The 229,229-nt window shown below is 29.7% G+C and overlaps 10 protein-coding genes, 2 long non-coding RNA genes and 1 other non-coding gene across 31 annotated transcripts; 7 read left to right on the top strand and 6 right to left on the bottom strand.

Annotated features, from left to right (window-relative positions):
• Positions 1–19,023: 19,023 nt before the first annotated feature.
• LOC107161956 (Vitamin-K epoxide reductase) lies at positions 19,024–28,860 on the bottom strand. 5 transcript variants are annotated; one of them, XM_089230433.1, is made up of 6 exons: positions 28,721–28,860; positions 28,533–28,603; positions 26,534–26,636; positions 26,174–26,408; positions 19,599–19,708; positions 19,024–19,376 (listed from the first exon to the last, which is right to left on the bottom strand). In XM_089230433.1, the coding sequence occupies exons 4-6, from the start codon at positions 26,341–26,343 to the stop codon at positions 19,153–19,155; spliced, it is 504 nt and encodes a 167-aa protein (XP_089086559.1). In that variant the 5' UTR covers positions 26,344–26,408; positions 26,534–26,636; positions 28,533–28,603; positions 28,721–28,860; the 3' UTR covers positions 19,024–19,152. The 5 variants fall into 5 exon arrangements, with proteins under 5 accessions (XP_089086559.1, XP_089086558.1, XP_089086557.1 ...); XM_089230432.1 differs by having other exon boundaries at positions 26,174–26,435; XM_089230431.1 differs by having other exon boundaries at positions 28,382–28,603.
• On the top strand, positions 19,336–27,290 carry LOC149054297 (uncharacterized). Of its 2 annotated transcripts, none has more exons than XR_016192291.1 (3): positions 19,336–19,455; positions 21,112–21,270; positions 26,830–27,290. It is a non-coding gene; the product is annotated as an uncharacterized LOC149054297 (long non-coding RNA). The 2 variants fall into 2 exon arrangements; XR_016192290.1 differs by lacking the exon at positions 19,336–19,455 and adding an exon at positions 20,863–21,018.
• On the bottom strand, positions 20,200–20,273 carry TRNAI-AAU (transfer RNA isoleucine (anticodon AAU)). Its single transcript has one exon. It is a non-coding gene; the product is annotated as a tRNA-Ile (tRNA).
• Positions 28,861–28,923: 63 nt separating the features above from the next.
• LOC149054299 (putative ammonium transporter 1) lies at positions 28,924–39,272 on the top strand. Of its 2 annotated transcripts, none has more exons than XM_089230428.1 (10): positions 28,924–29,248; positions 32,359–32,448; positions 33,327–33,557; positions 34,352–34,554; positions 35,226–35,459; positions 35,626–35,737; positions 36,103–36,215; positions 36,670–36,796; positions 37,032–37,103; positions 38,701–39,272. In XM_089230428.1, the coding sequence occupies exons 1-10, from the start codon at positions 29,125–29,127 to the stop codon at positions 38,766–38,768; spliced, it is 1,374 nt and encodes a 457-aa protein (XP_089086554.1). In that variant the 5' UTR covers positions 28,924–29,124; the 3' UTR covers positions 38,769–39,272. The 2 variants fall into 2 exon arrangements, with proteins under 2 accessions (XP_089086554.1, XP_089086555.1); XM_089230429.1 differs by lacking the exon at positions 38,701–39,272 and adding an exon at positions 37,172–37,426.
• A 4,551-nt stretch (positions 39,273–43,823) lies between these two features.
• Positions 43,824–45,490, bottom strand: LOC149054300 (uncharacterized). 2 transcript variants are annotated; one of them, XR_016192292.1, is made up of 4 exons: positions 44,473–45,490; positions 44,192–44,268; positions 44,039–44,131; positions 43,824–43,951 (listed from the first exon to the last, which is right to left on the bottom strand). It is a non-coding gene; the product is annotated as an uncharacterized LOC149054300 (long non-coding RNA). The 2 variants fall into 2 exon arrangements; XR_016192293.1 differs by having other exon boundaries at positions 45,182–45,488.
• A 199-nt stretch (positions 45,491–45,689) lies between these two features.
• LOC149054301 (lymphokine-activated killer T-cell-originated protein kinase-like) lies at positions 45,690–48,804 on the top strand. 2 transcript variants are annotated; one of them, XM_015508603.2, is made up of 7 exons: positions 45,708–45,845; positions 46,067–46,099; positions 46,159–46,258; positions 46,318–46,508; positions 46,575–46,764; positions 48,168–48,464; positions 48,556–48,804. In XM_015508603.2, the coding sequence occupies exons 3-7, from the start codon at positions 46,171–46,173 to the stop codon at positions 48,696–48,698; spliced, it is 909 nt and encodes a 302-aa protein (XP_015364089.1). In that variant the 5' UTR covers positions 45,708–45,845; positions 46,067–46,099; positions 46,159–46,170; the 3' UTR covers positions 48,699–48,804. The 2 variants fall into 2 exon arrangements, with proteins under 2 accessions (XP_089086538.1, XP_015364089.1); XM_089230412.1 differs by lacking the exon at positions 46,067–46,099 and having other exon boundaries at positions 45,690–45,845.
• Positions 48,805–50,259: 1,455 nt separating this feature from the next.
• LOC107161976 (protein outspread-like) lies at positions 50,260–144,319 on the bottom strand. 2 transcript variants are annotated; one of them, XM_015508635.2, is made up of 23 exons: positions 143,850–144,319; positions 123,235–123,315; positions 105,548–105,613; positions 94,655–94,852; positions 89,300–89,408; positions 60,588–60,749; positions 60,369–60,506; positions 60,133–60,302; positions 59,896–60,036; positions 59,657–59,818; positions 59,481–59,596; positions 59,097–59,415; positions 58,772–59,025; positions 58,384–58,698; positions 58,073–58,307; positions 56,279–58,006; positions 55,994–56,141; positions 55,776–55,899; positions 55,548–55,700; positions 54,776–54,887; positions 53,217–53,352; positions 51,900–51,989; positions 50,260–51,462 (listed from the first exon to the last, which is right to left on the bottom strand). In XM_015508635.2, exons 1-23 carry the CDS (start codon positions 143,979–143,981, stop codon positions 51,353–51,355), a joined length of 5,199 nt encoding a protein of 1,732 aa, XP_015364121.2. In that variant the 5' UTR covers positions 143,982–144,319; the 3' UTR covers positions 50,260–51,352. The 2 variants fall into 2 exon arrangements, with proteins under 2 accessions (XP_015364121.2, XP_015364123.2); XM_015508637.2 differs by lacking the exon at positions 53,217–53,352 and having other exon boundaries at positions 143,850–144,318.
• Positions 144,320–153,111: 8,792 nt separating this feature from the next.
• Positions 153,112–168,687, top strand: LOC107161988 (Sulfonylurea receptor). Of its 5 annotated transcripts, none has more exons than XM_089230444.1 (26): positions 153,112–153,338; positions 154,615–154,999; positions 156,362–156,580; positions 157,734–157,928; positions 160,100–160,255; positions 160,319–160,471; positions 161,415–161,552; positions 161,623–161,785; positions 161,859–162,037; positions 162,114–162,218; positions 162,277–162,469; positions 162,594–162,961; positions 163,029–163,166; positions 163,358–163,564; positions 164,700–165,004; positions 165,129–165,194; positions 165,250–165,335; positions 165,411–165,616; positions 165,707–165,928; positions 166,008–166,165; positions 166,302–166,497; positions 167,210–167,447; positions 167,540–167,664; positions 167,728–168,019; positions 168,252–168,448; positions 168,538–168,687. In XM_089230444.1, exons 1-26 carry the CDS (start codon positions 153,169–153,171, stop codon positions 168,559–168,561), a joined length of 4,884 nt encoding a protein of 1,627 aa, XP_089086570.1. In that variant the 5' UTR covers positions 153,112–153,168; the 3' UTR covers positions 168,562–168,687. The 5 variants fall into 5 exon arrangements, with proteins under 5 accessions (XP_089086570.1, XP_015364150.2, XP_015364147.2 ...); XM_015508664.2 differs by having other exon boundaries at positions 167,543–167,664; positions 168,533–168,687; XM_015508661.2 differs by having other exon boundaries at positions 153,113–153,338; positions 168,533–168,687.
• Positions 168,688–171,522: 2,835 nt separating this feature from the next.
• On the top strand, positions 171,523–178,802 carry LOC149054302 (uncharacterized). The gene is made up of 4 exons (XM_089230445.1): positions 171,523–172,085; positions 175,887–176,131; positions 176,196–176,472; positions 176,585–178,802. The coding sequence occupies exons 1-4, from the start codon at positions 172,019–172,021 to the stop codon at positions 177,037–177,039; spliced, it is 1,044 nt and encodes a 347-aa protein (XP_089086571.1). The 5' UTR covers positions 171,523–172,018; the 3' UTR covers positions 177,040–178,802.
• A 3,288-nt stretch (positions 178,803–182,090) lies between these two features.
• LOC149054303 (THO complex subunit 2-like) lies at positions 182,091–194,303 on the bottom strand. 4 transcript variants are annotated; one of them, XM_015508652.2, is made up of 30 exons: positions 194,098–194,303; positions 193,925–194,004; positions 193,654–193,742; positions 193,314–193,442; positions 193,130–193,242; positions 192,678–193,050; positions 192,466–192,606; positions 192,234–192,406; positions 191,958–192,156; positions 191,697–191,860; positions 191,384–191,570; positions 191,028–191,299; positions 190,836–190,953; positions 190,595–190,774; positions 188,537–188,701; positions 188,184–188,465; positions 186,647–186,760; positions 186,394–186,585; positions 186,061–186,321; positions 185,727–185,984; positions 185,519–185,600; positions 185,368–185,455; positions 185,162–185,288; positions 184,922–185,078; positions 184,323–184,363; positions 183,669–183,818; positions 183,543–183,600; positions 183,013–183,077; positions 182,881–182,936; positions 182,091–182,278 (listed from the first exon to the last, which is right to left on the bottom strand). In XM_015508652.2, exons 1-30 carry the CDS (start codon positions 194,139–194,141, stop codon positions 182,251–182,253), a joined length of 4,386 nt encoding a protein of 1,461 aa, XP_015364138.2. In that variant the 5' UTR covers positions 194,142–194,303; the 3' UTR covers positions 182,091–182,250. The 4 variants fall into 4 exon arrangements, with proteins under 4 accessions (XP_015364138.2, XP_015364137.2, XP_015364136.2 ...); XM_015508651.2 differs by having other exon boundaries at positions 185,177–185,288; positions 185,519–185,666; XM_015508650.2 differs by having other exon boundaries at positions 183,669–183,815; positions 185,519–185,666.
• Positions 194,304–197,878: 3,575 nt separating this feature from the next.
• LOC149054304 (COA8 family protein CG14806, mitochondrial-like) lies at positions 197,879–198,516 on the top strand. The gene is made up of 2 exons (XM_089230410.1): positions 197,879–198,038; positions 198,113–198,516. The coding sequence occupies exon 2, from the start codon at positions 198,117–198,119 to the stop codon at positions 198,507–198,509; it is 393 nt and encodes a 130-aa protein (XP_089086536.1). The 5' UTR covers positions 197,879–198,038; positions 198,113–198,116; the 3' UTR covers positions 198,510–198,516.
• Positions 198,348–201,090, top strand: LOC149054305 (beta-1,4-glucuronyltransferase 1-like). The gene is made up of 5 exons (XM_089230409.1): positions 198,348–198,542; positions 198,620–198,980; positions 199,042–199,546; positions 199,921–200,074; positions 200,145–201,090. The coding sequence occupies exons 1-5, from the start codon at positions 198,522–198,524 to the stop codon at positions 200,331–200,333; spliced, it is 1,230 nt and encodes a 409-aa protein (XP_089086535.1). The 5' UTR covers positions 198,348–198,521; the 3' UTR covers positions 200,334–201,090.
• LOC149054306 (uncharacterized) lies at positions 200,843–221,417 on the bottom strand. 3 transcript variants are annotated; one of them, XM_089230408.1, is made up of 18 exons: positions 220,518–221,417; positions 218,310–218,403; positions 211,757–211,854; positions 211,468–211,619; positions 211,049–211,267; positions 210,348–210,976; positions 210,120–210,284; positions 209,678–210,035; positions 209,361–209,616; positions 209,020–209,302; positions 208,455–208,601; positions 207,460–207,585; positions 207,269–207,395; positions 205,879–207,194; positions 205,647–205,811; positions 205,372–205,425; positions 201,635–201,726; positions 200,843–201,559 (listed from the first exon to the last, which is right to left on the bottom strand). In XM_089230408.1, the coding sequence occupies exons 1-18, from the start codon at positions 220,607–220,609 to the stop codon at positions 201,454–201,456; spliced, it is 4,479 nt and encodes a 1,492-aa protein (XP_089086534.1). In that variant the 5' UTR covers positions 220,610–221,417; the 3' UTR covers positions 200,843–201,453. The 3 variants fall into 3 exon arrangements, with proteins under 3 accessions (XP_089086534.1, XP_089086532.1, XP_089086533.1); XM_089230406.1 differs by having other exon boundaries at positions 208,344–208,601; positions 220,518–221,416; XM_089230407.1 differs by lacking the exon at positions 205,372–205,425 and having other exon boundaries at positions 208,344–208,601; positions 220,518–221,415.
• Positions 221,418–229,229: the final 7,812 nt, after the last annotated feature.

A 229,229-nucleotide genomic window follows, 5' to 3' on the forward strand; every position in this document is an offset into this window, starting at 1 on the left:
TTTCTTTCATTAGATGAATCATCCATCAGATCACCGTAGTCAATCTGTAGTAGAATTTAAAAATGGTCCTTAGTATAAGGAAGTAGTAAGGAATTACAAATTACAAAAATGAAATTTTGAAAAACTGCATAAATGGAGAAAAAAAAGGAGTAAGAATGCTTAATGAATCACCAAGTAAGGACGTTAATAATATTTTCTGTAGTTTTAAATACAACTTGCTTGTGATTGTGAATTGAAATAACGTTTCAATCCACACAGAATCTAGATAATTATTATTTATTATAAATTAATAAAATATATTATGTATATTGTATACCTATTTATTATCTACATAGTTTACTAGCTTGCAATATGTACATGACACAACGCCTATCCATGTCGTTGTATAATTAATTTCCTTCTTTTAGTTTTGATCACGGACTAAAATTAATCTTAGTCCGTGGTTTTGATCGTAAAAATATTTTATCATTAAATCCAGAAAATACGCATACTTTATATTACATATATGTTTAAAAAAAATACAAAATAATCATTTGAATCATAAACTATTAATTATTGAGTGATTAATTAATATTATTTTTATGTCAACATAATATTATATTTAATATATTTTAAGTGACGTATTTTGTGCGATGCGAGTACCTATGATTATTATTAATAATACTGTATCTAATTTTTTCTCTATTCATTGTAATAAACCGTAATAAATTTTATAATATTATAATAATCAGATTGGTTTTAGTATACCTATTGATTATACAAGCGTGAACACCTTTAATACGATTAATGCTTTATTGTTTGTTGTTTATTTAATATCGCTATTATTTATCATCCACGGATTAATATAAAATTACGTCACTAACTTAATAAGTACAAAATATTTAGTTGAAAAGTCTCAGTTACTCATTAATTAATGATAAATGATAATTGGTATTATTTTAACCTCTCGAATTTTATAGGAACAATTTAACTTTTAAATCGATACCAGATGAGTAACATCGTTTAAACTCTAATGATAGAACAAATGGTTGAGCATCACAGAATGCATTATACATATTATTATAGATCGATATTACTCGTTATTTAAAGTAATTTTTTCTTATTTTGGCCAGGTACGAAGAGTGCTATGCCAAGCGTATTCTAATGAATTGATTTATACAACGAATAATGAGCTCATTTTTATTTTGGTTAATACAAAATGGTTATAATATGTATGCGATTTTATGTGAAACAATATACATAACTTTATTCAGGTATTATAGCCTTGATCAATTTTTACGGGAAAAAAACGCATTGAAATAGTTAATCCATAATATTTTACTAAAAAAAATAGTACACATCATAAATACTATTATGGTGAACATTAAACATACATATTTTTTGATATTATGTAGATAGAACTATAGAATTAAAAATGAATTATATGGTATAACTAGTTTGATTGATATTCAACTATCGATATCTAGGTATTCAAAAAGTCAATACTTAGTATGTAATTTATTCATATTCAGTCATACCTAACCTATAGATACGTATATTATACATTTATGATTTATGGACGTATTGATATTGTATGTAATTCCTATTCATTATAATAAATAATTAGATAATAACTTAGATATAAGCTAAAATTAATTTATGTTGATGTAGTTTGAAAAATAAAATCATGTAAGAAAAATACAATTTGTAATCATATCAATTTTCCGGTTTTATGAGTCTAAAATTAAATACAATCATAATGGGTACTTAATTCATTTTGTATTTGTTAATGTTTTAATTAAATTCGAAACGATCAAATTTTAATCACAGTTATAATATAGGGTATACCAGCGTTTCCCAAAGTGTATTCCGCGGGACTATCTCAAGGGTTCCGTCAGATGTATGTGATGTCTGAAACAATTTTTGTAGTTCTGGTTTTTTTTAGAAAAAATGGGGTTGAGTTGGAAGTAAAAACATTAGGGTTCCGCAAAACACAAACTATTTCCTAAAGGTTCCGTGACCCTAAAAGTTAGGGAACCGCTGGGGTATACACTATACAGTATGTCAGTATACTTATAAAGTAAAAAATAGTTCAACATCAAGATTGCCTGTTAAAAATGTTAATGTTCTATCTACATTCTATATCAATTCACATATAGATTTACCCAATTACATACAAAAATATTTTTTAACTTATAATTTATTTGATGTCATTGATTATAAATTAAACTAATTAAGAGGACGCTACACCCGCATGGTGTTGTCTCCGTCTTACACGCGTACTACATACCAAATTTTCGTTCGCTAGATTCAATATCAATAGTGTGCTGTTAGTTTTGATATTAGAGTGAATTGACCCATTATCACACTTTTTTACTTTTAGGTAGGAACATTATCTGTGTTCTCATATTGGTTTTTTTATTTTTTACCATATTTTAATTTTTAAATGAATTATGAACATGTTAAGTGTGAATATTTGAAAATCAACATAACTCATTTAAAAATTAAAATATCGTAAAAACCCAACATGAGAACACACATAATGTTCCTACCAAAAAGTTTGATAATGAGTCAATTCACTCTAATATCAAAACTAACAGTACGCAATATTAAATATAGCGAATGAAAATTTGCTATGTAGTACGCGTGTAAGACGGAGACGACACATGCGAGTGTAGCGTCCTCTTAAGCATTTATTAGAACCATAAGTCAATGATACATTTAATTCTAGAAAATTAATATTTTCTAACATTCTTCATAAAAAATAAAAATAATAATAAAATATTTGTTATGTTACATTCACGCAGTCTCACTATTGCCTATATCATATAATATTATGTATTATATTATTGTAAGAAGGTATATTCCTTAATTGGATAAACTATATAACCTTCTTAGTCTATAATGGTTATGTTGGAAATTTTTTTAGAGAGGAAATTATGAGATTCAGTTATCCTTCACGCTATACTTATAATGTCATTGATTTGAATATTGATGGATTATAAATCTATATTTTAGCTATTAGCTATATATGCTGTATATATAATAATATGTATATTCCGTGCTTTATTAATTTTATTAGGTTATCCAACAGATGTTATGTAAATCTCAATATTTGCAATTATTTCAGCGTCTATACATTTTTTTCTTTCTATTATTTACCATCATATGATATCGGTATAATACATGGTATTAGATAAACATGAAAAATATAAGTTATAATATCATAGTCACAGCCCACAGGTTAACATATTGTGAAATTAAGCTTTAAGGTTAAAATTCAGAATAATGAAAAAAAAATACTTAAAGTGCTCAATATAATTTATACTCATATAGAACTCAATATATGTTTAATAAATAAACTGTTTCATTATCTTAAAATCCAATTTTATGGTTAAAACTTTAAAAGTGTAAACAATATATATTAAATAGGTAAATTTATTAATAATCTAGTTATTTATTGTTTAATTGATTTCTATTTTTAGAATAAAAAAATTATATGTACTTTCTCCAATAATGACATGGCTAAAAAAAAAAAGTACAATATGTATTTTGGCCAACTTTGGGGATCGATTTATACCCTGATTCACACTAAATACTAAATAGTATTAGTAATAGTTAAGTTCCGAAATATTAGTGAGTTCATCCAACTGACATTTCCCTCATTATAATCGAACTTATAAATCGCGAAATTCATAAAAATTTATCTATTTAAACCAACGATTTGAAAATTCAATACAAGATTCATCATACATTTCCAAAATGTTTAAATTATTTATAGACATTTGAAATCTTCATTTTTTAGTTTTTTATTCTATAATGTCAATTAAATTGTATTCGTTGAGTCTAATAGCTTGAAAATGTAATATAAGGTTAGGCATCCGTAAGTTAATATAACAGCAGTTGAGAAACATTGAAAATATACAAGTTTTTTTTATAACTGTTTAAATAAATTCAAATTTTGACAAAATGTATTAAATTGAATATTTACGAATTATTTAGTTAAAATATCATAAACTGACAAATTGTCTTCGCTCAGCATCGTTTTTCGTATTCATATTTAATACCATTCATTACAGTGACCCACTTGAAACCTATTTTACAGCAGAGCGACATCCACTTTCCGCTTTTTAATATTTATTAATAATATTAGTTGTATATTTTTTGTTATGTAAACATATTATATTAAAAATATAGGTTAGTAATTTTACTATTTTACTATTTTTATATAGTATCTACATATTATTATAATTTATAATATACCCTAAATACAATTATTTTATTATTTATTAATTGTTGATAAATAGCCTATTTGATGCAGTGTGTTATGAACTGTGAAGTCATTTAGGGTTTTTTTAGTTCTTTTGAGTGCGTATCTATGCGCTACATTTATATCCAAACATCCATTTGATGTTCATAAAAATACTGATAACGTTCTCTCCGTTCTCGGTGTTATTCAACATTTTTAACAACGACAATTATTACGAAGAGCAAACGTGTTCATAAACTATATAGGAATCAAATATAATAATATAATATAACTTCAAAATATTTTTCTTTATAATTAGTTGGTGCGTAACATTATAGTTGCTTTAGTAATATAGCCTACACAGTCTTTATAAATATGTACCCATATCTATGTCCATTCAGCCCTATTATATATATATTAATTTTCAATTGACAAACCAAGGAACACGGACTGGTAAGTAGGCAACCAAATGTACACGCAGTTTTATAATAATATATTAATGTCTAACTTGAAATTTTGAACATTTTATAATTTAAATCGTGTTGCATCCACTTACATTTATTAATTGACGCCTTTATAAAACAACAACAAATATTTAAGAGTTATGTAGTTTAGTGCCAGATTCGAAAATACATTCATGGCATTATTGGCACTATTAGATATAATAAGTATAGTTGGGTCCGATTTAACAGCCAGTTGATATCGGATATTCATATTTTTATCTCATTTACGCCATTTATTACTATAAAAATATTAGATATTGTATTAAAAAAATTATAGTGTAAAATGAGATGGCTATTTTAATATAGATATAAATTAGTGGTATAGTCGATCGTCTTGCAGTACACAGTAGCAAGCGATATATTGTAATAAAATACATAATTTTTTGACATATTGTGTTCTAACATACATTCTTAAACCTGTAAATAGTGTAAATGGAAAGGAACATATTTCTTTCGAATTCAATAAAGCTCTTTTTCAAACTTATTGCCTATAGGTTATATTTTGGCCGAATTAGGTTTAAATGTGGACTTGTGCGCATGAGACTCGACTGTAATATGACTTAGTTGTAGTTAAAATGTACACGATAAAATTTTATTTTTTACAGACCAACTACCAAGTATCTACTGTCTGTACATAATGTCATACCTACTTTCGGGTGTTTGTTTAATTTTTTTTCGATAATCTACTCGTAACTTCCGACCGATAAAACAATAAAACATGATATAAGTGTGTAATATAATATTATATTAATGAGTACCTACATATTTAATCGTTTTTATAGTTGGTGTAGATGTATCAATACTTGTTTATACATAATGCAGATGACTGAACGAAATTTAAATTTTATCATGTTTTTATTTTTATCGAAAATGAATAATTATTAATATAAATTTACACAGCGCAGGGAATTTCATAGAATTCAATCACGAGTGTGTTTGTTTACATCGAAATGTACCATTAAGAATTTATTTTCACGATTCATGAACGCAGCATAATAATATACATTATCCATATATGTGTTCATAAAATATGCGACTCATTCATAACACTCAAAATAAGAAGAATGTTACTTTTTTGTTGTTTTAGTTCCTATTCTATAATTATTCATGGACCGCATTGTACGCGATTTATATTTAAATTTTATACTGTTATGATCTTATGAAACAATCTAGCATAATTTTCAAATATACGGTACGACGCCTCTTAAATTTTTTCCATACATATGTTTTTTATTGTTTTCTCATAATTGTGTTTATGATACGAATGGATGTTTCAAACATTTAAATGAAATATTATTTTCAGATTTACATCGAAAACGTAGGCTCATCCGTAACCAAGTTTACAACGTACAATTGTACAACCAAATTTATTGGTCAGTGGTTATATAATAGCTATTTACAATAATTAACTATTATAATTTATTTATAAACTATAATATTATGTATTATAATTATTATATACAGATACTAACCGGAATGCGCCTCGGCGTTGCTATGTCAAGTGTAGGGGGCCACTCAGACTCAACAATAATAAGGATTGTGGTTTTGTGATTTTGCGTATATTATATTATCATGTACGTGCTTAAATATGTAATTTCTTATTTAACATTATACCAAGTGTGTCATTTTTCCTTCATACAACCAGCTACGGCGGGATTGGTACAATGTGCCGTGGTTTATCCGGTGGTTTTTGATGTGTTTTTAAGTATAGAACACCATGTATTCGGTCGTCAACCATCAGTTATACATTCATTTAGGAATTTAAGTGGATTTAAACCAGCTGTATGCAAGCATTTTATGATTAGGATTAAATTTAAAAAAAATATATATATTTAATGTATAAATGGCAAATATCAGGTGGTTTAGGCGACAGAAAGATAACACTAGTAAATTGGTAATGGCGTAATGCCAATAATTCATACCTACAATTTATTTTATTATTTTTATAATTATTTGTAACCAATGGCAACCATTTATACAAATGAAAATATATTAGAATTATTGTGTACCTCAAAATCGCTATTTGAGCACAAACTTAAAATATGAATTTCAGAAATTCTTTCTTAATGCATATCTATATCATTAGAGGAACCTGCAATATTCCGAATTTAAAATTCTTACATTTTGTAGTTTTTGAGAAGTAGCTAGAACGAGCCGATGATTGATATTTACTATTTAGCATTATATATTATATACTATATAGATACCCACATTTTATTTACCTATATGATATAAGTAATTACGAGGTTAAAATGTTTATTATAAAATATTCATAAGTTATTAATTTCATTTTTTACTTTTTTCATTGTTCATTGACTAGAATGATCACTGTTGTGATATTGTTTTATTTAAGATTATTTTTATTTATCTTACATGTATGAAGGATGTAGAAAAAAATTGTTCTAATGTGACTTCGTGGTTAGTACACATTAAACGATATTTTTTTTATTTTCTATTATGGTATCGCTACCATTTGCGTGAATAATACTTCCCAACGATAACTCATAAATTGTAACCTGCAGTCGTGTTCTGATATTATTTATATTATAGATGAACTTCACGACGAATTAATATTATTATGAAAATGTTATAAATATTACATTCGCGAATTATGAACTGATAAAATTATATTATATTATGTTTTAAAAAATTTGGGAAAAGCCAGTGGTTAAATATTAACTTCGTTCAGTTCGTTCATCTGTTGGTAATATTAGGTAAACACAACATTCGTGGCAATAAATTATTATTAGTATATAGTTATAATAATTATGATAACACGCACGTGTCCTATAAAATATGTTTACGTGCACAATAGTAGATATAATCTTGAAATGTGTACGATGTAAAAACATATTTTAATGATATCAATGATTATAGCTATGTTGCAATCTTGCAATACGCGATGAGAAAGGTGCGACACGAGCAATTAGATGCATCCGCGGCAATTGATGCAATTGCCTAACGTTTAAATAATACAGAATATCGTGTGTTCGTAAAGTAAATAAAATGCATTTTTTACGCTTTTTTCGTTTGAAATTTTTAACTTATTGTTGTTTAAATAAAGTTGTTTTAATAAACTATTGTTTAAAAAACAAACTTTAAATAGGTAACAATTTATTAATTTATTATCTTTTAGATAAATCGGATTTTCCGAAGAGTAGGGTCATCGTTTTGAAAAAATATAAAAAAATCTTGGAAGCCAAGAATTTAGCGCCATCACAGACTCAGAAATTATACAAAGGATAAAGGAAATTATTAATTGTATAATATTATAGTCGTCCATACAGTTTCTCCGATTTACCTAATTTTTTCTTTAATTATCAAAACTCGATTTTGTACAATATAAATAAATTTTTCATCATATGAAATAAAAGGTGGAAAATAAAAAAAATAATGAAATATATTATTATTAGTTGTAGTAGTACTAATATTGGTTCGCGGAAGTATTGCGAAAGCAATTCTTGTGGCGTCGTCGGTTCAACCCTGAAAAAAAGTACTATAATATCGGTGATATAATAATAGAATTGTAAATCAGAAACAAATTAACGAGTTGCATTGTAGTAAATAATTATATGATTAATTCTGATAGTACACTAGTACAGCGTAATATCTGCATACGGAATATTGTCGTTTATACTGTTGCACTTGTATTTTCGGACGGAATCATTGGTGTTTTTATTTTCAGGTCAAACACCCCAAACCGCCACCGCATTGATCGTTTGCCGGCAGTAACAGTACCCAATATAATATTACAATAATATATAACACAACAAAACATTTTACGATGGCAATAATAAATGCAATAAAATTTTGCGCACAAGGTCGACCACCGCCGCCGCCGCACAACAACAACAACAATGCGTAACGTCATGTACAATAAAAATATTTTACTACGTAGTAAGCGCAAACTACGAAAAAGGGTTGCTCGCGGACAAGATTGTGTAATCCAAGTATTACACATCCTCCACGATCACCAGGGTCCTAGCAACCATCGCTGCCGCCCGATCTCGGCGGCGGTAGCGGCGAACGTTCACGGAACAATATTCCGTCAGTTTCGGCGGCGCCGATTCAAGCATTATGGTATCCTAGTGCTCGCGGCCCAGACATCGGTGGCTAGCCGCGACCCGACCTAAATTTCGACCACTCCAGTCCCATTTTGAACACCTCAACCCACTACTCTGACCGCCGAAGTCCTCGCCCACCCGTTTCACGATGTTTCCCCGTCGATTCGATTATGTTCGGCACGCGGTTGGTACAAATTGTTTTTGAAAATTTCTTTCTACCGTGAAAATATTAATTTATTTGTATTGTTGCGAATATTTTTACGTTGATAACTGAATTATTATCAGAGGCGCTGAAAATCGCCTTACACCGACATGGAATCTACGAACTAATTGTTAGGCTAATAATGCAAACTGGTAAAATAAATAATAATGCAACCCTATGAAGTGATTATATATAAAGTTAGTGGGCGGTAAACTACGCCTTATTTTTTATTTAATTGTCGTCGTATACTGTAGTTTCTACAGACCAGTAAACATTTTATGAAAAAATTAAATGTATATATTTTTTAAACGAACATATTATATCGTGTTTCATTAAAAAAAAAACTCAAAAAATAATATTAAAAAAAAAAGTAGGTCTTATAATACTGGCTTTTTATTAAAATATAATAGACATATAATTTATAATAGCCATCCTACTATCCTAGTATTATAGGTATAATAAAAATGAAATAAAATAATTTAATCTATACTAATAGTGTCCGAGTACTTAACATTTCGGTGGGGGGATACGCTTCTGGAAACAGGATAGTACATACCTCGATGGATGTGACCAAATTTTTTAGTGGATAAGGTATTCAATACAAATTGTTCTAATTCGTCTTAACGAACATGAGTTGGTAAAAGTTGTAAAACTTGTGGGCCGATACTTATCATATCCGGCTCTGCCCTTACGGGCGTATTGAGCGTGGTGAATTGCGTAAAAGGACTTACGAGAAAACATAATAACAAATAACACCGATAGAATAACAAAATATGCGGTAATGTAATTATTATTCATTTACTTAAGACTGTGTATATATATATATATATTGTGATTATATTAATCACATAATACATATATATATTAAACTCATTATTATATTCGCCCACTATTTAAAATGTGCCACCGCGGTAAACTCAATAACAGCCACTTATAAATAAATAAATAATCTCAACAGTACAATAAATGTATAAATATACAAATACATCAATCGTGAAAATATGGCAACGGTCAACGAGTAAATGAACACAGTCAAATAAAAACAACATTACCGTAGTGTTCGCGACATGAAATAAAAAAAAAAATCCTCTCGAAAATGTAATTAATTGATAAATAAATATTTCGCAAAAAAAAACTCAAAAAAATGGCAACCTGCGAACAGCAGGGCCGTTTCTGGGATGTGTGGGACTCGCGCGGTTCGGATTGCATACGGGTACAACAAGTGCCTCTCTGTGCGGAAGAAACCCATTGCGCGTCGTAGGATTGTGTCGGGACACTTCGACCGGGCGGCACGGGCGGCGGCATCGGGAGTGTCCTCCAACCGCGACACCGGAACATGTGATGGAACACGCATGAGCAGATCGGCCTAAACTTCACTCAGGGATCGATGTTCAGCATGCCATCACTGGACACACCACTCCCATTGATGATCATGTTTTCGCCGGTATATATACATAGAATTCGCAGTGCGTTCGTTACAAGCGAGAAGATTTTGGCCTACCGTCAATCCCGCGACCTGTGGGTCACCCAAGTCTCCAGGCCAGATACCAGCAGATGTCCGGAATACCGACACGTCCATTTAAGTGATGCGCGAGTCGGTCCGACCGATCACTGGCCGGTCGCGACCGATTTTTTGACGAACCGCAATCAGGTCGGTCGACAGCGGCGATCACCGTAGACGTTGACCGTGGCGGACGACGAACAAAACGATCACCGACAGATGGCGAGTCGGTTGAAACGTCGACTCGTTATTTTGTGATAGATCGAAACAGCACGACGGCGGGACATTTGAAATTTGAATAGATTCATATTGCCCGCGGTTTGTTGCGTCATACTGATTTTTTTTGATTCTCCTTAGCATTAACAATGTTATGTTATGAATACTATTAAATTTGTTTAGATGTGTTGGTTAAAGTATGACACAATATTTTTAAATAATTTACAACAAAGAAACTAAAACTAAAACTAAAACTAATTCTTTGTTTAAATTTCTAATTTCTTCCAAATGTTGACTTAAAATGCCCTTAAAACATGTTAGGAAAGCTCACTTAATGATCTTGGTTTCTTAACTTGTTTTAAAAGATTAATCATTTGAAAAAAAAGTAGGTACTTACTTGACGATTTTGCGGTGACCTGGAAGGCTTATTTTATATTTACGACCGGAAACTTCCAACGACACAAAGTCCAAAAGTACAGTTATTTTTTTTTAGCACATGAAGATGAAAAAACAAAAAATAAATCTGCGAGACCAAATTTTAAAAAATTTAAGCCACTTGTGCTTAGAACCAAAACGGTTAATTTCTACTGTCCTGACATCGGAATCAAGCTGACCCATAGAATCGACCTCGTCAGGTGCAGGGCTTATATGAGTCTGCTTCGTTTCTACTACAGCATCTGAACAGGGAGGACTTTTGATATCGTTCATCGTCATTTCATCAGTGTTGGGTAAGCTTGCAGCAGTGGCATCTTTTACTGCAGATACCACGGTACTGGTACTATACTGGTCCGTGACACCATCCACCGCCGTCACCGCATCACTAGTGCTGGGAAGGTTTGTGGTATTATCTACCGCCTTTATTGCACCGGATTCGCGTGATACTCTAACCACCGCCGACGAAATCAATAATTCTGGACCGAAATCGTACGGTTTTCTGTACACCATCGACGCCTCCAATGCCGCTTCTTCGACACATCTTTTATGTGCCTTGAACGAACACACTGCAAAGCGATAAAACACGATTTCATATTTGGTTATCTGGTGAACTCTCTAATTCAGAATGCTATGCCACCATATACGTAGATTATATAAGTATATACTATCACATTCCCTAATAGATAACGGCCAATATCGTTTTTCGTTGCATATTTCACATATCTGAATCGGATCAAATATATTCCGGTACCGCTTCATGCCACGTAACTTACAAGTCAATTTACCATTTACCATTCCAGAACAACGTACTCTGTATTATATATATGACAAAAAATTATAGTACATAATAATCTCAACAAAAACACTACGTCAACTCCGTGTAAAAAAACGCTAAGTAAAAAAAAAAATATAGAAATGCAATAAAATGTGTGATATAAGGTGGAATCTAAGTAAATAGTTTAATGAATAAAATGTATGTATAAATAATTAATTCAAATTTAATAAAAATTGGTTATTTATATTAATTTATAATATGAATTATTTTAACTCAAATTGATCCAATTTTGGTTTACTTAGCCGGAAACAATTTATTTATTGTAATGGTGCTTTCATTATTTATTACATAAACTATTAGTACTTGGCTATACATTTTTTAGACTGAATCTTCCGGCCAAGTAAACCAAAATTGGATCAATTTGTGTTAAAATAATTCATATTATAAATTAATATAAATAACCAATTTTTATTAAATTTGAATTAATTATTTATACATACATTTTATTCATTAAACTATTTACTTAGATTCCACCTTATATCACACATTTTATTGCATTTCTATATTTTTTTTTTTTACTTAGCGTTTTTTTACACGGAGTTGACGTAGTGTTTTTGTTGAGATATCATTAGTTTTTATTAGGGTCAAGATATTTTTTATTTTTTTTTCCATTATTATGATGTAATGTCTTATTTATAATTTTTTTAAGATATTTAAACATATCGTTCTGTACAAAAGTACATTTTGTTTCCTATACTTCAGCACCCATTTTAATCTATCTGCAGTACACCTACCTTGAACCAGAGGCATTTTTAATTTACCAATTGATCTATTGGTACATTTTTCAATATTTAATAAAATGGAAATAACTGTTTGGATTTTGGATTCTTTCTTTTTAGTGGTACTTCATGTACCGTGTTAATACTGCACTGTTTAATAGTAGTACTATTATAACTTTCAACTACGATTTTAGATTGAGTAGACTCCTGATATTTTTTTCCTCATATCTCGCGCCTTTTGGAGTTAAGTTACCATTTTTAATGTAGACACAATTCGACACAAATATGAAGACAGTCACAATAAAGTATTATAAATTATAATAAAGACTGTTATAATAATAATTATTATTATAACGACTATATATTATTTAACAATAAAATGCTCAATGGAAAATGATAGATAGTCGATACGGTTAGGTTTGGTGATACCACGTGCATTGAATAATAATATTATGGACACGAGACAATAACGCCGACAACAAGCTCGTACGCAGGACGCGAGACGAAAGAACGAAATTTCAAATTACGAAAACAGAATGCACCGATACCGATAACTGATAAGCGATTGTGGACAATGTTCGCGTGTTAGTATGTTGTATGTGTCTAGCGGTGGGGGGAAGCAATAGTAGTGGGAGACACACGCCGCCGTCGCAAGAATCCTCTCACTCGTCCCGTCAACATGACGCGTTTAATACGGCAGCCGGCGGTGAAAGTAATATAAAATGATCACTTAAATATCCACAGTTTTTTTATCATAACTAAAATACTATTCAACCGATTCTATTTAAAATTATAAAAGCACGTAGCCTATGATTTTCTCGATCGATTGATATCTCATTCTAACTATTTGGTTAATTTATTAGACCTACAGCCTTTAATAAAGAATACCAAAATATTAACACGTATTAAATGGGAATGTTTAGGTTTCTGTATATATACACGGTCGAGTGCTTCGCCTTCCTTTTTTTTTTACTTAGCTCGCGACACTACCGTGTCGCTGGATACTTAAAAGTTTAAAACATTGGTAAATTACTTACACTGTCGTTCTCCACGGCACGAACATGTCGACGTCGAGTTCAATAGAAGCTTCCTAAAATTATATAGCAAGAACAGAAAAATTATTTACAAACATAAAAATCCCATAGACATATTTATGTAGAAAACGTATTAAAAAAAAATAAACATTTTCCATAACAACCGATATTTTAAGCCTACAAAATAAAATACCTTGTTAGAAATATATATAATATTATCTAAATATTGAGTAATTATTTATATTTTATATTTCTTATATTGTGAAGACTGTATCGCCGAACCACCAAATGATAAAAGTTCATTAAAAGTTTAAAAAAATCTATGTATAGCAGCACGAACGGAGAATAGTTTTTTTATATATTCATATAAGAAATGTAAAGAACCTGTTGCACCGCGTGTCACTTATACACATGATAGTTTTCTTCGTAGCTAGTAAATTTCATAATTTAGGTAGTTATAATAATAATAAATATATAAGCAGAAATGCAGAATATATTATGATAATCGGTAATTATACTTATACGTGTTTCCCGTTTTGTACAGGTTCAGTAGGTCAACGAGCTAAAAACACTCATCATGATTTTACAATATCGTATTTTAATGATATATATAGATATAGCATATGCATTCCGTTGCAGTTTTTTTTTATTCATATAAATTAAGCGCGTAGATCACACGAATGACTTGTGAATCGCTATCTCTACTAGTATAACATTTATAATAATATATGATATATTATTATTATGCTGAACTGCAGAGTTCAACAGAGAAAACATAAGTATATTCATCACTTATTTAATATCCGTCTCTCTGAATCTTATGATCGTGCACTGTGCATTGAGCAATAATATAAATATCAAATAATTGTTGAGATGTACGTAATAATGATTAAATTATTGTGTACGACAGATCTCCAATAAAACCCCATATTATGGCATATACATAAAATAACCCAGTGAAGAAAATATAATGCGTACTACGTTTATGACGTTTACACATAATATGAAATTATTACATAATTAGTATAATATTATATAATAACACAAATATGCATACACTGCATCAATAACTACAATAAGCACATAGGTACCTGCAGTCCTGTAAGTATTCTATCATGCAGTGTACTGAGAAGTGTATCCATATATAGGTACATTAGGTATATCAACGGAATATTGATTTATTATATTAGCTGCAGTAAACTGAAAAGAAACAAATAATAATCATTTTGTAAATTATATACGAATGCACAACGTGATGCGTAATATATAATGTGTAAAAAAAATAAAGCGATGTAAAATATTTTATTATTATTTACTATAATATGTATATGTTTATCCATCATATGGGTTTAGAGTATAAACTAGGAAAGTGTACCTACTGTTTATAAAGCATGTTCAATATCGTGATTTTGTGTTATTGTAATACGACATATGTAAGCATGTTTGATGTTCTTAATGTAATATTTATTATGTATTATATATTTATATGCATAAAATGATCATGGCAATTTGCATCGTATATAGTGTTGTTTGCATGCGCTGTTCGACAAGCCGTGGTAGGTCATGTACTCATCATGTCCCAGTGGTATCGGTATAAAATAATGTATAATAAACTAATAATAATAATTAGCATATTGAAAAAAAATTTTCTTGTCTATTCAACACGTTCAAGAATAAAAACATTGAATTTTTTATAATGTTTTGATAACATATTACTATAATATATATATAATCAAATATAGCCTATAGGCCTGTCAATTTATATAGTTGAACTCATCGTTTAATAGTAAACACTATTATCAACTATCATATCATCACTATGTAGAATAGATATTATTGCCTTCCTAATCGTCATAAATCATAACAATATAAGGTTATACATTAATAGCACACCTGCAGTCGCAAACGTAATTTTAAATGCAATGTATTCTGTTCTTTGTGTTCAGAACACAGTGTTCTTACCTCATATTATTTTAAGGGATTTAAAATCTTCGGGCATAATATATAGTAGCAATACTTTTAGTTAATTTTTGAATATTTTTTCTGGAAAATTCAAACTAATAGCTAACTTTATTACTGTACCTATAACATATATTCTATAATTACATTATTACAATACGTAATTTTATACTACATTATAATATAAATTATAATTATGTATACATATACATATAGATATAGTATTGCGTATTTGTGGACGGCGAACCGTAGTGGTATAATGATTGTATTATTATATTATTATAATATTATAGAAGAGAAATTCTGGTGCAAGGCATAAATCTCATTTAAACCTAATAAACCTATACATTGAAGAGATTAGTTATATTGGCATTTAAACAGGCATAGGTTAGGTACTGATAAAGATATTTACAAAAAAAAATTTTTATTCAACTATTATAAATCCTTATACTAAATGATTTGTACACTTTTTGTGCGTACAATAATATATTCACATACCAACCTATAAGTATTATTATTTATCAGGGAATTTTTGGTTATAAGATAGCAGTATTGGAATAATATGAGGAAGATCAAACATCAAAGTTGATATACATTTTTTTGGGTGATATAGTGGTGTGTTAAATTACCTCAATCATAAAAAGTCGTATTTATGTAATAAATAATAATAATAATATATCTAGATAAGAATTTTTTTATATATTAGTCCATTACATATAATATTATAATATGTGATAATTATAGTACGAAATGTCACATAAAATATTTTTATAACACAAACAAAGTTTGGTAGTGTTTTTTCGTTCTTTTGTGAAACGAATGAAATGATAAATTAATTAACTTATAGGGACGCCAATTAAAACGAAATTGACGAAAAATAAATTGGTATATCAATCATCCATAATAATATGTAGGTAGATAAATGCGATAAATCAATGACCGCCAATGCCGAGGTAAAGGTGCGAATATATCATTATATTTTACTATACGCACAGGATTTAGTAATTTTTTCTGCTGGCGCGTCGCGCATGTATATTTTTGACACGTGGTTATGATAAAATGCGACATGCGTATACCTAAAAGTATTTATTTTTTACCTATTGATATCAATTATATAGCCAATTATTTGTAAGCTCTTTGAGATTAACTCATTGTGATGTTCAACGCGGCGAGTCCGCGAACTCAGCGAATACAGCGCGTGAAAGTCGTCTACATAAACTATAATAAATATTATTAAAATAATAATATTTGTAACGATACGTTCTGACACTCTCACTGCAACAATGTAATGCAAATAATTTTATACTCAAACAAGTACTTGTCTATTAATTATAATATATTAGCTATATGGCATCACCAGGTGTCAAAGATGTGCGGCAATTAATTATATCATCGTGAAAGTATTGAAATTAAAAAATATATGTGAGAATACTGCGGATTGAAACCGTAGTGAGTCTTATTATAGGTAGTGCTGCAATGTACATTTTAATAATATTATATCATATAAATCGTAAAAATACACGTGAGGTCAGAGAGGTGGGTATAATCACTAATACTCTGATAACAGGGCACGAGACAAATTGCAATTATCGAACATTTACCGAATTTAACGAATTATAATATAAATACCTAATTTTTGTTTGATTTTTAGAACATATTATAATAGCAATTAAAGTGGATTAGGTATTTAGGTTAGCTACGCGGCGTACTTACCCTTAGTTCATATAATAATCTTTATATACGTATTTTTTCTTCAACGTATGTCTGTTGGTCATACTGCAGAATAAGTGTAATCATGCATTACTTTATTATAATAGTACCTAGGTGTCACTGTGTCAGAATACTGAAATATATAATAATAATAATCATAGTTAAAATATATATCATGATTTTTTGGTAATATTGGCAAGCAATATACTGTTAGTTATAATTGTACATTTATTTTTTTTTAATGTACAGTATTAATTTTAGAAATTGTAACATTACATCGTATAAAACTATAAACTGAGGCTATGCCCGACTATAGAGTACAGTTTTGAAAGTTTTAAGCTTCTATGCAATCAATTTCTATATCTATTATAAACACTATTTAATGCTGATATTGTTATATAAAATAGTCGTCCCAATTCCCAGGTCACCCTGGCGTACCCTGGTATGAGTACTATAACGGTTTATACAATATACATATTATTATATGCTATCCATATATTGTAATAATAAATTTATTTTATTTTTTCTATAAAACAAGGGAACAACGTACCTATATGTATATGGCATTCGCCTCGCCTCTTAGTCGAGGTGTGTTTCGTGTCAAGTGCAAGTTTATACACAAAGCCGATTAATGATTATAAATATAAACTATATCCTATAATATATATTATATTTTCCTATTCAATGTCATGCGCGCACGTGTGGTTTTCGTTGAGATTACCTCCAATAATATTATAAATTATAAAAAAATATATTACAAACGAATATGTAGAGCTATACATTGTGATGTTTTTGGATCTGTTGTGGCTTATTGCGGGACACTCCCAAAAAAAATAAAAAAATAAAACCTATTCCGCCGACATTCCGTATCTGACCCACTCGATTGGATGTTTGCGACGCCGCCGCGGGAGATACGATTGAGATATTATTGTACAATATATTATAATATACATTATAAAATATAATATGTACCTACAATCTACATAATATATATGCATATAATATATGCTGATGTTATATATTATTATGTATATGACACTATGTATAGTGTATATTATATATATATATGTGTAATATGTATATAATATTAAATATAGTATATATAGATAGCAGATGATGCAGCTCCGTAGGTATTTATATTATATGAGGCGCGCGCCCACGGGTCCCACGCGGAATACGCGTTGTAAAATACGACTTATATTATTATTGTAAATTATTATTTGTTGGCTTGTTGCTGAACACTATATTATGACAATGAATGCAAAGTTTGCCTCACATTCTTACCACTGCTAGTATGTTTTTGAAAAATCTATTGCATCATCGTAAAAGAGATTCACAGCTATTAAATTATGTAATATATGTTTCAAAAGTATAACATTTTTCGATTTACCTTAAACTCAAATTAAATATTTATAATTTTTTGTTTCGGTTACTAATTATTTTCATGGTCATTCATCAAATATGGCTGTATGAAAATCGCTGAATGTTGTAGTCGGGCTTACACGAAGACTAAAACCGTAAGACACCCTGTGTGATCGCGATACCTGCAGCTGCTTAATGTTATAAAATATTATTATGTATAATAAATTATTACATAATACTATGAAAGGAACGTAATTTGGAAATGTATTACTTTTATTTATTATATATACTTTAATATTATATACGCTGCGACATTACATCTTATGGTAGACGTATCGGCGTATCGCTATTCATTATTTTATAAATAGGTATATGTATTATGTTTTAATCGTCTTTGCAGGGTTTGAGGTGCGTAGATAACAACAATTGCCGCCGTTTGGACGATACACATAACAGGCTTATAGCATTTATGAAATATGTGATCAAGCAAACCAAACACAGTTCTTGAACGACGAACACCAACACGGAAGCCAAGTAAATTGTAGACACGTTGGACGCAATCGCCAAATAGTAGTGGATGTTTACGATTTTATCCCTGTCCGAACAACCTGGAATTCAAAATTGAACAAAAATTACATGATAGATTGGTTGCAAATAACTATAAATATTAAAATGTATAAACAAGTCGTAAGTATTATATAGATAAAGACAGAGGTAACCTCTGACTATATTATACTAAATACGTATAATATGCCCGTCACGAATGTCTTATTCAATGTAATAATTATTATTTATTATGCATTGTTTATAAACTATAACAATAAACGTACTCAACGCGAATGACAGGGTGTAAAATAACATTCCAGTGAGTCCGTTGGGTACGTTGAAAGTGGAATCTTCTCCAAATATGTATCTAACAATCCCAAAACCTTTGGCGTATCTGTAAACATAATTTTATAGTGATACATTATCGTTAATATTTTTTTAAATTATACCCGACATTATTGTTATTGTGTGAAATATGTAAATTTTTAATTTTATTATGTACCGTTTAACGGTGCGGATATATTCGATACCTTTTATAACTTACAATACATATTATACGCGATATTGTAAAATGGTGTTCGGGGATAAACGTTTCGATTTTTACCAATAATGTGTATATTTTCATGAATTTTAATAAGTCAACAGTTTTATTAAAGTTAATTATCATATTGTGCATTGTATTGTATGTATGTATTATTATTATTGTAGGTACTATAAATGCGATGGAAAAATAACCATTTTCAAATGTTTTGAGATTTATAAAAAATAAAATAGTGTAGCTTTGAATTTCAAACAAAAACCAATTCGCAATTCATTACTTCAAACAAAATTTGTGAACTTGAAATATGTAATAAATATGTAATATAAAAAAATGCAAAAAATCTCTGGCCCATGGGGGGATCGAACCCACGACCTTCGCGTTATTAGCACGACGCTCTAACCAACTGAGCTAATGGGCCGATGTTACGAAAGGCCGATTTTTGGCAATTTCAATACACATTGCATCTATATTCTATTATAGTGTAGTCCATAGGCGCAATTTGGGGGGTGCTTAGCACCCCCAAATTTTTAACAGCATTATCGAATATTCGAATGTTTATTGCTTATAACTTATGATATTATGTAGTCCCAGTGTTAATTTGTTTTTCCAAATGCCAATAGGTAATTTATTATTTCTATTATGATTAATAAATTATTATGTACTATTAACGTAAGAATATTTTATAGAAGGATAGTCGATTTAGACATTTATTTTAGTCGATAACGATTACGCCGAAACGTTTATCGACTATTCGCGTATGCCGTTGCCGTAACAGCTTTATCAATTTCTTTCGTGAATCCGGTAAATAGAAAAAAACATCTATAAATAGAACGCGCGTGATCAATTTATTGTCGATCCAAACTCCGAGCGACCATTAATTTGATCATTTCATTTTTTCTGCGAAAACACACAGATTGTGCTTATGTGCACCATTAGTCTATAGTGTCTGTACTCAATTGTCTGAATTAGTTACGAATCCTATACGTGTAACGTGTTTTAGTGTTTAATGTTTATAGTTTATTCTTATTAATTAAATTGAATAATATTATTATTAGTTATTACTCGAGTTGTGATTGCTTTTAAAGTTTATTATTGCAAATACTCAAAAGATGTTTAGTATTTTCAATATTGTAAAAAAGCCAAAAAATGAAAAACCCCAAGAAGTAAATCATGATATTTAATAAATAAAGAAAAACCCATCTTTATAATCATCTTAATGTTAATATTGATTATTATTAAATTTTTACATATTTTAGTTGAATTCTGAGGTTGTTGATGAACCTGAATTGGAAATTGTAGAAAAAGATGTTATAGTTAATCAATCTGATGCTAATTGTGTTGAAACATTAGCAAATGAACTCCAACATTCTGATTTGGGAAATCTTACAACTGGGCCATATCGTCCTGTTTTAAATGTAAGTTAACATTTTGTTAAATTTAATAACAATAACAATAATACTAACATTATTAGGTAATTATAAGTAATTGAGATTACATTAATTATTCATAGTAGGCAGTAGCAAGTATGTATTAATCATACTTGTTTAATATTTAGATACTTTTTCTGTATTTCAAATATATTAAATACAAAATCCTTCCGAACAAGATTTTTAGTTTTGTTTTTCGACTATGAAGAAATTGCTTAATAATAATAAGTTATAAATTATCACTTGAACATAATTAAATTAATTGGTTTTAAGAATTAAGAACCTGAAAACAACAAAGCTAAAAAAATGTATTTAAAAGTATTTGAAATACTTTTTGAATATATTTAAATACTTATTAGCAAAGATATTTGAATAAATATTTTAATACTTTTTAACTGAAGTATTTAAATACCTATACGAATTCTTTTGAAAAGTATTTTAAACAACATTGGTATTAAAATTATTCATTAAATATTTTAATACCTATTTAAAATACTTTTATTTGTATATATTGTATTGTAATCGTTCTATCTTGTAGGTTTATAAGCTAACTAGATTTGGTTCGCAAAAACAGATCGTTTAGTAGCGAATGGTATAAACAATATAATTGGTTGGAGTATAGTATAAAAAGCAATGCAGCATTTTGCTATGTATGTAGAATGTTTGCTGATGAACTTATTGATGAAGTTTGGTTTGTCCCAAAGACGTATACCTTTAATATAATATTTAAATAAACATATTTACCTGTTTTTATATACCTTAAATTTGTGTTTTATTTTATTTAAATGGTGTCGTGGTATGGTCATAAGGGGGTGTGGGGGGCAAAGCCCCCCACGGGTCACTTTGGTCAACTCAAACCTAGCACCCCCATGCATTTAACCCAAATTGCGCCTATGGTGTAGTCACAAAAATAACAAAATATAACGCTTTTATATTCAAACATTAATGAATATTAGACAACATGAAATCGGATGTAAGACGTATAAAGTAAAAATACTTTATCTTTATTTTTTATTCGTATTAATTATTTAAGAAGACATTCCACCACATGACAAGCTCCGAATTCCCAAAAACTAAAATCTAGTTGGGCTAAAAATATTTCAAGAGGCCTAATATCTTTAAATCGGCAAAAATGGCGTACCGTAGAAAGGAAAGTAGTCAATATGAATCAGCCCTAATGGCTCTATTCTAAATTTTTATAAATATGTCTGGTTATGGCCCGACCTTAACATAGGATTCGGTACCACTAGTCTCCGTCTTACTTAACAAGTAACAACCTAAGGTATACTAATAAGTATACAGCAAAAAAGGCTCTTGCCAAATAGAAACGTACAGGTTACCTCAATGGCAGGTGGATCTTTAATAATTAATAACCTAACCAATAGATTTATAAGGCAACTTCAAAACCACGAAAATCAAATCTGTGATGGTTAAATTTCTAACTTAACTTTAACGAATGGCTCACTCTAGAAAGTTACCAGAAAAAATCCTTAATCACATTAAGCCCCACCCTTCACTCCACCGCACTGGTATCTTAAAAAACACTGACGAGTAACGATGTTGAGAAGGCTAATGTCTTTGCTGAACACATTTATACACAGCATTTAAGCCAAACGAACCCCCAGTATTCTTTTAGTATTTGAGTTCCTAGACAATCTACTTCCAGTCTATATACAGGGTGATTTTTTAAGCATGCTCGCCCCATTTTTATGCTTAAATTATGCATATATTCAAATTTTGATTTTTGGAATATTTAAGTGTAGTTAAAGGCGATATTTTTGAGTACTTAGATTTTTCACAACTTTTAAGGAGTATCCTGTAGCGATACCAACTTTGGTTTTTCAAATGACAACCTATATGTTTTAAAACAAAATGTGATTCAGATAATTTTTCTGAAAATTTTGACATATTGCAATCAAAATTCGAACGAAAACTTCCAGAGTTATTCTACTTGAAATACTAAAGAATAAGGATAAAAGTCTAATACTTAAATGCCTACGTTGTAAATGGATACGATAATTATAATTCGGTATACAATATAAAAATAAAATATTTGTTAATAATCACTTCTTATTACTAAATGGCCAAATATTGCATCTGACAATTTTCAAAAGAAAAGAAAATATGAATAAAATAATATCCTTTTTACTTTATCCATGTTACCTATACCTTATATAGGCAACGTTAATATTTGTATAGCATAGGTATACCTACTTATAATAAAATACCGAACAATAGTGTATAATAGCACAAATGCGAAATATGTACGTGTATCCATTTACAACGTAGGCATTTAAGTATGACTTAGATTTTTATCCTTATTCCTTAGTATTTCAAGTAGAATAACTCTGGAAGTTTTCGTTCGAATTTTGATTGCAATATGTCAAAATTTTCAGAAAAATTATCTGAATCACATTTTGCTTTAAAACATATAGGTTTTCATTTGAAAAACCAAAGTTGGTATCGCTACAGGATACTCCTTAAAAGTTGTGAAAAATCTAAGTACTCAAAAATATCGCCTTTAACTACACTTAAATATTCCAAAAATCAAAATTTGAATATATGCATAATTTAAGCATAAAAATGGGGCGAGCATGCTTAAAAAATCACCCTGTATACCTACCAAACTCATTTATCCGAATTAAATTTTATTTAATATAAACATTTAAAAAATGTTAAATAACCTGGTCAATATTAACCTAACCTAACCTTATTATATCCGCACCATTTTTAAAACGTTAATACAACTATTACTTAGAACTATTATATTATCATCGTTTATATTCAACTCTATACCCCCTTTTTGTTTATGTTATCTTTTATCTAACTAGAAATATACACAAATAATACTTGCTGTTCCCCAAGGCAATAACATATCTCCTTCCTGTTCAATGATTTACCAGTGACCTACCAATCTACCATCAAAACGAAAAAAATCTCATTTTTATATTTGCGAATGACACTACAATTATTCTTACAATCGACAAAGATCCAACCAAGCAACACAAATAATCCAAAGCCATCTAAATGTGCTAAACATATGGTTTCATGACTGGAAAATCCAAGTCAATCCATTTAAATCCTCTTAAATTACTTTTACCCTTCGATCTCTTAACATTCTTCCAAAAAACTATCTCACAGGTGTCGTTAATGGGCAACCCCTCTTCAATTTACTCATTGTATAACCATGTATGTAAATACGGATTGTAAAAATTAATATTAAAACATTTAAAAAAATAAATATATATGATTGAATGTCAAAGAAAATTATACATTTAAAAAAAAGCATTTTATTCTGTACCCAATAAATTATAAATAATACAAAATAATGTTATAGTAAGTTTACCTATTATAAAATTTAAAGTTAAGAATATTATCCAGTAGGCACCACATAGAATTTGTTGATATTTTAATTTTGAAGCAAATTACATTAATTTAACAGTCAATTTAACATTTTCTGTGAAATTGATTCTTCTATAAACGTACAATTTGCAACCTATGTTATTCATTAATAATACGACACCAACACCTAAGGTACCTACTTTCTTAATACAATTGACGATATTGTATTAAATTGATTGAAATATTAAAGTGATAAACGGTACCTTATGTTTTTATCTAAAGTACGTTGAAAATCAAATTTAAAAACTATGAGTTCTCAAAAAGTCTTCAAATTATACATAAATTATTATTATTTCATATATTGACAATTGACACGATATTACAATAATACATGAATCTAAATAATAATATTAATAAACACCTAAAGTAAACCAGTGTTGTCAAATTAGTCAACATATGTGTACTGCGTTTTGCCCGTTACAAGGCGATTGTTGTGCGTTTTATTTTTTGGATAAAAAATATTAAATAATTTACTAGTTGGTAGGTATTGTAGTATGGTTTCTTAAAACATTTTAAAATAATTTTTCAAATATATAAAATAAGTAATACTTGGGTATGTGAAAAATACATAAATTACATAAATCAAGTGATCGCTGTCAGTATTAATAAACATCACTAAAGGAAAAAAATTTTTTTATTTTTGACAGTGTTTACTATTTAGTATTCTCGGGAATTCCTTGGTATGCCAATCCTAGGCTTAAAAATGTTTTCATAAAGTAAATATAACTTATATTTATATAAGATATAATAAGTAATTAGTAATTAACAATTTTTATATAGCTCATATAAACGCTTAACAATAGTAATTATAGAAAGAAAAAAAAATTACTTTTTGGATAAATCGATTACCATATCGACAATCCACATACCTTGTACCTGTTGTAAAATAAGCTGTATATACATTTAACGTATTGGAGATTCGCATGGATAGCATTCGTTAATAATATTGTGTCCAGTATTATCATTTATTGTACCTATATTTTTCTAAATTATTTTACTACTACATATTTACATTTAGTTTTTATAACGTTTATAATTTAAACATTTTAATATTTTAACAAGCTAAATAGATAAATAGCATTCTTATTGTTAAAACTAATATTTATTTATAGTATTTACTTTTTAAAAGTTAATTATTTTATTATATCATTTAATTTCATGAGAGCAATAAATGGATTTTTAGATTACGAATTAATGATTAATTCTATAGTGACAAATTTCGATTTTGAAACATAACAGCAAACAGTTACGATAGTCCAATAATGCCAATAATGGTATATTATTTAGGAACTAAATGATGAAATAAAAATTTTAATAGATACCTTTGATATTTTATTACACCTAATGCGTTTAGTTTTTATTTCTAGATACAGATTGATAGTGAACATATTTACTTTTATTTATTTATTATTAAATTCGAATATCTATTTCAATAATATGTTATAATATTATTGTATTATAATTTACAACACAATAATCATACACTTACGGCGAAATAAATGCTGAAGAACATTTGACGTATTCCCTGAGGTCACACAGTGGTTTGAAATCCGGATCATTTTCCAGTGAGATTTCCACGTACAGAGCATACGCGGACACACAAAATCCGATCAACGCGTACGCCTTGATGATCCTGTTGACCGTGCCGAGTTGGACCATGATTTGACAAGTGCGTCACGGTAGTCGTCCCTTCGTATATACGTCAGCATACTGTCACACTAGCACTAGCATTCTCACAATTAAACTATTACCTGTTATTGAGTTCGGTCATACGTGAAATTGGTTTTATGCAAATGCAGTATACAGTGCGTTACTTACACTGTATTGCATCAATTATTTTATACTTTACCAGGCGTGGCCAGTGCGAATGTATCGTATGTCGTATCCTATTATGTATTTACATATTTCCGAGATGTGGACAAACTTCTGTGTATTTTTCATTTTCCCAGTTTCTAAAAATTAAATTATACAAAAACTCAATAATAACTATCTATTTTATTTAAAACAATGTAATATTAATATGCATAATTTCTTCAATTTTCTAAAATATTTTGTAATCGAAATTCAATAATAGTAAACAGTGTGGTAGTATAACATAATATTTTAATATAATTTAACAATTATGTTCTTATTTTTTTGTTATAGGCTACGAAGATAAAATGTCTGGAAAATATAAATCCATCAATTATTTCAAAATAGATAGCATTAAAAGTATATATTCTATAATATGACGGTGGCAGTTTCCATCAATCAAGAAAATTTCTTTTGAGGAATCATTTTAGTGCCGTAGATAGAAATAGATGGGCCCCAGTGCAAATTAAATTTGTGGCCCTTTTTAAGGCGCACATTGGGTGTGAATGTAGGAGGTGCTGATATAATTGATGGTACACAGATTCGTGGGAGGCTTATAGCCCTCCACAGTCCACAACCCCACTAATAATATAATAAACTGCATTGCAATAATTTTAAATGTTTACTTATTTATATTCTTACTTTTTAATTATAATACAAATATAATTAATTAATATTTGAATTAATTTTTCTTTAATACTTTGTATAGACAAATTTGAAATTAATAACTAATAATAAAGTTGAAATTGTATAAATGTTAATGTAATCGCTACTCTTTATTTATTTAAGCTATTAAGCAACTATACGCTGTACATAATATATTATGTATTCAAAACATTTAAAAATAATTATATTATTACATGTTATTATATGGGAACTGCAGGGGGTGCTAATTTGAAGCCTGGCTGTGCTATATATTATACTAAAATAACAAAGTGCTAACGGCATTATCATTATATTATGATCTTATGAAAAAAATTGTTATCAGCATAGATTCTTAATTCTTATATTATTTTATTTAAGTATGGGCCTCATATTAGAAATTGCAACTCGGGGCCCCGGTGCAATGAACCGCCCGCACCGCGGTTTCTACGGCACGGAATCATAATATGATAAAAATGTTTTGTGAATTACGCCTCATATAGTTCACAACTAACTGCAGATGGGATTTGGTGTAATGCTAAACGTTTTTGATTTATTTACGGTTACATTTTATAATTATCATTCGGTTTGCGGGTTGCGGCGCCCATAAACTAAAATATTATATGATAGGTATACCAACCCAACAAAATAAATTAAATTTTTATCAAATTTGATCGTATACAAATACAATACGTACATATTAATAACATTATCGTGCAAATAAAATTACATAGGTGTATGGTGTATCGTATACATGCATATAAAAAGGTATAACAAGGGGCGGTGGCATTGGCAAGTATATTTCACCTAGACGCGTACGAATTTCAAATCGAAAATGACTGAGCAGTGTATACTTATATTGTTATTGCTGTGATGACTGATGAGTGATGACAAAAAATTTGTGTTTCGTCCTACATTACAATTTAAGATATAGGCAGGTTTGACCGAAATGTGCACTCAAGAATAATGTTATACGAGCTGTTACGATGTATTTTTAACGGAATTATATTATACTATTAATACTTATACGAGTAGTTTATATACTACAGATAAAAATTGTCTCGTATTTTCTATATAAATCAACGTATTACCTATAAATAATTACTAATTAAAATATATTTTATTTTATATTAATCTCTAAATAAATTAGAGCATAATTTTAAATATACAAATTATTATTATTATAATACTTTATTCGACTTACTTAACACTTAAGTTTAAATATATCCAAAACAATGTAATCCAATACGAACAAAATTGAAAAAATCTGAACATTTTTTGTATATGACTTTTTTTAAATATATATATCTGCTATTATTCTCGGGTTGAATCTAGCACTGTAAACCTGTACATACTTGGCTTGTTTATGGCGCCTTTGTGTACATCGTGAATTCTTTTGATCCTGTGGCTCACGAGTTCTGACGCACTGCAACATTAAATATAATTTGTTTAGTCCGAGAATTTGCAGAAAAATTCTGTCATCACATATAAATTAACGACGATGGGTATATAAAAAAACTTAATACGTTTAATAGTTACTTACCACCAAACAAAAAAATAGATATATGTATGGGTAATTAGTGATCGTTATTTGCGATCCATCTTTATTGCCGTCGTTGCCCTTTCCTATATGTATGTGTTGTTATGTTTAAGTATTATTTGCTATAACCGGTATAATCGCACATTGGTTTAGCACGTAATACTTAGTTTTACTTGTCAGTTGGTTTCTGCTCATTCCGAAACCACACTTAACTAAAATATTCATCAATTTAATGGTATTATTCTAGTGAAATATGTAATATTATATTATAATGTTCTTCTAATTTCATAACTACGGTATATTTTTTTATACTATATCAAACCTAATCTCGGTTATTTGCACGTAAAATAATATTTTCCCTTCATTTTTTGATAATTTTTGTATTTTTGTAAATTTCCTCTTGTAAAATGGCTGTAAATATTAGTTCAGCGGTTAAATCAAGCAATATAATGACCATTCAACTGGACTTGGAAGAATTAAAACTCAACATCGACAATATGTTTTTAGTTATCAACGGAATAATTGTATCTTGTGAGTACATATAGTTGATCTTATATACTACATAAATATTAAACATTATTTTCAGAACTATATTCATAAAAATGTTTTAATTTGAACTATTTGTCAAATTAACTATATCATTTTTAAATTTGTATGCACTCTAAGTATAGGTAGGTACAAAAAATATTAAAAGTAATATATCTTTGAACTGCAATTATTTTTAAATATCGTTTAAAACGCTTAAAGTGTAAATAGATTTTCTAAGCATTTTTTCAAAATATATAGTTATTAGTAACAAAATTGTATAGAATACTTAGATTAAGATAATACAATTTAAAAAACTACCCTGCATCCATATCAATTCAATATTAAATATACCTATTAATTTAGTTTATTATAGTGTACTGTAATCTACAAAGGGTCATATTAAAATACTTTGAAATTGGCGTTGATTCAATAAAAGTATGGTTGATGAAAAATTTGTATGACTATAACATATAGTGGACGTGCCTAAAATGCATAAAATATACTTTTAAATCAGTAAAAACTAAAATCATATTCATATGTAAAATGATGTGAGTTTAACGTAATATAATATTATCTTAGCTACAGTATAACCCGACTTTATATATGAAAAAATCGACAAAAATAAAATACGGTGCTATATATAATAGCTAGTTAGCAAACCTATCAGTTCACCGGCTAATTACCGTCAATGTACCTTATTTTTTAAACTATAATGTCTAATTTTACCGAAATGGGCAATCCACCTGTGGCATTTGTTATATATTTTCAAACGTAATTCAAACAACTCCAAAATATTCCTGATATCTCTAAGAACATTTTCGTAATACTAACATCGATTATATTTTAGTATGTTTTATATATGTAACTTATGGCAATCCTATATTATCTAAACAAAAAATATTCGATTTTCATGAGCTAAAACGAAATTTATGTATGAATTACTCTTTGGAAATAAGCGATGTATAGGAAACAAGTAAGTTGGAAAATAAAGTTATAATTTTTTTTGTTTTGATTATTAAGTGTTTCTGACATATAAGGTCTTCAAACTTATAAATAAGATAATTGAAAATATAACATTTAGAATTGGTAATAGTACCAGCTCCTCCAAATAACTTTATCAATATATATAATTAAAATGATCATTAAAGTCATTACGTAAATATAATTATCTAAGCATAAATAAAATACAATTTACTCTTTCATTATTTTATCTTGTCAGATTGCTTTTGCTGTGAAATTTGTTCATTTTAAATCATAACAGATTTTTAAGTATATATTTTTAAATTTAAAATAACTAAAAATGCTACTTTTTGCTGTCTTTAAAATATATTGCACACTGCTCAGACATAAATAATGATAGGAGAAGTATTGGCAACATAGTTCCTTCTCCGGTCCTCGATACCATAGAAAAAAAAAAGACATAAATAATGATATTAATGACTATGTCACATGACATTTTTACATAAACAATAACGACTTAATAAGGAATCGGTCACTAGTTCACTACTCAAAAGCATTAATAACCTTGTTTGCTATAAAATTTAAAATTCTAAATAATACATTTTACAAACCATAGCGTTTACCATAAATGAAATATATTGTCATATTGGACGTATTTCTATATACGATATATATGTGTATAAGGTATAACTCTCATGATGGATTTAAAAAAAGCTAGGGGAACAAACGCGACCGAGAACCAACATACATAAATATAAAAATACTCATGAGTTATAACTATGTTACATATATGCGTATATAAAAAACATATTATTATAAGTATCATCGGTAAACGGTAAAGCGCACTAAAAACTAACGATAGCAATAATTGAAGTCAATTGTTTTATGACAGCAACTATGAAGTAAAAATATGTATATTAATTTCACAAGTAGGTACTCAGAAATTATTTCTACGGTATTCCATATCTAATGATAACACGAAAGCGCACGTGGCCTAGTAAAATTCGATTTAAAATTTGAACATGGTAAGGTAATATGTATGCAATATACATTGCTTTTTATTTTTTAAGATAAATTTAAACAAAATACAATCACTTTGCATGACTAATTTAGATATAGTTAGTTATAATAAAAATTTTGTATTCAAGTGAATACGATATGGGTATTTACGTCGCCGATCGCTAGTACCATTTTAGATGGTTGACTCATTTGAGTATTATCTGTCATTTCGTAAAATGACATAATATTAAATATATATGTAGCTACTAGGCCAATGACAATGAAAAGACATTATTAAAAATTACAAAAAATTATTAAAATATAATAATATTAGTAAATAGAAATAAAAGAGATTGTTTTCCTGTTCCTTGTTAATTTGACTTCACTTTTTTTCACGAGATTTGGAGTATTCGAACTTTGAATATTTCTATAGAATGTTATAATTGAATCTCAAATGTTAATTAAAATTACGGCTTATTATAGCCGCGATTCAAATATAGCGTTAATTAATATTTTCTGGTTATTGTTGTAAGTAGAAAATAAATCTTTTCTAGATTAATTTCTTATAAACGCGGGTTATTTTTATTAGGATAATTTTAAAATGACATGAAACTATATTATATTTTATGTTCAACTGTTTCTGTAATGTTATATATCAAACCCAAAACGAGTTAAAATATTTAAAAAATTATACAGTGTATAAAAAAATTCTAATATAAACATTCATTGAAAATTACATGAATCTATAGCCATTTGTTTTAGAGTTACACTAAAAATAAAAATTGATTTAGCAAAAATCCGATTTTGAGTAAAAATTCTGGTTTTCTTTAATTTAATTTTTGTTTTTCCGACACTTTTGAAAACTACTAAAATGCACCAACTACATTCAATTTCTTACCAAAAAAGTTACTGAAACTAAAAATTGAATTATTTTTTCAACTACTTATATAGTATATTCAAATACAAATTAAAAGTTTAAAAAAACTCTTCATTGTAAAACCAATAATACATTCATTGCTCCGAGCTCTGCTCAGAATTTAAAATAAAAATATTATATTTGCATTGTATCCATTATATGAGTATGATAATATGAGCAATATTAATAATTACTATTGTAGTATTATATTAATTGAATGTTTAATGTTTGCCTGCAGTTATGCAAGTAGGATTCGCATGTTTAGAAGCTGGATGTGTGCAGCCCAAAAATGTGACTAACATTTTAATGAAAAATATATTGGATTTATGTGAGTACCTATGTATAGAATTTACCTCATACTTTGTACACCATGAAGAATACAATTTAAAAACAAGTGAAAAACGTGATTTAATTGACACTAGGGAAGAACCGCAGGATTAACGACAATAAATTGATGATATTATGGATTGTATACAATAATTCATTTACTTTTTCATATAAAACATCAAAATTAAAGTGTCATCATTGGGTGGCTTCTTTATTCACTTTTGTATTTGTATACTCATGTTATCTGTACCTATCGTTATCATATATGCTTATTATGTCATCTGATATATAGATTGTATATTATGACTTAAAATTTAAAAAAAAATATATATATTATGGATTGATGCATAACTATTAACTACCTACCGGCTACCTAGCTACATAACTATTATCCATGAAAATGAAACAATATTGTTCTGAAGAATTGTGTGCAATGGAATAGAATATTCGCACCTATTATTTTTGTAAAACTCCTTTCTTAGCATTCCAGAAACAAAATGAAAGTGCCAATATGTGCTTTAAAATTTTAAAACTGATGGTGAACTTCTTATTTTGAATTTTGTATTTATTTTTTTTTTACTGTTAGAATACATTTTCTTGTGGTCTGAAAATTAACTAACTTTTTACGTGACATAAATGCTTAAAAATACACAACTAATTTGGTCGTTAGTGACCTAACCTGGCCATGGAACACAACTTGATTAATGTCTTAATCGTTAAATTTAAATCACAAAAATTGATTACCTAATTTCCATCAAAATATCAAAAGAAAATAGAGGTCTAAAAAAAGCTCTCGTGTTACGTTTTTCACGTTTTAACATGTCCTAATAATATAATATATTAAAATTTTTAATATATTTTTATAATACTTTATTATAGTCATCTGCGCCCTATCGTACTGGCTGGTGGGATACGGGTTGGCCTACGGTGGCGGTGGTTGCAGATACTATGGTAAGGAATTCTTTGCGGGCGTCGGCATGCCGTCAAGTCAAAACGGAGTGTGGTTTTTCCAGTTCGTGTTCGCAGCGACTGCAGCAACTATCATATCCGGTGCTGTAGCCGAGAGGTGCAATTTCGTCGCATACATATTATACAGCGTTATCATATCAGGTAAATCGTAACTTGTAATTCATATAAGTGTTTACAGTGCGCTGCATATTATATCATAGTACACATACCTATAGTGCGTGCTCGAGTGCTTAATTGGCTCGTATACCTGGACTAAGTCCTCTGGGGTCCCTGCAGACATATAGGAGGTAATGAGGGGGTGAGATGTGAGCTAAAGACAAATTTTATTCTCTCTGCCAAAAAAAGTTTTTAGTTGTGAACTTAACCTCCCCATATACGACGGATATTTTTCCAATTCTAACTCCCTACAATTATATAATGTTGCATACATATAATAAGCATAATAATTCAATTTTTTATTATAAATATATATTTTTAAAATATTTAAAAAAACTATGAAAAATAAAATTTTGTATTTGAAATTTGTGCGCTTATTATACGTGTGCTTATTACTAAATCCAATGCAGTCTTGCAATAACTGCTGTATAAATCCGGCTGATAAAATGTAAAATCCACTTTATATAATGATATTATATGCTATAATTATAGATACATCATACATATATTATGCATTGTTCCACGTGAATTTTGTTTATTATATATATCTATATTAATTATAAATCACTATATTAGTATTATAATATTACATATTAGGTATATAATTATTTTAGGTAAACGTGATCACCCTTTACGATAACCCCTAATAATTCAACTTATCGTGTGTATAAAATCATATTATATTATAATGTATTTATAGTTTAAAAATAACTAGAGATAAAAATAATGTTATACTTACCTACCACTATTATAGTATTATGATGACTTCCGCATTTCAGGTGTGACGTATCCCATCGCCTCGCACTGGACTTGGTCACCCGACGGTTGGTTGCTGAAAATTGGCTATTCCGATTTTTCCGGCGCTGGGACAGTGCACTTACTGGCCGGTAGCTGCTCGTTCATCGCAGCCTTGTTCATCGGGCCCCGGAACGGACGTTTTAGTACCATCGCTCCGAACGAATACAACGGACACTCGATGCCGGTAAGCCACACGACTATGTCTGTTGTATTTATATAAATTATAATAAACAACACGTTACACATGCCAAGAATAACCTGCATAGAAGGATAGAACATAAGACGAATGAAACAGTGTCGAACACGACGTTAATAAGAGAAAAACAAAGGTACCTAAAAATAATAATGAAGAAAAAAATAAAGCTAATTGGACATCTGCTAATACCACAGATATATATTATATGTATATCTGTGGTTAATTTACACAATAAATTATTAACCATCATCATGGAAGAGAAAATAAATGGTTAAAAAACTCTTGAGGATAAACGCGGAAATCCTTCTTTGAAGAAATCCACTATTGGATGGGTTTTACTTTTACGTCTTACCAACAATTTAAGAGGAAGGCATGTGGCAGACATGAATGGCTACAACGATAAAGCTTTGCTTTTAGAAGCTCATGATGAATTTATGATATAAATTTAAATAAAGCACACACATAAATACATAATATATAATACATAATACATAATACATAATATACTTTATCTAGCATACCTTAACAATTTCTTAGATTATTTTTACTAATCATTTTTTACGTAGGTACAGCCATATGTGATTACATCATATTGACTTTACCTATAAATTAGTTTATAGTATTCGACCATTTAAAAAAACATATTTATGTTTATATAGCTAGTAGCCACGGGAACTCTGTTGCTTATATCAGGATTCCTGTCGTTCAATGGCGCGTCCCTGGGCCATATTACCAAACCCGGTGACGGAGAAATAGTGGCAATTAGTGTGGCCAACACCATTTTTAGTGGAAGTGGTGCGGCAGTGGTCATATTGATTATAGGCAAAGTTGGTCTGATTGGGGAGTCCAGGTGGCCATTCGCGATGACCATCAACGCCGTCTTGAACGGAATGGTGAGTATACCTAATATTAATAATCTTAAATATTATATCCACTTACTTTTCATAGATACAACCTTACTTCAGTGGATAGCTTAAATTTTTAGGGTTGCAGTTCATGGTATAAAGGTGTACTTACCTAATTATATATATTTACTTATATACTTATATACTTACTCAGGTCTCGGTGTGCGGAGGTGTCAACGAGTACACACATTTTTCTGCAGTGCTGATTGGAATGATTGGTTGTATCATTTACTTAGTGTTGCAATGGTTTGTTCCCCTTTTAAAAGGTATAAATATTAAAATATATAACCTACGTAATTATTATATAATATTATTTAGGCTTTAGATATTTTGTGGCCCTGTGCAACATTAAAATATATCCATATCTGAGGACAAAAATATACCATCCGGTGCCTTAAGCCATCCCTAATTACTTGTATCATTAGGTATATGTTGTATATTAACACTCATCATTGTTTATAAATTCATATATGTAATTATAAGTTGGTAGTGTTTATAATCAACGCACGTATATTATACAACACTTAATTCGAAATTGATTTTTGTTTAACATTAATTTAATTCAAACGGTCAAGCTTTAATTGTTTTTCATAATTTTCGTTTTAGTTGTATATAATTATATTTTATTTAGTGGACGATCCGCTAGAAACGACTGCCGTCCATTTTGGTGGTGGATTGTGGGGAGTGATAGCTACACCGCTTTTTGTAAAAGGAGGATTTTGGAACAATCCCGATTCTATGCCAGTAAGTTTATGTAATATATAAAGTCGAGTGTCTTAATATACTCTATGTATGAAGGTGTCAAAATGATTTAACAAACATATGCTAACAGCCATTAATCCTTCTACAACAATTTTTTTTTAATTCTGATTTTATAATCATATAATCATATAATTTAAGAAGTGTTCTGTGGCAGTTCCAACTTCTCCAATTTTTTTAAAAATAGGAACTGATATTCTTTAGCATAAATTATTAAATAGATAATTTTTCATAAAAATTAGACATGTGCAAACGAGAATTTTAATAAGTACTTTAATTCCGTGTCCTTAAAATGTATGTATTTATTAAGAATAATAGTCCATAAAAATAATTTAACAAAAACATAAAATGTAATATGTAAAATTGAATCTAGCAGTTTGTCTACATATCAGTTCATTAATTAAAAAAATAAAGAGGTGTTTTTATTTACACTTTACAGCTTTTGAAATCGAATCTAATTGGTGCTGCATCGATTATTTTATGGTCAGTAGTAAACAGTGCAATATTGTTCGGGTTCCTAAGAGTGTTTGACCTGCTCCGTGTGTCCAAAGAAAAAGAGATTATCGGTAAATGAATATTTTATTATAATATAATTATATTTTTAGTGTGATATAGGTAAGTATATTATTATTATAGTACGTAGTTTAGAGACATGCATATTTTATTGATATTCATATATTAATATATTGTGTTAATTTTTTAACGTATCAATGGAGCGTAATTTTATTAGATATACTTATTATATTATTATATTTTTCGTAATTTGTGTGAGTATAATGTTTAATTGCAATGTTCTTCCAGGTTTGGACATGAGTCTTCACAAGGAACAAGCATACCCGGAGACCAACATTTGTATTGAAAACGGATATAAAAGTAAGTGATGGTCAATAATTGATGATCCCGTAAAAAAAAATATATATTATTTTTTCGTGTACCTATAGGTCCTAGAAAAATATGATATAAAATTATACAAATATATAGAATACATAAATATTATAGTAAAAGGGGAATTACCCGTTTCCGCCAAAATTTGAAATGACCGATTCCGCCATCGCCCGTTTCCGCCAATTTAAAAAAAGGTTCGATTTCCGTTTCCGCCAATTTACCTGCTATTCACTTATTCATAATTAATATACACAACATTTTGTCATAGTTTTAATAAATATAATAATAAAGTAAAAATCACTTATTCATAATTAATATACACAATATTTTGTCATAGTTTTAATAAATATAATAATAATACATAAATACATATAATATTTTGATATTTTGTCAAACCTAATTTTAAGAAATACAGTAATTGAAATAATTTCAAAAGTCATAATATTTTTTTAATTTATTTAATATAATTAAATGCAACACTCTTTACGTACGAATAACGCAATATTAGTTTATTTTTAAAATCAGTTATAGCCTTATTAGTCCTATCACATTTTAACAAAGTGTATCATATATGATACAGTGCAAGGCAATGTTAGATACAAACGAAAAATCCCCTTATAAATTTTTACTCATTTATGTATGATAGTGTACACTCCCGCTGACAGTCGCGGACGGGCATTTCCATGATGAATGATGATGCTATTCAATTATATATATATATATAATATAAATAACTTTAAAATGGAATCATCGTACCTATACAAATCGATAAGATTGGTTGATTTGATTGATAAGTAATTGAACAGATAGGAACATTGAGATATAGTGTTGACACATAGGTAGACGTAGTGACACTAGTGTTTAATACTTACAACGAGATAAACGTATTTGTGAATTTGTTATTTAATAATATACATTATACAATCAGTACTATGGAATATATAGAAAGTAAAATTGGTAAAAAAATGTTAGTTTTGGATGATTTTAAATATTTCATATTTTGGAGCAGAATATTTTCTCAACAATGTTGGATTTTTTTAACTTAAATTTTTTTATTTTAAGCAATCAGGTTCATGTAGGTATACATTGATAATAAGCAAAATTAATAAAGTCATATTTTATAATGATAAGTAATTGAGTGAAGTAATCTCTCAATGAGAAATTTAGATACTTCGTCAGTAAAAATATAAATGTGCAATTATAAAATTAAAAACGTGAGAAGACATTTAAATTTAAAATAAAATAATACAGGTATTTTAAAAAAAAGTTCAATTAATTATTTTCCTTAACTGTAGTGTTAATCTATGTCAGTTTTATACTGTTATGCATTATACTTCAATAGCTTCTTGAATATTTATTTTGGTTTTTACTTTATAACGATGTTTAAAATTAAAAAACACAAATTTGAAAAAAAAATATGGAAATGCGTCTTAGCAGAATAAAATCTTCTACAGCTATGTAAGCGGCTAATCATAAGGAAAAATCAAACGAATTATGTTCAGAATTTACTAAATTATAATGTCTCAGTTAATTTTCACGATCATGGGTCCCTATTTTTAAATTTTACTTGATAATTCGCTTTCAGACAACAAAACCACAGTTATCAGACACGCCTACGACAATGTGGCTATGCAACACACCCTGCAACAGTAATAAGCAGATATCTCATCTTTTACGACAAGAGACGTCAATATTATATAATAAATCGTAAAACAATAATTCATATACTATACAAAAACATGATAAGTGTATTATATATTATATAAAATAATAAAATAATGTTGAATGTTCTATCAGCAAATATATGTTATCACGGCCGTGGCATAAGTGACGAAATATTATGTATAATTTATTATTTATTAATTTATTATATTGTATACCTAATGCAGGGATGCACTCAGGATTATTATTTTTTGGTGGGGAGGGGGGCTAAATTAAATCATTTTCAAATATTAATACTATTAAGTATTTAATATTTATTTTAAAACATGTACAGGAATCTTTAAGCTTGTGTATACGATCTTTTACTTAGTAATTTTGTTTTTTGATTCCGGTTCTAAGTTGCGCCGTCGTGGTGATGTTATTACCTACTTGTTATGCCTGTAAGGCTGTAAAACATAAATATTAATTTATTAAATTATGAATAGTACCTACCTATGGTGATATTTTTTTATAGAAATATTACGTTTTGAATAGTTGAGACGCCTTGGTCCTTTTTTCCTTATACTGACAGTACTTCCGAAGTTTGAACATTGATTTCTCGATGAATATGAAGCATAACTAATCCATTCGGTCGATTCTGACTTATTGTAATTCTCATTTTGAGGGGAGAATAAGCCCGTTAGACCCCCCTTGGTATAATACTATAATGTGTGGTATGATGGTACTTACATGCGTCGCTCAAACCACCTGCTTCACAGTGGCGTACCCTGCAATGGTAGGGAGGTATTAGCTTCGATTATATACCCCCCGCAGTGTAATTTTTATTTTTAACCAACCAACTTAGCATAGATCTCTTATTACTTATTATACCTATTGTATAATAGTTCCGTGCTACTATAAGTACATTATATACAGGGTGATTCTTTTATCAAACAACACTAATTATTTCAAAAACTATTGACTTTTTTCAATTTTTTTTTTCTTCATAATTTTAGATCCATCTTGTTCTAGAACTATGTATTTTTTTAAATATTTTCACCCTTATACTTATCAGGTAAACCATTATCAACTTTTGATTTTCAAATGACAACCTATACTTAAAATGTCATAAACTAAAAAGGCTATTTTTTCAATGAATTTTCACGTTTAAATTTTAAATTTTCGTTAATCCGTTTTCGAGATATAGCCTCACAAAGTTGGGTGGTTTTAGCCGTTTTAGGTGGTGTTTGTGTGTTATAGGTGTATGCTAGGTGGTATTACACACGAACACCATATAAGTGCAGTTGTACTGTTGTTTGATAAAAGAATCACTCTGTATTATTAAGTATTAACCATATAGGTATAATTGTATAAACATAGAGCCATATGCCCATACAAATGCGTCGTTGATGGTATACCTATCAGAAAACTTGAATGTAATCAGTTTTCAGTTATTAGAAGCAGAGTCAAACTGCGTATTAAAATTAAATAAATTTATACTGCTGCATATAAAAACCTTAATTTGTTATACTTAATAACGTATATTTTTTAGGTAGGTAGGTTTACCTAACCTAATATTTAAATATCTATCATGCATTCATGCAGCATTATAGCAGTGTATTTGAGACTTGAGTATAACGATGGGTGGGTCACCCCCGTAGGGAGTGTACTTTATTTTGTTTTTATTTAAATTATTGTACCACACGGTGGCTTAATCTAGGCGTAAGTATATTATAACAAGGGTGATGGTAACTAGTGTGACCAGACGTCCCCCATTAGGGGGGATTGTCCCGTTTTTCAGAGTTGCGTCCCGCATATCTAAATGTCCCACTTTGGTCCCGTATTTATGAAAATTGAAGTGGTGCATCATGATTCCACACTCTACACTCTAAAGGACGTTGTATCAGACTTGCAATCATGAATTGATAATAAAAAAAAATTGTATCTAAGGATAAGTATTAAAACTGTAATTGTGGTTGTAAATTAAAATTTGTTTAAGTAAAAACTTTAACATTTTAAAATATGTAGAAGGTATCTAATGTTTGTCTGATTTGTTTATCAATAAAAAATTATTTTAAATAAAATGAAATGTAATGGTCACATTAGTGATAGCCGACGGGCCATTTGGAACATATAATTTCAATTCAATCTTTAATTTAGTAAGCAATATAAATTTATAATTTATTATATTCGTAATTTTAAGATAGTTAATTTATAAAGATTACAATTTACATACTTACCTGCCTATTGTTGAGAACGATTAACGAGTGAGTTTACGTTAAATTTAAGTGCTTTTTTGTGAAAATAATTTCCGTTAATTGAATTTGTTAAGTTTGTTTACTTTATACTATCTACTTTTTTCTTTTTCTTAACAATAATAAACTGAATTTTCTTTTAAAAGTATATTATGATTTAAGATGAACAACAATAAACTGTCTTACCTATAGGCTATAGTCAAACGCCTAAATTATCATAGGTATCTTATTGACCTAGTTGGTACTTACTGTTTTAGTGTATTATGAATATTTCGAAAAAAAAATGTTTTACCTATACCTATTTATGTTTTGATGTAATAATTTAACATCTATTATAATATTATATTTTTTAACATGTAACATGTAAGTTCATTCAGTATATTAAATGTAAAATAATATTTTAGCAACATTGTATTGTAACGTAGTATTTCAACAAGGTGTAGAATTTCATGCTTTTATAATTTTTGTATATATAAATGTTAATAACATGTCCATGTTGAGTGTAACCAGGGACTAACATTATGTGTACAACTAATAATTATATTCTTATATTATTAATATGACAAACTTTAATTTCTTTAATAATAAATAAAAATAAAGCAATACTTTATTTAGTCCAATATCCATTTAATTTTCTAAATATTTAAATTAATAAAGTCCATCTAAGTACCTACTAAATAAACTAATCCGACTAGGTATGCAAAGCTCAGATTTTTTGTTTTTATATTGATACTTCAACATATAATTGTTTACCAATAGTTAAACTATAGTATCTTTTTATAATTGAGTTTTTAAGGGATATAATTTAACAATAAATTAATAGCAAACTGTAAACCTATTTATTAGGATTTTGTACCCATAAAATGTCTTTAGTTTTAAAATAAAATTGGAAAAAAATATGAGATGAAAAATTTATAAGAATCAGTTCAAAAGTATAAACCAATTATGGAAAAAAATAATAAGTTTAAAAAAATTTTACTGCTAAAATAAAGAAGATTTGCTTGATTAAAAATACTGATTGAAATCATCTTAATGGTGAAGCTGATTGTAATAATGAATTGTGCAATTGCTGATTATAACAATTATTTCATATTCAATTTAAGTTATAAATATAATAAAACAGACTTGAAAATTTGAGAAGTATAACTTATTTCACAATAACTTAATTAATCAGATAAAGATTGAGAGTATAAAACTATTAAATATACACAAACCACGATAATTTAAATCAAATTTTATAACAATTGTTGATAAAAAATAAATCTATTAACTATCAAACTTTAAGATAAAAATAATAACTATTAACTAATAACATTATGACATTGTGTTCCCATGTAATTTTTTAATGTTTGTTAAATATACATGCATATAGTATGGTAGGTTAGGTTATATTATAAAGTGTATTATAGCTAATATGTGTATAAAATATTGAAATTTAAAATTGCCAATTTATTATTTTTAATTTCAGAATGTTGTATTGAATTTAAAAAAAAAAATTAATTTTCAAATTTAAATTATTTGTTTAATATACTATATATATATTTTTTAAACTTAATTAAGACATTAGAAACTAATGTCATATTACAATTTTACTTTACATAATGAATCAATGAATCGATAGTGAGGTATGAATACACAATTTAGTAGCCAATGATTGATCCATTACTTTTACTTTTAATTAAACTACTAAATTAAAATTTTTCTTTTTGCACTCGGCATGAGGTGTTTGACATTATTACAATAAATTGTTTGTGTATGAAAATTTTACAGGTAGTTGTGACTTACGAAAACTGATAAGTACATTATTATTTGTATATAGTTTTTGTAATAATTTATACACTAGTGCTTGTATTTATAATTCACTAGATAGTAGATACTTTAATCTTGGGTAAAATTTTAATGATTGTAATGAACTCAGTATCTCCTTAGATTCCTCAAAATATTATATTTCTATTCGTCAGTTCAGGAATGATTTACAATCCTTTCCTTTAGTAAATCATCAATTAGAGCAGTGTTTCTCAAATTATGTTAATACCCCCTTGAATAGCAATCAATTTTTTAAAGCCCACGTATGTTAGAATTCAATAGTTAATTTTAATTTATAGCATAAGTAAATTATTTAAATAAACCTGCATATTATGAAAAAACTTATAACTTTATCTGTTAATAACAATAAATTTTAGTTTAATTTAAAAAAATTAACTACAGTGAGATGGTTCAACTTGATGTTTTTTAGCTAGTTTTTTTTTACATTAGGTTGGATTTTCTTTAAGCACCTAACCTATTCTTGGGGAATTTAATATTCTGTGATAACATTTAATATTTTATGGTGTAGAAAATTATTGAAAATTTTACATTTTAAACACTGAATATTATTTTATGAAATTGAAAATAATAACAACATAAACAATAACCAATATAATACACTTGGATTGAATCAAATGGTGTACTAAAAAGTTGGTTAAGATAATAAGTATTAAAAAATATAATGAGCATTCACAATCACCAAAAAAAATAAAAATAAGTTATTGTGCATTTCTTTACATAGTACCAACTACTGACTGATAATTATTATATGAATCATTAAGTATATGACATATTATATTTAGATTGCACTTTGCACTATGTACATGTTTTTGTGTGAATGCTCGCTGCCTGTCTTTTGACCAAAACACAATCACTGCCCAAATTAGGTTATGTGCTTCACAGTTATCCTCAACCCTCCTTAGAGTTAGAGCACTGAGAACCACTGAATCTGAGAATTAAGATTATTTAGTTTAGATTAGGCTACAATTATTTTGATGTAAGAATCTTATTAAATGATTTTTATTTTTGAGTATTTGTTGCTGATTTCTCCAAACCATTTTCCATGTTCTAAGTATCTTTAATTCTTCCTCAGAAAAGTCCCAGTAGTTTATGTTTTTTGACAATAAAGATGATCTGAAAAGTCAAGTACACAGCAGTTAAAATTAATTAAATGTAATTTTATAGCAAAAACATTATTTTTTGTGATATTAATATTTTCACCCGTATTTTCATTTGCTGGCAGAGTAGTAATTTCTGTATCATCTTTATCATTTATTGAATCTACAGAATCAATTTCTATCGTCTTCTACACTTCTACAGTAAATATAAAAAACAAAAGATATTGAAGTTTTAAATTATGTAATATATACTAACCATTAACTGTTTCTTCTTCCAAAATAAGATTTTCTAGATTGTTAGAAACTTAGAAATAAGTTTATCTGATAAACTTTCTGTAAAATAAAATTTCTTATAAGTACCTTGTTCTAATTAAATTTAGGTAGTTTTCTATATTTTATTTTATTATTAGTTTTTTTTATATAAATAGCTATGGACATTAATGCGCGAACTTCAAATTATGTTAAAAATATAAAAAAAGCATTTCATTAAGTAAGACGTAAGTAATGAAAATTTATTATTTTAAAACTTTAAAATACCTGTAAGTTATGATTTTCTTGAATAAAAGAACCTAGCTGGTACAAAATCAGGCTTAATATATTATTTCCAAATCATCCAAATTGTTTATAAAATGTTTGCTACAGAGCTTAGTATACTCTGTTATCACAATAAGAACATCTTTTTTATTTTATTAATCCATTTTTTCCTAAGATTAATGTTTGAAGGAAATTTGTAAAAACATTTAAGAAAATGTACATAAAATATTTGAAATGATTTTAAGTATATTATGAAAAAAAAATGTTGACCTGTGAAATTTTACATAGTCTGTCTTAGCAGAATCACTAATACAACATTTTTAAACCATTATGATTTTGAATTGTGTAATCAAATTTGAAATTAGTAAGGAAGCTAAAAACAAACTCTTTGCTCGTATAACACAATAATAATATATATTGTATAACATTTATTTCTCTTAGCCCAGAACTATATTATTTTGGTAAAAGATGAATGGTAGATGATGATATAACTATCACTATTCTTTTTCCACGGAGAAAATCGATTTTTTTTAATTTCCACGAAAAACATCTTTAGAGTCTGTGCTCTCAAACGACACAGTCACACCAATACATCATAGAGCATGTTCTATGCTCACCACCAACTAAGATAATATCATGATGTGTCTTCATGATGCTCCTACATAATATGTTAACTTCTAACATTTATACATGGAATAATATGTGTTGTTACTTGTTCTTGTTCAATGTAAGTAGAAGCACGATGTAGAGAAGATACAGAAGATGTGAAGTCGTGGTCGAATATCTAGGGGGTTTAGACGTTTTAGTTAGTTTTTACCATGAACTTGAGTGTTTGACTGGCTTGAAGCGTTTGAGCGCAACATAGATATTAATAATTAATGAAAGATATTTACATAGATATTTAATATCTATACACACATCACTCTATTTTATTAATTTAACCATGACGATGGCGTATCCACTATCCAACATGATAAAATTATCATGCAATCCAAATGTATCCATTCGTTTTCGTTAATAAAATAATAACCATGTTCAATGCATAGATAATATAATATGATGTATATATTATCTATGGTTCAATCGTTCAATGTTGAGCAAACGAATTTTTAATTTTTATCTTACGAGTTTTGAATTTCTGATAGTACTTATCATGGAACATACGAATAACCCGACAACTTCGTCTCCTCCATGTGAAATGTGTATAACGAATTTTTCATATTCGCTGTTCAGAAATTCATGATTTCAGTTTTTCTTTTTCATTTGATTAACCGACGAATTCAAAATTGAAGTATTTTATCCTTATATCCGATTCAATATACATCTATATAATCAATTACAAATCGTGAATGACCAAAAGGACGCAAACTTGACAGGTAATGAACCAATGAATAGTTAAAAAATATTTTATAACTGACTAGGTAACAACTTTTGCTACAACGCTATTTGCAGTTTTCAGAGTTTTCGTTAGACGAGTACCTAATATTTTTTGACGAAATTATATTTATCTTAAGATACCAACTTCATTAGGATTTATTACTTGGCATTACGCATAAAAATAACCCTGTGTCCATACTTAACATTTATCTTTTTATAGTTGTGCGGACTTTTGAACAATATTAGTACATAGGTAATAATACAATATTATTTTTTTTTTGATATTTAACTTATTATCTATTCTGTTTACAGAAAAAAAATAAGATGAGCAATTATTCCACTCCAAAAATACTGCGCTCCACAGCAAAATTACCAGAAACGCCTGCCTTGGAACGCATTGGATATGGAACTGGTGTGTTATTTCTCAAGTAATGTTAATGTGCAGTCATGATAACCTTTATAATAACTTAGGTGTCGGTGTGTTCAATTTGCAAAGAAAAGATCAGTCGCCGTGGGCAGCAAAAATTATCAGTCGTAATGCTGGTAGAGATCGCAAACAGTTTAGCAACCGTTTGCAGCTAGAAGCTAAAGTGTTATCGTCACTCAACCATCCTAATATAATTGGCTATCGAGCATTTGTCAAGAGACCTGATGGCCGAGAAGTATGATTTTACCATTTAAAATAACTATAGTTTTAAATGTTTTCTGTAAGGTTTTTTTAATTTTAGGTACTGTTAATGGAACAATGTGAACAAAGCTTAATTGATTTGATTGAAACACGCAAGGAAGAGAATCTTGGACCATACCCTGTAGAATATATCACAAAGGTTGCTGTGGACATTGCAAAAGCATTAGAATATTTACACTCATCTTTAGTATTGCATGGAGACATAAAATCTGGGAATGTTTTGGTGAAAAGTAAGTCTGTTTATGTGTTGTAACTAGTGTTTGAAAATTTCATGAAATTTAAAATTGTGAATCATTTAAGTATTATTATAATTTTATTATTTTTATTTAAGTTTTATTTAAACGTATAATTGTCATAACTTACCTCCAGAATTTTATAATAATAGGGAATACAATCAATAACTACTCATTAATGGTGGTTTTCATTGGTTAAGTTATTGATAAATATTCATCATCAATATTTGTACTAGAAAAAATTTCAATGTTTTACTTTTTTGTGAAATATTTCATACTTCAAATACTAGCTGTAACTACTAGTAACTAGATATGTACATCATATATAGGTATATATAGGTATCAAAAGAATTACTTTGATAATTTAATTTGATCTAAATCATACTCCTCATAGTCCAGTACTTTAATATTAAACAAAAAGTTTTGTGAAGCTCTTAAAAATTAATGATAACGGCATATTGGCTGAGACACAATATTGTTGTCCTTTAACCAATTAAAATTTCAATATTTTACTAGCCAAATAATAAAATATTCAAATTCAATTTTAAGCCATAAAAATGTCTACAGATTTTTGTATCAATACTCTAACAAAAATAATTCAACATATTTCTTTATTTTAAATATTTTAAAAGTGGTCCATGGCCCTAACTGAAAGTTTTATTTTCATATAAGTTAATTTAGCTCATAATAGTTGGAACAACTACTTCAGGCCTATTTTTTAGTAGTCATTGAAAATTAAAATTAAGATTTGTTTAATATTGTATTTAGGTATTTTAGAATAGAAAATAATTGTTACATGTTATTTAAGTTTTTAACAGGATTATAATAAATTTAATTAACATAAGAGGATGTCACACTGTATGTTTTGTCACCATCTTACATAAATACAACATAGACAATTTTTATTCAACAGTTTCAGTAGTGTGCTGTTAGTTTTGATAATATAAGAGCGGGTTGACCTATTATAAAATTTAAAGGTAAGATTTTATCTAGGCATCTACGCAGACTTTTATTGATATTATATTTAAGTAAATTATAACCTTTTTGAAACTTTTAAAATGATCATAACTTCAAATCAATAACACCAATAAAATCCTATGTGGGGCCCTAAATAATAATCTTAAATTGTATAATATATCAATTAAAAACAGTCAATTCACTCTAATATCAAAACTAACAGCATACTATATGAAACTGATGAAAATTTGCAAAATTGTACATGTTTTAGACACTGAAGACATGCAACATGCTCTTAATACAAAATTCTAGTGACTGAACTAAAAGTAATGTTACCTGAAAAATTGTTAATTCTTGTACTGTGAATAGACTTACATACAACAATATATTTAGTTATTAACTTTCTATTTTTAAGACTAATAAGATTGATATAATGTCCACAGATAACTTTGAGATTGTAAAACTTTGTGATTTTGGTGTCAGTTTACCTTTGAAATTTGATGGAACATTGCATAAAATCAAAGGTTGCAGAGCATTATACATTGGGACTCCTTGTTGGTCTGCTCCAGAAGTATTAAAAGGTGAAGAATGTTTGGGAGCTATCATCACAAGTAAAGCTGATATTTTCAGTTATGGTTTGGTACTTTGGGAGATGATGACTTTATCATTCCCAAACTCAAGTACTGCAATTAATGAATCATATTACACTGGAATGAGTGATGACTTGGATGCCCATTTAGGTGATTTTTTGTTAAAACCAATAATATACAAATAATAACCAATAATAAACTAGTATATTACTAACTATAATCAATATTTATTTTCATTCAGGTGAGAGACCACCAATACCTGAGGGTTTGGCAAGTGATCCAAGATACAAACAAATTATTGAGCTGTTTAATATGTGTACAATGCAAGATTATAAAATGAGACCTTCAGCAAAACAGATATTACAGTTTATGGGTATTTACTAACCTTTAAATTATTTGTTCTAACTATAATTTTAGTACTTATATTAAAATAATTTTTATGTGCCTTATTTGTTTTATATTTAAAAGTATACACATTAATGCTTTTCAATTGTTTATGATATGTTACCAATAAGAATAATTTTTAAGCTTATGAAAGTTTTAATTTCCTTGCAAAAGCTATTGATGTTAAAAAATATTTAATCTATAAATTTAATTCAAATTTCTTTAAAATCTTATTTTAACTCAAAAACTGCATTATTTTTTTTCTTAAAAAAATGTATTTTATTTTAAAACTAAATAAAAACTTAATCTTAATAGAGTTGAAAAGCACACTTTTTTGTAATTATAATGTTATTGATTTTCAATAAATGTTCAAAAAGCAATTTTCGAAACTATTTTTTTAAGCTGTCTTGATTTTTTTTTTCTATATTCAGAAGTAAATTCATTTTTTTAGTAATTATAAGGGATGTTAACTTTCATATTGGTCTAGGACGAACTTTCTAATAATTTATAAATTCTGAGCTGAGTGACTATTTATTGGTCTTCCAATACATTTGCTGTTGATTTTTTTTTGTCATACTTTAGTGCTTCAACCTGCTATTTTGATTGTGGTTTCTGGAAGTTAATTGGATCTAGTTGGCACTTGGACTAAAGGCAATAAATTCCTTGTACTTTTCAAAACGGAGGAATAACAAATTTTATTAGATTTAACATAAGGCTTTGCAGAACTTAAATAATCTAAAATAAAAATAATTAATTTAATTTGCCTATAAGATGACTAACAGGTATCAAATTTGTTTACTTTCGTAATATTATATTAACCATGATAATATTATGTGAAATTTAATATGACATTATTTGAATGTTGACAGAATTACTTTGAAAACTAATACAAATAGGTTATTTTATTTTTGTCATTAAAATGACTACTGCATTTTTGAGATTAGTAAATTAACTTAGTTCCAGTAATTTTAAATTTGGATTACATTCATAAGTAAAAATTTATTAAAATTAAGGAGGAGCTAACATAATTAATTATAATGTGAGCTTTGACTTCGATTTCATATAATGTATACAATTAAAAAGTGAGTTTATATTATTTTTTTTTAGTGGGAGGGGGTTAGTCTCTCTCTAAATTTTTCATCCATGGTTACGTTAAAACAATATTACTCAATACTGCACATATAGTTCTGTAAAAAAACCATTAAATATTTTTTGATGCCAACCAAAAAGAAGTTTTAAGAATATTTTTATTTATATTTTCTAACTTTCAGAATGTATATAAAAAAATAGAAAGCCATGGTGGGGATTTAACCATAAATCGCATAAACCGTATTTGCATTTTGTTTTTTTTTTTTGTTTCGAAAAATAAACGATAACACGGCATTCTGGGTAGCCTTTTTCTACGCAGTCATTGTTTTCTGTTACATTATAAAAACATTTTCATAAATGGTACTGCGGCGCTCTCAGTATAATATTATTTAGGTTTTAGAACGCACTTATCAATATTAGGTAGTTATTTTGTATTTCAAATAAAACTGCAAAAAATAACAAATTATAATAATTAAACAAACCGCAAAAAAAAATATTTATTTGTTAGATTGAGCTTCGCATAACAACAAAAAAAAGTCTTAAACTAAAAATAATAATAATAATAAGAGGGGATATTTAACTATCGAGGCACAATATAGAACTGAATTATTTTTAAACTCAAAACAGTCGAAAGTGTCAAATTAGAATAAATTTGTACACATTCCTATTTTAATGTTCTGGTATAATATCATGATTTTGTTTTATTAACAATTTCGCGACTCAAACGGGTTTACAGATAGTGATGGGAGGGGGTGGGATGTACGAGTTACGAACTCGACGTATTTGGTTAGTTTTGTAACACTATTTAACGAAAAAAAAAAAACACACACACACTAATATTCGAAAAAAAAAATGCAATAATAAAAATACAATACAACACGCGACGACGAACATAATATATTATTATTTTCATATCATATACCTACGAGAAGAAAAACAAAATATACTGTAAGTATAATTATAATAAATATTCAAAATGTTTAACGCTTTCGGTCTCTTAGCTGACACAAATATATTATACACATTACAAGAGGGTAAGAGTACTGTTTGCAGCTATATAAAATATTAATAATAAGACTACGAAATACAATAATAATATATTGTTATGCACATCACGTAAAACTATGTACAGCTTTTATATTATTGGTATACAAAACTAAATAGGCTGAACACATGCGTTTTTTCAAACGAAAAGGGGGAAGAAAAAACCTATTTTTTAAAACGAAAAAAAAAACATAATAATATTCAATAATACATAATAGGTTTATATATTATATATAATATATTTTATATGAATATTATGATGTTATATAACGATAAAACGAACAAAAACGATTCAATATGAATCACACACACACACGCACATGTCACAATATACATTATATATTGGTATTTTGCGTGCACGTGGAGGTAATTATAATTTTATATTACAATAATCATCATCATTACTGTATCAATCTTAAAACATAACGTAACAATAACTAAAATAATAATTAATACGCAGTGTAGATCGCGCACGGGATGCATGCCGGGCGACGACTTCCGGCGGATGACCGAGTGTCGTTTTACCGCCGTTCGAACATTTTCTTCCGGTCGGCCACCACGCCGCACATGGCCGGCGTCCTCAGCAAGATGCTGTTAACCCTGGACAGTTTCTTCGGAGACCTCTTCGGCTCTGCGAACGCGATACAAACATGGATAAGTGCAACGTGTTTATTTATTAAACCAGCAAAATTAAATTATGACCAACACCTGTGCAGCGCTGCAGCAGGAAAATATTAAACCGGATTATTCAGATTTCACCTATCGGAAAAGTCACACTGGACAGATTTTATTTTAAATTCTTAAAATACCTATGACGGTAGCTAGATTACTTTGGAACGAACAGATAATTAATATTTATTTAATTAAACAAAACTTTTAAATGCTTAGTTTTAAGAAAATAACAATATGAAATTTATACATTATACAATTTCAGAAACGGATGATATAATATTTCTAAACAATCAAAGTTTAGTCGTTCAGACGCATAATAAAATCAGAGTTAGTAAGTATTTTATATTATTTTGTACAAAAATAGGGAAAAACACATGTAAATGCTTATAAAATTACCTGCTGAAGGGTTTAGAGCCGAGGGTTCCGCGTGACGAGGAGTCACGTCACACGTTTCTGGTGTAACGAGTGACCCGTCGACAATGGGCTCTATAAAATCAAAACAAAAAACTGATTCAATACAACTTTCAGATAATATAATACATTTTTACACTAACAAGACCGTATTCTGCTTCAATAAATTTAGTATTAGTCTATAGAGTCCGGACTTTTATGTCCTTTTAAAAAGCTTCAAACATGCAATCTATGGTAAGTATATAGGTACATACATACATGTTACAACAAACAGTAAGTACCAAGTATATTTTCAGAGCATGATCGTAGATTATTTTTTCCAAAAAGTTGTCTTCTCTAAGATAAAATATTTTTTTTCAAATAAAAGGACAGTAGGAAAGTATATATTATATTGTTCAATCTTTGTGTTATTTTGTACGTTGAAAAAATAATAAAAAATAATTGTTAATAGATAAAGCAGTAGAAATGGATATGTACATCTGGCACAACGCACAAAAGTATTTGTTATTAGGCGCAGAATGCATAAAACGGAAACAAAAATAAAAAGTACTCAGAAGTCAGATAGTAGGTAAAATAAAAAATAAAACTGTATGATCTTAATACATGATATTAGCCTAAACTTTAAACGATTATATTTACGTGTCTATTTTAAAACAAAAAAATCCAGACTCTAATATATTAATAATTAAGAACATTAAAAAAAATATTTAATGTGTGGATATTGACCGACTTCGTTCCAGTCGGGCGGACGGGCGTGCTGGATCGATTCCGAAATCTGTCATATTTTATTAGTTGTAAGTATATGTTTACCACACACATCAATAGTATTATTAATGTGTTTAGTTTAAAATATAATGTACCAGGTAGCTACACCGATTAATAGATAAACGTCTTCGAATTGTGATGCACCTACTTAAAATGTTATATGTATAGGTAAATACATAGCGCGTAGATCAGAAACCGTTGCAGACCGGAACCAGGGAAATCTGTGGGATTTTAGTTTTCTAACCGCCAAAAGAACCGGAATCGGACCAAAACCAACAATACGATAACCAGAGATCTACAAGAAAACAATACACCAAAACCAGAGCAGAGAGTGTTGAAAACGGTCCCGGTTCTATTACATATATATATTATATACCAAGTAGCAGCTGTCTCAGCTTTCAGGCTACAACCAAAGGAACGTACACCGGAAACCCGTCCACCCCTCCCCTCCCCCCCAAAACAGCCGCCCGTCGCCCGAGTACGCGTCCTCGGTTACTTTGGTATACTTTGGTTGCGCGTGTGCTGTATAGTGTATACCTCGAGTACGGCTCCTGCAGGCCGCGACGGTCCTCAACTTATTTACCAGCGCCACTACGACAGGCCGGTCGACCCGCGTCACCGTCGCGTCGTACTGTTCAAAACTGTTCAAAATGCTGTCAAGCGATTCGCCATGCTGTTGTGTGCGGTCAAGCAATAAAAGGTATATATAAAAAAAAATATTGATTATACAAACAGGGATTATATTAATAGGTATGTGTACAATATACAATTATTGTTAACTACAAGTGAAATAAATATAAATATTTAGGTAAAAGATGCGTAGTAGGTGTAGCATTATTACAAATATTACCTATACACAATAATACGCAGACTACGATTTGGAATATATATACAGAGTGATTTTTTTATCATGAACCACTCATTATTTCAAAAAGTATATATGTTTTTGAAAATATTTTTTTACAAAGTTTCATGTTGTTAAAAACAACGTTTTTATTAAAAAATGTGTGTTTTTTAATATTTTTTATCCTTATAATTTTTTTACTTTTTACTTGTTTGCATGACAACCTAGAGTTTTAATTTCATATTCCAAAGCTGAATATTTTTCTAAGTATTTTGATACGTAAAAATCGAAATTTGGACGAGTAGTTTATAAGTTATAAGTATTTAAAGTTTAGATTGGCAGAGTGAAGTGGTACGGGGTTACCCCGCAAAATGTTTGTCCACTACTCCACTTCACAAAACTTTAAATACTTATAACTCATAAAGTACTCGTCCAAAATTCGATTTTTATGAATCAAAATACTAAGAGAAATATTCTGCTTTGGAATATGAAATTAAAAATCTATGTTGTCATTCAAAAAAATAAAAAACTTAAAAAAATGTTAAGGATAAACAATATTTAAAAATATAATTTTTTAATAAAAACGTTGTTTTTTTAACAACATGAAACTTTGTAGAAAAATATTTTCAAAAAAATTGATACTTTTTGTAATAATGAGTGGATCATGATAAAAGAATCACCTGTATGATTATTATACGGTGTTATGATAAGACCGTTGTACAATTAGTTTTGAAATGCTTTAAAAATTTCGTAATTTCGAAATGCTACATAAGGATAATAAACGAATCGACGACAGGGTGTCCACGTACATAACAGTATTACTTATAACTGCTGTAATTTATTATGTTAAGGAAGTCCGAACTTTTATGTTCTTGAAATGGTTTTGATATGACGCGATAATACTTGGAAACTAATATTGAAATATTTAATTAAATTTTTTATTTAAATATGTCAAAAAAATATTGCATGTAGATTGTAGGTACTTGCAACGAATTATAAATTTTAATACGTGTATTGCAAGCGGTTTGCATTCAATTTTTAGCATTCCGTTCGTTTCGACAAGTATGAAAAAATGTTTAAATGTCACCTTTATTATACAACTCCAACTACCATTACCTTACTATATTACTACTACAACTACTATTATACAAGAACTTTGTCTACGGTGTAAAATCAGCGAATAACAGGTGTCATGCAATAGCGCACTACTATAATATTATAAACAATGTGATCATGCTTGATTCCCACTTACCAGTATGTCTTGCTTCAATCGGCCTAGTTCGGCGTCTGTCGTGATTTCGAAGTCTGATGATATGTTATCGTTGGTCCCCTCGGATACTAAATGTGCTCGGAGTTGCTTGTTCCTAAATGACGAGCGTTCAACGAGAAAAATACGACGTTAGACTATATTATGGTATGTAATATTTTAAGATAAATTTGGGCAAGGAACTTATGGGAACGATTTGGTCGGTGCGAAAAGGCAAGGGAGGTATATACAATGTCTCAGAAAGATCCGAAAAAATATGCTAATTAAACGTATGATAAATTTTTTTAATATTATATGATAAGTAAATAATTTAAGAAATATACTCATATTAGCAAATTCTCAAAAATCATATTTTTAAAAAAGTTATTACTTTCCAAATTAATTTAACCAAAAAAATGTTGAATTTTAAAAAAATTCTAACAAATAAACTACTTGATAATTTTTTTACCATCAAATTTTTCTCATAATCATATTCACAAAATAGACTATTTTGAATTTATCACAAAAATTGTTTATCAAATTTTAAGTTTTTAATTTTTACTAATAAAAAATAAAAATTTAAGAAATTATACTAAAAATGTAGTACAAGAGGCAATGAATTAAAATAGAAAAAACAATTTTTAAATATTGAATATAATAAAAGTTATTCCATATGTCAGATCATTGTGAGACACCCTGTATATAAGTAATGATTAGTTTTCGAATAAAGTAAAACTTTGGCCGGAACGTTCTAAAGGATTTGACGAGAGGCACTTACCTGGAATCCAACTGTATGATCTGCTGCTGGGCTTGTGCCAGTTGCGAGTTGGCCGATTTTAGTTCTTCTTCCAGGTTCGCCGATTCGACGCACTTGATTGAGTATTTTTCGGATAACGAGAGAATTTCTTTTTTTATTTCTTCCATTTCGGCTCTGAAATTCAAAAAGCCCAGTCATTAGTACCACAATTTTTCCCTCAGCCAGTGTTTGTGTTCTCCGACGACGCACTCATGTTCTTTATGCAGAGCACCGATGTCGTGATTGGATTGGATCTTTTTCAAAAATTCAGTCTTGAACTTGGTCACTTCCTTTTGCACTTCAGCTTCGTGGGCTTTTCTCATCGCATCCAACGCTACAATTAAATAATAACATTGCAATATTATAATAGTTTTACTAATAACCACTGTGGTTGCCCATTGCATAAATGCATAATAAACGCTACTCACCGGCTAGAGTCGCGTGTGTTTCCTCAGCAAGCGCTTGTTCCTTTTCCAGTTTTAACGATTCGGTCTCCTGGCGGTGTTTTTCCTCCAATTCAACGATAATACGTCTATGTGAATTCTCCATTGCTAACAAACCTTTTTCGCATAATGCCTAAGACACAGTTATGAGTGATTTAAAATAAATTAATAAAATTTAACGATTTTAATTTACAATTTAAAATTATGCGTGTCGTAAATAAATACGGATATTTAATTTTCTAAGTTTTTTTGTTGTTATTTTTTTCTTACCCTTAAATGTTCAATTTCCGTTTGATACCTCAGCTTGGTTGATTCTTCTGTCATAATGCTGTTGGATGAATCATTTGAAGCCAAAGAAATTTGATAGGATAATCTTAAATTGTCCATTTGTTGGCTGTATTCAGAGTCTAGTGCGCTCAGGCGTTTTTCTAATTTTCTTATTCGGTCTTTGAGTAAATTTTGTTCTTGGTCGTTTACGGCAGATAATTTTTGTTTTTCCTCCTCCAAGCGATTCTTTAACTCAGCTACATCCATTTGGTGTTGCTTATTAACGGCCTCCAGTTCGACATCGCGTTCCTGTTCGTATCCCTTGATTTTTTCTTGTAGATAAACACATCTCTGGCATTCCTGGCACTGCGCTAGATACATTTGTAATGAGGCTATTTGCATGCGCAAGTCGTGACATTTGTTACACACATCTTCTATCCAAGAAGTGGTCTTGTTTTCATTGCGTAATGGTTGTGGGTCAGACACAGGTCCATTCAACTGCCGCTTATCGATTATCTCTTCCATACATGACCGTAAAGCCATCACTTCGGTTTCAACTTCTCCCAGACTGTCGTGCAACATTCGCTTATCGTCTACTGGAGGTAAACATTGGCACATTTTGGCCGCTAGATATTGGCATTCAGACAGAGCTTCGTCTTCATCCATGTCTGTCTTACATTTTGGAGTTTTCTCCACTAGGTTTAGACCAGACTCTAACATACAATGAAGCACTGCCACTTCGAAATACTCTTCCAAGCAATTTTTTTCCTCTGAACGTCTTGCCTTGGTCGGTAAATTCTGTAAAACTTCGTCAATTTTTATTTCGACCGAATTTCGAACCTCATTCAACCACGTTTCTAATTTCCCTCTATTCATTACACATTGGATGAGCATGACGCTACCCTTATCAGATAGATCTTGAGTTTTAAAATAGTAGTCTAATGCCATGTGCATCTCGGTGTCCGTAACAATGTTCTCTAAACAGTCATACGCGATGGTTTTTACTTCATCAACATCCCATTTGTATTTTTGTATTACACTCATTCGATTGTCCAAAAATTCTTTTACTCTTTTTTCGGTGTTATTTTTTATCCCAATTATTTTATCAACCTCCGCGAATAGTTCAATATTAGAGTCGAGTCGGTTTTTAATTCGGTTTGTTGTCTCTACTGCTATGTCATTTTTAATCAATTGTTTTAATTTATTTAAAAAAACCGATTCGGTCGCAACTTTTTCAGCTAATAATGTTGTTTTTGCTTCATCGTCCAAACGTCCTTCGTTTAGAAGTTTTCTTCTTTTGGACGCGATCTCGCTCATTTTCGCACGCCAAGCGCTTTCGATCTTACAGATTTCTACTTCTTTGGTATCGATACCATCTTCTACTATAATATTCATGGTATCTGGATTAGCCTTTTGCATTTCGGCGACTCTATTTTCTAAAGAAGTCATTCTAATAAGCACTTTCATAGGTTCACTACTCGTTGCGCTATCTAATGATTTTCGACGCAGTCTAGACGCAACTGTGCTGGCTCGACATCCCGTATCCTTGGAATCAGATTTTTCTATTGCATTACCATTAGTTACGTCGAGTTTACTGATTTTCTTTTCCAAATCCACTAGTTTCTCTTCTAACTCTTTGCATATAGTAAACGATTCACGTCCTTTGAGCGACAAAGAACGACGTTTCTCTCGCCCCTCCGACTTTGTAAGTTTTTGTTTTAACAAACGAATCTGTAAAATCAAGACAGGAATAGTTTTAATTCATCGCATATTATTAATTAATAGTTTTTATTTTACTTGTTTATCAGCTGCAGTAAGTTTTGTAGTTAGATCTTGAATCCTAGCTGCCATCATAGACGATTGAGCCTCGTACGTTTGCTGCCTAATCTGTAAATCTTGTCTGGCATTAATCAACTCCAACTCTAAACAATCAGTTTGAATGTTTGATTCTCTAAGTTCCCGTTTCATTGCTCTTATTTCTTGAACAGCTTTTTCAAATCTACAGCGTAGATCTTCATATTCTTCAATAATCCTAATAAAAAAAATACATAGTTCTCCATATAATTAGAGAAAAAGATATTATTTATTTAAAAAAAAAAAATATTAACCTTTCTTTATCCATGTTTTCAGTATCCAAGTCTAAATCAATATTAGTCAAATCACTTAGTGAATCTAAGCTCCTAGCTCGGCTATCCCGAATAGATGCATTTATTGGCACTGACCGACCTTCTAGTTCACGAACCCTCCTGTAAAGAGATTCGTTTTCTTCGATGCCTCTGGCTAATCGATCGGATACATCAGCTAGAGTGCCTCTTAGTCTAGAAACTTGTTCTCTAGTTCTTTCCAATTCGTCGAGGTGTTTTTCCGACTCATTTTGTACTGAACATAAAGTCGTTTCCCAGTTTTTCTTTTCATCCCTGTAACTATTAATATACAATAATATTAGTATTATAAAGTTTTCAAAATATTGCATATATTTCAAAATTGAAGATTTACCTTTTTTTCATTGAATCGAATTCCAACAATTGGTCAGATTTTTGTTTTATCATCTCCTCGGCCATTTTCAAAGACGTCCCCATAGTTTCTATTTGCTTTTGTAACGCTAATACATCATGTTTGCGTTGTCGCAGTCTTATCAACTCTTGCTCAGCATTACTCAACTGACACAATACACTAGTTAGTTGTTTTTTCACATCTATTAGGTCATCTGTTTGTTTTCCTACTCGCCCCACTAACGAACTTCGATCACTCTAAAAATTTGAACAAAAGTAGTTATTAAAAATACAGCGTGTTAAATTATTTTTAATCAATTCCGATTTACCTTAGTATCATCAGATTCTGCACACGATGATAACAACAATTCTTCGGACTTTGAACTTTCAGATATACTTCTTGGGGACACGGGAGGAGAAGATTTTGAACGTTTAGCTGCTAAAGATCCCCCGGTAAATATTCTACTCCTAGGTCCACCTCTCGCTCGTTCTTTAACTTTAGATATTGGTGTTCGGTTCAGAGGAGGTGATGGCGGTAAAGTATCACCCCAATCACTACTTTCGCGTCTTCCACATTCAGAAGCTGTTCTATACTCGTCATCCGAAGAAAAAACAATCGACCTCGAAGAAGACAATGTACCATCCAAACTAAAAACAAAAACATGATATAACTTAATATAGTACAAAACAGATGAAAAATAAAATATATTTACGAAGGTTTGGTCATATTTTCTTCGGTAAGCCCAGCGGATCTCCTTATGGCCGATACCCAATTAGTTCGTATTCCAGACGTTATTGCTGATAGTATAACTTTTTTATCATCCCAAGACTGCAAACAGAGTGTCACTTAGCAACTTAAAATTTATAAGTGATTAATAAGATTACTTACGATTGTTTGAAACCCGTAATTCCTGTTTACTTGTACTTCACTAACAGTAGTAACGCAACTTAAATCGACTACACCGTCTAAGATGCCTTGATCTTCAGCCGTCGGGTCGCGGTAAAATAATAACGCAGAACCCCTTAGTACAAACCAATGCTTATTCCATTCCTAGGTACATATTATATTTTAATTATTGCCTATTCAAATTGGGTTTTTTCCCTTAAAAATTAATATTTACAACTTACATCTGATGTGCTTCCTTGTTTCATAAGCCAGCCTTTCTTTATATTCATTAAATCTTCGGTCGGTAAATCAACTCTAAGTTCTGAACTAGGCGAGTACCGTAAAGACAAATCCAGCCCACACCCGTCCGGATCTCCACGTACCTATAAACAACATTTGATTTTTTCATATTTCGATACTTATATTATTTCATTATAAAAGTTTAAAATATGATCGAATAGATGGATTACAAAATATACCTGTTTTTGATTGGTAACGTCTGAATCCCTCGTAGGCTCCACATTTCTAGGTTTAGATAATATCCCATTACTTATATTGCGAGGATGTAACCGAGTGATAGAATCAGCGATTTCTTTTAACTTACATTCACTTTCGTATTCTTCGATCAGCAATCTTCTGGTAACGCAATCTGAAATTACGATCAAATTAAAAATACTTTTTCAATTTTAATAACCCAATTTTCGATTTCACTTGCCTGTTGAATCGGTCTGATCCCACCCGGAAGAAGATGTCTGAGACAAACTGGAATTCGACCGATGTTGTTCAGTGGATCTAAGTCGTACATTATCATCCGTCCGAACTTTTTCCCGAGTAGGTGGTGAATTCGAATAAACTGTAAACAACAATGTAGTATTAGTATGATATATAATATAATATTATAATTCTGCAAGAGTTAATCAAAAATTATTTTTACTTTTTCGATCTGTTTTGTTTGTAGGGACTGTGGCCACGATAACGGGAGCTGTTGATGAACGCGATCTTTGGTCTCGATCGGGTACACTTGGTGCCAAAGTCGTCCATCCCGTCGTTTGTTGCTGATGACTAGTCAAATTTGTACTCGTCGAATTGGTAGTGGCTAATAAAAAATAAGAAAAATCAGTATATTGTTCATGAAAGAATATAAGGTAGGTACCTAATAATATAACGGCTTCGCGAAAGGAATATGAATTATAGATCAATGACCGATTTTTTAAACAACATTTAACATTTAACATTATATTATATTATTATAATCGAACATGGCACTTAGACATAAATATTATAGTATACTGACACTATATAGCTGTTTGCCTGTTTACGTTGGTAAATTTCTAAATGCATTTTATTTTATTATTACCACTACCGTGATAACAGGATTGCATACATAATATTATCGCGTGTATGTGTAATAATTTTTATCTCTAAGGTAAAACATACGAACGTTTAACGGATCGACCTGCAGTTTATTAATTCGTTTTATACTTTTATGTACGCCGTTATTGAAGACCGTTCCTTTTTTCTTTACATTAACTTTTAAGTAATCGACAATAATTGTTGACTAATACAATCGAAGGCAGAATATAATAACGCGTGTACGCATTATATAGGAACCACCTATACCTATATAATAATATAATGCGTATTAAAAATTACCATATTATAATAATACGCATCGAAGCTGGTCCGAACGCTATTTGTATGCTAAGAATTGTGTATACAGAGCAACCGCCGGACCGTCTGTTATGAATAAATTCGTATTCATATTTAAATATATTATAGTGCCTACCTATATTATAATTATACATATACACACAGCATCGACAGTATGCTTGTATATTTATACATAATTTAATGCCTGTGCGAGTTTTCTGGTATATATATATATACCTATAGACACATAACATATTATATTATGACCTAAAGGTTCATAACACATAACACCACCTTTACAATATTTTAATCTACACACGCACACACTCATGCGCGCACTTACGATAAGAATTCGGTACACCTATTGCGTTTTTGAAAATGGGTAACACCGCACAGCCGTATCGGACGCTTAACGATTTGGTACGCGTGCACCTAAGGCGAAAAGTTTTTACACACAACGCACAATTGCTGCGCGTGCCGAGCATTATTATATGGGTAGGTGTACATATTATATGCACGTTGTGAAACGGTTTTTACGACAAACGACGATGTTCCGAAATAAAACCATATGTGATAATAGTGAACATGGACGAGAAAAACTGGTTTCAAGACACAATGGAAAGTTTGACAATAAACCACGCGCCGGGGAACACACGGCAACAACAATTATCCTAGGGTAATAAAAATAAAAAACCAACCGTCTCGGACCTAAGCGAGCACGATTTACTTGCCCTGGTAGATATTATTATAATATTATAATTTTAAGACCGTCCACGGAATAACAGTCGCGAAACAATAATATTATTGTTATTATTATTAAGACGAGGCGAGGCGGTGTTTTTGGAGCTCGTGCGGACATTTCGTCGTGTATAGGTACGATATAATGGAAGAACATGATGTTCTGCATTATGTGCTTATTGAATTGCTAGGATCATATTATTGAGCTTTGAGATCGAGCGCGTAAATAATATTATAATAATTGATTTCGGACGTTCTGCAGTGCGCGTGCGAATTCACGGGACTTTAATTTTATATTAAATTCTTCGATGTCCTCCGTTAACTTTCTATGCGTACCTGTCGTGATTTATTGTCACGCCTATAAGTGCGCGCAAGACGATTTTAATATTATTATTTATTACTTTAACCGCTACAAATATTATAAACATACGGTGAACATTTTTATCTATATTACGCGGGAGTTATTGCGACGGGATGATTATTATTCGTTTAAATCATAGACATATATAAACAACATTGTTTAAATATGTCTATGGTTTAAATATGGACATCCGATCGATATTGTTGCTATCGTTATTATAATATTATATTATCGTAACGCGATATCGTGTACCTATACACATACATAATAATAATATTTTATACGATGATAAATATTAATTTTATGATCGTGTCGTGCGCAATACGAAACTTTGACTACTGCAACAGCGTGGAGGTCTGCTGCAGTAATGCACCTCCCCGCGAGAGCGGACCACCGTAACTTATCGAATCCTTGACAGTGGCGCCGACCCCCCCCCCCCCCACAAGTGTTGTTAAAACAATAGCTTAAATGATGGGGTGGCCGGTGGGTGGTCCTAGGAGCTTAGCCCCTATAATAATGGTCGTAGGACCTTAAGACTATAACGTAGATAGTATCATATAAAGTAATATAATAGCTATAGTGTAATAATAACCTTGGTTTGAATATTTTTAGTGGGTGGTACCTTTAGAAAATAAATTTGACAATAATACTTTTTTAGAGCTTGGCGCGCCACTAATCTCTAACTTCGAATTACAATTATGTTTTATGTTGGGACCGCACGAAAGCTCATAAAATGTCACAGAATATGGTACGTTGATAAAAAAATTAAATATATCGAAACAGCATTATACAGAAACAACTTAAAACATAACATTTTTACAGTTTTACCTATATAATATAGAAGACCAGGATTTCCTAATCCGAGGTCCTCGAGTATTGTGCCTTGTATTGGCCCTCATCGTGTCTTGTTTGGTGCGTATTTAACAATTTTTTTTTTATTAGCTTTTAGTATATAAACTGCTATGATAGCTAGTCTTACAATTATTTAAGAATATAAGATTTAACAATATTTTATCCAATGTTTAAGATTTAAATAATTTTCATAAAGCTGCAGTGTTGATTTAGTTACGATTGTAAAACTATTTACACATTTCCCTATATACCTATATGTGCTTTTATAATGTTTTTAATTTTTTGACTATATGGAGGTCACCCGCAATGATTAATTTATACCTTATTATCGAAATTTCGGTACAGGAAAAGTTTTGGAAACGCTTTCATGCACAGAATATAATGATGTATTTTATTAGCGATATTAATTGCGACTCGGAAAATCAGGTAAGACATCGGGTCTGTGCCGTTATATACATATGAAAACACATACCGACCGTATAGTAATACAATTCTCATTATCTGATAGTCCAATCTGAGAAGAGAATACAACATACATAAAGAAACTATGTACATGCGTACACAATGTGCAACGACCTGTAATAAAAGACAAATAGAGCTGCCTCCGGCCTCGGGCCATGCTATTCTTTATCAGCGATATTATGTGATTTTTTCGTAATTTTTATTTTTATTTTTATACATACTTAACGCGTGCACGGTTTATTACAGGACACGAAAATAATAATAATAAACCGTTGGTTTTCATCTTTCGTAATCACACTCGTCGTTGTCGTCGTCGTCTTATAATATTATAGTCGGCGGTTTGGAGTAGCCAACTGGGCGAAACGTGTTTTTTTCTTACCTACTTTTTTATACGTAATTTTTGTTTTATTTTTATAATTCAGATCGCATTCCGATTTTCCGTTTGGCAATCGCGTCGTACGTGTATAATACTATGGGTGTATAATATTATGTATATATAAGTACGAGCTAGGACTCGAGGCGACCGCCGCGGTCATCCAGCAGCAGCAGAGACGGCGCGTGCGGGCGAAGAGCGTTTTTCTCTCTCACTCTGTATATAATAATACATAAACAGATTTGTATTTCGCGAACGGGGGCTCCGTATACGTGCTTATATATATATATATTATATGTGCACACGCGGTAGTCCGTTAATTTATTTCACGTTAAATGTACCGTATTACGCACGTCGAATAAAATATTGTTCGTTCCCGCTGTCATGTGTCCAAAAATATATATTATATTTTACGACCGAACGGACCTAGCTATTTTTTAGGCGATCATAGAAGTGATTATACGCATTGCGCGCATATTGATAACTGTGTCGACCACAGGAAATGCCATTGACCATTACAATCATCGATAGAAATAAAAAAACCAAATCGAATAATAATAATATACATGTTGTATTAATGCACAATAATAATCATTAATACATATCATCGAAATCTTCGATTGACACAATATCGTGTAGAATATATTATCAGCATAACATATATTAGGTACAATATGGAGGATCAATTGCATCAATTGGTGGTTTACAAACATGCTGTTTCATCGGATAAAAATCTGAAGACGAAAACGATATAGGCGCGCACCGTATACCAATATCGGATTTCAAGGCGACACATATATAATGATCAACACGGCGGACTGCGACGACCGTTTCCAGTCTTAAAATATAATATAGCTGATATGGCGATGATATTATGCCTATTATATATTTATATTATGATTGTAACCAGTCGTCACGCGTATCGATATCCACAAAACATATATATATATATATATATATATATATATATATATATATAGGTGCGTGTAACGTCGGAATAATATTTTTAAGATTTTCCCGGACACCCATCGTATCTATATACCCTACGCATATACACTAAAGTCTAAAATATTATTAAGTAGGTTTACATTCAGTCATCCCGACATAATACTATATACATTAGTTTTTGTTTTCTGCTCTGCTGCAAGATCACAAATACCTCAATTTATTATACTCCTATTATCGTACCTTCCCGTCGTGTGGAGTCTGGATCGAACGTAGAGCGCGCTTACCACATCTATTATATATATGTAGCATAATAATAATGGGACGCGCCTAATTGTTGTTTTCAAGCAACGTTTCAAAATTATGACAAAATACATTTTTACGACTGCTATAGAGTACCTTCACGTTATAAGCAGCTGCTGTACCTTAACGAGACATTCATAATATAATAATATAATATAAGTAGTAGTCTTTCATAAGACCTGTGGCCCGAGTATTTTAACAAACGAGAAAAACTAAACTGTTAATAATCCTTCAACCGTGTCTGTACATACGCACTACCAAATACGCGGCACATGATACGTGTGCGTATATTTGTGGACGTGTGAACACTATAAACAGTATAATAATATATTTTATATATTATATAGAAACCGGACGACGTTTCCGATAACAATACATCGTAGTGACGAACAGTATAATTATAGTGAACGTGTGCAGTATATGATATTGTATTATTGTCAAAAGAGACTTAAACGCTTGCCGCGCATAATATCTCCGAGCCACAATAATAATAATACGACGATGACGGTCCGCCAGCGCATATTTCACGGTATACTCGTCGTGTTTCTCGTGCCAACAAAAATCTCGACAGCTGTATAATATGATTCTATGTACCTATATCTATCTATCTATGTATTATAATATATAAATATCAAACCGGAATTGAGTTTCCTCAAATAATAAATACACGTAAGTCATGATAGCCGATGATAACGATATAATAAAAAAAAATCATTACGGGAAACGATACGACGCTAAATATGTACAATATATATATATATGTATTGTGTATTGAACGCGACGGCGACTGATCGTTTGGATTTTACCGTTAACATAACCTATACGCGATACAATAGTCCGCCGCCCAGTTGCGATTAGAAGCTCATCGTCGTATATATGTGAGCGCGCGAGTAAAATATAATACATATATTGGCATATATACTTATAGCAAAAAGCGTGTGTGTGCTTGTGTTTACAAATATTATTCACTTTCTCTGGCGTGCAACCATGCCGCGCGTCCAACTATTGGGCTGTTGCGGCAGGAAGAAGAACGGAGAAGACGACGGCGAACGGAAGGGGATATTATTATATATATAGTGGCAGCGGAACATGAGAAAACAATATTTGTAAAACAACTTTCTAAGCACATGTATATATAATGATAATAATAATATACGGGCGATATATGGCTATAGGTACCCGTGGCCTATAATATATACACACGCATGCATGTGTGCGGATATACTCTGCAGACAGCGGATATAAGCGCACCGCCGACGAAGTCTATACGAAGTGGCGGGCCCGTAAATCTATAATACGCGATATAGAAGTATTATCATCGCGAGTGTGTGTGTGTGTGTGTGTGTGTGTGTGTGTCAACGGGTCAGAGACTGCATCAGTGGTCCTTATCTCCATCGGGTTATGTCTATAGGCGTGTGCTGTATAGATGTATATAGGTACATATATATATATAACCTATACTTTCTCTCTCGCACGGTCCCATTTTGGTCGATAGCGTGTGCCAGCGAAAACGAATAAGCGACGATCGCGGGAAAAACGCACCCCGCGGACTATTATACACATGTCTAGCCGAGTAGATATAAGTACAAACGCTCATGCCATTAAATAGCGGATACGATATATTATAATATTCACAGCCTATATATTATATACGAGTATAAATAATAGATATGATATATTACGCATCACAGTGATTTTCGATAAGTCTACCATCAGATTTTCACCGCATTTTCCATCGATTCATTAGGTTTCTTCACGTTTTTCTAATAACTATATATGTAGACTCGATCTATCCGGACGTCCGGTCAACACTAAACTATACTGTAGGACTTCATCATTATTAACTCAGGTATACGGCGGAATTTCTCATCAGGAAATCAATCGAATTCGGATAATTGTATGATCACATAAAAAATGCAAATAATTGTATTTACACGAATTTGCAGAGAAAATTACAGTATATACTATATATATATATATATATATATACAGTATATACTATATATATATAATATATATATATAGTGATTACGATCTGTAATACAAAGACTACAAGTTCACTCGCCTGTTTTTCCGCGACAGGAATAATACACATCATAACGAGTAAAAACTGGAAGATAAAACACTACGGTAGCCCAACTTGTACGCAAAATAATTTACAATATTTACACGTGTGACTATTGCAGGCAAGATTGCAACAATTTCTTGTTTGGAGATGCATATTAGGTATGTTTAACTATTATGTATACACTGCAGCTTTAGTGTTTGAGTTAATTTTCCATCAGCGGTCCGAGTTGAGACGGTGAAAGGGCTCTGAAACTGCGGCGATTGACGGACGGATTTAGAACGTTTATCGAATTATAGTTCGTGTGAGAAATTTTTCCGTAAAATAAAAACGCAGACGATGACCACCATACGTCGCATAGCAGCTGTTATATTGGTATGAGCAAAAACATGTTCAAACGGAGATTACAAGTCTTTCAAATGATGCTCTGCAGGAGTAGCAGTTTTTTTTATTTTGTTGCAATATCATACATAGGTACATAATATTATGTTACACCAAAGTATTTAGCTTTTTCGACGACCAAACCTATACGTTTTCAAGTGTTATAATATGCGAACGATCTATTATTATTATTCTGTTATTATTTTCTATACATGTATAGGTACAATAAAATATTATAGTAGGTATATGGTATATAGGTAGATGAAAAATTAACGTAGGTACCTACTGAGTAAACACGTCGATAATATATAGTATTACACTATTATGTAGCTATATATACATAAATAAGATTAAAAATGTCCAGCGTGTAATTATTGTTGTGAACATAATAAAGTGATTTCAAAACAACGACGATATATATTTAAAGCCGAATCGAATGAGAATAATTATGTCCGTTACTCAATGCATATAATGATAGGTATAAAAAATGAAGCACTTAACGTGTCTTTTCAATTATTATTTGTCTAGTAATTATTTTTGTATTATCGTTAAAATACAAGTTTCGACAAAACATGGAAAGCGCACCACCATTACCCGCTGCAACGACTTCTATGTTGTACCTACCCATACCTTTATTGTGTCGTAAAAAAATATCGTCATGACGCCCGCGAATAAATCTAGATTGCAGTGGTTAGTGGTTATAATAATAAATATCGTTGTTTATGTAGAAGGTACCTGCGTAAGTATATATAATATGAGTTTGTATATTATTATATAATGTAAGAAATGAACTTGCGGGCAGCAGTAATGATAAGCGATGAAGTAACATACTTCCGGAAAACCGGAACTGACTCGTTCTTCGCGTTCAGCTTTTAATTTCGATTGAACGCATAATATATACGGCTTGGCTATAACATCGTAAATATGATCGATCGATATCACGCAGCCCGCAGCCCAAAACCGCCATCGTTATCATACATAATACGTTACATATATGTATTTTTACCGTGTCGGCGAACGAGATCGACGATGCCGTTTATATTCGGTTTCCATACGGTTGATGGATGAGAAGGCACTTCTCGCGATTTCATTTTTTCACCTGCTTGAGTCAACATCATCGCGTATTACAATGATACATATATGCTGCTGCTGCTTCTGTTCGCCTGTCGAGTGTGTGTGTTCCACGGGCAGTCATTTCCTCGGCCACTAATTCGACAATATCGCATACATAATATACATAATATATAAGGTAATGACAATTTTTTTCAAATTTTTTTCGGGTATATATATATATATATAGCCACTACTACTTAATATAATATTGTCGTACGTCTTGTTGAAGTCTTTCGATATACATATTTGTTTATATTATATTCATAAATACATAATAGCGTGCCGATCGCCGTCATTGAGCGGTGGGTGAAGATTTCCGAGTTATTAACATCGTTGCCGCGGCTGTCTGCAGCTCTGCAGAAATACGTAAAATGTAGAATCGTCGATCATATTATACTAAACAATAATATATAATGCGACGGGATTTATAACTACCTATATATCGTTTATAATAACATTATAAATATTATAATATACAGTTGTACGATTGTCGGATGTATGCCAACCGCGTTTAGCTGTTTCGTCGTGTTGAAGGGCGTTTCGCTCCGGTGCAGGTCATCATTCGCTAAATCTCTGTAGGACTCAATAAATCATATCATACACTGTCTGCTGCAGGAGAAAAAAACGCACAACAAAGTACGTAGAACAAATCGAAAAACCATCTTCGTCTGCCGCTCGCACTGCGTCACATGACATATGTATATCAACAATCAACACACACACACACACATGACTGGAAGAATCAGAAGGTAATATAATAATAAAAAATTAAAACATTCCCATTCTATGGCGTTTCCGGTCGCTTTTTGGATTAGGTAGCTACATAAACATAATATATAAATAGACAAACGCCATCGCAATACGCAAATCCATCATCATACAACTTATCAGTATATTATATTAGAATTTCGTTTAAAAGTTAATGTTTTTTTTTTTTCACGAAATGATAGCGACGGTGCGCGGGTGCCGAGTAGGTCATTAAATACAGTGGAATTGGACATATAATTATTGTGACGTATTGTACCTATATGGTGTCTGCGCAACCACCTGCAATAATTCTTTCACTGTGCATATAACTGTATTTCTGCACGTTATATTTTTATGCTTATATTAAGATTTACACAGTACATCGGTGGTGATAAACAATAAAATATAAAATTTACATATAATAACACGATATCAAGATTTGGGGTTATTATATGACTCGTAAATGACGATATACATCGGATAAAATTTGCAACGTAATATTATAACATGATAATAATATGTATTCTATGTAGAGCTAAAGGACAAGAGCTGCAGGACGGATATTTTGTTGCTCGCAATTCATACCTATCAAGTTATTATAATATGATGTTGGTGTGAATGTATAAGACCGGAATTAACTTAACTGAGTGGTATTACGAGGTATACATATAATACGAGTATATAAATCGAAGAAAATCGAAAAACTGTCTTCCGTCATCGTATATGTTTATTATATATATAATATTACGCATGCACTCGTATAATAATTATATACGCGTCTTCCTCGTCATCATTGGCTGCGCAGCAAACGAGCGATTATCGCGGTCGGCTGACGAATCGATCAAACAGAATGTGTGTATAATAACATGCCGCACCGAAATATTGAAATATATGATAATAATATTACGTAGATATAATATATAAGTGCATTGGCGAACCGGTAATTTTCGCTGTACAGTTACATGATGCGAGCGGCGATGATGATAGATTTTGCTGGCCGTGAAATGACAATGACGCCGCGGGACAGCATTTTTGGACGTCGGCCGTGTTGTCCAGAACTCTTCGCGCCTGCACGCGTGTAATTGGTAATAGAGGTATCTGTGATAACGTGGTAAACATCATATACCTGACATAATAATATCATGTCCTGGCTACCACGTCGAACCGTATAGGTATACTATACATGCGGTATTGTATAGTACACTCGTTGAATTACCAAAAGTATATGACCGACCGCGAAACACGCGTAACAGGCGTTTTTATTGGGTAAATGGACAAAAATAACCGACCGAGAAACGAGCAATACAATAGTACCTACAGATACTATTATTTAGTTAGTTACATACCTAAATAAAATATATATATATTATGTTGTAAATGTTTCTTTTGGAGAAATAAACCGAAATACGTCTATAGCACAAATCACCGTCATTAATTGGTGTAACGACACATCTGTAAGTATATACGCATGTACGTAGGTGATATTCGTATCTCGTATGAGTCGTATGACAACAATTGTATAAGTAGACGACCGATCGTCGTCAAAATCGGGCAAAATCAATTTTTACATCCCCTAAAATGAAAATAAAATACCGTTGCACCTATGTAATGGATAAAAGACAACGGCAATGACGATAATAGTTATAAGATATTTGATTTTTAACAGCGGTGATGTTAACAACTAATTTATTAATATAATAAATTCTCAAATAAACTACTGATACCTACGCAATACCAGCATAGGAAACATATTATTAAAAATATTCGATTATAATAAGATAAATCCGAAACAGTGAATACATATATAATAAATGGATACAATAATATTATTATACAGGTATATTGTGGTCGCAGAGGAATGCATGGGCGCCACCGATGAGCTGTATAAATAATATTAAATTAACGCTATAATTTAGTATAACTACATCATCATGCATTGAGCTTATATCGTACAGAAATGATAATTTAATGATATATTAGAGCATTATTGAATAATATATATACAGGGAGATTCTTTTAAGTGGGTACACTAATTATCTCGAAAAGTATTTACTTTTTTCAAAATATTTTTTTAACATGGCTACAAGTTGTTAAAAAACAACGTTTTTTTATCATTTTTATAACCTAACCGCCATGAGCTCTTGTATGAGATCTCACCAGTTTACTCCCTGCCGCCAAGGGGGTTTTACTTGGCAACAGTATTGACGATTTAAACAAATATTGATAAAAAAAAAACTAAAAATGATATCTGCAAGCTTGTTACACCATATGAAAGTAGCAACACTGTACTTTTCAAATCCGACAAAAAGTACCGAATATTGAGACTCCGTATGAGATCTCACCAAAAATCGATTTCGGTGAGATCTCATATGGAGTCTCATTATTCAGTACTAGTAATTGTTTTGAGATCTCAAATAAAATCTCATGGCGGTTATGAGTTACAAGACAAAAAAAACCGTGGCGGTCAACGAGTTAAAAAATTATATTTTTTATCCTTATAATTTTTTAAGTTTTTTACTTTTTCGAATGACAACAGAGTTTTAATTTCATATTCCAAAGCAGAATATTTTTCTAAGTATTTTAATACGTAAAAATCGAATTTTGGACGAGTAGTTTATGAGTTATAAGTATTTAAAGTTTAGATTGGCAGAGTGGAGTGGTAGGGGGTTACCCCGCAAAATGTTTGTCCACTACTCCACTTATCAAAACTTTAAATACTTATAACTCATAAACTACTCGTCCTAAATTCGATTTTTATGAATCAAAATACTTAGAAAAATATTCTGCTTTGGAATATGAAATTAAAACTCTATGTTGTCATTCAAAAAAATAAAAAACTTAAAAAATTATAAGGATAAAAAATATAATTTTTTAATAAAAACGTTGGTTTTTTAACAACTTGAAACCATGTAAAAAATATTTTGAAAAAAGTAAATACTTTTAGAGATAATTAGTGTACCCACTTAAAAGAATCACTCTGTATAGTTACTGCGATATGTCTACTCAATGTTATAAAATATAATAATATATTTTTCACCAGACTCTAGCATTGATACGAAGTCTAAGTACTTCCATATACGTCTTCGAAGGTAATATTAATCCACGTATTGGTAAATATAAAAAAAAAACACCCATTCGACGAATATTATTAATTATTTTATAAAATCAACCATATTGAATACTATTACATTGCAATACTTATTAGTATTATGTTTATTGCGGTTTTCCGGTCATCATTATTTGGCTCAAATCGTACATGCAAACAGAGCACCACAGACCGTGGAAAAAATTGAAGTGTGTGCGGCCGAATGTAAGGTGGCCTAAGAGGTTTTATTACCCTCATCGGTAGGAAAAAATACTGTCGTTTTGTGCATAGTAATCATTTTCAAAGTACGTTTCTCCTTTCATTGTCCGACGAGAGATAACGTTATTTCATTTTTTTTTTTATTATTACCAATCGTGCGAAATTTTTAGCACTGAACACAATTTTATATAATATCATAATATAGTCTCGAGCATGTCGTCGTGACCACACAATATCCAAATCACGTGTCGTCCCGACAAGACAAAATTTTGAATCGACACCGATCTCACGGTGCAAGTTACACCTCCGAATAATTATCGTTTCGTTTTTGATCGACACCGTTGCATAAAACAAAAATCGTTTTCGTCGAGAGAGGCGCAACAGGTTATATAAAAAGGCACAGAAAAATCTAGGCCAAACAATAATAATAATAAAAATGAAATAGATTCGTGCTTTTCAAAAGTTTCGTCTGGTCGAAATAAGAATAATAACGATTAATAATTTCAGATCGACGTGCAAAGACATATCGCAGCACTCCGATAACAAAGATCGGTTTATGATATAGATATCCAACGATAATATATAATACTTATTTTATAACCATTAACGTATAGTTGGTTCTTTCGATTTTTCCGGTTTAACGATTCAGAATATTACACCGTATAATATAAGACAAAAGGCCGTCAAATACATATATATTGTATTGGTATCATGATAATATAGTTCATTAATGTTCGCATCACGTGAGTATATGAATAGGTATACTCTCGTGTATGCTGCATTACAGTTCAACAACAATAGAATGAGAGGAAATTGACGCGAATATAGGCCAAAACGATTATTTCGTCAGAAATGCGTGATGTTATTTGTAGATTGAGAAAAAAAATTTAATTTTTATAGAAACGCAATCTGCAGACCTATATATAGTTATTCGTTCATATTAAGTTTTTGTAATCGGGTGATTAAAAATACAAATTATACAACCATATTTACCTATATAATATTTTGGATAGGTATTAACAATAAATAGCAGGTGACGAAATGCAATAAACTATGATTCATATTAACATTATTTATTATTACAATAATGTATGTAAATTGTAACATAATATTATTATATGGTTTTTATTATTCGCTATATTATAACGATTGTGTCATTATTGTGTAATACTTGAAAAAAAATATTTTCGATTAATAAAATTTGAAATGTTATATTTTTGTAAAGCTAATTCTAGTCAACAATAAAAAAAAGTTGTCAAATTAAGAAATAGCGTTTCATGTATACGTATTTTATGCATTTTTAAAGAAAACGACGGCGGTTAAGTGCGCAATAAAAACAGTGAAAGCATTAATCAATTTAGAACTAAAAAAAAAAGAAAAAGAATATTCGCGTTCCGTTCACCGCGTAATATCTAAACATTAAGTCCATCAATGTTTTGCGGATTTTTTCTTTTCGACAAATAATATTAAAGACGCACTGCAGCGGTCGTATTCCATCAACTAGGACTGAGCAGGTAATATGATATAAATTATATGATTGCACATAATATTATTATTACAGCTTTATACGCAAGTCAATATCCCACGATACGAAGTGATCTAGCCGACGACGCTAATTTCCCAAGTCAATTATTATACCTTTTTTTTTTAATATTGTATTCTGCTGATATACCGATAAGCGATATATTTTCATGAAAAATAATCAAATTTTCCTCCTATACAGCTAGCATCTTATATACTTTTTCAGACTTGCTATAATGTAAATACTATACGAATTAAACAATTTGTTTTAAAAACATTTTGAGCTCTGAACGAAATGTGAAATGACAAAGTGGTCTCCTGTACAACCGTAAAAGTGTAGTGATTCACGCACTGATCCATGTATGCTTAGAAAATGTGTTATCATAATAGGATATATGTCACCCAATATAAAAGGTAACTTTTTTTTTTTGAAATCTGCATTCGATTTTATTAACGGTTTGGGTATTAAATATTTTGTTAAATTGAATATTATTGATTATATTATATACCATACTATTTATACGATATACAAATATCGGCGGACTTTGTCCAAGTACAATCTTATATATATATATGTGAGCTGACACTTCCTGACAGTGATGATGTCGTAACCATCGTAAGCCATATATACGTTGTTCATTAAGGTAACTGCAGCAGATATATTATTAAAGTCGTATACTCGCCGTACGTATATTATGATAACTATATGTATAGAGACGATAGTAAGAGCTGAGAGAGAGAGAAAGAGAGAGAGAGAGAGAGAGAGAATGAGAAAAGAAACTAAATTCTGCAGCAATATATATACATATATATTGTATAATAGCGTACACCTATAATATATTATATTTTAAAACCCGAACATAATTTATAGATTTCGCGCTGCACCGGAGGCCTATCGATAGCGAGCGCTATAAACGCTGCATTTTGCGCCCGACAATATTATTATTATTATTATTGGTAGTATTAGTAAGTATTAGTAAGTAGTAGTATTACACTATTACTGTATATATATACATACGTACACCCGTCCCGTGTACTTATGTAATGATGATATACGCGTGCAAGCACCACTCGTTAGTTATTACTTATTAGTTATTATACACATTTTTCTTTTTGCGCTATGAGCGGATTTATAGCAGGAGCGCCGTAGGTTTGACCCGGAAGGATGTGTGTGTGTGTGCGCACGTCATGTATGCATGTACTTAATATATTACACGACTCCCATCACGCCATGTATATTATAAATATATATACATGTAATATACCTACACCATATTATTATGTAATGATCTGATCGCTTTTTTGATTATTTATCATTTTATTTTCCGGAATAAAATCTTTCATCGACTAAATATAGGAACCTAATATCAGTCATCAGTCATTACCTTATAAGGCTATAAGGCATAAAATAATAGTAAAAACATTGTTCTTAAATACATTAAGAACAATTGTATTAAAAAAACTAATTTCAGACCCAACCTCTAATTAGGTATATTATAATATGTTCAAATTATAATAAATTCAAACTCTATTCGTTGTACATTTTTCGTAAGGGTTAGGAAACAACCAAAAAAAAAATGTTACTAACCTAACCTTTATTACCATCGCACTGAATAATTGACTTCTCCCTAAGCTACTGCTAACTTGTAATTTATGACTAAATCTATAGAACGTGTAAATTAATATTTTGGACAACCAACATCTATACACTAAATTCTTCCTTTAAATAAGCACTTTTGACGATTATGATCTCTTCTTATATCCAAACTAATTAACCTGAAAAATATCACTTATCTTTACAAACTCTTCTTCGAGCTAATATGGACCTAGTATGAAATACAAATTTGGGGTTCATTCAAATCTTCAAACATTAACAAAATACAAAACTTTCAAAGAAAATATCTTCGTCAAATAATTATTATAAAGCATCCTTTAGCCGCTTTAGGTACCTATATATATATATATATATATATATATATATGTATCACGCTTTACAAAAATACCTCTCAGTTTCAACTGCACAAAATTCTAAACCATTTTTCTCCAACTTCATCAACCATTCTACCATTCTCACTATATCGTCTCAATTCTCATCTCCAAATTACCTGTTCTTATAACTCTTGATGACCCTGAATGATCCACGGTGCCGTCACCTGCTATTCAAATAAATACTCCCCCCCTGAAATTCTATCAATAGATGATGTATCCCCTCAAGACTGCTCATAAAACTACCTAATTTATTCAACACAATACTTTGGCATATTAATTGTATACAATATTCAATTTAGTTTATATAGATTGTAAAATATTACATTTATAACGAATAAACATTTATTCGAAATTATTAAAAAATCGCGACGTTGCATGTGGATAATAAGACGCCGTTTTCAAATCAGGTTGGTTTAAAATAGTTGTTGTTTTCGTCACCCGTCCAGTATTTAAACAATGTAGCAGTCGATGTCCTATATAATACTAATTTAATGAGTTCTGTGTCCAAACGAGTAGGTATCACATTAATAACATATTATATATACGCACACATAATAAATAATATTATATTCGTAACGCGACACCACGAAGCGAATTCCAACGATGAAATATTTAGAACACGCGTTATATACTTACATGCATTATATACATTGCACATATACTATTAACCCTATATTATTAGTTCGTCACCGTCGACACGTATAATTATAATAAGTTCTAAAGACACGCGCTAAATGTGTTACACACACACAACACACATACATACATATATATAGCGAAACTAGTGGGTCACTATTTCATCGCAAACCAGTGGAAAATTATATATTTTTATTTTTTTTGGGCATACAATACACTTTAATTTAGATGAACATTTATAATTTATATCGATTAAAGTTTGAAAATATTTAATTCGCGTTTACTGCGAATAATGCTAGTTTCAAGATTTAAAAACTACGGTAAATAAAGTATACGCACACAATCCAACTGCAAAAGTCTAAGAAAAAAAAATATGTGAAAAATCGGTGGAGACATTTATTTTTCGGTGGACAAATGAAACACTGCGATGCTGATCAAATTCCGTACTGTACTATAATTATAGCATGACTTTGGGCTGCTGAGGTTTTCTTGTAACTGCTGCAGCCTATTATGATTACAAGAAAATAAAACAGTCACGACACGCTTCCAAATCGAGATTTATTTTTAATATGATTCACTTATATACGATTTCTAGCTACGTCGCAGGCCATCGTTCACGGGCGACGCGCCAAGATCGAAATATGCATGCGATGCATCCACATATGTTATGCACCTAATTCAACACTTATTCCTGTGAAATATTCAAACTTTTCAGATTTAAACCGGACGAATGGCAGTGGAGGATTCTATAGCTATATATTGCTGGATATTACAAAGATATATAGAATAAACAGTGCCAAAGACACCACGGCATGCCAAGTGACTAAAACATTCTGAGATGATGTACATATTATTATAATGTGTGCGTAATATTATATTATGTATAGGTACTCATCACAGCGGGTTTATTCTCAATGATTTATAATGGAAATCAAAAGAACTACGTTGTTCACAAACATAAAAATCACTCGACAGGATAAAACGAAGTGTTTTTTTTTTTTTTTTTTACTTCGACGAATCCCTTTCGTCCGCGAGGGATTTAATTGTATATTTATGGACTGCAGCCGGCCGGCCCCTAACAGTAAAATATATATAATAAGCGCACACATACATTGTAGAATATTCTCCTCAGACGTAATAATATAATATCGTCAGTGGAAAAAAAAAAAAAAAATACCCAAACGATATAATATCTCCACCGCGGCAAGAATTTATTTCTATTATTCTCTCCTCTAAATATATCTATCCGTGAGCGGGTGTACACCTGTTTGGTAGTCTGCAGGTATTGAACAGCCGATTTTATATACTTAACATCGTTTGAAAAATAAAACCCATAATGTAAGTAGGTACTTTATATTGCATTCTTCTGCGTAGTTCTTTTTACGTTTTGTCTCACATGACGACTGGCCATGTCGATTATATTCCTCGTGGAGAGGTGTACCTGTAGAGGATATTCTAATAAGGTATTTATTTTTAAGTTTTTACGCACGCTCGTGTAGTACGTATATAATGATAGTCATTAGCGCGTACAATATGTGATATTTAATGAGCAATGCTGTAAAGTAAAAGTAAAAAAAAAAAAATAATTACAAAACGTCTTCGTATTTATTTATTAGTTTTGGTCCACGTTTCGTGTTATAATAATAAACGTCCTAAACCAATATTTAAAAAAATGGAATTCGGCCCTGACTAGCACCGAACTCTTTTTCAGACGGCAATTACTTAGATAGGAGGCGTACTTGGCTTAACTTTTTTTTTTGCTTGGCCGCATTCAAATATTTAATACACTTTCAACGGATACAATAATAAGAAGTTTATTCCCTACGCGCGAAGGACACTTTTATAACAATATAATGACGAAATAATATTACAGACATATAATAATATTATGATATGGCAATAATTGTAACACGATAATGAAATTATTATCGTACACAAGTACACAACAATAACGATCCGAGTTGCAGTACAAAATAGCAAATACGAATGTCGTGTGTAAAGGTTTATTTTAACGACACTCGCCTCGACGGCGCGGCTAACCTTAAAATGATATCGATGTATAAAACGTGCAGCGAGGTAATAATAATAATAATAATAAATAGACGATATTATAAAATATTAAATAACCTTGCTGTATCGTATACTAACTATACTTGTGTGTTGTATCGAAATCGTTTGCGAATTTCACTTAAATACTTATCTTATTCTGCTGCACAGAAACATATTTAGAACAATCAACGGAATGACGATTAACGACTAGATGGATGATGATTAACGGTGGCTGCAGACCTGTCAGCGGTATTAATAAGGTGAAAATTGTTCGGAATAAAAAACAAATTGGAATTAATACGCGTCGTGCGTATAGCCCGAAAATATCGACGACGATTGTGCATAGCAGGCAAGTATATTATATTAATTCGACGCGGTGTGCCTGAACTCGGCCAAATCGAACTGTTTATTATTTCTGTGTCAATTTACACTACGTGCATAATATAATATTGTAATACACGCGGCCTTATAATATGCTCGTGGAGAATTCGGTCACGTTCGGTTGGAAATCTAGTTCGCCGCATTATTGGATATAATGATATAATAATATTATATAGTCGTAGGTACACCGGGGACGATTATATTATAAAAGACGAGGACCGCATAAAAAAGTCGACTTGGACTTGCGGTGCAGGCTGTGGTTTGACGACTATACATTTTATATATATATATATATATATACGGTATACACGATTATAATAATAATAATATGCGATTGTCACACATATACGACAAAAATACCGTTTTGTCCTTATAATAACCCTTTCTCTGGGGTCCTGTGGCTAGGACGTCCCGCGGACTCCGACCATTTACCTCAGACCGTTTCGGCGATCTATTTGTGCGGTGGTGACCGCGATTTGACAACGCATATTATATATTGTGCGAGTATAATTTAGTCATACTAACCCAATAATGTGTAATATACATACAGGGCGATTCTTATACTAAAGGTCAGAACACTCGAAATGTTCTCTATATATATATATATGATTTCTAGCTAATGGTTACTCCACGGGTTAGGTTAGGTTAGGTTGAAAACTAGAAAGGCCATAATATTACATGGCGCCAATAAAGACATGACAATCTGTTTAACCTGCACGAAGTCAAAATTGAATGACTCAAAATGTTTTTTCCTGTGAAAATCGTTAAAAAGAGGCCATCAGCCGCATACGAGCCACACACATCTTTTGTAAAAATTATGAACATAATATATCGATTGGTGAACTGCACTGGAACTAGATGGGGTGATTTCAAGGTAAAGTTCCACCTTTGATTCTTAGATGTCTCAGTTCTTCGTATGGCATTACAAAATGTCAGGTTATTATACTATATATTAAGGAAATAGTCACTATATAGTGTTAAGAGCGATGTATATAAGAATCATCCTGTATAATACACACGACTCCCGAGTCACCCCCTTAGGGGGGTTTCCTCTTTCGTATGCATAAATAGATACTTGCACAGTATATGAATTTCACGTCGACGACTATATTAGACATATATACAGGGTGATTTTTTTATCATGAACCACTCATTATTTCAAAAAGTATCAATGTTCTTACAAAGTTTCGTGTTGTTAAAAAATATTGATACATTTTGAAATAATGAGTGGTTTATGATAAAAAAATCACCCTGTATATATGAACAAATGCAATTATTATTATTTCATGTGTGTCGAATAATATCATTAGAAACATTACACGCGCGTGAGTCGTACATAGCGTTTTTTCTTCAAATAATATATATATATACAATGTGTTCCGGAGTGAAGTGACTAGCCGCCGTCATACGAAAGTAGACCTGAAATGATGAAAAAATAACCTTTAAAGTGGGGGTCTAACTCTTTTATTTGTTAAGTTATTGGTAAATTTAAGTTTTTTTAAACCAAACCAAACCTAGATACCACAGATTTTTTTATGTTTCTCCGAAACTTTTCAACATTTTAACATAATTTTTTTTTTTTTTTTTTAAAGCTATTTTAAAGCTATTTAATTATCCTATCAACCAACATACGCAATTAAACCAGAATTACATAAATTATTATTATTAAATTAAAAATTTTTTTATCAAAAGTTGGGCCGGAATGATAGACGATTTAGTTATTGGACCATGGAGATCGTGGTGGCCAAGCTATTGTACCACCACGCCTAATCCATTGTGGGTAATGTGCATTCAAAAATTGACGTACTGAACGAGCAAAGTGTGCAGGAGCGCCATCAAGTTGAAACCACATTACTTGGGGAGTTGCAAGTGGTACATCTTCTAAGAGTACTGGCAATATCTCTAGTAAAAATTCCAAAAAAATATCTTGATTTAACCGATTAGGTAAAACATATTGTCCAATAACTAAATCGTCTATCATTCCGGCCCAAACATTAATTGAAAATTGATGTTGAAATGAAGTTGGCCATACAACGTGGGGATTTTCAACCACCCAGACATGTGCGTTCGGTGATTAGTTATACCTGTTATACATTATTTCCATTTTGTCTTAAAAAAAACTGACTTATTTAATTATTTATATCATCTCTAGTGAGTTTATGCCTAATTTAGACTTGATGTTTAGTAAAATTACAAATTGCCAATAATTAAAATCACAAAAGACCTGTAATGTTTAGCTGCGTATAACTCTGCGAATATGAAAGATATGAAAACCAAACTTTATGAGGTATTCTAGGTATTATTCAGTAGAATAATGTACATACAAAAAAACCCATACTAAATATTGAATTATTTTGAGTAATATGGGATTTATTTTTAAAAATCCAACTTTTGATAAAAAAAAATTTACTTTTTTTAATTTAATAATAATAATTTACACAATAATTCTGGTTTAATTGCGTATGTTGGTTGATAGGACGATTAAATAGCTTTAAAAAAAAAAAATTATGCTTAAATGTTGAAAAATTTTGGAGAAACATAAAAAAATCCGTGGTAAGTTTGGTTTGGTTTAAAAAAACTTAAATTTACCAATAACTTAACAAATAAAAGAGTTAGACCCCCACTTTAAAGGTTATTTTTTCATCATTTCAGGTCTACTTTCGTATGACGGCGGCTGGTCACTTCGCCCCAGAACACATTGTATATATAAACATTAAACATATATGTATAATGTATATAGGTACCTACGTCGTCGTCGCTATTTTCATTAAGGAAACTAGGCCACCGCGCGGGAATGCGCGAACGTACATAGTACATATCGTCGCACACACACACATATATACATTATATATTATATGATATATACTAATTAATACGGGGCCGTGCGCGCTCATGTACGAACTATTATTATATTATATATATATATTAAATATATGTATTACATACGGCAGAGAAAGATTAGTAATTTACCGGCCCTAATCGCGCGTGTGTGTGCATCCGGAAAGCGGTTTCATCAAACGGTGTACACCGTTACAAACGCACACGTTTCATATTTTTTCTATATTTCTTTACACCGCGGCCACGGCGACATCATATCATTCATTAAACGCGTATACCTAAGACACGACCAGGCGCGGATCCAGAATATATTTACAAGGGGGGGAGGGCATCTTGGATAACAATTAGCCAATCGGCAAGGCAATGATCCTATCAGCCCACCGAAAAAAGACATTCTACAATTCGCCAGAGTCTACAGGTGAGGGGGGCATCGACCCTTGCCACCCCACCTTTGGATCCGCGTCTGGAAACGACACGGCGTGCCACTGGTGGAGTGCTGAAGCACAAGTTACTTCTTTCGCAGCCAACACTAGACGTAGGTATAGGTATATTATTACATCGAAAAATCCATTTTTTAACACGATTTTTTTCTTCAGGTTCGATTAATCTCCCGAAATTCACTACCGAGGAAAGAGACAAACAAATACACAAACGCGTCTCGAGACACGGGAGTCTGCGCTATTGTGACAGGCCAGGTGGGCAAAAATGTACGACTTCTCTGACCGGTGTCAAGTTTCGCTGAGCGTATGCTGCAGTGACAATCCGAGTTTTGTATTGTCTTTGAAGGTTTTTTATTTTATTTTTGTAATCCACTGCGCGAGTCATATAATATAATACGCAAGCTGCGCAGTCTCGGAAGTCGTTTACATTGAATCCTGCAGATGACAACTACCATAAAACATAATATAGACTATATGGGTTATATATATATACATATGTAGATACATAGATACATACATACGAGTACATACATACATACATACATACATACATACATACATACATACATACATACATACAAACATACAGACATATGGAACAAAAGTGATGTATTATATTATTTATTCGTGGACATCATACGGGAAGATAAAGAGATTTTTCTCCAAATAACGATATGTATGATTGAAAAAAATAATTGAGTATAGGCTTGTTTGCAGAAATATGAACAGACTCAGACAAAGTAAAAATAAAAATTAGTATTACTTTTTTTAATTTCTACTTGCCACTCATCTAATTAAAAGCTTATGGTCATTTAAATTTTAATATTATTCAGTTTTGTTATATCTATATGATTAAACAATGGTGAAACCCGGCAATTGCGAATCCTGTACCGCACCTGCGTATGTACCTAAACTATTATCAAATACCTTTACAAGTTTATCATAAATCTATTGAACTATATTATGGACTAGTTAAATTACACATATTTTATAAAACACAGTACCTGAAGAGTTTTATGAAATATTATTACATTCAGAATTAATTTACAATCACGTTAAATTAAAATTTAGGTTTTGACTAACATTTTACATTACAAACTTATATTATTTGTTCAAGGAATTTTTCGAATTTTTATGCACGCACCTGAATAAAAAATCATGATTGGCCCAAAAAACATCCGATAAAATTAAGTAAAAATATTAAAAAATCTGTTAGTACTTTTTAGACTAAATATAATTTATTTCGGTAAAAAAATATGCACTTTTAGAAAAATATTGAACAACTTATATTTGTCTGTTTTGAATTTATAGTGTTCTAAATAATTATTTCTGGAATACCTAACCAAATCTAGAGATATTTTTATTAAGTTATTATCTTGAATTTGAAATAATAAAAAATAAAATAAATATATTTTCTGTTTAAAAATAGCAACTCATCAACATTACCGTTAAATTTATCGATTCAGCTAAGCGGATATAAAAAAATAATTTATTCAACAGTGCCGAATTTAATAATAGCTATTTAAATATTCAAAGATTTAGACATAGGTACTGTTAACGCCGTACGAGGTTCAAGTTAATCCAATGATCAATGACTAACAATTTTAATGATTGAGTTAAATTAGAGCAGGTCAGATATTAAGTGAAAATACTTTAATGACATACGTATCAGATTTACCATTTAATACCTCCTATTTCTAAAACTATAAACTAACAAAATCTATAATAACTTAAATACAAACCGTTTTGTCATTCAAGTGGTACAGTTATTTAGAAGTACGTATACAATGAAAGTTTTGAAAACAAAGAAAAATGTAATACGATCATAAATATTAGTTTAACATAGCATTATTTTAAACGACATTAACAAACTGTGTCATATTTAGTATTATATGTATAGTATCATCGTAGCTAGTGCACTATTATGCGACTTTATAGGTATGTTGTAAAACGACCAAAAATCTATTAAATTGCGTTTAATATTTCGGGCTTGTCAAATCGTAATTAAAACGAATCAAATTACGTATACCTATTATATTATATTGCGTGGTTCAGATTTTCGATTTCCAGTTTATTTGACCGGAAGTTGGTTCAACGCCTCAACGGTATTATACACACGCTTTATTAATCGTTACACGTCGTACATAATACGAAGAGCATTGTTTATTCACATTTTTGGTAATGTTTTTTTCATTTGTTGACGAAAATCTATACGTAGGAAATGACGTGCGCAACGTTTGTAATGCAATACGCGTACGCGCATATAATATTGTGAACGAATAATAATAATATATCGCAGGAAGTCATTACTCATTAGAACACTTTTCTAATCCCGTTCCATGTCACAAACATCCTACAATACACGAACTCTCTAATGTTGAATAATATTATTACCTATTTCAAATCTTATATTTTTAATTAATTGACATCCATTCATTAACCCGATAAATTGGTTTCGACCAAGAAATCAAAATAACTAGCGTCCTGCATATTATTACATTATTACGCAATAACAGATTAATATACTGATTATGCTTATTAGTTATTACCTATATATTTAATAATAAAATGACGCTCGGGACCGTAAATATATACGTTTATTATATGAAAATATAGATCGACAAATAAATTTGTTTCTCTATATGCCGGTAATAATAATATTATTCAAACTTTCAAACACGTCACAAATCACGATTTACATTTTAAGTTTAAACATAAACGTGAAAAATGCTATTATAAATTATAATAATAGGCACTGCGCGCATTTTGAGCATTTTGGTATTGTTTTTGAGATAATTAAAATCGAGAATCTTACGAAAATGTCAAAAATATGTGCATTTTGGGGAGTCGACAAGAGAGTAATCGTTTGACGTTTGTCTATAGAAAAAAATTAACATAAAACTATATTTCATTATTCATCACGCAAACCCCGTTTAAAGCTACTATTTTAACATATCCTAAATAAAAAAAACTCACACACACGCTCCATATATAAGCATTTAATTAAATTTAAACGCAAGAAAAATATATATAAAGGGCGTCTTATTTAAAATTGCGGGCTTGTAATGATATAATAATATGAATAATTGGTTATACGTGTTACGAGTTCCGTATAAGATAATTTTTTTAGAATCATTTTTTTTTTTTTTTTTTGCTAAATATACGCATTATCGTGATTCTAAATCACGGTTAAAATATTATACTAAATCTGAATAATATAAATAAACTGTAGTTTTACTATATATGTGTGTAATTAAAAAAAAATTATTATAATAATATAATGATCAAATTGAGAATTATTGAAGCAACGTTGTCAATATCATATATATGTGATGTATACGATAATATATAATATATTTATTATTTAGTGTTGGCGATTACTCTCTACGGGCGATAACTAATCAAATATGGTCTTAACTTTTAATATGCATTCCGTCAACACGAAGTGGTACACCGAAGATAAAGTAAAAATAGCAAACTGGCTTTACAGCAGATTTAACCTTTATGCCGCCATCGATGTTAAAACATTTATATTTATCATATTACATACATATGCAAAATTTCGCGGGTAATTGTGAGCGAACCCGACTGTGATTTTCATATGAAATGACAAAACTGGTTATTTTCCTTTTTTTTTTTACCAAACCTGAAATTCCATTACTGAGCGCGAGATTTATCAAAGCGCAACTTGTTTTTGAGCTTCTAATTAAACCAAAGAACGCCGCTACAATCTTAAGCTCTGCCACTGACGCTGTTTTTATCGACAGCAATTATTAATATTCGAGCGCACAATCAGATAACGATAAGAACTATAAAATTTGGGTTAATAATGTTAATATTTTTATTAAATGTGTGTTTTGTCTTTATAGATGTGCTATTTTTTTTTATCATTATAATTATTAATCAGATCGTGAAACCATCACAAAAGAGGACGATGACCGGCGGCCGTGTATATACGATACACTATTATACTATCGTAGTCTTTCGGCGGGACGTGTATAACACTATAACGCATAAACGCGTCGTTTTGAATATTGAACGCGGCCGAGAGGCTTAACTCTTTTCAACACGCTCGTCATGTGCAACTGAAACCCATATAGAATTCAAGATGATAACGCGATACGAAAACGATTAGGCTACGAAGAAGAAAAATAGCGAAAAACTGCGACAACGGATTTGGGGTACCTATTATAATATATACACGCTGCACATAGGTAATTATTTACAGGCACGTGGACTGAAACAGTGTCGTCTTCTATTGTTGTCGTACACAACGGTACCTAAACATATTTAATAATATATAACCACGAGATTAATGGGAACGGGACAGACTGCTGTGGATGATATTGCTAACATTCTGCATATACGCTCCTCGGTATATCATATACGAACTTCCAACGAGAGCATCAGTTGTTTCAGTTTTTAATAGACTATATAGGAAAAAATCTATCAGCCTGTACACCTTATATAGATGAGACACTACTCGTATATTATGATTTATGAGTATTCGTTAGTTATAAAATATTTTATATTTTACGTTATGATATATTTAATTTACAGTATATACTATATACCTACTAACAATAAAAAATAGTGTGCGGAACGCACAGACTGGAATATTTTTGTGGAAGTAATTCAAGTCATATATATAGGTACTTTTGAACTTTTCATATATATCTAATCCTATATTATGTCCCTCACCTGAACTCGTACAACGAATAGGTATAGGTAGTCTTGATTTTGTGGTATGATAACTTTATAAGTTATTGCACTTATCAAAATCAGTTGGTTTAATCGAGCTAGACATACTAAATAAAGAGTAGATTATAGGACGAATGTACAGTTCAGAGTAACCCCCATGTATAACCAAATGACGACATATTGGTCGATAATGATGAACTCTGCAGAAATGTTATAGGTATAAATTATAATATGTATATATTGTATTATATGTATAGTAGTGCGCAGTTGTTAAAAATAAAAGCTAGAAGAACATGAATATATTCATAGAACCAAATAGAACCAATATTAAAACGAGCCGTACATTAACATAAACAAATAAACGAATACAACTATTATAGTGTTTTAAGATATGCATTAGGTATTTTTTTGTGTAAACAGCTTTTGTGTTTGATCGCTAAACGATCGACTTAAATAATAATTTTGACTATATAGTGTGTAAACACACCAAATTATAATATATACTATATAGGTACTTTTTATTATTATTTTTTTTTTTATAGCATAATAAGGCTGCACGCAAGAATTTCTGAAAACGAATACTTACGAGTAGTAGTGATTTTGTGATTTTTCTCACACTTACGATGTATTATTGTTATAAGAATATTATCCACGATGTATATAATATTTACCGAAGCCGTGTGTGGTTGCATGAAAACATGTCTAAACAGTCATAGTATCTCATTTTGCGGTTTTAGACGATGTAAATAGAATAGATTATAGATGACGGCGTATGTATGCGTGTATATATATATATATATATATGTTGGGTGCGAGGATCTGCGGTGTATAATAATGTGATGAGATTCCAAAAAAATTGTATTATTACAACAAAACGCCACGCGCGATATTCAAAAAAATAAAAAAATATATATATTTTTTCACACATTACACGCGGGGCATATAATATGCAAATACAATAGAAACATCGCTACATAATATAGGTAGGTACCTACGAGAGAAAAAATTAAATCAGTAAAAAAATAGGTACTACGCAGTATACGCGCTCAGCAAAAGAATTGAAGTGGAATATTATACCTATTTGTACAAACGCGTATAATATATGTATGCACATGTGTGTTTACATACGAAACTATACAGTTAATTTGAATACCAAGACAAGACCGTAATATTATGGTGAAAAGTCGAAGCTCGACAACGCGTTAATTTATACGTATTATAATAATAATAATAATATATAAGGACATTTGTCGAGCGCGCGGACAATTTAGTTTCCGAGACGTATGTACATATTATAAGTTCAGTATTATAATTTATAGGTATATGTACAACATGGTATAATATAGCAGTAATATACGAATCGGTGGCCGGCGATTTTTTCACGTTCAGAATATTATTATATTGACGCAAACCGAAAAGAATGTTCGAATTGGTTTAATTACGTATTTACATTATATTAAACATAGGTATATAATAGGCAGGTATCCACGATCACGTACGTATACATTATTATTATGTATAGCAACCAGTTTAACCGGCGTCCGACGCGAACCCGTTACACAATTGCCTACACACGCGCGTATTATATATCAGATCCAAGGATAACGTGCGCAGGTACTACTGTACTGTACAGCAGCAGCAGTAGCTGGAGTGCCCCGGCGCGGACGCTGGTATGCCCCATCCGCCGGAAGTAAAATTCTATTTTATTTTTCTATTATTTCCCTTTTGGATAATAAACACGCACGCGCGTTGTTGCGTACACAATAAAGTCATTGTTAATATTCAATAATTATTTACCTCTGACTACTACTGGTCCATTTAAAGCGCCGGATGTAGTATTTGGACCTGGGAACGTCGAGTTCCGCTTGTGCTTTGGCACACCGCCGTTGGTCGTCGTCGGAGTTATCTAAAACAACGAATTAAAAATATGTAAACACGTAATTTAATGTTTAAAATATAATAATATTATATTAGGATGGTATTTGATAAATATTTATACCAACAATTCGTCTGAACACACGATGCGTAGGTACTAGGTAATAATAGACTAATAGGTACAAGACGTGTACAACATCATTCCAACAGATGACGTTATATAGGTAATCGTATTTAATATATATATTATGGTAAATACAACTAGACCCTAACTGTTACTGAATATCATATTATATTAAAACGTGTAAAACTACTAACACTTAATTTTATAAATATATATATATCCACATACACTTCGAAGTTTAAGCAATTTCGACATATTATTATCAACAATGATATTATGTGGCTCACACTGCTATTTATACTAATTTAGTTGTTTTATACAATGAAATTATTATTGATTTTCTTAATATAATCTAATTTTTTTTTTTTTATTTGAACATTAATAAATTCTAACATTTAACATGTGATGATTTTATAATAATAGTATAGGCACTTACTATTATTATAATACATTACGAATATCACCGCAAGTATAGATAGTGTTTAATCATTACCAATTATTTTGTTAGTAAATACATTTGGAACTGTACAAATTATAATGATTTTATTGAAATGACCAGGGATATAATATACACCAGAAAGTCAGAAAACGTTATCGGGTTGTGTATTGACTCTCAGTCGAATTTACATAAAATGTATCCTGCACACAGCTATTGTTTATAACTCGGTTGCCTATATATATATATATATATATATTCTATACCTGTCCTATACATAATACATACTTATGTACACCTATTATATACATATCATCGTTCGAAGAGAAACCATAATAAACATCGAAATGCCGATTTTAGTTGTGTCCTTTATGTATGCACTATGCTCATTACTCAAGGTACAATGATATCGACTATCGAGTGACTAATGTCATTCGGATTTGAATGGGGAGAGCCACTGCGGATATATACTGAATCTACACATACCTACATAATATATATAACAGCGTATTATATACACATATAACTTGAATAATTGAGATCGAGATCTGAAACACTTTTAACTCTAAGCGTCGTTATAAAACGGAAAGAACAAAAAAGAAAAAATCCATCGAAGTCTCTTACCAACCGTCAATTTCGATGCTGAGTGTGTGTGTATGCATATACCACATTACAATAATAATATAACGTGAATCGCGTAGGTGCGGGCTAACACGTGGCAAAACCCTTACAGTCCACCCACCCACACACACTCAAACACTGCTGCAGCAGTCTGCAGTACTCTTCGATAGTCGAAGCCGAGATATATATTTTTATTTTTTATTATTATATAGTATACATCACTCCATAATCGCTAAACCAGCGACATACGCATAACGATGTGTAATCGTCTTCGTCGTCGTCGTCGGAGATTAAAAACAAAAAAAAAGGGTGTGCGCCATTAAACAAGCAGCATATTATAATCGGTCGCGGTGGTTCATGACAAACTGTCAATGCTGCTGCTAGCCGTGCACAAAAATTATGTAAATTTAAAACGGCAATAATTTCATACCAACCCTGCCGTATGTGGCGACGATAATAAATCACACTCGACAAACACAGGTAAGGCATAGTGTATACTGCAATTGCACGTCAGCCACATATTTAGTTCTACAATTAACATGTGAATAATATGTGATTGAGCCACTCGATCGCTGCAATAAATTATACAGGATGATTCAACCTCTTAACTTTATCCTATAACCATGCATTTATTTAAATTTTAGATTTTAGAATGAATGTATGATTGAAATTATTATCATATGCCCAAACATACAATAGATGAAACATATTTTATTAAGAACATGCAATATTTAGACAATTTGTTAAATAGTCATAGTCAATTCCATGTGTTATGTCTTCATCGTTTACCATTATCTTTGGGACATAACATTTAAAAAATTAAAAACCTCATCGCTTGTTATTTGATTAATAAAAAAAATTCAAAATTACCATATAAAAGGAAAGTTTGCATTAAAAAAAAAGAAGTTTGTAAAACCACGGGACACTCAGATTAAAAAAAATCAGAACAAATATACGCTAGGTAGTGTAAAGGATTACACGGGGATGTAGATGCTCAGTGAATCACCCTGTATATACTTGGACGACCTTGAAGGTAGTATTATATTATACATATAATATGTATAAACCGCGGCATGGCATTACTCATTTTTTTTCCTATTCTCGCTGTCAGGATGGCCACAGCCGCGCACCTTCTAAAACGCACTTATTATTATTATGCTGTAAGCCCAAGGCGAATTCCTAAAACGTAATTGGCCAATCGTGATCGAGTTTGCGAGTGAATATCGCCCGTGGCAGTTATTCCCTCTCGGCTCTCGCACCTCGCGGTCCCGCGGCACATCAGCAACGTTATAATGCCGTCATTTGCCGACGCAGACGTGCAGTGTTTATTGTACATAAAATAAAACTATATTAATATGTATATGTATATTATTATATAAAGTATTGATTTTTCTTAAAAAAAAAATAATAGTAATAAATGCCACGTGTCTCGCCGATAAATGTCGACCCCGGTGTCATAACACTTTTTTTTGGCGTTTGAAAGTTGGACTGTAATGCGTGCACGCAACTCGTCGCTGCCGGTATTTAAATGACGTTTAGCTAGAACCGATACGATCGAATTGATCATTGGTCACGGCTCGTTAAAACGTCCGTCTATATATACGCGGTCTTAATTAATATATAAAACAATCTCCGTTGAGACGAAAAAAAGGGAAAACGATCTGGTTTATTACCCACGTGCCGATGTTGGTTCCAAGACAATGAGCATCGATAAATTATAATATATAATAAAAAATATATACGCACACAATCTTATAATACTATTTAAACAGGCTAATCTTCATCAGCTGATATTAGTAAGTGATTTAAAATATTTTAATAACATGATGGGTATACCGTTCTGGATTTATGTATTTTGTATGTTATAGATCGGCCACCGAGTGCGTTAACCTTGTTTATAATGCGTTTAAGAATCATATGATTACATTAGGTATGATATCCGATGATTTAAAAGCAACAAACATAATCGTGTAAAATATTTTGGCAGAGATTGGAGAAGGACGCTTATATAGTTAACTCAAATAATTCTCAAGTCCTACAAAAATATTTAAACCATTGATAATAAGTGGAAAGTGTAACTGGGCGAATTTTTTGTTGAACATGTGACTGCGCTATATTTATATGATAAATACTAGTCAAATTTGAAACTTAACGTAACCCTGTAGTAAGTCAGAAGTAGATTTGTAAATCTAAATTGGCAATTATGTATAATATGTTATATCATTATATCATTATTTATCTCAATAGCTGCGAGTGAAGACAAAACATGGCGCTGCAAGTTGGATGGATCGGTTGAAAAGCTAACTAGGTAATAAAAATAATTTTCCCTCCTCAGCCGAGATTTTCGTTTGGTTTGACAGGCAGGCACAGGCTGTTTCGGGTTTCCACAACACGCGTATAGATGTCAATAGACGCAATTGTGTATTATATATTATGTCATGTATTATTGCTGACGGTGGACTAGATCACACAGTATGATGTGGTGTACGAATCTAAAGCAGACCGAAACGAATAGCCGGAGAGAGAGGCTGTAGATGAATCGTAGGATTTTGCTGACAAGCAGCTGACATATGTGAACACAACAGACCGATACTATACATATAATATAGCAGCTATGTATAGTAGACATCACGATCATCGGGAGGATAGATTCAGTCGCAATAACAGTAATAATATAGATCGGGGTATCGGTTCTGGTTAAATTGGAAGTCTCGAAACCGGTTTACCTAGGTACCAGTCCCCACGTGTATTTTTTTATTCATATGAAACAAAACAAAGTTAATAATTATATATATTTTATAGGCCCTCCAAAAATACAGAAAAAAAACATATCACGATCGGCGTTCCCGACAAAATAACAGACGACGAGTACCTTTTCGGACGATATAAATATATAATAGTGACGTTAGAAATATGACATAATGACAGACATGGGCCAATGAAAGTATTTTTATTTTCAACATAACCTCGAAGGCACGACCAAATCATTTTGAATAATAAATAAAAACGTTTAAAATGTATATGTTAATCATTTTTAAAGTGCATCGTTTTCAGCAATAAGCGCAGTTTATTCAACAAAGTTGTATGTATCAATAAATACCTACTTAAATAAACTCGATATCTTATCAGTTATAACAGTTAAGCCTAAATAATTAAGTTATAAGTTGTGAAATAAATTACATTATAAATACATCGTTTACAATAAGTATTTATAATTTTTAATTTTTATTTTCTGGGATTTTTTTTACGTTTTTAATATTCAAATCAATGGCATACCTAAAATGCATTAGCTAACGTCTATTACTTTATTGTATTTAACATGTAATAAAATGTATTTTTATTTAAAAAAAACTTAATGACATACAAACATAATGCAAGATAAATATCTTCACGTTTCATTTACAAATAATTTACACACCTCTTATATTATACACTTAATAATCGAGCCCTAAGAGTCATGTAAGATAAAATAATAAATATTATTTATCAGGTATTGAAATATTTAATCAAATACTTAAATTTTTAGTATAGTACAATTTAATTTAAAATTATATGAACATGAAGAATATGTAATAAAACAGACCAGAACATATTGCTACTATTATTTGTATATTCTTAGCAATAATATTCTTGATTTGCTAATTATTTCCCCCCGCACAACCCTGTATCATTTTATTCAAAAATAATATATGCTTAACTAACAAATATGGCATGATAAAAAAATTCGCCCATTGATAACATTTATCTAATCATTGAATACATTTTTTTTTATTAAATCATAACAGATATTGTAACAAAGTCTAAGTTTTTGAACAGAGGATTCCTACGTGTACTCTTACACCAGATGATTCTTTCATTTAAAGTTAATAATAAAAATTGAATTCAAATGATAAACTGTATACATATAATTATTAATTATTGAAAATTGGATTAAACTATTAAAGTATGAGTTTATAGTGTTATTTTGGATAACATCTGTACACAGATTACACAGCTACACGTAAATATTGGCCATATTAATAAGGTAACTATACACTATAAAGTTTGTCTCTTGTGAATAATATATTTTATGTATAAAGCATAAAGTGATGTATACCTGAGTTGTATGACGCATGTATGAGGTAAGTACGTCCTTCCAACCCTTAGCTTCTTCCCTGCACGCTCCTCTGACGAAGTGAACACTCCGGTCGGAGGATGTAACGGCTAAACTGTGTGGGTTTCCAGTCGCTTCGTCAGCTTCTTCCACAGCGACGGCTGTGAACATGTCTAGTCTGGCTTGAGGTACGGTGTCGGGCTGGAAGGAAAAAAAATACATACATATAAATAAGACAATTTGTAAAATATTCATCATTGATGCGACATCGTTGTTATAAGGTGAGAAACCGAGGCACTGCATTGTCCGGAAGCCATTCAATTCTAACAAACGCCTACGTAGGACATTCGAGGACATAATATACGCAGCATATAACGTGGATTATCGATGGACGCCGCAAGTCTTTGAAACAAGGTTGCGTAGCGTAGCTTATATTTTGACATAGACGATGATGAAGAATCAATTTATCTAATCACAATAGGTTGTGGTTTTAAATTTGAATATCACGTACTTGCCTATATGTATATATTAGAGTATTATCAAAAGCCTGAGTGTACATATTATAATGACTTTAAAAAAAAAAAAAAAACTATAATGATGACGGAAGTTGAAGGAAAACCTATGAGTGAATGAAAGCCTTATTTATAATATTGATAGACATACGATTATGCTTGTGATATTTGCATAGAAATAATTAAATATTGTATCGACATTATTTTTAATTGTTTTCTTAAAATTGGTGTTGTTTATACGGTCGCGTGAATCGTCGTTTAATTTTACAAATGAGGTAACCATCAATAAAATATTATATTATTAGTTATTATATTATACACCTTAGTCATTGTCTGCCTGAGGTTTATTTTTAGAGTTTTAGAGCTGTGTAATATAATACATGCCTACATTATTTTCGTTTACACTTAGCAAATACGGTTTAAAATAAATTAAAAATATTTTAATATTATAATAATAAAACATAGAGTGTTCTAGAAATCAAGTAGGTATAATATAATATATTAATATATATAATATTCAGATGAAAAACATATAAATGATGATTAAAAAGTTGAGTGACCTATTAAAACTTGTTATTAACTTAATTGGTTGTTTTTTTTGAAGTACAACTAATATCACTTAAAGATATAATATGTACACTGTACAGCCACAGCGGTATTTTGTTCTGTCTATATATGTAAGTATAGTTGACCTGTAGGTATAGTTGCATACTAAGGAGTATGAGGTATATTTTGGAACTATAAGAACATCATAAAGTTATACATTTATAAGACGCAATGAAATCACCGGGCGTTGTAAAAAAAAAACAAAATAAATCGTTTAGACATAAACGTCAAATGTAATAAGAACCGTTAAAAAACCAACAAATTTGTATATATATATATATGCATGTGTACATAATAACATTTAATATAGGTACCTATGTTTATTTGTATCTGTCAATAAATTTTATTGTTGATATTTTTCTCAAGGAACAAAAATCTATGTTTTTAATACAATCTGATACACACATATGCACGTTTATACACACAATTGAGTGTACAAAATGTACAAAGAAAGCATATTATATGTATATCCACATACACCACAATATAAGCCTACCTAAAACGTCCAAAAACGGTGCATAATATATTATACTTTTATGAAACGCGTTATTAACTATACACATTGAAATTCCCTGCTTTTTGTAAATATTTTCTTAACACCATGTATATTGGATGGAATTAATGCGTTTACATAAAAGCCATAAATAATAGTCATAATGATGCAGGTTTACTGCAGCGTCGGTATTTCGGCAATACATGAATAATATTTAATATTATGTGTAGCTAGATAATAGGTATATATCAGCATGTTTAGTTTGAATATATATATAAAGAGAGAGAATAAAGTGAAAGAGAAATAGATGGAGTATGTGTAGGACCTCTCCCCTTTAATGCACCCAGAAAAATTACCAAAAAAAAAATACCTACCTATAGAAAGTCATCGATGAATGTAACGGCTTATTTAGTAATAGCTAAATACGTTTAAAAAAATTAAATCTATCATCGTGAGATTATAAAATATTTAACAGACAAATATTAATTATTACATACATGCATGCGAATCACGACAAACTTAACGTTGTTGGAACCTTGAAAAGTGTGCGAATAAGCTAAGTTAGGCATGTATAGAGGTCGAAAGGACTAATTGGATAAATAACTGCGTGGAAAACGATCAGAATGAGACCATTGAGATCCAGAGGACGACTCAGACAAAGATGGACACAGACCTAAAAAGATATTGGGAGTAAGGAACGCAGGAGAAACGACAAGACAGGGAAGTTTGGAGACAATACATATGTTGTTGCGGCAATGGGCCTGAAAGGCTAGTAAAAAGCCAAAGAAGAAGAATAAGTTGATATATACATATACACATATATAGATGCATGATGAGGAGTATATTATTCGGTACCAAACGTATACAAATTCACTCTCATACAGAAGTAACACGTCTGCAGTTGCATTATATATTTACAATAGATCAAACAGTATACATCACATAATATCAAAACCGATTTAATAAAATCCGAAACGTAAAAACTCAGTAATTTAAAAATACGGAAAATGTTTCAATTTCTTGTGTGCTCTGATCAGTAAAACATCAATAAATAATAGTAAGTATATTGTTAATATCATAAAAAAAGGTTGAGTAGTGAACACTGATCGTGCGATATTTGCACGTATGTATACACTGCAGACACACAGTAATAATACAATTGGCATCAGCAGTCGATCTCCGTGATAATATCATGACATATTAATATATTATATCTATATATTATATAACATACATATTATTTTTACTACAGAATATTATAACTCGATGACGGAATCGTGACACTGCGACAATATAGTACCACCGCATCACCCTATTGACGTCGTCATTGCAAATTAGACGAACCATTTGTCCCTCTTAAGTCTTAAGCCTGGCTCAGACTAAGAAACATTTGTCAGAAATATACTTTGCTGACATCGTCATCGACAAATATTTATGTTACCGCTCATGATGAGAAATAAGAAACATTATCGATAACAATTTTTTCTTTGGTTTGGACGAAGTTTTAGGGCGATGACAATGTTTATCTCCCTTTTACAATAACTAACTACCTAGTACCTAGGTGTAACTGGCTTTAAGGGCTTAACGTTTCCTAAATGTTGTTTAAAGCTTATTTTATATTATTTAAATGAGTTTTAGCCCCCCCCCCCAAATCTCAAACCCTATTTGCGCCAATGATGATATCACATGTACAATGGTACCTATATACTTAAATATAAAATATTACTCATGTACAGTATTTATAATATTTTTATTTTTAATATATTTAAAAGACAAAGTTAAGTTTTCAAGGTTCCATAGATCAATGGCAGTTTATAGGGAACTGATTCTAGATACAGCGCCTAATTCCCATAAATATATATTTTTGTTTAAACATCCAAACTTTAGGTTTTAGCTTCATCTCACCTAATTTTCTCCCAAAGGCATTGCCATAGATCAAACACCACGGACAAGCCACCATCAATTATCATCGTGTGACACGATGGATATGGATATCGAATAGTAACGAGAACATATCATTTGATGGAACGCAATATAGTTATCGACAGGTTTTTTTGCAGTTCATTTTATTACTATACATAAAACATATTATGTACGATACCCGCAGTTACCTTTATGATATTAATAATTAGCCGTCGCCGTGCCGTGCCTCGCCACTGGTGTTCTATTATTGACCGAAGTGTGTGCACAGTGGGGGAGGAGGACACCGATATTGATTCAATAATAATTATGTCCGACTTTTCGTACCTTTTACCATTTTTTTTTTTGTGGTATGTATTTTATTATGTACCTACACCGACATGACTTTAGGAGTAGGCACGTAGTTTTTGTCATACTATAGCAGAGCTCTGAGCATATACATATTAAATTAATATATTATTATTTATTATGGCATATTGGCATTGTGTGTATTTTGTAAGATATCAGAAAACTGCACGTACGTGTTTTCGAGGGAAATATAATTAAGTGCGCCGAATCGGTGGACGGCGAAATATTTTCAACGTATTATACAAGTATAAAATAATGATAATATATAAAATATGATATTTTCATACAAGTGTTTCTATATATTATACGATAGGAGAGGCGAGGTGAAAACAGGTAAAAAAAATACTAGCACCATTTTCCACGGTAGCCTATAAGAGGTGAACGGACCCCGTTGGGTTTCCGTGTTCCATCGCTTGCCGTCATCGTCGTGTGTATAATACATGCAGATTTAATATTAGCCTTGATCATCATCAATACAAAATCACGATAATAATAAAATAGTGATAATAACAACGACACGTTGAAGATTAGACGATGGTTATATTATATATACTTAAACTTAACGTATTATTATTATTATATAGCCGACCGGCACGGGCAAGGAGGCGTGTTTTTAGAGAGAAGCAAACATAATAATAATATATAAGCACGTTTTGTGAGGGAATTTATTGAATACGAATAACAAAATGAAAATTAAATAACTCATAACTAATTATTACCCGTTAATGCATTATACTTTTCTCTAATATTTTTTTAATTAGAATTTAGGCACTTAGAGCTTTTTTTAAACAATTAACTTGTCAATTAATATTAATCGCCTGATCATCAAATAATTAATATCCAGTTTTGATTTATTTAAATTAAATCCTATCGTTTTACAGTAAATGATGGTACTAGTATAAAATATATAGAATAACTTATTAGATGTGTTTCTACTTAAGAAAAGTACAAATAAAAATATAGTATAAACTGATATCAATGAAAGGGAAAAGATTTTAATAGTAATATAATAATAATAATATTCATAATAATAACATATAGGTTGGTACAAACTATACATACATTATATTCATGTTCATTTTTCATTATACGAGGTACTAACGATAAAATATGTACAACTTCTAATAAAATATTCAATCATTAATTTTTATGGACAATTATTTTACTATTGTTATTATATCAACATTAATCAATAATCTCCAAACAATGTAATAATATATCATAATTATTTTAATTATAGGTCATAAAGATGTAATGATAATAAATTGCTCATAAAAAAAAACATATAAAATAAAATCAATTTATAGAAAAAATGATGACAAGCCGTACATCATTATACCCAATCATAATAATATTGATTTAAGATAATAATTATCGAAGTATAATATAATACATAACCCCTACTTGAACAATAATATTACAGCACAATAAATTCCAAGAAATTAAAAACATCAAACTCTTGATTCACGCTCAAAAAATTCTAACTATTAATATGTTTTTGAGAAAAGTCAATGAGTCAAAAAGTGAATAGTAAAATTCCTTATTTCAGATTAAATATAAGTCTTGAATTGCCAATAGTCAATAGATACATATTTTCAAATGTAAAAATGACCTATTGTGTAATGTTGACAGACTAATATCAATTTTATATGATCACTTAATGTAGCTGAAATACATTGCAATTTGCAATTATTTTGTTTTAGTATAAACTAAAATTACAACCACAAATAATAATAATTAAGTGAAATACACATTACTCTCTCTTTGAATAGATACGTATACAAGTTCTGCTTTAAATTTCGAGAAAGTGAAATTTCAAGTTGAAAATTTGAACTCAACAGCTACCGCGTTCTCGTATCACCTGTTTTTATATTCACATTTCACATAATCATACATCGTTAGTTGTTACAATATTGATATTATAAATATATATATAAGTTATAACTAACTAGAAAATGCGGTTAGGTACTTATATTTCAGCGGAACGATGAAAATTAGTCGACGAACTGAAATGTTGAGGTTTTAATCAGATAATGAGGATAACGCAAGAGTCACCACTATTTCACATACATATAGACCGTGTCGAAAACGCTCTTACTTCGGAAAAAGTTATTCGTTTCGATTTCAATTATGTATACCACAGCTGCAGTTAGGTATGTTGAAATTCTAAATATTGTTTTAACTTTTATAGTTTTCAATATACCTATATCGCGATATCGTTGCTTAACGTCTTCGTGGAAAAATACTTACAGAATATAGTTTGACTGTAATAATGTACTTGTTGAAATTAAATATAAATAATACCATTGAGTATAGATAGTATATATATAGTATATATATATATATATATATATATATATAGTACTATCTATACTCAATGAATAGGTAATATCATAATCAGGCAATAGTATACTCAGTAAGCAGTATCAATTATTATTATTATTATTTTTTTTTTTTTAACAACCTGATAATATTAAATATAATAAATGAAGATCCTCATGATGATATAGGACGGTATAATTATTTTATTAAATAGATAAATCATAAATATCATAGTTTATATTAGCTTATATAAAAGTTTTACATAATTTATTATTATGATTTTCAGCAAGAACACATTATTTTAATTTGCCTAAATTTTTTTTTTTTAATTGTCTATGTTTGAGGTGAATGAGGTATTATTATGAAATGCGGATTGGTTATAGGTACCGAAATTTTAGTGAATTATAGTATACCTAAAAATAAAAATAAAACTCTAGTTTCCCACATGCATAACTATAATTAATAATTAATAACCACATGTTTATTTCGTTGATTACTTAGTCATTTTTCTTATGCATACATCATCCATATTGTCTGTAAATGTGTATATAATGAAATCAAGATCATTGTGTGATTGAAACAGTCTTAAAGTCTTTATTTACTGGTTTCTAGCCATAACTTTTGAGAATACCAAAAATATTTTCGTCACGCATTTCTTAATTATACTTTTAAAGCTATAAATTATATTTAAACGAACGTATACTTCGGACATATAAATATTTAACAAACAGATGTCACTATAATATTGATGAACGTAAGAATACGTATTTACTATTGAGGTATAAAATATAGTTCTAACTACTAACTATACAACTGCGCTAATTTACGTAGTTTGTATAAAAATCATAAACTCATAATAATAATATTAGGTATATAAGTAATCAGATATTCAGAGATTTCTAATAAATTATATTCCATGTATATAACTATATAAGATATATATATAAGTTATAAACTACTGTGTTAGAAGCAATATTATTATTATTATACTGGTATATACTAATAGTCTGAACAAAAAAACTGTGTACGGGAGAGTACAAATACAAACCCTAAAACCTCAACTACACACACACACATATATATATTAGAATATTGTTCACTCGAGGCGGGTGGTTTACACATGTTTTACGATTTATTACGCGTCAAGACGATAAAGATAGATGCACGTCTATTATAATAATATAAAAACGAATAATATGGCGTGGTATAATACCCTCGATACATATAAATCGTAAGCAATGAACGTGGATTCAATAAAGTCATGTGTGTAATTTTGCGATCAATTTTTTTTTGTCTGACTAATACTGTTTTTATTTTTCTTCTCACACAATAAGGCGGTGTTGGCGCCTTACTTTATCAGATGAGATAACTAAGGGTCGTCTGTATATAATACCTACGTATTGTAATATAAATAAATGTACTCCAAATCGATATAAATATAATATAATAAGGAGTGGCAGACTGACACGGCTGATGATACTTATAAGGCACTCAGTAATATTAAGGACGACAGTTTGAAATTTAAAAATCTAGAAATATTAGATTTTGCCTTAAAATGCATATTTTCTAGTAAGGTGGCTTAAATAAATAAAGTTATTCTAGATTTTATATTATTCTATACGCATAATAGAAGATGCGTATGCTATAATAGCCAACTATATACACCAAATGGAAATTTATTGAAGTAATATCTATTAACATTAATTTTAAAATTTTTGTTATGATATTCCTAAGCGAAAATATTGTAGACATATTTGAACTTTACAGGATAACTATATAAATAAAATAGAAAAATACATCATATATAGAAATACCAACATTTTGACTACTTACCTACTTATTTATAATCGACAAACGGTAAAAAAAAAATTTTAAACATCTATGGAATAAAATCGTCGTACCCGCACGTACTTTCAACCATTATAAGTACATCATCGACAATTTAAGTTCAGCAGGATAAATTTTACATGTTGACACAACAAGTTTTAATATTAAAGTGAATTAACCTATTATCAAACTTATAGTGCCTAAAAACATTATCTTTGTTTGTACATCGGTTTTTATGATATCTATACAAACATTTTTAAGTTGTAATATTTTATATACCTAATTATAAGTCATAACTCGCTTGAAAATTAAAACATCACAAGTAACCGTGGCATACTAGCACAGATAGTATTCTCATCCATTGAGTTTGATAACGCAAGGAAATTCGCTCTATAATATTAGCTAACAACACGAAATTTGGTTCTGCTAAACGCAAACTTAAAACTTTTTAGGTACCTATGTTGTACGTATGTAACGGCGAACAATATGCATGATATAATGTGACATCCTCTTAAAAATAAATTCTTAATAATTCGTATATTGTTTGTTTAGCCGTTGAACTTCGAACTATATAATATCGTTTATTATTATACCCAGATTCGTCTGCTGTAACACGTTCGGGCTACGCACAACGCGGTGCGGCAACGGCGGCGGGCGCAAACGAGAGACGTATGTGGCGGCACATCTCATCACACACACGCACACACATGTGTATATACACATCACCCATACACACGCCACACACACACGCGCGTGTACATGGACACGCATATGTGTGAGGGAATGCGGTCGGAACCCGGGCCGACGACGACGAGGAGTTAGTGCGCGTATATACATATACGACGACGCGCGGCACACAAGGTAGATGACCTTGGGATACGACCTCCATCGGGCCAGGTGAATGTTTGTATAATAATATTATTATATTATTCGATGTGTGTACGGATAGTAATAATAATATGTATCCAACCGCATTGACGACGACGACGTTTTTCGGGTAAACGATGATGGCGACGACCAAACAGCCGACGGGGTAGACGATGCGAGATGTAGATGGAGATTGAGATTAATCGTGAGAGAGCGAGAGGACCATATCAAGCAGCACCATCGATCATCCCTGCGGATTCGATACAATTATATTATTGGCGAACGATCGACGGACGCGCATTCCTCGACAACTGCAGTGGTGTTCACCCTTACTTATTATAAAATCAGTATTCAACACGACGACGGTTACATTGTATTTTATCGATAGGGGTGTTTTTTATTATTTGATAGTGAACGTTTTTCGAAGTGCATGGAGAGATCTATAACATTATAGAAGGGATTATAAGAAATTATAAGAAATTATATCGTTTTATATGCAGTGCGCACATACAGCAGGGATCTATATATCAAAGGTTTAAGAAATGATTATATTATATTAAACGCGTTTCAAATCGATTAACCTCCCCGTCGCCGTGGCCGCGGCCGCACAATAATACGTATATAATCGATAGCTGCACGGATGTCCGCAATACAATAATACGATTATTTTGTTTTATTATACATACATACATTTCTATACTCTTCCCAGAATAGAGGCAACTCGCACCTCTACTGCACAAAGTATGGTTCGTCGATATTTCATTATCATTAATAATTAGGAATAATATCCTGAATATTCTGATCGCGACTTTGGAGATTACAGAATAATACTGCACTTAGAATAGTATGAAATTTGAACTACGCCATTTTTATTTTTTATTTCCTGTATGGGTGGCTGTATATTCCTACTTTTCATTATATACTTATATGAGATCGGATGTCATATTGACGGACGTTATTCAGACTGCAACAAGGCCAACTGCATTAACTAGTAACCACGATTGATTAATTTTCAACATAATATATGCAAGTTTTAAACCTCATAATATTAACTACCTACAACTTACTGTAACTATGATTTATGTAGATATCTATGAATATATTTTTCATTAATATTGAACAATTTTTGCTTTGTTCATTTCGACTGTGTCAACAAGAATGGTTTTTAATTAGTGATAAGATAATAAAATTAATGCAATACTACAGTTAGTATAATTTAATTATTTTCTGTTCTTTAAAATGAAAATGTAATTGCTTTTGAATAAGTAAACAGTATAGCAGGCGCTATATATAACAAGTGTAGTACAAACAAGTTATTAGAAAAATGTAACGGAGATAATATAAAGCTATATTATAAAGACTATTTTTTTATAGTTAATTAAACAATGACTAATTTAGTATATTATAATACATTCTAAGTGAATACCAAGTAGCATTGAAAAAATGAGAACTATGTTAAGTACCATTAAACTACAATATTATGAGACTTCAGATATGTGAAACCCATTTATTTTATAGTATAACTACAATTTAATATCATAGAGTTGATGATGGTATTATTAAGATTTTGAAAATGGAAAACCATTTCTGTAAGATTGATTTACTAGAAATATTAATTATTTAGCTTTTATAAGTTTGAATGTATATGTATATAGGTACCTACGTAAATAATTTTTCATTTCAGATTTTCAGATTGGTTGAGTTATTAAATAATCAGATTTTTCTATATTTAAGAAAGTGAACAAAACCTCGTAAAGTTGGACCATATAGAACTATATATGAGTGGATCGTGGGTACTTATTGATCCAGGGCTTATAACATGAACGACAGTGTGTCTATAAATACACTGCATATAATATATATATATATAAAGCCCCGGACAATGCCAACAATTTCTCCAGCTGTCGCAGACCATATGGAAACCATTATAAATAAAAACTTGCAATGAGCTCACACGTTTTGTGGCCTATATGAGATACGTTTAAGTATAGAAACACTCACATGTTCGTCCAGCGAATAAATCAGTTCTCCGTCATCGAACAGCACGAACCACCTTCTCTGCCATCTCTGAAAAAAAAAAAACAAGAAGATATAATTATATGATTACTATTCTCGAGTCTCGCTCCAATTTATTTGTTAATGTTTTAAATTTAAAAAAAAAAATCAAATTATTAATATTTAAAATAAATATTAAGCGAATCATATAATTTCAGTCGAATAATTGTAATCTTGATATTAGACGTTTATTGTTAAATTATTGGAATAATGTTTAAGTTAATCTATATCGGAACTCAATCATAATCCAAAATATAAAAACTTAAAATCTACGTGTACAATACTAAAACTTTGAATCAATATCACAATAATATGTGCAATTATGCATACGCAAAATTGATAGACTGGAGATAATGGTGTCAAATTCGGTCCTGAGGGAACATATAACTATATAGGTGCCTATCTAAGTACCGTTAGGCTAGGTAAACGCTGAAAAGAAACACCAAATCATTCGATACTCTTATAACAATACAGTGCGAACGAATGCAAAACCGAAGGCGATGCAAAATCTGTATACCTATTATGTACTCCGGTGTCTGTAAAGGAAAGACAGGTCAAATATCGCTGAATCTCAATCCAGCTCATTGAATATTATTATATTTTCTTTTTTCTGCGGGCACGTCAGAATTGGTAACAATAATATTAGAATATCGTCAGTTCGGTGCTGAAGGATATCATCCAATGGGTGTTGTATATATAGACCAATGTATTCTACCATATAATGTGTACTTAATCAAAAATACCATACAGACTAGATTCAACGGTACAAGTATATTATACAATTATACTATAAATTTGAATACGGTTTTGAAACAATTGTTTTCTATTGAAAAAATCTTTGGCAATACGTTTGCCCTATAGGTATGTTACATTTATGAACAAAAATATTATAAAAATAATATTAATAATTACTAAACACCTACACTTCGCTTTCAAATCTCAAAGTTCGCACGTTTTTATTTTTAGTGGCAACCAAAAACGCCGGACGTTATTATTTACATTTTCTTTGAGTGCAAACAAAGCCGCAAACGCACAGTGTTATTTTTATACATATAATATATAATATAATGTATTAAATACCAATTTTTTGTACTTAAACATCGTGTAAAACTCTATGGGAAAACACTTGCGTGCCTAATAATGAGACTTTATACATCCTATATTTTGCACTGTTCTATAATTATAATTTGGCAACACGTGGGTAAAACTGAAACGCTGATTTCACTGTATCACAAAATGAGGATAATTGCGTGTACTTAAGAAGCGGAACGCCGGCGTGCTAATTACCTTTACTATGTAATTGTATAGCACAGTAAAAGGATTAGTTACTTTATTGCGTTCAAATAAAATAATCGTGTTTAAAAAATGAAGATGAGTGATGTATATATTATTTTTATTTATATGCTCACATGAGCAGCAGCAGGCTATATCAATGTCGAAAATATTGTCAAGTGTTCTACGGACCATAATAAGACGTGACTGAAGTTACGGAAACGAAACACCGAGCAGTGTTACAGTGAAAATACATAACATAACTGATTTGTCATTACTATCGTTGAGTGACATAATGGCGAAAAACATATTAAACACACTAAAGTTTGCAAAAAATCAATTTAAAAAAATTGATGATATAACTCTGGAGGTGTCTATCTACTTTTATAATAAATTATGTATTGTACATTTTTAAGTAAATAGGTAACATCTCATATTCCGCGGTTGTTTCTTGCTTTTAAATAAAATATATTTAACTTATAATTTTCAATGGAATTTTTTTTTACCATAGATTTCTTATACAATTATTATTAATCCCCGTTTTTATATTTAACAAATTGTTTGTCAAATATCTATAATCTTAAAATGAATAATAAATAGCAATTTAACGTATAATAATAATAATTTATTGTGTTTATGTATATAATACATATAGCGATATAGGTATTATCAAACATTGATGTATATATTATTATTTACGTGTATTCAAATATTATATAAAAATAGTTCTTGTAAAAAATATATTATAAAGTTTAAAACAAGTCGTTGAAATAATAAAACATAGTCATGCTAGTATACTTTTTAAAGTTTATATAACTTAATGATTTTAAAGATTATAACGTAAAAACATAATATACATACAACTAATTCATTTGGCGAGTTTATTTAATGTACTTACTCATATTACAAAACGATTATTATGATTATTATTATTTACTACTGCAGCCATATATTATATATATAACTATATAATATTGATATTCTCTATAGTATAATAAAAATTGAATAATACAAAGTAATAGTGTAACTGCAGGACGCAGGTACATATTAATATAAATGGCCTTTTCTTGGCACGGTTTAACTTTAAACTGTATATATTAAAACTACTAAGTTTAATAGGTACTATAAAAATGCTTTGGCTGTGTAGTGTATATAGGTATTGAATAGTACTAATAAAAATAAACGATCAATGTTAAACGAGTTAGGTACTATTTTGTATTTGTGTTTCAGATTCGTTTTTCAATTACATTTCACTGATGCAGTGGTGCAGGAATGTCGAAGACAGTATAGTAAATAGGTAACCACCAACCAGCAACAACGATAGACATGATTTTTACTTTAAAAAAAACACGGTGCACATACACACAAAGAAAAAACTCGTAGGTAGTCATATTCCGTATAGATACATTGTATTTTAGTATGGAAGCACTTAAGCAGCCCTAATATGAAATCCCAGTCACATATTATTGTATATTGCATTTGAACCAAATGGACGGATGTTCGAGGCTATGGCAAACATGCAGATACCTATAATAATATTCTATATTATGTATCGGAAAGAAAGAGAAGCTTCATTTTACGCTTAGCCGTAATGACTAATTAAAACCTGAGTATCGCAAAAAACTTACTAGTAGGTAACTATTATAACGTGTAGTGGACACATGCCAAAATATAGTACACTTTTTTAAGATACTAGAAAAAACAAGTGTCTATAATTTATATTATGCTTGTCACAATAAGTGGATGCACGTCAACTAGTTGATTTAGACACATACTGAATAAACTTTCAGTGTTGTAAAGTTTTTCTCAAGTTATCTTAAAAAATATATACCCTATCAACAGTCATTATACAATTAAATAACGTTTTTACTAGAAATACTAAATTTATTGAAAAACATTAATTTAGTTATAATGTCTTAGTAATTTATATTGTAAACGAGCATAATTACCTGCAAAATCTGACATCGGACACCATATAAATGAAGGTAAATTAAAACCGGGATGTCATATAGAAGCGCAAAATTAACGCAATTACAATATTGTTAACATCTCAATCCTTAATTCAATACATCATGTTTCTTAATATATCGATTTTGTAATCAAAGTTAAGTTAACTGATATTTCTTGGCAATTTACCAGTTTCGTGTTTTTTGTAGTCTCAGTGCAGTGTGATAAAAAAGTTTCTCAATCGATTTTATGTCATTACGATTTAACATATATCTTACGCTCCGTAAATTTTACTCGTAATAATAAGTTATGAACAAGATTTCTAACAGGAAATCTTAACAGTAATTGCTTGATATACACGTGTAAAAAATCATAGACTTAAAATAGTACCTATAAATTCGAATGATCTCGAGAAACAACAGAATTGACAATCAACTTATAAAATATTAATACCAAACTTAGTATGTAAATGAACAAAAATTACAACTCTACTAAAAGTATTGAATTTGTTAATTGGTGACGATTTAAAACCATTTAAATTTTTAACAGCCTGATCTCATTTTACGTATACATATCATATAAGTATTAATATTTACATGTGTATTGAATTTTTAAAACGACTGCGTCATACACAGCTGCATAATACATAAAATCGTATAAATAATTCGATAGAATCTAAAATATAGACACTCAATAATCGACATCCTACTCATTGGTTTCATTTAGTTTCATTTTTTTTTTTAGATTAAAAAAGTTTTAAACTACAATGCTGAATCATATTATGTAATTCCCATCTATTCAAACTATTTGAACTAATTTGATTTGTGAAATTCCCATTTATTAACATTATGCATTAATATATACCATAAAAATACGTAAGTACTCAAAATTGAATAAAAACATCGTAATAGTGTGTTAAATTTAATTTCAATAATGAATCATTACAAATGAAAAACTACGGTTCTGAGCGGAGACAGTTCGTCAGTAAACCTCCATATTTCTAAGGATATTTCATATTATTTTTATATGATATTATAGGTTAGGTTACTATAATGAATAATTTATTTTCCTATTAGTAATTTTTTTTTTTTTTTTTTTTATTTTAGAACCATCAGCAATAAAACTATTATAGTTCGACAATTAGATTAAAACGATAAATAGAATTTGTGTGTACAATTTAAACGATAACATTAGTATGAATATAATGTTAATAATAGTTTTAGAATATATAAAATAATAGAGAGAAAAAAGATAAGATAAAAACATAATGAGGTGATTATTGTTAACAATGATAAATAATAACAACTAAGCAACTTTAGTTAGAAGTGAATTGAGGACTGTGGTTAGCAGGGAGATAAGAGGACTAATAATTGCGTTTAGATTGGAAATAAAGTTGGACAAAATGGTTGAGATGGGTGGAGATGAACCATTCGTGTTGTGATTTTTCGTTGCTTCTGCGTAGTTTTTCGGTTTGATAGGAGGAGGTTCGGTTGGAATGTTGGCCGCCAGAGGGACTGCTGGAGGAACCGGTGTATCATTATTATCTGTGTTATTCATTTTTCGTGCAAGGCGCCTCTTGAGATAATATTTTTTTTCCTGCTTGAAGGCTGGGCAGCCTCTATAGTTGGCGGTATGAGCGCCGGAACAAAGTACGCACTTGGCCGGTGTGGCACGAGATTTGGTGCATTCCACAGTGGGGTGGTTTTCACTGCATTTGACGCAACGTGGTTGATGGTTACACCAGTTACGAGTATGTCCGTACATTTGACATTTTTTGCATTGGGGAGGTTGGCGAGATTTTCTGGGCTTTTCGATTATAACTATGGAGTTTAATAACTTAGTTACTTGAAATATTTCTAAATTATGTTCCTTTGGTTCAAGGTTGATTAAGAATAGTGGCAACGGTGCCTTTGTTTTTTTATTCTGAATATTGCTAACGTTAAGGACAGAAAATCCCAATTCATCAAGGACTGTCTTGATATCCTCGGTGGGAGTGGAGTAGTGTAAGTGGCGGACTACAGCTTGAATTGGACGTAAATGTTGAGGCGTGTGTGTGTGAAAAGACACACGGCTCTTATTAAGAATAGACGCAGCATTAGCAAAAATATTGTAATTGGCCGAACGAATCGTTATGAATGCCATAGAAGACTTAAAGGTAACTGCGTCTGGGCCCAAAATGGAAATAATATCATACTTGAGCTTTGAGAAGTTAGTGACATTTTTAATGTAGATTGTCGGAGCGCTGTGGCTAGATCCGTCGCTGGTCGGTTGAGTAGACGTTTTCTTTGAATTATCCCCTTGAACTAGTAGCTCATCTGTAACTGGGGGTGGACTGAATACCTCTGGTTCGGAAGTTGTGCCATCCTCGAGGGCGGCAAACCTATTTGGGGTGACAAAAATTTTGCTTTTCTTTTCGTCAGTTGTTGGAGAAGACAGAGATGACGATAGATTGCGTTTATTGTGCGTGTTATTTCGATACATATCGAATGGCCGCGTATATAGTTACGCAACAAGCAAGTAATTGAATATAAAACGCATTACGCTATCGGGTAACGATAAGGAGTAACATGCGTGTTTACTCTACGACGGTCGGCACCGAACTGACTATTAGTAATTATTATAACATAATAGCATACATTATTATTCTTAATTTATAAAGCCAATACCAAGTACTTACCATGAAATGGTGTGAAAATGGTCATGGTAAATTTTTATTATTATTATTATTATTATTAGTTACTAGTATAAAACTATGATATGCTCATAATAGTCATAGTATAAAATTGGTCTAAATAAATTTCAAATGCAATTTTATATAAAAATAATATTATTTACATAATAGGAAAAAGCTTTTACTTACGAATAACAAATTTATCAATTATTATACATAAATATTTAAAATAATTACAATTTAAAATTACTATAAATAGCACAGAAATATTTTGAAAATAACGTTATTTCTAAATTCCATAAAATGCTAATATGTCTACAGTTTTTCTACCAAAAAAACACTATTAAATCTGAGAATTGATTCACTATTACTACTCCAAAAAGCGATGACAGCAACGGTCAAAATTAATTTTTTTTTTAACTAACACATATTATTGTAAAACTATAATACCATTCCGTTTAAAATCTAAAAACGTTTTGGAGTACCTAACTAAATTATTTTCAAGCTGCAGTTTTATCAACGTGTGTAGATTATGAGGTTGGAACGGAAGTGAAAAAATATATCGATCGATCGGGATACGAAGCGTACCTCAAATAACTGGCCAACGAAAATTATTACATGATATGATATGTGAATTGACTCGAGGACGATGAACCCATTTGGCGGTGAGATGATTGTTTATTCTCATACACTTGTATGTGCGGGTCAAGTCCATTCCAACGTATATATGTAAAGAATAGAAAAATAATAATAATAAAACAAATCGGCCATCATATTCGCTCTTTTGTGAACGCGTATTATTATGTACACATGCGGTTTTCGATAATGATATTGGATTGATAACACCAGAGAAATAGTGCAGAGGTCCACGGGTGGCCGCGGTTGTACCTAAGCATAATATATAAATATAGGTATAATGTACATACTATGTGGCATTGGTAATAGAATTCGAACAGTACTACATATTATAATGATATGTAGAATATAGTAGCGGTTCTTTTAATCTAACAAAATAAATAAGACTTAATAGATTTTTTAAATTTTAATTACACTAACATTGATTGGTTTTGCTATTCATATAATATAACTGCAGTTATATAGCTTCGGGAGTTCGTAGAGAGCATAATATATATATTATGTCTAAATATAGAATTTCACAATAGAAAATAAATATGGAAATTAAAACATTGGAATTGAATATTGAAAACTATAGATACAGGTCTATTAATATATAATATTGTTCGTTATTCATTAAATATTACAATAGTATATTAATTTTAATTTCAGAAGTTAACCAAAAACTATCATTATGGTTGCAGAAGCTTCTTTAGCCAATACTTTAAATGCCGAACGTCATACTTTTATTTTAGATTCTGAGCGGAGAGATGAATCTATTAATTTTACAATGATATGTATTTTTTTAGTCTGTGTAATGTGTACTTACACAGTTACATAAGCAACAAATAGTCAAAATAATGCATCAATTTCCAACTTCAGTAACTTTTCTGGTGGCAAAGTGAATCTAGCTGGTGTTTTCAAAAGGTCAAAATAGAACATTTTCAGTATATTTATAAAACTAAACCAGTTTAGGACAAAATCGATTTTATGCATAGATGTAACTTAAAAACAACTAACGAATAGATGTAAGTTAAATAGATACTTGAAATGTTTACCTAATGTTTATGCTATTAAAATCCATATACGTTGTATAATTTTAAAAATATTTTGACCTTTTTTTTATTCTATTAGTATTTTATAGGCATGAAAAATTTTTGATTTTCATTAGTTTTTATATAACTGTCAACGAAAAAATGTTCTCATACGTAGGTACTTAATTTGCAATTTTTTATGATTTCAATGAATTTTGACATATTTATAAATTATAAATAATTGTTGAAAATTTAAAATAAAGTTTCTTATAAAGTTATCTCATAAATATTTAAGTGTTACCAAAAAAATTTAACTAAAAATATATTAGAAATATCATATATAGGTATATATATATCATATAGGCTGACAGACTATATACGGATGCCGCTCAGAACCGTTTTTCATACACAATGATTTTTTATCATTAAATTTAAACTTAACACGACCTATTCATTGACTCAGATAACATCTAGTGTACAACAGCGCGGTACCCACCTTTTTTTATTTTATTAAAAATGCAGAAAAAAAGGGTAAAATCTGTCTACAAGAACAGTGATTCGTAATTTTAAATTATTTTTATTACATCATAAGTGTATAAATATATTATAAATGTCATAAATCTACAGTTTAATATGGCTTACTTAGTATTATATACTATATTATTTTACATGCACATATGCATACATGACCTAATTGTGCACACCTTTTATACCAGCTGATGTTTTAATCTTTCACAGCGATTAATCTCCCTTTTTCCAGCTATGTAACTTCCGTTTTCAAGCACTCCTCGATGTATAATATGAAAATCAAATTTAACGCAATCTGCCTCCGACCTACTTATTATTAAAAGTTATAACTATTATTTCCCACTCTCATCTTGAACTCGTCACGCCTACATACCAATATTATTATAAATGCAAATTTAAACATATGAAATTAAAATATAATAAAACAATATTATTAAATTATTACGTACACGTATACCTATAAATTGTCTAACATCTTCGATGCAATAAAATTATAAGAAGAATGATTTGAGGTGGTTTTCATAATGTTAAAAACAAGCAGTAACTTAATAAATACTTTTTAATTATACGAATAAAGCGATGTCCAATGAGTAAGTTGAAATCTATAAAGAATCAGTTTGATCATAAATTTGAAGGTCATGGTATGCAGTGTAATGTGTAAAGCACAGATACATAGTATTAATTACAAAATGTAGTAGCAATTATTTCATAGAAATTAACAGCTGTCAGCATAATAATTTATGGTAACAATATGGAATTGAAAATCTATATTTCCGAACAGCTATATTGCAAATTAAATATGTAAATTACATAATTTTTATTTATTGAACTTAACATAATATTCCATAATATTATAACTATTTGTTTCGTTAATCAATTTAATATTATCTCAAAAGTATTTCTTCATTTTAATCTCGCACATGAAATGTAATTCTATACAAATGCAGCATAGTTAGGGTGTTCCAATTAAGAATTTACATTGATTAATTTGAAAAGTGTTGACTTTTTTTATCGTTATCATTTTGTTATTTTCTGAATGACAACATTTTAAATTTTATATTCCAAGGCTATACAGTTTTGAGTATTTTGGTAATGTATTTTCATTAACGGTCACTTAGGTCACACATCCAAACATAACTGTCCCCATCCTTCACTATTTTTCGTCAACATTAAATGTTAATCTTCATGCGGGTAAAGTCTACAATATCGCTTTTTACACAATATCCTGCCATCGATTTTGGCGTTTTCCTAAAGGTCTTTTTCCTCACGGATTCTCTTGTAAAACTCTGTCTTAGATTCAGGTTCCTCCACATGTGACCTACCCATTTCAGTTTTTTTTCTTTTTATATAATTTATTATATAAATATCTATTATATAAATAACATAACGATATGCCTTTTACTCAATTTTTCAATTTTTGGGCCAAGACAGGGTTCATATTATATTCTTCTTAATATTTTCTTAAAAAACCCCTCAGTCTTTACTCCTCGGTTTTCCTTCCAGTCAAATATTGAGCTCCATACAATACTAAAGATCTTATTAGCGTAATGTATAACTAAAATTTTTGCTTCTTTAAAAGTATTCTTGACTTAAATAAATTGTTTAAGACGAAATGACCATTTGAATCTTTTTAGTATCTCATGCTTTAAATTGTTTGATTGGATAATCATTATGGTCAGATTTTGGCCAAATACTCCGAAAAAACATAGTAGAAATATAAAATTAAAAATATATTATGTAAATAATTTAAAATATGATAATGATAGAAAATACAATTTTTTCAAAAACATAGTTTTTCAATCGCATCAAAATTAATAAAAAAAAAAAAAAATTAAAACTTTTCGAAACAATTAATGATTGTAAAAACAGTTAGATGGATCATCTTGTATCATCTTATAATATGTGCATATGAATAATATTATATTTGTTTATGGCTTAATTGGTATTACAAGTTTAGGTACAACATATGCCTAACTAAATTTAGTAAGTACCAAAATATGTTGAGTTGTTATTATATAATACACGTTAATAATCAAGCGTAAAAACAAAAACAATATTTTTTTATTAATTTGATTCCATACTTCTGTAATTAAATGCTTCGTTTCTACTACCAGAGGTAGCAGAAATAAATAATTATTTTAATTATTTAAAGTACCTATAATATGCTGTATAATTAAACGTGAGAACCAGAAAACATTTAAATTTATACTTTGTTGTTTAGGTCTAACTCATATACTATAGCATATATTATACATTAGTAATACGCATTAGTGTAATTAAAAACATCGATTAAAAATAAAATAGGTATAATTTTTTTTTTTTATACTTGTATAGGCAATATTTTTTCTCATGATATATAATAATAAATAATAATATATTACCAATTAGTGGCAATAATAATTATCAATTTTTATTAACTTTCAAAACTCTTGTATACTCCATAAGTATTTATATTGACAAATAACAATTGAGATGAATTAAATGTATACCAATAGGTATATATATAAACTATAATGTATCGACTATTTAATGATCAATTGTTCATTATTATGTACAGTATATAGAATATGAATTATAAATATAAGTATTGATCATCATAAATCATAATACAAAAAAATATCAGATATTTCTTTTTATTCTTTTTATTATTCGTAATATTATAATTTTTAATAAAACAATAAATTGATATAGTTTTTTCTTGAAATATAGTTATAGGTCACGAGAAGATTATGAGTCTGATACGAACGTGTAGTTTACTTTACGACTTTATTGTGAAAATAAATATTTAAAAACCCGACACTCCTGCTATCACAGAAAAAAAGATACGCGTGTATCATCAATGTTTATCTGAATTTTCAAGGACATATTAAATACATGTTACCTTTACTACTACTATATGTTATGGACACCACTGCCTGTTAGCTCAGGGCAAATTACACTTTAATTACCGGTTTGAAAAAAAGTAATAATAACAACAACAATAAAACGTGAACGAATCGTGCGTTACAAAATCGTTAACAAATTGTTAGTATAATAACACAACACCAAACTAGTATCAAGGTCGATGAAATATAATATAAAATACTTTGGCTGTAAGGCGTGATGACTCGGAAAAATGTTTAAGTTTGAAATTCCAAGTGCGAAAAAAAATCCCAAGGAAATTTAATGAATGTACGAGTTTATGGGTACGATCTGATGACAGGTTACTTGACGTGTAAATCCACTTCAAGCGGCTGTCCTTAACATCGCGGGTAATATAGTGTAAATGTACGCACGAAGTACAGAAAGAAAATCACCTAAATGACATAAACACCACCAGGTCTATAGTTAAATCCAATTACAAGACTAGATACTTATTCATTTTACGTGCTACCCTAGTAAATTGGAATTACTGAATTTTAAAATACTTTGGAAAGAAATCATCAATATATCATATGATATTAAATACTATAGAAATATCCTTTTTTTATATTACTGATTCAAAAACAATGCTAAATCTTGATTGCTTGAAGTAATGTATATTATAACATAAAATCTAACCGTTAAAATTACGAATCCGTTTGACGATACCGTCAATACCTGCGCAACCATATCATATAATACGCATTAATATTTAATACCTACGTATATCTACCTAGATAAGTGTACACTGTACAGACACGACTGCAGTCTACTCATCGTTAATATTTCGAATGCCTGATTACAATATTATGTTCTACACACGGTTTTTTGCAGTATTTATCCTTCACATGTATACGTATACGTAGAAGGATAGTTTTTATGCGTGTGAAAAATCTTTGCTTCACTTGTAATATACGGTACAAGTACCTACCAGTAGTATTACACTATATTATAATAAATCCAATTTAGTGATTTACAATATATACATACATTAAAATTCGTATGTAATATACCTATATATATAATCGAATTTCGTATTTTCTTGGGTATAACATAATAACGTATAAACGATAAACGTTATTAACAAACTCATCTCAATATAACAGGTCCATCATTTGACACTTATATTACTACCGGCCACCAAGATAAAACAATGATGACGTATGATTCGAATTTATCGGTTCCACTATACGCGGCTTTCTGATTGTGCTCAAGACGTGGTAGCCGCTCTGCATGTTGCCGCAGTAAAACGAAAATACCGTAACGCCATTGGTTTACATAATATGTATATGTATGTGTATTTCAATGCGTTTTTTCATACCATTTCGACAATTCATGCATTTTCCGCGTTTTATGCAGAAATCGCGATTAAATCGATCGGCCGCCGAAGGTCTCTTATCCCGAACGCGCACGGTGAAAGTATATACCTATATATAACTACACTACTACCTACCTATACTATACCTAGTATACCTACATGTTTCCTTTCCACCAGCTCTGATCTACCGCTACACACGGTCAAATCGATAAGCCATTATATTCATGTCATACATAAATGCATAAACGCGTTATAATATAAAAAAAGTATAAGTACGCACCAATACATAATACAATAATGCATGCAGCCATTGCACCGATCAAACCATAATCCTTTACATATTATATTAACAAGACACCATTATCTACGCGTATTTATACCATGGTGCACCATCGACACTGATTAGACACGATGCTGATCTGTATTTAGGGTATAACGGAGAAAATTAACGAGTGATATGGGTCACCTTATGGATATATAATATATATAGATACTAAAAGTGCAATAAGTACATAAGTATTATATTTTATATAGTTTCGAGTTTTGACACATTCACGTAATAAAAATGTGTTTTATTACGATACACTTCCTTCATAAACATATCTACTTATACACCTACTTTATTTTTCTACGAATATATAATATTAAATTAATTATCGGTGTAAGCTGCGTGATATGATACATGTATCTTTTAAGTTTCACAGAATATAATTTATTATATGTTTACTTTTTACCCTGTGCAACAATCCTAACTCCATCAGTTTTATTTTCTTACCTGTACCTAATAGGTTATGCTCAAGTAAAACTTAACAATATATTTCAACCAAAAAACTTTCAAAGTCATCTTAAATAAAATCTCATATAAACTAACGTATAATATACATATAATAATAGTTAACATCTTTTTATTTCAACATCATTGTATTATTTATATCGATCTATAAATATTTATCCTGTGTGGATCTGGCCTTCGTCACACATCGTACGCCAAAAAGGGGGGCTAGGCCACTTGGCCTAGTCAAGCCCACGCGGCACAACAATGCGAAATGCACGTAACGCCAATGATGACGTTTACCACCCGTCTATATAAAAGTGTGTGCCCTATGCGCACGCGAGCCATCCTCATTTGGTAACGTCGATTTACCTATACACTATATTATAGTAGGTATACACTATTATTTGACAACGACGACGACCGTTCAATCGGCGTTGTATGATAATATTATGTATACAAGTTTTGTCGGGATAGGCACGCACCGCACACTGTCCTTACAGCGACGCCCACTAGGAAAGACAATACACCGTCCCCGCGTATACTGATCATTATTATTGTATTTCATGTTACTATTATCATTATTTATTATATATGTCTAATGATGAAAAGGAAAAATTTTACATATACACATACATACACACAATAAAGGGCGTTGTTGCTATATGATATTACATCATATTAGAAAAGATAAAACAAACGGGTATATTCCAAATCCAACGACGACGGTGTGATATTTGTTGCGAAGCGCAGGCTCTGTTTAGAAGAGAATCACTAAAAACGTCTACTACAAATGAAAATACATATTTTTCATGCAAACAAATTCAAATGATTAAAAATATTCACATATAATAAATGGATTATCAGAATTTTTTTTTATTTTCCATAATCAGTATATACTCAATCAGTATACTTAAATGTATTTTAATTACTAAAGTATCATAACCGACTGATGACACAATGCTTTAGAGATGGTAAATTACAAAATATTATTAGAAATAAATTGTTATAAAAAAACTTGTTTGTTTAAAATATTTACTTATCACTTGGGAATGGATTTGAATGTAAATTACATTTTTTTTCTGAATTTCCATAAACATTGTTTTCCAAACATAAAAGTTCATTTCATATACCTATCAAAGAATTAAAAAATATAACTTAAATTTTGCATTTTTTTACATTTTTCTGTTATTAAGTATTTTTTGTACAAGAATGAATAACTTTTTATACGAATATAGTTAAAGTTCATTCCATAAGAAAAAATAAAATATTATTACCATACCTACTTCTATTTCTATAAAAAATTATGTTTTTACGGGTACAAATTTCAGGGTGAAAATAAGATAAGAGTTTAAATAATGACAAAATATATTTCTCTATGTTCCAAATAATTTAAAAAACTTTTTTAAGGAAAGCTATGTTTTATAGATCTTTTAAATCCGTTCCTTAGAATTTAGATATCATTAATATGCGATTATGTAAATCGTGATATAATAATACTACTAACCTATAGAAATATTAATTAATATAAGTATTGTATACAATTTTAGATATGAAAATCATACTAATAAATAGTAAATATACCATTTATAATAGGTAAGTGTATTATATCAAGAAATATACCTACCTATTTAGATATAATATAATATAATTTTTTTTTTTACTGATATTTCTAGTAGCAAAAAATAAATAGAAACATGAACATTCAGTAAATTTGTATTGTTTCTACAAAAAAAAATTCATCAACAACGAAATTTATATACTATAATATAATATATATTGTGTGATTATAGATATAAAAAAAGGATCATCTGTTACGTGCTTGTTCGGCTTGACTGGTGGCCGAAGTCACGTCGCTGTTGTCGCTGTCGTTGTCTTTGACTCCAGCCACTACCCGTGTTTGGAGTTTTTTTTTCATCGTATATATTATTTTCCTTATTTTTTGACCGTTAATTTTTTCTACTACGGTCGTCTTCCGTTAATAACAATACTACGTGACGAACACGTATACCCATCCTGTTTCTGTTCTTATACTCCTGGTATAGGAATACAACAACAACAAAACGTGTATACGTACAACATTGTGAGTATATAAATATATATATATATATATATATATATATATATATATATCATACTGAGTACCTAACATATAATAATATTATATGATTATATGTATACTATACTATACAGGATGTGCGCGTTGTCTTAAGTGGTGGCTGGAACGCGTGTTCTGGGCGAGAGTTTATAAATATAAAACATGATGACAGCGGGTGTATCGGTCACCGGAGGAGTACCATTAACACACGACTTACACGTCAGTACGACGACGAAGTCTCAGCGAATTTCAAATACATAATAAGCAATAATTGCAGAGCTTTTATAACATTTTTTGTATAAACGTAATATACTGCAGAGAACTTAGAAGGCCGTGTGCGTTTTCCAGCTATTTTCTACATTTATTCAGACAGACAGGAAAACGGAAAAACGGTTGTATATGATGTGAGAATGAAAAATAAGTGTCTACAATTTTTCGATAAAACGCATTAATATAATCTCCTCTTGAAACGACAACTCCCTGTAGACGTCCAGCAACTATCGGACGATTTCGTGATAATAGTATATGTATATATTTTTTACCCTTTATGTCTCTTCTGCACTGCAGTTCATTTAGTATATTATATATACCTACTCACTATTTGTCATATAAATATATAATATTATGTTTTACACAGGTCTGTCTTGAACTAAAATACGATATTAATACGCACAACGCGTTACAACGATCAGGCGATGTGTACGTGCTCGATAGATTAAACGATATATACCTAGTTGATTTTAAAAATGGTTTCTTGATTTGAACAAAAAATAATTGAATAAATCTAAAAAATGTCCAATATAGTATACAATAATAATATAAGCAAGTAAATTGTTATGCATATGAAATATATAATCGATGTTGTTTCGACAGTAGTTTAAATGGAAAATAAAAAGATATAATATATTTTTCAACCAAAAAAATCTTAAGGTACTCTTATCATATATACCTACGTAATATAGTATTACCTATGTTATTTAAAATTTTTTTTAATCACAAAAGCACAGCATCTGAAGAACTATACATACTCACGAAGAAGTGAAATTATATAGCTTTAATAATATTTTAAGCAAACAATATATTTACCAAACAATATAATTTTTCAATATATTCTAAATAGTGAATGGCAACAATATAAAATACTATAAACTCTCATCACATCTAGTGCAATAATAATCAATTTACGAAGCCCAATACTACAGTTATTTATATCTATAAATAAAACATTTAAATGATTTTTTTTATTGGTGAAAATATTCTACGTAGCATAGGCCATTAGATTTAAAAAAAGTTTATTTAATTACAAATAGTTTTAATGATTTATAAAATTAAACAGTATAGATGCAATATCGTCACATCGATGCAAATTGCAATTATATATTTTTGAATTAAGTGTAAACTAACTAAATATTAATCATCATATAAGTAGTATAAATATAATAACTAAATCTTCAATCAAATAAATTTACTTTTGCACCCAAGTTTTTGTTATTTTATAAAACCCGACAAGTTTGTTAACTTTTAAAAAAAAGTATTTTTTTTAGCTTAATACCTTATAATACTTTAAGTAGGCACTTATACAATTTAAAATAAATATAATGTACGATTTGTTCTTTTATACTGCAACATAGCCTAAAAGGTAGTCAGAGTCAGTCAGTGACAGTGACATCAATATAACTATACTATACGTATAGGCTGGTATCCATGACACATTACGAAAACAATGAGCAATTTTCGCTAACCACGATAACACGAAAAAACCCATCAAATTAGACCTCAGATAAAAGTTTTTAGATATTAAGATTCTTACTGCGTTCATAATGTTGTGTACCAGTCATTAATTTTTACTAGCTCACACACGATATTTATGAACGATGTATGCACACTGCTGTATATATAGGGAAAAAATGATAATAAACAAAATTATCTCGAAGTAAAAAAAAAACAAGTTGTGAATTGTGATCATTACTGCATTATTATGGTAGGCCATTAAAATTATATACACACACTGACCACGATCAACTGTTGTAACAGTTCTCTTCTTATTCCATTCAAAACGTAATTATGGTCAAAAACTTTCTGATAAAAAAAAAAAAAAAGAGAAACCAAAATAATATCATCTATCCCTTAGGTGAAAACACCATTGACGACTTTCACTATTTCCGATTGACCGGTTTTTGCGATTCGAAAAAATGTCTACCAGGTAAAAAACCTGATTCGCGAGGGATTAATGGAGCAAAACAATATTCACTTAAATAAACAAATTCGATCATCTTATCTAGTAAATAATACACATACATTTAGAAATTTATATTCTATAGTAGTAAAATGATTTTCACTAGGATTAAATAAAATTAAATACCTAGTATCTTCCAGTCAACAATGATTTGTAAAAATTTTAATTTATTAAAACATTATATTCGAGTAATGAGTAAATACACAACAGTAGAAGTAAAAATGTTTTCTAAAATATTTACCTTTGTTCGATTGATGGGGTTTGTAAAGTCTCGCCCAGGTGCAACGAATAAATATCCGCATTTCACAGCCTTCCTTGTAGCCTGAAACAGAAATTTTAACATTATACATTATTATCGAAACTACACAATCGCATTCGCTTTGATATACATATTTCATTATTTCGTAATATTTAAATAGAGTTGATAGAATAATTAATATTACTTCAGGAATTGTTTTTAACAAATCAGACCGTAATAAATATATAATGTTTGATATTATATCTAATAACGAGATAATACGTTTGTTTTTACGCCGTTTTCATAATTATAATTTAAAATCATTTATAACTACACATTAGTCATTATTTTATAAAATATTTTGACAAAAACAATCCATTGACGTATAAAAACTAAATAAAAATATATAAAAACCAACATAACTTCCGTATACAGATTCTTCAAATTATAGTCAGGTCAAAAGGTAATAATTTGCCTACAAGTCAATGACACCGTGGTTTTGGTACTAGAGCATAGTATATAAGTATACTATGTTGGTGTATACTCGTAGGTCTTCTAATTCGTTACCTGCATGTCGTGTGTGATGGATTACTGAGAATTTTTAACGACTTCTTAGATTTCACACAGGATTAGTGAAAGAAAAAGCTTAACAAGGAAAGATTTCGACACTTGTTTTGCTCTAATTTTAATGGCGTTAAATACAATATATTATTAAACTTAAAAATTTAATTAATACACTATCGTCTATGCCCTATTGTTTATGGTAAATATGTACTTATTTAATATATATTAAGACAAAATCAGTAATAACCAACGAAAAAATAATATCATATAATAATATATACCTAAAAATTAGACGTAATTTTCTGTCCTGATACAATATACACAGCTACTATTGTTTTGTTCGAGCCAAACTAGCAAATGTTGTTGTTAACAGCAGAGTAATTAAAAAAACAGTTGTTTTATTATTCGCCCAGACGCGCAATAACTAATAAGCATGTTTCAATATGGTCGTGAAAAAAAATTAAATTACTCCTATTCAGTTGCACCGTTACGTGTTAAAGTATTGTTGGCATGAACAGTAAAATCGTCACAGCGAGTTTTAAATGTATATTTTACATAAAAAATATTTTTTTTATATGTACAAATAGTATGAAAAAACAACACGTCCGAATAATACGCATATATTATTTTTATATCCGGTATACGAATATTAACGACAAACTGCTAAATTCCGAACTTTTAAATTTTTTAAAGGCTTTTAGATTTAAGACTTAGATATAGGTATATATACATATATTATATACCTCTAGGTATTCATTATAACACAAAAATTACATTATATGACTAAGAGAAAAAAAGATTTTTTCAAAAATCCACATTGAAGTATAAAGTAAAAGTATAACATAGTGTTAATATATATGTATTTCTCCATACAACGAACGTTAAAAGAAAACTGTAGTTATAACGAATAATATCTGAATATTATTAAAATATGTATGCTTATTAGCTTATTATTACTGTTCATATTAATTTATCTTATAAATAATACAGCCATTTTTAAATTAATGAGAATATATAAAATATACTGATTTAAATATTATTATTGAGGAGTTGATCCCAATAGATACCTATATCATATACGGATTATGGTGAATATAATTCAATAAATGTAAATCTATAGTTTCATAATCTACTTATTTGTGTAGGTGCATGCATATATTTGTTTTGTTGGTTCGTTTATATATATCAGAGGTTCTCAAGCTTTTTTGGTTCACGGTACATCATTATACATCACAAGTTTTCGCGGCACACTCAACACAAATGTAATGAAATAAATTACTGTTTTTAATATTTTTACCAGCATAATTACAAATATCAGAAACGTCTCGCGGCACACCTATAATAGTCAATCTCTCGGCACAGTATTGTGCAGGTGCTCACCAGTTGAGAACCAGTGATATATATATATATATATGTATTAAAAGAATTGTATCGAAAAAATAGAAAGAATAATAATAATTGCGCATCTGTGTGTCTGGTTTCTGGTACTCTACGTTCTGCTGCACCAATTATATTTGTAGGTATATTACGAAAAATTATAATTGACAGATTAGTACCTATCTACATTAGTACATTATAGTAAGTAAATCCGAAAATGAAACCACGGCAAATTTAGCAGTTATTCTTAAAAATCAACAGTCGAAAATGGTCTAAGGTGTCATATTATAGCTGTCATAATCTAAAATGTAGGTTCCAAATATGCGAGTACACCATATTAGCGTTATATTATAATAAGTTCTTTCTTGTGATGTTTATTTTCAACCGAAATCATTTAGTATAGTGTGTTATGTCGCAAAAAAGGTATTGAGAAAATCATGGTTACTTGTATATTATAAATTATAATATAATAATATTCATACGCGCGCGCATGTGTTGACATTCATTTCTCGTTCGTTTTGTACAAGCCCGTTGCTGTCCGAACATTATTTATTGAACAATATAGAGAAAAAAATAATAACACCATATACCTTATATATTATATATTATTATTATATACAACACGTCCAGAACTACTCGTATTGCAACACATTTGGATTTGGCTCTCCGTATTGTATGATATATATTATACATCATATTATATGCACAATTTTATATATTTACTCACTGTTGGTTGGTGCTGTGAGATATATTTTATGTATCGTAATATATTTGATCAATATAATTGATTGATAATAAAATAAAAACGCTTGGTTTCAAAGGTCTATATAATATGAGTAGACATCAATGAACAATGGAAACAGTTTCAGACTACGTAATATAGTATATTATGTATAAGTATATACTATACTTACAGTTACAATTATACCTATACGTATGCACTATGTCTAAATAGTAAGCCAATATTGACAATATGGATTTCAATGACATTATACATATTATTATGTTATGAACGGTGAGCACTGCAAGTTCATCGACCTACATGGCTACACAGTCCTTGAGTGATATACCAACTTTTATCGAGGTATAAATTCTTAAGTAAATCTTATCATAAAAACACGTACATACTAACCTTTCATAATCAAAATTATTCATTATATCTCTCGTGACCAATATAGGTAATCTTTATCAGTTTCAAAAGCTTTTGATTTTTAGCAAATTGTATAACTCTTTTTTTTATTAATACGATTAAAGTTGACTTAGTACTCAATACACCGTAATATACTTCTATTGATAAAAAAAAAATACTAATAACTTTTTTTACGAAAATAATCCGTACTTCTATTTATCGTCCAAATATAATCATTTAAGTGTTAATAAATTATTTTCGATACAAAAATGTAGTTAACGTATGTGTTGCATACCGTCATAACTCGCGTAAATTGAATACTTACCAGTCAAACGCATACAAATCACATGGAGAAATATAATAATTTGTGTGCACATATTAATAACAATATAATATAAGGTAAAGTGAGAACCGAGAGAATACTATGCCCACGTAAAATATGTTCTTCTTCAGACTACAAGACTGGGCTGGCGGTCGGGTCTCTTTTTGGAAGAGACCATTAAACACGGCGGTTACAGTACGGCGTGTGCGGCCCATAGATTCCGCACTATTATATAATATATATATATTTATACCTAGTTGTGGCAGCGGGCAAACGATGAGATTTTAAACGCAATTATTTCAAGCACTTTCTTAAATCCCCCGAGCCTACTCACTATATATATATTTAAAACATACACTTCGCCCACAACCATCAAGGAGGGGAGGTAGGTATATTATATAGCCGATAAGTGTTGTTATTTTTAATATCATTATTCCTATTTCCCTAATCCTCCTCTTTCTTATTCTTCACACGATCGCAATCACGCAATCAAGACTAATTGATGTGCCCAATTAAGGTAAATCATTCGATAACAACAAGTTTTTTTTTTGTAAGGAGAACCCGCGGCAACATAGGCCATTGGGTGTGGGGTGGTACGGTAGGGGTTATTTTTGTATGTTTGTTTGTAGGATTTTAAGTGGGTAGAGTTGTAACACGTGTTTGTGTATATGTGTTAAGGATATGTTGCTAAAAATCCCGGGTGGTCACCCATCCGGGAACTAGCAACTGCGGCCGGTACGTACGCTCAGTGCGTTTTCGCAGATTGAGCGTACGACCGCGCCTCACCAAGCCACACAACAAGTTTAAATTATTATAAATGCATAAAATATTTTACCATAACTATATTATTAATAAAATATTATTTTATATTTGTATAACTGCAGGTAACAATATTTTACGATACGTACTTTGCCTACTTCCGATTTATAACGTGTATAATATTAATAACATCGTTTGCGACAACTCGTATAGGTTATATTATGAACCATTAAATAGGAAAATTAAATTCACCTGGTGTGACAACGGTGGTTCTCACACATCGTGTTAAAATGTCTAGCGACCTTGACCTACAGCAACGTGCGTCAGTCAAACGAGGTGTGAAGTATGTTTAACTCACGTCATTCTGAGTTCCTTTATATAGCGACGGCGAATGTACTAAGATTGAGGATTACGCATGCAACTACAGGCAATATCACTACTGTCTACTTATATTATTCTTATGGCGGACTGTCGAGTATTTTGTGGATATTCATAATATTATCATCCTAAAAGACAAGTAAGACTCGTAAAAAACACATTATAGTGTGACACCACGACATATTGTACCATGAATTCAGATTACGATTTTATTAGACAAACTAATTGGTCGTCGTTATATAGTAGGTATATCATAATATAAAATAGCTACGGTAGATACCTCAGATACCTGTATAAAATATAAATATATAATGTTATTGTTCAATCACGGATATGCATTTTTTAAACCCAATAGGTAATTAGTAATTAAAATAATATTGTTAAAAGTGGTAAATATCAAGTGTTCTAGTTCTAATGTTCATATAATTACCAATTACGATAATAAATATTAATAAAATATAAAATTATTATTACATAAATTATATTATATTTTTAATACATATTCGATAAACTGCAACCCAACGTTTTTAGTTTAAATATAAAAAGCACAATGAATAAAACAAATGGACGAATATAATAATACGTCTAATCATAATTCACACTACTTCCACTATAAATTATATCTTTTATAATGTACCTTGTCAAACAATATCCGTTAAAATATACAATATAATATTATAATAAAATAACGAAATTTCTGGAGAACATAATTTATTATAATGTAGTTTACTTTAAATTATTTTTATAATTTAAGCTTTGGAAGTCATGATAAGTGTTAGCTGAGCCAACTCACGTCAACATTATACAGTCATTTTTCCAATTATATTTACATGATGTTTTAATTTATGATGTGTATTAAATTTAACAGTTGTGTAATTTTATAGAAAGTAGTTAAGTACTAACCACTAGGTACTATATTGGACAATTTAGAACAGTTCCAAACCTAGCAGTGAAATATCTGGTATTATATCAAAAAAAGACAATTTAAAAAATAACACGAATTATTTTTTGTGGTTTAAAATAAAGATTACTTATTTGTTGGTCGGAAAAATAACGAAATAACAATCGTCACAGCGGTGATTTTCATTTCTATAAAATAAATTATGTTATTATAAAATTGAGGACAAAAACTAATTTAATAAATGCATCTAAGTATAACAATAGGTAGGTAATTTAAATTGTATCTAGATCAACACAATTAATAGTAACAAGGTGTATATACTATTAGTAGTATTTTACAAAATTTTGAAATTAAAAACAACCCAATTTTGATTGCGCATCATAATTATTTAAAAATATATTTACGACTCTCATTTACCGAATATTATGCGTACATGAAAATTGTTTAAAAAATTTTTAACAGACGCACATTAAATACATAAAGTTTCATTGTTTAAAATGACCATACAATTTTTAACCATTCAAATCAATAACATGATGATAAATCAATAAAAAAAACAGTTTAATAGTACCTATATAATTATGATATCACAGTTTTTATCCATTGAAAATATTTAAATGGCTAGATCACAACTTATAATATATTATACTAAAATAGTTCAAATCTTTACAATTTAATTTTAAATGAACATATATTGAAGTATAATGCATAGTAAAGTATGTTCATAATATATACCTACATTATAATATTGACTTTTAATTATGGTATATTAATACCTATGGGTTACGCCAGCATAAAAAAAAACAAACATTTAAGTATAGTATTATATATTTACTGATCTTGATTATATAAGACAGTGTACCATACTTAAAATTATATTATGTGATAACACGCTTTTCATCTCTATAATCATTAAATCCGATAAAAACGATAAAATTATTACTACGTACGAGTATATAAGGTGTAACAGGACTATTTAACAAATTTCCATTAAAAATATTACTATATTTGTCAAATAGTACTGTTACACCCTGTATATAGTCGTGGTCGTTTGTACCTTTATACAATATTATATTACTGTGGGGTTGAGGGACTCGCACTAAAATATACGTTTTACGAGTTTCATCTAACGTAATTTTCTCGTATTATAATATAGAGATATCTTCAACCCAACTACCTCCGATCGTATAACGATTATTATTATTATTCGATTTTACTTCAAGAAACACACACAAACACTTACAAAACGTGTTCTTAATATTATCTCCTCACCGCTCACGCCTATCATTAACGCACTTGCATATGTGTCTATTGTACACGGACAGGATAAGCCGCAAGTCCGAATACTACTTGTACACTATTATTATTATTCAAATGAAACATCAATATATATGACGCGATTTTGAGAAAAATGGAGTGTAATATCTGATGATGCCGTACATGTATATATTTATATTTCAATCGTTCCGTCGACCGACCAACGAGGAACCGTTATGTTTTACACAAATAAAAGAGCACCGGCTATGAGGATGGTGACGGAAAAAAAATATGAAAATGATGAAGTGTTCGGGGTGGGACATAAGAAATATCTAACATTAAAAAAAAATAACATAAACATAATAAATATTGGGATATATCCGTTCTCCGCACACTTCCGAACGCATATACATTAATTATTATTACCGGCTATTCTATACTGTTTTAAAATTCAAAAAATACCTAATAACAATATAGCACATAAGTAGACACTATAGCAGGATCACGAATCACCACAATGAGGGGAGACTATCGAACCTGGAGCTTAGGAGCTATTATATGATAATAAATATTTGATATAAAAATTTAAATAATAATATCTTCAGAATTTATTATACATTCCACCGCGCGCGTCGTAGTGATTATAATAACTGACCCACGTAAAGAAAACAGCTGCTCGAAGTTTTATTTTATGTATATATATTATTGTTATCATTATACCTAGATAGGCGAATAGTTAACGGCGGCACAAATTTTGCTTTTTATATTATATTTATATATACCAATTTATTCTCAGCCGACAATCTATTCAAACGATATACATTTATGTGCGTTTATTTAACGCTCGACAATATACGTATGTTTGTGTTTGTGTGTGTAATGGCATTCTAAGCATTTCGATGATGATAATTACATGGTTTGCATATAATATTTCAAACTCGTCGTCGGCGGCGTCAATGTGGTGTGGTGCACTGTGCATGCAACACACCATCAAATCAGCTCTGCGGCGCGACGGGTTTAATTGGAATTTTATTTTTTCTACCTTTGTGGCTCCTCCTGAAACCGCTCTACTGGCGTCAAAAACAATAATTATATATATATATATGTGTATAAATATATACCTAGGTATGTATGTGTACATATCATTACATACACGTGCGGTAACTTATAGTGGGGTGAAGACGCCAAAGAAATAAAGAGAAAAATGCATCGTTCGCGTTCTCCGATATGTATAGTAATCTAATACTGAATACTATATAAACACCTAATATAAGACTGAATTTTAAAAATTCTTAGAGTATGAACGTTATAGGTATAATTATTGTAATGACTTATAAGAATTTATAAACATATTATATACGAATCTACTCGTCTTATTTCTACAATTATTTTACTCTAAATATTTTTTTAGTAGAAAAAAACTTACAATCGATTTTTATTTTACACAATAAGCATAACATTTTATATTGGTTATTAAACAATAATTTGACAGACAAATGAATTGCAGATGTTCGTTTAAAATTATATTTACTTTTTTTTTTTTACAAGCATACAATTTATACTATGCTATACTATAATTTAATACATTATATGAATATTGGCTAAACGAATCAAATATGGTATGGTTAACATTATTTTGATGAAAGGAGCCACTCATCGACGACAATTCATATATCATATATCTGCAATTTGATATATTGAATAGACATTTATAAACACGTTAATATGTATTATCTTACAGAATATTTAATAATAATAAAATAAATTCCAGAGCGTTGTTGATTGAGATATAACTATCAAGTAAAATGTAGACGTTTATACTTTTTATATCATCGTTTTTTAACATACTCAGACAATAAAATATTCGGATGTGACACGAACAGAATTTTTTTATACAATTAAATTATTTGAAAATATTTGTTACGTTTCTATTTGCATAACTATATATTATTCACAGATATACGTAATACAGAATGTTTATATTTCGACTGTTTTAATGTTTACCAAAGCATTGAAAATTTGAAACAAAAGAGTATACAAAAAAATTAAAACAAGTTAAACTAGAGTCACAAATTATATTTTGTAAAATATATTGAGATAAAAGTTTATTGTGGATTTTCGAATTCGGATCATTGTGTAGTTTTATAATAATATGTAGTTGTGTTTCTCGTAATGATATTATGCGCCCATTATTATAATATATAAGTATAAAATAACATTATTCACGTGAGCGCGATCGTCCGTATTACATTTAGTTGCGAAATAGGAGGGGGGCTACAATCATCAATATGAGTAATATATAGATATTATACTGCAGAATTCGCCGCCCAGCTTGAACCATACTTGCAATTCACTTGCAAAAGAACAATGCAAGTCGATCGAAAAAAAAAGGAAAAGAATGGCAAAGAAAAAATAATAGAATAACGACAACACAACAGACCCAATAATTACGACGGGCACATGTAAAGTACAGTTAAACGGGTGTGACTCGTTTGTGGTCACATGTGGGTCGGTGTTTATATATTATATATATATGTGACGAGCGGCGCAACGGTATACGCGCGATCCCGCGCGATTTTCTTGTTTTCCCATTCAGTTTCTATATTATACTCCTCCACGCGTCCGTCTGTCGCACAATCGCCACGCCGCCACATCTTATCGCGAGCGTACGTTCCGAATACCTACAGCGGCGGAAGCAGTGGTGGCGGCGGATATTGCGTGTTTTTCCACATGATGTCCGTCCGACGACAACGATCGTGCGCCGAGGTGGTCCTATTACAGTGGTTTATTACTATAAACTATGTACTCTAAGACTATCGTTGACTCGAGGGAGGAGCTGTAATAGTGTATTATATAATATGGTGTAAACAAATATTACTGTATTAGATACGCGATGTTTAACCTATGCCCGTCGTATACTCAACTATGCAGTCTAATTTCAAGTTGGATACCTAAAACAATATGTATGAGTACATAAAAATAATAATATCTAAATAAATCATAACCAGCAAAAAGCGAGTACCAATTAAAGATGCATGTGTTAAATTAAAAACAATAACGCGTGAGAAGTTATTGATTTATTTTTGCTGATAATATAGCATAATGTTGGTCATGGCTAGCTTTATCAATAGACCCATCATTAATCGAAATAGCGGGTGAGAGATGAAGTAATAATAGTGCTCACGGTCAATACTTTTAGATCTTTTTCGACATAAAAATGTTAACAGTTATATAAATCTCGTAGTTAAAAACTCGTCAAAACTAAACACATCTACTTGACCCGGCTATTTCCACATCGTTAAACTACATACCTACATCAGGAGGTGTAAACTATGCTAATGTGCAGTACCTATATAGTGGTATATTTGAATAAACCTAATTATACAAAAAAAGAAACTGGATAGATTAATATTGGAATACGAAAAACAAAATACTAAGTATAAATCATAACTTTTCCAACGATCGTGTGGGTGTGTGAAAACAGCCCAAATTGATGATGGTATATTATGAGTCATATAATATTACCAACAAACAAAGATGGAGCCTGGTTGATTTTGCAAGAGTATGTGACTCACGTCAACCCCTAAAAGAAAGGGGTGTCAACGACCGATGTCCCTACGACGTTACGTAATCTTGTCCGTTCATTAGCATAATAAGTTATTGATTTTTGTGTTTTGACATTTTAAAAATTCTGTATCGGTGTTCCAATAACACAACTAGCTGTATATTTAATTTATATTAAAACCTTCGAACGATTCACATTCCAGAACTCAGCTGTTAAGGAATTCGATTATTATTCAAAAATTTTATAACAAACCAATAAAGTCTAAAATGTCGATAACAAAAATACAGCAGTTAATGCACAATAATTAATGATAATATATAATATATAATATATTATATAATATTAGTTGCACCACCTAATGTCACTAGGTGCAAAAATTTGTTTTTTTATATTTGTAAAAAAATTATGTCATATTTTTGCTAATTATAATAGTAATATAATATATTTACATGTATTTTAGCAACCATCATTTGAATAAAAAAAAAATATTCACATATTCCTTTTTCGTGACCTGGAAACTAAATTCAGGTGTGAGCCACCCCATTCTAAGCAGCATATATAGGTAATAATTGAAGAAACTAGCAATAAACATCCCTTCAAGTCTTAAAAAATGTATTGATACTTTTTGGTATTAAAAAGGGCCCAGCAGTTTTTGAGTCTATTATAGTAATATAGACAGAGTAGACGGACAGAACAATATCCATTTTTAGATACATTTAGATTTAGAGTTCTCCTCTTCACCAGGAACTGGTTCCTGGTTTTTTAACTGAGGGTAAAAAGGCAAACATTCATATAATATAAGTACACAAGAAGATAAATATATTATATAAACATAAAGCTAAACGAATATAATAAACTAACTAACCTGCATGTATATTCAAAAAGTATCTAGATTTATAATAAAGCACTAGGATTATTATCTGTAGCTGAATCGAAATATTATATTTATGTTTAAATACTAATAAAGTAATAAATATTTGAATACTTGTCTATAATGGTGTTAAGATGAATCTACACATCAGATTAACCAAACCATGATTCTATCATGCTATTCCTATCACTATAACGATAGTTGAAAAAAATGTTTATTAAAATTATTGTTTAAATGATTATAACTAGGATTATAACTAAACAATTTTTTTTTAAGCTTAACCTTAACTATAAATATGAAGCTAAATATACAAGTAATTCAGAACTCATAACTATTAATAGCATTATATTATATAATAAGGTTTAAACAGTTTTTTCTATATTAGTTGTATTGAATAATAAAAAATTATTGAAATATTTCAAGTAAATATATATATTTAGATGTATTGAGTGATTATTATTAATTAACACTAATTAATCTCGTGCATTTTTCTCATGTTGTTTGTATTCATTAGCTAAATGTTTATAACTCATAATACTTATAACTAGAGATGTTACGAACTATTCGATTTTCGAACCGAACCGAACTCTGGGTGTTCGGTTCGGTTCGAAAACTGAACTGGAAATTCTAAATAATCGAACCGAACCAAATATCTAATAGTTTAATAATCGAACCAGAGAAATAAAAATAAAAGTCAATGGAGTAACGGCTAAAATTATAAATTATTATTAAATAATTAATAATTAATAGATTATTAATATTAGTTCTTTAATGTTTACAAAAACAAGATAGTACGTGTATGTTTACAAAAAACAAACTATGTTGGTTCAACTGGTCTCAATTTTAAAGAGTTCAATGTATTACCAGTTGACTTTGTTTTCAAAAAAATGGCTATTATGTGGGTGGTTAAACACTTAGATCAATGGGTAGAGAAAAATGAAATTAGTAACAAAAGAGCTTTTCGATCTTTTCATGCTAAAACATCACTTTGTAAAAAATCAGTTGGTCAAAAATTTGTTGATTATCTTGGTCCTATATATTACAATTCTATGCCTTTCTCTATAAAGAAGAATGTTAATATTAATTACAAATATTATAACGCTAAAAAATTAATTAATTATTGGCTACTTGTATCTTTAAATGTAACTTAGGTTAACCTTATTGTATTGTATTTTATTTATTTCTTTTTGTATTGTATAATTACGCAATAATAGTGTTTTAGTTTTTAAGCATAATATGTATCAATTTATAACTCTCTATCTTCGCCACAAGCCTAGCTTACAGAAGATAGATAATTCAAATGTACAATTAATGTAAAACTGTATATTATTTGAATTAATAAAAAAAAAAAAAAAAAAAATGTTTGCTTGTTTTAAATATTGATGTTTTTCGCTTTTTCTTATTCTTATCAGTTATCATCATATTAATAATTAAAAATTAAAAATCTCATGCATAATAATTATTAACTATTAAAGTATTTAAAGTATTTAAGTAAATAGTTGTAAAATCTTTATTCAATAATTCTGAGGTATGGTGGCTAAATGATAAATAAATAAATATTAAATAAAATAATATCCAATTTAACTTTTAATGTTCGGTTCGAGTTTGATAAAATATTTGATGAGTTCGGTTCGGTTCGGGTTCGATTAAAAGTGTGTAAGTTCGGATCTGTTCGAGTTCATTAATTTAAAGAAAAATTCGGTTCGGGTTCGGTTCGACCTTAAATATTATGGTTCGTAACATCTCTACTTATAACTTATTTAAGTATTTAAATACATTTATAATATATTTATAAATTAAGCAGAGGAGCATAGGGGTATCCCGTAAAATGTTGGTCCAATACATACCTCATTTAAACTGTATCACCCTATTACGTATATTATATAGGAGTGTACTCGTATATTACGTGGTTTGGTAAGTACTTCAATAGTTTTACTATAGCTATATTAATTTGTTCTATTAAAGTGAAAGTGAAATGCATGAATTTAATAAGATGTACCGTCAGTGAAGTTTGAAGGTATATAATTGCCTTGCTTTTTAAGCTTTAAAAATACAAATCAATATAATTCCTTTTCCTAATTTATTTATAGTTATAGAGTATTCGATATTAGTTTTAACTATCTTTAAAGTATATATATTCCAATATCTTTTATCTGTTGCTGCAATAATACCATATCGATGAATCTAAATTTGCCGAAGTGGTGAAAAGTGTTGCAACCTAATGCTATTAGTTCGAAATTACAAGAACACGATTTAAATGAATTTTATTATAGTCTATAATATACTGAAACGAAGGAAACACCATCTAATTATTTAGAATTAAGAATTACAAATTAACGACACATGCATGGTGAACCAGGTCACGTGTATGACCCTACAAGACCTAGTGACCGCACTACACGGCTTATGTTGATTTCATAAACGAAATTCTACACTTTAAAAACGAAAAAAAAATTAAAATATATCAAACAATTTTTTGAGTTATTGAAATATATTCTTAACCGTGTCACGAGTTTAATTAATAAACAGCCAGTACGTTTCGCAACTCTAAACACATCTGAATAATAGGCCTCTTGCTCAGTCGCTCAGCATGCACAATAACCATATTTTATCCTCCCACTTCTTCACACGTCACCTGTGAAAAATAAACTGTGCAAAATAAATAGCTAAAAAAATATTCTTATAAAATAACAGAGTAAGTTTTATACACAGACACACAGTCTTGTATAGTAGTCTTGTATATATATGATACACAATATATTGTTATTTTTTACGAAGCACTAAATATCAGTTATAAAATGCAGTGTGAAACGTTGAAAATACAATATAGATATTCATCTATATATAAGTGTAGTGTCAAAACGCATTACGATTAGCAATTTTGCAGTTACATTTCACAATATTTAATGTGAATTAAAAACAAAAAAACATAAAACATTTAAACATAGATAATAGAGAAATTATAGCTAGTGACATAGCCCACTGAACTGTTTTATTTAAATTCCAAATGAAAATAAATAACAATAAAAAATACCTCATTTATTGTTATATTATCACGAGAAATATTGCCTTATATTCCAAAATTTAATATTCCTAAGTGTGTAATCATTTATGTTTAAAAGTATTTTTAAACGGTAAATATAGATCACAAAGTACTTACCATAAGTATTAACTTAGTAACTTAGTTTTTGTTTTTTCTTAAAGCTTAATATATGACAAAAAGTACCAAAATTATTTATATGGTTATAAGTATAACTTATTTACTGTTATTAATTTTAATTATTTTTAGATTCTGAGCGGAGCGGGGAATGTATTGATTTTACTATGATGTGTGTTTTTTATTTTTTTGTGTGTCTATCATTACGTTTTGGGGCAGTAAAAGTGCTTCGATTTTCGACTTCAGTACTTCGTTTCATTAAAAAGTGAATCTAGTTGGTACTTTGAAGGTCAAAAAAAAAAATTCTCAATATTTTTCTAAATAATCGGGATAAACAAACTTTCACCAAATGTCTATATAAGTATATATTCTATACACCAGGCAATTTTCAAAAAAATTCAATTTAAGTTGAACTATTTATAGGCATATGCAATTTTCGATCATAATTAGTTTTTTTTTAAAATTAATATCGATCAAAAATTATTTGTAGATTAGAAAAGTTTGAAAATTTAATACAAGGCTCCTAAAATAATATTACAATAGCAGTTGAAAAATAAAATAAATTCATAGTCAAAATTTTGTTTATAAGCATTCAAAGTTCGAATTTTGACAAAATACGTAAAAATCACAAAAATTCGCAAATTATTTTAAGCAAGAAATTCATAAAAAATGTTCTTTTTAAATTTAAGATTCAAAAATTTAGTACAAGATTCCTTACAAGTTTGACAATCTTTATCACAAAAAAAAATGTCCACCAGAAATTCAAATTCAATTTTTACGAGCATTTGAAATTTAAATTTTTACAACATTGAATTTTCACTAGATTTCTCATTTAGCGATTTCCTTATTTTGGTGTAACTCTAAAACAAATGACCATAGCTACTTGACATTTTCACTGAATGTTTATATAGGCATTTTCTATATTTAATAAAATTTTCAAAATATTTTGATTTGTTTTAAGCTGTTTACTGACATTTTAATTTTTCAACTTTTTTAGATTTTTTTCTATAAAATTTATTTATTTGGTAGAAAAGCTTGAAAAATATTAAAAATGCATACCTATGCACGATTTTTTTATAAGCATTTAAAGTTAAAATTTTGACTAAATGCGTAAAAAATTACGACAATGTTAAAATTATCTTAGATAGAAACGCACAAAAGTTTTTCTTTTTAAATCTTAGATTTGAAAATTTAATACGAGGCTCCTAATATATTTTTACAATAGTAGTTGAAAAATAAAAGAAATATATAGGTAGTCAATTTTTTTTTTATAAGCATTCAAAGTTTGAATTTTGACAACATATGTAAAAATCCTGAAAATTCGCAAATTATTTTAAGCTAGAAATTCATAAAAAATTGTTAATAATCTATAATATATCCTAGACAGATAAACCGTCTCTGCTAAGAATCGTTTTTCGTATACAATGATATAATATCATTGGATTCAAATTTAATTCCATCCATTACAGTAACCCACTTGTAACCTACTGTACAGCAGAGCGGCATCCACGAATTACCCACCTTTTTTCATTATGTATTCTTCACAATGTATATTGTAAGAATGTAATAATTGTAATCACCTCTGTTGGGAAGAATAAAAATAAAATAAGACACTATTACTGAAGTTTGCATTACTAAATTACTACATTACATTACTATTTTTCAGGGACATTCTGGTCTACATCACAAAACTGATTTAAGATACCGGTACGCGTTACGATGACAACAGCCTGTTGCTGGTCTGTTCTGTTGAATGACGACAATGCAACAGACAGACGGACGGACAGATCTACGAGTCCTGACCCGTTATGGGTTTCCTATTCAACGTCTGGTTTGATTTCTCTTTACTAAATTTGTACCTAGTTCTTCCCTCGTTGTTGTTGAGCATTTTTTTTAACGATATTTTCTAAACAAGAGTTTGATCTAAACTATTTTATTTTTAGAGGATTAGTAGACAATATATACATGAATATGGAAAATCAAATTTAAAACAATAGTAGTAGAGGTGTAGAATAGTAGACGGTGGCCAGTCCCAATTTGAATAAATTTATTCGCAAGGATTATATAAATGTTTTCAAACGGATACAAATATTGATTTATTGCACATTATATAATACCGAAAGAAGGTAAAAGCTCCAATATAATTATTAATTACCCAGTCTTTTACATTGAAACGTCGGAAGTTTTATAACGAAATAATATGTAGAATGCGTTGAAATAGCTCTTCATATTGACATGAAATATCAGATTACTATGTATGATCACAAAATAATATTAAGATAATATTAAAAATAAAAATAAAATTAAGATAATATTAAAAAATAAAAATAAAATTAAGATAATAAATTCTCGAAGAACATAGCGGAATACAATACGTAATGAAAATTGAAAGATACCATCATAATATAACAATTCATCTTTTAGTTTTGTTACGGATTACTTTAGTAAAATTCAAACTGAATTTAATATTAAAATGTAATTTTCTCTAACAAATGTAAATATTGGTAGATGGTAAATGCCTATATGTACACTAAAAGTCTTTATATTATATTTATAAGAATTTATATTATACAAGAATATAATATTTATATAGATACAATATATTATAAATTACACCGAATTCTTCAAATATAGGTAAATTTGATAATATTCTTCTCTTCATAAGGCATCAAACTAAATAATAGAACATTTTTAACTTCATATCTATTAACTACACTTCATAAATCTACAAATTTTTTTTTTTTACATACAAGGTCTCACGTAATACAAAGGTCAATAGCCGTAATCTACACTTTTATTTTTTGAAGTAAGTCTAGTATTTTCTAAAGTTTAAATTCACAATGTCACAATTCACCAAATTATTCTAATTTCATGGTTTGACATTTTGACTAACAAATCACCAATTTTTACAGTTGAGTCATTTAAATATTTATTATCATCAAAGTTCTATTTTGACGGCCACCAAACACAGTAAATAAAATAATTATTGTGATGTAGGTATATAGACGACTATATTTTATTAAGATTCAAAAGCTTATAGAATTAATAATATTATACTACCAAAACTTAATTGCAAATAATTTAAAAATCTAGCTATAAGTACCTTATTTACAATAAAATATGTACCTAGTAATTAACTAAAAAATTTTTTTAGAACTTTGAACAATTTTTAAATTATATGTATTGAGGTAACTTTTTATATGAATTCAAATTATTATACCTCAAGATTTAAATAAAAATTTTTATTTTTTAAAATTGACAGTTGCGTGATTTTATATTTATTTTACCTCATATTTGACTAATAAACGGTTTAAAAAATAAATATAGTTTAATTTGTCCTGCATCTTTTCATCGTAAGAAACTAATAAGCCTCGATGATATTCTCATGAAATATTTAACTATCAATATTACCATGTAATAAACATGTAATGTACCGAGGCCATTATGATTGTATGCCAGTGTAAAAACTAAAAATATTAACTCTAGATTCAATTAATCATGCATCAATTTAAAGCATCGAATTATTATATCTTAATATAGATAATTTTAAATGATTAATCAATATTAAATTAAGATATATTCTTATAGCGATAAACAATTTTTTTTTAAACACCATATTTTTACCTCTGATATAATAAAAGATATCATTGATAGAAAAATGTATTTCCATTTAACAAATAACAATAATACCTATGCCATTCATAACTTTAATATTTTGCACGAAAATCTATATCATTGCAATAGACGAGTGGAAAGTAAAATCGTATTATTTCCGTAGAATCTGGGTTGCATAAAACCGAAATCGCCTTCATCAGTATAATAATAACACGTAATAACAGTTATTATTGTTTCAACAATTTCGTTTTTTCTTCTACCTTTTCATTTAGTTTGATTTAAATTACATAAATCCGTGCATTTCAATTTTCACGTAAGGTAAAGAATAAAAAATAGTTACCCAATACAACCACCGACAACGAAGAAGAAAAAACGGTTAGTCCTACCCGTTCAACATGAATGCTTTCTCAATTCTAATTATTTACACATTACAATCTTAATTAAAATATTAGTTTCGGACTAAATAAGCTGAACTCGAATCCGTATATATTTAAATATATTAAAGGTACTACCGGGTTATCTCGACAACCAAAATATTTCCAAGTCTCACTATTATAATCATCCAGATTATCTCGCGTCTACCGTATTGCATAAAAAATAAATAATAATGTATAAGACAAGTATAAAATAAATATAATAAATATATACTAATAATAAATATTAATGTTTTAAATGAATTTAAATTCACGTGTATACAGAGTTATAACTATATCAATTATAAGCTATACATATAGCAGGATATGGTTTTTTAAAAATGATAAAAAACTTCTAAGTCGAAGTACATTTTTTAGACAGGTAGAAAAAAGTACAATTGCAAAATGCTTAATTCTATTTTAAACATGTACACGTTAAGTTAATTAATTCAAGTACCTACTAATAGTATAACACATAGGCACCAGAAATGATTTGTTTCGCATGCCAATTTTAAACTAAAACGAAATTTCAGAAAAGGTATTATTTCTAGACTTTCTAGTTGTAATCCGACGCGATTAATTATTGTTTAATGTTCAAGCGAAACCGAAAAAATGACATCGTAGTTATAAGTTACGAATGTGGAAAACAATAGACTTTCTCTTTCATTTCAATATTAATTAATGAAATCATAATCACAGTCGTTATTGAATTTCAAATTGGTGAAATCGATAAAGAAACCCTTCTCAGATTTTTTAACAAATGAGACGTTTCAGGTTACGTCAGTTGTAGCATTTTATAAACTTAAACGGGATTCACCAATTGGTTCTCATATAAAATCCATTTATAATCGAGTAAACTGTCGACTAATACAAAAAGTTACAAGTTTACAGCATAAGATTAAATACTACTAGCTGTCGGAAAACACACTATCATTATAGGTATAGTGTTGATGATGGTCGGTTTAGGCTAATGATATCTGGACAATTTTGATTGGCCCGACAGAATATAGCGCCAGTGGTATGTATACAAGGTTCTGTGGATCTAAACACAGTTTTAAAGTACACATAGAGGAAGCCAACGTTGAAAAAACCGGTTTCTTCATATTCTGCAAAACATGAATACAGTATACCTACTCTCTTATCTCGAAGTCCAGTATTTATAATCGTATGAATTGAGAAGATATTAGTCAGGCGTAAAAAAAAATTGCCATGTTTTTCACCAAGAAATATGCGAACACGTCTAGCCGGTGGCCTAATAACTTGCGGATCTACCCGTTATACCAATACCAAACTCCAACGATAAATTGTAAACAATTCGTCCATTAGTTAGTAATATATCAGTGAAATAAATTTCATAACTCAACTAATATCGTTCAACTTATTCGTTTACATTACGAAATTACACTTATATATTTAATGATTGCATATACACTAAGAACATGTCTTGACGGATTAGAAAAATATACGGTGAAAACAACTCGTGAACACGTCCTATTACGCGATGGTTGAACTTGAATTATTCACATATACAGGTATTGCCATAACTAAAATTAAATTGTATTATTTATAATAGGTATTCAGGTAGTGAATAATATACAACATAAATACTTAACGAATATACAACAAAATGAGACATACATATATTTGACTGCAATACCGATATACATATTATGTTGTATATTATATAGGTAGGAACTTATACATTTGTACACTCTTAATCTTAAAGATATTTTTTAAGTTTTATCCAAAACAATTAAATTTAACAGCTTAACTTATCTAACTAATTTTTATCATACTGCAAAACGTTCCATATATAAAAAATATTACGTACTTACTACTTGTAAACTTAAAAATGATCAACATTAATAAAAAAAAAGCAAATAGTGAATATATATACGTTAGTTCCACGAATATATTTTCTAAAGAAACCTCACAACGACGTACGATCGAACTTGTGTGCCTACCTACCTATATACAACCACGTACTATGTTATTACACATTTGCACCATAAGGTATCTACATAAACTTGCGTAAGTCTAATACGTATAATTTATATTATTAAAAGATAAATTTCATATAAAGTATAAATGATGGTTCGTGTTGGACCGCAACTAACATCATCGTCATAATAATATGTGCGACGATAAACCAAGGTATATAGAATTAAAATGTGTAAATACGTGCAAATATACGACTAACGATCGGATACAAAAAAGATAGCGATGAGAGATTCGCTACGTAATATGGAGTAAGAATATTGTACCTATAATGCTATAATAAAATCATAATATCGATCTCTGATCACTCACCCGATTGCTCTCCAAAGCTTCGGCGCTGTGTTCCTCCTTCTGCCTGAAGCAGTTGGTACATTTCGACTTGTTGAATATGTTGGGCGAGAACTTCTTACATTCACCGTTCCGTGTCATGGGCCCTACGGTCATCGTTTATTACGTACACTTTGACCCAACGACAACTACGAAAACCGACGAAAATCCCGCGAACTTGGTCACCACTGGACTTTGCGAAGCCATTCGAAACGAATTACGAATCTCAATATCGGAAAATTCTTTCCCGAATATAACGAACACGCGCGCACTGTATAGTATTACGAACGACGACACACACTAAACGGTTTCAATTAAATCATTGCTATACAACTACACTACACTGTAACACTGATCGAAAGCGCGCACCAACTACGAATGTTATTTCGGAGAAAAAATACGCTTACAATAAACACAACAACCGCGCACGCCGAAGGTTGGTCGATAGCTGCTGCTGTCGCCCGCTGTTGCTGATACCGCGAGGAACGTGCGTGGCCTAGTACCTCGGTCACAATGGAGGGGAGACCAAGTCGGTAACCAGACGTGCTTGCTGTTTATTCCATGAGCAGTGCCATCTATCGGTGCCATTCCAATTTGAGAAACGCTGTTCACAGGAAAGCTCAATTAGAATTATCCATTTAGGTACTTCTAAAAATTAATAATGTTGAGATTGTTAGCCTGAAGAGTGAAGAATAATTCAAAAAAATTGTAAGCCGTAGGTATGCAGTTATTTAATATAATAATAAATTTAAATGGATAATGGAAGCAATGCCTTTATTCACAACACAACATGAATTTATAATAAGATTTGTGGAGAATTCGCTTTACCATAAAAATATTTGTACTTATGATCTATAGTGATCTATAGCAGTATTTTCCATTACAATTTTTAAATTTTTTTTGTTTAGGTTAAGAGTCTTAATTTTTATTGCAAAGATTGAAAATTGAAAACAAAATTTCACGTAAGTAATTCTGTAACCAAAAAATCTAAATAATATATAAACAAAGTTTTTTCATACTTATTTTAAGTTTAAATTTGGATGAAATTATACATTAAAACCAAGAATAAAGTGTTTGTTTTAATTTAAAAATATTATTTGTAGGTAAATTAAAGGCATAAATTCACTTTAGCTACCCAGCATATTTTTTGAATTTTTTTTTCGAAATATACGCATTTCTGGGAGTTAAGAACGATGGTGCAAAAAAAAAACTGCGGGGACGCCATTATTTTGGAAGTTATAGCCATCCAAAGTTTGCGATTTTACGTTAATACGCATGCGCACAACACTGCTTTATAATGAGCCGTGGAGCGTAGGGCGTATGCCGATACACGCGTAATCACTGCAACTTTTAATTGACATAACTTTTGAGCGAATGACCACGCTAACGGCCATCGAGTCTGGCGACGGGAGGTCCCTTGAGTTTGACGACCGGAGCCACCATATTTATGTTACCTACTTTAACTAACAAGGTTAAAATTACTTGTTAGGTCATCCGTCTGCCCGCAGAGCAGGTATGCTCTCCCCCTCCCCCCACGACCCCGAAGGTTAGGTTAGGATTTAACTTTGGATGGCTAAAACTTCCAAAATAATGGCGTCCGCGCAGTTTTTTTTTGCACCATCGTTTTAACTCCCAGAAATGCGTATATTTCGAAAAAAAATTCAAAAAATGTGCTGGGTAGCTAAAGTGAATTTGTTCCAAATTAAATATTAAATATACACACAGACACAATGACATTTTCAAATTTAATTTTTTCAACAAAAATATTTCTAATCTACTGTAGTCTGTAATACTAATGCGGTAATGCCTAATAATAAAATAAATTAATTTAAAAGAACGCTATACTCACATGTATTGTCTCTTATCTCCATCTTACAAATTTACAAAATAGGCACTACATAGCAAAAATTGTTTTGCGCTGGACACTTTAAGTACCCCAGGAGTATTACTCCTTTTGCATTTATAATAAAATTCAAAATTCCGCATCACATAGTCAAGAATTTTAATTTTGTTGTAGCATGTTTCAAATAACATAATAATAAATTCAATTGAAGTTATCAGTTTAAGATCATCTTTAGTTTTTTCATTTAATTATTAAATTATTAGTTCGTGTTATCAAAAAAATAAAAACGCTACCACGTAGATAAAATTCTTCCCTATGCATTGTGAAATTTTAGTAATTTTTTTTTATTAACATAGAAGGAAAAATAGTTTTCCTGCGAAAAACAATTGTTTGCTTTGCTAAACACATTTTTTAAGACAGAGATTAACACAATATGTCAGGGATGGCAAATCCATGGGATGCGTGCCAGAGGTAATATGCAAAAAATAAAAATATTTTTATTACATATTATATATTTTGGCTATGTTATAATGTATAATATTTTTCATTACACGCTTGAAAAAAAAAAGTCATTTTTGGCACATAGCGTTCAAAATATTTTTTATCCCTGCAATATGCAAATATAACGTCCTCTTAAATTAATTCATTTTACTATTGATCATTAGTAGGTATTCTCGTGCAAAATAGTTTATTCCGTATTGTTCATTATTTTGTAAGACAGAGACAACACATACGGGTGTAGTATCCTCTTAATCACTATATTATAAAATAATAAATCATACCTATTTACATGGACGTATTTAAGCCTTAAGGGGGACATGGGGTCCTTGCCTTACCCATTCATCGTATTATATACTTTTTTATTATTGAGAATATTAACTAAACATAAACCAGTACATTAACTTCCATCCACTGCATTGGAAACAATATTTTTACTACTCTTGAATTATTATCCAAATATTTAAAGGCTTTTAATGCTATTTGCAAATATTCCTGTAACAAAATGCACATCTGAAAGGTCATTTTCTTCACTTAAGAGAATAAAAAGCTACTTAAGATCAATTATGGAAGAAAATCGATTGAATGGATTAGCATTGTTCAATGTACACCTTGAAATAATTATATAAAACCTGAAGAAGTAATTAATATATAATATGCAAATAAACACCCCAGACGCCTTCAGTTATTATAACTACAAAAAATATATTTAAAAATATGTCTCATTATACATTGTTCTAATAAAATGTTATCTTTTTATCAAAAACTTATATTTCGATTTATTTGGCCATGAATGATGAAAACGTTTTGAGAGGGAAAATATGATACCATAAGACATTTCTAATTACGCCCCTGCCTACTTAGTACTTAGTAAATAGTAATTTTGTAGACTAACCGCTAACAGACCGTTTTACTCAAAATCGTTTTTCGTATACAATGATGTTATATCATTGAATTTAATTTTAACACATCCATTACAGTGACTATCTATAAGCGCGTTTTCGCGGAGATACCGAGAGCAAACAGTTTGCTCAACTTTGCCGATTGTTTACTGATATGGCATATCAAATTTGTTCATCGCCAAAACGCGATTTGGTCTAAAAGTGATAAGTTCATTATAAGCATTATAATAAGCATTATCAAAGGTACCAGAAACACTAAACAACTTGAAATAGTCGTTTAGTGATAGCACCAAACATTTTAGTAAACAGTAAATAGTTTTGACATTTTGACATTTTGACATTTTGACACTTGGAGTGTGTGCGTTTGTAGAAAGTTTTTGCGACATTTTGGACTGTTGGAATAGCTAGATCTTTATGTAGAGTGTCGTTAGATACATAGTAGGGAGCTTTAGTTATTTGACGGAGACATTTAGATTGGAAGATTTGAATTTTGTTTAAGTTGGACTTTTTGGCTGCTCCCCAGAGTTGGATACCGTATGTCCAGATTGGTTTGAGTAGGAGTTTGTATAATTGTAGCTTGTTTTTTAAGTTGACATGTTGTGATGTGAGGAGATAACGTAGTTGTCGAGAGCGATTATTTAAGGCAAGTCTTTTGTTGTGGGTGTGAGTTGCCCAAGTTAACCTGCGGTCTAAATATAGACCTAGGTATCGAACATTTTGGGCGGTTGGGAGAGGTACATTGTTGAGGAAGATGGGTGGGCAGACTATTTGCCTTAGTGTGAACGTACAATGGATGGATTTTGTTTCGTTGATTTTTATTCCCCAGTCTTTATACCAGGTTGATAAGAGATTGAGATGATTTTGTACGAGGTTTGAGGCTATTTCGGGGTCGGAATGGATCGCTAGAAGCGCCTTGTCGTCGGCAAAGTCACCAGTTGTAGTGTTGGGGGTGGTAGGTTGATCTGAGGTGAATAAATTGAAGAGTAGAGGTGCTGTTACGGAACCTTGAGGTACCCCTGCGTGGATTGGTGAAACTTCGGATAAGGAGAAGCCAGATCGAACGGAAAAATGTCTGTTTTCTAAATAGGATTTAAATAATAGAAAATAGTAAGGTGGGAGAATAGATTTGAGTTTGAAGAGTAAGCCTTCATGCCATACTCTGTCGAATGCCTGTGATACGTCGAGGAAGGCAGCTGTGCAAAAATAAGCTTTTTCTCAAGAGTGTACGATATTTTATCCACAAGACGATGGACTTGGTGTATTGTAGAGTGGTTATGACGAAATCCAAATTGGGTATTAGGTATACTGGCTTCAATGATAGGAAGGATGCGTTTTAGGATAATTCGTTCAAAAATTTTAGAAAATAGTGGAAGAAGACTAATGGGCCTGTATGATTCGGGAGAGTCGGGAGGTTTGCCAGGTTTGGGGATCATAATGATGATTGAGAATTTCCAAAGAACAGGGAAGTATGACAGTCTAAGTATGGAGTTGAAAATGTGTGTTAAGAGAAGTAAGGTTTTTTTGGGGAGTTGTGTAGCTACCTCAGCTGTGATTAGGTCATAGCCTTTTACAAAAAGTATTATGTAATAAAACCTTTAATAATTAAAGTTTAATTATTAAGTAGGTAGTAGTCAGTAAATACCACATACCTATTAATGTATATATTACGAATTATAATATTTGTATATTGTATAACACTTCGAGTAATTTTCATTTTTTGTAGAATATTGGACTATCTGACTATAAAGTATAAATTATAATATAATATTTTACCACTATATGACCGTCATAGTTTTTTGAACTAGTGTCTACTACATACTACAGTACTACTGTCTACTGTCTAATGAGTAATGAGAATGACTAGTATAAAAAATAAAATTAATTAAAATAATAAATATAAATACTATAAATACTATAAATCTGTTTAAATGTATAATGCCATAACCTCAAAAAAAGTCTGCAGGGCAGCGCTCAATTGTACAGCGGCCAAATTTTAAAATGGATTTGCCTCACTAAGCGAAATGCTGATAATGTATAATTGTCCGACCTTATCTTCTAAGACCGTGATGTCTATCGTTTATGCCATAGAGTTACTCTATGCACATGGTAGATATTTTTGTAATCAGTATGTACTTTTAAAGTGCATATACTAAAGTACTACTTTAGTTGATAAAGACGATTTTTTCGTTCAGCAAATCTGCAATTTCGTTTTCTATTGTTTGAAGGTTTAAATTCGACTTGACGTGTACTGGTTTTAAATTTTGTGAATTTATTTTTATATATTATAACTTATTTATATCATTTTTTTTAAGGAAGTTTAACTATTTCTTAATATTTACTTTACAATTATTGTGGAATGCAATAATGCATTAGCATTAGATAACCAACAGGCTATTTATAAACACTGTATTTGCAAAAAGTAGTTATTTTGCTATTTATATACATTTATGTTTTTTTTGATATTATTCATTATTATATTATTTTCAAAACCATTTAAATATTAACTTAATTTTTTAGTTGTATTCAAATTAAGAAAAGTTAGCGAAATTAATGAACTAGTTTACAAAAAATCTATTTTTAATTTTATTCTTATATAATATCACTAGGTAATTAATAGGTATTATAAAAATTGTCTTGTTTCAATTATAATTATTATTTTATTTAATATTTCTTAGGACTTTGGTATACTTTATTGTGTATATATTGTCATTCTGGTTGAATCAAAATATTAAAAATTAAGTGAAGCTGAAAATAGAAAACGAGCATTCTTACTCTATGGTAAATACTATTTCTCTCAAAAACATATTATGACTTTAACCATAATATGATATTATATTTTTTTATCAATTTAACTATACATATAATATGATTAGCTACCTAATTCTCTGATGTAAGCACGGGTGATTAAAATTCGCTTGTGGCCAAGGACAAATGTCAAAATACATCAACACAGGATAGGGCCTACCGGGAAAATCCCGAATTCCTGGTGGGCCTATCCGCCACTGCAAATGTATCATATTTTAGTTTAATTTAGTTTTAATTTATATTCGCAATAGTATCATAAATATAAATGTGTTAAGAGATATACATAATTTAATAATCATTTAATTATTTATTGTAGTATTTTAAAATATTTTAGAATTAATATACAGTAACTATTATTAACCAATGTTATTTACGATGGCAGCAGAGGAGTAGTATTGTGCAAACAGACCTTCCTCTGCTGTCGGTTCTAAATCGAAAAAAAAACTATATAACTATAATATAACGCTATTCTTATACTAAAAATTAATTTCGCCGTTTAAATATTTCACGATACCAATGGATACTGGATGGCATTGGTGCTCATTTATTTGACTATATAATAAAATTAAAGGATTTAATGTATATTAAGATAATTATGTATGACATCATAAACTATCAACCATATTTATAATTTTCAATATTATTTTAAACCACTTAAATCAAAACAATTAAAGAATAGTTTCCTATCAAATCAATTCAAAGGCACAAATGTTCAGTTTTAAAACATTATACATAATAATTGTATTTTGTTCAATATTTGAATATTATAGAAAAATATATACTGCATCTAAAATGGCATTTATATAGCTACTCATAATATTTTATTTCATCAAACCCAAACCAGCGAAGGTCGTTCGCTTAGTAATAAACTTAATAAATAACGAATTACTTTTAATCAAATTTATGTTAAGTTAATTTATAAATAATTGAATAATAAATAAAATACAATTATTATTGGTAATGCAAATTGCATAACCATTCCTTAAAATAGGAAACTAGAAATATAGTTAAATTCATTTCTTGTTCTAGAATCAGTAAAATTCTTCAGGAAAAATGAACTAGGTAAATACATTTAGATATAGCAATAACCCAGGGGCGTAATTAAGGGGGGATGAGGGGGATATATCCCCCCCAGAGCCTATATGATGTGTATATTTATAATATATTAATTTGAAGCTTGTGGAATTATAATATGTTTTATCGTGCTGACATCACGATGAAATATATTAAATAAAATTAATATCAAGAAATCTATAAATTATTATTTAATTTAAAAGTAAATTTTAATTCTAATATATTCAAAATTTACATTTTGAAGAAATTATTATAATATTGTATAGGTACTAAATTGTGTAGAATTTTAAAGCACATTTGTTAATACATTTTGTGTACATATATATTAGTTTAAGAATTTTTGATGAAATATTGTACTTGAAAATCTAAGTATTTTGTATGGAAAAAAATGTTTATCCTCCCCTAAGACAAATTCCTAATTACACCACTGCAATACCCATATGCCCATAAGTAAGTATATGTATATTATTATATTTAATATTATAATATATAAGCATATACAGGGTGATTTTTTAAGCATGCTCGCCCCATTTTTATGCTTAAATTATGCATATATTCAAATTTTGATTTTTGGAATATTTAAGTGTAGTTAAAGGCGATATTTTTGAGTACTTAGATTTTTCACAACTTTTAAGGAGTATCCTGTAGCGATACCAACTTTGGTTTTTCAAATGACAACCTATATGTTTTAAAGCAAAATGTGATTCAGATAATTTTTCTGAAAATTTTGACATATTGCAATCAAAATTCGAACGAAAACTTCCAGAGTTATTCTACTTGAAATACTAAGGAATAAGGATAATAGTCAAAACCAAAGTTGGTATCGCTACAGGATACTCCTTAAAAGTTGTGAAAAATCTAAGTACTCAAAAATATCGCCTTTAACTACACTTAAATATTCCATAAATCAAAATTTGAATATATGCATAATTTAAGCATAAAAATGGGGCGAGCATGCTTAAAAAATCACCCTGTATATAGATATACTATTTTAAACTGCGCCGTACGGGTATATTATCATAATAACAATAATAATTAATAATACTAATGACTAATAAGTAATAAATATGATATTAAAAATCTTAAATTATTATATTGATATAGATGCAAATCACAAATGTAAAATTCTCAAAAACATATCATAAAAATATGTTTTCGTCTTAAATAAGTTATTTTTAAATTAAAACTAATTGGCTACCTAATGCTCATATTCATTTTGTATGCTTTTGGTACTTGCTATACAATTACATTCATCAGTACCTAATAACTTAATTTTATATTTCTATGTAGGTATAGAAAAGCTATTGGCTTTTGCTAATTTACCATGTTCAATAATATTTATGATTTTTATTATTTTAAACCATATTACTGGGTATATATTATATATATATATTTAAAAATAATAATAATAATAATAATATTAACTTAACTTAAGTTAATAAGTTAATTGAAAATGTTCATATAACTTTTAACTTAACTGAATTTAAAAAAAAAGGTTAACTGTTAACTTTAAATTTTATAATTTTTAATTAAAGTAAAAAATTATCATTAACTTGCCCAGGCTTGGTGTATACATATATTTTAATATTATAAAAATAATATTATATATATTATATTTACTTACTTAAGTATTTACATCATGTTATCAACTACAAATCTATAAATTCAATACTTTTTTTAAATATGTGGTTAACAGCATTAAAATAAAGATAAACAATATAATTTCAAAATTTAAAATTAAAATTCAACACTGAAAAGAAAAGTTTTCAAAATATAATTCTTTAATTTGTTAGAGTGTAATGTACTAATGTGTATATAGCCATATAGCAAATAGGAAATCTGAAAGCTATAAATTGCAGTATTCAGTCATTATTTCACCAACGAAACTTGTGTAAAACAAGGTTTTTCTCTAAAAAACGTAATCGATAAATTCTAAACGTGTCAACAGGTACACGATAACATTTTGTGAGCCCAACACACATCCGTTTCAATTAGGCGATCACTCGGTGTAGGTCGACGAGTAGGCGAACGTATACGCTATGTTCCCCCGATTTTAAATAGCTATTATATTTTATATACTTTATAAATTCGTGTGCAATAAAATAGAGGGACCCAAAGCTTAATCGCATCAATCAACCGTATTGACTTGACCGAAACAGTCGTATCCTTAACTGTTTATATCATGGGTAGATTTTGGTGTACTACTTATAGGGCAGAGTGGAATAATACAGAGCCAAAACCATGGCTGGTATACGAGCCGTGTGATATGGAGCTTTTCAATGTGATCACCTTTGGATTCGCACTTTATGCAAATATGTTAATATTTATATACATAAAATGCATTTCGACGAGGTAAGTCATTCAATCAGTTATTCTATAAAAGCAGTAGAAAACAAACAAATATCCAACAATACGGTTTAATATATTTAGCTGATACTCGTATATTCAAATGTATATAATATTTTTTATGTTTATATACATATAATATAATAAATTATCATATTTTATTTTTGAAATTATATATATATTTGAAATTTTACGGTGATTTACAATATGGTATTAATATTTCTATAGAAATGCACAATTAAAATCAAATATTTACAGATTTTACGAGTTTCTATATTGAGAGCTTACAGGATATTATTATAAATTATAATTATATAATTATCTACATATAGTTTTATTTAGTACCTTAAAATTATTAACCAAAAACACATTTTTTATGTACTCAAATAAATCATCCATTTCTTGAATAATAATAGCACCTTTAATAATTATTATAATATAGTATATGATAATTGATGGTAAAATATTATATTTATTTTTAAAACACCTCTTTAAATTAAAATAAAAAAAGTTCATATAGTATATTGACATTTAAAAAACTGATATTTTGAGTTACCTAAAGGTTTTTCGGTGCTTCTATATTAGTTTCTTATAGATTAGTTTTGTTTTATTTTAAACCTTTTTAATATCCCTTTAAAGTCACTTAATACATCTATGTAACGATAATTTACACTGACTCAGTCTAAATAACTGTTAATATTAAATACAGAAATATATATTTTACCTTTACTTTCTTATATTAACAGTAGATATTTAACAATATTTTTTTATAAATGTATAATATACCATTATTGTTTATATAATAATATGTATGTGTACATTTTATAGTGCATTTATAGTTTTATTTTAGAAACGGACAATAATGGTGACATTAAAAAAATTTATTGGTTATGATTCAGAACATCACGAGTTGTGTATTATATTAACTGGACCTTCAATAAAAGCAATTAATAATTTTGAAGAGCCACGAGATCCGAGGTGAAAACTCGAATTTTTATACGAACGCCCAACCGACTTAACCGGCTTATACGTACAATGTAAAACTATTAGGTAGTCACTGACCATATTATCCAGTCCCCGAATCGGAGCTTGTCTACTTTGATTTAGATCGTACCTAAAAGTTCACCGCTAACCGTCAAATAGTCACGAATGATCTACGCCTAATAATAAATTAACAACACTAAAAATATTTTTTATTCGTTGACTTTATGGTGCGTTTACTGAAACGCTTAATTAATAATTTCAATACTATTTTTATTCTATTTTTTTTTCAATGTTATAGTAATCCGTCACCAAGACGACTGCTGTTTAGAGGTCACTCGATCAGATGCACCGTTAATACGATCGCGTGTCTAGTCGAGTTCGCACTGACCATCGACTATGCGCTGAGCACGTGTGGTTCGCTGGTGCTGGCCACCGTCGGCCTTCTGGCCCAACTCAGCTCCGGCCTGGTGTGCTACATGCTCGAGATGGCTGGCCAGCCCGGCCCCATGGGATTCGGAGTGCTGGCGTGGCTGGTGTGTGGCCTAAGTCGGGCCCTGTTGTTCGTGTCGCTCGCCGACGCCGGTTTTGCGGTGAACACGCACGTCCGACCACCGGCGCTGGCCCTATCTGCGATCTGCTGTTACGCCACCGCGGCACTCCACCTGTACGCCATGATTGGACGAGTGAGTGGCCTAATTATATTAATATCATTAATATTACACACAACAGTCAGATATAAGTCTATGTAATCTAATTCCACCCACTCCACACCTGATAATGCCACTTACTATCGTATTTATAACTATACCTACCTGTTATATACAATAATACTATTGTTAATACTAAATTATTATTTCTCATTGGGCACCCACCAACTCTTAAAAACTCACAGGTGGCTTTTCTCAATTTTTCCGCTTCGCCACACCACTGCACGTGATATATCAAAGTATGTTTATGTGACGATACTCTTGTTGTTATACGATTAAGAAGGATTAACAAAATTTAAAAATATTTGTGTGAATCAAAAACATGGCAGCTATACGACAAGATTGGAAACAAATAGAACTTATGATTATTATGTAGTTGATAGTACCTATATAGTTTATAGAAGATTCTAAAAAATAAAATTTAATGATTTAAATTAAATAGCCAAATAGGTATCAATATAAATATATCTATGTACATTATTACTAACTTTAATATAATATATTATTGTGGTTTATAAGACAAGCATAAGTGTTGTCAATGTTGTCATTTATCATTTGAACGAAATACTTTGCATTAACTTTTCCATTCTTCTTGAGCCTTCTTCTACTTAGGAGTAGGAATATTCAAGCGAAGGATAACACAATGTTTCATCGATAGAGAGGCCCAACTCAGGAATTTAAGAAGTATTCCGATTGCAGATTGTATATTACCTATATAGAATACTTCAACACACATTCTATTGAATAAATCATTCTCTAAAACTCCTAATAGGTATATAGTATATGAATGAATAATTATATATAATATCGATATCATGACCACGGTGGTGACAATTCTGAAAGAAGAAATCTTCATGAAAAAATCTCCTCACTTTGCAAGAATTTAGTTAAAAGAAATGCGCGACTCATATAGGTTTATAATTTATTCCATATACATAATAAAACATACGCTTAAAAAGCCTGGAGAGTTTTTTTTTAATGAATAATTACTTAATAAAATATATACGACGAAACAGATAGGTAAAATCAGCCGATGATCGTCACCGGGACTGCATCGATGAAAGTATTACAAAAAAATAACTTTGCCGCGCAACTGACGATAATTAATTATCTGTTGTAGATACACTTGCCTAGACCACGTGATCCGTAGGTGTTAAATTATATAGGTAGGTATTGAAAAAATTCACGATTGCATTATTAATTAATATTGCACCTACGTACATACGTGATAAGTCTTATAGGCATGACATGTAGTGGCTCAATCGATGTAAACACGTTGAAAAAAAATACTAATATATTTTCATATTTTATTTTGTTTCATATAAAATGTAAAAACAGCAGTCGATAATAAACAAAACAGATTTAGATCTACAGTTTTTTACGTACAAACATGATTTATGCAGCTGGTACTCAAGAATAACGTTTTATTGGTTGACCGGATTTCTACGAAACTGTTACAAACATTTAATTCAATTGGAAGACTTAGGACAGTTGCCGAATCGTGAAAAATCTACCACACAATATGGAAGACTTTACGATATCTATCTTCAACAAAAGGTTTGGTATTTCTATATCTAATTAATATAAATACACACTATACTATATCCATTTACATAAGTGGCGTATAATAGCTGCAGTACCTTTTTGTTTTTGTAGTTACGTTGAGGAGTAATTATAAAAAAAAATTTTAATCTTTACACTCGTGGTTAAATATAAACTAACGATTACCTCAATTATATATACGACAGGAAATGGTAAGCTCCTACACGAACCTAGAAAGAATATTACGTAAGTTCCCAGTTATAGGTCGATATTAGATATGTGTTTATAGGATTTCCTATAATATAGGTAAATGAATTTCATAACTAATTCAGAAGTTAAATAACAAAAAACAAATTTACTCTCCCCTTCATTCAGACTTAGGGTTTAAATGGTGTAGTTAAAATTTAGAAAATATTTTTTTTACTAGTGATATACAAATAACTAAATGTCTGAGTTTACTCGTTACCATCAATCAAAAAATTCTTTATATTAATTATGTTTTCTGATTCCCAAATAAAAAAATAGGTACTAGCTCATATTATGTAAAGTAAAATAAATTGTATACCTAACCAGTGTTTAAATAGATGTGGTCAATGATCATGAGCTAAACATAAAATGTATACGTATTGTTGTTTATTTCCTAGAGGACTATACGTAAATTACAAGTTTAGTTTTGTGTAAAAACTTAAACATTAAATAGTAATAATTGTCTCATTTATTTTCTTTGTAAGTGACATGATATACAAAAATACAAAATTATAAGCATTCGTATATGTACAATGTACATTCATCCGAAGCTGCCAACTGATTATTACAGGACACCCAATGTTAATAAAGTTATTTCAGTCAGATCATTAATATATATATATGTATATACTATATAATAATATGTACTAAAGTCTAAATGTATTGAAAATATTATTAAAAATTAAGAATTCTGAAACTGCTAACAAAATGTCTGTTTATCATTTTAATTATTTTTTTGTGTTCCCACTTATAAATTGAAGAAAATAAAAAGGAATATAAGAACTAGATACTTTTGTTTGTTTAGATGAAAGAGGAAGCGTCACAAATTTGCTTATAATGAAAACATAACTCATCTACAAACCAATCATTTATATAATAAACTTATTTGATGTTTAAAATATAATTTGTTTTAAATTTGCAGGAAAAATATGGCACGTCTACAAAAGTGTCCATGTGGAAATGTTATTGTAAAGCGTACTGGAAAGAGTTTCTAATAGGCGGAATTCTAAAAATGATGGGTGACTTTGTAGGTTATATTGGTCCATTAGGAGTATCGATAATAGTTAATTTTGTTGCAAAAGAACAAAATGTTACTAATTTGACAAATTCCGAAACGGTAAGTTGGTGTAAATTAATAATAGTGAAAATGAATACATTTAAAATCGCATTAAATTACATTAGGTGTACCTAATACAGTAGAATTCGTTTAAGACTGGTCTCAAAAGGACCAGTTAAAAATATAGCGTCTTAAGAGGGAAATCGTATTACGCGGGTACAAAAATTTTTTATTATATTTTACAATACATCCGTGTTATAATATAAACATACAAATTATATTTTAGATTCTGAACGAAGTGATGAATGTATTGATTTTACAATGATGTGTGTTTTTTTTTTGTGTGTCTGTGTACAGCATAACTAGTCGAAATAATGCTTCAATTTCAAACTTTGGGGGTGGTTTCTGATGTAAAAGTGAATATCCTTGGTCCATTATAGAGGTCAAAAGTAAACATTTTCCAACAGTTTTAAAAAAAATCGAGAAAAACAAAAAAAAAATGACAGAAAAACGGGAGTTTTTACGCAAAACCGGTTTTCGACCAAATCGATATTTTTATATGGTTGTAATTCAAAAACTAATCACTGTAAATACTTGAAATTTTCACCAAATGTTAATGTTAGTGATATCTATATACAGTTTAATTTTCAAAAGTTTTCGACTTTTTTTAGACCACTGAAATTTTCGATTTTTTTGAGAATTTTTTTTGAAGTGTCAATAAAAAAATGTTGGACAACCAAAAAAACATAAAAATTTAATACAAGGTTCCTTATGAGTTGTTCTAATTGTAGCTAAAAAAAATTAAAAATCGTTAGTCACAATTTTTTTTTATAAGCGTTTATAGTTCAAATTTTTACCAAATCTGTCGAAAACGCGAATATTTGCAAGTAATTTTGAAGTTGAAAAATCATAAAATTTTTTGTGTTTATAACTAAGAATTAAAAATACAACACTAAGTTTTCTATAAGTTTTCCTTCAAATAGCTATAGATAAAACTCGAAGCTTCATTATAGGAAAATTTTAAGTGCGTTTGAATTTTAAATTTTTTCGAAATAGCGTAACGATAACGATTTATCCTCAAACGAATTTAAATATTTGTTATTATTCAAAAAGTATGAGTCGTAGACACATGAAAATTTTACCAGTTATTTAGATTGGCATTTTCTTTACATGATTTAATTTTCAAAATATTTTGACTTTTTTTTGAGATATTTATAGACAACTGAAATTTTCAATTTTTCAGAAATTTTTTTTTTGAAGTGTCGTTAAAATTTTTTTGGCCCTATCAAAATACTTGAAAATTTAATCCAGAGTTTTTCATAAGTTATTCTTATAGTGATTAAAAAATTATAAAAATACGTAGGCACAACTTTTTTTATTAGCATTTGAAGTTCAAATATTGACTAAATACGTAAAAATTACGAAAATTCGCAAATTATTTTAAGCTAGAAATTTATACAAAATTTTCTTTTTAAATCAAAGATTTGAAAATTTTTAATTATCTATAATATATCCTAGACTGACAAATCATCTCCGTTCAGAATCGTTTTTCGTATATGATGATACCTATCATTGCATTCAAATCTAACCTACCAGAGGTAGGTCAGAGGTCCACCCCACCACCTAATGTACAGCAGAGGGACAGCCACTTACCTGCTTTTTTACTTTGCAGAGTGAATTATTACATATAAAAATAATAACATTAAATTAAAATATTGCAATTATATTACATATATTATTTTATATTACCTATTTCAAAAAATCATCTATCTTTCTTTATTTCACATGAAATTAAACTGTGATATATCCGCTTATATTCCGATGTCGTAATAATAGCCGTGTGTAGTGTGTCATATCTAATCGCGAATATTATAGTTATATTATCGTCCGATAACCAGTACAAGTACACGTACACATTATTAGTGAGGTATTTCTTTAAACTTTATACCTACAATGTATTTTTATATTAACATCATTGACAAGACGAGCGTCTTATTCGGGAACATAAAGCGTATTATCCAATGCTAATTACATGTTAAATGTTATCGAAATCAAGGGACTCGTAAAAATGAGCTTATTAGCCGGAAAATTGTTTTAAGCTAGAGCGTTTTAAACGGATTCTACTGTATTTTAATCGATATAATAATATGTATTATAATATATATTAATTATAATTCATTGAATCTAAAATATTTGAAAATAATTTTTTTAATAGTGTATTATATTTATAGGACAATTCGTGTTGTGTTACGTTTTGGGAATTTTTGAACAACGGTTATGTAATGGCTTTTATCATGTTAGTAAGTTGTATTGCCCAAGGAAGTTTTTCACAAGCTAGTACTCATATTTTAAACGTTGAAGGCATACGTCTTAAATCTGGACTTCAAGTTTAGTTTTAAAATAACATTTTATAATATACGAGATAAAAACTAGTAATTATGTTTTTTTAGGCTATGCTTTATTGCAAAATGTTAAAGTTACAACAAACTCAAGTAGACTCAACCTCAGAAAATGGACACATCATAAATTTATTGTCCGAAGATACGACAAATATTATGTCAAGCTTTTGGATTGGACACTATATATGGGCAATTCCTTTAAAGGTACAATACTTTAAAACGCTATACAGTTGGCAACTTAACTATAAGCATAAAGGCTATAACTTATAAACAACTTTAATTTCTAGATTTTTAATAAAATACCTAAATATGGGTTTAAAATAATTTGAATTTTTAACATTTTGAGTTGGAGGTAAATAGGAAAATTCTAAAAATGTAACTCTGTAATAATAAGTAGATAAGTAATTAGTTTATTTTTAGTTTAAGATATCTATGAAACGGATTCAATATCATGATTTTAATCCAGAAAAGCATCAGCGTGTTCAGCCTCCAAAAATATATTTTTCTACTCCTAAAAAATGGATTTTGTTATTTTTGGTATTATTAGAATCATGTTGACTAAAAAGAGAATTGTAATACAAAGTTTCAAACCTTTATTTTTAATAGTTTATTAAAAACGGACCTTTAACGTTGTGTATTATAAAAATACATACATACACACTAAAGGTGAAAATTTGTTTAAAACGTTAAGACTACTATAAAGTATGTGGCGAGTTCCATAAGAATAGTACGACAAAAACAAGATATCAAAAAAGAGTTGAAATTGTCGAAAACGATCAGTTAAATCTTGTATATCTATTTTCAAAAAAAAAAAATTATGTTCCTTTTCAGAAAATGACCCATTTTAAACACTAATTAAAGAAAAATGTAGTTTTTAATCCTATCACAATAAAGTATATACATACAAGTCCATAGATAAATGATAATTTTCCAAAATTAAAACTCAAGAAAACATCTACTATAATTTGCATGCCCATCCCGACTTATCAAGCGTTTTACAGCACAAAATTATTCTTAATACATTAATTCAAACATTAGTATGTATCACACGGTTCACTGATTACCTACCTATAATGTAGAACACAAACAAAATGTACCTTTGAATAGTAAAAAAAATATTTATTGTTTATGGATTTAATGTTTTTAGATAATCATTTTGATATATCTATTGTATCTGAAACTTGGATGGAGTGCTATTGTTGGATCGGCTTGTTGTATAGTGATTATGATACCTTTACAATTTTTCATCGGTAAAAAGATGTCTAGTAATTCAAAAGAAATATCGGTGAATAAGTTATAATATAATTCATTGTTTATTTGTTTATATTTTCAAATATTTTATGATTTCGTTGCAGAATTTATCAGATAAACGTCTGCAATTAACAAATGAAGTATTACAAGGTATTCGACTTGTAAAATTATGTGGATGGGAAAATGAGTTTGTTGATCGCATTACTGACGCTCGTAATAATGAGTTGGACCTTTTAGACAAAGACTCTATTTATTGGGGATCAATGAGTACATAAATTGTTATTTTTTTTGTTTATTATTCAAGTGTTATTGTTTAAATATTTTTTTATAACATTTTCAGCTTTTTTAACGCATGCATCATCGGTTTTAGTATCGTTATTTTGTTTAGGTTTATATTGCTTACAAAATGAAGCGCAATTAGATTCTGGTGCAATATTTTCAAGTCTTGCATTGTCAAATCAGTTGACAGTTCCTTTATTTATTTTCCCTATAACAGTACCGATTATTATTGCAGCCATTGTAAGTTTCTAAATACATGTAAAATAATTATTAAATTATTTTGAGATAATAATTAGGAATTTATTCTGATGTTTAGGTGAGTACAAAAAGAATCGAAGAATTTATGTCACTTCCGGAAATCACACCCAATATAAAGCATTTAAAAACACGCTCAAATAAAAACAATAAACTAAAACAAACGGTATACTTATAAATTCTAGTTAAAATTTGATTTAATTTAAAATTAATTTTAATCGTAGACGAATGTGTCGTGGACTAAATCTGATATGAATATTTCAAATAATCTAATAGAAAATAATATTTCCGAAGAAAACGACAATACTAAACAAGATATAGAAACAGAAGTATGTGTTTCTATAAAAGATGCAACATTTGCTTGGCCTAATTCAAAAATTCCGGTGCTGGCAGTTGACAATTTAAAAATTGAAGAAGGTAAATTATCTATGTTATATTGAAGACAAACGATATATACCATACAATATCGTAAAGTCGTATACTATATAATAGACTTATTGTCATTAGAACAACGAGTATAATATTGTACTACTGTACTCAGGTAAACTAACAATAATCACTGGTAAAGTTGGAAGCGGAAAGACATCGATGTTACTTGCTTTACTCGGAGAAATGAATTGTTTATTTGGAGAAATAGATTTCAAACGAGGAACAACAGTAGCATACGTATCACAACGGACATGGTTGTTAAATGCATCGGTTTTAGAAAATATTGTCTTTGGAGACAAATATAACAAGTCAAGATTCAAAAGAGTAATAGATGCTTGTGCTTTGGGTCCAGATATTGACATATTACCAGATAAAGAAAGGACTATAATTGGTGATCGAGGTATAGCTTTGAGTGGTGGTCAACAACAGCGAGTTGCGATTGCTAGAGCTTTATACTCAAAGGCCAATATTATTTTAATGGTAAGAAAGAAATATAAATTATAATTATTATTTTTAATATTAAAATTGTTGTTATTAATTTAAATAGGATAATCCTTTATCGGCATTAGATAGCGATGTTAGTCAGCATGTGCTCTTCAATGGAATAAAAAAATCAACTTTAAATCAAATTAAAACAGTAATCATGACTACGAGCTTCGCTAGCGATCTTTCGTTCGCTGATACGGTATTAATTTAAGTAATGAAATTTATAAAAATGGTATTTTTTTTTAAATATGTATATCAAATTATCTTTCAAGTAAGATAAAATATGTCTGTGAATAGTTTTGATACTTAACAATTTTAAGTATTTAATATTATTAATTATTATAAAAAATATTTAACTTATATAATTGGATAACAAGTACTTTATTTTAGATCGTACTTGTGGAGGCGGGTAAAATCGAGTTTTTTGGTAGTTTAGCTGATCTTGAAACAAGAGGTGTTCAAAATATGATAGTTAAAATGGAGAACCAAGATCATAGTCGACGAACAGCCTCTGAACGTTGGAAGTTATTCAAATTAGTTAGTAGAATTGGCCATCAACTTTATCGAAATTGGCCAATAAATGAAAGCCAAAAAAAGGTAATCTTTAAAACAATATTAAAATGTATAGATAACATATTTTAAGACTGTACTTAATAGTAATGATAAAAAAAATACAGCTTTGCTATATATAGGAATAGAAAGTCAGTGTAATGAATTAGTTAATTTTTTTTTTTTTTTAATAATGATACCCTCGGCAACATGGGCCATTGGATTTACAGTGAGAAATATATATAAAAAAGAAAAAATGACATGAATTGTATCTATATCTAAATTATACTGGATTTTGGTTAGAATATTGGCGGCTGTGATGAATTGTATGATGTAAAATTTTAATTCGATGATTGAGTTATGAATGTGTCTAGTGAGAAACTGTTTTTCACATAGAAATCCAACTTTCATTTTACAAGATTTTATGTAAATTGTAAATCGTGGAAGTTGAGATTCCCCCTAATTTTAGACTATGAGCGTAACGAATGAATATGTACTGATCTTAGTGATCTTACAATGATGTTTTTTTCTGTCTGTTATCAACATTTGGAAGAATTATACTGAAAGAAATTTATTTATTGAATTGTCTGACAAATTAATCTTGGACAAATTTGTGATCTCGAATCTTTGATAAATTTTATAAATAGATACCTAAATGTTGTAATTTGTAATAAATGTTTTAATAGGACAATTTCTCATATTAACAGCAAAAGTATAAATATATTAAATGTAGGAAAAACAAAAAGTCAGTTAAAAATGATTAATATATTATGTACAAGGCGCGTAAGGAATAGAGCTCACACTAATTTATTTAATTATATTTATATCCTCTCCAGGTCAAAAATTTAATTTGTGCCAATGAGTACTTTTCACATTTTTAAGGAAATTAATACTGAAGATAATCAGGATAAAATATAATTAATTATATCATAAATAGCATTGTAAATCTAATTCATTCTTCGTATTAACTCAGAATCTAAAAATTAAATTTAAAAAAATAAACACCATATGACTACAAGTGCTTTTTATCAGCTTGAATGTGATTTAAACTATGATTAAGACTAACAACTAATATGAGTTTTTTTTATTAACTTTTAGTAATACTATTACATTATCTATAGCACAAACTGGCAAACTAATAGGTATGAGTTATAAGTTTAATTTAGGTTTTTGATTTTTCAAGTTAAAAAAGAATTTTGGAGCATTATATGGCTCTAGATACCTTACCCATGATCTATTACTTCCAACTGATGAGTGTGGGGATGGAGATTCTATAATTGAAAGAAATCATTGGCAAACTTCAAATAAAAAAAGAGAAAGATCAGCTACTATTGCAGATATACAATTGCCAAGACGTAAACCATTTGTCGATGAAATATTAGTGAATCAACCAGCCATAAGTTTTCATTCGAGTATTAAATATAGAAACTATCCACAAGAAAAACAAGTACAAAAAAGTTTGAGACGTCATGTCTTGTCATCAGTAAGGTAAGACAGACAACCATTGAATTATAAATACATATATGTATAAGCTATAAATCTATATAGGTAATGGTGAATAATATTATTTTATTTTTATTCTTATTTATTGAATATATTGACTATATTTAAGCAGGGTACCTTATTCTTCCAATCGATTAAACAAAATTACACAGCATAGTATCAAACGAAAGTTAAGGTATATAATCAAAATCGAGAATTTTTTATTTATACTTAATAAAAAATTATTTCAGACAAGATGATGACTTAACTGAGGAAGCAATTATGCTGAAAACAATTCCTTGTGATGTATCTGATATTAGCGACGAGCATACATCAGGTATGGAGTATAAAATATGTGTTTGTAGATATATTATGTAGGTATTTATATTTAACTCATATATTTGATTTTAAGACTTAAAATGTGAGCGTAATAGATTTGAAGATGAATTTGTTTATAAATCAGTTTCATTGAGAACGTATTTCAAGTATATATCATGGAGCGGATGGACTACTTATATTTGTTATATAATACTCACAATTGCTTGGCAAACATCAAGAGTTATCATTGATTTTTGGTTAAGTTATTGGTCTAATACAGGTTTTCGTTCAGAAGCACAAGTAAGTACATTTTATTAAAGGAAAAATTAGGCATCTATCGTAATATATTATTATATATAACTAAATTATTGATAATAAAGTATATTTCAGGCATATTGGGACTTAGTTGGCTACAGTCTTTTATGTATGATTTCTATAGTTTTATCAGCCTTATCAAATACATTAGGTCAGTATGGAGCATTAAAAGCCAGGAAACTAGTTCACCATCGCATGCTTAATAATATAATTCTATGTCCATTGTTGTTTTTTGATTCAACGCCGATTGGAAGGATAGACAACTGTTTTTCCAATGACTTGGTTATTATTGACAAGGTTTGTATTATAAAGTAAAAGCGGCAAGCACCATGTGATTAAAACATTATATTACATTAATCTTTACGATTTTTTGTAGAAAATTGGTACATCTATGCAACGCTTAGTTCATTTTGTTTTCTTGTGTTTGTGTGGAATCATCGTGAATGCTATCATAACACCTTGGTTTTTAATAATCGTTGTACCTATTTGTCTTGTTTATTATACAGTTCAAAAATTTTACCGATGTTCATCCAGGTAGGTACCTACTCAAATATGTATACCAAATACTCATATATGAATATATGATTATATAACTATACTATGTATAATATTATAGTAAATAATTCCTAATTTAAATTATATATATATTTAAAAATATTAATTATTTTAGAGATTTACAAAAATTGGAAGGTAACTTAAGATCACCCATGATAACTCACTGTAACGAAACAATATCTGGATTAGATACAATAAGAGCTTTTGGAAAACAAACTTGGTTTATGTCTGAGATGATAAATAGAATTGATAATCACACAAAAGTATTTTTGATAATTAGCTCATCAAATCGTTGGTTGGGTATAGCATTGGTGAGTACCTATATTCAGATCTAGAAACTTGCTTGAAATCTAATATACACATAACACATTATACATCATGATAATATTCAAGATTAATTATGTATCATAATATGACACATTTGTAACAAACTATACATACAAAATATGGGTTTAATTTCCGAAAATTGTCATTGTATATTATTATATAATCTTTTATTATACCATTTTCTTTTTGAGTTACTTATAGGAAATAGACAAATGAGAATTTTATTAGTTTTTTTTTTTTTAATTACTGTCGATTTAGAATTTTTCACTTGATTAAAAAAAAGCTTTGAAATTTAGCCAAAAGTACAAAATAGCCAATTTATAAGTCTGATTATGAGAACAATTTTGATGGTAAAAACATTTATCTGAGTCAAATGGTTTATTTTTAGATTTTTTTTTTAAATATCAATGTTTTGAGTAAATTAATTTGAAACGTAATAACTTTTTTCATAGTTTTGGAAAATTCCTGAAATATATTAGGTACTTCTTAAATTATTTGCTAACCATATAATTTTCACAACCTTCGTCATACGTGTAAGTAGTATCTTTTTTTTTGTCAGTACTCCAATTTCATCCTGTATAAAGTGTATAATAATTATAAAATTAAATTAAATCTCATGTTTTTGTTGTACTATTATTCAGTCATTTGAACTAATATAGAAAACTTATTTTGTAACATTATCAATGTTGTACCCAGGATTACTTAGGCGGAGCAATAGTCTTTGTAGCAACTATGGTGGCTTTAATAACTACTACGTTTTTTTCTTCCGCTATTTCATCAGCAATGGTTGGACTAGCTATTAATTATACTTTGCTAGTACCTGTGTACTTAAATTGGGTAGTCAAGTTTTTTGCGGACCTAGAAACGTACATGAGCGCTGTAGAAAGAACCGAGGAATTCACAACTATCCCAATCGAAAATTATAGAAGCGAAAGTAAACTAATATTTGATACTCACGACCTATCTTAATAATTGTATCTAGTATATATTATACACCTTTATTTCGAATGAAATTAATTTTTACAGCAGTAATTACAAGAGCTTGGCCGACTAAAGGGTACATTGTCTTAGATAAGGTATCGGTAAAGTATAATGAAAATCAAGAACCAGTTATCAATAACGTGAGCTTAAACATTCCACCTGGACAAAAAGTAAAACATAATGGAAAAAAAAGTGTTAGTACTTAATCTAATAGTAGAAATTTAAAATTCAAGGTTGGAATTTGTGGTAGAACCGGCAGTGGGAAATCATCTTTAGTGATGAGCATTTTAAATATGGTTCCAATTAGAGATGGTTCAATAATGATTGATGGAGTTGATATTAATAACGTTCCCTTGCAAAGCTTAAGATCCCGGATTTCTGTAATACCCCAGGATGTCAAAATGTTTGGTGGTACAATAAGGCAAAATTTAGATTTAAAAAATGAATACTCAGATAATGAGATTTGGAGTAGTTTAAGAATGGCTCAAATGGAAGATACAGTCAAGTTACAATTAGGAGGACTTGGTAAGATGAATATCTCACAATCATTCAGTAGATATATTAAATATCATCATAGATAGGTACAACAATTTTAAGCGTGGATATGTTGTATTTTTGTAAAATATACAAAAAGAAAAAACACATTTTTAAATTCAAATTATGGTTAATTTTAAATTAAATAAAATGTATAGACATAGGTAATAAAATTTAAAATTTAAATTGCATACTTAATTATACTTATAATTTATTTTAACAGAAGGAATAGTAAATAATTCTGGTGACAATTTAAGCAGTGGACAAAAACAATTATTATGTCTTGCAAGAGCTATTTTGCAAGATAATGTTTGTCTTATTATGGACGAACCGACCAGTTCTGTAGATGATGTAACAGAAAACAAATTATTAGAAGCAATAAAAAAATCATTCAATGGCCGAACTGTCATTACAATTGCTGTAATTACAATTTATTTAAGTATTCACATATTGAGTTATAGTAGCAATATATTATTAACATATTATTATGTTTTTATAATTTAGCATAGATTATCCACAATAGTAGACTATGATCGAGTACTTATTCTAGAGGAAGGCAAGATTATCGAAGATACTACACCATCGTGTATCAAATCTTTTCCAGAATGTCTTTGAATCAATAAATATTATTATAGGGTATAATTTTAGAGTACTTCTAATTAATGACTAAATTTGATTTTGGTTTTATCGGACATTTAAAAACACATTACATTTTTTAGAAGTTTAATAACACATATAACTGCTAGAAATTGGATATTAATAATTCATCTAAAAAAAAATTAAAAATACAACTATCTAATATATATTGTAATTTTATGACATATTAGAAGTACAAACTCACAATGAGTTGTTTTTGTATGTTAAAATAAGTTAAATTACCTTATAAGCAATGAATGAAAAATAACCACATTAGTATATACCACTCGTACATAGGCATATCTAAAAAAAAATTGCCTAAAATATAAATGCTTAATGATTTACTTTATTCCAGTGATCAATCAATTATTATTATTCGCCAACAAACATCTTCGACAAGTAGATTATATAAAATTAATATATATGGAATGTAATAAAAAAAGGAGGGTAAGTCGTGGATGTCGCTCTGCTGTACAGTAGGTTACAAGTGGGTTACTGTAATGGATGGAATTAAATTTGAATCCAATGATATAATATCATTGTATACGAAAAACGATTCTGAGCGAAGACGGTTTATCTATCTAGGATATATTATAGATTATGAAAAATCAAATCTTAGATTTAAAATAAAATTTTTTTATGAATTTCTAGCAAACAATAATTTGAACATTGCCGTAATTTTTACGTATTTAGTCAAAATTCAAACTTTGAATGCTTGTAAAAAAAAATTGTGACCACGCATTTCTTTTATTTTTCAATTGCTATTGATAGGAGCCATGTATTAAATTTTCAAATCTTAGAATTAAAAAGAAAAACTTTTATGAATTTCTATCTAAGATAATTTGAACATTGCCGTAATTTTTACGTATTTAGTCAAAATTTGAACTTTAAATGCTTATAAAAAAAAATCGTGCCTACGTATTTTAAAACTGCTATTGTTACAATGTGTTCTAACACAGGCTTCTAAGCCTTGTATTAAATTTTCAAGCTTTTCTACCGAACAAATTCTAGGTTAGTTATAAATTTGTTTTATGAAATGATGAAATTAAATACAAAGTTTGAATTTACATAATTTGGATGTTTCATCATATTTTAAGAAAAACACGTATTTAAGAAACTTTTAGCATATTTGGGCATATTTAACATTTTTATAAATGTAAAATTGTCGGGAAAAATTAGGATGGTCGTAGCCTGTCGTATCTAACACGTACGTCTGTTTACGATGATAATCTCTTTGTTAAGTACTTACTAATCAACCTTTTTATTGACAATATCGACAATATCGACAATTGTATAGTTCTGGTTAAATCTAATGAATCCTGACTCCTATACAGACAACAGACTTATATATACCTACCAACCTACCTAATTTTTAGATATTTATTTTTATAATTATAATTAATACTTTATGCATTATTCAAATTAAAAATTAAAAATTTCTGCATATTTTGATGATTTTGACTGCATATTTTGATAATTTTAAGTGCAAAAAGTCCCAAATCTTAATTATAACTTATTTCATCATATTTTCCTTCTCAAAAAGTTGTCATCATTCATGACCAAATAATCAAAATTCAAAATACAAGTTTTTGATAGAAACATAACATTTTATTAGAAAAATATATAATCAAACATATTTTTAAGTAGGTTTTTTGTAGTTATGATAACTAACAGCGTCTGGGGTATTTATTTACATATTACGTATCAACTACTTCTTCAGGTTTTATTATTATTTCTTCCATAATATTGATCTTAAGTAGCTTTTTAATCTCTTATAAGTGAAGAGAATGACCTTTCAGATGTGCATTTTGTTACAGGAATAGTTGCAAATAGCATTAAAAGCCTTTAAATATTTGGATAATAATTCAAAAGCGGTAAAAATATTGTTTCCAATGCAGTGAATAGACATTCATCTACTGGTTTATGTTTAGTTAGGTACCTAATACTCTAAATAATAAAAAATGTATTATATGACACATTGACACGATGAATGGGTAGGAGTAAGACACGGACTCCCTTAAACATGCTCCTGGGCAGGGAGTAAGCTGGACGTGAATACATCCGATATTGTGATAAATAATTTTTTTTTATTATTATACATTTCCATGGCTTTCATAGCTTTTCAAATATATCAATATCGTTTCCAATCGCGTTCACTGGATTGTTTAAGTCGCCGCCATCCAAATCATTCGGGCAATCGTACAGGACGTTAGGGGCAGAGTAATATAGATACCTACCAACCTACCTACAATAATTATACGCCTACCTTTTTTTTTTTTTACAAGGCTCGATGACGTGAGTGAAGAGGGTACCCAGTGAGGTAGGTACCTATATTATGTCCGTGTACACTGTACATTATACTATTGGATATGAATACCAATGGCTATACGAGTTTACGACATATTCACATATAGGTGCTTACTAGATATATAAGTAGGTACCTCGTACCTAATTTGTAAATAGCAATTTTTTTAAATACAACAATAAAACAATTAGCATAGACTATGTTGTGGATTTGTATATATTCTATAAGTATATTGCACGTTAGCATTAAATTTAGCCGTTGGCGTAGTTACGTATAATTTATTATAAATTATAATTTAAAACGCTCACAATGTTGTAAGAGATCAACAAGTTGCTGTGTTAGTGCGCGGCTGGTATCATCGCAGCGCTTTGTCCGTTTCGACAGTGCGGCCACCGCCACGACGATCGTCACGGCATGTCAAGTCTTGGAATATATCTTAATAATTTTTTGGAATATCGTGTCTGGTTAGGTTAGATAGTCTGATAGTATCCGCTCCACCCCCCTCCCCAATCGACGTACGATTCTTGTGATAATATTTTAATCGTGAGTATTATTATGTGTGTGTAGTTAGTACACGACTGTGGTTGTGTTTTTAGCTGTGTGAGTGGTGTGCGTGTGTGGGTAATCTATACGAGTGCAGCAGTGAGTGTGTGCGTTAGTAACCCTCATAATAATAATAATAATAAAATGTCAAATGTGCAATCGACAATAACTGAATAACAACATTAAATGTTAATCATTATGCAGTATTGCAGCAAGCACTGAGCGTCTGCCGTCTGCGACTCAGTTAGTAACTATATAGTGTTATTAAGTGTTTTAGTTCGCGTCTGTTTTATTTTGAAATATAATAAATATTATGAATACAAATATATTTATGCACGACAGCAGTTGTAGTGCCGAAAAGCGATAAAATTATTCAGTGGCCAAAGAACAACTACATGGTCCGAACCGCCAGTGTTCCTCTACGCAATTGATCTTGTGTTGTTCGTAAATTCTGCCTTCAGTTCTAAGCCTCTTCATCTCAAGTATACCGAAGCTTAAAAAATATTATGTCGTCATTGACACACGGGTTGCTGGTCGTGTTGTACTTGGGCCAAGCCACGGCATACATCGAAAGTAAGTTATTAGCGACTTAGAACACATCACTTTAAATATTTTATAGGGTCCAGGGGCCACTGCAGAGGTCACTAAACTGTGTATTTTAATTTCGGTGCTCTGTACATAAACAACTCTTTTCTTTAGCTCTTAAGATGTTAATTTTAATTGTCTTATGACTAAGTTGATTTATTGTTGCTCATATATTTATATATTTATTATGAGTAATATGTAGTTACTTAAGGCTAATTAATTGAAACTAGAATAATTAGTATTTAAAAGTTGTTGGCGCATACTGTGGTCGATTAAAAGGACATATTGGTGACATTACAAAAATAAGTTTTTAAATCTTTATACTATAAAAAATATTCTGTATTTCTGATGACTCAGCCAAGGAATTATAGTGTTATGGACTTATGGCTGACAAGTATTAGAATTTGATATTATTTCATAATTTATAATTACAGATTTATTGTAAAGTGATGATATTCTTCAAACTATTAATTTTTATTTAAGTATTAAACAAAAATATTTTCATTTTAGTAAATCCAAAGTAATTCTAAGGATAATATTAAAGATGATATCTACAACTAATGAATTTCATCAGTGACGGTAAAATTACTAATTAGTAATTGGTTCCAGGATGCAATACATAGTTTTTATAATCGTAATAATGTGAACATAGCACATATATCATAATATTATGTGATGGCATAATGTTCAAGTAGTCCTGTACATAGGCGCAATTTGGGGGGACTTGAAGGAGCTTAGCCCCTCTCAAATTTGTATTTTAATTTAAGTATTAAATCCTTTATTAACCATCTAATCTACATCTACATAACAGTATACTGTTTATACAATTATAATTGTTATTTGAAGAAATTATTTTCTAAAGTTTAAACTATGATTCATTTTTTTTATGATATATTGTTATCCATATTGGGTTACCCTCAGAATATTATTTAAGTTTAATAATAGTTTTAGAAGTTATTAAATTGAATGGGATAAGTCAAATTTGTTGTGTTGAACCGACATTTGCAATTATAACATAATATATTACATATAAGTACCTAAATGTTGTTATTTGTTTTAGTGAAAACATTTTTCCCTTATATATAGTAATACACGGGGTAATACATGTATTTTAATAAAATATATAATGTTGATATTTAAAATGGTATATAAACAGTGGTAGGGTGAGGGGGCAGAGCCCCCATGGGTCTGTTTCATTTAAATATCCTCCAAGTTAAAAAAATTTCAAGATTTTTAAATGATTTTTATGTATTATATTGAAGAATTATGTAAAAACGTTATTTTGACGTGATCCCCCCCCCCCCCGTTCTCTAAAAAATTCATATACATATAAAATGTATTGTGTATATTAATTATTATTTTTTGGAAACAGTCTCTATATTTATGTCTATGAAATACTACTGCCCCCCCCCCCGTTATTTTTGGCTGGATCCGCCCCTGCAGATAACTTTTAAGGCAGGGACCAATTGCCCTTGTTTAAAATTATGACGAGGGCTGATTGTCTGCATACAGCATTTTTATGTGGGGACCAATTGTCCATTTACCTCCAATATTACCCCCACTATATCATTGTACCTATCACATTAAGAAATTAAAAGGGCAGCGTTAGGGGATAACCCATTATGCCATAGACTGTACCCTTATGCTGTCTTTCTATTTCCTTTTATAACAATAATATAGGCTTATACACAATACCTTTGTATATTTAAATCATGGTTGGAGCCATGGTATAAGTTTTAGGGGGTTAAAAATGATATCAGAAGTCATAAGTTGTATGTTTTTGATCAGTCTTTAACTGTGATAATACTGACAATAGTTAACCATTGTCCATTAATTATTATTTTGGAATCTCAAAATATTTTATAGCTAAGTGTTTATGAAAATTAAATTTTTAATTAACATTATTAAAAAAATGAATGCTCTAGAGAGGAGGTTGGATATTTCTCATATCCTCACCACAATTAAGACACTGAATTACATTTAATTAAATTTTTTACTTACAAACAGCTAGTTTTTAATGTAAGATAGTATTTTTTTATCTATTATAATTTACCGGAATTTATAAATAATCTAGACAGATTTTGTGCACATTTTTGAATTTTCTTTTGGTCATATCCTACTTTGAAAAATATGAAATTGTTTTATCAAATTTAGTAATTATGATGAACAAAATTGTTTTCATTCAAAACTGTTTTAAGTATTCAGACTTGTTAACATACGCTAATTTTGTATTCATCTGTTGATGAATTTATACAAAAATCAAAATATGTGTTAATAGTTTATTGATCTTTTAGAAGTCTGTCTCCCATCTCATCATACTTTAGTTAACTCTATGTCTCTATGTGACTATGTCACAATATCATATGTTTTATATTTTATATTTTCTTACTTTATGTAATACAATAGACCTTGCAATGGAGCTGATTGTTTACATACAAATATTTTTATACCTAGGTTTTTAGACCTATATTACACTATTTTTTCAATATAAGACACAAATTATCAGGGCCAGTGTTGATGGAGAAGGGGTGTAATGTGGTACCTTTTTCCAGGGCCTTGTGCTTAAAATTTAGATTTTGAAAAATATTTGTGTGGAAATTGTTTAGGCCATAGGTGACTATGGTTATTGGTTAAAGAAGTTTTGGCAGTTTTGCCCAGGGCTTCGCAAAAAGGTAGCGCCGGCCCTATAAATTATGAGTTGAAAACAATGGTATTTAAAAAAAACTATTTTGGAATTAAATTGATTGGTAAACCATCCAAATAATTCGAGTTAATAAAATATGTATATCATTAGGTATATTGATTTGTCTTTATTTTATCAATTAGGCATTAGTGCTTGTAATCTGCATGCAAGTAAGTGCACGTTTTCAGTTACATTCATTAAATTCATACATGCCATTCTGACAATGATGTGTTTCTCTATATGCCAGTATAGAGCTTATAAACTTAATAGATGTAAACTAAAAACATATGGGTACAATACATCGCATATGATATGCGTCCATGTGAAAAAACGGGCTTATATAGTAAAAATGTTGTTTTCATATCTTTAAATTCATTACGTAAATTAGGAAGTACTAAAAAATTATAATATTTGTTTCATTAGGTATAAACAATGTTCTATATAGTGTATTACATACTTTAAAACCATAATTAAATAGTAAAATTAGTTAGTCAAATATAAATAATTGAATTTAGACATTTTTATAAATAAATATATGTTAATTAGAATCATAAATTAAAAATACTTCTTATGTGACTTGTCATGAGAATAAATTCTATCAGACCGAGAGTATTTACATTTAAAATGTTGACACTGGAGTATTCACCCTTTAAGAGGACATTATAACTGCATGTGTTGTCTCCATGTTACAAGTACGTAACATAGCAAATTTTTCGCTCAGCAGATCACGTTTAGCTTCGTGAGTTTTTAAATTTAAAGTAAATTGACCTCTTATAAAAATTAAAGGATACATTATTATCCCAAATATTATCTAGCTCTTCTCATAGGCTTTTTATTATATTTTAATTTTAAAAGCCCATGAGAAGCCCTCAATAATAATGTTACCTTTAATTGTTATAAGAGATCAATTCACTATAAATTTTAAACTCGCGGAGCTAAACGTGATCTGCTGAGCGTAAAATTTGGTATGTTACGTACTTGTAAGACGGAGACAACACATGCGGATATAACATCCTCTTAAAATGTGCCACTAATTAAGACTTTAAAGACAATAATTTATTTATTAATATAAAATAATAAAATTGTTTTTTCCCTTTTGTTTATAGAAATCATGGAAAATGACAGCGTTTGTTCGATGAGTTTCTTTTCAAATAATTTAGACCTTACTGGTCGCGAAGATCAATCAGCTATGGTAATCAAAGATAACCAATATTTTCAGAAATGGACTGGCAAACACGAATTTAATTGTAAATTTACAGTAACTTCTTCACTTGGGTTGGGTGTTTTTGCTGTCATACAGCATATGTCTTTTAGACGTAATGCTCAAGGACAATGTATTGATTACATTCAAGTACGTATTTATGTTTTATTGTTATTTATTTTAATGTTTAATTGTTATTTAATTACTTTGATAGTTTCGCCATGCTGAAAAAACCTTAAGTGTTCTAGACTTAAATATTAAAATTAAGTCGGCAGACAGCTGGGGTGAAAAAATTTGTGGAAAATTAAATGCATTTGAAGCCAATGCCGGTAATGAATATAATCAAGGAAATGACGGAAATGATGATAAAGAAATAAAAAACTCATTTGTTGATCATAAGGGTATAATCGAAGTTAAAATATATCTTGGAAATAAATCTATCGAATCTAGTGATGAACTAAAATTTGAGATTGTGTTCACAGCGTTCCAAGGTATGTTATTATTTGTAGGTTAATAGAGTGCTAAATATATTATACTATTTAAAAACTCCCTGTTAAATCTATTTATTGAAACATAATAATAAATTTACTTTTCATTCCATAGAATGTAAATTTGACAATGGTCATTGGAGAAGTTGTGGTAGAAAAACGTGTATTTTTAAAGATTTTTTCAATGATGGGAAAGTTAATTGCCCATACAAAAGTTGTAAAGATGAGAGTGGTTGTCGCCCAGTAGTGTCAGTACTCAATAGTAACTATATGAGCAGCACAACTTTTGGGACTAAAATTGTGGCTGCAACAGTTGCCTGCTTGGTTACCATGATTTTAGTGTTCATTGCGTTCCTATGGATATTTAGGCATTGCGGACCTGCATTTTGTTGTATAAGCAACCCTAATAGCCATCCACATTCTTCAGAAATGCAACCAGTACCACGATTGGACACAATGGCTATTATAGCTTCAGCTCCACCCGATTCTATGGTGGCTAGCGGTACCGAAGTAAGAACTGCCGATAAAGATCTACCACCTTCATATGAGTCATTGTTCCCAAGTAAATAGTAACCGCGACCAATATTATAAGGATCTGTAAAATTTCTTCATCTCATGTAGTTTATTAGGTGAATTTTATACGTTTATTTAACATTTCTATCTGAACAAATTTATCATTATTATTATTTTTATTATTATTATATATATATATATTTTTTTTTTTTTTTTTGGAGAGAAATAAGTAAGACATTTTAAGCTAAGTACACCAATTATATTCTATTATACCAGTGAATTTTAGTTTTCATAACAAAACTGTTTTAGTCTTAATTAGACTGTATAACTGATAAAAAAAAGAACAGAAAGTACTAATATTTTGACCTATTTAGATTATTTTTTTTTACTTTTTTAGTTTAGAGAGAGTGGGACATAGTGTTGCTATTTTCTCAAATTGCTAATAAAAAAAAAAACACTGTCCCACTCCCACCATGTATTTATCTACTCGTATATCGATCAATTAATGGTAAAAACTATCATCTTTTTACTAGTATTTTTTGTTATACAAATTAATTATAATATGTATATTATATTTAGTTTTTTTTTTTAGTATTTTTGTATTAAATTGAATAACTATTTACCAACTGAATTATTGAAGTATCACGTTACAATAAGTATACTCTTTTTAACCAAAAGAAAACTAATTACTGTCGACACACAAGACTGAATATCTGAAAAATTTTAAACTGATCATTACTTATCCTTAATAATTTATGGAAATTAAACCGAATTTAAAAAAAATGACTTATTCTTTAAACAATTATGTTAATTTGTTTAGTATTCAGTTTTTTGTAGTATACAAATTATATTCATTTTATCAACTAAATCCAAATCAGTATTTAAAATAACTTAAGTTAATAAACTATGCGTAACACTATTTTTGTGAATATTTTGTTTAACTTTTATAATTGACTGAGTATCCAAAATGCACCATTATTTTGATTACAATTTGTTGCTCTTGCATCAGACTTTTAGTATCCAACTGTTATAATTACCTTAGTATTTTTTGTTCAAGGTTCAATATTACCTTTTCCATTAATGTTCAGTCTTTTTGTATTGGCCCATGTCTATGGACCACACCACATAGATTTCTTAATAATGTTTCTGTTTTGAAATAACTTTATTTTTACCATACTAAAACATTATTTTAATTTAATTTTATGAGGTCTTGCGTTTTATTGTAATATAAAAATATATATAAATTTATGTGATATACATTTTACTTAGCACTAATAGTAAGTGCAATACCACATCACTGCTATAATTGTTTACTTATATTTTGAACCAAAAGTTAAATATGTCTTATATTGTGAAACATATTTATTTTATATGATTTTTACTTTACATATTAAGACATTAATTAGAACTCAGTTAAAGTCACAAATTATTCTTAAAGAACAACTTTTTTTAAATTAATTATAATATGCTTACTGGTTAACTTTAAGTACAATTAACTTTAATATTATTGTATTCTGTATATTTATTTTTATATTGACTTAAGTACCAAAGACAAAATATATTGCTTGTACCCCTTTATAATTTTAGATACTTTGGAATTTGTAAAAAAAATACATTTTTATGTATATAAATCTATAAACTATAGGTCAATATACATTTTAAATATTCATACATATAAGACTCGTGTATACAATCAATATAACCTATAAATTTATATTTGAAGTATTATTTACTAAACTTCAATACTGTAAATTGATACTGTGATAAAAAAAAAGTATAATATTTATATCCAATATATAAAATTTGTTATTGAACATTAACTCAAGTGTATTTTTTTTTTTTTACCAATCTTGGACACAAATCACTTAAAATTAAAATAATGGGAAGCTTGTCGAAATTTATGAAAAATGAAAATAATTGATACAAAATTATATTTAACCATATTATATAGTACCAGCCTTGCCTGTTTCCATTGCTTTGGAAATGTCCCCTCTACGAGACAGCTGCTAAACGTTCTTAAGAACATCTGTGGCTGTAGCTTAATTGCATTCTTCAGTACTTCATCGGAGATTCCATCTGGCCCAGGTGCTTTCCCTACTCTTAGTATCTTCCCGGCACATTCGAGCTCCCGAGGCGTGATTGGAGGTACAGGTGTGTTTGGCCAACTAGCCCTCTCGTCCGGCCAAGGGTGTGCCGGGAAAAGCCCGGCCACAATACTAGGAACCAGGTTTGACGGGACAGGCATCCGTCTTCCTATATTCCTCATGACGATTTTATATGGGGTCCTCCGCAAATCGTAATCAACTTCTGCACATAGCTGCTTCCAACTGTTTTCTTGACTTCTTCCTATTGCAACGCGTAGATTTTTTTTTTACTTCTTTGAAATTCCGGTGTTCGTCCTCGGCTGGACCTCGTTTTACTGCTCTTCGATAGCGTTTTCTGGCGGCAAAAACTGTTTTTCTCATGTTCGCGATTTTTGGATCCACCAATATTGGGGTTTATGGTGTCTCTGTGTGTAGTTTCGCTTCGGCATAGATGTGTTGCAAGCAGACGTAAGAACCTCCATGAGGTCGCTCCCATTGGTGGGCGTATTATTATTGTTGAGGTATTCCTTCAGTTTTTGGGTGTTGAAGTTTCCTCCACGCCCACCCCTTGAGTTTCTCGGCTTTCCCATGTGCATTGCTACATTATAATGCAAGTACTTATGGTCGATCCTTATTGATTCTTCATTCAGCATCACCCTCCATCCGGTAACTTACGCTGGCGTTAACCGTGATGCGAATGTAACGCCGAGGACTGAGCTACTATAGGTCATCTTTCAAAGGTTGGCATAGAGCCTCTATTGCACACAAATAATAAGTTCAGAGTAGCTATAAGTGCCGAGAGTTCATCACCTCTTTGGTCATTAATTTCTGATCCCCATTCGGCATTTTTAGCATTGTAACAGGAATATCTCCAGAACCGTATCCATGCATATCCTTTTCCAGGTTTCCCATTCTGTTCTGGATTTGCTCCCTTTTTAAGCAGCTCAATGCGGCCTTAACCCCCGTGTCTGCGTACCAGTCTTCGCAAGTTTTGTTTTGTTCACTAATAATTAGTACGTTTGCCATTTTTTCAGTAGCTGTCTGTAGCATCAACTGTTGCGCCACTTTGCAACAATTCAGATTAATTTTTAGAAATTTTGTGGTAATTTTGTGGGGAGTGTTCTTCCAGTCACTGTTGTTGACTAGAATTGCGCTTTGGGATAACTCTGTCATCCGGTTGGCGATCGTGTGGCTTGTTTCTTTGCATCGCAACCTAACCTAACGTCTAACCTACTGATCCATTACTTAATTTCACTTGTGGAAGCACAGTTATCTAAATAGACATATTATCTACAATTCACCTGTTTAATTATAAAATATTATAAAAAACATTGTTGTAGGTAATTAACTAATGAACACAGGCAGGATAATTGATCAAATTTTGGGGGGCTTAACATGTTTGTCTGATCCATGTAAACCTATATTTTTCATGTAAACATATATTTTTAGACTCTTCAACTGTCTGGTGTGGTTTGATTACGTTTTGAGGTGGCTTAAGCCCCCCAATGGCCAATATTCATCCTTGCTAAGGAGATCAAATAAAACAAATACGAATTGTCTCTCAATATACATTAGGTACCTTAAATTTAATTGTATCGTTAGTAACACGAAAATTAAGATACACAAGATACGAAACGATAGTAGGTTAAGTTAGTTTATTGTTATTATATTTATTTTTTTTAAATATTTTTGTATTAAATTTGACGCCCTCTAAATCCGGTCGCGGATACACCTAAAAATAGGTTGTGGATCACCTGCTACACGAATTCCAAAAATCGAATCAAAACAGTTTCATATTTCATTATTTTTACTTTCTAAACTAGTGTGAAAATGCATGAATTCCTGAATTCTTAGTGTCAATATATAATTAGCACTGGCATAAATTGGGTAGTGCGAATGTAACACTCTGTACAATCACATTTCAAATATTCTTGCAAGTTTATATTTCTACACCACCAGAATGGTATAGCCACGTATAGTTTCTATTTTCAAGTCTATATTTGATTATTAAACAAGATGGCAAACTTCCGAAATACAGTGTGTATTCATAAGTCGGAAACACTATATCTTAATATCTTTACAAATATTTAAGTAAGTATACTTGAATTCTGTTTGTTGTTGCTGCTTAACAAACATAGTTATAAGTTATAACTATGTTTATAACTTATAACTTATTAAGCTAATTAAACTATTTTCAGGCAATTTCATATTTTCATGTATGCGCATAATTTTTTTTTTTTTTAATGGCAACCCCAACCTTTTGAGCGTTTACTTTGCACACACAAGAGTAAATGTTATCATGTTAAATCGTCTATATTGACCTCCTTAGAACACTACCGACTGCAGCCAACTTAATGGTATTATCCTCTGAAATAAAAAAATATTGAAGATTCACTATTTCACTAAAACTTACCATCCTATTACTATCATATTATTTTTATTTTTCTAATATTAGTATACCTACAACTACGCTAATGTTTCAACTGAAAAATAATAAATTAACTGTTAGTAATTAAGTTTGGCGTTTTTAGACAATTTTAGTGTTTGTTCTAGATTGGGCCCTGGGCCCATCAAATTTATGTAAGCCTTGAGGTTTGTACTCACACAAAACACAAAACCAAATTGGTATTTAATTCAGTGGTATAAGCTATAAGGTCTAAAATTTAACCTAAATCTAGAACTACGACAATAATCACTAGTCAGTGACATTTTCTTAGCAGTACCCTTATTTCAGAAAACTGGTCACTACCACAGTCGTCTAAGACTGTGGCAATGATCATAATAACAGATGATATCACAAGTAACAAGTAATATAATATTCTAAAATACAGCCCCCAAATCTATAGAATCACAAATAAGCTACATATAGTATGAATTTTCTCTTAATCTGACCCAATACCATTATAATATACCTTAAGATTTTTAAATAATGTTATTCATCATTATAACTGATTCCAAATATTAATCTCAGTTAAAAGAATTGTTTCAAATTCAATTCAATGAGCGTACATAATCTTAAATATATTACAATCATAAGAAAATGTTTTATTAATACACATAAACAAAAAAAAATTTAAAAAAAAGTGATAAAATACAATGGAAATAATATTAAAATACAATAATTATTCACAATTTTATATGACAATATTCATAATTATGTTGATGTCGACAAAAAAATAATTGATTACTTCCTTTTATCGCTCGTCCTATGCGTATAATATGACTATGTTAAGAAAAAATTTTGAATCAAAATAAATTAGGAAATATAATATTGCAATAATAAACCTTAACTACACCTAGTAAGTAACAAGTAACAAATATTAATATTTCTATTGATTACCCTTAATATTTACACAAAAAACATAATCTCAAGTTGCCAACGATTATAGTAACATTGATAATTGAATATAAATATTATTATTTTCTTATACATACACTCTCATTAAGGCCATAATTGAAAACAAATTTTGGGAGAGATAGAGAGTTTAACATTTTTTCATTATAGATACAAGACATTCATTATTTTTACTTTAAAAATATAAAACTCTTAATTCTCCTAATTACTGTATTATTGAAAATATTAAATTATTCTTAATAGTTAAAAAATAATATTCACTGCTAAGGTTTCCAACTATTGAAAAATTTTGAAGCAAGAAGTCTGTAACTCTGAGTTATAGCTATAAACCCTAGTAAATAACAATTTGAACAATAATGGATTGTTTTTATTTCAACTATTTAATTATTATTACGCCTATCTAAATAACTCATTTAACTGTCTAAATTATTTTAAGATAATAATAATTAAAAAGGATATCTTTTATGGCGTGATTCAGTTCGTTCGGACCATTCTTTTGGATGAGGAGATTTTTCCTGCAAATAAAAATCCTGTTATTAATACATTCTGCTGGTATTATAACTGATTTGCTACAGATTTGAAAATACTAACTCTACTAGATCGATGCTTATCGCCCACCAACTCATCATGACGAATATCAGCTGATGATTTTACATCTAGTAGTAAAAACAAAATAGAATCAAATTTAAGATAACAGTGAACTATTTTATTTTCACTTTCTAATCCCACACACAACATAGCAAATTTGTATTCAGGCAGAATTAATACTCAAGTAAATTGACCAATAAGAAAGGTTAAAGTAAAAAATAATATATAGGGCAGCTAATAAGCTTTTATCAATAGTTTAATTTTAAAGTGAATTATATCTATGAACAAATATTAGTTTTAGAATTAAAACATCGACAAAGCCTAGAAAGTGCTCTAGGGCTGTTGTAGATAATATTATTTCCTTTAAGTATGATAACAGGTCACTCTAATATTAAAGCTAAAAACACAAAATTGGTTTTGCTAAAAGCAAACTTACTATGTAGTACATGGGTTAGAAAAGGGAAAAAATTTTGCAATGACATAATCTTAATAACATAATAAAAAATAAATTCAGCTTTTCAATATCAACTTACGTTTATCATCTTCTTTACGTCTCTTTAATTCAGGTGTAGTTTCTTCACGTCGTTCATGCTAAAACAAAAATAATTGTTTTACTTAAAATAACTATATTAGTAATTTTATAATTAAACTAAACATACTCGTTTGCGACTTAGTTTACGATCTTTACGAGGTTCCTTAAGAGATGTTGAATCAGTAGATTGCGATTTTTTAATCTTCTTTTCTTTTTTCTCAATCAAAGTTGAACCGTTTGTCTCAGATTTGACGTCAGGATTATGCTTCATGAGCTGCTGTGATTTAAAAAGGATAACAAAAATGCAAACCAAAAATAACAATATGTATATATATATGATACCATATAACCAAAGTATATAAGCTATAGTTAACAATATCTTTTCTTTTTTTCTCCAAAAACACGAAAACATCAACCAAAATTTTATTTATTTAAAGGGATCGATTAACAATATTTAATTTACTAACGCAGATGATAAATAAGTGTAAATAAAAAACAAGGTTGCTCTTCAATCTTCGCCGAAAGTAGGTGTTCAGCTACAACAGCTATTCATTGTTCCATTGTGATTGAACGAACCAATTTCAATACATATTCGAAAATTTCAGTAATAATTGTAGTAACAACAAATTATTGAGGAAACATCATTCAGGTGACAATCAAAACACCATAAATTTAAGCTGCTTGAGAAATTGTTTGAGAGATGAGACTACTTATTATTTGTTTTGTGAATATCAGGAGGAATGGAATTGTGATTATGTTGGCTCCATACTTCAGTTCTTACCTTCGTAATTGGACTGGTGTCTAATTTTTTTCGTTTTATATCTGAAAAAATTAAGTTATTTAAGTTTTTTCAAATTTACTGCAATTCTATAAACTTTGAAATTTATATTTTATGTCTTAAATGCCGCCTTAATTTTTCAACTAATCTAGAGCCCAATAATTATTCATAGGGGATTGTATTACATCAGATATAAAAATGTATAAATGTTTTATTCAAACAAATTTCTTCACAGGAAAATTCTGGGGCTTTTTATTATATAAAATTTTTGATTTTGATAACTATTTTTATCTTAAAGAAGAAGACTTCTTGCAGGTCATAATAAAATATGATTTTTTATTTTATTTCAAATAATGGTATGAAATAATTTGTATAAAAAAAGCTTATTTTTAAAAACATTAAAAATAAAAATATTTAAAAAAAGAGTACAATGTGGCCTACTTTGATAATATTACCCTATATTAAATTTAAAAAAATAATATTAAATTTGGTTGATTCAACAGAACAGGATCATTATTTCCATAAAATATATTTTGAGGACAAAATTACATTTTCACCAAGTGTCTTGTTTTAACACTATTTAATTATACTTTATCACTCACCTTTTTCGTCAGCAATGTGAGAACCATTACTTGCCACATCTACGACACAAACTGATATTTGTGATAAATTTGCCCTAGGGATCTGAACTTTATTATGATTATTGGCAGGTTGACTGACTGAAGCAGTAGTAAGTACTTGTGTTTTGGCCACATCAATCTGATTAATTAAAGCAATATCAAACATTTATAAATTATATTACACTCATGGTGAAAAAAAAATAGTTAAGATTATAAACTAACATAAGAATCTTTTACTTTGTCAACATTATCATCTCTTTGTCGTTTTTCTCTTTTCTTTTCACTTGATTCATCAGATTTTTCTTCCTTCAAAGTTTCTGTAATATTTTCTTGTACTATCGCTTTTTCACTAAAAAAAATGTCAAAAACATAGGTAATCATAAGATTAAAATTTAAAAATTTATGAAGTTTAGGATTTATTGACTCACTTGACTTTTTCGGCATTCATGATTTTAATAGGTCGTTTTTCTATTTTCACTTTGCTATCAATAACCTTCTTTTCAGCTTCAACCCATTCTAAAATATAATTATGGTAACTAGGAATAAAATACAAAAAAAAAGTTAAAACATTGTATTCACCTGTTGATGATGTTCCATTAATAACTTTAACGACAGGAAGTGGTGGAGTTTTGGCTTCAGGTACTGTATCTTCATCTTTTTTCTTAATAGATTGATTATTTTTTGTAACATCAGACTTATTATCAACTATGTTTTTTATTTGACTTACCTGTAAAAATGAATTATGTTGTTAATTACAAGCCTCATTTGGTTAAAAAAATAATTATACCTTTTCAATAACAAGATGGAAATCACCGTCCTTGAGAAATTGACTAGCTCTACCTTTAAGTAGCCCACAATATGATGTTGCTAAAGTATACAGATCTTGTCGTTTATCCTTTTCATCTTCTCTTACCTTTTCTACCTTTTTTTCAATTAATGTGGCTAATTTTGCCAAAACAGGAAAATGATTGACAATTTTGATAAGAATAATCAATGAGTTACGAATTTGTACATAATCCTTGGACTCTAAACAAACCATCATGGCCTAATAAACAGAATAAATATTTCATATATTTTAAATTAGTATACATTTTTAGATATATCCACTTGATTCGACTCACTTTTGTAATCTTGTAATGCCATTTATGACAAACATGTCTGAAGTTTTCATAACCTACATGATCATTATTAGATTGAACAAATTGATCACTATTCTTACATTTAGTCACAAATCCAGGATAAGTAGCACATTCTTTTTCAAATATATCTTTAGTAGAATGCCAACGAGTTACATTTTTTAACATTTCATTTAGAAATATGCCATAACGATGTGCTTCATTTTCTGTACAGAGTGTTACTGAATACGTTATATCACAAAACAACTAAAATTAAAAAATATATATACTACTTAAATAGTTTATATTTAAAGTTTTGAATGATTAATATCGTCATACTCTATCATAGCATAAAAGAGTTGAAAAATTAGCAGTTTTCAATGAATGTAATGTTTGAACAAATTTAGCACAATACATAGCATCTGTATGAGTGAAAATGCATCGGGGAAATAAACACAATTGTAAAAACTGAGTAATAGTCTCATTTTTTGCTGCTTTAGCTGAACGAGATAAAAACCAGGAATCTTTTTCCTGAAAATATATCAACACATATTATAGAAAATATATATGTATAAATAAACATTGTTTTTACCTGATTCAACATAAAGAATATTTTTTCAACATGTTCTTGTTGTTTTTTTTTTTCATCATTCAATTTAGCAATGGTAATTCCTAATCGTTCTTGTTCTTTTTTCACTTTAGTACTCTATAACGATACATGATAATACCACTAAGTATAAGATTTAAAATTATACTTGCACACAATTAGCATCATAATTACATTCATACGATTATATAAATCTATGGTTATAACATTGATTATAGAATATTCTATAATCAATGGTTATAATATTATAACTAGGAATACAAGTGGAACTGGTCTACAATATCCTTTTTACTGATCAGTGATCACCAACTAACTGATAAAAAAAGATAAAGTAGCCGATAACAACAAAACACACCACAACATATTGGATTAAAAATAGATACCAAATCTGGTTTTTTCATCAAATACATTGTTTTTAATAATAGTGTTTACACAATCAAATTTAAACACATATCAAGATCAAGATGGTATCCATGAGTATGAATAAAAAGAAATTAAAAATGAATAGTCTGAGCGCCTGGCCAACAAAAACGATCGAGAAGAATAGATTGAGTAAAAAACTAAAACTATGTTTAATATAATGTCATTCTCAACTTCACTGGATTTATAGAATTGAAATTATCAGTATAATTGTAAAATGAGGTGAAATTCTCATCTTGGGAAAAGTCCTATTTTTGAGGTTAGAAAAAATATTTAATATAAAGCTAATGAAACCAAACTGTTTAATAAAAAATAAATATATATTATATTGTTAAGTACAAAAGATAGTTTTAAATTCTCTTTATAATATGATAAAAATTAATTAATCCTTTAAACCTTTAAATACTCCTAGATTTAAAGCAATAAATAATAGTATATAATAAATACCTATTTATTGATAATATGATATTATTATTTAACCCTAATGTGAATATTGACAAAATTTTAATACATAATATCATCTTGTAAAGGCATACAACACAATTAATTAAACCGCAACACAAAATGAGTCTCAAAAAATATAACTAGTTCCCAAAAGAAATATTTTTACTGTTACCATTAAAATATAAGTGAAAATCCATTCAACATAGATAACACTAATTTTAAGTCATTAAAAAACAACATTACTGAGAGAAAAAAAAATCATAATATTTACTCTTTTGAATGACAACATACATTTTATATCTCATATTCCATAGCTGAATAATATTCAGTCTTTTTATTTATAAATATAAAAAGTAGCTTAATAGTTTTATTATAAATATTAGTAGTATTTAAAGTTTAGATGAGTGGAGTAATGGCCCAACATTTTGAGGGGTAACTCTGTATTAATTTTCTATATTCTTCAGAACTCATTTTTTAGTAAAATCAACCAAACTTTTGGAATAAGAAATTACAAATGCATGTAATCATAAAAAAAGTAAAAATGATTATGTTAAGAAATACTAAAAATGTTAATATTTTATTAAATAATGAATGTCTCATGTTAAATGAATCACTTTATGTATATCTATTAAATATATATGATCAAAATGAAACTTACAGCTTGTTTAGAATCTCCCATTGCTGAAGACTGAGCTTTGAGTTTATTTATTTCTCGTTTATAAGCTTCATTTGGAACACATAAGTCATATAAAGTTAATGACCAAAATGTAACTAAAAATCCAGGCGATACATCTTCCCACACTTTTTCAGGGTGGAGTGGCACAACAGATTTGACAATAGATGACATCACTTCTTTATGAGCTTCTGCATACTTGGTTTGCCGAACAGCTAATGATTTTTTTGCATTAGGGTCAGCTTTACGCAAAGCATCAAAACGAGTCTATAATAAATTATTAATATTTAACAATTTTTTTTTTTTTTTTATAAATAAGTAGTAAATATAATACTTACATTAATAGAATGATTAAACATAGGCCTAGCCAGAAAAAATGCAACATCCATATGAACATGATGTTGATCTAGTAAATCATGTACAGATGGCAAGTGGTTGATATATTCTTCCATTGAAAATGTAGACCCCAAAAAGGTACCATATTGAACCAATGTGTCTTGGCACTACAAATGTTATTTATTATGATAGATAAAATATATAACATATCTTTAAAGACATATATATATATATATAAAGGATAGTATACTAAAGTAAACAATGTGATACTTGTGACAAATAAATGTGTGGTGTACTTTAAGAAGATAAAATGATAGTAGTAGTTATATGGGGGGAAAGGAGATTGTTTAAACCATTGATACTTATGATAACCATGGATATTGCAAAAACACTATAGCTAGTGTAGGCAAAAGATGTATTGATCCTGTAATAAGCACAAATCTAGAAATCAAAAAATGGGGGGTTGGCTAACCTTTTTTTCAGAAAAATACAACTAAAATTTTAATACATAATAGATTATGGATAACATTATTGATCAGATTTGAAAAAACTAATACATTTATTATTTATATTTTAAATTTAGCTGCGTAGAACTCCAATCAAACAGTACAGCCTATTTCTCTCTGCTTTTTCTAAACCTTCATACTCATATACATTATCTACTTAGAGAAAATTGCTGCACAAAAACTCATATATCCTATAACGGCTATAACATAACAGATATCCCTCATTCCTCAGACAAAAATAATCTAAATTTACTATTTACACATTCATAAAGATTACTGTCCAACCATAAAGTCTTATTTTCCTTTAAAGATTGATCAATCTGGAAAGCCAAAAAAAAAAAGGGCCTAAAAGAAAAACTTTCATATATTAATCTATACTGACTACAGTAAACGTTTCAAAACCAACATAGTATTTAAGCGTCATAGAAATGTATACAACTCAGCTTTCTCCAACAAAAATTAAAAATTCTTGTCTTCACCCTTACTGCAGCCATCAAGTGTTCTCTCATGCCGAAGTCTAATATAAAATCACCACATGCCCAAAAAAGAAGACTCTTGGTTTTGATCTCATGCCCTACAAAGAAGCCTAACAATTCCCAAGGAAAATTTCAAAACTCCTTACAAACATTTTTTATGCAATTATAATTGCCTTCCCCTTGAATTTACAACCACCCCTTTAAGAACACAACTATACATAACTTTAATCAAAAGTAATCAACCATCATGTTCAGGCTTTAGTTTGGGATATTGACAGAATAATTGGACGGTTTTCGGAAAAAGTAGCACCATTGATTATAAATTGTATTTATAATCAATGGTAGCACTAATCAAAAAGATACTTTTAGGAGAAGAGCTATGACCTCAATAAAATAAAATATTTTTACTTTTGTTTGAATATTTCTATGAATTATATTTTAATAGAAAAATAGTAAAATAATTTAAACATTAAATAATGTATTATTTAAGCGGGTATTTTTTTTTTTAGTTTAATGACCTGCAACTATAATAAAATTATCTCAAACAATTTGATTTTTTCACATAATATTTGATGAATATTAATAATTTCTCTTGCTAATAACATGAGTATCTAAATTAATTATCATGGACATTTTTAATTTCAATGAAACAAAAACAAGAACTACCTAGGTGTGTGAAAGTTATATTTAATTTTGTGACTTGTGACCATTGATAGATGTGATTAATTATTGCTCTACGGCATTTGAAAATTATGTAATAACAAACAAACATCTCTAAATAACAGGGATACTATATGATAGCGCATAAAATGTACCACAAAATAGATACCTAATCTGAAGATAAAAATTTTACTTTTGTCCCTTTTCTCGAAAACCCTCCAATTGATATTATTATATATGTGAGAATTGGGGTTTGTAGTATTGAGAATCAAGCATTGTAAGAATTCTTCAAAGCATAATATTACCGTTGTCTAGCACTGAACTTAAAAACAAATTGCCTACACTATAACGTTCAAACCACAAAAAAAAAAAATATTCATAATAAACATCTTATATAACTAATAAATAAACATCTTACTTGATCGTAGAGCTGCCCAGCAAGTTTGATATGAATAGATTCATGTTCTTTATAAATAACACTATGCCTTTGTTGAGCAATTAACAAACATAAAGCAACAGCCAAATTATTATCTAATAATGATTCTTTCAGTCTTATAGAAGATTTCTTAGTATTTCGAATCTGATTGTAATAACCAGCCTAAAATAATAGAATATTGATTAAGTTTTATTTATACATAAAATAGTTCATGTTTTGTTACCTCAGTTTTTAAATAATCACCACCGGACATGGCTTCAATTTGATCAGGAGTTATTTGTTCCATAACCTCAACACCAGCCATTCTCAACACAATTTCTTTAAGTATAAGAAGATCCAAACTACACAAATTCAGATTTATAAGTGTATAATTTAAAAATAATAATTTACTAGATTTTATTTATAAAATGTATACCTATTTTCTGTTTTTAATTGATTAGCTACATATTGAAGAATTCCTGTAAGTTCTACAGGGTGCTTTTTAAATATGGCACCACAAAATGAAGCTGTACTTTGAAGCCATACTGAAATGGAAGTACCATCATGTTTCACTCTATCTTGGCCACTTTTGCCTAATGTTTCAACAATACAATATCCAAGAACATCAAACGATAAACTTGTCATGTACTTTAAGCATTCAACCACAATACTAGCTAAATTATCAAATACTTGAATTTGTCCCAGTATCTAAAAATATATGATAATATTTAACATCAACTTTGGTTCAATAATATAAAATATAGTGATAAATATATTAAATTTAGTATTTACATAATCAAATAAATAGCCAGGTGCATAATGTGATATTTTTCCAATGACACGACTAGATGGTTTGGTATTATCTTTGCAAAGACGTTTCATTATAGATCTAGCTTTTTTCTGTACATCAACTTTTTTTGTTAATAATTTTGGATGATATTTGTGAGTATCATTTTTCCAACTGTTATAAAGTGCATACCTGTATTTAATACAGAAAATAATTAAAATAAATAAAAAAAACTCTATTACATGGAACAATATAATACAAATAATACCTAATTAAGACTAAAAAAAAAAACAATTTTATTTTACAAATTACAAGTACCTGCAGTGATAAGGATAAAGTTGCAATAAAGTCCACAAATGTTCTGAAATACTACTTCCTTCCGCTAATGAAAGAGTAGGTAATAAGACACGATCTAATAATGATAATGTGTCAAAATAAAAACCAGTTTCAGATGGAGTATAATCTTTATTTTTAATTCCTTCCTAAATTATAGATAAATCAAAATTAATGTATTTGTATTCTTGTTATTATTTACTAAAAATATAGTTAAATTATAAATATAAAATTTAAAACACTTACATTAATTAATGCCTCTCTAACAATTCGGACAATTTTAAACATAAGAACAGGATCACGGTGTAATCCAGGACCTAATGTTATTAACATAGGTAAAACTACATCATGAAACTCTTCTAGTGTCAAAACATGTTTAAGAGAACGTGAATTTGGTTTAACACCCATTGAATGTTTTACAGATTTTGAATGAAGATTAAAAACCCTATAATATGTTAGACATCAAATAATAATTTACAATAGCAACAAGGAAATTGTATACAAAATAATAATAACACTTACTGATTATAAACAGGTTTAATGACTTGATTTATAAGAGAACATAGTGCATCACCAATAGGAGGATATTCTACAGCATAGTATTCTGGAAATCTTTTAATTAATACTTGAGCAGTATTCCAATCACCAATTTCTAACATAGCTTCACAAAGACAAAATTTTTGATTTTCTTCAGGCTAAAATTGTAAATCAAAAAAATATAACAAACAAAGTAATAAAAAAAATTAAAACATACTATAGGCTGAATATTATCATCAGTAGTTTCAGATTCTGGTGCTTTAGTTATGACCACATTTGATGATTTTCTCAGATAATCTTGTCCATTTTTCATATCTTTTTCCCAATTTGTTTTAATATCTTTATCATCTGGAGTTAACTAAAAAATAAAACATGAAATAAACAACTGAAAAATAAATAATAATATAATATAACCCTAGTCTTATTTACCCAAGGATAAATATTATCCAGCTCAATTAAATTGTATTGAATTAATAAAGCAATCAATCTGTAAGATGAGCGAGTTAAATTATTCACTTGTCGTAATTTAAATGCTAATACTTCAGTTAGCCTTTGTGATTCAGGCATATAATCATGTAGTAATGGAATAAAAAAATGTTCAGCTTTATTGTCTGTATGGTGTTCAAATGAATCTAAAATGATATCTAACACACGATTTGGGTCCAAGTTGAAACAACCAATCAATGATTTAATAATCTCAACCATGATTTTAGGATCCATATTATCAGAATTTAATTCTGTAATTAATTTGGAATAGCCTTCAGATTCTTCGCGAAATAAATTATATTTTCGCTGTTTATAACTAATAAAAAAAAAGTTAAATCAATATTTGAGATCATACATACTAATGAATTTAATTTAAAAAAAAATAAACAACTCACAAAAGTTTAGTTTTAATTTTAATAAATTTTGTAGAAAAAATATTATTTAATAACTTTATGTCCTTTAATGAGTCAATTTCTAATCGTTCTTTAAGTAATTTGTCAGTAAATAACTATGAAAAAAAATAACACAAACATTATATTGTATTAGTTATTGAAGAGTTAATTTAAAATAGATATAAACCTTTTGCGATTCCTTGATAAAATTGCCAAAATATTCTCTTTCTGATCCCCCATTATCTGAAAGGGCTGTGTCAGTATCTAAGTAATTGAAGACATCCATCACCACAGAAGCAATTTCTTCATTTAAACACTAAAACACGTACATATAAATAAATAAATAAATAAATAAAAAATGTGATTCTTATAAAATATTCTTAAACGTAATATAATTAAGCTTTAATTTATAAATATAAACATGTATTCGAGTATTTCATACATTTAATTGGAACTGATAAAAATTAAGTTAGTGGTGGAAAAAGGGAAAGGCTTAAAGCAAAATTTGGTATAATCATTATACTTACTAAATCACTTAAAACAGATAAACCAAGGCTTGTTTTAATTTTTCCTTTAATACATGCAATCAAAAATGAAAGAATAGCTTTGGCCAAATCTGAAAACAATAATTTATAACATTAATAATAGATATTAATGAGTTAATTACATAAATTTATACTTTGAACATAATTAGGTAATTACAAAGATTACCCAGGTGTAAATATTTATTTTGAATAATTATTACAAGATAAATTTAAAGATAAAATTAAACTTTAAATAGTTTATTGATTAACGTACCAGTAGGACTGCCATTAGTTGTAATTGTTAGTGAAAATTCTGATTTAGCATTTTTAACAAATTCATGACATTTTGACAAACTAAAACAGATCAAAAATTATAACCAAACCAATTTTGTAACTACTGGAGAAGTATGTAGGAGCAAATTAAAATAACGTGAAAAAAATACAAACAATTCCGTTTTTTCGGTTGTTCCCCAACCTTCATACTTATCCATCTTTAAGAGCTTAATTTAAATTTTGAACAAATCGAAGTACCTAGAACCGAAACATTTCAATAATCACTATTTAATTAGAAGTATAATATATGAACAAATAAAAAGAAATATAATTTAACTCGGAACGTGTAGGAAATAAAACAAATCACAATTTTATCATTTATAGTTGAATAAAGATAAAACAATGAAGTGCAAGGAAAACAAACTTGACGCTAATATCGTGGCGGAAAAAAACATAACTGTGATTTTCATTCGAAAACACACGCGGTTTGATAATCAACTCAAGAGTCAAAGAGGTTGTAATTCCAAGTAGTACAACCACAGAGTAGATAGTAGTACAACCACAGACTTGAGACTTCTGTACCATACTACCATCATAGAACTTACAGTACCACGTCAGTCCACAGAATATATATTTCATATTTTCATGTATTCTGTGTCTATAATGGTCTATACCATATAAACTATATTTATATTACTAACTATAGATAAGTAACTCGGGCCTTTAGTTGAAGCCGGGTTCCTCCATCTTCTCGGTTGGCTAATAGCATGCTATATTATGTATTTATGATAAATATTAATTGATGTCGTATTGTATTTTTTTATTTCTAGACTTGTTGTTTGTAACAAAAAATAATTATTTTATGCACATAATTTTTTCATAATTATTATATTTTACCTTTAAAAAAATATATAATTTCATTTATTCCTTGACATTTTGTGTATGCCAACTAATGTTTTGTCGGCCATCAAAATGGCGGTCGTCCCCATGTGAGCTTCACTGTCAACAATATAAGAGTACCTTATTTACTTAGTATAGAAGTCTAAAGTAGTATAAGTACAACAATACTATAGATAATACATTAATACATAAACATAATATCAAATACATTATATTTGACTGCAAGACCACATCACTGTTGCTCTATAGACTAAAATTGTGATATTCATGGTATTCAGGAAAAAAAACTATCCGTTTTTGTAGACGCATAGCACATTATATATATATATATATATATTAATAACAATACAGATTAACGTCGTTCAAAAATAAAGAGATATAGTAACTACAACTGTCAACTGTTGTCATAGCTAGAACCAGAATAAGCTACACGCAACTCGCCCACTCCATCCTCATGTTAGTCATCTCCAGGCTTCAGGGAATGTGCCCCATTATGCAAGCATGCAACCTTTCAAATGTTTCAATCGATCATATCGTTACCAGAGGAGGCCGAAAAAATGGCCACGGAACCCCCCCCCCCCCCCCCCAAAAAAAAAAAAAACCAACGGAAAAAAAGCCCAAGAAAATAAAAGTGCAATCATTGTAAATTTTAATATTTTATAAAATGTGGCTGATTGTTGATTATACAATGGATTTACAATCATACAATATTTTTATTTCTGTGATAGAAAATACATTTTTAACAGAACATAAGAACAAAATATTCACGTTTCTAGACTTGTGGTAACATAATAATATAGATTGTATTGTTAACTATCACACGTACAAATCTAGTGTTGAATTAACAACAAAACACTTATTAAGGGTTAATTAATTTTAGGTTAAAATTTAAAAAAAAAATACCTAATTAAATACTATTTATATTATTTAAAATATGTATCTATAAATAAATGTAAATATATTATGTATAATATATTTTTTTGGGCTTTTTTTCCGTGGCCATTTTTTCCGCGATTCCGTTACCAATGAATTGTAAACATCCTAAAATATTTCATTTTGTTTTTCTCAACCTTTATTTTTCTGTGTAACAAACTAACAACTGTAAAATAATAACAGTAATAACCCAAGATGTTGAAACCTTTACTCTAAATAATCATAATTCAAATAATAATAATAGTAATAAAAATAATGTTGACTTTTAAAATATGTTTAATAAATATTTGAAATAATAATCACAATAATTACATTAATATTTATTCGAAGTAAAAATACTCTTTTAATTTCATCAATCAGAGGTGACTATTTAATATTCGCTGATAAGTTTTGATCTCAAACAATCCTCCAGAGTCCAGAGACATAAAATTAAATATACCAGTAGCCAGTAGGCATGTTTGTTTATCACTCACTAGTGGATAAAAGTGGAACTTTTTTAAAACTTTAAATAGTATGATCTAAACCGCAGTCGTTTTAAAACATTTATTCTTGAGCTTAATCTCCATGCAAACTGTAAAGTTTTTTTTTTTTGAAAATTCACGTTATTGTTATTATGCGAGTCTGTGCAAATAAAATCAATGGCGGTGACGAATTAATATGTATACCTTTAACAGGGGTGTTTCCATAGGGTATATATTATATACTACAACTATACGCCGTATAGGTATTTCAAGATTTTTTTTCAATATTTGTAAAGATTTACGAAATATACGTAATATAAAAAGGATGTATAAGTTATTTGGTATACAATTTACCGCTCTTTACTTCTATAAACCATAAGAAAAATATTTTTATTGTATTAAATGTTTATATTTGATGATAAAGTATACTATCAAAAAAATTAATGGGAACACCTCTGTGTGTTAATTCCTCGGTTTCCAGAGTTTGACAAGAATCACCTAGATCGAGTGTTACAAAGCATTTGCTAATGGAATCCTGCAATATGGGCCATGGAGGGTTCCTGCAGCTTAACATATTTTATTTGATCGGTCATAATGTTCAGTGTTCGAGTTAAAAAACACAACAAAAGCACAATTTCTAAGTATTAGCAATTAGCATCCTACCTAAGTAGCATTTTTAGCATTTAGCGTCGGTTTCTTTTAAACGTGTAATTCAACGGTTTAAAACGCGGTGTGTAGTCTGTCTTGTGTGAACCATGTTCTGTTGAATTTTTTGAACTTAAAATTAAATTATGGTTCATATTCGGTATTTCCAGACATTGAACGGTTCTGAAATGCGTTGATGCAAATTAAAGTTTAGGTGAACATGTTTTAATATCGTGGGTTAGTTTACACTGTTTACAGTGTGGTTTACGGTTTACAGCTTAGAGCTAGATCATCTTATGATCAAAGGTTTACAATTTCTCTGAATGATCACACTAGAACACATCATAATAAACAGCTTAAAGAACCATTGAGGTTCAACGCTGCCATCACAATAATTTACAAACATATTCCATTCTTCCCAATAGTACGCCATGTTTATCTGAGCCCTTTCTTGAATTATTCTTAAATCCTTCACGACTGAATCCCTACATCTAGTTATGGACAATGGACCTGCCCATAGGTCTTTTTTTACCTCTCATTTCAACCACCAGTGCTTGTTTGATGATTCGGCCATCCGCCCTCCATACGTCATGTCCTAACCAGTAACCATTAAAGTATTTCGCTTCTTGTATATGAAAGAATATTTGGTCTTCCGTATAGTTCTTGTAATTCGTTAATTTTTTCAAATTGTTCTGTTTCCCTTTTATTATATAGAGGTCCATAATTTTTTTCAATATTTTACCCATTAATATGTTCACACCAGAACATGGTTATTTAAAATAGACAAATAGTAGTAACTAGTAGTTATCGGTGGATGAATAGCGTGCTTGGCAACTTTGCAATTACATTACAACTTACGACTTTACGAGTATTATGTAATATACAACTTACAAGTAACTGGTATCAACCATTAGCTTATCAGTGGTATAGGATAGGACGTCGTATAACAAAATGTGATAATCTTATTATCCATGTATGTTGATAACTGATAATTATAATAATTATAGTATTATCATTTGACATTTATCAATAATTCAATGAGTTCACTGTTCAGTAGAATCGGAGAATTCTACCCATTTTTTTTTGCGATTAATTTTAAATTTAAGACGATTGTTACACTTAAAATAAAATAAAAATCCATCATTTTTTGTTTTATAAATGTGTTCAAAGTCCAAGGTATCCATCAAAATTCATTTGTATTTAATTTTTGTACTCTAAAGTGCTTTATATTTTATGTACTGTTTGCTTAGGACAATGAACAATGTCGATTCAGTTGGTCCTCCAGATCCAGTATCAAATTTGAGACCAATTAAATATCATATACCAAAAAACGAGTCTCGAGTTGAACGGGAATTGCGGCTTAAGCGAATCGAAGTGGCAAAATGGAATCATGAATTTTGGACTAACCATAACCTTAGATTTCTAAAAGAGAGAGAAGCGTACAAAAAATGTTTATCCGACAAGGGTATTTCTACAGCCACAGCCGATCAAATGTCTGAATTTTATAAAGATTTCTTAGACAGAAATTGGAAAACACATGTAACTTATAACTTTGAATGGTATAAAAAAAATATAACAATTGTACGTTTAATGATGAATAAAAATATGTTCAAAGCAATTCAGTGGATTAAAATATTTAAATTTTAACTTTAAATTAGAATGCGTCTTATAAAATCATTTGTAAGTCAAGTGCTTAAGTTTGCTTAATAAATTATTTTACTTATGCAATAACTGTATTCATTAATTTGTTATTATAGGGCATAAATCGCTATTCTACTTTCATACATTATATTCTTTTTGTGTTATTATTATATAACATTTACCTCTCACTTACACTACTTAAAGCAAGTTCCTTATCAAAAACGGAGTGTGGTAATGAGAAATCAAATGCATCATATTTTCAACTTAAACTGTCTAACGGCAGATGGGACAGTAGACGTATGGTTAAGACGTTTGACAATGTAGTAATAGCAGAACAAAAATCAAGCGGCATGGTATGTTTAGCCACACAATGCTCAGTAGATAGATTACATTCTATTGTAGAACTAGCAAAAAATTGGAATGGATCAATATCGACTGCAATTTATGTAGCTGGTGAAGAATTATATTATTTACAAGGTAGGTTTATTTTACACGGATGGACGACTGAACTAAATCATTAACAACTACTTAATTATAGATTATGTAAGATTTCTACGGCGATGTTATCGATCAGTTCGTCAAACCGTTACTTTTCATCTTGCGCTACCTGCAAATCAATTTCCACAATCCACTCAATCAGGTTTTACAACAGATCAGTTACCATGCCACAAGGATCCAGTTATTGTTTTATCAAATTTGATGAATCAATTACCAGAAAATCTTAAACGATGGAGAACTCGCATGCCTTACCCTCAAAATCATCTGAGAAATCTAGCTCGTTTAAATTGTCAAACTCATTACGCATTGGTCACAGATATTGATATTATTCCTAGTACTGATTCAGCAATATTGCTCGATACATTTTTGTCTGAAAGACCAAAATGTTTAAAATGTGTATATGTTTTGCCCACATATGAAGTTCATAGATCGGCAAACTCACCAAAAAATGTTACTGAATTAATAAAATTAAAATCTACTGGGCTTGCAAGATACTTCCACATGGAAGTCTTTAAATTAAACCAGATGCCTACTAATTTTCTTATGTATGTATCTAATATTGATTGACTACAAATTAAATAAATGATATTGATTTAATCAATTTCATATTATATTCTATCATTTAGCTAACCTAAGTAGTTACTACTTATTTGTATATAATATTAAGTTCTCAATCCTGTAGAGACCTATTTTAAACTCCAATTATATATTGTATCATAATCAACATACTCAGATTTAGTAATTATTAATAAAATAAAGAAATAGTTCATTAATTTTTCATACTCTTCTTTAACAATATTATGTCTTGTATTATTTATTAGAACAGTATGTACTATGTGTTATACATGCCTTACTAATATTTAGTAAAAAAATATATATATATTAATAACTTTGGGTAATAATTATACTTAATTTTTAGGTTTGAAAAAAGTTCAAAAAAATATAACGGTTTACACATCAGTCATAAGGTACCCAAATATCAATTGTATTATGAACCATTTTATGTGTCATTAAACAACGTACCGAGTTATGATGAAAGGTTCATTGGTTATGGTTACACCAGGAATTCTCAGGTTTGCTATCCTCTTTTAAAGACGTAATTTTTTTATAAAATTGTATTATCATCAAATTTGATATTTTCAGGTGTATGAAATGTTTGCAGCTAAATATCAGTTTGAAGTACTTGCTAATATTTTCACGTTCCAACATAGTTTTGCCTCACAAAAAGAAAAATCTCATTATCGAGAAATTCAGTATGCAGAAAATCTAGCATTATTCAATAAATTTAAAAAAGAAATAGCTGCACGATATTTACTAAGCCATTATCTATGAATTAAAAAATTATTTTGTAACATAACTAATTTTATTCACAATATTTTTGAAATTTATATGAATTTGTCATTAGAATTTTAATTAGTTTAAAGATAATTTAAATTCAAACTATTTTTTTTAAATTACGATACTTAAACTTTTGCTTTGATTCTGTTGTAAAATTATAATATAAATATATCTAAGTCATGTTTCAAAATTTAAACTTAAATATCTTATATTTTAATCATATTAAAAATATAGATTGTTTATAGCACAATTAGATTTTTTTTTAAATAAATAAAACCAATGTTTACGTAAATAATGAGATTTATATATTATAATATAATATGAATTTTTGGAGACCGATAACAATACTAAATCCATTAGTATTTATTTTATATGGTATTGCACAAACACTTAATACACGTAACAAAATTGAAAATAAATTAATCCTTAAATAAAAAAAAAATATGCATTCATTAAGTGTGCATTATTGTTTATAAAACAGTACACTTAAAAATAAAAACTAATAAAATGTATACAGCATTTTTATTATTTGAAAAAATCGTATAAAACTCAGGTAACGTCTAAGTATTTATGTACAACATTCACGCAACTGGTTTGCAACTATGGTTTATAATTTATAAATAATAATAATTAAAAAATCTAGGAAAACAATAATTGTTCGCTTAAAAGTAACACTATTAAATGCATACTGATATACTTATTTAATATAAATATTGTTTTTGTTTTTTTTTTTTATTGTTTTTTTTTCAAACTTAATACTAAATTCACTCTAAAAACATCTTTTATTTATACAATATTTACATGACAATCTTATTCAAAAACTATTATTTTTTTTTTAACAATATTTCAAAATTATTTTTTTGTAACAGAAGTTTTTGTAGAAGAACACTATCAGTCCAATTTAAAACTTGTCACTTTAAGTACTGTTGATTTCTTGTTATATTGGAAGACAGTATGTCGATAGTCAATTGGTAGATGAAAATAATAAAAACTATTCTGTATGTACAAGTAAAATGTACACTATTGACATTAAACTAAATGTTTGAGTACAACCACAATTTTGATTGATATGTACAAAAATTACAAAGTTAACAAGTTAATCTTCAGAGTGTGGTCAGCTAGAATGACACAAATCAAATAAAAGCTGTGAAATTGTTCTTGATGATTCAACATTACTCAGTGCTATATTTGACAAGTGTGCTTCATATCGTTTTAAATGCCTAAAAATAACAATGCAAAAAATTAGAGATACCATGGGCATAAATTTAAGTTAATTTAATTTAATTTTTACAAACCATCTTCCAGTCGAAGAATAAATGACTAGGTTTCTCAAAATAAGTGCTGACGTTAGACGTATGCTCTTGGTTACTGGACCTTCATTATCATCCTACACAAAATAAACAATTTTATAAATGAGACTTAATAATTAATTATAGTTCATTAAAATTCATTATAAAGTAGAAGAAAGCTAAGTCAAATGTTTAATAATATTTTTAACTACATTTAGCAGTGATAAAAAATATTTTAATTCTTTATAATATAAGGCTAAAAAATTTATTTTTAGTTAAGTATAGTCACTGTTGAAACAATTATCTTGAATTAAAAAAATTCACCATCTTAGTTCATTTCAATTTCTGGATATTTTTAAAATATAATAGGTGAATAATATTATATAAGTAGATGCTTTTTATTATGCATAGCATTTCTTAATAATTTTTTTCATTTAAAACTATATTTCGAAAGACGAATTCTATTTCATTTGTATAAATTAGAAATTCTAAACTAATAAATAAGGTCTAAAATAGGTTTCAACTAAATCTCAAACTAAATCAGCAATAAAAATTAAAAAGTTTGGTTAATATGGACAATTTCGTAGAGTAAAATAATGATTTTTTTTTCAATATGATAATAAATTAATTTAAATCAAACAAAAAAATGTTTGTTAATACTGTAAATTGTAGAAATGTTTTTATTTTATTTTATAATGTATTCAAATTATTGTACTTATGGAAAATGTTGGTATATACATATATATAACTACATAACTATAAATATAAAACATATGTATTAACATATTTAACTGATACATTAACTGTAATATTTATTCAACAGAATTATGTAAAAAAAATAGGTAATGCATTACATGAGTAAGAATTTCTATTTTGCATACATATCTAAAGTGCTAATTTTATAAAATAAATGTGCTTAAAATATTATACTTTCAAAGCAGTTTTAAATTATATGTCATACACAATGAAAATATTTGTATAAATAATAATATATAGCATTAATTTATCTATTGAAGGGACTATGCTTCATTTTCCTACTTAAATAATATTAAAATGATAATATATATATTATATATACAGAAAACATGAATTTTTCATCAAGTCATTGAAAATATATACAGTGTGTTCACGATATGAGGTACCACTTAATATTTCCTCTGGATGATCTTGGATTGAAATGGGATTTTCGGGAGGTAATAGGGAGTACCTAAATACACATTGTCAGGCAAAATTCAAATCTGTAACACTCTCGATATGCGCATGCGCAATAGAACTTACTTTTTTTTAATGACAACACCAACTTTTTTATACGGATTCAGGTAGAGCATTTTTTTTCAAACAATTTTTGTATAAAAAGTTTTATACATAAATATTAAATTTGACCGTTCTGTAACTTTGCCAATTTTATAATTAGAAAAAAACTTTTTATACAAAAATTGTTTGAAAAAAAATACTCTACCTGAATCTATATAAAAAATTGGTGTTGCCATTAAAAAAAAAAGTAAGTTGTATTGCGCATGCGCGTACCGAGAGAATTATAAATTTGAATTTTTCTTGACAATGTGTATTTAGATAACACCCTATTACCTCCCGAAAATCACATTTCAATCCAAGGTCATCCAGAGGAAAAAGTGGTATCTATATCATGAACACACTATATATAATCAAAATAAATCAAAAATTAATTTACCAAAAAAATTGAAGAATGATTATAAATAATTTAACAATGGTTATATAGTTGTTATTTGGATATCACGCCAGCATGATATATATTGTTTCATCTTACATTATTCAACATCGCAAATTTGTAATCAGCAGTTCCAATTTGGTATATTAAGCTATAATATTAACTCCAAATATTAGACAAGACACTTAAAATTGGAGTATTATCTATGTTTTCTCATTGTTCTCTCTACTGTATTTTAATTTTATAGTACATTTATAGTTATATACAATTATTTAAAAATCCTCATAGCTTGTCTAAAAATTAAAATGTAGAAAAAGACAAATAATGTTTTTATTTTAAAGTTTGATGGAAGGTAAATTTTTTCTAATATTAAAACTTGCTACACCACAACATTGAATTAGCTGAGTATAAATCTACCATAATGAATGTTTAAGAGGGCACACAACATCCCTAATTTGTTGTCTCAGTCTTACAAACACGAGCATAGCAAATCATGCTCAGCAGTTCACATTTTATTCCATTAGCTTAAAAGTGAAAAGACCTAATATGAAACTTGATGGTAAGAACCTAATCGGTATTTTGTTGGAAGTTATTTTTACGATAATTCAGTTGTAAATCAGTTCAGAACATTTTTATTTTACAATTTATTGTATGCGCATAACTCACTTAAAAACTGAATTATCATAAAATACTTTCAACAAAACACAGATTATGTTCTTATCATCAAGTTTTATAATAGGTTTTCTACTCTGATTTTTAAGCTAACAGAATAAACATGAACTTCTAAGTGTAAATTTGCTAGGTTACATATTTATATGACTAAGACAACAAATATAGGTGTGGCATCCTCTTAAGAAGGAAACAACTAATGCAAAATTATTAATAATATAAATGTTAAAATCAGTCACAGCATTCTTTATTTTCTGGAATATATGATAATACCTTCAGTATTTTTAAAAATTGGAAATTAAATTGTAATATGTTATTGTTACTAAACAATATGATTTCTAATAACACATATTTTTGTATCAAAAATAAAACTGACAGTCATTAAATACAAAACAATAATTAGTTATAACTTCTATGAAATATCTATACAGGGTGATTCTTTTATCATTGAACACTCATTATTTAAAAAAGTATTTACTTTTTTCAAAATATTTTTTTACATAGTTTCAAGTTGTTAAAAAACCAACGTTTTTATTAAAAAATTATATTTTTAAATATTTTTTATCCTTATCATTTTTTAAGTTTTTTACTTTTTTGAATGACAACATAGAGTTTTAATATCATATTCCAAAGCAGAATATTTTTCTGAAGAATTTTGGACGAGTAGTTTATGAGTTATAAGTATTTAAAGTTTAGATTGGTGGAGTGGAGTGGTACGGGGTTACCCCGCAAAATGTTTGTCCACTACTCCGCTTGTCTAAACTTTAAATACTTATAACTCATAAACTATTCGTCCAAAATTCGAATTTTTACGTATCAAAATAATTAGAAAAATATTCTGCTATGGAATATGATATTAAAACTCTATGTTGTCATTCAAAAAAGTAAAAAACTTAAAAAATTATAAGGATGAAAAATATTAAAAAACATAATTGTTTAATAAAAATGTTGTTTTATTAACAACATGAAACTCTGTAAAAAAATATTTTCAAAAACATTGATACTTTTTGAAATAATGAGTGTTCAATGATAAAAGAATCACCCGGTATATATTATTAGTTAAGCAATTTTTTTTTAATAAAAACAAAATATATAAAAAAAGCAGAAATAATTTGATAATATATATTTGGCTCAAGAAAAATAACAAATCAATATAATCTAATTGAAGATAAAAAGTATCTATTATAAATGATAAAATATCACTAAATCAATAAAATATTGATAAACTTCTAAGAATTAACTTCACAAGCACATACCATACTAGCAATAAATAAAAACTTTCTTGAAACATGCAATATGAATTAATAGTAAAATAATTTACTATTTTAGTATTTATCAATATTATACAACCAAAATTTGAAAAGGCACACACTCAAACAGAAATTACCTGATCGACATTCCCAGCCGATTGTTGATTGCCAGCTGCACTCACTAGTCTTTGCTATGTTTCAAGAATACATAAAATTAATTAATTTTTTGGTTCCTAAATAATTCTATTTTGTTTTTACATAAATATATATGAAATTCAATTTCGTATGTTTCTTAAAAACCTTAAATGTAATACCTTAAGTATTAATTTAAATCTAGTTTATCATAACTAATTCTTAATCATAATAGTATACTAGATCGCTTAAAAACATAGTTAAAGTTTAAATGTCTAACCTGTAGTTCTTTGGGATTAACAAATTCCAATGCATGCCTTTTAATAGCATTAAAGGCAGCATTAGGTGCATAACCAGGATGAGGTGTTGGTGGTGCTGGAGCTGGTATTTCGCTACGACCACTTTGAGACAATTGTCTTCTTCGGACAGCCATCATTCTCAATACCTACAAATGGGGGAAAAAACGAATTGTGAAATATTTTAAGTTATACCCAATATATTGCAGCACTTACATCAGGATTACAGTGTCTATCAAATAAGTGTGTCATTAATGAAAACCGTTTGCGCTTCATAGCATCACATCGCTCCCATAAACATTGCATTTCTTGTACACCATTAGAAGGACAATGAGATTCACATGCGTGCATATAAACCTCATTAGCAGATTTAAAATTACGCATACATCCTCTCCATTCACATAAAAATTGTCCTTGATGATTGGTAGTAGTAGTGTTGACTTCCCCAGTAACCTTAATTGGAGCTGTAGTGCGTATCCTAGTTTGAACCAATGGTGTAGGCAAAGAGGCAGATACAATATGAGGTACAGTCTTAATGACCTTAATTTGCTGTTTATTAGCATTAGAAGTCACAGGTGTTACAGGTCTAGTCACCATAGTTGTGGTTTGTTTAATAGTTGGAGCTGTTGGAATTCGCTGTACAATAACTTTAGATTGGTTTGATGGTGAAGAGGTTTGAACAAAATTAGTCTGACTTAAAGTCATAGTGTTAGATGATTGATTATTATTTCCAGCTGGTTGTTGAAGAATTATTATTGTTTTAGCTCCTGAACCTTGAGGTGTAGTCTGAGCTACAAGAACAGTTTGAGCTTGGCCTTGTACTAAAGCAGACTGAGGTTGAGCCAAAACATATTGTGGCCCACCAGCATTACCTTGATGAACCATTGTTACAATACCTCTTTGATTATTTGATGGCCATTGAGTGTTTGAAGATGATACAATGATTTGCCCAGGAGTTTGAAAAATTTGCTGAGTTGTGGGTTGAGTATTCACTTGAATCTGTTGTTGAGAAGTAGGAATTGTTTTTGGTGGTTCATCATCTAAACCATCAATATCTTCTAAGACATCAGCTGCTAAAGCAGCATAAAGATTGGCAGCAGTTGAAGAAGCTTTCATATTACTTTCATCAACCTCCATGTTTTCCTCATCATTACTACTACTATTACCATTGAGATGTAGTTTCTTAGGCACTTGGTCACAAGCAATGTCTTTTTCAGCTGACCGTTTTCCACCCATAATTACTTTAACTAGTTGTTGTCCAGGCTTTTCTTCTCCTGCTTCCTGTTTAATTTTAATACAAGTAGCTGTTGATTTTTCTTTTGATTCTAAACACGCACCATTCAATTCCAATCCATTGTCTCCAACTTGTATTGATCCATATAAAAATGGTGCATCTTTTTTTTCAATCTCTTTATCTAATAGCCCTGATAGCATTACACTCTTTGATGCTATGTCGTTTATTTCTAATACCTCTGGAGTTCCATTTAAAAGAGATTCCTTTTTTGGCTCCAGTAAATTCACTTCGGTTTGATCTATCAGAAAAAGTTTAGCTCATGAAATATAAGTTTAACGCAATAGAAAAATAGAAATTAATTCAGTAATTTACCTTTATCGCTAAGTTTGTTCAAGCTATTGGCCAACGTTTTATTACTGGAAGCAATTGTTGTAATTACAGACTGTTGATTCTGTTCTGATTTAGACACAGTTACAACCATATCATTTTTACATAACTCCTGTGATAATTAAGAGTTGTTATTAAATATAATTTATAAAACCAATTAGTAGCTAATCACTTACATCAGAAGAAGTTCTGATACCATTTATTCTGGCAGTTTGCTTTGGTACTAAGGATGATGCCGAAGCAAATGTAGTAGAACTATTTTGTTGTTGTAATATTTTCTGTTGTTGCTGACGCTGAGCCACCTATTTACAAAATTAAATATTTAATTATGAGAATAGATTAATATTATAATGAATAAAAATCAAGAAAACAATCATCTAAATTGCATACTTGTTTTAGAATGGAAACGAGAATTTAATTTAAAAATTTAATAGGAATTTTAAAAAGGAATAAATATTTTGAAATAGATAATAAGAATAAAAAATATATTAAACAGTAAAATGAAGAATTATACTAAGTACCTGTTGATAATTTTTAATCAGAAATGTTACATATCAAAATATTAAACAGAGCTAAATGGCCAAATTTTTTTAACTAATTATGAAAGATTTGTTAGTAGTAAAAAGAATAACATACAAACCACTAGAACTTAAAAAAACATTTTGTTCAAAATGTAAGAATGTTATTGTTAAATAATAAGTATATCAAAGAAAATAAGCTTAATTTTATCTGAAGGTTAATAATAATTAAATTGAGTTAATTAATTATACATGGTTATTAATCTAATTTAAAAAACACAATTAGCTGTAAGACAAAATATTAATTTATGTCGTTAGTTTAACCATGCCAACAAACCTTACTTCCACCTTCAGTTCACAGAATGAAATTATTTGAATAAATGTCTATATCCAAAATTTTTAATAACTAAAAGAAAGTAAACCCAAGAAAAATCTAAGAAAAATTTAAATATTCCCATATTTTTTAAGTTTTGGATTAAAAAAAATTAATTAAATAATAGTTTAATGCATGTTTTTATTTGTTAATATTAAATAAAACTTACCTCAGTAATTACTGAAGAATTGCAATTTTGAGAAGAAGCATATAACGTGCATGACTCATTATTACTAAGTTTTATGGTCGCAGAAGGCACATTCAATTTTGGATCGCATACCTTGCTAGCTAATAATGTTTTAATTAAAGATGTATTGCTATTAGATAATAACGTTCCTTCAGGTTGAGATATAGTAGCAGATGCAACTGTAGTAATAACAGATGTTTCATTTGCAATACTTGTAGATGATACAGGATTCTGTATGGTCTAGAAATATAACAATAAGATAATATTTACTAAAATAAATTTCATTTTTAGACATTGAGAATGTATTAAAACATTGATTATAAATACTAGTATTAATAATTAACAGTGTGTACAAAGTTCACCCAAGTTAAAATGAAATAATTTTAAATAATTTGAAGTATTATGAATCACAAATAATAATAACTTCTACTAAATTTTAATAATAATAATTTTATAACAATATAACTTTGATAATCAATTAATAATTGCACATTTGATTATTAATGTTCACTAGTTAACATTTCTTTTTCTAAGATCTACAACGATATAAATTTATATTATCAAAAGAATGACCTATCAACTTTTGTCAAATATTAAAGATTCCCAACACATAATTATAAAATTTTATTTCTAGTTATTAAACAAATAAAATGATTACCTTTCCTAGGATTTCACGCTTAATTAAAGGAGAATTTTGTTGGACATTAGTAGCTGGTGCGCTGAGTTGTGCTTTAAGGATAGGTGAGGTAGGAATAGACGAGGGTGTTACAGATGTAGATTGTGTCACAACCACTGGTGTGTTGATCGGGAATGACAATGGTTTTGATCGAACCTGAATTCCTTCGTATGCAATAATTTGAGTGGGTGGATCCATGGCTATGCCACCTTGGCTTTGTGCAAGTTTTACAGTTTTTGGTCCAACGCCGGGTCCAAACACAGCTCTAAATACAATTTTAATTAATCTGTTATATTTATAAAATTTAAGTATTTGTAATTTACTTGACACAACGTGGGAAATGAAGTGGAGCAATAACTCCTCTTCTTCCAGCTCTAGCACAAGCAGTCATATATAATTTATATAATTCAGCTTGATCAATTCCTCGTCCAGGAGTAGGACACACTTCAAGCACAGCGCGAATCCAGTTTAATGCAAATTGTTCATTCTCTTGTTGTATCATATTAGCTGGTTGAGGAACACTTGGAGAAGTTTGGCTTGAAGATACTATAGCTGAATTGGTTGTAACAGTCACAGTAACTAAAACCAATTAATAGTTAAAACGCAATGTTTAAAAATCAAAAATAATTTAATTATGTACCTGGAACCATGATTTTGGGGCTAGCAACTGATTGCACGGGCGGTGGTGGTGGTGGTGGTGGTCCAGTTGGTGTTACAGATGTAAAAGTATTTAAAGTTGTAGACATAACAGGTACAGCAGTTGGAGCATTTGGTAATATAACAGGATTTGCAACCGCGGGTGTGGGTAGAGGGAGTACATTCTGAGATGTGAAAGTCGAAATTAGATGTTGGGATGCATTAGAAGGTGGAGGAACACTAGGGGCTGCCATCAAATGTGTCTTTGGTGCTGATTCTGCAGCAAATGTAGTTGTCGAAGGAGTTGTAACAGTCTCAATAACTCTCATCAATATACATGCTTTGGGTCCATATGTCTGTGCCTATGTGTGGACCAAATATTAAATCAATATACGTTTTTTTTATAAATGTATATTAAATTGTAAAATCATTTATAAAAAAGTTACCTCAACAGTAATTAAAGACACCAGAGTATCAATAACCCCATGTACATGAACAATTGCATTACAAGCACGCTCACCAAGTGAGCTCAATGAGTAAAGACATTCCAATGTTTGTATTAACAACATAATATCATGCAAGGATAACATATTACATATTTTATCGTATACCTAAATAACACAACATTTTTAATATATTTTTAATTTTAATTGGCTTTGCATTTTTTTTTTTACCTTTTGATTAATATTTTTCAATAAAAATTCTTCATTTGATTCTTTGGAGCCCATTCTATTTAAAGCCTCAACCGCACTTAATATGATTGAACGATCATTAGATTCAGTGATATTTTTACAGACAATATTTAATGTTGCATGCTGCAATGAACCAACATCAAGAGGTACTACAGGTCCAATATTACCCAACATCTCAAAACCAATTTGATGCAAACAGTTCCATCTTGTTGCACAGCACAATAAAACAAATCTAAGAAATGTCAAGTCTTGACCCATTACTTTCATATTTTCTTCAAAAAATGTCAAATTTCTGAGTATTAAAGCCACTTGGTACACCCGTTGCCCATATGGATCATCCGTACCAAGAGGCCTTTTCAGGCCAAACAATTCATCGTCGGATGGATCAAAATTTAATTTCACTTTATTATTTCTAAAATCATCATCATCATCACTACAAGAACTTGACTCATCATCTTTTCGTGGTATAGTTTTAGGAGTTCGAGCAGAAAAACGACTTTCGTCTGTTAAATACATTAGTTCTTGTTCATCAAGAACTTCTTTCCAAAATGATTTTATTGACCATTTTCGAACTTTCCGATAATAATCATCCCAATACTTACGCGAAGCAGCTATAAAATATTGAAAATGTAAATTAGTATTTAGTAAAATTGTTAAACTATATTATTGTATAATAATCTTACAATGAGTAAATACACCAGCGTGAGCCAAGAGATGGTGAAGAATTTGTGGGCACTTTGATAACTTAATTGCATGTTTGTTTTCATTAGATAAGAGGATACAAACATTAATTGCCAGGTCTTGCTCATTAGGTAAAGGTGATAACAACGATAAAGATAATTTATCATAATCACTAGCTTTGTAGAGATTGGTTGATAAACCATGAAACGCTCTTACAGATTCTACAAAGAAAATTGTATTAATTAACTAAACTATATTCAGAATATGGAAGGTACCAGACGGCCGACTCATACGCATAGCCATGGCTTAGTTACGAAGCTTTGCCTTGTGTGCCAGCGTTGGTGGAAGAAGCATTTGACAACCACTTCCGACACCCAGTACCTTTTTTATTCTGAACATAATAAAACTAATTCATACATACCATTAACAGCATGTTGATGGTGATTATAAACTAAAGGAACAGAATGCAATGCTCTAGCAGACCATTTTTTATGTCTACTATCTTCATCATCATCGCCAGCAATTGATCCAGTTTCTCCCAAAAAGTTAATTTTTTCATAACGATCTAAGTACCTGATAATAAAATTAAAATAAATATAGTTTGCACTTTGCATGAATTGCAAGCATGCTTTATCTTAGGTAATTTACAGTAGCTGTAGATCACAGAATTTAAGTATAGTATTAATAATTTTACTTTAACTCTTCCTTACCTTAGGTATATTTGTTTTAATGCAACTTCAGCATTAATACATGATGACACTAGATCAAAATTTTCCAAAAGATTTTTCCAGTCATTTCTCTGGTTAACCTATAAGAAAAACAACAAATTATCAATTATTTTCAAAAGAATACTTCCAATTTGACTATTCCAATAATTAAACTAACAATGTATTATTCAAAGAACAAGAAAGTATCATTAACAAAATGTAATAGGTACTGGATTAGTTTAGTGCACTCCATTATCCTTAATATTAGTAGGGGTGTATTTGAAAGGATGCTGGAAAAATTCAATTAAAGGAACATACAGATTAGTTTTATCACTCAACCCCATGGATATATTAGATTTAGATATGCTGTTGCACTACAATACATATAAAATCCTAATACATCAATGTGATGCCTTTGATTATACTTAATGATAAAAATAAATACACAAAAGTACCGTTAAAAAATGAGAGAAAAATAAATTATCCTATCAAAAAGGTTAGGTTAAACGTTTTATATCATAAATAAAATAATAAAAATTAAGTTTATAATCAGTAAATAGTCTTATCGACGTGACAGGCACCATCTAAATACTCGGGTATGAAGACTATGTTATAGAATAGAACGCAACAGTTTTTGGGATTCGTTTTTCTGCTTATTTCACACAACTCGTAGCAGCACCGAACCCCTGACGGACCACGTCGTCACACTGATCGGCGATCGATGGAAACCCGGAATTCTGGCCGGGCGCGGGAAAATATAGAAAAAAAAAACCGGGAAATCGGGAAAAATGAAAACGAGAGAGAACGTTCGCAGTGGAGAGGCGTACACGCGGGTCAGGAGTTCCCCCCCTCCATGCGACGGGTGCGTGTACCCGGATGTGTACAGTAATGTCATCGGTGTGTGTTGTGCGATTCGCGGAGATGCTTAACGGCGACGCCAACGACTACTACTACTACTACTACTACTACTACAGCGACGACGGAACCACGTGGCGTCTGCCGGGGGTATCCCTCCAGCTGATTGGGTAACGGTGACGTCACTCACACACACACGCGGTGGAGAGGCCAACATAACTCTGCAACTACAACAGCCCCACCACCAAAGTCGTGTTTTTATCAATGGCCCCTTGCGCGTCAAGATCAAGTGCATGTCCGTGAAACCGTCCTAACGATGCACATCGAGGTGCGTTTTAGACAAGCCCACCCCCTTCCCACCAAGTGGCAAACACATCGATATCGACGCAACGCCGACTTGGTGCTGTTGAACCACTTGCGCCGGTATCACTACAATAAGTAATAAAATAATATAAAATAATATCATGACATGCTACCTTATTGTATGATGAGTTAAGTGTGTAACTGTGTTAAGTACCGAACCGGTACGCGCACAGCCGATAGCCGATAACTCAATGACTCTCGTTGGATGAACCGATTTCTAATCGATCCATAGCGTAATACTTTGTTTACAAAACATTCATTATGATTTTTATCGACATTCGACTAATTGTTATTATTATTTATCTTTTGACGTTTTTTCGAATCACGATTGATAAAATATTATTTAAGCACATACCGTAGAACAGAAAGCATGAATATAATCAATATCAATCATTTGTACTTATAAAGTCGATGAGCTTACAATGTTATAGTAGTAACTTCATGCTAGAATTGTACATAACAAATAACACATTCAGATATCGTATTTAAAAATATACTATCAGTTTATTCAATATGTACCATTAAAATATTATACTTCCTATAGTTGAATATGTATATATAAAGATAATGGTTTTTGTGTAACTACCGATATTTATATTATACAAATAGGTAATGGATACAATTTTAGGATAGTTATAAAATATTAAACTTAGTTTTTTACAGGTATTTTTATTTAAAAATTTAGTTCAATCACCTACTAGTATAATTTAAAATATAATATAGTCAAATAATAATTATAACCTAACTTTAGACGATCCATACGTCGAAAATATTGAAAGTAACGAATGATTATGCTAGCTGTTCTATACATGGTTTGGAAGATTTTTACTTATGAATTATTACATTTTTGTATAGTTTTAATTTAAATATCAATACATAATCATAAATAAAAGTAATTTATTCATAAACGATAAATATCTATATAGGTACATTTACACATATACTCATCATAAGCTAACCTACATCAATAACATAAATATTGCCTTATGTATCACATTTATACATAGAAATGTGTACCCAGAAACTGTATTTATTACACTAGTTTGAAAAAGTATGGCTTTTATTTATAATTGCCTCAATTGTCATTAATTTTTTTATACATCTCATCCAATTTACCAATTTACGGTATTGAAAAGTTGTTTGAATCGTTGTAATTACGTCGGAGAACAATAGTAACAGGGACGATATATAACACTATATAGGTTCTCTTAATATTGTTAACATTTACATTGGAAACTATAACATGGAAGATAATATTTAAAATAACTTCTTTAAAAATAAATTTAACTACAGATTTAACTGCTACAAAACAAACCAATTAGTTAATTGTTGATGAGCATTACGCTCATTGCGCGTGTTTTTTAATACGAATATATTAAAAGGTTTTAATTTTTTAAATAGATCTATAAGAATATTGATGCCAAATTTAACAATTCTACATCAGTATGAAGATATCACTTATGACTTAATATAAGTTATGATCAAAACATTTTAAATATGTCTAGGAGCAAAAATTTGATGATTGTTGGATACTTTTTATATACACAGGAGTATATAATACTCAACATTTGAGTTTAAATGATGAATTGAGTCTCAATCAGCATAGTATTTAATATTTATTGTCATTAAAAAGATTAAAAATACTGAAGTTAAACCGAGTAGAAAAACTAGTAAGTAGTAAATAAATAATTAAATTAAAAATTGTGTTAAACTTATTAAGAATTTCCTAATAAATGTTAATGGCAATTAATATTTGACGAGAAGTTTCGCTGTAGATACAGTAAACTATTTGATATGATTTTGACAGACCGTTTTAATTGATCGTAAATATATAAAATTTATGGATCACCTATACTACGATATAATTTAATTTAAGCGCATATACTGAGTTTATATGACGGTGTTAAAACGCTCGTGCTATGTAGTTAAAGAATTTAAAACCATTTTAACGTCATCATATAAACATAGTAATTAATTTGTTGGAGTACGAATTGAACTACAACTAAAAGGTTTCTTTCCAATTTTCGATAGGTTATTTGTTTTGTACAACACACACATGTCATTTTAAGCATCTACTTAGACAACTAAAAATTAACCAGAAGCAGAGCGACAGACGGAGTTATTGATTTCTTTTACAGAAATCCCAAGCGGTCTATACACTTGTCTTCGACAATGCGCGCGTAAGCATTCATTTTGTTATGGCATTCAAAAGCTTCTAATTGAAGTTCCTAAAGTAAATTAGTCTCCGTTCTAATACCACAGCGCTCAATAAATTACGTTGTAACTTGTTTAAAAATTAATCTCTACCGTCCACAAATCATAAAATGGTACCACCATGTGGGTCCTAACAGATTTTATGAAAATGGATTCAGTAGTTTTTAAATCTGGGTGCCGAAGAGAAAAAAAATGAATAAAACACTTCGATAACACTCACTGCACAAACATGAGTTTGAATAGCATTGGAAAGCCAGATGTTGATGTTTGGATAGATCGTAATTGAGCCAAAAGCCTTCTTGTTTATAAGTATAGATAATATGTTGTGCTTGAATAAGTAAGTATGTGGTATATACATCACAATTTACAGTATATTATGTAGTGCTGTATAGGCAGGAATCGTCAATAATCATAATAATTTATTCTACGTATACAATAATAATAATTAAACGTTCGACCGAGGCGCAGTATGGCGCGCATTCTATGCAGAATTATATATTATTGAAACGGTAACGGTCAGAACCCATATTATAATATAACGACCATGACCATTATTTTCTTTACTAAAAAAGAAATACAACTGTACATAACATTTCTAAATTCTCATAAACTTTAAACAGTACCAATGTTGGCTTATAACTTATAAAGAGGCAACTGATTCTAAAACGTATACATACAAGGACAGGCCACAAGGCGATCAAGCAGTTATTACAATATTTTACTTCCAAAGAGTCATATCATCATGATACACCCTGTACAGACATTCAAATTACATCTAAATCGGGATTTTATATTCGTTCATAAAATCAATTTTTGTAATCAAAATCGTTCGTGTAGGTGGGATGAAAACGAGGGGGTCACGGTGATTTGAAAATGAAGAAACCACAGTGTTGGAATAATTTTAAAATTGCGTGTAACTTACGTAAAATGGTACACGAGGGATTATAATGATGTCGTTATAAACGAAAATTGTTCTCGGGAGATGCTAGTGTAGGGAGAATAGTTCGGGACTAACACGCCGCTATGGCCGACTGGAGTGGAGTGGTAACGAGGGACGCAGTGTTGACGCGGTTTGCGGATAAAAATATACATAAACAAACGGCAAACGGAAAAAAAAATAGAAAATGTCATAATGATTTTATTTCATAATATGCATTAACCACCGATACTCGGGGGGCACAACACTATACAGTGCACGCCATAATATCAATTTCATAGACACAACGCGTCGTGCGCGCAAAGAATGTGCAATATTCAGTGCGTCGTTACTACGGGTTGGTGGGGTGGGGGGGGGCATTCATCAGCTGCCGATCTAGTCGTATGATGTGAATATTGTATAGATGTCGTATGTGTGTGTGCGTGTGGGTTTGTGCAAACGATGGTCGACCGGAAACGGTTCGACGACCGACGGAGACACGGGCGGCGGTGTATAATATTTTAGTTGGATATTATTATTATTAAATAGGTGCGGAGAACACCATCGTCGTCGACGCATCGAATGGAGCGCGGCGGCGTCAGTCGGTGGTGACTGGTGTGTGTGTGTAAGTGTGCGAGGTGGGGTTAAACAGACACAGCGGTCGAAAGCAGGATTTCAGAGTGAACGGCGGCGGCAGAAGTAGTTGGTGGGGAGTGCGGTTGCGGTGCGCAATCGTTGACAGCCACGCGACGTTGCCGCATGGTGCGCGCCCCCGGATCCGTTCAATAGCGCCACGATGCCACCAAACGAGCGAGCGCGGGCACCGGGCCCCAGTTCCCTCCACCCGACATCTTCACAACACAACAAACGCAATAACATTATATTACACTACATATATAATATACTCGCCGTGTGGTACATACGAACAAGGCGCGCGCACATACCGCCGTTTTTGTATACAATGCTCGACACCACCGTACCCATTATAGGCCATAATATTACCGATTCACATAATACACGACATTCTGATAGTCTATCGTGTACAATTTATACAACACAATATTATCAATAATCGTTATAATATTATGTCGGGGGATATCATAATATTATTATTATTTGTCGAACATTGCTATTGGGATGATAATTTTCTTTACGAGCGCGATATTGACGGGACCCGCCTGAATATAATGGGCATATGACTCAATACGAATACGGGTTGTAGTGTGGCCGTCCAGAGGAATTCGCCGATCGTCCCATGCGGAAGCCATGTAGCCTCAGGCGCGCTCGCGACACGGGAAGTGTGACCGGCGAAAACCACGATGTGGGCGGCTGGGCGGCATTTGGGAACCGGAAGTGGGGCCCCTGGCACGGCGGCGGCGCCGGCGATGTAAACAATCCGCGGCCCGTGCACTAGGTCAGGACCGCGCCACGGTGGTCACGTGCGCCGCCGACACTAGTGTGGATCGCGGTGGACGGAGGGGGGGGGAGGACGCAGGCCGAGGCACCCGTGTGGTAGTAAGTCACCGGCGACAGTGATAGCGACGAGTAAACACCACGGTGGGTACGTGGTAGGGCGGCGGCGGCTGCGTCGCGTGATAAGCGCTCCGCCGAGTCTGCTTTTAGATCCCCGAGATCGACCGCGCCGACCGATCGTGTTCGCGTGCATACAACACGAGTGCTAGGTATAAACATAACAAATAACTCGTGTAAATAGACGGTTCTGCGGCCCGATCGGTTAACGCGGTATCACGAGAAACCCCGGACATCATGCCAAACCGCCTGAACAACATCCCTCCAACACGGCTCTCAATTTTCTGATATTTTTCTTATACCCCTTACGATGACGACTATATTATTATCGGTAGTCGTTACTCGTAGTTCCGAGGAAAAATAATTATTACGAGATCAAACTAAATCGTTTCCTTGAGAAGTCATCTGTTTCATACCGCCCTAAGATTCAAGATTTTTAATCCAGGTACACAAAACCCGGTTAAGATTTACGGTGTAACTGACGTTTTCAGAAATCAATAAAACAATTTTTTTATGAATAAACAATTAAACTATTATTAAAAAGACTACTTTTGCTCGAAAACATCTTGTTAACTCGGTTATTTACCTTCCTAGAATAATTTCGTTCATTTACTGCCCGCATTCAAATATCGAACACGGTTGATTTCAGTAATATTAACATGAAATGAAGTAACTCACCTTAACCCATCCTCCCTGTGCGGTGACCAGAACATACAGAAGATATAAATCAATATCTTTTCCATCTATTTTTGGTGAAACACGGCTTGGTGTTCTGAAACACAAAATACATTTACTTGTAATTTATAAGTTAAACACAATAGACAAAATATTTAAATTTTTATCTTAAAAAAACAGACACATGGCCAAAAGGAATCAATCATAATGTTATTTTGACAAAACTGGATGATGAAGTATAGATAATAAAACACGTTCAACATTCGTCAATCAATCACAACATCTAAGTAGCATACCAACAAAATGCATTGAAAGTTTCATTAGTCTCGATTGATAGAATTGTAAAACTACTGTTGAATGTGAACCTCAAAGCAAACGTAACATTAAAACATATATTATTAACAAAAGATAATAGGTACCTATATGAATTAAATACTATTTTTTTTAACGTGATACTAAGAATGGAAAATAACCTACCTTCTACGTATCAATTCTAATGGTTTAAACTGTTATTTTGAAAATAAAACAATACCAAGATAACGTAATGTAACACATTTTCAATTGTGTCTAAATAGATATGACGTTCGCCCACTTAAGGTTTCGTATAACAATAATTAGAACACGAAGATTATTTAAATTATGAGTATTTGTAATAGGAACTTATTAATTTTCATATAGTTTCTAATTATAAGCATTAACCTTTAGTCTTCCAACTCCTGTTTTATAGTTAAAGTGTATGATACATGAATTTTAAATATTAAAAAAAATGTTCTTAATATAGTTTGTTGTACATTTTTTTTTCAAATATAACTTTTAGAAATCTGAAACTCATGGGAAAATACATTAAATTTATTCAAATGGTAAAATGCAACCGTATAGTTTGATTGCAATTTGGGGATGATATCGACTCTCATGTTGGTTTAACACTTGTCATTAAACTAGGTATATTACATTTTACAACACAAATATAGACGAGAAACAGCACAAATTATATTGAAATTTTTAATTACTCTAAAAATAATTAGGGTTTGTCCACAGACATTGGTACAAAATTTATCAATTATAAGTAGGTATGTTTAAACAAGAGGGAAAGTAATGGATTTCTCAGAGCAATATTACAATAAAGTTAGATCTGTAGAAAGTTTTTATACATTATACACAACCGTGAAACGCAGTAAATTGTGTACAAGTAGATAGTAAGATTATTTTGACGGCTAGTAAACAAAAAAATGTGAGACTTTATTCTGATTGTGTACGAGAAAAAAAACACTAATGGCGAACCAATAAAATGAAACACACAATCGATATCACTGATGGCCGTTTCATAGAATTGTAATTATAATACAATTTTTAATAAATATACAACTATAATGACAACTATTGTCTATGAATTATTGATTATTTTGAGAAACCATGGAAGGATTTTGAAAAGCATTTTCATCAATGCGTTAACATTAAAATACGAATATAACTATTAGTAACTCGTTCTCGCAAAACGGTTGATAACAAACTAACTTTACAAATTATTTGTTAAATTCAAAACGAGGACAAATTGGCATCACAGTACTGCATCAATAAAAATAACCTAATCGTTCTCGTCATTGGTATGTAATTTTTCGAGCACATTATTAAACTCAATAGGGGCCCTAGAGGAATTACCCCCCCCCCTCCCACAAATCGGTCACCGAAAAAAGTGAATTTCCCAACAACGTTATCCCAAAATGCATTAAAGCAGCAAATTATGTTACTGTTCAATGTTAATATTTATAACTACCACCAACGGGTAATTAAAAATCCGAACATTCTCCCCACTCTAATAGCGCGCACACGTTCATTTCCAAATTAACTCCAAAATGTATTTTAGTGAACATTGTCGGTATTATGTCACAAAAATCTAACTCTGGACAACCGTAGTTGGGTTTATGGATATGGTGGTGCACCAGAAAATAAGTAACGCGCTTTAGAGCACCTAACGCGGAAGATGATGCAATCGCCAGGGAATCGTATGCGTCCGCCTTGGCATTTTGGAGGGAAACACAGACGAGACTTGGCCAAACGACTTGGTCGGGTCGGAGGTGGAAGGATAGTAACTAGCGGAGTGCTGGAGTCCACAAAAACCAACGGAGGACTTGGTGATGGCTCAGCGACGTTCTAAGGGGGGGAAGGGCAAACAACAAGCGACTCAAGTGACCACTGCGGTGGTGCGCTTACCCTCTGGTGTCGTGGAAGTGCTGCAAGTCCCTGAGGAAGCTGGCCTTTTCCCTCGCGTAGTTGGCCGGATCTTTGTTCAGGACGCTGGCCATGCCTGCTGGATGTGTTGGGAACGTGTGCGGAGTTACGTAGGGGGCGGCGGGCCACGCGTGGCGCGCACGGAGCGCGGTGATAGGGCCTGGGGAACGCGCGAGCTAGCAGCTCGTCAGCGCTGGTCGTCCGCGAACATATTTTCACGTCGTTGTCATCGGCGGCCCGTACATCGTTATCACCGGCGGCGGCCGTTATCTAAGCCGCGGCGGATCTGTGACGGACGCGCACACCCCGCGCTGCTACTCGCACGTACTCAGCGGCGGCGGCGGCGTCGCAAGCAAGAGCAGCGGTGGCGGCAACAGCACCACAGTCCAGTTATCGGCGCGCGTCCCGTATCGTGTCGCCAGGCGGCCAGACCACCAGCACACTACGCGGACGTCGTCGGAACGCGAAAAAAAACGGCCACGAGATTGGTACGTTTTTAAGGGCACACGCGATAGACGCTGCGGCGCACACACAAAATGGCGACAAACGATCGGCGGCTGTATGCGCGTCGGGAAGAGTGAAAAAAAAAAATAAAACAACGAAATAAAAACAAAATAAATAACGTGCAACGTCGGCGGCGGCGGCGGCGTGTTTCGCCCGTGCGTTCCGGTACGCGGTTGTCGTTCGGGGCCGGCCCGGCGCAGGCGAGCGCGGTGGCGACGGGCAGCGACAAGAAGGAAAAGGAGAGAAAACAAAAAAAACACACCGATCGGCCTGCGGAAAACCGGGGAAAAAGTCGAATTTTTATTCTCTAGGCGATCCGGCGGAGCAGACCGTTCGTCATAGCACACAGTGTGTTCACGTCGGTCGGGTCGCTCCCACCACCCCACCAACGGAACATCGTCCAAACATTAAAACCTTGTCGCGCGCGCACGCACCTCGTGCGCGCGCCACCGTCCCGACCCGTTTACAGTGGTGCCAACGATTTATAGCCGCCGACGCTGTGAACCGTCGTACGACGACATATTAATATTATTACGTACCTTGTGTGTTGTATAATATACAATATCATGTTTATGCGCACTACGCAGACAAAAATCAAAATGATATTATAATATTACGTATATTATGATACATTTTTCTAAATTGTAACACTCACTAAAGCTTACTCGAATAATTTCCAAAATTCCAATTGGCTATTTATTATTATTATTATTATTGAATTATATTGATGACAATTCCGGAATTCCCTCGTCATTTGTTTTGATTGGCAAAACGCGTCGATCGAAAATGCATTTTTGAATAATTAACGGTATAAAGCGCGGGGAGTGTGTGTGTGTGCGTGTGTGAGCGCGCGTTTTTACGACTCAATGCATGGACTAAGCATGGTAGTATGGTACTCTCTAGTCTCTTCTGCAGTATCATAGAACATACTAATATTATTGAGTTTTATGATTATGATTTATGACAAGTATATTTTACGGCCGAGGTCCTATTTCTATTTTCTAACGTATTACTGATGTGCGAGAAGTACTGCGCGTGTTACGAATATTTTGTCCATAAGGACGCTACCCAACCACCCACTCATATAATTATAACCTGCTAATATTCTTTTTAATATATTATTATAACTAGTGTTATAATATAACTTAACATTTAACTTCAATTAATACCCTACACATACAGTATTATACTATATCTTACCAATTCCCCAAATTACAGGCCGGGTATCCAAACTATCACCCACTGGACAAATGTGACACACGAACAAGTTTTCACCGGCCCTCGAAAAAACCGGTAAATAATCTAAAAATATGTGTAATATCCAAAGTCACATGCGCGTGTCACCAATATCATAATGATATAGCTCAGTTATATTTAAGTATATTATAAGAATTTTTTGCATGAACTCACGTTTTTACGTATAATATTCTACTCTACACGACACGTTAAGTTATGAATCGCCCTTTATATTCACATTATAACCTTCTTAGCAGGGAGCCAGAAGCGGACTGGCAGATCGGGAAATTCCAGATAGGCTGGTGGAATAATCGAATTACGGGGCCGGTTAGGGCCGGACAGTTTGGTTGTATAATTAATTTAATAAGATTTTTTATTAAAATAATAGTTTTTCAGTTTTAGGTCTGTTTAAAATCCATAAAATATAACATAAATAAACGATACAAATCATTCCTTAAATTATATTTTGTTGTTCTAAAAACAATATTTACATGAATAAAATTAATAGCTAATGACACGGGAGTTTGTAATTTGCACCAAAATAAGGGTATGTAATTTGCACCAACCTCAGGTAGTCAAAAATAGAATTTGTAATTTTCCCTAAAATGATTATTTATTTATTCGATTATGAATTATTATAAAATTAAAAATATTATATTATATTCGATTTTGAAATATTCGATTTTTCCTCGGTATCTTCGTAGACGTCAAGACTAGATTGATACGAAGGTTAGGTTAGCTACAGCCCCCCCTCCCCCAAACGTTGAGAAAATTAAAAAGTTATTTTATTTTAATGGTCTATGAAAGTCGCTACAAAAGTCTTAAATTGTATTTTTTAAATATAAAAAGAAAATTCATTGCTTTTTTCTTATTTTTTTTCTACATTTTCTAACACGGAAGAACTATATATATATATAAACCACCACTGTGTAAAAATTGATCATACCCCTCTGAAGAAAAATCCTGGCTACGTCACTGTACTCTGTAATAACTAAGTTAAACAGAGTTATTAAATTATTATAATAATAGAAAAATAAGGGTGTACATGATATTTTCTATAAATTAGCTTGCAACATTTGTCGACGGAGTCGTCATAACTAATAAGACGTAAGCGACGTAATATTTGGTATTGATATTTCGTGGTGATCTGTTGCACACTATATAGTGGACAGTGCAGGTCTAATACTCCACTATACAAATAATTTTCACCCAATAGGTTTACCTCAATGATAAAAGAAGTCTACACGAGTTTTATATATCACGTCTAAAAGAGAGGGCTTCTTTTCAAAAATAATTACATTTAAATTATTGACCAACACGTCACAATACTTACTAACCAATATTTTACTTATAACTTATATCTACGTAATAAAAATGAAATGATATCCATTATCCGTTGGTAATCGCATAGCTATTTTAGAGCGGATGAATCAATTTGGTTGGGAATTTACGATGAATATTAAACATTTAGTGTTGCTTATAAATGGTAGGTAGTCACTATAGTCATTGGTTAAATCTTACTGATTATAATAGAAATAGTAGAAATATAATTATAGAAATCATCAGTATTTATTTGTCTAAATAAAATATATAAATGATTACCATTGGTTACTTACTTGGATATAGATAAGGTAAAATCATACATTAAAATATTAAATCACAGCGTTTATGACCAATAGAATGAGAAAATAAATAATTATATCTTAAACAAATATTAGAGTTGAAATATGCATAGTTGATTGATGTTTGTTGCTTTTATACAATATACTCAAAAACTAGTAGAAAGGTTTTGTGAAAATTTCAGATTGCTGATCAGAAAAATTAAGGGAGTAGTTTGAACGCGTTACTTAACCTAACCAAGTGTTATCTGCTTATTTCCAAACTACCATAGGCAAATTGTCAATTTTATTGGTTGAGTTAGTTCATAAAGTGAACCGTGCAAAGGTACATGCACAATGCACCAACGCCGTGCGATATGCCCGTGATGAATGAGGTGCACCATACGTCCATACATAAGATACACCTATAATTATAATATATTATAGCACTATAGCTAATAATTTTCATTTTTTACAACATTCTTTTTTTTTAAATTAATTGTAGTACAGCCAAAAATTTATATTGGTTTATCAGGAGAGTGCTTTAAACTTTTTTTCAACCTCTATGTAAGCAGATAAAGAGAAATTCTCACACGATTTTTTCAGCTCTCGAAAAAAGAATATATCTGTTGATATATGTATATGGTTGCCATAATTGCATAAATATTTCATGCGCCGTAGTTAACGTGTTCTGTTTCAATGTTAGAAAAGCTGTGTCTATACACAAGTTCAAAAATTTGAAAAAAGTCAATAGTTTTTGAAATAATGAGTGTTGTTTGATAAAAGAATCACCCTGTACTTTATACAAAAATAAAGTCAAATTAAATAAAAATGAATTTTTTATTTTTTATCAAAATTTTATTATTTTTATTTTAAAATTTTATTAGTTATATTATTTATTATTATAAAAATAATATGACGAAATTTAAAACAATATTTTAATGTCAGTATTACAATCACAAATACATTTTTCCTTAGATAATATTAAAATTTAGAAAAAATTGTGGTATACTGATAAAAACTTTTTTTTAATTTTTTTTTTTAAATCCTAACTTTTTATAATTTGGTTTTCGTCTAATTCGGACTACAGCACTTATATTATGTACAAAAACCTCAGTCGCAATTTGGATTAAGTACACTATTTTTCGTAGGTATTTTTGTGACACAACTAAAGTATACAGTTGTAACTTGTAAGTACATAAATAATGCTTATTTATCAAATATGCAGCTGTTTTAGCCGTTTATAAGGACTATAAGTAATAAGACAGTGCGAATCGAACTTTCTTTTCTTGTGATATCATTACAAGAGGAATGACCGAGTGTTTATGCCTGCATTGCCTGACATCTATATAGCTTTGTTTATTAATACGAATTACATACACATCGTTATAGATGACCCTAAATGAACCTGAGATTATACTTTCTTTAACTACTGTACTACAGTAGCGTGTCTTCGTATAGACTCAAGACTCCGTGAGGGTGCACTACGATTTGTGAACATTTGGCTGAACTCGAAGGGGATAGACAGTAGACCTCACATTAACCCCTTACAGATTATACAATTGTTCGAGTCAACGAAAGACCGTTGGGACCAATCGCCAACTCTTGTCAGCTAGGCTGACCTTAATCGCCACCCTAGACATCTTGTTCTGTAAGTCATCATCTTATCAGACCGGCTTAAGATAGCTATTCTTTACATCTAAGCCAGTCAACTATATATATAGACATTTCAACAGCCATTCTTATAGACAATCCAATGACATTTTAATGTGCCACCGACCTGCGAAGTAAAGTTTTAAACACAGTTGCAAATTATTATTATTGTGAGTAAAATAGCAACGTCTATATTATTACGACCTTTAACTGACTTTTATGTATCTATTTAATAATATTATTTTTCATTATATAATTATGAATATAAAATTTTTACATTTAATATGTAAATATTTGTAAGTATATAATAAGATGGTACCTACAATATTACTTTTAGCATACTATGTTAGTACTTTTTTTCCGAGCACTTAGTAAACAAATATGAATAAATAATAAAACAATATCATACCTAAATCATTGAAGTTATTATATTTTATAACAATTGATACATCTTAAATTTTATATAATAATAACTTGCCCTTAATCTATAAAAATATTAAAAATTAACTAGAAAAATATCGTGCTATGAATTAAATATTGTGAAATCGTTATTATTTAGAAATAATATAAATACTATATGTAAGCACACAAAAAATGACTAAATTAGGTACCTACTATATGTTTGTAAGTTGTATTGAAAACTAAAAATATATTACGATGAATATCATTTCAACATTATTGATACAGTAATCATTAATTAATAATTTAAACGATTTTGATAACCTTGTGGATGGATATAAAGTCGTAGATAATTGTTGTTTTTTTTAATTGACAATGAATCATTTAAACGGCAACCAGCCTTGCACAGCTTCAAATAAATTGTTTCCAGATCCCGAATCTGAATTCATTCCTACATTTCAAATTTGAAAAAAAAATTAAAATACGTACATTAATGTAATATATAATATATTTGAAAGCCAACAACAGTTGTCTTCAAAGAAACATTTTTTAGTAAGTACATTATTATTATTCAATAGAAACTTATATTTTTGTCTTCTGATTCAATTTGTAAATAATAGATATTATAAGGTATATTAAACCCGATTGATTCTTGTGGGTTATGAGTTGACTGAATGGAATTTTGTTATAAAGAATTACAAATACATATACATATAAAATTACATATACGTGTACATTTTTAAAACTTTTCCGTAAAAATTAAAATAATTTTTGCTCTTAATTATCATTCAAAAACCAATTACCTTTTTTTTATTTCGATTTAAAAACATAACATTTATATAATTGAGTGTGATTAGTGTATACACTAATTATTAGTTATTACTAATAAACATTTTTTTTGTAAAAATCATTGTTTGAATAAACATTATCAGTCACATAGTTTCAAAGTTCTATTATTATAACGCTTGTTATGCTAATTTGAAAAATAAATAACAAACTTTAGGGCCTTTAAAATAAAGTAATAGCGCTCTGCAGCTGATAAAAATAAAAACGTTATTTTTGATTAAGACTATAAAAAAAATATAAAAATGTGATTTTATGGTTTCACTATTATGACCACTGTATAGATATCAGGTTAATATGTTGATACCTATATCCTATAATATATACGACCTATATCATACACAAAATATTTATTTTCATTTAGGTATATTTAATATGAGCATCTTTTTGCGAACTATATTATGAATATTTAAAATAAGTTTTATAAAATCAATACTGAGGGCCTTTTAATCACAAAATGACGTGTTTACATAATATACATTGTATGTAATATGTGTAATATTATGTATTATAATATTCAAAGCAAAACTGTCTTATTCAAATTTGTAGAGATGTTACGAACCATAATATTTAAGGTCGAACCGAACCCGAACCGAACTTTTCTTTAAATTAACGAACTCGAACAGATCCGAACCTACACACTTTTAATCGAACCCGAACCGAACCGAACTCTTCAAATATTTTATCGAACTCGAACCGAACATTAAAAGTTAAATTGGGTATTATTTTATTTAATATTTAATATTTATTTATTTATCGTTTAGCCACCATACCTCAGAATTATTAAATAAAGATTTTACTACTATTTACTTAAATACTTTAAATATTTTAATAGTTAATAATTATGCATGAGATTTTTAATTATTAATATGATGATAACTGATAAGAAAAAGCGAAAACATCAATATCAGCAAACATTAAACAACTAATAACAATCTATTTTTGTATCGACTATCGAGGGTTTTCATAACGAAGTCCCCCTTCTCCGCCGCACAGAGTATCTACTATCTTGACAGTCTCGGATAATGCGCTGAATGGTCATTGACTATGGATGGTAAAAAAGGTGTGCGGCGGCCGGTTGAAACACGCAATTAACAATAACAATAGTAATAACTTATAAATAATAAATATTAATTATTAATTATTTAATAATAATTTATAATTTTAGCCGTTACTTTATCGACTTTTATTTTTATTTATCTGGTTCGATTATCGAACGGAACTATTAGATATTTGGTTCGGTTCGATTATTTGGAATTTCCAGTTCGGTTTTCGAACCGAACCGAACACCCAGAGTTCGGTTCGGTTCGGTTCGAAAATCGAACAGTTCGTAACATCTCTACAAATTTGATATTTAATTCTCTCTTAACGAATTTCCATTCAACATATAATTGGCATAATATAGTATTTATAGGACTGTGGACTATTATCATTTTCCTTGGTTTCGTTCAGAATCACTAACAAGCAACCTTTAATGAGGATATGTAACTATGTAATTCATGCAGGACACATGTATACAAGATAATCCATCATACATGCTCACCCCCTTTTTCATTTTTGTTGCTGCAGTTATTCAAAATCTGGTTTTTAGAATATTTTAATATACTTATAGATTATTTTTTAAATTCTTAAGATTTTTGTACTACTTAAGGAGTTTTATGTGTAATCGTGTAGATACAAACTTCGTTTTGTCAAACGAGAACCATCACCCTTTTATAGAAAAGTTACATTGTACATTGTACATTAGTACATTATTTAGCCGATATTTTTTTTATGTAATAGACTATATAATTATCTAAGTCAAAATTTGAACTTGTAGTTTTGATTTATTTTACTTAATGCTAAGAATAATGAGTTTATGATATATGTAATTGGGTTTAATAATCATGGGGGCTATTTCAATTTAAAAGTTTTAGTAACTAATATTAATTTATAAATATTTATAATTTTTTTTAATGTATTAACTATGATAAATATAGGTACTAGAAACCAATATTAAATTTATTTTATATTTTTGTAAAAATTATTAACCTAAGTATATAACTTATTTAATAACTTGGAAACTACAAGTTTTCAAAATAAAAATAAATTATCCATTGAATAATTTACAGTAAAAAAGAAGGGTTTTTATTTAAAAACCAGAATTTAATATATTATCATCACAAGACTTCCCTTAGGTTGAACAAGATATTTCACGAATTTGATGATATTTAATTATAAGTAGATATTTATAAATCCCAAAACTTGCAAAACTCAGAATTTTAATTTCAATAAAAGTATAAAATGGGGTCGAACATCCTTTGTGAATCACCATGTGTGTTATGGTAATTCCATATTTTATTATGAATATGTTTTTCATACCTGTAGAAGAATAAAATATGAATTGTTTTGTGGAAATATAAAATTACTCAAGCTTGCAGATAAATTTTTAAATATTATGGGTAATGTACTAATGTCGAAA

This window comes from Diuraphis noxia, unplaced genomic scaffold, assembly GCF_037042655.1.
Source record: "Diuraphis noxia isolate RWA-SAM2 unplaced genomic scaffold, SU_Dnox_SAM2 contig0008, whole genome shotgun sequence".
NCBI lineage: Eukaryota > Metazoa > Arthropoda > Insecta > Hemiptera > Aphididae > Diuraphis > Diuraphis noxia.

Bases quoted from the DNA above. Each gene is read 5' to 3' on its own strand.
- LOC107161988 (XM_015508661.2), top strand. From the start codon at position 153,169: ATGGGTAGATTTTGGTGTACTACTTATAGGGCAGAGTGGAATAATACA. The intron at 162,470-162,593 runs GTAAATTATCTA...TACTGTACTCAG, and splicing joins CAATTTAAAAATTGAAGAAG to GTAAACTAACAATAATCACT. The intron at 165,195-165,249 runs GTATATAATCAA...AAATTATTTCAG, and splicing joins AGTATCAAACGAAAGTTAAG to ACAAGATGATGACTTAACTG.
- LOC149054306 (XM_089230406.1), bottom strand. From the start codon at position 220,609: ATGGCCAGCGTCCTGAACAAAGATCCGGCCAACTACGCGAGGGAAAAG. The intron at 208,602-209,019 runs GTAATCATTTTA...TTATATTTCTAG, and splicing joins AGCGTGAAATCCTAGGAAAG to ACCATACAGAATCCTGTATC. The intron at 207,396-207,459 runs GTAAGTGATTAG...TAATTATCACAG, and splicing joins GTATCAGAACTTCTTCTGAT to GAGTTATGTAAAAATGATAT.
- LOC107161976 (XM_015508635.2), bottom strand. From the start codon at position 143,981: ATGACCGTAGGGCCCATGACACGGAACGGTGAATGTAAGAAGTTCTCG. The intron at 123,316-143,849 runs GTGAGTGATCAG...TTTCTGTTTCAG, and splicing joins AAGCTTTGGAGAGCAATCGG to GCTACAAGGAAGGCTGTGAA. The intron at 51,463-51,899 runs GTAATTTTATAA...TCGCGTTCGCAG, and splicing joins GGCTCTAAACCCTTCAGCAG to AGCCGAAGAGGTCTCCGAAG.
- LOC149054302 (XM_089230445.1), top strand. From the start codon at position 172,019: ATGTCGTCATTGACACACGGGTTGCTGGTCGTGTTGTACTTGGGCCAA. The intron at 176,132-176,195 runs GTACGTATTTAT...TTACTTTGATAG, and splicing joins AATGTATTGATTACATTCAA to TTTCGCCATGCTGAAAAAAC. The intron at 176,473-176,584 runs GTATGTTATTAT...TTCATTCCATAG, and splicing joins TGTGTTCACAGCGTTCCAAG to AATGTAAATTTGACAATGGT.
- LOC149054301 (XM_089230412.1), top strand. From the start codon at position 46,171: ATGAGCAATTATTCCACTCCAAAAATACTGCGCTCCACAGCAAAATTA. The intron at 46,259-46,317 runs GTGTGTTATTTC...ATAATAACTTAG, and splicing joins ACGCATTGGATATGGAACTG to GTGTCGGTGTGTTCAATTTG. The intron at 46,509-46,574 runs GTATGATTTTAC...TTTTAATTTTAG, and splicing joins AGAGACCTGATGGCCGAGAA to GTACTGTTAATGGAACAATG.
- LOC149054303 (XM_015508649.2), bottom strand. From the start codon at position 194,141: ATGGATAAGTATGAAGGTTGGGGAACAACCGAAAAAACGGAATT. The intron at 193,443-193,653 runs GTAAGTATAATG...TACGTGTTTTAG, and splicing joins TATCTGTTTTAAGTGATTTA to TGTTTAAATGAAGAAATTGC. The intron at 186,761-188,183 runs GTAAGTTTCATT...GTATCGTTATAG, and splicing joins TGGGAGATTCTAAACAAGCT to AGTACTAAAGTGAAAAAAGA.
- LOC149054304 (XM_089230410.1), top strand. From the start codon at position 198,117: ATGAACAATGTCGATTCAGTTGGTCCTCCAGATCCAGTATCAAATTTG.
- LOC149054305 (XM_089230409.1), top strand. From the start codon at position 198,522: ATGCGTCTTATAAAATCATTT. The intron at 198,981-199,041 runs GTAGGTTTATTT...ACTTAATTATAG, and splicing joins AGAATTATATTATTTACAAG to ATTATGTAAGATTTCTACGG. The intron at 200,075-200,144 runs GTTTGCTATCCT...TGATATTTTCAG, and splicing joins GTTACACCAGGAATTCTCAG to GTGTATGAAATGTTTGCAGC.
- LOC149054299 (XM_089230428.1), top strand. From the start codon at position 29,125: ATGGCTGTAAATATTAGTTCAGCGGTTAAATCAAGCAATATAATGACC. The intron at 29,249-32,358 runs GTGAGTACATAT...GTTTGCCTGCAG, and splicing joins CAACGGAATAATTGTATCTT to TTATGCAAGTAGGATTCGCA. The intron at 35,738-36,102 runs GTATAAATATTA...TATTTTATTTAG, and splicing joins GTTTGTTCCCCTTTTAAAAG to TGGACGATCCGCTAGAAACG.
- LOC107161956 (XM_089230433.1), bottom strand. From the start codon at position 26,343: ATGGTCCAACTCGGCACGGTCAACAGGATCATCAAGGCGTACGCGTTG. The intron at 19,709-26,173 runs GTAAGTGTATGA...TTATGTTTACAG, and splicing joins TCTTCAGCATTTATTTCGCC to ATACGCCAAAGGTTTTGGGA. The intron at 19,377-19,598 runs GTACGTTTATTG...TTTGAATTCCAG, and splicing joins CACCCTGTCATTCGCGTTGA to GTTGTTCGGACAGGGATAAA.